The sequence below is a fragment of the Electrophorus electricus genome, unplaced genomic scaffold (genome assembly GCF_041902795.1).
Source record: "Electrophorus electricus isolate QZ-2024a unplaced genomic scaffold, ASM4190279v1 Scaffold31, whole genome shotgun sequence".
NCBI classification, from domain to species: Eukaryota; Metazoa; Chordata; class Actinopteri; order Gymnotiformes; family Gymnotidae; genus Electrophorus; species Electrophorus electricus.
Genome location: NW_027658594.1, coordinates 1,734,544 through 2,022,901, shown reverse-complemented (window position 1 = coordinate 2,022,901; position 288,358 = coordinate 1,734,544). Strand labels below are relative to the sequence as shown.

The 288,358-nt window shown below is 40.9% G+C and overlaps 3 protein-coding genes across 5 annotated transcripts; 2 read left to right on the top strand and 1 right to left on the bottom strand.

Moving 5' to 3' along the window:
* The first annotated feature begins 74,140 nt into the window (after positions 1–74,140).
* LOC145655659 (homeodomain-interacting protein kinase 2-like) lies at positions 74,141–95,517 on the top strand. The gene is made up of 9 exons (XM_081709154.1): positions 74,141–74,554; positions 75,121–75,488; positions 76,039–76,162; positions 76,480–76,584; positions 76,701–76,787; positions 77,089–77,270; positions 77,448–77,527; positions 80,109–80,185; positions 95,482–95,517. Exons 1-9 carry the CDS (start codon positions 74,141–74,143, stop codon positions 95,515–95,517), a joined length of 1,473 nt encoding a protein of 490 aa, XP_081565280.1.
* A 1,899-nt stretch (positions 95,518–97,416) lies between these two features.
* Positions 97,417–99,725, bottom strand: LOC145655665 (uncharacterized). 3 transcript variants are annotated; one of them, XM_081709158.1, is made up of 3 exons: positions 99,436–99,725; positions 99,057–99,126; positions 97,417–97,975 (listed from the first exon to the last, which is right to left on the bottom strand). In XM_081709158.1, the coding sequence occupies exons 1-3, from the start codon at positions 99,544–99,546 to the stop codon at positions 97,527–97,529; spliced, it is 630 nt and encodes a 209-aa protein (XP_081565284.1). In that variant the 5' UTR covers positions 99,547–99,725; the 3' UTR covers positions 97,417–97,526. The 3 variants fall into 3 exon arrangements, 2 of the variants coding, with proteins under 2 accessions (XP_081565284.1, XP_081565285.1); XM_081709159.1 differs by having other exon boundaries at positions 97,417–97,945; XR_014121667.1 differs by lacking the exons at positions 99,057–99,126; positions 99,436–99,725 and adding an exon at positions 98,842–99,041.
* A 20,253-nt stretch (positions 99,726–119,978) lies between these two features.
* On the top strand, positions 119,979–269,699 carry LOC145655658 (homeodomain-interacting protein kinase 2-like). The gene is made up of 9 exons (XM_081709153.1): positions 119,979–119,986; positions 262,957–263,308; positions 263,875–264,242; positions 264,796–264,919; positions 265,219–265,323; positions 265,440–265,526; positions 265,828–266,009; positions 266,223–266,302; positions 269,665–269,699. Exons 1-9 carry the CDS (start codon positions 119,979–119,981, stop codon positions 269,697–269,699), a joined length of 1,341 nt encoding a protein of 446 aa, XP_081565279.1.
* Positions 269,700–288,358: the final 18,659 nt, after the last annotated feature.

Sequence of the window (288,358 nt, the reverse complement as noted above, 5' to 3'; positions counted from 1 at the left end):
TTTATTCTGCAGGAGGATGTGGTCCAAATATTTAAAAAATCACAGGTTTGTTTAAGAGGACATAGTCAAACAGTTTGGGCTTACTGTTATTTTAATACTAGTGGTAACTATTAGTAAATACAACAATCTGACCATCCTCATACTGCATTGAGGGGTGATGGGGTGATGGTACCAGATGATGTTTAGGTATGTGGTTATGTTAATTTATTTTTGTTCCTTTATATTCACATATTTTGCAAGTGCGTATGTTATTGAGTTTAAAACCATCCATATATTAAGCAATTATAGAAAATACAGAAACTGCATGAGACTTCTCTTGACTTGCTAGAAGTTCAGACTGTAGCAAGCTTAGCATTAGTAAATGGAATAGGTGTCATTTTAAGGATTCATTTAAAGTATTCATGAGGTATTTCTCCTAACATCGATGTATCAACAGTACCAATAAAATAAATAGCATAACAAGAATTACAGGTGTATAATAGTGTAGTTACCCACAATGGTTGAAGTGTTTGAAAAGAGTTGTATAAAAGAATAGTTGGTTGGTTCGTGGCATAAAGTCATGAAACGGTGAAATGAGGTCATAAAAAGAGTGTTTACAGGGGAAAGTGCTTTAACATTGAATTAGACAAACTAATAACATAAAACAAGGGAGTTTAGAGATTCTGTGTCCTTTCGTAATGATTTGTGCATATGGCAGGCTGCTGCAAAGGATCCTGGGTAAGCTTCAGCAGACCTCAGTGTAAGATATATTAATAATATTAATCATAATAATACTATTCAGAGGTTACTTGAGTAGTAATCAGAATGTTGCTAGTTCAAGCCCTACCACTGCCAAGTTACCACTGCTGGGTCCCTGAACAGCAATGAATCCTCAATTGTATTATTAATACAATCCAATACACATGCCTAATGCTCAGCTGTCAACTGCAAAAACTGACATTCTGAGCATTCGAACAGTAAGAGGAACAAAAAGAAAGGAGTCACCGACTGTACACGTGTCAATCATTTAGCCTTTTTACATGTTGTTTTAGTTTACTGTAATCAAGGCCTGAAACTGGAGTCTATGGACCAGGCAAAAATATTTCAATATTTAATGCGTTTTTATTTTTTCAGCCAGCATAAGCGGAAGCTCCAAGTTGTCGATCTCCAGGAGCAAACCCGTCCCTGCAAGGATGGGGTGCATGTTCTGGATCACGGGAAACAGACCATAGATCACCCAACATCTGCTTCTGCTCCTGCGGAGGTTCCAGATCCAGCACGGAGGCAGTGAGAGGTTCCTGGCCCAGAGATTGGTCTGCAGCGGGCCTGATGGTACTCGGCATGTATTGGAAATGCTGTGGCTGAATGCTGTGCGTAGCCCAGCGGGTGCTGGGGTGGAGCTGTGCCAGTTGCCTGCTCGGGTAGCAGGTAGCCCAGTTCTGAGCCTGTGGAATGGCCATCATGAAGTAGCCGGAGGGCGGGGCGGGCTGGTAGGGGTTGAGCACTGGGTTGCGCACGGCACTCACGCTGGCCATGCGCTGCATGTACTGGTGGGTGAGGTGGGCCTGCCGCTCCTCCTTGCGCTGCGCCAGGGCCACGTACAGCGGCTTGGTGCCTACGATGCACCCGTTCATCTCCTTCATTGCCTCGGTGGCCTCCTCCGGCGAGGAGAAACACACAAAGCTGAACCCTTTGGAGCGGCCGCCCTCCGTCATCACCTTGGCACTCGTGAATGTCCCGAATAGAGAGAACTCTTTACGCAGACGCTCGTCGTCCAGACTGTCGTCTAGGTTTTTAACGTACAGGTTCACTCCCTGGTAGCGAGTCGTGCCGTCCTGCTTCATCTGCTCAAACTTGCGTTTGAGCTCTGTCTGCCTCTCGCCTTTCTTCTGGGCACGAGCCACATACAGCTGCTTCCCATTCAACTTCTTCCCGTTCATCTCATCCACAGCCCTTTTGGCATCCTCGTGCCTCTCGAAGCTCACAAAGCCAAAGCCCTTGGACTTGCCGCTCTCGTCTGTCATGACGCGACGGCTAAGCGTTGGGCCGAACTTGCTGAAGATCTCATTTAGCTTGTTGTCGTCCATGTCCTCCCAAGTATGAGATATTATTTCCATCAGGCTCAGGACCATCTCTTTAGGATAAGGTCAAGAGAAATCTCTTGGAATGTGGTGTTAACAGGTTCCAACTGGTGTGGGTGTTTTATATTACTTTGCATATATTGACAAATGTATGGTTTGGATGCAATGGACGTGAAGACAAACGCAAATATGTAAAGGAATGTGGGGTGAATACATAACCACTACTGAAAAATGTATGAAAATGTGGGTTCTCTGATTTTTAGACATTCTCCAGAGGGTGCCTCAATAATGCGTGTTAATGTTAACCTACAATAAAGTACGTGCACAGTTATGCTATTTAACCAATTCTGAAGTCTGCATTTTTATTTAATATTTGAATTGAACTTTAAAACTAGCCGACTGGGCACCTAGGAACCACATACTGTTGCTATGTGCAGAGATGTGGGCTTGCAGCCCATTGTTGGGCAGAGTCCATCGCACTGCTCCAATAGACCTGCTCTGACTGCTACTTTCCCACGTCGGCAGTCGAAGTCTTTTCTCCTTCACAATGCTTTTCACCTGGTTGGCCAGTTTCACCGTCTCAGTAGACAAGCTAAAAGAAACTGTTGGCAGCCTCTCGTTGCTCCTGTAATATGACCGTCGCCAGACCAGAGAGTGGAACTGGATGGCAGTGTGGCACTTGCAGCTACAGTTTGTTTGCTTCAAGATTTAATACGTGTAAGTGACCTTTGCTTCTCGTCCTGTCTTTACTGGTTTGTTAATAAGGTCATTTGAAATTGTGTTGTACATAAAGGAATATTACAGAATTATTCTCTATTTTAAGCTACACTGTGGGGTTTTGTTTTTTTGATCTTTACATTTATATTAATGCAACCCAATACACTTATCTAATGATCAGCTATGACCTGTAAGAACTGACAATCTGAACATTCAAACTTTAAGAGGAATAAAAACAAAAAAATGATCAGCTGTTCATGTCAAAATCTGTAATATGTAATAGAAATAACTGTAATATGTTCAATATAACTGTAATATGTTCAATTACCACCATGTAACATATAACTGTAAATATGTCAATTGCAAGATGGGACTGTACATTCTGTACATACATATATAAATATCCATATATACATTGTACATATAAACATTATATATATATATATATATATATATATATATATATATATATATATATATATATATTGTACATGCACTATTAATATATTTTTGTATATATATAGAATATATTTCTCTATGCACCTCTGTTTTTCTTTTTCCTCAGATTGGACAGAGCACTCAACCATTTCACTTTGAGTTATACTGTGTATGACTATGTATGCGACAAATAAACCAAACTTGAAATGATTTTACCTTTTTCTGTCGTTTTCATTTTAAGCTTAGAATAACCAAGGCCTGGACTTTGTAAGGTGGTTTTGAATCCAGGTCAGCTAGGTGAGGACACCAATAGCTTACTGGGTAAGCAGCCACACTCTAACAATGGTGGGCTCGTGTGCAGAACAGTTAGAGCTTGGATCAAGCAAAACAAGAGGAAAAAACGAAACACCTCGGTGAGCGTGGAAAAGGGGAGAACAAAGAACGCCACGGAAAGAAATGGCAACCCCGATGCACTGGGGAAAACTCGAACTAAAAGCTCCCAAACAAAACCAGAAAACGGGGAGAAACTTGAATGGCTAAGGGAAGCCTCAGGAGAGAGACAGACTCGAGAGGGGAAAACTGGAGAAGGGAGGGGACGTGTAAAAACACTGACACCCTCGCAGAACAGAAAAGAGGCATAGCACAAGGGCTCACAGACCTCAATACCCAGAGTTACCGGCTAGGAGCTTGGCTCAAAACTTTATCAAAAACCCAGCACTGAATGATTGGGTCACTGGGCTTATATAAGGTCTAGCCCAGCTGTTGGGTGTTGATCCTGATCAGTGGCGTGGTTGACTCGACGCCTCCCTCTGGTCGAGGGGGCCTCGGCCTGGTGCCAACCCTTACAGGCTTGATGTCTACAGACATGGCAAAAATATTTCAATGTTCAATGCATTTCAGTTTCAATGTTTATTTTTTTCAGTTAAAATGTTAATTTTTTTTACTGCTTATTCTTCCATTAGACAGCCAGAAGCGCAGCACTGGTTAAAGTTTTTGAGCGGCTTCCTGCGCGCACTGGTCCTGGAGCACAGCGACTGCCTCATCCACCTTAGGGTGCAGAGACTCAGGTCATAGAGAACACCACAGACAACTGTGTGGCACATCACTGTTAAACATGCTGATTGCAACCCTGGGCATCATGAACTGTACAATATTAACCTCAGACAACGTTCTCGGAGTGAAATCTATAAACATATTCATCTAACTATCATTACTTTCTCTAACAGCTCATTGGATGAGAGGCCATTAAGTGAAAGGGAGTTTTAATATCCTTTCTATTTTTAAGTTTAAAAAAACACAGACATAAAAATTTCAGAAAGTGAGACAGAGAAAGGAAACCAGACTTTAAAATGGTGCTTCGCTCTTGAGTTACAACAGTAGCGTAACGAGGGGTGGCCCGAGTGCCGCAGGGTGAGGGGCAGGACGCACAGACTCCAACGTCTGGGACGTACATTTATTAACATTTAACACAGAACACTAACGGCACTCACAAGAATCACACGCGATTAATACAAACAAGAAACGGTTAACTGCAAATGCACTGTATATGCAAAATGAAAGATGCAGGGAGTGGTTGGTCTCTTTTTCAATCAAATCTGAACAGAGTGAAATCTTCACATTTGATTAATTTGACAGACTTTAAAGGGATAATAGACAACATATAAAATGGAACAGAACACGATATAAAAAGGAACTAAATGAAAAACAAACGAAAAAATACTTTTTATCACACTTGCCCAGACAAGCACCAAATCAGACCAAAATAGATCAAGCAAAGGCATAACTGGGAAGAAGCATATTAGCCATTTATTACTCTATTGTTAACAACCTAACAACAGTAATCTGATTGTTAACTGATTGTTAACATACTTTTCAAGTCTTTAACCGTTTTGCTCCCAACATCCTATATGAATGGGTACGAATGCGGCTCATTACCCGCCTGCACAAACTGCTTCTGAAATACTGGGCAGCTAAAGGGTTCTTCACCTGTGTGGATTCTCATATGCTGCTTTCTGTGGCCTGTTTCGCCAAAGCCCTTCCTTACAGTACTATGACAAGCAGACACCCCTGTGTGAGGGTTTAGGTGCTCCTCAAGAGCCTGTGCATGTTAGAAACACATGTTGCAAATATCAGTGACGTTATTTCTCATTTTTGTGATTAGCCATGTTTTTCTGTAGCTACAAATACTTTGATTTTGAAAAAAAGTTTTTGGTAATTTAATAAAACAGACATCTTAAGTTTTACGACAAAATGTGCAAATAAGCTGGCCTGAGAGGTGCGTTCGGGAATATGACTCAGTGCGTCTCTGGTGCTGCTTTTGATGAGTGCAGTGTCATGAGAGTGCGGCCATCTAGCAGTACAAAGAGGGGTTACAGCTTCTCCCGGACGTTTCCAATAAATGTCTAGATTTGTGAGTTATAGAAAGACAGCTGGAAGAGAAGTCCTCCCAGCCCAGCACACAGGGCCAAGTGTCAAAGCGCTGGGAGGTGAACTGAACTTTCATCTTAGTCAGGTACTCCTGAACCCTCTTACAGTCATCAGACAGCAGCAGCCACGCATGTTTGGTCATGGGGTCCAATGTGACCTCATCCACAGCACTGCAGATCCAGTTCCACAATGAATTTGGAATGGATTTTGAAGTTCTCCAGGATCGCTGTTTACTGAGGACCCAAAGCTGTGAAACTACATCCTGGTTATGTTTGAGTAGAGACCATGCGATGAAGTCCAGGACAGGCAGCATGGGTTCCAGCTTCTTCTTAAGCTCCAGCTGCCTGAAATTCTGTGCCAACTCTGCCCTCATCATGCCGCTGTAAAGGCCTCTGCAGGCTTCTGCAAAGGATGGTGGATAGGCTCCAGCACACTTACAAGTATGAGATATTATTTCCATCAGGCTCAGGACCATCTCTTTAGGATAAGGTCAAGAGAAATCTCTTGGAATGTGGTGTTAACAGGTTCCAACTGGTGTGGGTGTTTTATATTACTTTGCATATATTGACAAATGTATGGTTTGGATGCAATGGACGTGAAGACAAACGCAAATATGTAAAGGAATGTGGGGTGAATACATAACCACTACTGAAAAATGTATGAAAATGTGGGTTCTCTGATTTTTAGACATTCTCCAGAGGGTGCCTCAATAATGCGTGTTAATGTTAACCTACAATAAAGTACGTGCACAGTTATGCTCTTTAACCAATTCTGAAGTCTGCATTTTTATTTAATATTTGAATTGAACTTTAAAACTAGCCGACTGGGCACCTAGGAACCACATACTGTTGCTATGTGCAGAGATGTGGGCTTGCAGCCCATTGTTGGGCAGAGTCCATCGCACTGCTCCAATAGACCTGCTCTGACTGCTACTTTCCCACGTCGGCAGTCGAAGTCGTTTCTCCTTCACAATGCTTTTCACCTGGTTGGCCAGTTTCACTGTCTCAGTAGACAAGCTAAAAGAAACTGTTGGCAGCCTCTCGTTGCTCCTGTAATATGACCGTCGCCAGACCAGAGAGTGGAACTGGATGGCAGTGTGGCACTTGCAGCTGCAGTTTGTTTGCTTCAAGATTTAATACGTGTAAGTGACCTTTGCTTCTCGTCCTGTCTTTACTGGTTTGTTAATAAGGTCATTTGAAATTGTGTTGTACATAAAGGAATATTACAGAATTATTCTCTATTTTAAGCTACACTGTGGGGTTTTGTTTTTTTGATCTTTACATTTATATTAATGCAACCCAATACACTTATCTAATGATCAGCTATGACCTGTAAGAACTGACAATCTGAACATTCAAACTTTAAGAGGAATAAAAACAAAAAAATGATCAGCTGTTCATGTCAAAATCTGTAATATGTAATAGAAATAACTGTAATATGTTCAATATAACTGTAATATGTTCAATTACCACCATGTAACATATAACTGTAAATATGTCAATTGCAAGATGGGACTGTACATTCTGTACATACATATATAAATATCCATATATACATTGTACATATAAACATTATATATATATATATATATATATATATATATATATATATATATATATATATATATATATATATATATATATATATATTGTACATGCACTATTAATATATTTTTGTATATATATAGAATATATTTCTCTATGCACCCCTGTTTTTCTTTTTCCTCAGATTGGACAGAGCACTCAACCATTTCACTGTGAGTTATACTGTGTATGACTATGTATGCGACAAATAAACCAAACTTGAAATGATTTTACCTTTTTCTGTCGTTTTCATTTTAAGCTTAGAATAACCAAGGCCGGGACTTTGTAAGGTGGTTTTGAATCCAGGTCAGCTAGGTGAGGACACCAATAGCTTACTGGGTAAGCAGCCACACTCTAACAATGGTGGGCTCGTGTGCAGAACAGTTAGAGCTTGGATCAAGCAAAACAAGAGGAAAAAACGAAACACCTCGGTGAGCGTGGAAAAGGGCAGAACAAAGAACGCCACGGAAAGAAATGGCAACCCCGATGCACTGGGGAAAACTCGAACTAAAAGCTCCCAAACAAAACCAGAAAACGGGGAGAAACTTGAATGGCTAAGGGAAGCCTCAGGAGAGAGACAGACTCGAGAGGGGAAAACTGGAGAAGGGAGGGGACGTGTAAAAACACTGACACCCTCGCAGAACAGAAAAGAGGCATAGCACAAGGGCTCACAGACCTCAATACCCCGAGTTACCGGCTAGGAGCTTGGCTCAAAACTTTAACAAAAACCCAGCACTGAATGACTGGGTCACTGGGCTTATATAAGGTCTAGCCCAGCTGTTGGGTGTTGATCCTGATCAGTGGCGTGGTTGACTCGACGCCTCCCTCTGGTCGAGGGGGCCTCGGCCTGGTGCCAACCCTTACAGGCTTGATGTCTACAGACATGGCAAAAATATTTCAATGTTCAATGCATTTCAGTTTCAATGTTTATTTTTTTCAGTTAAAATGTTAATTTTTTTTACTGCTTATTCTTCCATTAGACAGCCAGAAGCGCAGCACTGGTTAAAGTTTTTGAGCGGCTTCCTGCGCGCACTGGTCCTGGAGCACAGCGACTGCCTCATCCACCTTAGGGTGCAGAGACTCAGGAGACTCCAGCATATGCAGTAGCTCCGAGTTGTCCAGTTCCAGGAACAGACCCGTGATCTTCCCTGCAAGGGTGGGCTGCATGTTCTGGATCAGGGGAAACAGACGCTCACCCAGTATCTGCTTCTGCTCCTGTGGAGGTGCAGCAGCCAGCATGGAGGCACTGAGAGGTTCCTGACCCTGCACATGGACCGCAGCCAGCTGCACGGGCACCTGGAGCTCTGCCCCCAGGTGCTGCTGTGGGTTGAGAAACATAAATGTTTTATAATTGATTTGACTGATAAATGGTAAGTTCGACATTTATATCTAAGGGCTGTGTGCCCAGGTGTTGCTGTGGGCTGTGAACGCCTGAGGTGGTTTTGTACTGTGGTACTGCTCTCACCAGCGACGCCTTGTTGGCAGCTTCCGCGCTGGCCATCCCTGTCCCCGGAGCCTCAGACGCCATGGTCTGATAGGCCATCGTGCTTGGGACCTGGCAGGCGGTGGTTGGTCGGATGGCGCTGAAGGCCTGCGGGCAGGATGCGGCTGGACCGATGGCACTCGGCATATCCTGGACTTGCTGTGGGTGGACGCACTGCATGGCCCAGCAAGGGCTGGGGAGGAGTTGTGCCAGCTGGCTGCTTGCGCAGTAGGCAGGCCAGTTCTGAGCTTGTGGAATGGCTTCCATGTTGTAGCCGGAGGGCGGGGCAGGCTGGTAGGGGTTGAGCACGAGGTTGGGCAAGGCACTCACGCTGGCCGTGCGCTTCATGTACTTGTTGGAGAGGTGGGCCTGCCGCTCCTCCTTGCGCTGCGCCAGAGCCACGTACAGCGGCTTGGTGCCTACAACGCGCCCATTCATCTCCGTCATGGCCGTGGCGGCCTCCTCCGGCGAGGAGAAACACACGAAGCCGAACCCTTTGGAGCGGCCGCCCTCCATCATCACCTTGGCACTTGTGATGGTCCCGAACGGAGAGAACTCCTTACGTAGACGCGCGTCGTCCAGACCGTCGTCTAGGTTCTTGACGTACAGGTTGTCTCCCTGGTAGCGAGTCATACCGTCCTGCTTCATCTGCTCAAACTTTCGTTTCAGCCCTGTCTGCCTCTCGCCTTTCTTCTGGGCATAACCCACATACACCTTCTTCCCATTCAGCTCCTTCCCATTTATCTCATCCACAGCCCTCTGGGCATCCTCGTGCCTCTCGAAGTTCACAAAGCCAAAGCTCTTGGACTTGCCGCTCTCGTCGGTCATGACGCGAGTGCTCAGCGTTTGGCCAAACTTGCTGAAGATCTCCTTCAGCTTGTCGTCGTCCATGTCCTCTCCAAAGTTCTTGACGTACACATTGGTGAACTTTTTGGCCCTGGCCCCCATCTCAGCCTCTCGCTCCTTGCGAGACTTGAAGTGGCCAATGAACACTTTGCGGTCATTGAGCAACATGCCATTAAGTCTCTCAATTGCTCTCTCCGCAGCCTCACGGGTCACCTTGCTGGAAAGGATGTTCCCAAAGGCAGAGAATGTGTCGTAAAGAGCTTCGCTGTCAATAGACTTGTCAAGGTTCTTGATGAAGATGTTGCCAACTCCACTCTTCCTCAGAGAGGAGTCTCTCTGGGACCACATAATTCGCACAGGTCTGCCTTTGATGATGTTAAAGTTCATAGTGTCCAAAGCACGCTCAGCATCTGCCTGCTGCTGAAAGTTCACGTATGCGTATCCAAGTGAGCGGAGGGTCATCGCGTCCCTGCAAATCCGTACGGAGACTATTGCGCCAGCAGGACTGAATTTCTCGTATAGCATGGCCTCGGTAACGTCTGGATGAAGGTCACCCACGTACAACGAAGTCATCGGCGAACTTGGAGCACTTGGATTCATTTTCGTGAGGATCGTCGGTCAACCTTTCTGGAAATCGTAGTCGAAAGTAGTAAATGAATAAAATAAAATCGTAAATGATTTAACCAAATGATCTAACTGCACGAATTATAAAACAGTTTGAAACAGCAATTCAACAGAGCCAGGCAAGTGTCGACCGACCAAAGCGATCAAAGCAACACTTTAGCTTTGGATTCAAATACATGACAACTTGGTTGTTACGTAAGAGTGCTTTTACGTAAATGGTTATTTTTAAATATTATACAAACGCTATTTATTTATTTATGAATTATTCAATTATTTTAACTTATAACGTTAATAGCGTGAATGAGGGGCTTTAACAACGCCTTATATTTCAAAATATTACCTAGTCACAGCATTTTCCAAAAATCGTCCATATGCTGCTCACACTGAATCATTTACCGCATGGCTCAGAATAAATACTTTTAGTTTGATAAACGCAGCAACATTCATTTTCTTTAGCCTAATGCTCGGCAAAAAACATCGCATTAAAGTTAATTAATGGGATGAAATCAGTTTGCCTTGGAGCAGGCCTATGTTCTTTGAGGTTAAAAATCATCGCCTGGATTGTAAACCTTAGTAGAGTTCCACAACGAGGTGCGATTTGTAAAAGGACGTCTTTTTCTCTCCGAGTTAGAAATCTGGAGAAATAAATATATCAATTGATTTCCGCCCATCGGAGGACCTTTAGAACTTTATTATTTATTCATTATTTATTTCTAACTTCTCACTGTGTCCAACTATATCGGGTGTATAAAACGTATGAACAGACATAAATAACGTGGGGGAAACGGGAATAGGGGAGAGAGGAAAAATAAGACGAACAGAGACGAAACAGACAAACGGGAAATGCAGATAGAGTATTTTAAGTATTTGCCACCTGCACCATTACGGGAATGTGTGTGTGTGTGTGTGTGTGTGTGTGTGTGTGTGTGTGTGTGTGTGTGTGTGTGTGTGTGTGTGTGTGTGTGTGTTCGTGTGTGACTGCTTGTGTGCGTCTGCCTGTGTGTGTGTGTGAGAGAGAGAGAGAGAGGCTATGTGCGAGTGCACTGTATATGTACACGTACTAGATTGGGATATTTATCATTTATGGATTAGCTCTGTAAACTTTTTATCAAAGGAGTCCAGTCTAGGTTATTGGTTCTTATTGATTCATTCTGAGATTTTTTTCCATTGATATGTAGTCTATCAATAGATTTTTCCATTCGGTGACACTAATATTATTATGTGTTTTCCAATTCATGAGTATGTTTGTATTTGCAATTAATAATGTTATATATATATTATCCTGTTTTTTTTCTATTGTCACATTGGTTGATGACATGTCTCCTAGGAGACATAAAGATGGTGTTGGATGGATAGGGTTATTTAAATCATGGGACATGTGTGTGATTACTTATTGCCAAAATTGCTTGATAGGTGTGCTCTGCCACACGATGTGAATGTAATCGTCAGCTGTCTTTGGAGTAAAGTATGTACAGATTGCTGAGCTTGTGAAACCAATTTTAAACATCCAATGTGTAGTATAATGTAATCTATGTATTATTTTGTACTGAATGCATTGTAGGTTAGTGTTGCTGTCATGTGGTAATTATTATTACACATTTTAATCCAAACTGTGGCGTCGGGAGCTAGTAATAAATCTTCCTCCCATTGTCTCGATGGGAGAGTAATTATGCGATTTGATTTCATTATTAGTTTGTATATCTTATGTGATAGTTTTTTTGTATTAGGAATGTTTATAATACTGATATGGATGCAGGTGAGTTTAATGTCTCTGAACTGATAGTTGCTCTTACCTGCTTTCTATATCTTATGTTTGGGCTACTTGTGGAAGTGACATGAAAGCAGTGTTATGTTTATGTGAGTCTGGAGTTTGATATCTTGTGAAATTTCCACCAGGCTGTTAGTATCATGGCCACCCACAAATTGTTGATCATGAATGTTCTTTAATTGATTTGACTGATAAATGGTAAGTCTGACTTTTAGATCTTTGCATAATGTTTGCTATATGTCTATCCATATTCTGTCTGATATACTAAGTTTTATCCATTTTATACCATATTATAGTTGATTTGCAATAATCAACTACAGTTCTGTAATGTTGTGAGTTTGATTCTATGTGATTTATTTTTCCAGTAGAATCAAGTTATGATGTTGTCCAAAGATTTTAGACAGGTTGGTGGCGCTGGAATAATTGAAAACAAATAATTTCGTTTAGGTAATATTCTCATTTTAATTATTGCAGTTTGTCCAAAGAGCATAAGGGGCAAATTTGTCCATCAATGAAGTTCGTCGCTTATTGTTTTAATAATTGGATGACTATTTATTTTTGAATAACAGACAACTGGGAAGAGAATTTAATACCCAGATATGTAATATGATTGGTATTCAGGGGGATGGGGTTTTTAATTGCATCATAAAGTTATGCTGCTAATATATAGTATAATACACAAATATCCTACTGGAGATACAATTTGACCAGTTATGTGTGATGTTCTGTGATGATCATATAGAACACCACAGACAACTGTTTGGCACATCACTGTTAAACCTCCTGATTGCAACCCGGGGCATCGTGAACTGTACAACATGACCCTCAGACAATGATCTCTGAGTGAAAGCGATAAACATAATCATCTTCATATCATCACTTTCTCTACAAGTTCAGTGGAAGAGATGTCAGTTAAAGGGAGTTTTAATACCCTTTCCATCTTTAAATTTAATAAAAACACAGATGGAAAAATTCCAGAAAGTGAGACAGAGAAAGGAAACTAGACTTTAAAATGGTGCTGCCCTCTTGATTTACAACTGTAGATTATTGAAATTATTACAAATGTCCGATGCCAAAAGGGATTGTGTCAGTGTTTCACTACTCAGTATTGCATTTGGTAGACAGTATAAACAATTAGACTATGGTTAAAAAAATCACAGAAATAAAGCAAACACCAATATAATCTTGAACCACCTAGTCCCAGGAAACATTAGATTACTGGAACAAAATCAGACAACTAGCAGAACAACTTTTTAACCAATGATGCAGATGCACTTTTAGTGGATTTATTTATCTGTATTTCAATCCACTAAAGTTTTTCACTTGATCTAACATTACATTTAAGACCGAAATCCTGTTACGTCTCACAGAAGATTCCACTGATCAAGCTGCTACTTACCCATCCTGGTCCTGGAGTACCTTTGCTCTGTACACTTTAGTGATGTCTTTGCTACCAACAAGCCTATTTTAATCCATCAGATAGTAACCAAACGCTCCTTTGCTGCAGAGCACAGAAATCATTCAAATTTGCAGTCAACAGATACATCTGGGCCAGATTTTGGATCAATGGACTAGGCTGGAACTGCACATATACTGTATATGCAAAATTCAAAATACGGGGAGTGGTTGGTCTCTTTTGCAATCAAATCTGAATACTATGGAATTCGTTTCACATTTGTTTAATTTGACAGATTTTAAATGGATAATGGACATCACTAGACAAAAAGGAATAAACAACTATATGAAAAGGAACAAAACCAAAAACAAAGGAAGACTTTAACACACTTGCCCAAACAAGCACTAAATCTGACAAAAATAGATCAACCAATGACATAGCTGTGAAGGAACATATTAGCCATTGTTTTCTTGTCATCAACAGTAATTTTAACTGATTGTTAACATACTGTTCAAGTCTTCAACTGATTTGCTCCCAACATACGAATGGGTACAAATATGGTTCATTACCCACCTGCACAATTTGCTTCTGACATACTGGGCAGCTACAGGGTTCTTCTCCCATGTGGATTCTGACATACTGGGCAGCTACGGGCTTCTTCAGTTGTGTGGATTGTCTTCTGCTCCTCCATGTGGCCTGTTTCACCAAAGCCCTTCCTGCAGTATTTGCAGCACTATGGGAAGCGGACACCCTTGTGTGTGCGTTTAGGTGCTTCTCAAGAGTCTGGGCACGTTTGAAACACCTGCCCCAAACATCACTGACATTATTTCTTGTAGGTGATTAGCCACGTGTTTCTCTAGTCACAAGTACTTTTTGATTTATTTGTTTTTTTAAATAGGTAATTTTATATATAATGGCAACAAATGACATTTTAAGTTTTATGACAAAACGTGCAAACAAGCTGGCCTGAGAGGTGTGTAGCGGGATATGACTCAGTGCGTCTCTGGTGCTGCTTTTGATGAGTACAGTGTCATGAGTGTGTCTGTCCAGCGGTGCAAAGAGGGGATACAGCAAGGCATGGCATGGTGTTTATTCATTCGTTTGCATAGAAAATGACGCCTTTTCACATTGTGGAAGTACAAATATGGCGGTCTTTTTTGTGCGGCGTAGTAATGACATATGTTGTGGAATTTTGAACAAACAGCAAGTCAGACGTGATTAAGAGAGTAATTTAATAAGAAAAAGAATAAAATAAATGTTTGGCTCTCCTCAGGTAGGGAGCCCCTAGTATACAAAACCGTGGCTAGTTATACTACTCCTGTGCTGTCTTTAACCAATCATCTTTTCTTAAGCAGCTCTTCTTTCCTTTGTTGCTGTGGCTATAAGCCAATCAGCACTCAGCTTGGTTTTTTCCACAAACCAACCCAAACTGACTCCAAACAGTGTGGGTTGTGTGTCAAGTTGACCTTGATGTTAACAGTTCCTGATACATGTTCAACTTAATCAGCAACAGGCGGATATAAATGTGCAAACGGCATTATTAATTTAAGAACAAAAGGATCAGTGTGATTTTATATGAATCACATAATACATAGTTTCGTATCATTTTCCATCACACGTAAAAACAGAGTCTCACCGTATTGTCGGGCAGGAGGATCTGGACTCATTTATTACTTGATATCTTCCCCCATCTAGCGGTCATTAGAGGTTAGTCTTGAATTGATTTCTGTCGTGCAATATTTTAGATATAAATGTTTACATTTTCTATTACAGAACACGGCAAAGTATAGTCAACCAGTTCTAACCTTTTGAGAAAAACTTTAACTTCAAAGTAGGTGAATCTATTTACTTAGATTGAACCAATCGGATCACAGTTTATTTACATAGCATCAATGCTTTGAGTGCTTTAGATATAAGGACATCATGGCGATCTTTCTGCTCACACCTCAGTCAGTCTATAATTCTGTACTATGTGTTTCTATAGCTTCCAACTTTCACGAGTTTCTTGAATCTGTGGAGAAAAGTGCAGACTCAGGTACTTTCTTATTTGTGAACTTTTATACATTTTATGTAATTTATTTATCATCTATAATGTTTTATTACTTTTCATTTATAGATATAAGGACACAAAAACAGTTCATATACTCAATGAATTGTTACAAGATAATCTTTTCTAGAGAATGTTTACCATTTGTTAAAAGACTGATTTATTTCTAAAAGTTTATGCAGTGTGTTAATTTGTCACATGGAGGCAGAAGGGGTGAATCTGATATACCCCTCTTCCATCATCAACTATTCATGGAGTCCTTCAGTGGAGCTTGTACAACCAAAGAAACGCATACAGCGGTCACCGGCGGTTCTAAGTTACATCTAAAGAGGTCTAGGCCTATACACACTGTTCCACCTGAGGTAATAAAATGTTTTGGGGTAAAGGTATTTTCATGAGGCGATCTGTGATCTAATTATAATAGGCTTTGAAGCTCTCTGCAACAGGTGCAGAGTGGTGCAAGACTGTGTTTGAAAGCATAAAGAGGAATAATGTTTCTGGGGTATCTTAAGGCCTTTGTGGGTCTGTAAGTGCAGAGCAGAGGCTCTGATGCAGGTGGTTTCAAGGCCTCTGTGGAAGTCTACGGCAGATGACTCTGGACTGTTCCCGTGAGAAATAGCTTCCTAAGTATTGGTAAAGATCCCGGCTTTTAAAAGACGTGAAAGCCTCTTCGAGAGTTCTGTGGCTAAGCAAGGTTCATTATCTTACCATAAGAGCAGGGTGATACTGACCTGCAACATCATCTTGCAGGTGTTTGATGGTATGAGTTGAGATTATCTTTGTTAAAAACAAAAACAACAACAACAAAAAAAAAAAACCCAGGAAAATCTTCCAATAGGATATACTGGGGTCAAGCTTCAATTTGTACAATGATAGATCTCAATTTGCATATATTGAATAATGTATGGTTGAACACAGTGGTTGAGATTTCAAACACCAGTATGTAGAGAAGGTGTGGCAATCACATAATCAGTTGTGAAAACTGGATAAAAATGTGTGTTCCTTGTGTGATTATTAGACATATTCTGGACTATGCCTCGTTTGTATGTAACGCTGAGCTCAAAATAAATAATGGACCTACTACTCTCTTCAATTAATTCTGCATCTTTATTTTCTGTTTAAAGAGGACTTAATAAAATTACTGGAATGTGGGCAATATCTAGTAACACAGTGCCGAGTCTGCTAAACGTAGATCCCAGCCTTTTATATGGCCTCTTCCCTTTAATTCTACTGACTATAATTAATGTAAACCTTGTCGATTCTGGTGTTTGCTGTATAGAGGTAGCGAAAACTTTGCTAAAACAATGAAAAATATGCATCCTGTGAAAAGTTTATTGAACAATATAACATTGTTCCTTACCCAGAGCCATAACACGTCATTGATGGAAATCACACTGATGTGAGGGCGGTATGGGCCAACTCAACTGTATTTCCTGATTGTTTTATTCTGCAGGAGGATGTGGTCCAAATATTTAAAAAATCACAGGTTTGTTTAAGAGGACATAGTCGAACAGTTTGGGCTTACTGTTATTTTAATACTAGTGGTAACTATTAGTAAATACAACAATCTGACCATCCTCATACTGCATTGAGGGGTGATGGGGTGATGGTACCAGATGATGTTTAGGTATGTGGTTATGTTAATTTATTTTTGTTCCTTTATATTCACATATTTTGCAAGTGCGTATGTTATTGAGTTTAAAACCATCCATATATTATGCAATTATAGAAAATACAGAAACTGCATGAGACTTCTCTTGACTTGCTAGAAGTTCAGACTGTAGCAAGCTTAGCATTAGTAAATGGAATAGGTGTCATTTTAAGGATTCATTTAAAGTATTCATGAGGTATTTCTCCTAACATCGATGTATCGACAGTACCAATAAAATAAATAGCATAACAAGAATTACAGGTGTATAATAGTGTAATTACCCACAATGGTTGAAGTGTTTGAAAAGAGTTGTATAAAAGAATAGTTGGTTGGTTCGTGGCATAAAGTCATGAAACGGTGAAATGAGGTCATAAAAAGAGTGTTTACAGGGGAAAGTGCTTTAACATTGAATTAGACAAACTAATAACATAAAACAAGGGAGTTTAGAGATTCTGTGTCCTTTCGTAATGATTTGTGCATATGGCAGGCTGCTGCAAAGGATCCTGGGTAAGCTTCAGCAGACCTCAGTGTAAGATATATTAATAATATTAATCATAATAATACTATTCAGAGGTTACTTGACTAGTAATCAGAATGTTGCTAGTTCAAGCCCTACCACTGCCAAGTTACCACTGCTGGGTCCCTGAACAGCAATGAATCCTCAATTGTATTATTAATACAATCCAATACACATGCCTAATGCTCAGCTGTCAACTGCAAAAACTGACATTCTGAGCATTCGAACAGTAAGAGGAACAAAAAGAAAGGAGTCACCGACTGTACACGTGTCAATCATTTAGCCTTTTTACATGTTGTTTTAGTTTACTGTAATCAAGGCCTGAAACTGGAGTCTATGGACCAGGCAAAAATATTTCAATATTTAATGCGTTTTTATTTTTTCAGCCAGCATAAGCGGAAGCTCCAAGTTGTCGATCTCCAGGAGCAAACCCGTCCCTGCAAGGTTGGGGTGCATGTTCTGGATCACGGGAAACAGACCATCGATCACCCAACATCTGCTTCTGCTCCTGCGGAGGTTCCAGATCCAGCACGGAGGCAGTGAGAGGTTCCTGGCCCAGAGATTGGTCTGCAGCGGGCCTGATGGTACTCGGCATGTATTGGAAATGCTGTGGCTGAATGCTGTGCGTAGCCCAGCGGGTGCTGGGGTGGAGCTGTGCCAGTTGCCTGCTCGGGTAGCAGGTAGCCCAGTTCTGAGCCTGTGGAATGGCCATCATGAAGTAGCCGGAGGGCGGGGCGGGCTGGTAGGGGTTGAGCACTGGGTTGCGCACGGCACTCACGCTGGCCATGCGCTGCATGTACTGGTGGGTGAGGTGGGCCTGCCGCTCCTCCTTGCGCTGCGCCAGGGCCACGTACAGCGGCTTGGTGCCTACGATGCACCCGTTCATCTCCTTCATTGCCTCGGTGGCCTCCTCCGGCGAGGAGAAACACACAAAGCCGAACCCTTTGGAGCGGCCGCCCTCCGTCATCACCTTGGCACTCGTGATTGTCCCGAATAGAGAGAACTCTTTACGCAGACGCTCGTCGTCCAGACTGTCGTCTAGGTTTTTAACGTACAGGTTCACTCCCTGGTAGCGAGTCGTGCCGTCCTGCTTCATCTGCTCAAACTTGCGTTTGAGCTCTGTCTGCCTCTCGCCTTTCTTCTGGGCACGAGCCACATACAGCTGCTTCCCATTCAACTTCTTCCCGTTCATCTCATCCACAGCCCTTTTGGCATCCTCGTGCCTCTCGAAGCTCACAAAGCCAAAGCCCTTGGACTTGCCGCTCTCGTCTGTCATGACGCGACGGCTCAGCGTTGGGCCGAACTTGCTGAAGATCTCATTTAGCTTGTTGTCGTCCATGTCCTCCCAAGTATGAGATATTATTTCCATCAGGCTCAGGACCATCTCTTTAGGATAAGGTCAAGAGAAATCTCTTGGAATGTGGTGTTAACAGGTTCCAACTGGTGTGGGTGTTTTATATTACTTTGCATATATTGACAAATGTATGGTTTGGATGCAATGGACGTGAAGACAAACGCAAATATGTAAAGGAATGTGGGGTGAATACATAACCACTACTGAAAAATGTATGAAAATGTGGGTTCTCTGATTTTTAGACATTCTCCAGAGGGTGCCTAAATAATGCGTGTTAATGTTAACCTACAATAAAGTACGTGCACAGTTATGCTATTTAACCAATTCTGAAGTCTGCATTTTTATTTAATATTTGAATTGAACTTTAAAACTAGCCGACTGGGCACCTAGGAACCACATACTGTTGCTATGTGCAGAGATGTGGGCTTGCAGCCCATTGTTGGGCAGAGTCCATCGCACTGCTCCAATAGACCTGCTCTGACTGCTACTTTCCCACGTCGGCAGTCGAAGTCGTTTCTCCTTCACAATGCTTTTCACCTGGTTGGCCAGTTTCACCGTCTCAGTAGACAAGCTAAAAGAAACTGTTGGCAGCCTCTCGTTGCTCCTGTAATATGACCGTCGCCAGACCAGAGAGTGGAACTGGATGGCAGTGTGGCACTTGCAGCTGCAGTTTGTTTGCTTCAAGATTTAATACGTGTAAGTGACCTTTGCTTCTCGTCCTGTCTTTACTGGTTTGTTAATAAGGTCATTTGAAATTGTGTTGTACATAAAGGAATATTACAGAATTATTCTCTATTTTAAGCTACACTGTGGGGTTTTGTTTTTTTGATCTTTACATTTATATTAATGCAACCCAATACACTTATCTAATGATCAGCTATGACCTGTAAGAACTGACAATCTGAACATTCAAACTTTAAGAGGAATAAAAACAAAAAAATGATCAGCTGTTCATGTCAAAATCTGTAATATGTAATAGAAATAACTGTAATATGTTCAATATAACTGTAATATGTAACATATAACTGTAAATATGTCAATTGCAAGATGGGACTGTACATTCTGTACATACATATATAAATATCCATATATACATTGTACATATAAACATTATATATATATATATATATATATATATATATATATATATATATATATATATATATATATATATATATATATATATATTGTACATGCACTATTAATATATTTTTTTATATATATAGAATATATTTCTCTATGCACCCCTGTTTTTCTTCTTCCTCAGATTGGACAGAGCACTCAACCATTTCACTGTGAGTTATACTGTGTATGACTATGTATGCGACAAATAAACCAAACTTGAAATGATTTTACCTTTTTCTGTCGTTTTCATTTTAAGCTTAGAATAACCAAGGCCTGGACTTTGTAAGGTGGTTTTGAATCCAGGTCAGCTAGGTGAGGACACCAATAGCTTACTGGGTAAGCAGCCACACTCTAACAATGGTGGGCTCGTGTGCAGAACAGTTAGAGCTTGGATCAAGCAAAACAAGAGGAAAAAACGAAACACCTTGGTGAGCGTGGAAAAGGGGAGAACAAAGAACGCCACGGAAAGAAATGGCAACCCCGATGCACTGGGGAAAACTCGAACTAAAAGCTCCCAAACAAAACCAGAAAACGGGGAGAAACTTGAATGGCTAAGGGAAGCCTCAGGAGAGAGACAGACTCGAGAGGGGAAAACTGGAGAAGGGAGGGGACGTGTAAAAACACTGACACCCTCGCAGAACAGAAAAGAGGCATAGCACAAGGGCTCACAGACCTCAATACCCAGAGTTACCGGCTAGGAGCTTGGCTCAAAACTTTATCAAAAACCCAGCACTGAATGATTGGGTCACTGGGCTTATATAAGGTCTAGCCCAGCTGTTGGGTGTTGATCCTGATCAGTGGCGTGGTTGACTCGACGCCTCCCTCTGGTCGAGGGGGCCTCGGCCTGGTGCCAACCCTTACAGGCTTGATGTCTACAGACATGGCAAAAATATTTCAATGTTCAATGCATTTCAGTTTCAATGTTTATTTTTTTCAGTTAAAATGTTAATTTTTTTTACTGCTTATTCTTCCATTAGACAGCCAGAAGCGCAGCACTGGTTAAAGTTTTTGAGCGGCTTCCTGCGCGCACTGGTCCTGGAGCACAGCGACTGCCTCATCCACCTTAGGGTGCAGAGACTCAGGAGACTCCAGCATATGCAGTAGCTCCGAGTTGTCCAGTTCCAGGAACAGACCCGTGATCTTCCCTGCAAGGGTGGGCTGCATGTTCTGGATCAGGGGAAACAGACGCTCACCCAGTATCTGCTTCTGCTCCTGTGGAGGTGCAGCAGCCAGCATGGAGGCACTGAGAGGTTCCTGACCCTGCACATGGACCGCAGCCAGCTGCACGGGCACCTGGAGCTCTGCCCCCAGGTGCTGCTGTGGGTTGAGAAACATAAATGTTTTATAATTGATTTGACTGATAAATGGTAAGTTCGACATTTATATCTAAGGGCTGTGTGCCCAGGTGTTGCTGTGGGCTGTGAACGCCTGAGGTGGTTTTGTACTGTGGTACTGCTCTCACCAGCGACGCCTTGTTGGCAGCTTCCGCGCTGGCCATCCCTGTCCCCGGAGCCTCAGATGCCATGGTCTGATAGGCCATCGTGCGTGGGACCTGGCAGGCGGTGGTTGGTCGGATGGCGCTGAAGGCCTGCGGGCAGGATGCGGCTGGACCGATGGCACTCGGCATATCCTGGACTTGCTGTGGGTGGACGCACTGCATGGCCCAGCAAGGGCTGGGGAGGAGTTGTGCCAGCTGGCTGCTTGCGCAGTAGGCAGGCCAGTTCTGAGCTTGTGGAATGGCTTCCATGTTGTAGCCGGAGGGCGGGGCAGGCTGGTAGGGGTTGAGCACGAGGTTGGGCAAGGCACTCACGCTGGCCGTGCGCTTCATGTACTTGTTGGAGAGGTGGGCCTGCCGCTCCTCCTTGCGCTGCGCCAGAGCCACGTACAGCGGCTTGGTGCCTACAACGCGCCCATTCATCTCCGTCATGGCCGTGGCGGCCTCCTCCGGCGAGGAGAAACACACGAAGCCGAACCCTTTGGAGCGGCCGCCCTCCATCATCACCTTGGCACTTGTGATGGTCCCGAACGGAGAGAACTCCTTACGTAGACGCGCGTCGTCCAGACCGTCGTCTAGGTTCTTGACGTACAGGTTGTCTCCCTGGTAGCGAGTCATACCGTCCTGCTTCATCTGCTCAAACTTTCGTTTCAGCCCTGTCTGCCTCTCGCCTTTCTTCTGGGCATAACCCACATACACCTTCTTCCCATTCAGCTCCTTCCCATTTATCTCATCCACAGCCCTCTGGGCATCCTCGTGCCTCTCGAAGTTCACAAAGCCAAAGCCCTTGGACTTGCCGCTCTCGTCGGTCATGACGCGAGTGCTCAGCGTTTGGCCAAACTTGCTGAAGATCTCCTTCAGCTTGTCGTCGTCCATGTCCTCTCCAAAGTTCTTGACGTACACATTGGTGAACTTTTTGGCCCTGGCCCCCATCTCAGCCTCTCGCTCCTTGCGAGACTTGAAGTGGCCAATGAACACTTTGCGGTCATTGAGCAACATGCCATTAAGTCTCTCAATTGCTCTCTCCGCAGCCTCACGGGTCTCAAAGTGCACAAAGCCGTAGCCCTTAGAGCCATTCTCGTCACACACCACCTTGCTGGAAAGGATGTTCCCAAAGGCAGAGAATGTGTCGTAAAGAGCTTCGCTGTCAATAGACTTGTCAAGGTTCTTGATGAAGATGTTGCCAACTCCACTCTTCCTCAGAGAGGGGTCTCTCTGGGACCACATAATTCGCACAGGTCTGCCTTTGATGATGTTAAAGTTCATAGTGTCCAAAGCACGCTCAGCATCTGCCTGCTGCTGAAAGTTCACGTATGCGTATCCAAGTGAGCGGAGCGTCATCGCGTCCCTGCAAATCCGTACGGAGACTATTGCGCCAGCAGGACTGAATTTCTCGTATAGCATGGCCTCGGTAACGTCTGGATGGAGGTCACCCACGTACAACGAAGTCATCGGCGAACTTGGAGTACTTGGATTCATTTTCGTGAGGATCGTCGGTCAACCTTTCTGGAAATCGTAGTCGAAAGTAGTAAATGAATAAAATAAAATCGTAAATGATTTAACCAAATGATCTAACTGCACGAATTATAAAACAGTTTGAAACAGCAATTCAACAGAGCCAGGCAAGTGTCGACCGACCAAAGCGATCAAAGCAACACTTTAGCTTTAGATTCAAATACATGACAACTTGGTTGTTACGTAAGAGTGCTTTTACGTAAATGTTTATTTTTAAATATTATACAAACGCTATTTATTTATTTATGAATTATTCAATTATTTTAACTTATAACGTTAATAGCGTGAATGAGAGGCTTTAACAACGCCTTATATTTCAAAATATTACCTAGTCACAGCATTTTCCAAAAATCGTCCATATGCTGCTCACACTGAATCATTTACCGCATGGCTCAGAATAAATACTTTTAGTTTGATAAACGCAGCAACATTCATTTTCTTTAGCCTAATGCTCGGCAAAAAACATCGCATTAAAGTTAATTAATGGGATGAAATCAGTTTGCCTTGGAGCAGGCCTATGTTCTTTGAGGTTAAAAATCATCGCCTGGATTGTAAACCTTAGTAGAGTTCCACAACGAGGTGCGATTTGTAAAAGGACGTCTTTTTCTCTCCGAGTTAGAAATCTGGAGAAATAAATATATCAATTGATTTCCGCCCATCGGAGGACCTTTAGAACTTTATTATTTATTCATTATTTATTTCTAACTTCTCACTGTGTCCAACTATATCGGGTGTATAAAACGTATGAACAGACATAAATAACGTGGGGGAAACGGGAATAGGGGAGAGAGGAAAAATAAGACGAACAGAGACGAAACAGACAAACGGGAAATGCAGATAGAGTATTTTAAGTATTAGCCACCTGCACCATTACGGGAATGTGTGTGTGTGTGTGTGTGTGTGTGTGTGTGTGTGTGTGTGTGTGTGTGTGTGTTCGTGTGTGACTGCTTGTGTGCGTCTGCCTGTGTGTGTGTGTGTGAGAGAGAGAGAGAGGCTATGTGCGAGTGCACTGTATATGTACACGTACTAGATTGGGATATTTATCATTTATGGATTAGCTCTGTAAACTTTTTATCAAAGGAGTCCAGTCTAGGTTATTGGTTCTTATTGATTCATTCTGAGATTTTTTTTCCATTGATATGTAGTCTATCAATAGATTTTTCCATTCGGTGACACTAATATTATTTTTTGTTTTCCAATTCATGAGTATGTTTGTATTTGTAATTAATAATGTTATATATATATATTATCCTGTTTTTTTTCTATTGACACATTGGTTGATGACATGTCTCCTAGGAGACATAAAGATGGTGTTGGATGGATAGGGTTATTTAAATCATGGGACATGTGTGTGATGACCTATTTCCAAAATTACTTGATAGGTGTGCTCTGCCACACGATGTGAATGTAATCGTCAGCTGTGTTTGGAGTAAAGTATGTACAGATTGCTGAGCTTGTGAAACCAATTTTAAACATCCAATGTGTAGTATAATGTAATCTATGTATTATTTTGTACTGAATGCATTGTAGGTTAGTGTTGCTGTCATGTGGTAATTATTATTATACATTTTAATCCAGACTGTGGCGTCGGGGGTTAGTAATAAATCTTCCTCCCATTGTCTCGATTGGAGAGTAATTATGCGATTTGATTTCATTATTATTTTGTATATCTTATGTGATAGTTTTTTTGTATTAGGAATGTTTATAATACTGATATGGATGCACGTGAGTTTAATGTCTCTGAACTGATAGTTGCTCTTACCTGCTTTCTATATCTTATGTTTGGGCTACTTGTGGAAGTGACATGAAAGCAGTGTTATGTTTATGTTAGTGTGGAGTTTGATATCTTGTGGAATTTCCACCAAGCTGTTAGTATCATGGCCACCCACAAATTGTTGATCATGAATGTTCTTTAATTGATTTGACTGATAAATGGTAAGTCTGACTTTTAGATCTTTGCATAATGTTTGCTCTATGTCTATCCATATTCTGTCTGATATACTAGGTTTTATCCATTTTATTCCATATTGTAGTTGATTTGCAATAATCAACTACAGTTCTGTAATGTTGTGAGTTTGATTCTATGTGATTTATTTTTCCAGTAGAATCAAGTTATGATGTTGTCCAAAGATTTTAGACAGGTTGGTGGCACTGGAATAATTGAAAACAAACAATTTCGTTTAGGTAATATTCTCATTTTAATTATTGCAGTTTGTCCGAAGAGCATAAGGGGCAAATTTGTCCATCAATGAAGTTTGTCGCTTATTGTTTTAATAATTGGATGACTATTTATTTTGAATAACAGACAACTGGGAAGAGAATTTAGTACCCAGATATGTAATATGATTGGTATTCAGGGGGATGGGGAATGTTTTTAATTGCATCATAAAGATATGCTGCTAATATATAGTATAATACACAAATATACTACTCGAGATACAATTTGACCAGTTATGTGTGATGTTCTGTGATGATCATATAGAACACCACAGACAACTGTGGCACATCACTGTCAAACCTCCTGATTGCAACCCGGGGCATCGTGAACTGTACAACATGACCCTCAGACAATGATCTCTGAGTGAAAGCGATAAACATAATCATCTTCATATCATCACTTTCTCTACAAGTTCAGTGGAAGAGATGTCAGTGAAAGGGAGTTTTAATACCCTTTCCATTTTTAACTTTAATAAAAACACAGACGGAAAAATTCCAGAAAGTGATACAGAGAAAGGAAACTAGACTTTAAAATGGTGCTGCCCTCTTGATTTACAAGTGTAGATTATTGAAATTATTACAAATGTCTGACGCCAAAAGGGATTGTGTCAGTGTTTCACTACTCAATATTTGGTAGACAGTATAAACAAGCAGACTATGGTTAAAAAGATCACAGAAATAAAGCAAACACCAATATAATCTTGAACCACCTAGTCCACAGGAAACATTAGATTACTGGAACAAAATCAGAGAACTAGCAGAACAACTTTTTACCAATGATGCAGGTGCACTTTTGTTGGATTTATTTATCTGTATTTCAATCCACTAAAGTTTTTCACTTGATCTAACATTACATTTAAGACCGACGCCCTGTTACGTCTCACAGAAGAGTCCATTGATCAAGCTGCTACTTACCCATCCTGGTCCTGGAGTACCTTTGCTCTGTACACTTTAGTGATGTCTTTGCTACCAACAAACCTATTTTAATCCATCAGATAGTAACCAAACGCTTCAAGGACACTTGCATAACCATTTTTATTTTTTCATAATACTTGTCCAGGTTTCCACTATTATGTTCAAACCATACATTATTCAATATATGCTAATTGATATTTAATAGTTACACCAACAAGTTCTTGGTACTATTATGTTCAACCTGAACTACTTCTATTTTTTTAAAAGACGATCCTATTCTATATCACCGGATGCCCATATTGTTTCTTTTGGTGATCTCCATATTGTTTCTTCCAGTGCTTGGCCGGGATGTCCCATCCTTGAACCAAGGCTCTCCCTTCAACGGAATCCCCTAGAGGCTTTTTCAAAGAGGCCTCCTGAAGATTTATGCTGAAGCCTACACTGGTCTTTCCTGCATGAAACCAGTTTATTCGGGACCATCCATACTTTTCTGCTTACAATATCATTTTATTACCTCAGCATTTTCATTACTAATTTAAAAATCAATCACTTTATACTTCTAAAGCTTTCACAGACACATTTAGACTTTTCAGCACTCTCAATGTCCAAGGCTAAATGCTACAAACCACTCATACCCAAACAGAAGAAATAGCCCAAATATAGCCACACATATTCCTCCAACCTCTACATACTTCTAAGCTATATATAACGTTTAAAGCCATTAAAAGCAAAGTTATGAACATTTAAAATACACCTTGATAACACAGTTTATAGCTCTTCAAGAATGTTTAGTTGTCATGGCAACTATTCCTTTCTCGACTGTTTTGTTTTGGGGTTTTTTTTTGGCATACCTTTCTTTTTCAGTCATGAATTCCCTTTTTTGTTAAAATCTCCTCACCTTTTCTACAGCGCTTTCTCTCTCTCTAATTTCACAGGTAATTGTCTCTTTCCTCCAAGGGTCTGCATCTCACCTGGACCTTTTCCTCTTTGCTACTTCAGCTCCTGTCGTAGCTGAACATCAATAGTTTAATAGTTATTAGGAAATATTACTTAAAACAAAACAACAAGAAAACAGCAAAGAAGGTATATGCAAGTATATGTTCACTGTATTGTGCAACTGTCATGTCAGCAGGTGGACAATTTTAGCTAAAGTTAGCATTTCAAACATATATTTTGATATTCTAAAATAATGTTTATTAACTCAATATTTCATCACAATGGGGTGGACATTTTTAGCTTTAACTCATCTGAGTATGGGGACAAAGTGAGAAATTCAAATGAACTGACATACTATAGGAGCATGCAGTTTATGCCTTTAGGCGAATGAAGATAGACCTTTTTTAAAGTTGTGAGGTCACTGATGTCAAAGGTCGCATTTTTACCAAGATGGTTATCCAAAGATGAGAGAGTGGACAGCAATTCTTGGACATGTTTAAATAACTTGATTTTTAATTTTATTTATTTATTTATTTTTAATCAAAATTGCAAAATGAATAATCAAAATACCTAAAATATTAATGAACGTATTTACAACCTTACGGTAATATTTAAAAGTTTAAAAGGTTAAAACATGTTTAAAAGGTTAAAACATCCAAAATACCCATTTCCTCATCAAAGACAATGTAATAAGGTTAACATTCCTATATATTCGTAAAATGTGTTCATTCAGAGTAAAACTTTAATCAGTTAATTAAAAACATTAATTGTTTCACAATCTTTGTATCAGCACATTTAAACGAGTATGTTGTATTGACCCTTAGGTAACAGAACGAAGTGTGAAGTCCACTTATAAAATAAATTACGCATTCGTCATTAGATCAGAGTAGGTGAGGGACAGAGAGCCATGTGTGAAAACGAACAATCATCTCACAAAACACTACTTATGACTAACAAGTAAACACTTGCAAAATAAAAGTAGCCGTTTATGTTAAATATAAGATTTCACAAAACTATTAATTAAAAAAATATTAATTAAAAAATATTAATTACAAAAATATGAATTAAAAAACGTAAATCGATATTTTTGCGATTGATCTCCCTCCCAAGTTACACCGTTTACTTGTCTTAGAACTGAAACACGAGTATCACTGTTACGTTTTAATGAAACCGTTATTTTGAAAATTACAAAACTGCATGTCAATGTTAACCGTGTGGGGTCATACGTGAGTGTATGTTACAGCTGAATTATTAGGTTACCTAACTAAGCTACAGATATTTTTATATTTATTGGCTGCTTGTACAGATTTGTTAGCTCGCTGATAATATACTTTTGTATATAAAATTGTTCTGCGCAAACCACAGCACCATTGCTAAGTTAGCACTTAGCCTTAGCTAACGTTACTTTTAAAGTTAAATTGAGTTTCTTGTCTTGTTCATGGCTTTGTAGCCGAATCTCCCGTTTAGACATGATGTCTGCCCGCAGGCTTAGACTTCTAGTGTTTTCTGTTCAAAAGTGTTTATCTCGACTCGCCGACAAATGCAGAGGTTATTGCTCAGTGTCTCTATCTAGCACTCCTACTAATGAGACTGATGAGACGAGAGTGAGCACATTTAAGACCAAGCTGTCGTCATTAAGAGTTCTTCAGGCAAAAGTTCAACTGAGACGCAACAGGAACATGAGGAATCGTATCTTCCTGAAGAAAGTGGTCTGGCGCAGCTACGGAAAGGTATGTAACTGCATTTGTTGCCATGATAGTTGAGGCTTTAGGATTTTAATTCCCATGTGTCAGTATGCCGGTAGTCGTTGCCAATTTTATTTTGGTGTTTACATCTTGCAGTGTATTTCGAAACATACGGCTGTCAGATGAACGTCAACGACACTGAAATTGCGTGGTCCATTCTTCAGAAGGGTGGATATGTTCGGACCCACGAACTATCAGAGGTAAGTGTCAATGCCTTGACCTTTGACCCTTGATAAACACAGCGCTTCCTTTATTTGAAAGCTTTCATTCTCATCTTTCCTAATTTTTTTTTTTTTTATACAGGCAGATGTGGTGCTTCTTGTCACATGCTCCATAAGGTAGGAAAAGCCTATTTCTGTTTGTATTTTACACAGTGAATCTATACGTTGCCAATCTTGTGCAACTTGACAGCAGTCCTTGACTTCAGTGACATTTTTTGCTTGGATGTAATGCTATTTTCTGTTGGAAAAAATAAAAATCATTGTGACAGGGAAAAGGCAGAGCAGACCATCTGGAACAGACTCAAACATCCAGCAGTTCTGAAAAAGAAGTGTCTAAAGAGCAGCACTCCATTAAAGATAGGAGTCCTGGGTAACTTCTCACTTCACCATAGTTCTTCATTCACGTTCAAATGTATCTCTCAGTCTGAAATGTTCGTATGTGCGCATGTATGTTTGTGTGTGGGTTCACGTGCCCGTATACGCATATGTGTGCTTGCTCTCTTGTAGGTTGCTTGGCAGAGAGACTGAAGACTGAGTTGCTGGAGAAGGAGAGGGTGGTGGATGTTGTAGCAGGGCCAGATGCCTACAGAGATCTTCTCCGACTCCTTGCACTGGCCCATGGGGGTCAGAGGACCAGCAATGTCCTGCTCTCCCTGGAAGAGGCATATGCTGATGTCATGCCCATTCACCATTCAGGACACAGTGCCTTTGTGTGAGTGCCATAATAATATCTGGCTGATTTATAAGGGAGGAGTTCCTACTAAACACTAACTCTTAAATTAACTTTGCACTGTGTGATTTTGTAAAGATGGTAAAGAGTAAAATAACAGTCTCACATGTACAGTTCAATTTTTAAGTTAACATGTATAGACAGTTTTTGGTGTTTTCATATTCAACTCTAATACACTGAATTTAATCTGAACAGCAACTGTTAGATTAAAATACAGAAAAGTCAGCTATAATTTAAAGGCATTTGCTACCATATTGGATGAAACATGGGACTTGCATCCACAATAAAGCCAAAAACAGCAAATGCTCATAGTTCAGTTGTTTATTATTATCATTTTACTGAACACTTGTCAATCTGCATTTTTTGGTTAAATATTTATACATGACTGACCCTCCTACACTTATGAAGGGATATAAAACTTCAAACACCGTGGTGGCTCATCTTCAGCTCCTTCATGCTTTTAGATGTAGCACTTCAAACAATGGTTTGATATCAGGGGGTCGATACTTTTAAAGTCCTTTCACGCTGTTGACAGTACAGACCTTGTGTACTGCAAGCCTTGTTGGTGGCACCTTGTCTTACAGTGGGATTATCCAGTATATTTTGTCCCTCTTTGACTGCTGTAGGTCTATCACGCGGGGCTGTGACAACATGTGCAGCTACTGCATTGTGCCGTTTACCTGGGGGAAGGATAGGAGCAGACCTGTGTCCTCCATACTTGAAGTGCGCATGCTGTCTGACCAGGTTTCTTCCCATCAGCGACTATGTGTGCAGTCTGGCTTTACTAGTTTCTGTGTGTGAAACTTGGCCAGATGTGAACACTAAGTATATGAAATGATCATGGCCATAGGGGGTGAAGGAAGTGACCCTGCTGGGTCAAAACGTGAACAGCTACAGAGACGTGTCTGGGGACGGGGCCAGCAACTCGGAGCTTGGTTCGCACCTCAGCCGTGGTTTCAGCACCGTGTTCCCGTGATGAGCAAGGAGGCCTACGATTCTCTGACCTGCTACACCACGTCTCCCTCGTAAACCCTGACAAGGATTCGCTTCACCTGGCCACATCCTAAAGACTTTCCTGATGAGGTAGAAACCCCAGAGTCATGGATGTGAGCATGTGGTTTTTGGTTGGGATACCCATGACTAGTGTGGGGAAGGTACTTTTAAAATGTATTTCATTGCAGGTGACAAAATACAGAACACAGAATACATGCTGTTAAATGTAATTTAAATGTAATTAAAGTGAGTTATATTTGAAATAGTCTTGGACAATGTTGACGTATTCCAAAGTTTTTAAAGTATGTTCCTCGTTTGAGTAATGTAATGGAATATGTTACCAATTACATTTAGGGGCATGTACATGTACACTGCCTACAGTGCCAGATTAAACCCTGTGGAGGCCCCTAGGCAGTCATAATCTTGGGGCCTCCCTTGCAAATTATCTCCTAATATGTTTGTTTTTTTTAATTCCTTGTTGCATGGCCCCTAAAAGGTGTGGGGCCTACAGGTCACTGCCTACTCTGGTAATCTATTGGTAATCCGGCCCTGACTGTTTATGGCTTGTGTGGTGTAGTGGATGTTCAAAGAGTTTAAGTATTTAGTTGAACGGTTTCTTATAGTCTGAATTCATGTGCAGATATTGCTCATAGGCCATTTTAAGCAGCAGATTGGATAATAATTTAGGATTCGCAAATTTGGATGTGAGCAGTAGAAGAGATCATTAATAGATTATCAGATTGAAAAAGCCTTATGCTTATCAGATATGTGAAATAAGGTTTGACTGCCATAGTCAATTTGTGCTGTTTTCGTTTGACCTGTGCTGGGGTGGGTGAGTATGTTTCCTGAAGGTGTTATAGCTAATCCAAGAGCGGAGGAACATCTGTAAGCAGATCCACTTGCCAGCTCAGAGCGGCAGCAGCAGAGTCTTACAGACCATGAGGCGTGGGTGAGAAACGCTCCTAGAACGACAGCACTCACCACAAGCACAGTAGAGATTAGCCTGCTTATCTCAAATCTCTTGATGTCTCATGTGTTAAAACTTAGTTCTCACTTTAAGTCATCATGCTCTGGGATGTTTTCATAGGTATACTAGGGAAGCCTACCTTGAGCTTGTGGAAAACATTCGAAAGATAATACCAGGTGTCCTATCATTACCAAACATTCAGTATGTAATTATAAAATTATTGTAGCTATAATAGGTCTTGTGTGAATAAATATCTATGTATAATTTCTTTTTACAGGGGTCAGTCTGAGCAGTGACTTCATCACAGGCTTCTGTGGGGAAACAGAGGAGGACCACCAGCAGTCGGTCTCTTTGATCAGGGAAGTGGGCTATAATGTAGCCTTCCTGTTTGCCTACAGCATGAGGAAGGTGAGATCCTATTTTGTCATTGTGTTTAACACTATCAAAAAACAGACATTCTCCCTGGTTCATGTGATGGTTCTATCAAGAAATTCACCATTGTCTATTATCATTTGGAGAATTGAAAGGGTCTTGTGGCTGCCAGTTGGGCTTTACCTTCTGACATGAAGATGTGTGTACCACACCCACAGAAAACTCAGGCATACCACCGTCTCGGGGACGATATCCCAGCTGAGGTGAAGAAGCTGTCGCCTGGAGGAGCTTATCTTTACATTCCGAGAAGATGCGGCTAAGGTCAACACCAGTTTCATCGACAGCAAACAGCTTGTCCTAGTGGAGGGAGTGAGTACTGCAGTGGGTTGAAGCCATGCTGTGTTACAACTGTGTTTGGAGCACTTCTGCTGTTAATAATTTGGGATTGCTGCATCTGTGTGTCTTGGTCATCATGTTTTGCATATCGATTTAACTAGATTTCTGCAAGAAAATAAAGAGTTGCAGTAAATTCTCCTCCCTTATCTTATTTAGACCTGCTGGATCAACATCATGAGGTCTGTCTGACAACGATGATGAACAATGGCATTGTCTATCAGCTCAGCCCTAGCACCTTTTGGCATTTCATTTTGGTTTTGGCTTTGTTCTTTTCTGGAGGGCAAATAGAGTTTATGTGTTTATGTATTTAGGGCATTGTTTGGTCTATTTTAGTCTATTTGAGTTGTATGGTCACTTTCCCGTTTGTGGTGTTAGTTTGCGATTGCCGCATGGGTTTCTGTGGCCCTTTCATTTGAAACCCTTCCCTGGTTAGGCATAGCATTGTGTCTGTTTTGGATGCTTTGAGCTTTTTGTTATTTTTGAAGTGTTGAGAGCAGTTCACATCTTTGGTACCGGGAAATCCCAATGACTGGTTTCCCTGTGCTTGTGGTCTTTAGTGTATTACCTGCCATCAATAACTGTTTGAAGATTGGGGTCTTAGTTAATTTTGATTCTTGTTAGTGTCCTTCTTTTGAGGACATGCCTGGCGAATGCACAGAAAACTACCACAAGGTGTTTGCCACTTGTGTGTTAATATGCGCTACCAGTCATGCTGAGATTGGATCTACCGATATACACACTGATAACAGAATTTTATGACCATCTACATAACAGTGGGAATAACCACCCTTGGTTTGGATAACACTAGTGAGACGTTGTGGCATGGTATCTGGAGGCAATGTAAGAGCAGGAGAGAATTTCTGTCTGCTACAGTGCTTAGTCAAGCCTTTTATATTGTACAAATGTTATCTGCTGTTTTTGCTTGACTGAGTCTGTTTTCTGCAGGAAAGTAAGAAGTCATCTCAAGATCTTTGTGGTCGGAATGATGGGAATGTGAAGGTTATTTTTCCAAGAAAGGATTTGCTTTCTTATCCCACGGATACCAACCCTGTCACTGTTAAAGCTGGAGACTATGTACTGGTGAAGGTGAGCTCTTACTTCAGTTTGCTACTCCTACATGTATATCTGTCTGTGTTGAGACTAAAACAGGAGCATGTTTTTACACACACACACACACACACACACACACACACACACACACACACAGAGAGATATATATGAGCTGTATGTGTGGAATATTTATTCTGGTAAGCCTGGTCTGTGATATGTAATATACATGGCTGTGAAATATACCGTACAGTTATGGCTACATTTCCATGATTATTGGTGACTACTCTCTCCTTTAGAGATTACCTCAGCCAGCTCTCAGAGTCTGCAAGGCCACGCCTTCAGCCACGCCTCCCTGAGTGATGGACACCCCAGACGCCTATTGATGCACAGGCAGCTGCATATTAGCCTGTAGGTTCCACCTTCTTAGTATCAGCACTGGGTGGGAGTGTGTGTCACAGACCTATAGGTCTTCCCAGCTCCAGCTCTTGGAAGCCAGTATGCTCAGTGAGGAGTGTTCACTGCCTCAGTCACCCTGTCTCCTCATTATCAAGCTCCTTATGAGGTGATTCAGGCATGGTGAGGCAGAAAACCCCTGAAAATATGCAGGGAAGTTTCCTCAGAACTTGAGCTCAGTGTTCCTGAAGTGCAGTTTGAAATGAAATAAGGCTTTTCATTTTTTCATTCATTCATTTATTCAGAATCATGTCTGACTCATGTATGACTCAGTGTTAAAGGAAAGTTTTAACACAGATTTTGTCTGGGTACACACTTTGCAAACTTCAAACTGCATGATTAGCAGACAGTATTGTAGCTATTCAAGTTTATGATCAATAATGTAAGGTAAGTGTGTGTTAACTCTGGGTGGGTCAGGGTGTATTCTCCCCTAAACATACTTCTGACATAATGATTTGTTTAAACACTACAATTCTCTATATCCTAATAATTACTGCCACATTTTAATAACCTGCAATACACTGTAAATACAGCATTTGTAAGCTTTAAATTTACAAACATGAACAATCATACTATATCAAATACATGATACTCATACCTGTGACATAGTGTTTTGAACAGACATTTGCTGCCACACCTGCTATTTTAGCAGGCTAAATAATCTGCCTTCTGAAATGCTAATATGCTTAATTTCATGCAAGTGCTAGTGTTCCTATTTGCTTGCTGATGTGCATGGAAGCGCCATATTATTATTATTATTATTATTACTATTATTATTATTATTATTATTATTATTGAGTCACACTGCTATCAAGTTAGCTGGTTGCTCTTAGCTAGTAGTGTGAACAGGACAGGGGACTTGGGGAAGACCCAAAGGGTGAGGTTTGTGTGTGTACATTCACAAGTACTGGTGCACAGCCACTGACATACATAAACACTGCTATCTGGATCTGGAATTTTTAACATTAATGTACAGACTATTCTTTCTCCTTAAAAAATTCATTATGGTAATAATTATGGCAGTGTATGTTCCCCTGCAAACAAATGCTAGGCTGCAGGCTGCACGATGCTGCAATCAACCAGCTGATGGCAAATCCAGACAGTGTTGTTATTGTGGCAAGAGACTTATTGTAAATGCATTGCCATTAATTGAGAGTCATTTTAAAAGATATTTACTCTCCCACTGCGCATACTCCCGTTTTCATAAATTGGCAAATATACATGTTGCTGCTTGTCACACAAACTTTTGTTGTACACAAGTAATGAGAAAAGGACTCATCATATGTTTTATGATATAGCTAAAGCTATGCATTTATCGAGAGGATTTAACACATTACAGAACACATCTAATTAATCCTTTCCATGATTGACCCAAGGGCAGATAGCAATTATTTAAGTATTACTATGTTTTAATTTAATAATAAAAATGACCATATGAACCTTTTTGCTTTATATTTGTTTATATTCAGCTGCCTTTATAATGACAATTATTTATGACAATGACAATTTACAATACATTATCAGTGAGTGGTATAATTAAAGTAAAATCATTGTTAAATAAGTCTCATTCTTGTCTCAGATTCAAACACTACAAAATCTTGGTCTTTGCTTGAATGATTTTTTAATGGTCCTGACTACAACACTATCCTTTGATAAGCTTGGAAGTTGTACACTACTGTGAGAGGAAGTTACATTCAGCTAGGAAAGAACCAACAATCAAATAATATACACAGATTAAGATGGTCATTAAAGATCCCAAACTAAGATTAATGCACTAATTAATAAACTACAACTTGTTTGCAGGAGTTCATCAGTGTTTTATCATTGGCATAGGTAAAGGGGTTTTCAGGCACAAGTTAAAAAAGGCACAAGTTGTCAAAGCATAAGAATAATGACCATAATGATCATAAGAAAGCCTTTCTGAGCCAAAGATCTGAATTAACAGGGAATAACAGGAGCACTTGCAAAACTGTGCCTAAGTGTATCCAGAAAGCACTGTTGGGCTTTTGTAGGAAAAAAAGGTTACACAAAGGTTACACTGATAAAACAGTTTAATCTGAACGAAGAATCAAGACCCAGGAGCTGTAAAAGAATAAGTTAATCTCTGCATTGCTCTCTATATAGGGGGAGTTTTACAACATTGGAGTGCACAAGAAACCCGCTTTTGCCCCGACACCATTTTCACTGCCACCTGATGAAAGCAACATGCTGTATATGGGCATCTCTGCCTTCACTGCCAACTCAGCAGGCTTTGTGTAGAAAAATGCAGGAGCACTCACACTCAGAATCACAGATGACATGGTGAGTTTAAACCACTCCTTGCCATCACTGAGGGAAAGGTGTGCATGTGGTTACCTTACAAGACCAGGCTGTTTAGTTAGAAGACTGATAAAGAAGACTGATAACTTTATACTGTTCTCCCAGTGCACATTAATAATCCCTTAATAGTGTAATAAATGAATGGACAAATAAATGATCAACAGTCCCTGAAAATGAAACAAACGTTTATCCTTCCAGATTCCCAGAGCCTCTCCATATCGTCTGAACACCAAGACATTTGAAGCCTTAATTCCGCAGGTATAAGAGATCACTTTCTGTATTCATCACACAAGCATGCAGAAACTGCTGATTTTATATTCTCACATAGGTTTCCTAACACAGTAGACTTTGAATCTTAAAGGAATAATAAGGTTTAAAGAGTAACAAATAATATGATCTCATTAGCAACACAACCATATTTAGATGAAGAATTTCCGAAAAGAACAACATTTCACATGATGATGCTTGGATGAAATGTGTTGAAAACACAGTTCTTTTGCTTTTGGTGCTAAAGGCACTTGCAAGTACACCTTACACAGATTGATGGTGGTAGTATAGTTGGCATTCAGTTAAATCAATTAAACTTTGGACAGGGGTAGATTTGTCCTTCATACTGTTATTCAGCACAGGTAATAGCCATTTTGGGACTTTGTATCACTTTTGGGAGGCTGCCGTGTTCTCCTTAAAGTACCCAGGTTGAAGAGTGCTGGGCCCAGGAGTATTATCACCTGCTCCTGCATTTCTGCCGATGAAATAGTGAGACGGATCCACATCCTGCCTGCTTATTGGGGACGTACTGTTCTAGCAGCTCTTCCTCATCTGTCCATGCTCATACCATGGGTTGCTGTACTGTTTCCATGCTTATGTGGTACTCTTTCCGCAGGATGCTATGGAACTTTTGGTGCTCCCTGCTCCTCTCTGGCATTTGTAGCTTGACCTTCCTGGTGATTTTTTTGCAGTCCACGTCACTTTGCCAGGAGCTTCCTTTTGCTGATTAGCAGAAGCAGGAATACCTCCTGTCCTGCCAGGCTTTTGCAGTCATATTAGGCACATTGACTGCTCCGCTCTTACCTGCTTTCTATATCTTATGTTTGGGCTACTTGTGGAAGTGACATGAAAGCAGTGTTATGTTTATGTTAGTGTGGAGTTTGATATCTTGTGGAATTTCCACCACGCTGTTAGTATCATGGCCACCCACAAATTGTTGATCATGAATGTTCTTTAATTGATTTGACTGATAAATGGTAAGTCTGACTTTTAGATCATATAGAACACCACAGACAACTGTTTGGCACATCACTGTTAAACCTCCTGATTGCAACCCGGGGCATCGTGAACTGTACAACATGACCCTCAGACAATGATCTCTGAGTGAATGTGATAAACATAATCATCTTCATATCATCACTTTCTCTACAAGTTCAGTGGAAGAGACGTCAGTGAAAGGGAGTTTTAATACCCTATCCATTTTTAACTTTAATAAAAACACAGACGGAAAAATTCCAGAAAGTGAGACAGAGAAAGGAAACTAGACTTTAAAATGGTGCTGCCCTCTTGACTTACAACTGTAGATTATTGAAATTATTACAAATGTCTGACTTCCAAAAGGGATTGTGTCAGTGTTTCACTACTCAGTATTGCATTTGGTAGACAGTATAAACAAGCAGACTATGGTTAAAAAAAACAGAAATAAAGCAAACACCAATATAATCTTGAACCACCTAGTGCCAGGAAACATTAGATTACTGGAACAAAATCAGACAACTAGCAGAACAACTTTTTAACCAATGATGCAGATGCACTTGTCTCTTTTGCAATCAAATCTGAATACTATGGAATTCGTTTCACATTTGTTTAATTTGACAGATTTTAAATGGATAATGGACATCACTAGACAAAAAGGAATAAACAACTATATGAAAAGGAACAAAACCAAAAACAAAGGAAGACTTTAACACACTTGCCCAAACAAGCACTAAATCTGACAAAAATAGATCAACCAATGACATAGCTGTGAAGGAACATATTAGCCATTGTTTTCTTGTCATCAACAGTAATTTTAACTGATTGTTAACATACTGTTCAAGTCTTCAACTGATTTGCTCCCAACATACGAATGGGTACAAATATGGTTCATTACCCACCTGCACAAATTGCTTCTGACATACTGGGCAGCTACAGGGTTCTTCTCGCGTGTGGATTCTGACATACTGGGCAGCTATGGGCTTCTTCAGTTGTGTGGATTGTCTTCTGCTCCTCCATGTGGCCTGTTTCACCAAAGCCCTTCCTGCAGTATTTGCAGTACTATGGCAAGCGGACACCCTTGTGTGAGCGTTTAGGTGCTTCTCAAGAGTCTGGGCAAGTTTGAAACACCTGCCCCAAACATCACTGACATTATTTCTTGTAGGTGATTAGCCACGTGTCTCTCTAGCCACAAGTACTTTTTGATTTATTTGTTTTTTTTAAATAGGTAATTTTATATATAATGGCAACAAATGACATTTTGAGTTTTATGACAAAACGTGCAAACAAGCTGGCCTGAGAGGTGTGTAGCGGGATATGACTCAGTGCGTCTCTGGTGCTGCTTTTGATGAGTACAGTGTCATGAGTGTGTCTGTCCAGCGGTGCAAAGAGGGGATACAGCAAGGCATGGCATGGTGTTTATTCATTCGTTTGCATAGAAAATGACGCCTTTTCACATTGTGGAACTACAAATATGGCGGTCTTTTTTGTGCGGCGTAGTAATGACATATGTTGTGGAATTTTGAACAAACAGCAAGTCAGACGTGATTAAGAGAGTAATTTAATAAGAAAAAGAATAAAATAAATGTTTGGCTCTCCTCAGGTAGGGAGCCCCGAGTATACAAAACCGTGGCTAGTTATACTACTCCTGTGCTGTCTTTAACCAATCATCTTTTCTTAAGCAGCTCTTCTTTCCTTTGTTGCTGTGGCTATAAGCCAATCAGCTCTCAGCTTGGTTTTTTCCACAAACCAACCCAAACTGACTCCAAACAGTGTGGGTTGTGTGTCAAGTTGACCTTGATGTTAACAGTTCCTGATACATGTTCAACTTAATCAGCAACAGGCGGATATAAATGTGCAAACGGCATTATTAATTTAAGAACAAAAGGATCAGTGTGATTTTATATGAATCACATAATACATAGTTTCGTATCATTTTCCATCACACGTAAAAACAGAGTCTCACCGTATTGTCGGGCAGGAGGATCTGGACTCATTTATTACTTGATATCTTCCCCCATCTAGCGGTCATTAGAGGTTAGTCTTGAATTGATTTCTGTCGTGCAATATTTTAGATATAAATGTTTACATTTTCTATTACAGAACACGGCAAAGTATAGTCAACCAGTTCTAACCTTTTGAGAAAAACTTTAACTTCAAAGTAGGTGAATCTATTTACTTAGATTGAACCAATCGGATCACAGTTTATTTACATAACATCAATGCTTTGAGTGCTTTAGATATAAGGACATCATGGCGAACTTTCTGCTCACACCTCAGTCAGTCTATAATTCTGTACTATGTGTTTCTATAGCTTCCAACTTTCACGAGTTTCTTGAATCTGTGGAGAAAAGTGCAGACTCAGGTACTTTCTTATTTGTGAACTTTTATACATTTTATGTAATTTATTTATCATCTATAATGTTTTATTACTTTTCATTTATAGATATAAGGACACAAAAACAGTTCATATACTCAATGAATTGTTACAAGATAATCTTTTCTAGAGAATGTTTACCATTTGTTAAAAGACTGATTTATTTCTAAAAGTTTATGCAGTGTGTTAATTTGTCACATGGAGGCACAAGGGGTGAATCTGATATACCCCTCTTCCATCATCAACTATTCATCGAGTCCTCCAGTAGAGCTTGTACAACCAAAGAAACGCATACAGCGGTCACCGGCGGTTCTAAGTTACATCTAAAGAGGTCTAGGCCTATACACACTGTTCCACCTGAGGTAATAAAATGTTTTGGGGTAAAGGTATTTTCATGAGGCGATCTGTGATCTAATTATAATAGGCTTTGAAGCTCTCTGCAACAGGTGCAGAGTGGTGCAAGACTGTGTTTGAAAGCATAAAGAGGAATAATGTTTCTGGGGTATCTTAAGGCCTTTTTGGGTCTGTAAGTGCAGAGCAGAGGCTCTGATGCAGGTGGTTTCAAGGCCTCTGTGGAAGTCTACGGCAGATGACTCTGGACTGTTCCCGTGAGAAATAGCTTCCTAAGTATTGGGAAAGATCCTGGCTTTTAAAAGACGTGAAAGCCTCTTCGAGAGTTCTGTGGCTAAGCAAGGTTCATTATCTTACCATAAGAGCAGGGTGATACTGACCTGCAACATCATCTTGCAGGTGTTTGATGGTATGAGTTGAGATCATCTTTGTTAAAAACAAAAAAAACAACAACAAAAAAAAAAAACAGGAAAATCTTCCAATAGGATATACTGGGGTCAAGCTTCAATTTGTACAATGATAGATCTCAATTTGCATATATTGAATAATGTATGGTTGAACACAGTGGTGGAGATTTCAAACACCAGTATGTAGAGAAGGTGTGGCAATCACATAATCAGTTGTGAAAACTGGATAAAAATGTGTGTTCCTTGTGTGATTATTAGACATATTCTGGACTATGCCTCGTTTGTATGTAACGCTGAGCTCAAAATAAATAATGGACCTACTACTCTCTTCAATTAATTCTTGAGTCTGCATCTTTATTTTCTGTTTAAAGAGGACTTAATAAAATTACTGGAATGTGGGCAATATCTAGTAACACAGTGCCGAGTCTGCTAAACGTAGATCCCAGCCTTTTATATGGCCTCTTCCCTTTAATTCTACTGACTATAATTAATGTAAACCTTGTCGATTCTGGTGTTTGCTGTATAGAGGTAGCGAAAACTTTGCTAAAACAATGAAAAATATGCATCCTGTGAAAAGTTTATTGAACAATATAACATTGTTCCTTACCCAGAGCCATAACACGTCATTGATGGAAATCACACTGATGTGAGGGCGGTATGGGCCAACTCAACTGTATTTCCTGATTGTTTTATTCTGCAGGAGGATGTGGTCCAAATATTTTAAAAATCACAGGTTTGTTTAAGAGGACATAGTCAAACAGTTTGGGCTTACTGTTATTTTAATACTAGTGGTAACTATTAGTAAATACAACAATCTGACCATCCTCATACTGCATTGAGGGGTGATGGGGTGATGGTACCAGATGATGTTTAGGTATGTGGTTATGTTAATTTATTTTTGTTCCTTTATATTCACATATTTTGCAAGTGCGTATGTTATTGAGTTTAAAACCATCCATATATTAAGCAATTATAGAAAATACAGAAACTGCATGAGACTTCTCTTGACTTGCTAGAAGTTCAGACTGTAGCAAGCTTAGCATTAGTAAATGGAATAGGTGTCATTTTAAGGATTCATTTAAAGTATTCATGAGGTATTTCTCCTAACATCGATGTATCGACAGTACCAATAAAATAAATAGCATAACAAGAATTACAGGTGTATAATAGTGTAGTTACCCACAATGGTTGAAGTGTTTGAAAAGAGTTGTATAAAAGAATAGTTGGTTGGTTCGTGGCATAAAGTCATGAAACGGTGAAATGAGGTCATAAAAAGAGTGTTTACAGGGGAAAGTGCTTTAACATTGAATTAGACAAACTAATAACATAAAACAAGGGAGTTTAGAGATTCTGTGTCCTTTCGTAATGATTTGTGCATATGGCAGGCTGCTGCAAAGGATCCTGGGTAAGCTTCAGCAGACCTCAGTGTAAGATATATTAATAATATTAATCATAATAATACTATTCAGAGGTTACTTGACTAGTAATCAGAATGTTGCTAGTTCAAGCCCTACCACTGCCAAGTTACCACTGCTGGGTCCCTGAACAGCAATGAATCCTCAATTGTATTATTAATACAATCCAATACACATGCCTAATGCTCAGCTGTCAACTGCAAAAACTGACATTCTGAGCATTCGAACAGTAAGAGGAACAAAAAGAAAGGAGTCACCGACTGTACACGTGTCAATCATTTAGCCTTTTTACATGTTGTTTTAGTTTACTGTAATCAAGGCCTGAAACTGGAGTCTATGGACCAGGCAAAAATATTTCAATTTTTAATGCGTTTTTATTTTTTCAGTTTCAATGTTTCAATGAGACTCAGGAGACTCCAGCATAAGCAGAAGCTCCAAGTTGTCGATCTCCAGGAGCAAACCCGTCCCTGCAAGGTTGGGGTGCATGTTCTGGATCACGGGAAACAGACCATCGATCACCCAACATCTGCTTCTGCTCCTGCGGAGGTTCCAGATCCAGCACGGAGGCAGTGAGAGGTTCCTGGCCCAGAGATTGGTCTGCAGCGGGCCTGATGGTACTCGGCATGTATTGGAAATGCTGTGGCTGAATGCTGTGCGTAGCCCAGCGGGTGCTGGGGTGGAGCTGTGCCAGTTGCCTGCTCGGGTAGCAGGTAGCCCAGTTCTGAGCCTGTGGAATGGCCATCATGAAGTAGCCGGAGGGCGGGGCGGGCTGGTAGGGGTTGAGCACTGGGTTGCGCACGGCACTCACGCTGGCCATGCGCTGCATGTACTGGTGGGTGAGGTGGGCCTGCCGCTCCTCCTTGCGCTGCGCCAGGGCCACGTACAGCGGCTTGGTGCCTACGATGCACCCGTTCATCTCCTTCATTGCCTCGGTGGCCTCCTCCGGCGAGGAGAAACACACAAAGCCGAACCCTTTGGAGCGGCCGCCCTCCGTCATCACCTTGGCACTCGTGATTGTCCCGAATAGAGAGAACTCTTTACGCAGACGCTCGTCGTCCAGACTGTCGTCTAGGTTTTTAACGTACAGGTTCACTCCCTGGTAGCGAGTCGTGCCGTCCTGCTTCATCTGCTCAAACTTGCGTTTGAGCTCTGTCTGCCTCTCGCCTTTCTTCTGGGCACGAGCCACATACAGCTGCTTCCCATTCAACTTCTTCCCGTTCATCTCATCCACAGCCCTTTTGGCATCCTCGTGCCTCTCGAAGCTCACAAAGCCAAAGCCCTTGGACTTGCCGCTCTCGTCTGTCATGATGCGATGGCTCAGCGTTGGGCCGAACTTGCTGAAGATCTCATTTAGCTTGTTGTCGTCCATGTCCTCCCAAGTATGAGATATTATTTCCATCAGGCTCAGGACCATCTCTTTAGGATAAGGTCAAGAGAAATCTCTTGGAATGTGGTGTTAACAGGTTCCAACTGGTGTGGGTGTTTTATATTACTTTGCATATATTGACAAATGTATGGTTTGGATGCAATGGACGTGAAGACAAACGCAAATATGTAAAGGAATGTGGGGTGAATACATAACCACTACTGAAAAATGTATGAAAATGTGGGTTCTCTGATTTTTAGACATTCTCCAGAGGGTGCCTCAATAATGCGTGTTAATGTTAACCTACAATAAAGTACGTGCACAGTTATGCTATTTAACCAATTCTGAAGTCTGCATTTTTATTTAATATTTGAATTGAACTTTAAAACTAGCCGACTGGGCACCTAGGAACCACATACTGTTGCTATGTGCAGAGATGTGGGCTTGCAGCCCATTGTTGGGCAGAGTCCATCGCACTGCTCCAATAGACCTGCTCTGACTGCTACTTTCCCACGTCGGCAGTCGAAGTCGTTTCTCCTTCACAATGCTTTTCACCTGGTTGGCCAGTTTCACCGTCTCAGTAGACAAGCTAAAAGAAACTGTTGGCAGCCTCTCGTTGCTCCTGTAATATGACCGTCGCCAGACCAGAGAGTGGAACTGGATGGCAGTGTGGCACTTGCAGCTGCAGTTTGTTTGCTTCAAGATTTAATACGTGTAAGTGACCTTTGCTTCTCGTCCTGTCTTTACTGGTTTGTTAATAAGGTCATTTGAAATTGTGTTGTACATAAAGGAATATTACAGAATTATTCTCTATTTTAAGCTACACTGTGGGGTTTTGTTTTTTTGATCTTTACATTTATATTAATGCAACCCAATACACTTATCTAATGATCAGCTATGACCTGTAAGAACTGACAATCTGAACATTCAAACTTTAAGAGGAATAAAAACAAAAAAATGATCAGCTGTTCATGTCAAAATCTGTAATATGTAATAGAAATAACTGTAATATGTTCAATATAACTGTAATATGTAACATATAACTGTAAATATGTCAATTGCAAGATGGGACTGTACATTCTGTACATGCATATATAAATATCCATATATACATTGTACATATAAACATTATATATATATATATATATATATATATTGTACATGCACTATTAATATATTTTTGTATATATATAGAATATATTTCTCTATGCACCCCTGTTTTTCTTTTTCCTCAGATTGGACAGAGCACTCAACCATTTCACTGTGAGTTATACTGTGTATGACTATGTATGCGACAAATAAACCAAACTTGAAATGATTTTACCTTTTTCTGTCGTTTTCATTTTAAGCTTAGAATAACCAAGGCCTGGACTTTGTAAGGTGGTTTTGAATCCAGGTCAGCTAGGTGAGGACACCAATAGCTTACTGGGTAAGCAGCCACACTCTAACAATGGTGGGCTCGTGTGCAGAACAGTTAGAGCTTGGATCAAGCAAAACAAGAGGAAAAAACGAAACACCTCGGTGAGCGTGGAAAAGGGGAGAACAAAGAACGCCACGGAAAGAAATGGCAACCCCGATGCACTGGGGAAAACTCGAACTAAAAGCTCCCAAACAAAACCAGAAAACGGGGAGAAACTTGAATGGCTAAGGGAAGCCTCAGGAGAGAGACAGACTCGAGAGGGGAAAACTGGAGAAGGGAGGGGACGTGTAAAAACACTGACACCCTCGCAGAACAGAAAAGAGGCATAGCACAAGGGCTCACAGACCTCAATACCCAGAGTTACCGGCTAGGAGCTTGGCTCAAAACTTTATCAAAAACCCAGCACTGAATGATTGGGTCACTGGGCTTATATAAGGTCTAGCCCAGCTGTTGGGTGTTGATCCTGATCAGTGGCGTGGTTGACTCGACGCCTCCCTCTGGTCGAGGGGGCCTCGGCCTGGTGCCAACCCTTACAGGCTTGATGTCTACAGACATGGCAAAAATATTTCAATGTTCAATGCATTTCAGTTTCAATGTTTATTTTTTTCAGTTAAAATGTTATTTTTTTTTACTGCTTATTCTTCCATTAGACAGCCAGAAGCGCAGCACTGGTTAAAGTTTTTGAGCGGCTTCCTGCGCGCACTGGTCCTGGAGCACAGCGACTGCCTCATCCACCTTAGGGTGCAGAGACTCAGGAGACTCCAGCATATGCAGTAGCTCCTAGTTGTCCAGTTCCAGGAACAGACCCGTGATCTTCCCTGCAAGGGTGGGCTGCATGTTCTGGATCAGGGGAAACAGACGCTCACCCAGTATCTGCTTCTGCTCCTGTGGAGGTGCAGCAGCCAGCATGGAGGCACTGAGAGGTTCCTGACCCTGCACATGGACCGCAGCCAGCTGCACGGGCACCTGGAGCTCTGCCCCCAGGTGCTGCTGTGGGTTGAGAAACATAAATGTTTTATAATTGATTTGACTGATAAATGGTAAGTTCGACATTTATATCTAAGGGCTGTGTGCCCAGGTGTTGCTGTGGGCTGTGAACGCCTGAGGTGGTTTTGTACTGTGGTACTGCTCTCACCAGCGACGCCTTGTTGGCAGCTTCCGCGCTGGCCATCCCTGTCCCCGGAGCCTCAGATGCCATGGTCTGATAGGCCATCGTGCGTGGGACCTGGCAGGCGGTGGTTGGTCGGATGGCGCTGAAGGCCTGCGGGCAGGATGCGGCTGGACCGATGGCACTCGGCATATCCTGGACTTGCTGTGGGTGGACGCACTGCATGGCCCAGCAAGGGCTGGGGAGGAGTTGTGCCAGCTGGCTGCTTGCGCAGTAGGCAGGCCAGTTCTGAGCTTGTGGAATGGCTTCCATGTTGTAGCCGGAGGGCGGGGCAGGCTGGTAGGGGTTGAGCACGAGGTTGGGCAAGGCACTCACGCTGGCCGTGCGCTTCATGTACTTGTTGGAGAGGTGGGCCTGCCGCTCCTCCTTGCGCTGCGCCAGAGCCACGTACAGCGGCTTGGTGCCTACAACGCGCCCATTCATCTCCGTCATGGCCGTGGCGGCCTCCTCCGGCGAGGAGAAACACACGAAGCCGAACCCTTTGGAGCGGCCGCCCTCCATCATCACCTTGGCACTTGTGATGGTCCCGAACGGAGAGAACTCCTTACGTAGACGCGCGTCGTCCAGACCGTCGTCTAGGTTCTTGACGTACAGGTTGTCTCCCTGGTAGCGAGTCATACCGTCCTGCTTCATCTGCTCAAACTTTCGTTTCAGCCCTGTCTGCCTCTCGCCTTTCTTCTGGGCATAACCCACATACACCTTCTTCCCATTCAGCTCCTTCCCATTTATCTCATCCACAGCCCTCTGGGCATCCTCGTGCCTCTCGTAGTTCACAAAGCCAAAGCCCTTGGACTTGCCGCTCTCGTCGGTCATGACGCGAGTGCTCAGCGTTTGGCCAAACTTGCTGAAGATCTCCTTCAGCTTGTCGTCGTCCATGTCCTCTCCAAAGTTCTTGACGTACACATTGGTGAACTTTTTGGCCCTGGCCCCCATCTCAGCCTCTCGCTCCTTGCGAGACTTGAAGTGGCCAATGAACACTTTGCGGTCATTGAGCAACATGCCATTAAGTCTCTCAATTGCTCTCTCCGCAGCCTCACGGGTCTCAAAGTGCACAAAGCCGTAGCCCTTAGAGCCATTCTCGTCACACACCACCTTGCTGGAAAGGATGTTCCCAAAGGCAGAGAATGTGTCGTAAAGAGCTTCGCTGTCAATAGACTTGTCAAGGTTCTTGATGAAGATGTTGCCAACTCCACTCTTCCTCAGAGAGGGGTCTCTCTGGGACCACATAATTCGCACAGGTCTGCCTTTGATGATGTTAAAGTTCATAGTGTCCAAAGCACGCTCAGCATCTGCCTGCTGCTGAAAGTTCACGTATGCGTATCCAAGTGAGCGGAGGGTCATCGCGTCCCTGCAAATCCGTACGGAGACTATTGCGCCAGCAGGACTGAATTTCTCGTATAGCATGGCCTCGGTAACGTCTGGATGAAGGTCACCCACGTACAACGAAGTCATCGGCGAACTTGGAGCACTTGGATTCATTTTCGTGAGGATCGTCGGTCAACCTTTCTGGAAATCGTAGTCGAAAGTAGTAAATGAATAAAATAAAATCGTAAATGATTTAACCAAATGATCTAACTGCACGAATTATAAAACAGTTTGAAACAGCAATTCAACAGAGCCAGGCAAGTGTCGACCGACCAAAGCGATCAAAGCAACACTTTAGCTTTAGATTCAAATACATGACAACTTGGTTGTTACGTAAGAGTGCTTTTACGTAAATGTTTATTTTTAAATATTATACAAACGCTATTTATTTATTTATGAATTATTCAATTATTTTAACTTATAACGTTAATAGCGTGAATGAGAGGCTTTAACAACGCCTTATATTTCAAAATATTACCTAGTCACAGCATTTTCCAAAAATCGTCCATATGCTGCTCACACTGAATCATTTACCGCATGGCTCAGAATAAATACTTTTAGTTTGATAAACGCAGCAACATTCATTTTCTTTAGCCTAATGCTCGGCAAAAAACATCGCATTAAAGTTAATTAATGGGATGAAATCAGTTTGCCTTGGAGCAGGCCTATGTTCTTTGAGGTTAAAAATCATCGCCTGGATTGTAAACCTTAGTAGAGTTCCACAACGAGGTGCGATTTGTAAAAGGACGTCTTTTTCTCTCCGAGTTAGAAATCTGGAGAAATAAATATATCAATTGATTTCCGCCCATCGGAGGACCTTTAGAACTTTATTATTTATTCATTATTTATTTCTAACTTCTCACTGTGTCCAACTATATCGGGTGTATAAAACGTATGAACAGACATAAATAACGTGGGGGAAACGGGAATAGGGGAGAGAGGAAAAATAAGACGAACAGAGACGAAACAGACAAACGGGAAATGCAGATAGAGTATTTTAAGTATTTGCCACCTGCACCATTACGGGAATGTGTGTGTGTGTGTGTGTGTGTGTGTGTGTGTGTGTGTGTGTGTGTGTGTGTGTGTGTGTGTGTGTGTGTGTGTGTGTGTGTGTGTGTGTGTTCGTGTGTGACTGCTTGTGTGCGTCTGCCTGTGTGTGTGTGTGAGAGAGAGAGAGAGAGGCTATGTGCGAGTGCACTGTATATGTACACGTACTAGATTGGGATATTTATCATTTATGGATTAGCTCTGTAAACTTTTTATCAAAGGAGTCCAGTCTAGGTTATTGGTTCTTATTGATTCATTCTGAGATTTTTTTCCATTGATATGTAGTCTATCAATAGATTTTTCCATTCGGTGACACTAATATTATTTTTTGTTTTCCAATTCATGAGTATGTTTGTATTTGCAATTAATAATGTTATATATATATTATCCTGTTTTTTTTCTATTGTCACATTGGTTGATGACATGTCTCCTAGGAGACATAAAGATGGTGTTGGATGGATAGGGTTATTTAAATCATGGGACATGTGTGTGATTACTTATTGCCAAAATTGCTTGATAGGTGTGCTCTGCCACACGATGTGAATGTAATCGTCAGCTGTCTTTGGAGTAAAGTATGTACAGATTGCTGAGCTTGTGAAACCAATTTTAAACATCCAATGTGTAGTATAATGTAATCTATGTATTATTTTGTACTGAATGCATTGTAGGTTAGTGTTGCTGTCATGTGGTAATTATTATTACACATTTTAATCCAAACTGTGGCGTCGGGAGCTAGTAATAAATCTTCCTCCCATTGTCTCGATGGGAGAGTAATTATGCGATTTGATTTCATTATTAGTTTGTATATCTTATGTGATAGTTTTTTTGTATTAGGAATGTTTATAATACTGATATGGATGCAGGTGAGTTTAATGTCTCTGAACTGATAGTTGCTCTTACCTGCTTTCTATATCTTATGTTTGGGCTACTTGTGGAAGTGACATGAAAGCAGTGTTATGTTTATGTGAGTCTGGAGTTTGATATCTTGTGAAATTTCCACCAGGCTGTTAGTATCATGGCCACCCACAAATTGTTGATCATGAATGTTCTTTAATTGATTTGACTGATAAATGGTAAGTCTGACTTTTAGATCTTTGCATAATGTTTGCTATATGTCTATCCATATTCTGTCTGATATACTAAGTTTTATCCATTTTATACCATATTATAGTTGATTTGCAATAATCAACTACAGTTCTGTAATGTTGTGAGTTTGATTCTATGTGATTTATTTTTCCAGTAGAATCAAGTTATGATGTTGTCCAAAGATTTTAGACAGGTTGGTGGCGCTGGAATAATTGAAAACAAATAATTTCGTTTAGGTAATATTCTCATTTTAATTATTGCAGTTTGTCCAAAGAGCATAAGGGGCAAATTTGTCCATCAATGAAGTTCGTCGCTTATTGTTTTAATAATTGGATGAATATTTATTTTTGAATAACAGACAACTGGGAAGAGAATTTAATACCCAGATATGTAATATGATTGGTATTCAGGGGGATGGGGTTTTTAATTGCATCATAAAGTTATGCTGCTAATATATAGTATAATACATAAATATCCTACTGGAGATACAATTTGACCAGTTATGTGTGATGTTCTGTGATGATCATATAGAACACCACAGACAACTGTTTGGCACATCACTGTTAAACCTCCTGATTGCAACCCGGGGCATCGTGAACTGTACAACATGACCCTCAGACAATGATCTCTGAGTGAAAGCGATAAACATAATCATCTTCATATCATCACTTTCTCTACAAGTTCAGTGGAAGAGATGTCAGTTAAAGGGAGTTTTAATACCCTTTCCATCTTTAAATTTAATAAAAACACAGATGGAAAAATTCCAGAAAGTGAGAGAGAGAAAGGAAACTAGACTTTAAAATGGTGCTGCCCTCTTGATTTACAACTGTAGATTATTGAAATTATTACAAATGTCCGATGCCAAAAGGGATTGTGTCAGTGTTTCACTACTCAGTATTGCATTTGGTAGACAGTATAAACAATTAGACTATGGTTAAAAAAATCACAGAAATAAAGCAAACACCAATATAATCTTGAACCACCTAGTCCCAGGAAACATTAGATTACTGGAACAAAATCAGACAACTAGCAGAACAACTTTTTAACCAATGATGCAGATGCACTTTTAGTGGATTTATTTATCTGTATTTCAATCCACTAAAGTTTTTCACTTGATCTAACATTACATTTAAGACCGAAATCCTGTTACGTCTCACAGAAGATTCCACTGATCAAGCTGCTACTTACCCATCCTGGTCCTGGAGTACCTTTGCTCTGTACACTTTAGTGATGTCTTTGCTACCAACAAGCCTATTTTAATCCATCAGATAGTAACCAAACGCTCCTTTGCTGCAGAGCACAGAAATCATTCAAATTTGCAGTCAACAGATACATCTGGGCCAGATTTTGGATCAATGGACTAGGCTGGAACTGCACATATACTGTATATGCAAAATTCAAAATACGGGGAGTGGTTGGTCTCTTTTGCAATCAAATCTGAATACTATGGAATTCGTTTCACATTTGTTTAATTTGACAGATTTTAAATGGATAATGGACATCACTAGACAAAAAGGAATAAACAACTATATGAAAAGGAACAAAACCAAAAACAAAGGAAGACTTTAACACACTTGCCCAAACAAGCACTAAATCTGACAAAAATAGATCAACCAATGACATAGCTGTGAAGGAACATATTAGCCATTGTTTTCTTGTCATTAACAGTAATTTTAACTGATTGTTAACATACTGTTCAAGTCTTCAACTGATTTGCTCCCAACATACGAATGGGTACAAATATGGTTCATTACCCAGCTGCACAATTTGCTTCTGACATACTGGGCAGCTACAGGGTTCTTCTCCCATGTGGATTCTGACATACTGGGCAGCTACGGGCTTCTTCAGTTGTGTGGATTGTCTTCTGCTCCTCCATGTGGCCTGTTTCACCAAAGCCCTTCCTGCAGTATTTGCAGCACTATGGGAAGCGGACACCCTTGTGTGTGCGTTTAGGTGCTTCTCAAGAGTCTGGGCACGTTTGAAACACCTGCCCCAAACATCACTGACATTATTTCTTGTAGGTGATTAGCCACGTGTTTCTCTAGTCACAAGTACTTTTTGATTTATTTGTTTTTTTAAATAGGTAATTTTATATATAATGGCAACAAATGACATTTTAAGTTTTATGACAAAACGTGCAAACAAGCTGGCCTGAGAGGTGTGTAGCGGGATATGACTCAGTGCGTCTCTGGTGCTGCTTTTGATGAGTACAGTGTCATGAGTGTGTCTGTCCAGCGGTGCAAAGAGGGGATACAGCAAGGCATGGCATGGTGTTTATTCATTCGTTTGCATAGAAAATGACGCCTTTTCACATTGTGGAAGTACAAATATGGCGGTCTTTTTTGTGCGGCGTAGTAATGACATATGTTGTGGAATTTTGAACAAACAGCAAGTCAGACGTGATTAAGAGAGTAATTTAATAAGAAAAAGAATAAAATAAATGTTTGGCTCTCCTCAGGTAGGGAGCCCCGAGTATACAAAACCGTGGCTAGTTATACTACTCCTGTGCTGTCTTTAACCAATCATCTTTTCTTAAGCAGCTCTTCTTTCCTTTGTTGCTGTGGCTATAAGCCAATCAGCTCTCAGCTTGGTTTTTTCCACAAACCAACCCAAACTGTCTCCAAACAGTGTGGGTTGTGTGTCAAGTTGACCTTGATGTTAACAGTTCCTGATACATGTTCAACTTAATCAGCAACAGGCGGATACAAATGTGCAAACGGCATTATTAATTTAAGAACAAAAGGATCAGTGTGATTTTATATGAATCACATAATACATAGTTTCGTATCATTTTCCATCACACGTAAAAACAGAGTCTCACCGTATTGTCGGGCAGGAGGATCTGGACTCATTTATTACTTGATATCTTCCCCCATCTAGCGGTCATTAGAGGTTAGTCTTGAATTGATTTCTGTCGTGCAATATTTTAGATATAAATGTTTACATTTTCTATTACAGAACACGGCAAAGTATAGTCAACCAGTTCTAACCTTTTGAGAAAAACTTTAACTTCAAAGTAGGTGAATCTATTTACTTAGATTGAACCAATCGGATCACAGTTTATTTACATAGCATCAATGCTTTGAGTGCTTTAGATATAAGGACATCATGGCGATCTTTCTGCTCACACCTCAGTCAGTCTATAATTCTGTACTATGTGTTTCTATAGCTTCCAACTTTCACGAGTTTCTTGAATCTGTGGAGAAAAGTGCAGACTCAGGTACTTTCTTATTTGTGAACTTTTATACATTTTATGTAATTTATTTATCATCTATAATGTTTTATTACTTTTCATTTATAGATATAAGGACACAAAAACAGTTCATATACTCAATGAATTGTTACAAGATAATCTTTTCTAGAGAATGTTTACCATTTGTTAAAAGACTGATTTATTTCTAAAAGTTTATGCAGTGTGTTAATTTGTCACATGGAGGCAGAAGGGGTGAATCTGATATACCCCTCTTCCATCATCAACTATTCATGGAGTCCTTCAGTGGAGCTTGTACAACCAAAGAAACGCATACAGCGGTCACCGGCGGTTCTAAGTTACATCTAAAGAGGTCTAGGCCTATACACACTGTTCCACCTGAGGTAATAAAATGTTTTGGGGTAAAGGTATTTTCATGAGGCGATCTGTGATCTAATTATAATAGGCTTTGAAGCTCTCTGCAACAGGTGCAGAGTGGTGCAAGACTGTGTTTGAAAGCATAAAGAGGAATAATGTTTCTGGGGTATCTTAAGGCCTTTGTGGGTCTGTAAGTGCAGAGCAGAGGCTCTGATGCAGGTGGTTTCAAGGCCTCTGTGGAAGTCTACGGCAGATGACTCTGGACTGTTCCCGTGAGAAATAGCTTCCTAAGTATTGGTAAAGATCCCGGCTTTTAAAAGACGTGAAAGCCTCTTCGAGAGTTCTGTGGCTAAGCAAGGTTCATTATCTTACCATAAGAGCAGGGTGATACTGACCTGCAACATCATCTTGCAGGTGTTTGATGGTATGAGTTGAGATTATCTTTGTTAAAAACAAAAACAACAACAACAAAAAAAAAAAACCCAGGAAAATCTTCCAATAGGATATACTGGGGTCAAGCTTCAATTTGTACAATGATAGATCTCAATTTGCATATATTGAATAATGTATGGTTGAACACAGTGGTTGAGATTTCAAACACCAGTATGTAGAGAAGGTGTGGCAATCACATAATCAGTTGTGAAAACTGGATAAAAATGTGTGTTCCTTGTGTGATTATTAGACATATTCTGGACTATGCCTCGTTTGTATGTAACGCTGAGCTCAAAATAAATAATGGACCTACTACTCTCTTCAATTAATTCTGCATCTTTATTTTCTGTTTAAAGAGGACTTAATAAAATTACTGGAATGTGGGCAATATCTAGTAACACAGTGCCGAGTCTGCTAAACGTAGATCCCAGCCTTTTATATGGCCTCTTCCCTTTAATTCTACTGACTATAATTAATGTAAACCTTGTCGATTCTGGTGTTTGCTGTATAGAGGTAGCGAAAACTTTGCTAAAACAATGAAAAATATGCATCCTGTGAAAAGTTTATTGAACAATATAACATTGTTCCTTACCCAGAGCCATAACACGTCATTGATGGAAATCACACTGATGTGAGGGCGGTATGGGCCAACTCAACTGTATTTCCTGATTGTTTTATTCTGCAGGAGGATGTGGTCCAAATATTTTAAAAATCACAGGTTTGTTTAAGAGGACATAGTCGAACAGTTTGGGCTTACTGTTATTTTAATACTAGTGGTAACTATTAGTAAATACAACAATCTGACCATCCTCATACTGCATTGAGGGGTGATGGGGTGATGGTACCAGATGATGTTTAGGTATGTGGTTATGTTAATTTATTTTTGTTCCTTTATATTCACATATTTTGCAAGTGCGTATGTTATTGAGTTTAAAACCATCCATATATTATGCAATTATAGAAAATACAGAAACTGCATGAGACTTCTCTTGACTTGCTAGAAGTTCAGACTGTAGCAAGCTTAGCATTAGTAAATGGAATAGGTGTCATTTTAAGGATTCATTTAAAGTATTCATGAGGTATTTCTCCTAACATCGATGTATCGACAGTACCAATAAAATAAATAGCATAACAAGAATTACAGGTGTATAATAGTGTAATTACCCACAATGGTTGAAGTGTTTGAAAAGAGTTGTATAAAAGAATAGTTGGTTGGTTCGTGGCATAAAGTCATGAAACGGTGAAATGAGGTCATAAAAAGAGTGTTTACAGGGGAAAGTGCTTTAACATTGAATTAGACAAACTAATAACATAAAACAAGGGAGTTTAGAGATTCTGTGTCCTTTCGTAATGATTTGTGCATATGGCAGGCTGCTGCAAAGGATCCTGGGTAAGCTTCAGCAGACCTCAGTGTAAGATATATTAATAATATTAATCATAATAATACTATTCAGAGGTTACTTGACTAGTAATCAGAATGTTGCTAGTTCAAGCCCTACCACTGCCAAGTTACCACTGCTGGGTCCCTGAACAGCAATGAATCCTCAATTGTATTATTAATACAATCCAATACACATGCCTAATGCTCAGCTGTCAACTGCAAAAACTGACATTCTGAGCATTCGAACAGTAAGAGGAACAAAAAGAAAGGAGTCACCGACTGTACACGTGTCAATCATTTAGCCTTTTTACATGTTGTTTTAGTTTACTGTAATCAAGGCCTGAAACTGGAGTCTATGGACCAGGCAAAAATATTTCAATATTTAATGCGTTTTTATTTTTTCAGCCAGCATAAGCGGAAGCTCCAAGTTGTCGATCTCCAGGAGCAAACCCGTCCCTGCAAGGTTGGGGTGCATGTTCTGGATCATGGGAAACAGACCATAGATCACCCAACATCTGCTTCTGCTCCTGCGGAGGTTCCAGATCCAGCACGGAGGCAGTGAGAGGTTCCTGGCCCAGAGATTGGTCTGCAGCGGGCCTGATGGTACTCGGCATGTATTGGAAATGCTGTGGCTGAATGCTGTGCGTAGCCCAGCGGGTGCTGGGGTGGAGCTGTGCCAGTTGCCTGCTCGGGTAGCAGGTAGCCCAGTTCTGAGCCTGTGGAATGGCCATCATGAAGTAGCCGGAGGGCGGGGCGGGCTGGTAGGGGTTGAGCACTGGGTTGCGCACGGCACTCACGCTGGCCATGCGCTGCATGTACTGGTGGGTGAGGTGGGCCTGCCGCTCCTCCTTGCGCTGCGCCAGGGCCACGTACAGCGGCTTGGTGCCTACGATGCACCCGTTCATCTCCTTCATTGCCTCGGTGGCCTCCTCCGGCGAGGAGAAACACACAAAGCCGAACCCTTTGGAGCGGCCGCCCTCCGTCATCACCTTGGCACTCGTGAATGTCCCGAATAGAGAGAACTCTTTACGCAGACGCTCGTCGTCCAGACTGTCGTCTAGGTTTTTAACGTACAGGTTCACTCCCTGGTAGCGAGTCGTGCCATCCTGCTTCATCTGCTCAAACTTGCGTTTGAGCTCTGTCTGCCTCTCGCCTTTCTTCTGGGCACGAGCCACATACAGCTGCTTCCCATTCAACTTCTTCCCGTTCATCTCATCCACAGCCCTTTTGGCATCCTCGTGCCTCTCGAAGCTCACAAAGCCAAAGCCCTTGGACTTGCCGCTCTCGTCTGTCATGACGCGACGGCTCAGCGTTGGGCCGAACTTGCTGAAGATCTCATTTAGCTTGTTGTCGTCCATGTCCTCCCAAGTATGAGATATTATTTCCATCAGGCTCAGGACCATCTCTTTAGGATAAGGTCAAGAGAAATCTCTTGGAATGTGGTGTTAACAGGTTCCAACTGGTGTGGGTGTTTTATATTACTTTGCATATATTGACAAATGTATGGTTTGGATGCAATGGACGTGAAGACAAACGCAAATATGTAAAGGAATGTGGGGTGAATACATAACCACTACTGAAAAATGTATGAAAATGTGGGTTCTCTGATTTTTAGACATTCTCCAGAGGGTGCCTCAATAATGCGTGTTAATGTTAACCTACAATAAAGTACGTGCACAGTTATGCTATTTAACCAATTCTGAAGTCTGCATTTTTATTTAATATTTGAATTGAACTTTAAAACTAGCCGACTGGGCACCTAGGAACCACATACTGTTGCTATGTGCAGAGATGTGGGCTTGCAGCCCATTGTTGGGCAGAGTCCATCGCACTGCTCCAATAGACCTGCTCTGACTGCTACTTTCCCACGTCGGCAGTCGAAGTCGTTTCTCCTTCACAATGCTTTTCACCTGGTTGGCCAGTTTCACCGTCTCAGTAGACAAGCTAAAAGAAACTGTTGGCAGCCTCTCGTTGCTCCTGTAATATGACCGTCGCCAGACCAGAGAGTGGAACTGGATGGCAGTGTGGCACTTGCAGCTGCAGTTTGTTTGCTTCAAGATTTAATACGTGTAAGTGACCTTTGCTTCTCGTCCTGTCTTTACTGGTTTGTTAATAAGGTCATTTGAAATTGTGTTGTACATAAAGGAATATTACAGAATTATTCTCTATTTTAAGCTACACTGTGGGGTTTTGTTTTTTTGATCTTTACATTTATATTAATGCAACCCAATACACTTATCTAATGATCAGCTATGACCTGTAAGAACTGACAATCTGAACATTCAAACTTTAAGAGGAATAAAAACAAAAAAATGATCAGCTGTTCATGTCAAAATCTGTAATATGTAATAGAAATAACTGTAATATGTTCAATATAACTGTAATATGTTCAATTACCACCATGTAACATATAACTGTAAATATGTCAATTGCAAGATGGGACTGTACATTCTGTACATACATATATAAATATCCATATATACATTGTACATATAAACATTATATATATATATATATATATATATATATATATATATATATATATATATATATATTGTACATGCACTATTAATATATTTTTGTATATATATAGAATATATTTCTCTATGCACCCCTGTTTTTCTTTTTCCTCAGATTGGACAGAGCACTCAACCATTTCACTGTGAGTTATACTGTGTATGACTATGTATGCGACAAATAAACCAAACTTGAAATGATTTTACCTTTTTCTGTCGTTTTCATTTTAAGCTTAGAATAACCAAGGCCTGGACTTTGTAAGGTGGTTTTGAATCCAGGTCAGCTAGGTGAGGACACCAATAGCTTACTGGGTAAGCAGCCACACTCTAACAATGGTGGGCTCGTGTGCAGAACAGTTAGAGCTTGGATCAAGCAAAACAAGAGGAAAAAACGAAACACCTCGGTGAGCGTGGAAAAGGGGAGAACAAAGAACGCCACGGAAAGAAATGGCAACCCCGATGCACTGGGGAAAACTCGAACTAAAAGTTCCCAAACAAAACCAGAAAACGGGGAGAAACTTGAATGGCTAAGGGAAGCCTCAGGAGAGAGACAGACTCGAGAGGGGAAAACTGGAGAAGGGAGGGGACGTGTAAAAACACTGACACCCTCGCAGAACAGAAAAGAGGCATAGCACAAGGGCTCACAGACCTCAATACCCCGAGTTACCGGCTAGGAGCTTGGCTCAAAACTTTAACAAAAACCCAGCACTGAATGACTGGGTCACTGGGCTTATATAAGGTCTAGCCCAGCTGTTGGGTGTTGATCCTGATCAGTGGCGTGGTTGACTCGACGCCTCCCTCTGGTCGAGGGGGCCTCGGCCTGGTGCCAACCCTTACAGGCTTGATGTCTACAGACATGGCAAAAATATTTCAATGTTCAATGCATTTCAGTTTCAATGTTTATTTTTTTCAGTTAAAATGTTAATTTTTTTTACTGCTTATTCTTCCATTAGACAGCCAGAAGCGCAGCACTGGTTAAAGTTTTTGAGCGGCTTCCTGCGCGCACTGGTCCTGGAGCACAGCGACTGCCTCATCCACCTTAGGGTGCAGAGACTCAGGAGACTCCAGCATATGCAGTAGCTCCGAGTTGTCCAGTTCCAGGAACAGACCCGTGATCTTCCCTGCAAGGGTGGGCTGCATGTTCTGGATCAGGGGAAACAGACGCTCACCCAGTATCTGCTTCTGCTCCTGTGGAGGTGCAGCAGCCAGCATGGAGGCACTGAGAGGTTCCTGACCCTGCACATGGACCGCAGCCAGCTGCACGGGCACCTGGAGCTCTGCCCCCAGGTGCTGCTGTGGGTTGAGAAACATAAATGTTTTATAATTGATTTGACTGATAAATGGTAAGTTCGACATTTATATCTAAGGGCTGTGTGCCCAGGTGTTGCTGTGGGCTGTGAACGCCTGAGGTGGTTTTGTACTGTGGTACTGCTCTCACCAGCGACGCCTTGTTGGCAGCTTCCGCGCTGGCCATCCCTGTCCCCGGAGCCTCAGATGCCATGGTCTGATAGGCCATCGTGCGTGGGACCTGGCAGGCGGTGGTTGGTCGGATGGCGCTGAAGGCCTGCGGGCAGGATGCGGCTGGACCGATGGCACTCGGCATATCCTGGACTTGCTGTGGGTGGACGCACTGCATGGCCCAGCAAGGGCTGGGGAGGAGTTGTGCCAGCTGGCTGCTTGCGCAGTAGGCAGGCCAGTTCTGAGCTTGTGGAATGGCTTCCATGTTGTAGCCGGAGGGCGGGGCAGGCTGGTAGGGGTTGAGCACGAGGTTGGGCAAGGCACTCACGCTGGCCGTGCGCTTCATGTACTTGTTGGAGAGGTGGGCCTGCCGCTCCTCCTTGCGCTGCGCCAGAGCCACGTACAGCGGCTTGGTGCCTACAACGCGCCCATTCATCTCCGTCATGGCCGTGGCGGCCTCCTCCGGCGAGGAGAAACACACGAAGCCGAACCCTTTGGAGCGGCCGCCCTCCATCATCACCTTGGCACTTGTGATGGTCCCGAACGGAGAGAACTCCTTACGTAGACGCGCGTCGTCCAGACCGTCGTCTAGGTTCTTGACGTACAGGTTGTCTCCCTGGTAGCGAGTCATACCGTCCTGCTTCATCTGCTCAAACTTTCGTTTCAGCCCTGTCTGCCTCTCGCCTTTCTTCTGGGCATAACCCACATACACCTTCTTCCCATTCAGCTCCTTCCCATTTATCTCATCCACAGCCCTCTGGGCATCCTCGTGCCTCTCGTAGTTCACAAAGCCAAAGCCCTTGGACTTGCCGCTCTCGTCGGTCATGACGCGAGTGCTCAGCGTTTGGCCAAACTTGCTGAAGATCTCCTTCAGCTTGTCGTCGTCCATGTCCTCTCCAAAGTTCTTGACGTACACATTGGTGAACTTTTTGGCCCTGGCCCCCATCTCAGCCTCTCGCTCCTTGCGAGACTTGAAGTGGCCAATGAACACTTTGCGGTCATTGAGCAACATGCCATTAAGTCTCTCAATTGCTCTCTCCGCAGCCTCACGGGTCTCAAAGTGCACAAAGCCGTAGCCCTTAGAGCCATTCTCGTCACACACCACCTTGCTGGAAAGGATGTTCCCAAAGGCAGAGAATGTGTCGTAAAGAGCTTCGCTGTCAATAGACTTGTCAAGGTTCTTGATGAAGATGTTGCCAACTCCACTCTTCCTCAGAGAGGGGTCTCTCTGGGACCACATAATTCGCACAGGTCTGCCTTTGATGATGTTAAAGTTCATAGTGTCCAAAGCACGCTCAGCATCTGCCTGCTGCTGAAAGTTCACGTATGCGTATCCAAGTGAGCGGAGGGTCATCGCGTCCCTGCAAATCCGTACGGAGACTATTGCGCCAGCAGGACTGAATTTCTCGTATAGCATGGCCTCGGTAACGTCTGGATGAAGGTCACCCACGTACAACGAAGTCATCGGCGAACTTGGAGCACTTGGATTCATTTTCGTGAGGATCGTCGGTCAACCTTTCTGGAAATCGTAGTCGAAAGTAGTAAATGAATAAAATAAAATCGTAAATGATTTAACCAAATGATCTAACTGCACGAATTATAAAACAGTTTGAAACAGCAATTCAACAGAGCCAGGCAAGTGTCGACCGACCAAAGCGATCAAAGCAACACTTTAGCTTTAGATTCAAATACATGACAACTTGGTTGTTACGTAAGAGTGCTTTTACGTAAATGTTTATTTTTAAATATTATACAAACGCTATTTATTTATTTATGAATTATTCAATTATTTTAACTTATAACGTTAATAGCGTGAATGAGAGGCTTTAACAACGCCTTATATTTCAAAATATTACCTAGTCACAGCATTTTCCAAAAATCGTCCATATGCTGCTCACACTGAATCATTTACCGCATGGCTCAGAATAAATACTTTTAGTTTGATAAACGCAGCAACATTCATTTTCTTTAGCCTAATGCTCGGCAAAAAACATCGCATTAAAGTTAATTAATGGGATGAAATCAGTTTGCCTTGGAGCAGGCCTATGTTCTTTGAGGTTAAAAATCATCGCCTGGATTGTAAACCTTAGTAGAGTTCCACAACGAGGTGCGATTTGTAAAAGGACGTCTTTTTCTCTCCGAGATAGAAATCTGGAGAAATAAATATATCAATTGATTTCCGCCCATCGGAGGACCTTTAGAACTTTATTATTTATTCATTATTTATTTCTAACTTCTCACTGTGTCCAACTATATCGGGTGTATAAAACGTATGAACAGACATAAATAACGTGGGGGAAACGGGAATAGGGGAGAGAGGAAAAATAAGACGAACAGAGACGAAACAGACAAACGGGAAATGCAGATAGAGTATTTTAAGTATTAGCCACCTGCACCATTACGGGAATGTGTGTGTGTGTGTGTGTGTGTGTGTGTTGTGTGTGTGTGTGTGTGTGTGTGTGTGTGTGTGTGTGTGTGTGTGTGTGCGTGTGTGACTGCTTGTGTGCGTCTGCCTGTGTGTGTGTGTGAGAGAGAGAGAGAGAGGCTATGTGCGAGTGCACTGTATATGTACACGTACTAGATTGGGATATTTATCATTTATGGATTAGCTCTGTAAACTTTTTATCAAAGGAGTCCAGTCTAGGTTATTGGTTCTTATTGATTCATTCTGAGATTTTTTTCCATTGATATGTAGTCTATCAATAGATTTTTCCATTCGGTGACACTAATATTATTTTTTGTTTTCCAATTCATGAGTATGTTTGTATTTGCAATTAATAATGTTATATATATATATTATCCTGTTTTTTTTCTATTGACACATTGGTTGATGACATGTCTCCTAGGAGACATAAAGATGGTGTTGGATGGATAGGGTTATTTAAATCATGGGACATGTGTGTGATTACTTATTGCCAAAATTGCTTGATAGGTGTGCTCTGCCACACGATGTGAATGTAATCGTCAGCTGTCTTTGGAGTAAAGTATGTACAGATTGCTGAGCTTGTGAAACCAATTTTAAACATCCAATGTGTAGTATAATGTAATCTATGTATTATTTTGTACTGAATGCATTGTAGGTTAGTGTTGCTGTCATGTGGTAATTATTATTACACATTTTAATCCAAACTGTGGCGTCGGGAGCTAGTAATAAATCTTCCTCCCATTGTCTCGATGGGAGAGTAATTATGCGATTTGATTTCATTATTAGTTTGTATATCTTATGTGATAGTTTTTTTGTATTAGGAATGTTTATAATACTGATATGGATGCAGGTGAGTTTAATGTCTCTGAACTGATAGTTGCTCTTACCTGCTTTCTATATCTTATGTTTGGGCTACTTGTGGAAGTGACATGAAAGCAGTGTTATGTTTATGTGAGTCTGGAGTTTGATATCTTGTGAAATTTCCACCAGGCTGTTAGTATCATGGCCACCCACAAATTGTTGATCATGAATGTTCTTTAATTGATTTGACTGATAAATGGTAAGTCTGACTTTTAGATCTTTGCATAATGTTTGCTCTATGTCTATCCATATTCTGTCTGATATACTAGGTTTTATCCATTTTATTCCATATTGTAGTTGATTTGCAATAATCAACTACAGTTCTGTAATGTTGTGAGTTTGATTCTATGTGATTTATTTTTCCAGTAGAATCAAGTTATGATGTTGTCCAAAGATTTTAGACAGGTTGGTGGCACTGGAATAATTGAAAACAAACAATTTCGTTTAGGTAATATTCTCATTTTAATTATTGCAGTTTGTCCGAAGAGCATAAGGGGCAAATTTGTCCATCAATGAAGTTTGTCGCTTATTGTTTTAATAATTGGATGACTATTTATTTTGAATAACAGACAACTGGGAAGAGAATTTAGTACCCAGATATGTAATATGATTGGTATTCAGGGGGATGGGGAATGTTTTTAATTGCATCATAAAGATATGCTGCTAATATATAGTATAATACACAAATATACTACTCGAGATACAATTTGACCAGTTATGTGTGATGTTCTGTGATGATCATATAGAACACCACAGACAACTGTGGCACATCACTGTCAAACCTCCTGATTGCAACCCGGGGCATCGTGAACTGTACAACATGACCCTCAGACAATGATCTCTGAGTGAAAGCGATAAACATAATCATCTTCATGTCATCACTTTCTCTACAAGTTCAGTGGAAGAGATGTCAGTGAAAGGGAGTTTTAATACCCTTTCCATTTTTAACTTTAATAAAAACACAGACGGAAAAATTCCAGAAAGTGATACAGAGAAAGGAAACTAGACTTTAAAATGGTGCTGCCCTCTTGATTTACAAGTGTAGATTATTGAAATTATTACAAATGTCTGACGCCAAAAGGGATTGTGTCAGTGTTTCACTACTCAATATTTGGTAGACAGTATAAACAAGCAGACTATGGTTAAAAAGATCACAGAAATAAAGCAAACACCAATATAATCTTGAACCACCTAGTCCACAGGAAACATTAGATTACTGGAACAAAATCAGACAACTAGCAGAACAACTTTTTACCAATGATGCAGGTGCACTTTTGGTGGATTTATTTATCTGTATTTCAATCCACTAAAGTTTTTCACTTGATCTAACATTACATTTAAGACCGACGCCCTGTTACGTCTCACAGAAGAGTCCATTGATCAAGCTGCTACTTACCCATCCTGGTCCTGGAGTACCTTTGCTCTGTACACTTTAGTGATGTCTTTGCTACCAACAAACCTATTTTAATCCATCAGATAGTAACCAAACGCTTCAAGGACACTTGCATAACCATTTTTATTTTTTCATAATACTTGTCCAGGTTTCCACTATTATGTTCAAACCATACATTATTCAATATATGCTAATTGATATTTAATAGTTACACCAACAAGTTCTTGGTACTATTATGTTCAACCTGAACTACTTCTATTTTTTTAAAAGACGATCCTATTCTATATCCCCGGATGCCCATATTGTTTCTTTTGGTGATCTCCATATTGTTTCTTCCAGTGCTTGGCCGGGATGTCCCATCCTTGAACCAAGGCTCTCCCTTCAACGGAATCCCCTAGAGGCTTTTTCAAAGAGGCCTCCTGAAGATTTATGCTGAAGCCTACACTGGTCTTTCCTGCATGAAACCAGTTTATTCGGGACCATCCATACTTTTCTGCTTACAATATCATTTTATTACCTCAGCATTTTCATTACTAATTTAAAAATCAATCACTTTATACTTCTAAAGCTTTCACAGACACATTTAGACTTTTCAGCACTCTCAATGTCCAATGCTAAATGCTACAAACCACTCATACCCAAACAGAAGAAATAGCCCAAATATAGCCACACATATTCCTCCAACCTCTACATACTTCTAAGCTATATATAACGTTTAAAGCCATTAAAAGCAAAGTTATGAACATTTAAAATACACCTTGATAACACAGTTTATAGCTCTTCAAGAATGTTTAGTTGTCATGGCAACTATTCCTTTCTCGACTCTGTTTTGTTTTGGGTTTTTTTTGGCATACCTTTCTTTTTCAGTCATGAATTCCCTTTTTTGTTAAAATCTCCTCACCTTTTCTACAGCGCTTTCTCTCTCTCTAATTTCACAGGTAATTGTCTCTTTCCTCCAAGGGTCTGCATCTCACCTGGACCTTTTCCTGTTTGCTACTTCAGCTCCTGTCGTAGCTGAACATCAATAGTTTAATAGTTATTAGGAAATATTACTTAAAACAAAACAACAAGAAAACAGCAAAGAAGGTATATGCAAGTATATGTTCACTGTATTGTGCAACTGTCATGTCAGCAGGTGGACAATTTTAGCTAAAGTTAGCATTTCAAACATATATTTTGATATTCTAAAATAATGTTTATTAACTCAATATTTCATCACAATGGGGTGGACATTTTTAGCTTTAACTCATCTGAGTATGGAGACAAAGTGAGAAATTCAAATGAACTGACATACTATAGGAGCATGCAGTTTATGCCTTTAGTCGAATGAAGATAGACCTTTTTTAAAGTTGTGAGGTCACTGATGTCAAAGGTCGCATTTTTACCAAGATGGTTATCCAAAGATGAGAGAGTGGACAGCAATTCTTGGACATGTTTAAATAACTTGATTTTTTATTTTTTTTATTTATTTATTTTTAATCAAAATTGCAAAATGAATAATCAAAATACCTAAAATATTAATGAACGTATTTACAACCTTACAGTAATATTTAAAAGTTTAAAAGGTTAAAACATGTTTAAAAGGTTAAAACATCCAAAATACCCATTTCCTCATCAAAGACAATGTAATAAGGTTAACATTCCTATATATTCGTAAAATGTGTTCATTCAGAGTAAAACTTTAATCAGTTAATTAAAAACATTAATTGTTTCACAATCTTTGTATCAGCACATTTAAACGAGTATGTTGTATTGACCCTTAGGTAACAGAACGAAATGTGAAGTCCACTTATAAAATAAATTACGCATTCGTCATTAGATCAGAGTAGGTGAGGGACAGAGAGCCATGTGTGAAAACGAACAATCATCTCACAAAACACTACTTATGACTAACAAGTAAACACTTGCAAAATAAAAGTAGCCGTTTATGTTAAATATAAGATTTCACAAAACTATTAATTAAAAAAATATTAATTAAAAAATATTAATTACAAAAATATGAATTAAAAAACGTAAATCGATATTTTTGCGATTGATCTCCCTCCCAAGTTACACCGTTTACTTGTCTTAGAACTGAAACACGAGTATCACTGTTACGTTTTAATGAAACCGTTATTTTGAAAATTACAAAACTGCATGTCAATGTTAACCGTGTGGGGTCATACGTGAGTGTATGTTACAGCTGAATTATTAGGTTACCTAACTAAGCTACAGATATTTTTATATTTATTGGCTGCTTGTACAGATTTGTTAGCTCGCTGATAATATACTTTTGTATATAAAATTGTTCTGCGCAAACCACAGCACCATTGCTAAGTTAGCACTTAGCCTTAGCTAACGTTACTTTTAAAGTTAAATTGAGTTTCTTGTCTTGTTCATGGCTTTGTAGCCGAATCTCCCGTTTAGACATGATGTCTGCCCGCAGGCTTAGACGTCTAGTGTTTTCTGTTCAAAAGTGTTTATCTCGACTCGCCGACAAATGCAGAGGTTATTGCTCAGTGTCTCTATCTAGCACTCCTACTAATGAGACTGATGAGACGAGAGTGAGCACATTTAAGACCAAGCTGTCGTCATTAAGAGTTCTTCAGGCAAAAGTTCAACTGAGACGCAACAGGAACATGAGGAATCGTATCTTCCTGAAGAAAGTGGTCTGGCGCAGCTACGGAAAGGTATGTAACTGCATTTGTTGCCATGATAGTTAGGCTTTAGGATTTTAATTCCCATGTGTCAGTATGCCGGTAGTCGTTGCCAATTTTATTTTGGTGTTTACATCTTGCAGTGTATTTCGAAACATACGGCTGTCAGATGAACGTCAACGACACTGAAATTGCGTGGTCCATTCTTCAGAAGGGTGGATATGTTCGGACCCACGAACTATCAGAGGTAAGTGTCAATGCCTTGACCTTTGACCCTTGATAAACACAGCGCTTCCTTTATTTGAAAGCTTTCATTCTCATCTTTCCTAATTTTTTTTTTTTTATATACAGGCAGATGTGGTGCTTCTTGTCACATGCTCCATAAGGTAGGAAAAGCCTATTTCTGTTTGTATTTTACACAGTGAATCTATACGTTGCCAATCTTGTGCAACTTGACAGCAGTCCTTGACTTCAGTGACATTTTTTGCTTGGATGTAATGCTATTTTCTGTTGGAAAAAATAAAAATCATTGTGACAGGGAAAAGGCAGAGCAGACCTTCTGGAACAGACTCAAACATCCAGCAGTTCTGAAAAAGAAGCATCTAAAGAGCAGCACTCCATTAAAGATAGGAGTCCTGGGTAACTTCTCACTTCACCATAGTTCTTCATTCACGTTCAAATGTATCTCTCAGTCTGAAATGTTTGTGTGTGCGCATGTATGTTTGTGTGTGGGTTCACGCGCCCGTATACGCATATGTCTGCTTGCTCTCTTGTAGGTTGCATGGCAGAGAGACTGAAGACTGAGTTGCTGGAGAAGGAGAGGGTGGTGGATGTTGTAGCAGGGCCAGATGCCTACAGAGATCTTCTCTGACTCCTTGCACTGGCCCATGGGGGTCAGAGGACCAGCAATGTCCTGCTCTCCCTGGAAGAGGCATATGCTGATGTCATGCCCATTCACCATTCAGGACACAGTGCCTTTGTGTGAGTGCCATAATAATATCTGGCTGATTTATAAGGGAGGAGTTCCTACTAAACACTAACTCTTAAATTAACTTTGCACTGTGTGATTTTGTAAAGATGGTAAAGAGTAAAATAACAGTCTCACATGTACAGTTCAATTTTTAAGTTAACATGTATAGACAGTTTTTGGTGTTTTCATATTCAACTCTAATACACTGAATTTAATCTGAACAGCAACTGTTAGATTAAAATACAGAAATGTCAGCTATAATTTAAGGGCATTTGCTACCATATTGCATGAAACATGGGACTTGCATCCACAATAAAGCCAAAAACAGCAAATGCTCATAGTTCAGTTGTTTATTATTATCATTTTACTGAACACTTGTCAATCTGCATTTTTTGGTTAAATATTTATACATGACTGACCCTCCTACACTTATGAAGGGATATAAAACTTCAAACACCGTGGTGGCTCATCTTCAGCTCCTTCATGCTTTTAGATGTAGCACTTCAAACAATGGTTTGATATCAGGGGTGTCGATACTTTTAAAGTCCTTTCACGCTGTTGACAGTACAGACCTTGTGTACTGCAAGCCTTGTTGGTGGCACCTTGTCTTACAGTGGGATTATCCAGTATATTTTGTCCCTCTTTGACTGCTGTAGGTCTATCATGCGGGGCTGTGACAACATGTTCAGCTACTGCATTGTGCCGTTTACCTGGGGGAGGGAAAGGAGCAGACCTGTGTCCTCCATACTTGAAGAAGTGCGCATGCTGTCTGACCAGGTCTCTTCCCTTCAGCGACTATGTGTGCAGTCTGGCTTTACTAGTTTCTGTGTGTGAAACTTGGCCAGATGTGAACACTAAGTATATGAAATGATCATGGCCATAGGGGGTGAAGGAAGTGACCCTGCTGGGTCAAAACGTGAACAGCTACAGAGACGTGTCTGGGGACGGGGCCAGCAACTCGGAGCTTGGTTCGCACCTCAGCCGTGGTTTCAGCACCGTGTTCCCGTGATGAGCAAGGAGGCCTACGATTCGCTGACCTGCTACACCACGTCTCCCTCGTAAACCCTGACAAGGATTCGCTTCACCTGGCCACATCCTAAAGACTTTCCTGATGAGGTAGAAACCCCAGAGTCATGGATGTGAGCATGTGGTTTTTGGTTGGGATACCCATGACTAGTGTGGGGAAGGTACTTTTAAAATGTATTTCATTGCAGGTGACAAAATACAGAACACAGAATACATGCTGTTAAATGTAATTTAAATGTAATTAAAGTGAGTTATATTTGAAATAGTCTTGGACAATGTTGACGTATTCCAAAGTTTTTAAAGTATGTTCCTCGTTTGAGTAATGTAATGGAATATGTTACCAATTACATTTAGGGGCATGTACATGTACACTGCCTACAGTGCCAGATTAAACCCTGTGGAGGCCCCTAGGCAGTCATAATCTTGGGTCCTCCCTTGCAAATTATCTCCTAATATGTTTGTTTTTTTTAAATTCCTTGTTGCATGGCCCCTAAAAGGTGTGGGGCCTACAGGTCACTGCCTGCTCTGGTAATCTATTGGTAATCCGGCCCTGACTGTTTATGGCTTGTGTGGTGTAGTGGATGTTCAAAGAGTTTAAGTATTTAGTTGAACAGTTTCTTATAGTCTGAATTCATGTGCAGATATTGCTTATAGGCCATTTTAAGCTGCAGATTGGATAATAATTTAGGATTCGCAAATTTGGATGTGAGCAGTAGAAAAGATCATTAATAGATTATCAGATTGAAAAAGCCTTATGCTTATCAGATATGTGAAATAAGGTTTGACTGCCATAGTCAATTTGTGCTGTTTTCGTTTGACCTGTGCTGGGGTGGGTGAGTATGTTTCCTGAAGGTGTTATAGCTAATCCAAGAGCGGAGGAACATCTGTAAGCAGATCCACTTGCCAGCTCAGAGCGGCAGCAGCAGCAGAGTCTTACAGACCATGAGGCGTGGGTGAGAAACGCTCCTAGAACGACAGCACTCACCACAAGCACAGTAGAGATTAGCCTGCTTATCTCAAATCTCTTGATGTCTCATGTGTTAAAACTTAGTTCTCACTTTGTCATCATGCTCTGGGATGTTTTCATAGGTATACTAGGGAAGCCTACCTTGAGCTTGTGGAAAACATTTGAAAGATAATACCAGGTGTCCTATCATTACCAAACATTCAATATGTAATTATAAAATTATTGTAGCTATAATAGGTCTTGTGTGAATATATATCTATGTATAATTTCTTTTTACAGGGGTCAGTCTGAGCAGTGACTTCATCACAGGCTTCTGTGGGGAAACCGAGGAGGACCACCAGCAGTCGGTCTCTTTGATCAGGGAAGTGGGCTATAATGTAGCCTTCCTGTTTGCCTACAGCATGAGGAAGGTGAGATCCTATTTTGTCATTGTGTTTAACACTATCAAAAAACAGACATTCTCCCTGGTTCATGTGATGGTTCTATCAAGAAATTCACCATTGTCTATTATCATTTGGAGAATTGAAAGGGTCTTGTGGCTGCCAGTTGGGCTTGACCTTCTGACATGAACATGTGTGTACCACACCCACAGAAAACTCAGGCATATCACCGTCTCAGGGACGATATCCCAGCTGAGGTGAAGAAGCTGTCGCCTGGAGGAGCTTATCTTTACATTCCGAGAAGATGCGGCTAAGGTCAACACCAGTTTCATCGACAGCAAACAGCTTGTCCTAGTGGAGGGAGTGAGTACTGCAGTGGGTTGAAGCCATGCTGTGTTACAACTGTGTTTGGAGCACTTCTGCTGTTAATAATTTGGGATTGCTGCATCTGTGTGTCTTGGTCATCATGTTTTGCATATCGATTTAACTAGATTTCTGCAAGAAAATAAATAGTTGCAGTAAATTCTCCTCCCTTATCTTATTTAGACCTGCTGGATCAACATCATGAGGTCTGTCTGACAACGATGATGAACAATGGCATTGTCTATCAGCTCAGCCCTAGCACCTTTTGGCATTTCATTTTGGTTTTGGCCTTGTTCTTTTCTGGAGGGCAAATAGAGTTTATGTGTTTATGTATTTAGGGCATTGTTTGGTCTATTTTAGTCTATTTGAGTTGTATGGTCACTTTCCCGTTTGTGGTGTTAGTTTGCGATTGCCGCATGGGTTTCTGTGGCCCTTTCATTTGAAACCCTTCCCTGGTTAGCCATAGCATTGTGTCTGTTTTGGATGCTTTGAGCTTTTTGTTATTTTTGAAGTGTTGAGAGCAGTTCACATCTTTGGTACCGGGAAATCCCAATGACTGGTTTCCCTGTGCTTGTGGTCTTTAGTGTATTACCTGCCATCAATAACTGTTTGAAGATTGGGGTCTTACTTAATTTTGATTCTTGTTAGTGTCCTTCTTTTGAGGACATGCCTGGCGAATGCACAGAAAACTACCCCAAGGTGTCTGCCACTTGTGTGTTAATATGCGCTACCAGTCATGCTGAGATTGGATCTACCGATATACACACTGATAACAGAATTTTATGACCATCTACATAACAGTGGGAATAACCACCCTTGGTTTGGATAACACTAGTGAGACGTTGTGGCATGGTATCTGGAGGCAATGTAAGAGCAGGAGAGAATTTCTGTCTGCTACAGTGCTTAGTCAAGCCTTTTATATTGTACAAATGTTATCTGCTGTTTTTGCTTGACTGAGTCTGTTTTCTGCAGGAAAGTAAGAAGTCATCTCAAGATCTTTGTGGTCGGAATGATGGGAATGTGAAGGTTATTTTTCCAAGAAAGGATTTGCTTTCTTATCCCACGGATACCAACCCTGTCACTGTTAAAGCTGGAGACTATGTACTGGTGAAGGTGAGCTCTTACTTCAGTTTGCTACTCCTACATGTATATCTGTCTGTGTTGAGACTAAAACAGGAGCATGTTTTTACACACACACACACACACACACACACACACACACACACACACACACACACACACACAGATATATATGAGCTGTATGTGTGGAATATTTATTCTGGTAAGCCTGGTCTGTGATATGTAATATACATGGCTGTGAAATATACTGTACAGTTATGGCTACATTTCCATGATTATTGGTGACTACTCTCTCCTTTACAGATTATCTCAGCCAGCTCTCAGAGTCTGCAAGGCCACGCCTTCAGCCACGCCTCCCTGAGTGATGGACACCCCAGACGCCTATTGATGCACAGGCAGCTGCATATTAGCCTGTAGGTTCCACCTTCTTAGTATCAGGACTGGGTGGGAGTGTGTGTCACAGACCTATAGGTCTTCCCAGCTCCAGCTCTTGGAAGCCAGTATGCTCAGTGAGGAGTGTTCACTGCCTCAGTCACCCTGTCTCCTCATTATCAAGCTCCTTATGAGGTGATTCAGGCATGGTGAGGCAGAAAACCCCTGAAAATATGCAGGGAAGTTTCCTCAGAACTTGAGCTCAGTGTTCCTGAAGTGCAGTTTGAAATGAAATAAGGCTTTTCATTTTTTCATTCATTCATTTATTCAGAATCATGTCTGACTCATGTATGACTCAGTGTTAAAGGAAAGTTTTAACACAGATTTTGTCTGGGTACACACTTTGCAAACTTCAAACTGCATGATTAGCAGACAGTATTGTAGCTATTCAAGTTTATGATCAATAATGTAAGGTAAGTGTGTGTTAACTCTGGGTGGGTCAGGGTGTATTCTCCCCTAAACATACTTCTGACATAATGATTTGTTTAAACACTACAATTCTCTATATCCTAATAATTACTGCCACATTTTAATAACCTGCAATACACTGTAAATACAGCATTTGTAAGCTTTAAATTTACAAACATGAACAATCATACTATAGCAAATACATGATACTCATACCTGTGACATAGTGTTTTGAACAGACATTTGCTGCCACACCTGCTATTTTAGCAGGCTAAATAATCTGCCTTCTGAAATGCTAATATGCTTAATTTCATGCAAGTGCTAGTGTTCCTATTTGCTTGCTGATGTGCATGGAAGCGCCATATTATTATTATTACTATTATTGTTATTACTATTATTGTTATTACTATTATTATTATTATTATTATTATTATTATTACTATTATTATTATTTTTATTATTATTGAGTCACACTGCTATCAAGTTAGCTGGTTGCTCTTAACTAGTAGTGCGAACAGGACAGGGGACTTGGGGAAGACCCAAAGGGTGAGGTTTGTGTGTGTACATTCACAAGTACTGGTGCACAGCCACTGACATACATAAACACTGCTATCTGGATCTGGAATTTTTAACATTAATGTACAGACTATTCTTTCTCCTTAAAAAATTCATTATGGTAATAATTATGGCAGTGTATGTTCCCCTGCAAACAAATGCTAGGCTGCAGGCTGCACGATGCTGCAATCAACCAGCTGATGGCAAATCCAGACAGTGTTGTTATTGTGGCAAGAGACTTATTGTAAATGCATTTGCCATTAATTGAGAGTCATTTTAAAGGGATACTGTGGGCTAAATGGAGCTAAATCTACAACTACAGTAGTGAACTGTATTACTACAGAAAAATCGTTTTGGGATTCTGTGTGTTTAAAATAGGAAAAAAATATCTGAAACTTTAAAAGGGCTGGCAATTAATATGATTCATGTTTCAACAGAAATATAAAACACATTTTAGGACTTGCAGATGCTTTATTTTCGTTAAAACTATTTGTAGATTATGTTGTGAACTATGCCCTAATTTGTTGTTTGTTGTTTGGGACCAGTCTGTGATGATCTGTAACCAACACAGCAGCATAACCAAATTTGAAACTTCTGCTGTATTACAAAACAATATCAAATGTAAAAATATGATAATTATGGCCACATTACATAGTGACCTATGCTCTACCAGGACCTCAGTGAGTAATTCTCTTTCAGTAACTTGGAGCCTGTGTTTTTTGTTTTGCTATTTCTGACATGATTGGGCACCATTTCCCTTTTAATGTATATGTGGAATCCACAAAAACGATACCCACGTAAGCGTGCTTCAGCATAAACAAGAAGACACTGCAGTTTGGATTATTTCTGGAGAAACAGAACAATGTAGTATCTTAAAGGGCAGCTTAAATGTGTTTCCTTTGATCTTGTTTACTTGCTCGGTTCAAACACGTGCAGTTTGACGTTCCACATTGTGACGCTGCACCTGCCTGTTATTTTTTGTCTTGTTGCCATGTGACGAAGAATCCGTAGATCAGCTCAGTGATATTCTGTGCTAACGCTCTCACAGCTGTCGATATAGCGCGATAACCATTTAAACTTTTTAAATCAAGTGATGTGGAAGCAAAACACGATGGAGGATTATGATTTATATCCGTCTGATTTTCGTGAGCCTTCTTTCCGTAAGGTTCAAGGTGGGAAGATCGTCAACACTGAGAGTAAGTTATGAAGTTAACTAGCTAGCGACAGCTAAGTCACAGATATGCCATTGTGTTTTTGTATTTGCTGTTTTAGTTTTTTTTTTTTAATCTACTGCTGTTTTAGTTTTAATTTTGAATATAGCTGCTATCTAGATCTGCATGGCATGCAGCTATATTCAAAATTAAAACTAAAACAGCAGTAGATGTTTTTTAAAAAATCAAAGCTCTGTGATTTAGCTAATTTAGCTAATTGATGGTTATTATGGCACATCACATTCAGCCTCAAAGAACAAACAATCTCTCTCGTTCATTTGGTTAGTAGTCCTGTTTTCATCTTTCCATAATGGTATATTCTCTTGCCCTTCAGATTCCTTCAGTGGGATCTCCCACTCCAAGAAGGTTAAATTTGAGAATCCTGCGCGGGGCGGGAGCCCTGGCCCTCGGATTCGGGCGGGGACACCCTGGCCCTCGGATCCGGGGTTCAATTCAATCGATGGCTTACCTGCCATGGTCTTTTCCCCCTCTGGAGCCTTGGATGAGGCTTCGTCGTCGTCTTCCTCCTCTTCCAGCTGGCAGGGCGGAGACGAGGCATTGACCTCGCGGCGTGCTGACGGCTATCAGAAGCGGGGCAGCCTCAAGAGGAAGAGAGAGGAGGCACACAGCAGCAACAGTGTACAGATCCTGGAGGAGCTCTCCTCCCCTGGGTTGTCCAAGCGTGTGGCCAGGGGCAGCGATTGCGAGTACCAACTGGTGCAGAACGAGATCCTCCGCTCCGTCTCCAACAGCTACGAGGTTTTGGAGTCCCTGGGCCGTGGAACCTTTGGCCAGGTCGCCAAGTGCTGGAAGCGGGGCACCAGTGAAGTAGTCGCAATCAAGATCCTGAAAAGTCATCCGTCCTATGCTCGACAGGGCCAGAACGAGGTGGGAAAGTTGTGCCTGCTTTAAATAAGCTATTGATATGGCCTAGAATCAGCTGTAGCCCTGATTCTTTTATTGTTTGTTTCAGTTTTTACAACATATGATCTGTTGGTGTCAGATGTGCTAACGCACACTGTGGAATTTCTATACAGCCAGGGTAGCACAGAAATACTTGTTTGGCACACTAGTTCTAATTTTCACTAGTTCAGTAGGAACTAGTTCGGATAACACACGGACAGCTTGAAGCTTACTCTAAAAAGAAGATTTAGCTTCAGTTGTGTAAGCCATGCCTGTTTGGATGTGCATTAAAAATGTTATTGTTATGAAAGAGCATTAATCTGCATTGTTTGAGTACCAAAAGCAAGTTCATGGGTTCATTTCCAAGGGACCACTTCCATAATTGCATCTCCCAAATCCTGTAGAAGTGAATGGTTGAAGGGAAGTACACAAAGTGCTTGATGCTATTGAAAATAAGTAGGCTATTTGTCAGCAGTATCAAACTTTGAAGCTGTGACCACGTAGCTTCGGCTTAACGCGTATTCCGTCTTCCCTCCTTTGCTCCTCCTCAGGTGAGCATCCTGAGCCGGCTGAGCAGGGAGAACGCCGACGAGTTCAACTTCGTGCGCGCGTACGAGTGCTTCCAGCACAAGAAGCACATATGCCTGGTGTTCGAGATGCTGGGGCAGAGCCTCTACGACTTCCTCAAGCGCAGCAAGTTCAGCCCATTGCTGCTGAAATGCATCCGGCCCGTGCTGCAGCAGGTCGCCAAAGCGCTCATGAAACTGAAGAGCCTGGGCTTGATCCACACCGACCTCAAGCCCGACAACATCATGCTGGTGGACCCCGTCAGGCAGCCGTACCGCGTCAAGGTCATCGACTTCGGCTCAGCTAGCCACTTCTCCAAGGCCCCCAGCTACCTGCAGTCCAGATACTACCGGTGAGGGACACGTGCTGAGGCGTGTTAGAAATAAGTATGCACTCGTTGCACTCTAGTGTGCTTGAGAGTAGAGCTGCATGTTGTGGACAGTTGTAATAACCCTGCTACACATTAAAAGCCTATGATGAGCATTACAGTTAACTGGAGCACGATTGATTTATAAGTGGTTTATTTTTATTGGGTCATGTGAGTGCTGTTATTTAGCAAAACACCTAATGAACCGTCTTCGGTGTCTGAGATTAGTTAGGATGCGCTGAACTGCAGGCTTTGGTAATATCAGTATTTAGCAAGTCTGTACAAAACCGCTATTACATTGTAGCTACACTGTTAATTAACAGTGTAATATACTGAGTAACGGGTGTTTAACTGCATTGGTACTCTGTATTTACTTAATGCAAAACAACATTATTGTAGTGTTGGTGCATTGTAGTGTTGGTTCCATGTTACACTAGAATAGTGGGTGTGTAATGTCTAGGAACACAAACACCCCCCCACGGAATTATCAGCCGAGGCTGATTTCATGATGGCGATCTCTGTGTTTTTGGTCCAGATCGCCTGAGATCATCTTGGGTCTCCCATTCTGTGAGGCCATCGATATGTGGTCCCTGGGCTGTGTCATTGCTGAGCTGTTCCTGGGCTGGCCCCTGTATCCTGGAGCCTCCGAATATGATCAGGTAAGCACATGGTCCTTTGAGCTGTGCCTTAACGCCCGTACAGCATCAGTGGTGCAGACCTGTAGTGGTTTTGTGGCTGTAGTGATGTGTGTGTGTGTGTGTGTGTGTGTGTGTGTGTGTGTGTGTGTGTGTGTGTGTGTGTGTGTGTTTCTTTGTGTGTGTGTAGTTTGACCTTTTAGCTGCTTTGTCGGCCCGCTCATTTTTAGGATTAATATAAATGAGTTTCTATGGCCTGTTTTTTTAGACATGCACTTTGAAAATGAAAGGATTAACTCAAAATAAAGTCATAATCCTTTTGCCGTATGGTGTCTCTGCAGATCCGTTACATCTCCGAGACGCAGGGCCTACCAGTAGAGTGCATGTTGAGCGCAGGGACCAAGACGCACTACTATTTCTACTGCTACCCCCTGTGGAGACTCAAGGTTTGCCTGTCTTCAAATGCCAAATGCCATGTGTTTTTTATAAGGGACGTAACTTAATGACTTCATGTAACTTAATGGTGGAGCTGAATGGTTTGTTTTTTCTTTCCTTTCTCCAGACACCTTTGGAGTATGAGGCGGAGCGTGGCATCAAGTCCAAAGAGACTCGGAAGTACATTTTAAACTGCCTTGACGACATGATGCAGGTTATTTGGGCTTTTGTGCGCGTAACTATACGCATTTCTTTTAGTGTTGCGATGTGAAATTGAAGAACGTGACAAAGGGCTCCCGCAGCTCACATTATAGAGCAGGTAGAACAAGGTGCTAGCTGAAAGGTCGAGCGTTTCTGCTGTCATAATGAGTAGCGCATGTAAGTCGCTCTGGAGAACGGCATCTGCGAAGGGCAGAGCAGTGCGTAGAAATTTGCTGCAGAACTTCGTTCGTATTGGGTGCATTGCCGCCCTCTGCTGGTGAATAATATGACTCACCCATGGGTCTCTCTCGCAGGTCAATATGACCAGTCTGAAAGGCACCGACGTCTTGGCGGAGAAGGCCGACCGGCGGGAGTTCATCGACCTACTAAAGAAGATGCTCACGCTAGACGCTCACAAAAGGATCACGCCAGTGAAGACCCTGAACCACCCGTTTCTGACCATGACCCACCTCCTCCACTTCCCTCAGAGTGCACAGTGAGTTGCTCCAGGCCTTCCAATCTACATGTCAGTGTTTCAAAAACATTTTAAGGAACACCGTGTTAATTTAGAAATCCAAATAGCATCAGAGTTTCTCTGCTAGTACTGTAACTCACCCCCCCCCCCCCCCCCCCACCTGTGTGTGTGTGTGTCTCTCTCTCTCTCTTGCTGCAGTGTGAAATCTTGCTTGCAGAACATGGAGATCTGCAAGCGGCAGTGCACAGGCTTCGACAGCAGCAAGACCCTGTTTGATGGTAAATCTGATGCCCACTTCGGTGCTTCTTTTAAATGTTACATTAGGGTTGGCTTTTTGTTTGTTATTCTTTAAGTAGATTTAAAACATCACCAAATTGGCCTCCGATTCCACCTATAAAAGAAGACAAAAATGGTTTCAAATGCAAGTGTTCTACCAAATCATGTTACTGCTCAAATGTGATCCACAAATGGTGAATCAGGTTGTTGCCTAGTATTCGAGTAGCCGATAAAGATTCCACTCTACCGTAGTTCAAAACGAAATTCCGTTGAATCCAAACTTCATTGTGTAATTGTTGATCATTGTTGCTGAGGTTTTTTGTGTCTCTCATTCTATAAGATCAACACTATGCTTTCTTCTATGGTTCTTGTATGTGTATTTGTGGAAAATTCAATTCTACTTGTGCTTTTGCAGTACACAGTACTTAAGCAGACCGAGAACTCTTCTTGGTTTTTCAAGGGTTGCGACTTGTGCAATATTCAGCACATTTAAATAAATGTTTCTTTCTTTTCCTAGATGTTTTCCAAACACTTGATTCTTTATGACATTATGAAAATTTCTTTCTTTCCTCGAGTACAAACTCGAGTCCATCGTTCATTGGCTGATATGTTACTATCATGCATGTATACATGCAGACTCAAGCAAGGAGTTTGTAATGGTGGTACAACTGTGTTCAGGTCATTTGATACTTTTTATTGATAAAGATGTTCTTTTCCAGACTCAGTAGGGTTTTGTTGTTTTGTTTTGTTTTTTGTACCTCTATGAACATTATTGAATAATATGCCTTATAAGGGAATCTCTAATTAAGAGAATCATGTGTTTACATTTGGAATAAATTACATTCTGATAATACCCTAGCACCTGAGTCATACACGTTTTCTTTAATGAAAGGGGTTCAAACCTCTCCTGTACACCAAAGCATCCCAAGCCAAGTCTTGGAGGATTTGTCTGTCAGTCATTAAAATATCAGTTCACAGAAAGATGGATGAAACATGTTTTACTTTGATGAACTTTTTTACCTTGGAGTACTTTGTTTGGTGTGAGAAGCTGTAAATGTGTCCAGTCCTTAAAGCATTATTCTGATTTTTCTTGTCCCCTCCATCATTTTCATGCTCTCCTTGTAAGGGCTGTGAAGATGCTCAGCAGAAAATGAGCTGCTCAGCTGCAGAAGAGCACTTCAGCCTACATTTCAAGCCAATTCAAATTTGAACTCCTACACTGTCTTCTCATGTCCATTTCTTTTTGAATGTCAGTTAGGACATCAAGATGAATTAAGCACACTAAGCCCAATACTAAGAGACTGGTAGAGTGGATGAGCCACAGAGCAGGACACAGCACTATTTTTGCTTCAGCCAGTGCTAACTTGATGCAGTCTTGCTGCTTGGGGATTTTGCAGGCTTTGACTTCTTGGGTGTGTGATGAGGATTTTGCTTAAATTAAACGCCTCATAAACACGTATGACCAACCTGTGCCTATGCTCTACCAGGACCTCATCGCGTACTTCTCTTTCAGTAACTCGGAGCCTGTGTTTTTTTGTTTTGCTATTTCTGACATGATTGGGCAACATTTTCCTTTTAATGTAGATGTGGAATCCACAAAAAATTATACCCACTTAAGTGTGCTTCAGCATAAATAAGCAGACACTGCAGTTTGGATTATTTCTAGGGAAACAGGAAAATATAGTATCTTTAATTCGCTGCATAACAGTTTACATTAATTATTAATCATTCGTATGTGTTGACAGTTGCAATAAACAGATTAAGAAAACATGCCGTGAAAATGCTGCCGTGTCCGTATTATAACAGAAATAATGCAGCTTCACTGAGCAGATCATCCATAAAACTTGCTCTATATGGATTTTATGAATAGTATGTTAATTTTGTTTAAAAAGACGATGAGGCCTAATGGGAAAGGCTAAAGTGTCAAGTCGGACTTGAATTCAACGACTCAGGTAACATTGGGCTCTCTAGCTAGGTTAGCTAACAGACTAGCTGTCTATTTGAGATGGTTAACTTAGCTAGTTCACACATTACTTATGCACATCTCTTGCGGCAACAGATTCTAATTTTCATGGCGATGGAGCACGTTAGTTAACTTGCAGATTAACTGCCAACTATTTGCTGTAGCTGCAATTAACGTTATTATCTAGCATTGGCTCGCTAGCCGTCGGATTGCTCTAAAAGAGCTGTGACAGCTGCATGTCAGTCCTCGGTCGCTGAACTGTCTTCATGTCTAAGCACGGATACCTGTCGATAATGGGATCATTTGGGGGAGAATGAAGTGTGAACTAGCTAGGATAATTAGCTACTATGGCTAGGTACCTGTCCGCCAACGATGTGGCAAATTTAAAATACTGCAGTTCTTTCGTATAAAGGGAAGCTTAAAATTGTGTGACATGTGACCTTTTATCTTGGCTGCTGGCTAGCTATTGTAATTAAGTTGAATTTCAGCTTGGACACCTTTATAATAATTGATGGTTATTATGACACATCATATTCAGCCTCAAAGAACAATCTCTCTCATTCGTTTGGTTAGTGGTCAGTTTTCATCTTTTGCTAAAGTTATATTCTCTTCCCCTTCAGTTTCTTCCAGTGGGATCTCCCTCTCCAAGAAGGTCAAATTTGAGAATCACGCGTCTGGCGGGAGCCCTGGCCCTTGGGTTCGGGCGGGGTCGCCCTGGCCCTCGGATTCAGGGTTCAACTTGTTCTATGGTTCACCTGGCCTGGTCTTTTCCACCTCTGTAGGCTGTGACTTGGGTAATATTCAACACATTTTTAAAAATGTTTGACAGTTGCAATCAACAGATTAAGAACACATTTTGCAGGTTAATTACTATAGTGGTTGTGTTTTTTAAAATCTACTTCTATTTTAGCTTTAATTTTGAATAAAGCCCATAACTAGATCTGCATGGCTTGCGGCTATTGTAATCAAGCTGAAATTGAGCAGAGCTAAATTATTTAAATAAAGCGCTTTCAGGGTGATGTGGAGGCAAAACAACATGGAAGATTGTGATTTACATCCGCTTGATTTTCTTGAGCCTTCTTTCTGCAAGATTAAGGGTGGGAAAATCAACAGAGAGTAAGTGATGAATTTAACTAGCTGGCATTAGATAAATCACAGAATTGTGGTTGTGTTTTTTAAAATCTACTTCTGTTTTAGTTTTAATTTTGAATAAAGCCCATAACTAGATCTGCATGGCTTGGGGCTGTTGTAATCAAGTTGAATTTCAGCTTGGACACCAGTATAGTAATTGAAGGTTATTATGGCACATCCCATTCAGCCTCGAAAAACAAACAGTCTCATTTATTTGATTCGTGTTCCTTTTTTCATCTTTCCCGAAAGGTATGGCATCGCAGCTCCAGGCATCCTCTTCCGCTTCAGTTACCTCTAGTGGGCTCGTCTGCTTCAAGAGGGTCAAATTCGAGCGTCATGCGTCTGGCGGGAGCCCTGGCCCTCGGGTTCGGGCGGGGTCGCCCTGGCCCTCGGATTCAGGGTTCAACTTGTTCTATGGTTCACCTGGCCTGGTCTTTTCCACCTCTGTAGGCTGTGAGTGGGTAATATTCAACACATTTTTAAAAAATGTTTGACAGTTGCAATCAACAGATTAAGAACACATTTTGCAGGTTAATTACTATAGCTAGCTACCTATCCACTAACGATGTGGCAAATATAAAATATTGCAGATTTTCCATATAAAGGGCAGGTTAAAATTTGTGACCTTGTATTTGATCTTGTCTACTGGCTAGCTAATAACACGTGCACTTGGACTTTCCACTTTTAGATGCTACACCTGCCTGTTATTATTACCTTACTGCCAAGTCATGAAGAATCCATAGAGTAGTAAATTGATATTCTGTGGGAATCTTCTCATACCTGTCGATACAGCACAGCTAGATTATTTAAATAAAGCGCTTTCAGGGTGATGTGGAGGCAAAACAACATGGATGATTGTGATTTACATCCGCTTGATTTTCTTGAGCCTTCTTTCTGCAAGATTAAGGGTGGGAAAATCAACAGAGAATAAGTTATGAAGTTAACTAGCTGGCATTAGATAAATCACAGAATTGTGGTTGTGTTTTTTAAAATCTACTTCTGTTTTAGTTTTAATTTTGAATAAAGCCCATAACTAGATCTGCATGGCTTGCGGCTGTTGTAATCAAGTTGAATTTCAGCTTGGACACCAATATAGTAATTGAAGGTTATTATGGCACATCCCATTCAGCCTCGAAGAACAAACAGTCTCATTTATTTGATTCGTGTTCCTTTTTTCATCTTTCCCTAAAGGTATGGCATCGCAGCTCCAGGCATCCTCTTCCGCTTTCAATTAACTCTAGTTAATTGCTTCAAGAAGATCAAATTCGAGCGTCATGCGTCTGGCGGGAGCCCTGGCCCTCGGATTCGGGTGGGGACACCCTGGCCCTCGGATTCGGGGTCCAATTCAACCTATGGCTCACCTGGCCTGGTCTTTTCCACCTCTGGAGGCTCTGAGATGTGCAATATTCAATACATTTAAATAAATGTTTCATTCACATTATGGAAATTTCTTATTTCCTGTAGTATCTTCAACGGTTCGGTTTTGCCAGCATGCTCTATGTACCTCTTTGAACATAATTGAATAATATGCCTTGCAAGGGACTATTTTAATTAAAAGAATTAAGATAATCATGTGTCATACACGTTTTCTTTAATAAACGGTTGGTGGTGCTGTGCCAGTTTCACTAATTACTTAAATCACTCAGGCCATAGTTTAGTTAATGCTGTGTCCGTATTTGTTCTGTTAGTACAAGGTTGAAGCTGCTGTAAATGATTTTGAAGTTATCAACTTCTGCTGTACCACTGAAGGAGTCCACCCCCTCCCTTTAGAGCATCTGTTTTTTTAATGGATATAAATCTGGAAAATTACAGACTTGACAGATTAAAAAGCTAACAACAAAAAAAATAATCAGAGATGACTTTTATAAGCCGTCACCTTAAAAAGGCACATTTAAAGAGTGGATCCAGTGCTCCAGCTTGCATGGAGTAGGCTGGAACATGTTCCTAATTAGGAACCACAACATGGCTGCTCAGGAAATCTGAATGCCAGACAGACAAAAACAAGGGCTTCAAACCTTTCCTGTAACACCAAAGCAACGCAAGCCAAGTCTTAGAGGATTTGTCTGTCAGTCATCAGCTATGGCTGTGTCACCTGACTGAGAAACACCTGGGTTACCTCTGACCCATGGGGTGGTAAATGGTCTACCAAAAACGACCTCAAATAGTGACAATTTGGTGGTGGCACTGGGCATCATTCTGATCTCACACAACACTGCTGGCAGTAGATTGAGGTAATAAAAGCAATATGGGCATCCGGTGATATGGAAGAGGATCGCCTTTTAAATAAAATGCAAGTAGCTCAGGTTGAACATAATGGTACCAAGAACCGGTTGGTGTAAGTATTGAATATTAATATGCATACATTGAATAATGTATGGTTTGGAGAACAATAGTGGAACCTGAACAAGTATTATTAAAAAATTAAATTGTGTATTGAGTGTTTTAAAGTGTGTATTGAGTTAACAGTCTTGAACTTAGGAAGACCTAGGAAGGACAAGATCTATCCATTTATTTCCTGTTTTCCATCATGGCCTTTGTTTCAATGTATAATTCATTTTGTCAACAATGCCAGATGACTGAGGATGGTAAGGGATGTGAAACTTCCAGTCAATAGTTAGGTAGGTGCATAGTTTCTGAGTTACCATAGAAATGAAACAGGGTCCCTGATCTGAATCTATTACCCGAGGCGCACCGTACCTCGGTATTATCTCCTTGGCTAGGATTTTAACCACAGCGCGGGCATCTTCCTTAGAACAAGGAAACGCCTCAGTCCACTTGGAAAACCTGTCTAGAATCACTAGCAAATACTTCAACTGACCACAAGGTGGCAGGTGCGTTTTGTCTAGCTGTAGATACTGAGAGGGATCTGCTCTAGTAGAAAGTGCCATTATTGTTGGTGATTTCAATATTCACTTTGATAGTGCCCAACACCCTCTGAACTTGGCCTTTAGTTCTATATTAGAATCAATTGGTTTCAATGTACAAAGAGAACCCACACACTCTGGTGGACATACTTACCCTGCTCTCATATTGACTGACTAAATTAGTACTTATTGTAGGGTATTGTTTATTACAATGATGTTGATTAACAAACTCTATCACTTATTGTTTATTGCACTTATCATTGTTTAAGATAGACCTTATGTGTTTTGTACTTCTAGGTATCAGCATTGATCCCAGTATTCTACAGTATTCTAGTTCATTGGTATGTTGGACTCTAACCTACTGTACTGTACTAGGATATATTCTATGAGTAAATGACAAAGCACTTTTGTAAGTCGCTCTGGATAACAGCGCACTGCTAAATGCTGTAAATGTAAATGTAAACATACGCTTGACTTAGTACTGCCATACGGTGTAGACATGGAGAAGGTAGTTATACTACCCCAGTCAGGTGCCATCTCAGGCCATTCCCTAATTTCATTTAAACTATGCATGAGCCACACTATAGTAACCTCGCCTCGCTATCATACCAGACACACGATCACATCGTCCACTGCACCTGGATTTATTGGGAATCTCCCAGACTAATAATTTGCGCCTAGGATTCCCTCAAACCCAACGGAACTTGATCAAATTACTGAATGCTTAGAATCAGTATTCTGCTGTGCACCTAATGATGTTGCTCCATTTAAGAATAAAAAAATTAGCTACAAAAATGTAGTACCTTGGTATAATGATCTCATTCGCAATTTAAAACAAAACACTCAAAGAATAGAACATAAATGGCACCGCACTAAGCCCGTAGTCTTCCAGCTTGCCTGGAAGGAGAGCCTACTCACCTATAGAAAAACACTTATTACTGCTCGAACATCTTATCTCTTGAGCCCAATAGAAAATAACAAAAATAATCCTAGATTTCTTTTTAGTATCTGTACAGTCAGGTATTTTATTAACTACTTCCCATCTTGGGGGTCCATGGGTTTTGAGAGTTATGATAAACTGGGATGTTATGATGCTGTCACTTCACCTCTCTTCTGTCACTCGAGTGTGTTGACTGAGAGCGGCGGAGTGCTGATGTTCCAGGGTGCCCTCGTGCCTGTGTTTCCTTCTGGCTCTTTCCTTTTAGCTGTGCTGCCATAGCTAGATCTGCCGGAGCCCATCTTTGCACATTATAGTTCCCTAATTTACACACCCTTGTACCTGGACATGCCTAATAATCTAGTCTCTCTTTCTGCCGAGGTACACCTACTCCTGATGTCATGATGTTACTGAGCCTCAACCCGTCTCAGCTGCCATGGCTCTTCCCACCACCCCCTGATGTGCCCTGCTGTAGGCCACCACAGCTCCACCCTAGCCAACTGCTTCTCCCTTGCCCTTAATGGATGCTCTCTTGTGGGATGGGCTTTGGACACATGCACACCTTCGCGTCAAGACTAGGGCCTCTAGCAAATTGGACTGGACATTAACTGCTTATTTTTTCATTTTTTATTTATTTCTCTCTTAAAATTTATATTATTGTGGTGAGCGTTGCCAGGCAAAGGAGGATGGGCTTCCCCTTTGGGTCTTGGTTGCTCTCAAGGTTTCTTCCTCATGCTCTAGGGAGTTCTTCCTCGCCACTGTCGCCCTTGACTTGCTCACTGGGGGCTTGGACTTGGACATTTGTAAAACTGCTTTGTGACAACATCTGCAGTAAAAAGCGATATATAAATACATAAGGATAGTGATATTAAATGCAACCGCAGAAAAATGAACCAATAACATCATTCTTGCACAAAGAATTGTCCATCCCACTACCAATGTTACAATGTATTCACCAAATCTACTTTTACATATTGTTATTTGCATTCGGCACTATTATATACAAACCATACATTAATCAATATGTTCCAACACATTCCAAGAGAAGGCTTCTCTTGACCTTATCCTAAAGAAGATTGTTTTTCTATATGGTCTTGAGCCTGGTGGAGAGGTCATATATCTTACCCTGAGGTCCACCAAAGCCTACCTAGGATCCTTTGCTTAAGCCTGCAGATGCCTCTGCCCTGTACGCAAATCAATCTGAAAGGACACAGAATCTTTATACTCCCTTATGTTTTATGTTATTAATATGTCTAATGCATTGTTCGGTCTCTTTTGCCTGTAAACACTCCTTATTACCTCAAGGGCATGCCACTGTGTGAGTCCTCAGCCCGCCCGAACCAACACCACTGCTACGACCACCTCCGTCGTCGGGCCACGGCCGTCGATCTTCTTTTCTGATTCATCAAAAAGTCTTTTGTAGGGCTGAAAGAAGATCGATACGTATTACATGTTTTAAAATTCAAATTCTTATATGTTGTGTCTTGTTTTGTACATTGTTGTATGTCAGTAGATAATGTTGTTTTTAGTTTATAGATTTGTAAAAAAATAAAAATAAAAATCTCAATACTATCTTAATAGGTTTCCAACAGTCCCATGGTAGGCAGTAGTTCACCTGGGTGCTGGGAATATTGACATGCCTATCGATATCTTGTTGCCATTTTTTTTTTGCCTTGGCTCCTGCCACAGTTCCAGCAGTCTGTGATGTCATCCTACGATAGGTCAGGAAGCGGCTCCGTTCTTCACCACCGGCCCGCAGCCTACTCGCTCGGCCGGAGGAAAGTCAACTGGTACCCTTACCTGTGAGAGGAAGAGGAACAGCGACAGACAGGAGGGATTCCTGCATTGAACATCAGATGGATTATTGAAGTTGATTATTGTAGTTTTTGGGCAGAGAAACTCTATTAAATGTATCTGAAATACAATGTGTGAGTGTTGGGTTTAACAAGATGGCTGTCGTATTTTGAATTCAATGGGAGGTGTAACTGTATTTAAAAATGGTTCTTTGGCACTTACTGGCAGTATGTGTTCAGAACACATCTCACATCCAACATCAAGCTCTTATTTAACTCCTATAGGATTTTAACTTCTGACTTTGAATCTTTGTTTCATTTAAAGGGATACTGTGGGCTAAATGGAGCTAAATCTACAACTACAGTAGTGAACTGTATTACTACAGAGAAATCGTTTTGGGATTCTGTGTGTTTAAAATAGGAAAAAAAAAAAATGAAACTAAAAGGGCTGGCAATTAATATGATTCATGTTTCAACAGAAATATAAAACACATTTTAGGACTTGCAGATGCTTTATTTTCGTTAAAACTATTTGTAGATTATGTTGTGAACTATGCCCTAATTTGTTGTTTGTTGTTTGGGACCAGTCTGTGATGATCTGTAACCAACACAGCAGCATAACCAAATTTGAACTTCTGCTGTATTGCAAAACAATATCAAATGTAAAAATATGATAATTATGGCCACATTACATCTCTATCACTTATTGTTTATTGCACTTATCATTGTTTAAGATAGACCTTATGTGTTTTGTACTTCTAGGTATCAGCATTGATCCCTGTATTCTACAGTATTCTAGTTCACTGGTATGTTGGACTCTAACCTACTGTACTGTACTAGGATATATTCTATGAGTAAAGGACAAAGCACTTTTGTAAGACGCTCTGGATAAGAGCATCTGCTAAATGCTGTAAATGTAAATGTAAATGTAACCAAAAACCAGCCATTTTTGCACATTTTCAGCAAATTGATGTTTCAGGCTTTATTGATGATTTGAGCGTTGCCTTGTAAAGAACGATAACATCCTCGTGAAACGTGACGAGATGGGGGAAACATCTTCACTACCTATCATAAGACAAAAAAGTTATTGATTTTTAAAAAATGGATATAATTGTGATATTCTGTCTAACAACTAAATTGTCATATGTGTTTCTAGCAATATGTTCTTACCTGTAGTTGCAGCAGCAGCTACAGTGTCAGGGTGCTCCTTGCTTTTCTTTTTGAGTTTCTAACAAAAACAAAGCAATGATTTAGTAGAAAAATATCAGAGCATAAGTACATTTATAACTAAAAGTACAGATACAAACCAGTAATAATGCAACAGAATATAATTTAGAACAAATTATGTCATTTATGCAAAGTGATATATACACATTCAGTGTGAAATGAAATTCAAATATGCACTACTTTAAAAATGAATAATGTAACAAAATCTAAATAAGAAATAAGTCAAATGTTTTACCTTTAAGTCCTTTGAGACCTTACTGAAGGGGAATAGAAAATGCAATCTCCCCTTCTGGGCTTTCATGGTTTTGCTCTGATTGTCCAGAGCAGGCTCAGTACATGGTGACCTAGCAGACATCTCAGACTGTAGTGATGGAGAGCTATGTATATCGATGCTGAACAGGGAAGACCAGTCATTGTGTACACTGGGGGACTCTTGAGCCTTCTTCACAGAGGGTGGGACAACCAACTCCATAACTTGGCTTGCCATGACGTCGGAGGAGGTGTTCATACTATCTGTGCATAGCTCTGATGATGCCTGTGATGATTTCAAGTCATCCTGCTCTAGGTAGATTGGCATGACCATACCACAGAGCTCACAAGATGAGACCCCTTCAAGGTCAGGATTTATTAAATGACGGGACAAAAAATGTGTCCTTCCTTTTATGTGGGGATTGATGTCTTGCGACAGTTCAGCAAATTCCTCCATCTCATCATCAAAGCGCTGAAGCATATCCGAAACCGGAGAGCCAGCTATAGGAATGGTACTTATAGGTCTAGATGTACCATCGTCATGGACATCTGAGGATAACGATGTCAAACTCTCAGTATCTCCTATCAGAAGCTCACTCATTGCTTCTGAATTTGTATCTTCCATGGTCGAGTGGAATTTCATCACAATTTGGTCTCTCTCATGGTCATCCAGGCAACTGCGATGCGTATCAATAACTGCAGTCCTAACATCTCTGCTTAGAGAGTCTATATGAGCTGTCCCCTCCTTCACGTGGACTGAAGCTGAATGATTTATCTCACAAGATCTGGTACGGAAAGCATTCAGCAAATCTGCAGTTTCCTTCTTGGAATTTGAAAGCAACACTGATCTTAGATCAACATCTAACATTTCTTCCAGAGATGAAAGAAGACCCATCACAGTTACTTCACTGACAATGTCGGCAATGAATGAACCCATATGAGAGATCATGACCTTTGTCTCCTGTGAAAGAAAGGAGAGATAACATAGAAAGGCGAACATTGAAAATTGCTCCAAAATGGTTTTGGTTGTTTGGTTTAGAATTAATATGAATCCCATTTAAAATATGTTGATGTGTAAGCAATGTAGTATGACTTACTGGACTAGGGATTGCTTTCCGGATAGATGTCCACTGCCTAAAAGAATGTGAATAAAAGCATTCTTTAGAACTATAATTAATATTTATTCTAAAAATCTCATACATTCAAAAGTATACCAAAAATAAAAATTATAAATTGAAAAAGCAGAAGAAGAAAAAGAAGAAGAAGAAGAAGAAGAAGAAGAAGAAGAAGAAGAAAAGTTTTAAAAATGGCATACTCATTAGTCAGATCCATCACAAAATGGGTCAAGATTGGTGCAATATCCAGCTTCTCCAAGTCTGGGATGATTTTTTTGGCTCTATCAAGGAGCATTTTGCTGTCATTCCTCACAGGTTTATTCTCGTCTTGTCTTGTGCTTTTTGACTTGCTCTTGTTTTGAGAACCATAGAAGAGGTTGAATAAAAAGAAATTAAATATCAGGATAACATAACAACTGTGCTGACATCTCACTTATTAGCAACAATTCGATTTTCTGATGAATAACAAATTTGGCCATTTTAAACTCACCTTTTTAAATACTGAAGAAGCCCGTGCCACTTTTGGAGGTGAAGGAATTTTACTATGGAAACAACAAAAATATATAAGGAAATGTTGTTCGTTTGTCATTCTTCAAACATCAACAGCCTGAACTAAAATCCATGATCAAATTATTTTGAGAGAGCTTGTGTCTAAGTTTATAGATTGTTATTCTTATTCTCTATTTAATGGATGAATCACTCATAGAGCTCAGGTCCATGTTGTATTTTGTTAATTGCACAATACAATCAAAATGATTTTATTCTACTTTAGCACATTATAAGGAAAATAAGACTAATTCCTTTAACATTACTTCCTAATCTTTTAAAATAACAAGGCTGATGAAACATGTTTAATCTGTTTCATGTTTCATCGTTCCGATACTTTGGAATAGTCCAGAAAGTATTTATAGTATCTATTGGTGTTTAATACAGATTAAAGAGTGGCTTGTTTAGCTTAGTCTAATTGTTCAGCTTGTTTAGCCGGGTTAATTTAAATTCTGTTTAAATTAATTTCATTTTCTACATTTATATTTTGTGACTTTTAACTTTTATTTGATCAATGTTTTATTGCTGAATACTGTTCGTTCATTTCAGTGTAAAGCACCTTGAGATTTTGGGTTCTATAAGGAATATGCTGTATAAATAAGAATCATTTAAAATTCATATTGTTATTCTAAGATTTTTTAACATTGTAGTGCAAAGGCCTTACATCTTCCTGCCAAAAAGACGCTTCTGTTTCTCCATTTGTCCTGGTCCAAGTTTTCTTAGGACTCTCCTGGAATACTTTGTTCTGAAAAGGCGATATGAAGTCAAAAGCATAAATCATTTTTACAGTTTGGTGGACAGACAGCAATCTAACATGTAAGCAGGCAGGCTTGAGGATCAGAAGGCAGACAGTTATACATGTGAATGGCAGTCAGTTCAGAAAGACTGTCAGTATGCAGACCAACACTCATGAAGGACAGAAAACAGGCAAGAAAGCAATCAGAATGGCAGCACACCTTTACAGGTAAATTTCAACAGGCAAGCAGCTGGGTATGCATATCCCTAAACCATTAGTTCCAAAGGCTAAATCTTACTGCATTGAATACAAAAAGTTTATGAATGGTTTAAACTGATTTTATTAGTGGTTAATAATTAGGTCACAAACAACTTAAACATCATTAAATAAACAGTCATGACACATACACAAAAGGGGCAGCAGGAATGTGTTGACCTGTAGAATGTGTTGGTGGGTATATGGAAGTAACTTATTAGCTAACAAATATCTGACCCCACAAAATGGTGACTGTTGCAGAAGGCAAACTAAGATAAGTAACCAGTCAGGTTAGCAGTACGTATGAAGGTGAGATAACTAGCCCATATGGCAAGCAACACGTCAGCTGCTCTTTTTATGCATTTAAACTGTTCATTTATAGCCATTAACAAGGTACTTTAAAACTCTACTTTTCAAGAGGTAACCCATATTTCAAAAACTGATACTCCACCGTCAAATGTTTCTTTCTAAGAAAACAAGCTGTAAGGTAGCAAGCAAATTTCCAGAAAACACTGTCTGCTGAGAGCCCTGTTTTCTTTACTATTTAGGTTACTTTACTCATAACAAGAAGGCACAGAAAGCACACCCATATGTATGCACAGGTTATGTCTTGATTTTATATGTTGCAGCTGACCAAAAGGGTCGCTGCTACCTTTCATGGTGTTACAATAAATTATCATCAAAAAATGGAACTCTCTTTTGAGTTAAGGGCCAAAAAATTTGCTCATAACATAAAACCCATCTCCGCTTCACTGCTTCAAGCAATAAGTCCTTTTTTTTGGTAATTCTTTTACATATATTGGTTTCCACAACGGGACGAAAATGACAGGGACTGAAACGCACCCATTAACAGCTTACGTGTTACGTGTTACGTAGCTTACGTGTTATCCAAGTCATTTCCAAATATTCAACCTGCGGCTCGGCACCGCTAAAATGATTTTATAACCGTGACGGCATCTGACAAAATCAACACATAACCGACAACTGCTGTGAAAGTTAGAAAGCACAGAATACATTGTTTTCACTCACACAGCGCACAAAGTGTTAATGGTCAAAATTATCAAATTCAATTGTTCAAAATCAAAATCAAAAGCAGATTCTCTCTAGTGAGTGAACAGAGGTAGACGCAGAGAGAGGGGCGCTACTGTGGACCGACTCTTCTCTGCTAAGTAGAGCTGTTCGTCTCAAACTGCCCGCACTTAGGAACGTTATACGCACCTGCAGCGTGGACGTACCACATCGAAATACGTCACCAAGTGTGGGCAGACGAGAAAGGGCGGGTATGGTGATGAAATTTGGTTTAATCACTTATATTACTTGTCTTGTACCTTTAAAATAGCAAAATCTAAATAGCATGAAAAGCAGTCGCTTATGCTTGACATAAAGCCTTGTGTGAGAAAACAGGTGGAACGTCAATGCATTCCATAACTATATAAAACTACAGCAGACAGACCGTTCATCATAAAATTAGAAAAGCTCTAGCTATAGTAGCTAAGCGGACATTTAGACAGACAAACAACCCAAACTGCAATACAGACAGAGGTGGGTAGAGTAGCCAAAAAGTAAAACCACTAAATTATCTGTTAAGTGGACGTACCGAACCAGGAATGGGTTTGCTCTTCCTCGACTCGTTTTGGCCAAGGGTGAGCGAGGGACTGTGGGTTCCATCAGTGCACATTCCTTGACCAATGTATTCTTAATGATCCATTTTATTTCTCATTCACACTACATCAAAGACAGTTCACTTAATTTTCAAATCCAGTGTGCATGCCTTAAAAGTATGCAAACTGTTCAAAACATATGCCTTAAATTAGAAAATGATATGCTGCTGATCATTGAAATAATCAACTTTCTGGAGAAGGAGAATCAGTCTCGATTGCAGTGGCTCGCACTGCTCTGTGCAAACAGTGTGCACAGAAAACAGGGATCCTCACGATTCTTTCCCAGCTGTTCGTCTTGGTTTTATTTGATAATGATTCTCTCATCAGAAATGCAAAATCTAAGTACTGAACTCTGTTAAAATTCTTATAATAAATGCATTTATCTATTATATTTACACATATTTTCTGTGTTTGAACAGGCATGGTATGGACATATATACTTTGACATTTCCCAGATCTATAAACAAATCTCACATACAAGACAGAATTCTGATACCGCACCTTTTGCAAAATTGTACATTTGCCATTAGATCATGTTTGGCTTGTGTTTTAACCTGTGCTAGAAGCCTCCAGGGTAAAACACAAACCAAACATGATGCCTTGCCGGCTCCTGAATATCCCTTTCAGTATCTACAGATAGACTACGCACATGCCACCTTGTAGTCAGTTGAAGTACCTGCTGGTGATTGTAGACAGGTTTTCCAAGTGGACTGAGGCATTTCCTTGTTCTTAGGTTAAAATCCTAGCCAAGGAGATAATACGGAGGTACTGTGTGCCTTGGGTAATAGATTCAGGTTAGGGACCCTGTTTCATTTCCAAGGTAACTCAGAAACTATGCACCTACCTAACTATTGACTGGAAATTTCACATCCCTTATCATCCTCAGTCATCTGGCATTGTTGAGAGAATGAAACATACCTTGAAAGAAAGGTTAACAAAGGCTATGATGGAAACAGGAAAGAAGTGGATACATCTACTGCCAGCGGTGTTATGTGAGATCAGAATGACGCCCAGTGCCACCAATAAATTGTCACCGTTTGATGTAACTTTTGGTAGACCATTTACCATCCCATGGGTCAGATGTAACCCAGGTGTTTCTCATTCAGGTGACATGGACGTGATCTTGGTGGACTACACCCAAATGTTGACTGAGAAATTGAACAGTGTGCATGGTAATGTCGCTTGCTCTCTCCCTCTTCCCGCAGACAAGCCTACTCATGCATTTATTCCAGGTGACACTGTTTTGGTCAAATCACTGAACCCTTGGAAAGCTGGTAAAGCTGCGTATGGACCCCCAACAACCGTGATCGCAGTGACCCGAACCGCTGTGCTTACATCGGGATCAGCACAGTGGATACACACCAGCCGGCTGAAGAAATCACCAGTAGCTGACGCGTCCGACAAGCAAAATGCACCTAAACACATTCACATATAGTACAAAATTTGTTATATGATTTCATGCTGAGGGACTGGCCCTTGGCTGCACCACACACCAAGGAAGTACTCCTTGTCCCTGTATGTCAATACACTTTAGCATTGGTATTATAACTTGATAGATATCCTTTCTGCCTATTAACATCCTTTTGCTGACTCTTTGGTCCTTTCCTGAAAGGTTCTTGCAAAACCTTACTATAGGAATAATGGGCCCCATTCATTTGATAATATTGGCATTATTTTCAGTCTCAAAAAGTACAAAATGGGGGATAGTGGGCTTTCAGAGTCATCAACAACAGTGTAATGGTAAATTAGCTTGTGTGGTCTCCCTGGTAGCGGTAGGAGAGGTGGAGCCAGGAAAGGACTGTCTGGTTTGTCAAGCATTCCATACACCCTGGGTACCAGTCCTGGTAGATGATGTTATGGCAGCAGCACTTAATCATAATTCATCCGACTGTCAGATCAATATGGGAGTACGGTTTATACGAAATGTATCTAAGGCAGCAGCTGCCAGTGGTAATCTCCCCGCATGGGCCCTGTTTGATCGTTCATGGCCAAACCACAGGACAGACTGTGACATTGGCATTTGTAAATGGTATTACCCCCATTTCAGAAATATGACCCTAGCAGTATTACCTGTGAAAGGTAGCACCTGTCTATGTTCTGCAGGCTTGCCTGATTGTCCATTTTTTGGTCACACGCTGTGTATAAATGAGGTATGGACATTAGGCACGGGACTGGGCAGATGCACAATAAATAATATAACAGGCACACCGTCTCTTTGCCCTGCGATCCTGGGCACTGGCATATCTGCAGCTATCATGTGGGTATGCGGTAGGATGGAATACTCCAGCCTACCCACTTTGATTGTTAGTCATACCCATCATCAATTTCCCTGAAAAGGATGTTGTACCCCAGCATTAACTATCCCATCTCTGGTCATATATACATGTTCGCAGTTGACATCTGACAGAGCTAAAAGGTCTGTAATTAATGGCACCCCTAATAGGTATGGTGGGTATGTACTGGCCAACCCATGGACTAATCCTGGAATGAACGCGGGTGGGAGTTTGTTCCTGGGAGGAGGAACTACTGCAGCCCTTAATAAAATTAACGGTTTGGCATGGCAGGTACTTAATTTAGCCAATAGGAGTGAAAACGCCATGGCATTACTCAATGATAAGGTAAATAAGATCCGTACCGCTGTCATGCAGAACCGCCTAGCCCTAGATCTCCTCTTGGCAAAGGAGGGAGGCATCTGCAAGGTCATTAATGAAACGTGTTGCTTTGACATCCCTAGTTACTATAACAGCATTACTGACATCATTTTGCACATGAAGACCGCTATTGCTGAGCCTCCACCCGCCGATGATTCTTGGTTCAGTTGGTTAACTGAGCTTGTCGGCCCTTGGGGATCTTGGCTCATAAACATATGTTTTCCCATACTCCTGATTATTGTGTTGATTCTTGTTTGTGGACCCTGTTTATTGTCACTCCTGTCTTCTTTCATAACTCTCATTTCTACCTCCGTGATTAATCATGCTAATGTTGCCTTGGTGCCTGCGTATGAGAAAGGTCTATATACTGATATGTGATTCCTTTGGAATCAAAGAGGGGCGTGTTAGATACTGGAGCCTTTCTGTCTTCAGGCACTCAACGCAAGGTCTCTGCCTATCAGCCATGACATGGCGGTTTCACCGCGAGCTGGTCGCCCGAGGTCATCCGCTCCCTCTTCTTGTCTTCTTTACCGCTCCCTTTCTCTTTCTCTCTCTCCCTGTCTCTCTTTAAGGACAGCAGTGGCTCATGACGGGCACGGGAACAGCTAGTGGCTCGTTCATGCAGAGAACATCTAATCTTTACTAACCTTGTTTCTTTCCTTTCTACATAGACCCTTAGAACATGCCTCACTTTTCCCCGTCATCCTGTATATTTAGATAGTAGATTTAGGACACATATATACTCTGTGCTTTCCTCGATAAAGTGGAGCGCTCTTGATTCACTACCTTGGTGTCAGTGTCTCTTGACTTCCCCGGATCCGACTACAGAGGATGGATGGCAGTGGGTTACTTGGAGAAGATTGAACCTGAAGGACTGGTCACTTTGAACCGGTTTCTAACATTTGCTTTTGTGTCTAGAGCAAGTAGAATTAAGGGCGTAGGGCACAGAAGACCTGTCTTGTGTTTTTGTGTTCGCTTTAACAGAGACCTCTTGTGGTGACTTGTCACAACTACGGCAAGAGGCAGCAGCAGATGACACCAAAGATCACATTAGCTTGGACTTTCATGTTCTATTTGTGCTTCATTATGCGTACAGTAGTCGTGGCATGTTTTATTTTTCGCTTCATAGCATCTCATAACATAGTAAAGTGAACAGTGAGAAAGTGGAACCAAAGAAAGGACTTAACGTTGGGTCCCATGACAGTGTTGCAGTAAAGAAAGGAAAATAGGACATAGCTCACATTTCTTTTCAAGTAGCTCTCTCTCTCTCTCTCTCTCTCTCTATCTATCTATCTATCTATCTATCTATCTATCTATCTATCTATCTATCTATCTATCTATCTATCTATCTATCTATCTATCTATCTATCTATCTATCTATCTATCTATCTATCTATCTATCTATCTATCTATCTATCATTCTCCCTCTCTCTTGCTGTCCCAGACAAATTGGGACACACGTCTGTGCTACTGGTTTAGGGTTATGATTAGGGTTTGGTTAGGGTTAGTTTTTTTTTTTTTTTTTTTTAAACAATACCCATATTTTTATACATTATATATTTTATATATTTTAATGTTGATTGTTTTGGTTCTGTGTGAAGTTAAAATATTTTTTTATGCTGCACTTGGCCTCAATTAATGTATTTTAAACATATTGGATGTGAGTCCTTGACCAGCATGTCAATAAAGCTTCATCCAGTTGCTCTTGTCACAATGTGTTCAGTTCTTCTTAAAAGGGTAACATCGCAATTCTAAATTGTATTACAGTAAAGCAAAACATTAAAGGTTATTTGGTTGTACTATTCTATTGATCCTATAGTCAGTGGCTATCAATAAGAAATGATCAAGCACAGTTTTATTGGGTGTGTGTCTGGAAAGAGAACTACAGCACCCGGTGAGATTTTTGGTTCAAGATTAATCATCATGCAAATGATTGTGATTAACACTTTGTCTGTTTAATTAAACTGTTATACTATAAACCTAATATTTTAATAGGGCTGGCAACTTTCTAGATCCGATTACTACACGTGTGTGAAGTACAGGTGCTGTAGCTATACAAAATACAAATGTCCACAGTAGCCTAATTATAATATATGCATCCAAAATAAACACCAGAAGCCTGGACTAATGCTAATGTACATAAGTGCATTAAATCTAGGCAGAACTGTTCGATAGGTTGGATAACAAAACACTTGTCCCGCCATACAAAAGAAATGAGAGCGTGATAAGGACTCCAAGTCGCCACCAGATGGCGCCCGAAACCGCTTAAATGTATTCCAGTCGGAGATGCCTTTTACCTTAACATGCCAGGATACACACTCACTGGATGTTTAATCTTTCGAATGGGTCAGCTATATTTTTATAGTCAGGAAAGATTTTTTATTATTATTAATCAGTTAAGTAATTCAAGCTGTTGCATTTTGCTGAGTTGAGGGAATATTGCATAACCCTGTACTAGCCAAATAATTAGATTTGATGTGCTATTTTGTGGATTAATACCATACCTGGCATGGTTTTAATGGCACATGGTCAATACTTGCTGTCAAAATACAGAGGTTCATAAGAACCTCCTTCCTTCATAAGGAGACTCCTGTTTTTGAATCTGTTTCGCGCTAACACCACTGTTTCTGCATACTAGCTCTTACTGCTTTTTTGCAACATGTTTATTCTTCGCCGTTAGCGATAGCTTTATCTGTGAGAAGTGTAGATGAATTGCTGTTCTGTGACGTGGGAGACAAGGCAGGATGCAAAGACGAGCCGTGGTTCACATGAGACACATGTTTATTAACACACAAAACAAAATGAAACCAAACACGAAGAACATTAAGCACTAACATCGGAGGCTCGTCGCTTTCAGAGTCCTCTGACCCGGTCTATAAACCACAGGAAGGATCCTCATGGCGGGCCTCCTCCACCTCCACTGATGGATCCTCAGAGCAGTCGGATTCGGTGTCTGACCTGAGGCCGACGTCAACATACTCCTCACTCCTGCTGTAATCCTCATAGTCCTCCTGGTAGTCCGTGGGGGGATAGTAGGACCCTGCAGAGTCTGACCCTGGATATTGGTAGTCGTAATCGTACGGGTCCCGGTAATCCAGTGAAGGTAGGCAGGACTCTGCAGCATCTGATCCTGGACCACCACCAGGGCCCCCCCAAAATCCTCCAGAGATACTCTCCCCCGATGTGATGACAGGGAGTGTTCCCACAAGTATGGAGGATTCTCCTGCATGGGTTGGGTTTCCCCTTTTTCTTCTTTCCCTTGGCTCGAGGCAACCTTCAACGGTCGGTGTTCCTGTGACGTGAAGCCGGATGCAAAGATGAGCTGCGGTTCAGATGCCACAGACGTTTATTATCATACAGAACAAGACAAAACCAAACACGAAGAACATTAAGCATTAACACTACTTAGAACATAACAGGCAGTCTTAAAACACAACAAAGCAGCATACATGGGGTCAAACACTGACAAACAACAACAAAATAAGGGTTTAAATATGTGTGCTCACAATTAAAAGAACTATAGACAGATGCTGGTTCACTCCTAACATCTGCAAATTAAAATACAAGTTGGTTATTTCTCAAAAAGGACTGAAGCTCTTCCTCCGTCAGTGAAGCACCCTGGTAGTGTTCTCATATGTGGCGATGGAAGTGACGTCCATGTAAATAGGTGTTTAATCACTGCCATGTGCTACTTGGAAAAGAAATTAATCTTTTAGTATGAACAATGTTGGGGATAAAGAATGGGGACTTGTACATCTCCAATAGCGATTAGAAGACAATAACTGACACTAGGACACCTCATCTAAATATGTTGACTTGACAAGTACAGTATTATTCATGTTATACATCTATGGGTTAAAAATATGGAAAAAGTGTTTTAACAAGAACGCCAGAGGGGGCATTTACTATTTTGTGGAGAATAAAAAATGGCTCATTTTAATGTGTTAAAATTTTTTAAATTCTTTTGCAGAGAGGGAAGGGTGAAAGGACTGAGAAAGAAGGTTAGCACCTGCCCACCGGTGCTGGGAGTAGGCCTCACTCACCTGTCATGCACAAGAGACCTGCAGTCCCAGGGCACAGTAAAGGCTAATTTACTCCCTACATATAAAAGCTTGTAAAACTTGTTTCTGTTAGAGTGCTCCTAGACTGAGGTACCTACATTCCCAAGTCTGAAAGGTGAGATTCTACCTGTGCACGTAGAAAATCAGGTAGGCTGTTTTTGTCCTGCTCTTTAGGATGGCTGGCTCAGTGCTTCTTGATACTTTTAAGTCACTGAATGACAACCAGCTCTGTCCTTCTCCCTCAGCTGTGTCACTGATATAGTGGCCTGTCGGAGTAGTCGGTGGTCCTTAGTCATTTAATAGTTTCTACTGCACGTGTATAAATAATGTCAGATTACTCACCATGGTCCATGCTGTCACCTAAATGAGAAACCACCGCCTGGAGTCTGTAGGTGCCAGTGGGTGCACATTCCTGCAACAAACAAATACATCTTTTTTTTCATACGATTAACTGAAAACGCATCACGGATCGAACGCCATCTCTGTATTAACAGGCCTCTTTCATTCTCTCTCATTCTGTCTCTGTGTCTCTCTCAGCCTGTATCTCTCTTCTTTTTGGTCTCTCTCTCTCCTCACCGGTAGGCTTACTTGCTGTCCTCTAGCTCCCTGTCCTTCTCCTCTCTCATTTACTACTGATGGGTTAAAAGAACTTAGTCATTATGGCAGATACTTATACACAGCCGTATTATCACTCCACTGTAAGAAAATGGCACAACTCTACCTGGCTGGGGACTGGAGTTTTCCCCCAGTTTATCATTTTGCATTTCTTGCGGTTTGTCCTGGGTTCCCGCTGCTCCACTGAGGACAAACCACAAAGCCATTCAGTCGGCATTTTGTAGCTAAATGGGAATGGGTGGACAGAGAAGTATGTGGGCACGGGTTGATGGTACGAGCTCACCTCGACTGCTGCCTGAGAGAAGCCACCCCAGGAAGGGCAGAGAGATCCAGCTCGGACGGGACGTCCATCACGTCTGAGAGCTTTTGGCCCAGCATGTCAAACCGCTTAAGGTGGAGGACGAAAATACTGTTCCAAGAGGAAAAGTGACTTAAGGACTGGAAGTGTGTGTGAGTGGAGGAGGGTGTGTGTGTTGGACTGGTTTAAAACTCATTCTTTAAGGTCATCTACGTCAGACGAGACTCACCGTGGCAGTGTGAAAAACTCCACCTCTTCAGTTGCCTCGCAGCCTGCTTCACACTCACAAAAACGCTCCAGTAGTGTTGGCTGAAAAAAGAAAGAGACCCTTTCATTGAGAGTGATAAAATCAAAATGGTAGCATGTCATAACTGTATTCTCTCCTTTACAACACAGTAATGAAGCCTTATCCAAAGAGGGTGTGTGAGGTGACCAACCTTAAAGTAAGTGTGTAGGCTGTCGGTCGTAGCAGGGCTCAGATTTACAGAGAGGTGGTTGTAGACATCCACTCTGCAGCTCTGCTTTCCACAGCTTTCACAAAATGGAGAACAGAAATGTTACAACATTTGCACAGAAATAATCTCCTGCATCCCTTATACAGTGTGTGAGTTATCACATGCTAATTTGCTCAGTTTTACAAGTAGATAACATCTTATCTAATGTGAAGCATCAGAGCAGAAAACATTTAGAATGCTCAGTCCATGTCTGTTGTTTTCCCAAACTCACACACACTCTGAGATTTGAAAGCTATGTAATGAATACAAGCTGAACTTGTGAGCATTTTAAATGTTCATATTTAAGTTATGTATGTTATGAAACTTTCATGAATACTTTAAACAGAGATGTCCGGAGAAAGCGCCTACTCTCGGTGAGAAAATGTACTTTAAACAAACACGTTAAGACTGGTTAAGACCAGTCCATTAACACAAAGGAGATATGCAACAGTGATACCTAATTACCTGGTACATGTGAGCACAGACTTGATATGAAACTCAAAGTTTGCCACAGGGCAGATGTAAGAGAAGAAAGAGGCCCTGAGTCTCTCTCCCTCCTCTTTCAGCTGCAGTAAGCAGAGCATCAGGAACTCATGAGCATCCTGTGGAGGACAGCACAGGAGAACATCAGAGGAGGATTTGCTCCTGGACTTCAACAGCAGCACGGTGAGAAAACAAAGGTGGCCGTGTGCAGTTCCTGCAGGGTACTGCGTGAGGTTCTGATGTGTTCTGAATGGCTGAGGGGGCCATTTAGCTGGACCTGTTCATAGTCCTCTTCGAATGCAGGGCAGCGGGCTGAAACACACTCAAGCAGGGCTCCCAGGAGCTGCACCTTCTGCTTTGTGCTGCGAGTGGTGAGCTGGGCCTGCTGCAGATCTGAAAAACATCTACACACAGCAACAGGGAGACCAAGTGGTTTATATCTCTGAGCATCACAGCACCTCCTTAAGCACTCATGATTAAACAGTTCATTTAGACCCATGTGAAGCCTCTGGTTCTGAACGGGTACCTGAGCATCTGGCAACTAGAAGGATCCGTCAAGCAGGATGACTGAGCTCTGATGGGTCTCCAGAAGCAGGAGATACTCAGTAGGCACTGCAGAGTGGCGTTCATATAGCAGCTGTTCCCAATGTTGGGAAACCTAACAGGTCATCCATGTTAAAAATAGATTTAGTGCACAAGCTCTGAAACATCCAGGCCACTACATGTCAGTATAATGGCTGTTTCATAATGTGAAGAAGAACTGCTAAATGACTTACTGCTCATTTAATTACAATATGTTTGTATTTGTATAGGAGAAAAAGACTGAGCTTCACCTGTGTAAACTGTAAAATCATCTACTCTTAATAGGCTGTGTAGTAAAACGCGGTGTGTATTCTCGTCTTTACCCGAGCTGCCGAATGTTGAGGTGTTCGACAGCGGAATGGATGGGGGTGTGGCCTTGGCCCTCACCCTGACCAATCTGACGCATCCTTTTACTCCTGAGGACGTGCAGCAGCTGTCGCAATAAATTCCGCGGCTGAACACGAGTGTCTGCCTGCATCAGAACAGCCGGAAACCTGAGAGACAGAAAAGAAGGGAGAGATGAATACAGAGTGGCCAGTTATGCACAAAATGTTCACATAACAACCCTTAGACAGATAAAGGTGTGAAGAATGAAAAATACAATGATGTTTTTTCTCGTTTTATGCCCTAAGGAAGTTACAATGGCAGTGCCATTGGGTAACCACCATGCCACACTTTTCTCTGCCACGAAGATGAATTTTGATAATGTACCCACCTCTCAATGCGCACGGAGTCCACATCTTTATCTGCAGCCTCTGTATAGAGAACAGAAACTTGGAGTAAATGTCCTTAACCAAAAACAGACTATGCATTTGAACAACATGATCAAATCTGCTGAGCTCTAACCAGGAACAATCACTGCTGTAGTCCTGAGCGACTCATATGAGGAGGAGGAGGAGGAGGAGGAGGCTTGACCAGGAAGGCACGACTGGGTAGAAGAGGCATTGTGGGATATGTCCACAGGTGAAAAGGAAGAAGCAGTACTGAAGATCAGGGACCCCTCAGAGGAAGAGGGGCAAGAAGTGGAGGTGGTCACATTCGCGGCGTGACCGTCTAATGCCACGCAGGAGTCAGACACTTTGGAGGATGAGATTATGTGTCTCCACCAACTTCTATTCGTTTTCTCCTTCTTCTTTTTCTGTAGAAAAGCATTGTAGAAACGTATTGATTTGTATATGCAGTATTATCGCGACTTAGCGATATCTCGGTATTCTTACAAGAATCTCATTTTGATTTAAAAAAAACAAAACAAAACTTTTTAATCATCTGCATTTGCGCTATTTTTTTTTACAGGAAAATGCTAATTAGTTACGCACTGTAACGGCCCGAGTGCCGCTGGTCAAGGAACAGGACGTACAGACTCGCTCCACGGAGACGTTTATTAAGGATTATTAACATACGATACAGACACCGGCACTCACGTATAACACAAACTGTGACCGTGACAATGATCAACGACTGACAATAAGGCACACACTAACAAGGGTTTAAATACATACAAACATGACAAGAGTAAACCGATGCAGGTGTGTGCTGAACAACATAGGCAAGGTTACACACGAGACAGTCAACGCGGCGGGCCATACCACGTGACCAGTGGAAGCGTTCCGTGACATGCACAATAAATCTTAATCCTTTTCAGATTATCGTATTTAAAATCGTTCCCAAAGTGTAGGAAAAAACATACATACCTTCATACACGAGCAAACACAGCCCATCCTGTTCGAATCTGTGATCTACTCGATTAGAGAATTAAGTAAAATATCAAATATGGTTTTTACAGGTCCTTTAACTGATATTCGCGATACAGCGCACCTCATTGTTTTGTTTTAAAACGGAGTTTTGACTCTTAGATGTTATGAATATGTATTATTTCGTCATTACTGATGCAAGTTCTCAGTTCTCATACGTTGTCACCCTCTTGAAAATAAATATTATTTACGTGTGTGTGTGTGTGCGTTTCAAACGTAAGATTCTTTAACTTCCGCAGTATAGTTTGGTAAATTCAGGTAGCGTAATGTTTTTCCTAAAATCCTCACTGTCTCGCCCTGTGGTAAGGAGAAATGTTCCAAATATGACAGGTTACGTTTTATCATAGATAACTGGCTACAAAGTTACATTTGCGCCCTAATTTCTCTAGACATACATCTATAAGCATTGTTACTTTAAAACGCAATTAGTCTTGCGCTCTGGCAAACGTGTGCACCTGTAAATAATTACAATTATTTTAATGTACAACTTATTTTATTGTATAACCACACTGTAAATAGAATCCATAAGAATGTATTCAAAGCCAGAGTTGTAACGTTCAGTTATTTTTACAGGTAGCGGATTACTGTGCTTCTACTATCTCTTAGCAACAAGTGATTTTTTTTCCTTCAGTATGACATGTGGGATAGTTTAGGGAACCTGATTTTTTTGTTAGATAAATATGTGTGGGTTATGACCGTTAAAAAGACCTGAACAAAAAAAATGTTTGGATTTTTATTCGCTGTCACCTTTCATCACGGGCAACATAAAAAATCACACTACTTCAATATCGCTAACATGTTACTGGCATGCAAATAAGACACCTGAGCACAGAGAGAAACCCAGTGTTATGATTACAGTTGACATTGGAACTAGCTAGATAGCTCATATTAAGACACTTCTTTGGAGAACACGTGCTAAAGTGTTTTCCCCACAATCTATATGCATAATTTATTTGCCAACTGTGACCAGAGAGAGAACATAGCTTACTCACAGCCTAGGACTTGAATGGATTTTGATGAGGACTGCATATGTCTGGGATCAATTCAAACACGTCATGACGATGATATAAAACCTGATGAAACAAGCTTGACAAGCAGCAGTTCCGTTTTTCCGTGAAAGTATCAAGCACAGATGAAGACGTTTCTATGGTTATCTCGGTTTTATAAATATTAGCCTATAGAGTTGGGCTTAGTACGTGAATAAAAGATGGAATTAAACATGCATAAATTACGGTGTCCTGGAAAACCCATCGTGCTGCAAATACACAAAGCATATTCATCAAAGTGGTAACACACTTTAGAAATGCGGTGCAAATTTAGAAAACGCATACAACTTCAGGAACAAATCCTGTCACAACACAACGGAAGTGCTGTTTCCGGAGGACACGGAAAGGGGTGGACTTCTATGAGATTAGCGTGAAGTCTATTGGAAGTAGTGACAACTGAGTAAAAAGGGTTGTTTTTTTTTCCAGTTACCACGGTGTTATCAAGGGTAGGTATGTGATACAGAATGGAAGACCGACCTATTCATGCTCTGCATTCTTGCATATTTATTTATACATAAGGCAGCCTTAAAAACATGGGATGGAAATCCCATTTAACACAATATGCACTGTTTTACAGTCAGAGTGAAATAAGTAACATTCTCCTTTTAATATATATATTTTAAATGTTAAAATTCTTAACTATGTCAGTTAAGCTGCCAAAAATGCCCCTTTTGAAATTTGTATTTCTAATGTCACAAGAACACTTTATTTACCTATCTCTGCCTATTCAGCCTATAGAGGTTTAGCACACCCACTTAAATTGCCTTTCTCAGGCATTTCAGCTCTGAGTACCTTTTGAATGAAGCACAATACAGGGCAGCCAATCATAAAGGAGCTCATTTATCTTACATCCGTCTTAAAGGTGCAGTAGCAACAGGTGCCTGTTGAATTCCAAGCAATATCTATAGAGGTTGGAAATTGGTTGTGTAAAAAAAAAAAAAAAACAGGCTGAAAACGAGTCGTTTCCGCTCTGTGAATTGGGAGAAAGGGACAGTGTGTGGAAGCCCAACCCCAGTCATATAGGTTTGCTTCTAACAGTACCATTACCATCACCCACTCTGGTGCACTAGTTTGAGTGTATTAGAACTAGTAGCAATGCTGAAGCATTACATGTATCTATAACAAATATTCTGACCATGATGAAGTGATAGGTTTGTTAAGGCAAACTGTGTATGCAATACATGTTGCTTAGGTCACTTGCTCTAATTGTACACAACTCTAAAGCTACACAACTGTACATTAGTTAAAGTCTACACAGTGTCAGTCATGTGAAGTACAACTGAAAGTTCCCCTGTTGTATTCTTCCAACAATCAAGTTCTGCGTAAGTGGGGGCAAAATAATATGAGCTTCACATCAAAGAACATTTTAAACAAATGGACTGTATGTACATCTTTCTTCTAATGTTACAATTGGAGTCTAAAGTTATATCTCTTATCAGTGGAGGATGCACTTGCTCAAACCTTTCCTTTAGATTCCTTTTGTACACACTACAGACTGTGACCTCGAGATGCTTGAATGAATGTTGAACATTCACACTTGTGTATGAGTGCCGACTGTTAGCTAATGCATCATGATGAGCCTATCCTTTTTGAGTTACTTACTGAGATCATTCTCATAGCAAGTTCATTACACCTTGTGTACTCGATGTAGTGCGGTGAGCAGTTTCAATCTTAGTTACAATCTTAGTTATCAAAGACTCACTCCACCGACCAAAGCCTCTTCTCTTAGACAACATGACAAAACCATCGCAGCTTGAGAGCAAAAATCGAGCCTCGTAAGAGGTGTTATGTTCCATAGGCAGATTGACATCTTAATGCGATACACATGAACTCAATTTTCTTTGCATACATGTACATTACACTTGTAATGTTTCTGATATTGCTTCTATCCTGAATAGCTCAGTCAGTAGAGCATCAGACTTTTAATCTGAGGTCCCTGTTCAAGTGAAAATATTGTTCTTTGCCACTAAAGTGTGCTTGAGAAGTTTCTTGAAATACCTCTAGATCAACCTCAGTCAAGGGACAGGACCCTGTTTCCTTGAGCCTTGCCAATTAAACTGACATTTCACATCCGTTTCCCCCAGCTGTGATGCTGTGCATTGGCTGTCATCCCAGGTTAGGCTAGCTAGTTCTGCTGGCAAGCTTGAAATATCAAAATCCTTCCTACTTAAAAAAAAATCAACACTTCTGGGCCTATCATTTTTGAGTTAATTACTGAGATCATTCTCACAGCAAGTTCATTACACCTTGTTCACTTACTGTAGTTCGGTGAGCAATTTCTATATTGGATGAGAGAAGGAGCAGACTTGTTCAAGTCACAGAATCCATTTACACTTAAAAAACAGGAGCTTGTCAGTGGAGGGTGTACTTGCTCACACCTTTCTTTTCGATTCCTGTTGCATAAGGGAATAAGGGACAAGGTAAGCAATATTTAATTACATCTACTTGAAATGCATATTTAATTGCATTGTTAGTATTTATGGAAAACAAGTGTTAGGATTGCTCTGCTGCATTGCAGACTTTCTCACTCTAGCAACTGTGGATTCCATCTCCTCAATCAGTTGGCCCATATCATGTTCACAGGAACCATATTCCATCTTTATAAAAGAATTCAGTTTCACCTCCAACTATGAAGAGAAACAGTGTTAAGCAATATTTAATTACATCTACTTGAAATCCATAGTTCATAGCATTGTGAGAATTTATGGAAAACAAGCGTTAGGATTGCTCTGCTCCACTGCAGACTTTCTCACTTTAGCAAACATGGCTTCCAGGTCCTCAATACATTTATCCCTCTCATTGAAATTCATATCTTTAGGTTCCACCTGTAGATATGAGTAGAAATATTGTTGAACAGTATTTAAATACATTTAATTGAAATATGACTTTAATTACATTTTGATACATTTGTAATTTATAATTTGTATTGGACTGGAAAGGAAACAAATACAATTTTTATCGCATAGCCGTTATCACATAGCCTGCAGGCCTAATGATGTAAAAATGTGCCCCCAAACATCAAATGTTCAACAGAAATAACAGGACCTGACACACTAAGGTACCGTAGACCCATTCAAATTGTGCTATTGGAATAATAAATTCCAATGCGCTCAGTCATTTTAGCTAGTGTTGATTTTGATTCTCGCCACAATTATACTAATAATCAGTGTTACAACTCAGCATGCAAAGTCACCGAACAGTCGACTGTTAATTCTATAGTAAGGAGAATGTAAAACAAACAAACAAAAAACCCACCAACAGTATTTTTTTTTCCTGTAACTGACAAAGATTGCATATGCTAAATGTATGTGTCCTAAATATATTCTAAATACATTTACATTAGTGTTTTTAATTAATTTCTCGAACATTTGTTGAAATGCATTTGTAATTTATATTCAAAGACATTTCAGTGTACTTAAGTACAAGCATTCAATTAGCATCACTGTTCACCATAGCCGTTTTTCCATTTTTTGTGGCTTTTGTCCCCTGCCTCAGTTTGGCTTTAAATCATTTGTCTTGGTTCTACTTTACTTACTATGGCTGATTCAGTTCCCTCAGTAGTCAAGTAATTCTTCATTAAATACTTTCTTCTAGTATCTGTTTAAAAAGTAACAGAAAATGTCTTATTAGCGTTGTATAGATACTTAGAACACTTCTACGTAGATCTCTCTCTCTCAGACACACACACACACAGTTCATCCAAGTGGTGGCTGTGGTCAGAACTTACCCTTAAAGAAGTCATCCTCTGAGGTCGTGTTCCTTCTCTTAACACCCTTCCGACAGCAGCAAGTGAACAATAGCACAAGCTGCGTGAATATTCTGGCAGGGATCTTGTCTTTTCGTTTTTCTTTTTCCCATATTTACCAAATGTGCTTTTCCTTTTGGTCCAATCTTCCTAGGATATTTTCTCTCAAATTACATGGAGGGACTGACATGTTCTAAACTGCCTGTTATACCTTTACCCAGGGATGTTCTATAGGATTAAGATCTGGGGACTGTGAAGGCCAGGGAAACATTGAAAATTTGCTGTCTTGATACTGGAACAAATCCGTGATTATACAACCCTTGCGGCAGGGTTTCTTGTCTTGTTGAAAGTGTCCTTCTGCCATAGTTTAAGCAGCTGCATGAAGGGATGCACTTGGTCACAATACATAGGTAAGCCCTTCTGTTCAAACATCTACTGATTTCAGAGGACCCATGGTGTGCCTTCAGACATGTTAGTTGGAGCAACAGCATTGTATCTGGCTGCAATTTGCTTGACCGTGCGCCACTTGATCATCAGAATGATTCTTGATGTCATCCTCTTCTGATCACTTTCAAAATATTGGTCCTGGCTAGTCTGTTCCATGCCTCGTTCGCAGTTCGCTTCGCTCAGACCGCTTGACTTTCCCATTCTAATGTTTACATGGTGTTTTTTGCAATTAGTCAAAACTGACCTTTCATGACCTTCATTATAAACTTTTCTAAGCAGTCATGACCTCACCCTGTCATAATATGTACTATTAGATCTTCCCTGTGTCCAAAGTGATCTCATGGCAGGAATTTTCCAGCCAACCATTTCCAAGTCAAGCCAATTCAAGCAGAAATGCCAATGAGAGCGTTTCTGATTAACTCCTGTCATTGTACTAAGTCGGTAAGAAAGGGTTAGCTACATAAAAATAAAAGTGAATGACTTAAAAGTTTGATCATTTTAACTGAATCTATATTTTATGGAATGGTGTAATTAACCTTCATTATAAACTTTCCTTAGTCGTCATGGCCTGTCCCTGCCAGAATATTTACTATCAAATCTTCCCTGTGTCCAAAGTGGTATCATGGCAGGAATTTTCCCAAGTGTTTACATTAAAGGAATCTGACTATACTGATTACTCTTCGCCAGCTAACAGCAAATAAAAGATGCTGGATTTTGGATTATGTGAGTATATAACATGTGACTGTGTTTGTGTCAGAGAAGGGAGAGGAGAGGCTTTGTCTCCAGCCTCCCGCTGCTTGCCGCTGTTCAGCTTCTCACTCCTGAGATCCTTCTCGCTCTCCTTCTCCCCATTGCGTCCCACTCCGCCAATGCTGCTGCAACTTCAACCGCTGACAAAGTGCACCAGCTCAAAGCGTGGTCTAGAGCCAAATTTGAACACGGGCATCTTCCTCATTGGCTCATCTCCTCAGAGGGGCAACACATGCACAGTTTCAGCTCCTATCGATACCCACGTAGAACCTTATAAAATCAACTGACAATGACAAGGAAACCACATTTTCAACACCTCCAGCACAAGTAGTAGTTTTTAGCAATGCACTACTTTTAGTGGTTGTTGAGCATCTGGAAAGAATGCAAGTCACCAGGGTAACATCATCAAGAAGCCCTTTTAGACTTACTTCCATCAGATGAATTCGGCCTCTTTTTTGCTTCAGTATTTGGGACTAATTCGTAGGAGGGCATTTTGCCAACATGAATCCCCTCTGCCATGTCATGCACTCTCTGCATCAGTTGTGGGCCATACCTGCTAGACCAAACATTTACATTCTGAATACTTTGGCTGAAGTTGTTAAAATGTTAGTATAAAAATCAACACTTTTAGCTGTATCTTAATTTCAGGCTGATTTAACAAGTAGATAAGCTAACGTAGTGAGCGGTTGTCTTGGCTTGTCCTAATGGCAGTCAGGGGCCAAAACACTTACTGTAACACTTTATACTTATAACGCACTTTCCTTAACTATTACAGATGCCGTTTAACAATGAGTTCTATTTTTAAAATCTGGAAACAGCAACTCAGCACAGAAGGCGTTAGACCCTACCTGCATGCTAAGAACACATGGTTCACTCAGACCATCGATAGAGACAACAGCTGATCTAAGTCTCTTGCTTCGTAATTTTCAACATGCTTGTTTATGAATAACTTTCGAGCTAACCACTGCTTATCGCTTTCAAAGTTTTGTCAGAATTTATTGATATGAAAGACTCTTGTCATGCTGATAATTGTCTGCTAGGACCAACTGACAATGTTATTGCCCCGACATACGCCCGGTGAGAAAAGCATTGTGGGAATTTCAAATATGGCCTTTGCAATGCTCGGTTTGCCTGCTAGTGCCTGATCTTCGTGCAGAGAACCTCCAGCTTTGGTCACTTTCTATGCAGAATTCGACACGCTTCAAGATTGGTCTAATGGGCCAGTCATTGCTTATCCTCCGCCGCACATGTTCAGTCGACAGAGGGTGGATTTTCGTCCTGCTCTGTCTCTGTCTCATTGTCAAATGCGCTAACATTTGCTGAAATTGAATCTTTTAAATTCTATGGCAGGGGTAACTGCCTGCTACGAGCTGCCATAGCTGCAGGTGTTTGGTGACTAGACCAGTCAGCATGCAGGAGTCTGCCTATGTTCAGTTAGAACAGGCATCAGTAAGACAAGACTCGCTGTACTCACTCATTATCTTAATACTGTTCATTAAATTAAGTCAGCGGTTTATATTGAGTTTACGTCATTTGGTACGACGACTCTACAGTCTTGAATTGATTTCTGCAGTGTAATATGGATATGAATGTTAAAATGTTCTATTACAGAACACGACACCTGTTGCGTTTTATATTGGTAAATCTCTGATATGACCGCTGTAACATAAAGTTGCGGTTATAAGTACGTGAAACATTTTGATCGGCTGAAATGTAGATGTATGTACATGCAATATATTTGTGATTATGTAAATCAAACAGCTATTCTTATTCTTATGGCTAGCTAAATAGATTGCAATTTCGTCGTCTTCAAGGCATGGCATGGTGTTTATTCATTCTTTGGCATACAAAATGACGCCTTTTCACGTTGTGGAACTACAAATATGGCGGCCTTTTTTCTTTAACGTTTTAATGACGTAAAAGCAGAGTCTCACCGTAAAGTCGGGCAGGAGCATCTGGACTCAATTATTTCTTCGTATCTTCCCCCATCTAGCGGTCAATAACGGGTAGTCTTAAATTGATTTCTATCGCGTAATACTTTGGATATAAATGTTTAAATTTCCTGTTGCAGAACAGACAAAGTATAGTCAACCAGTTCTAACCTTTTGATAAAAACTTGAACTTCAAAGTAGGTGAATCTATTTCCTTAAACCAATCAGATCACAGTTCATTTACATAACATCAATGCTTTGAGTGCTTTAGATATGAGAACATCACAGTGATCTTTCTGCTCACACATCAGTCAGTCTATAATTCTGTATTATGTGTTTCTATAGCTTCCAACTTTCATGAGTTCCTTGAATCTGTGGAGAAAAGTGCAGACCAATGTAGTTTCTTATTTGTGAACATTTATACATTTATTGTAATTTATTTATCATTTAAATTTTTTATTACTTTTAATTTATAGACATAAGGACACAGAAAACAGTTCATATACTGAATGAATTGTTACAAGGTAATATTTTCTAAACTGTGTTTATCATATGTTTTTTATTTCTAAACGTTAATGCAGTGTGTTAATCTGTCACACCGAGGCAGAAGGGGTGAATCTGATATAGCCCTCTTCCATTGTCAACTATTCAGAGTCCTCCAGTGGAGCTCATACAACTAAAGAAACACATACAGAGGTCACTGGAGGTTCTAAGTTACATCTAAAGTGGTCTAGTTGTGACGTTGCAAGGATAAGCAGGATGCGGGGACGAGGCACGATGAAACACACTTTTATTTTTGCAAACATGCAAAACATACAACAAAGCTCAAACACTATGCACATCTCAAACACCAACACACGTACTATGACACACGAGACATATATACACCCAAGCCGATTACACATAACAGAGAACAGGTGAACGACACGAGAGGGTGTGGCAACACAGACGAACACACACACACCAATATGTTTGAGGAGGGGGCGGGGCCACAACATGACACTAAGCCTGTACACACTGTTCCAACACCACCCTGTAGGGCACCATCTCCATGGAAGTATATTTTTAAAAGCATGTTTGATAACCATATTTATACTGGAACGATTTAATCAAATGTATTGTGTTTTTTGTTCTTCTCTAAGACCTTTCGGACGCCGATATTCAGATTTGAGTCTGAGCAAGTTGCGAAAGCCACTGTGAGGGTATCTGGGTGCTCTGGAGGAACACCCCGAAGTTGTACACCTGCACCAAGCCTGAGACCCCTCTGCCCCTGACACAATTGCCCAGGAATGCGGGCATGTACCTAGACTATGAGGCTGGGCAGCTGTCTTTCTATTACATACTAACATATCTACATATTTATCGGAAACCTCTGGGAGAAGAAGCTGTATCCCCTCTTTGCACTGCTGGACAGACACACTTATGACACTGTACTCATCAAAAGCAGCACCAGAGATGCACTGAGTCATATCCCACTACAAACCTCTCAGGCCAGCTTGTTTGCACATTTTGTCATAAAACTTAAGATGTCAGTTGTTGCTGTTATATATAAAATTACCAAATTAAAAAATAAATAAATCAAAAAGTACTTGTGGCTAGACGAACACAGTCAATCACATAAACAAGATATAATGTCAGTAATGTTTGCGGCAGGTTTTTCAAATGTGCCCAGACTCATATTAAAAAATTTCCATGTTTCGACAGTTTGAAGGTGGCCATGAAACTAACAGTCTGGTGGAAATTCCACAAGATATCAAACTCCACGCTCACACAAACTAGTCATTCTCCCATTTGGAACAATCCAGACTTTACCATGAACAAAAATATTAAACTTTACATCTTGGATAGAAAAGGGCATTACACACCTTAAACATATTTATCATAAGACTTCTTTCATGTCACGCCCACAACTAGCCCCAAAATACGGAATAGAAAGCACCCAGTTCCTACAATACCATCAGCTAAAATCACCTATGTGTTCAAAAATCAATTCCGATACCTACATCCATATCAGAATTTATAAACAAACATTCTTAATACAAAAAACCTATTATCTAAGATATACAAAATAATAGTGAAATCAAATCTCACAGTTACCCTCCCATCGAGACAATGGGAAGAAGATTTATTACCAGCCCCCGACGCTGCAGTTTGGATTAAAATGTGTAATAATAATTACCACGTGACAGCAACACTAACCTACAATGCATTCAGTACAAAATAATACAGAGTACATTATACTACACATTGGATGTTTAAAATTGGTTTCACAAGCTCAGCAATCTGTACATACTTTACTCAAAACACAGCTGACGATTACATTCACGCACAATGGCAGAGCACACCAATCAAGCAATTTTGGCAAGTCGTCATCACCAACATATACCATGCTTTAAATAACCATATCCATCCAACACCATCTTTATGTCTCCTAGGAGACATATCATCAACCAATATGACAGGATACTATGTATAACATTATTATATTGATATAATAAAAATATTATTGCAAAAAAACAGCAAACAAAAAAAAACATACTCATGAACTGGAAAACAAAAAATAATGTTAGTGTCACCCAATAGAAAAATCTATTGATAGACTATATATCTATAGAATAATTCTCAGAATTAATCAATAACAGAACCAATAATCTAGACTGGACACCTTTGATAAAATCCATACAGAGCGAATCAATAAACGATAAATATCACACTCTAATCCAACATACATGTACTCGCACATAACCACATATATATATATATATATATATATATATATATATATATATATATATATATATATACATACATACATACATACATACACACACGCACATCATTCCTGTAATGGTGCAGATGGCGAATGCTTAAAAATATTCTATATACATTTTGCGTTTGTCTGTTCATCTGCCTGTCTTATTTTTAATAATAAAGCTCTAAAGGTCCTCTGATGGGGGGTAATACATTTATATATTTATTTCTCCAGATTTCTATCTCTGAGAGAAATAAAAAAGTCCTTTTACAAATTGCACCTCGTTGTGGACCTCGGCTAGGTTTACATTCCAAGTGATTATTTTAGAATTCAAGGGGAGGAGCTGCAGGAGTTGGAAGAATTAATTAGGAAAAAAGAAGTTATCAGAGCAATAGAGGAATTAAACATACGCAAGACTCCAGGAGCCGATGGTTTACCTGCTAAATTTCATAAGGTGTGCGTTAGTGAAATTGCTGATCTTCTAGCTGATGTTTTTAATGAAGCATTAGATGGGGGGCAATTGCATGATTCATTTTATCATAGTGTGATATCATTAATATATAAAAAAGGAGATCCTTGTAAGTTGGATAATTGGAGACAGGTTAACCCTATTGAACTTGGAGTACAAAATTTGTGCAAAAATAATTGTTAATAGGATGTCAGAAATATTGAATGCTATCATAGAGTTGGAACAGATATGTGCGATAAGAGGAAGATACATGTAGGATAGTTTAAGAGTAATAAGGAGTTTGGTTACTGAAGGGTCTGAGAGGGATTTTAATATAATAGTAAAGGATCAGAAAAAGGCCTTAGATTATATTTCTAGAGACTACTTATGGTGTACATTGGAACAGTATGGTTTTCCAGAGAGGTTTGTAAATATTATTAAATTATTGTATAGTAAATCAAAAGTACAAATTAATGTTAATGGTGTGTTAACTGAAGATTTTGAAATACATAGAGGGGTTAAACAAGGATGCCCATTGAGTGCTGCATTATATGTCATCGCTATTAGCCCACTATTATATAAAATTAAAAATGATCAGCAATTACAAGGTGTTCAAATGTTAGTTATGGAAAGATGGAAAATATCTGCGTACGCAGATGATGTGATGGCTTATGTCAAGAATCAAAATGAGTTTCATATAGTTAAGAGACACTTTGAAATGTATGAAGTTGTGGCTGGAGCGAAATTAAATGAAAGTAAAAGTGAAGGGGTATGGATAGGAGATGGGCAACCTGTACCAATAGATGTAGAAATAAAAACTGAAATTAAAATATTAGGTTTGATGGTAGTAAATGGTAGATGTAGCGAATGGAATTGGGAGAAAAAGGAGTGTGAAATTAAACTAGAATTGGGAAAATGGAGGGTGTCAAACTATAAGACTAGAATACAGGAGGTTAAGACCTTTGTTTTGTCGAAATTGTTGTTTTTGGCTACGGTTTTCCCTCCGGATGAGAAATGTATTAAAAGGTTGAATAAAATGTGTGTTTGTTTTATTTGGGGAAATAACAGAGAAGTGACAAAACGGGAAATTATGTACAAGTCGAAAGATAAAGGCGGATTAGGGGGAGTTGAGTTAACTCGGAAATTAGAAAATGCCTTTTGCAAAAATGTAACGAAAGCTATATTTTGGAAAGCAATTTGGGTAGGAGATGTAAATCAGTGGAAAGAAAAGAGGCAAGTCAAGGAAACATGCTCCTTATTTTAAATTACTATATGGAGATTTTTTGTTTAAATATAGGCAGCTTAATATTGATTGGAATAAGTCCCCAAATAAAATGATAGATAAAACAATACAAGACTGTGATTTTGGGGGAATGTCAATTATAAGGGTCTGACAGTGACAGAATGTGAAACCTGTGTTAAAAATGTGCAGTCTAAAAGTATCTCGGAAAATGTTCGAGATACTGCATGGCTTATATCTGTTGGAAGACTGCCTGTACGATGTATTGTCAAATGGAGTTGTTTTGTTACAACAAAGGAATGTCCGATGTATAATTGCATAGCCGATGAAACGATAGATCATTTATTACTGCAGTGCACAAGGACTATTGAAATTTGGAAGAAAATTAAACGTATTGGGATTAAATGGGATCGTAACAGGAAAAGTATTAGGTATGGAGTGTTTAATGAGCATTTGACTGAGAATGTGAAGGATCTTTGTTGGATGATTGTTTGTGTGACAAATTCGAAGATTTGGAAAACACGATGTAAGATGATTATTGAGCAATGTATAATACCTGCAGAAATAGTTTTTAAACAGATTGTGTGTGAGTTAAAAAGGTTGAAGACGTTTGATATGAGAGGAAAAATTCCCTGGACTCTTTTGGACATATAAATGGATGATGTATACCTAATTTACAGATGTAAATTGTGTTGTTAATTATTAATGTATAGAGTGAAGGTAGTCTGTTCCCTCTGGTAGATATTGTTTGTGAGATTTTTGTGATGGAGTGTTTGTATTGAATTGAATTGAATTTTCTTAATAAAGTCAATTTAAAAATGGAGAAAGGCGGTCCTAGAAACATTATTTATTTACGTGAGTTTCGAACGAGAGACTGGGATCCATAACTCCAAGATCTTTAACTGTTAGAGAAGATGTGATTGGGAGACCATTGAGGTTCATTGAGTAATTAGAGAGTGGAGACCTAGCTGACTCTGGGCTTAATAGAAACACCTCTGAATGTCTCTGAATGTTAGAAATTAATTAAAAATACTAATGTCAATGTATTTATAACGCATGCATTTAGGACGTAATTTTTTCATTCACAACAAAATATGTTGTTGTATTTTTTTGCATTATGCTTACTACAGAATTAACAGTCAACTGTTCAGTGACTTTGCATGTAGAGTTGTAACACTGCTTATTACTAGAACTGTGGCTAGAATCAAAATCAACGCTAGTGTCGTTCCTAAATCCCCAATCAGCTAGTCGTAAAGTTAACATTCAAATAGAAAATAAAGATGCAGACTTCAGAATTAGTTAAAGAGAATAGCTGAGAGAATAGAATAAATTATCCGTTACTACCCCTGTCTTTTATCATCCCTCCATCCCTCCATCCCATGCCATCTCCCGCTATTATTTGCTTTTCTATTTTGTTCTGGTATCTCCTTATCTCTTTTTAAAAAAACATTGGCCAAAAGCAGCTGCATCATTACCTGGTTTGGGAACTGCACCACCTTTGACCGCAAGACCCTCCAAAGAATAGTGAGAACAGCTGAGAAGATCATTGAGGTCTCTCTTCCCTCCATCACCAACATCTACCTAACACGCTGCATCCGGAAAGCCACCAACATTGTGAAAGACCCCACACACCCCTCACATGAACTGTTCACCCTTTTGCCATCTGGAAGAAGGTACCGCAGCATCCAGTCCCGCACCTCCAGACTGTGCAACAGCTTCTTCCCAGAAGCCATTAGACTCCTGAACTCTGAACAATTCCAATTCAGATTCCAAAATGGGCACTTTTATACATGCTTATAGACAGTCACTCACACTCACACACACACACACACACACACACACACACACACGTACATACATACATACATACATACATATCTATACACACACTCACACATTGTTTTGCATTGGACTAGTGCTGAAGTCAAACGTCACACAAATAAACTATGCACTCCTGTTGCAGTCTTGCACATTAACCTACTTGCTGCTAGAGTACTGTACTAAACCAGCACTGTACTCTGAACTGTTCTGGCTGCTACTGGTGACTGCTATGTTCAGGGTAGCATATCACTGAATGCTATGCACAACTCGCTTTACATATGCCCAGTACTGTGTACTGGACTAAATTGCACTGTCTACTCATTTTCTATTTTGTATTTGTCCTGTCCTGTATTTATTATTGTTTATTTAATGTTTATTTAATGACATTTTGCACTATATTGGACTGTTTGCACTTGTGTAGCATGTTGTCTGTTGCACTGTTGTTTTCAGGTTGCACCATGGTCCTGGAGGAACATTGTCTCGTTTTTGTTGTGTACTTGTATATAGCTGAAATGACAATAAAACCTCTTGAACTTGAACTTCAACTTAAAGTCCCTCCAGACAGGCCAAGCCCTACAGCCTTGTACTGGGCCGCAGGATCAAGCAGCGCCTGTGGGAAGCGCTCTTCTGTCTGACTCTGCGAGAGGAAGTGAAGCCTGATGGACAGTTCGACGTGACTGAGAGCTTCTCTACTCCAATTTTCAACAGCTTCGTGCCGCACTTTGAAGTGGACATGAGTGGAGAACCCATGCCTGAACAGCCTAAGAAGAAAAGCCGAAGACACTGACTTTATTATTACTATTGTGATTGTTATTGTCATCCTTGTTTGCATTATTACTATTATTCTTATTATTATTGTGATTGTTGTTATTAACTTTTTATATTCTATATGTAGAGTTTCTGTATTGTTTAAAATTGGTTTAAGCTTTTCTTAATTTTAAATTTAGTCAATCAGTCTGTCCCTTGTAAAATAATTGTGTAATAGTTCATGAGATGTCACTGTAATAACATTTTAAAATTATTTTGCATTATAATAAATTTACTGTAAATAACAATAACTTTAAATGTTTAAGGTGTGGCATCTTAAATAAATTGATAGAATTGTACTTTTTTCTAACGTTACAATTCGAGTAACGATGACTCCCACATAAGCCCTTAATGACAATTGACATAAACATACTTGAACATTTATAAATGCTTATGCCAACAAGCATCAGCTGACATTAAAAGCTGCTTTTGACATCTTTGATATCAAGTTAACATAACTAAATCAAGTGGCACATTTTTGGTAAGATTAGGAGATGTAATAACGCTAGGTGGGGAGAAATTACATCACACATTATAACAACTGACTTTGCAGTTATGTGTTTGTTTTTTTTAACTAAAATTAAATTAAATTTTAACAAAATGTTTAATTAATAAAATATTTTATTCTTTAATCCTTTAATGAACCATCATGTTCTTCAGGTCAGTGAAGACCTGCCAAAAATACTGCGGGTCATTGTTAATCTGCAGCATCTTGCCACTCATGCGGTTAGCAATGTCCAGGGATCGGGCCCAGAAGGCCCCTTTGTTTTCCTCCACCAGGAAAGCTTTGGCTGGGTAGCTGATCTCCTCACACATGTAGGAGCAAGACACATACAAGCATGTGAGCAGCACGGCCTGCAGCTCCTCCTTGGTGGCCACCTCAGCTGAAATGATGTCGCGGCACAGCATGTAGAGAAAGACCACGGTGCTTGGAATGAGGAAGCTTTTCTCCTGCCATTCTGTCAGTGTCACATAGCGGTCCACAATGCGCAGCCACTGCACAGGCTCGTCAGCAGTCAGGTCCTTCAGCAGGCAGCAACGCCGGCACAAGAACACACCCAGGCATGTGAGCAGCTCGTTGGTGGAGGACTGCATGAGCAGTCTAGGCATGCTTTCAGTGCTGGCCTGGCCCAGCCTTTCAGGCTTACTCGCAGTGGGGGACTGGGTTAAAGAAACATCACAAAAGACAGTTCACAACTGAAACCGGATTATGAGTGATAACAGTGGGCTCCATTTAAACTCAACCCAAATTATCCCAGTGATTCCAGACTAGATCTTTTTTTTTGGTACAATCAAAAAGAATTGTGGTACAGCATTAAACAGATTTAGGCCCAGTATTTAAAAATTGCTTCTTTGACACACTTACCATCGCTCGACCCAAGATAAATAGATGGTGTCCTGATAATGGAGGAAGACCCATGGATGGTGTCATCTGAACTGACTGACAGGTAACTTTTTCTCACCATTGTGAGCAGTCTACAGTGCTTCAATCTCCTATGAAAATGAAAACAAGGAGTTAACCAGGATCTCACAAGTGCACAAAGCCATTCTTTTAAAACATAACATGAAAGTGCTAGCTAGCTGCAATGATAGTGTGTGTGTGTGTGTGTGTGTGTGTGTGTGTGTGTGTGTGTGTGTTTGAGAGAGAGTGAGTAATATATCCACTTTACCCTAAGCTGATGCAGCTTTTTCATCAGTCCCTCCATTCTTTGAAAGATTCCATCTACATTTTTTATCATGCGCTGCCTTATCCTTGCTCGTGATTGGCAGGGCCTCGTTTCATGCCTCAGCATCTCCAGGTGTGAACGGCCTTTTGGTGACTGGCAAGGCATCTCTTGCCCTTCTTGCTGTGAGGACAATGATGTCACTTTCTGCTTCTGACTGGCAGCCTCTAAAGGATCCAAGGATCCAAGGATCAACAGTCTTAGTGTCCTGACTGGCAGAACACAAAGGGTGCAAAAAAGTTGGTAAATATCTGAGCCTGCTAAAATTCTATTTATAAAAACACCACCACCACCACCAGAAATATACTGTTTAACTATCATAGTGCAACAATGACTGTGTAACAGAGTGTAACAAGTTCTTACCATCTTGAAGAGCAGCATCAGCCACTTTAGCTTGTCCTCCCACATAACCCTGCCCACCAGTATGCATGTAGGCTTCTGATTGGTCAGTTGGGATAGTAGGTGTGAGAACGTTTTCATCATCACTCTGTGAATCTCTCTCTATAGAACCAGACTCTTCTGTTAGGGAGCCATCTAGGGACCAAAGGCATCAGCCATAAGTACCACAGAGAGCAAATCCTATGACATTGTATACAAACAAAAACAAACATGGGCTTACCTAGACGACCGACTTGATTACCATGCAACCGTAGAACCGCAGACCTAGAGGAGATGTCAGGAGTCCAATCATTGTAAGTGCATCTTTGAAATTCTGCCTTCTCTTAACAGCATTACAGCAGCATTAGAAAACTTTAAAAATCCTGAGTACTTACGGAGCTGTTGATCCTTGCTCGGTGGCTTCAATGCCTCCAGAGGCCGAGGAGATGGTCTTTTCTAACAGGTTCTTCCATCTGTGGAAACATCGCTAAAGCCATCAGGTCCCAATTTCTACAACAGCACAATGTTGTTAAAATCATCTGAACATAAATGGCCTGACACCATAAATGTTATCACAAAACAGACACAGCAGTGCTGACTGGTTGACCTTGATGAGAAGATGGTGGGTCAGAGAGAGACAAAAAACAAACTCACGTGTTTTTCTCAGAGGAAGTCCCAGCCACCAGCTCGTATATCTGTCTCTCTGATGTACTGATCACATACAAGGCCTTGTTATCTGATAGAGAAGAGCAGGTTGTCAAACAATGTATTCAAACTAACCCAAATGCAATTTCTAACTGGCTTCTTAATTTTTTAAAAATAAAATAAAGACATAGTTATTCCAGACCCATTCATCTATTCTGGCTATTCATAGCTGTAAGAATAACTACAAATATACCTGTAGCCACAGATCTGACAAGAGATGAATCCAAGCGAACAACAGGGCAAAAGGGGGTTTTGAGGTCCGTGTTCCTACCCCAAACCCCACCCAGTGAGCGCGCAGGACATCGCAAGATCAAACGGTCACCTGAACCCCTTTGGAGTAGCACCAACAGGTCTGAGAGAAGCAGAGCATGAATGTCTGAAACACACACACACACACACACACACACACACACACACACACACACACACACACACAGAGTGAGAATGGACCTGTCAAGTAATCATTTGCAAGAGGAAAAACAAAAATGTGATTTGTTCAGCTGTGATGATCTCTTACCTATAGCTTTATCTTTACTAACTTTCCAAGTCAACGGTCCTTCGTGGATCATTTTCTTAGTGGTCAGGTCCAGATTCTACATAGAAAAAGAATATAGTTAATAATTCATACTCTGGATCAGGTGCTCCAAGACCAGAGAAGCTGTTTGGAAGGCAGATGGTGGATACATAGTAAGGCCGTACCTTGAACTGAGCAGCGACAGGACTGGCCTGCCTCTCCAGAGGGGACAAGTCTAGCCTGCGCTGATAACGGCTGAGCAGTCGCCGGTGCTCCGTCTCCCTGACGACCTCATTGACAGCTCGTAGTATCCCACGGCAGCACGCCTGTGCCCTCACCAATGTCTGCAGGTCTGGAGAACCAGCTGTTGTGGGGGCACATACTAGTGTTAATCCAGGAGAAAGGGTGTGTGTGCTTGCCTCCTTGGTAAACTGGTATGTGTGTGTATACTGAAGTGTTTTCATGGTTCAATACATTGTGTGTGAGTGTTTCTATACATGCCTTCTGTGTGTCTGATGATGTTATCCAGCAGCAAGGGGTATTTGGTGAGTCTCTGCATCTCAGACACTAGAAGGTCCTTTAATTGTAGTCGGCGGCAGTGAGGGCTGGCTTCACATTCCTAACACACACACACACACACACACACGAATGAGCCAAGGACATCTAAGTCCAAATGTGGATTCTGTTGACTGCAACACCAATTTATACCTAAAACAGCATCACTAGAAGTTATGTGCTGCAATAAAAGTCAAATATAAAAGACTGGATAGTCTCCAATTCAAAGTATGGGTCAACCAATTCACAACCCAGCCCACTAACAAATATGGCAGAAGCTCTAGTGTTTGTAGGTTTGTCCAAAGGCTTTATACCTCTAAAAAGTGTTACCTGTATAAGGTGCGCGAAACGCGGGTCTTTGCATTTATTTTTAATTAGGTCCAGTGCCTGACTCTGCTGACTGCACAGGTGAGACACCTGCTCCTGGAACTCCTCTCCTGCAGCGTCTTCAAACTATCACGCACACACACAAACACATGAGCTACTGACATATCAAGTAAAGCAACAAGTATATCCCACACTACACAGAACAACCCCTTCATTTTAGACAGCACCAAAAGATGATGTGAACTAGAAAGGGAGTAACACTAGCCAGCTCTCACTCTAGACACCATGATGTCTCCGATGCCTTGAACTATAGAAGAGTCCCTCAGCCTCTTCATGGACTCACACAGATTCGCTGAAACACAAATGCAATACCACAAAACAGAATCTGTTTAAGCGAGCCAGTGTATATGTGGTTTGTTAGAAAGTTGTGTCAGTGGGCAACAGAACTCTACTTGTGTCATGAAGGCCACCGCAGAAACAACATGTATAGCCTCCAGTCCATACCTGCTCACAGTAATGGCATGGTGCCGATAGCTGATATTGTTCTGTCATTAAATTCTCAGTTTGGGTGGGTTTTACACTTCTTTAATCTTGATTATGATTTAGACACCAAGTAGGCTTCAGAAATTTAGGTTTGAAAACACACTAAGACAAATGGAGCGGATTTGCACGCACACACACACGCTCGCACACAGAGAGACTGACCATGAAGACTGTAGACCTGGGGCAGGTTGGGGAAGATACAGGAAAGTTCTTCGACGGTCAAAAGGTTCCTCATCTTCTGGAAGAACACCTGATCGAGAACCCTGAGAGTCCGCAAGTGAGATGCTTCCGTTGTGAACAGCTCTGAGGAAGAGGATATAGCAAAGTCACTACAATTTCTTACAAACGTTACACAATTCAGAATTCCACATTTTCATGAGTCAGGATAGAATTATCATATGTGCATAATAAATAGAATACTGTATGTTCAAAAGATTTAGTAGCTATTTAGTTTAAGTTAGATCAGTAAATAATTTTTTTTCATTTTACATCTTAACTGTGTACTGGGAGTTGTCTTTTATAGTCAGTTGCTGTGCACCACATTTGCTGTTTTACCATATATGACAGCCTGCCGTTCGATCTCCCGGGAGCCGAGAGAGGCGAGTGTGTGCGGCTCCACTGTCTCCTGCCAGTTCTGACAATGGACCGTGTCCTCTTCCAAAGGAGGTGCATCAGGCAACAACGCCAGTGGTGTATCCACACTCCTACAGGAAGGGAAGGAGGCATGGGGAAAGAGAGAAAGAGAGACAGAGCTTCAGCAGCAACTTACTAAGATAAATCAAGGTGATGGATATGGATGTTAAAGAACTGGACGGCAGGTGTGCATGTGTGCTCATTAGCATCAGACTAATGAGGTATATATAGTTATAATTACATCTCAGTCATGCTCATGGATCTCTGCGTCCTGGTGCAAGGCGGTGACATACCTGTCCAGAGTAGATGCTGGAGGCCGGACATTCATGGCTCAGGAACCTCAGCAGCTCTTCCACTAGTGTGTCTACTGAAATATCTTGAATGTTGGATGATCTCTTTAGTGTTCGTTTCAGTATCTGTTCATTCAGCTGAAGAACACCTTTTCTGAACGGGTTATCAGACGCAACAATGGTCCTTAAAAATTCCACATTACCTATTATGATGTAATAAACCGAGGTGTGAGAGCTGCAGTAGTGATCTAAGCCAGTTAGCTAGCTAGCTATGTTCTTGTCCAGACACTTTAATGCCTCATGGCTGGTGCAATGACACAATATTCAACATTTCCCTCTGATTCTACTTTTAATTCTGTGACATTAGCTAAGCAACTATAAAGCTACTCTTGTTCAAAAATGCCAGTGTCGTTAGACGTATCAAAACGTATCAAACATAGCTTTAGCTAGGCTAGCTAATCAGACCTTCTATGAAACAATCACAACTTAGTAAATTCATAGTTGTTAATCACAGTAAAGTGTTTTTTCTTTTTGTTGTTTAAAAAGAGTTACCTTGTTACCTTGCTAGCTAACAGTTAGCTAGTAACAATGCCTTCAAAAGTAGTTCTCCACTGATACAAGATACCTAAGAGAAGTTTGGCTCGGAATGTGACTGATTGAAAAACAAAAATACATCACAAATAGCGTTATGCAATAATACCTAAAGTGCATGCATCAAATACAAACAGTCCCCAATGCAAACCTCTTTTACAAGGCAGCTATTTAGCGTCTGCTACTTCTGCAAAACAAACCCAGTCTTGCATGTTAGTGTTAGCTATCCAGCTAGCTAGGCATTGCTCCAGGACAGGTTTTAGTATAGCCAAAATAATTTGATTGCCTGTTAATTTTTTTAAAAAGTTGATGTAGAGATGTGACGTTTTACTAAGCGTGCCCTGATAAAAAGCTAATAAAATAGCTAAGGGTCAGATTCTGTTATATCATTAGTTAGTGTCGTGTCCGTTGATGCAGGAAAGAAGAGACAGGAAACGGTGCGTTACCCTGTGGCCTTTTATTAATGCAGAGCTCTGGAGATGTCACTTCACAACACAGTGCGAGTGAGATCTAAAGCATAACTTTGCAACAGACAGACTTATATTTCTCTCGCCTTGTGCCACTTCTGCTTTTGTGTTTTTCCATCTCAGCCGTCACCTCTGTTTGACCGTCTCGTACACATGTCTTCTTGCATAATCACACATATGCACGTCTAGGGCATTTCCTGTTATGTCTGGACATACAGTAATTATTTTATTTATTCAAGCATTAGTCCTACTCCATTCTGCACATTATTCTCTACTAGTGTAAGCTTAGCATTCATTTAATTTCTGAAACTCCACAATTCCCCCTTTTGATCTCTACAAAGAGATCACCAATCACACTCCTTTATTCTGGCATCTCCTGTCTCTACGTCCCTTTCCCCCTGTATCAGTGGCATCATCGTGGTACCCTCATGCACATCTTTCCTTTCTATCATAGCTGAGATTAGTCTAACCATTAACGCCCTAATACATGGAATACAGCAGCACCCGCATGTCACAGCAATTCCTGTGAATGTGGCTAATGAAACCATCAATGACACAATTAAGTCTTTCCACTGACCGAACCGGCTCACCATTCAGGATTCCAACTGGTTGTTTATGCCTGAATTCTCATGCATTTCCTCTGATAGGGTCTTCAAACCATCCAATGCTCTACTAACTGACCCATCCGGAGCGGTATTGTTAGCAATGAATGTACAACACATATCCTCAAGCATAGCGCAGACACCCCCCTTTTCCGCCAACAACATGTCTAATGCCATACGATTTTGCACCGCCATCAGTGAGGTTGGTCCCAGCTGATCTCTAAGTCCTTCCACTGCATCCCTAGTCAGGTTGGCTAGCCTGAGGACATTATAATGTACATAGTTAATCCGATCCACATTTTTATTTGGAGTAATGGGGAATAATGCAGAAAGTATCGGAATATTCTCAAATCCCCCTGCTATCTGGTCTGCTAACTTATATCTGTCCGGAACTCAAGCGTGACCAAACTGTAAATGGAAACACACAACACAATACACCAACAAATAATCAAACAACACAATTGTCCAGAAGTCATCACTGGTGTTCTGTTCTTCTTACTTCGGGGTCTAAGGGTGGACTACCTTGACCCTTTTGCTCCCGGGGATTATTCTGCCCCTTCTGGGTCAGGTGAGTTAGGTGATGTTTCAGCAAGGTCCCTCGCTGTCTCTTGCAGACTCCTCTGCGGTGACTCTGCGGCGGCGCACTGGCTCAGATGAAACCACGTTTCCCCTTTACCCTTCAGGCGTACGGCGTGGCTGGTTCTTTCTGTCACCTGGAATGGACCTGTCCACCTCGGCTCACTCCATTTTCTCTTGATGACTCTCAGCAGCCCCCAGTCCGTAACGGGTATCGTCTGGGTTTGTCTGCTCCCCGTCCGGTCCCCCTCCTGCGTGGAGAAAGCTGAAACGATACTTTGCAATTCATTAAAGTATGATGTGTGTGTGAGATGTTTTTCTTTTCTCATTTATTGTTAAGGGTCCCTGGGGTCCTGGAAATCCTCAACCTGTCTGCAATTCAAAAGGGGTAAAACCACTGAACATCTAATTTGCATTAATGCCAAAGGTAAGGCATCAACCCAATTTAATTTTGTCTGTGCACAGATTTTGGCCACTTTGTTTTTCGCATTTAGATTCATCCTTTCCACCTTACCTTGAGACTGAGGATGATACACTGCCCCAAATGAATGTTTCAGACCCAGCATTTTCTCTAACTCCTGCAAATTGCGCGCTGTAAAATGAGTGCCATTATCTGATCTCACCTTTCTCTGAAACCCATGGTGAGGAATGTACTGGTTCACCAGGAACTTTACCACTGAAGCACTGTCTTCCCGTTTTGTTGGCCACGCTTCCGGCCACCCTGTGTAGTTGTCTACGCACATCAATTCGTACCTGTCACTGTTAAAGCTGGAGACTATGTACTGGTGAAGGTGAGCTCTTACTTCAGTTTGCTACTCCTACATGTATATCTGTCTGTGTTGAGACTAAAACAGGAGCATGTTTTTACACACACACACACACACACACACACACACACACACACACACACACACACACACACACACACACACACACACACACAGATATATATGAGCTGTATGTGTGGAATATTTATTCTGGTAAGCCTGTCTGTGATATGTAATATACATGGCTGTGAAATATACTGTACAGTTGTGGCTACATTTCCATGATTATTGGTGACTACTCTCTCCTTTAGAGATTACCTCAGCCAGCTCTCAGAGTCTGCAAGGCCACGCCTTCAGCCACGCCTCCCTGAGTGATGGACACCCCAGACGCCTATTGATGCACAAGCAGCTGCATATTAGCCTGTAGGTTCCACCTTCTTAGTATCAGGACTGGGTGGGAGTGTGTGTCACAGACCTATAGGTCTTCCCAGCTCCAGCTCTTGGAAGCCAGTATGCTCAGTGAGGAGTGTTCACTGCCTCAGTCACCCTGTCTCCTCATTATCAAGCTCATTATGAGGTGATTCAGGCATGGTGAGGCAGAAAACCCCTGAAAATATGCAGGGAAGTTTCCTCAGAACTTGAGCTCAGTGTTCCTGAAGTGCAGTTTGAAATGAAATAAGGCTTTTCATTTTTTCATTCATTCATTTATTCAGAATCATGTCTGACTCATGTATGACTCGGTGTTAAAGGAAAGTTTTAACACAGATTTTGTCTGGGTACACACTTTGCAAACTTCAAACTGCATGATTAGCAGACAGTATTGTAGCTATTCAAGTTTATGATCAATAATGTAAGGTAAGTGTGTGTCAACTCTGGGTGGGTCAGGGTGTGTTCTCCCCTAAACATACTTCTGACATAATCATTTGTTTAAACACTACAATTCTCTATATCCTAATAATTACTGCCACATTTTAATAACCTGTAATACACTGTAAATACAGCATTTGTAAGCTTTAAATTTACAAACATGAACAATCATACTATAGCAAATACATGATACTCATACCTGTGACATAGTGTTTTGAACAGACATTTGCTGCCACACCTGCTATTTTAGCAGGCTAAATAATCTGCCTTCTGAAATGCTAATATGCTTAATTTCATGCAAGTGCTAGTGTTCCTATTTGCTTGCTGATGTGCATGGAAGCACCATATTATTATTATTATTACTATTATTATTATTACTATTATTGTTATTACTATTATTATTATTATTATTATTATTACTATTATTTTTATTATTTTTATTATTATTGAGTCAAACTGCTATCAAGTTAGCTGGTTGCTCTTAACTAGTAGTGTGAACAGGACAGGGGACTTGGGGAAGACCCAAAGGGTGAGGTTTGTGTGTGTACATTCACAAGTACTGGTGCACAGCCACTGACATACATAAACACTGCTATCTGGATCTGGAATTTTTAACATTAATGTACAGACTATTCTTTCTCCTTAAAAAATTCATTATGGTAATAATTATGGCAGTGTATGTTCCCCTGCAAACAAATGCTAGGCTGCAGGCTGCACGATGCTGCAATCAACCAGCTGATGGCAAATCCAGACAGTGTTGTTATTGTGGCAAGAGACTTATTGTAAATGCATTGCCATTAATTGAGAGTCATTTTAAAAGATATTTACTCTCCCACTGCGCATACTCCCGTTTTCATAAATTGGCAAATATACATGTTGCTGCTTGTCACACAAACTTTTGTTGTACACAAGTAATAATGAGAAAAGGACTCATCATATGTTTTATGATATAGCTAAAGCTATGCATTTATCGAGAGGATTTAACACATTACAGAACACATCTAATTAATCCTTTCCATGATTGACCCAAGGGCAGATAGCAATTATTTAAGTATTACTATGTTTTAATTTAATAATAAAAATGACCATATGAACCTTTTTGCTTTATATTTGTTTATATTCAGCTGCCTTTATAATGACAATTATTTATGACAATGACAATTTACAATACATTATCAGTGAGTGGTATAATTAAAGTAAAATCATTGTTAAATAAGTCTCATTCTTGTCTCAGATTCAAACACTACAAAATCTTGGTCTTTGCTTGAATGATTTTTTAATGGTCCTGACTACAACACTATCCTTTGATAAGCTTGGAAGTTGTACACTACTGTGAGAGGAAGTTACATTCAGCTAGGAAAGAACCAACAATCAAATAATATACACAGATTAAGATGGTCATTAAAGATCCCAAACTAAGATTAATGCACTAATTAATAAACTACAACTTGTTTGCAGGAGTTCATCAGTGTTTTATCATTGGCATAGGTAAAGGGGTTTTCAGGCACAAGTTAAAAAAGGCACAAGTTGTCAAAGCATAAGAATAATGACCATAATGATCATAAGAAAGCCTTTCTGAGCCAAAGATCTGAATTAACAGGGAATAACAGGAGCACTTGCAAAACTGTGCCTAAGTGTATCCAGAAAGCACTGTTGGGCTTTTGTAGGAAAAAAAGGTTACACAAAGGTTACACTGATAAAACAGTTTAATCTGAACGAAGAATCAAGACCCAGGAGCTGTAAAAGAATAAGTTAATCTCTGCATTGCTGTCTATATAGGGGGAGTTTTACAACATTGGAGTGCACAAGAAACCCGCTTTTGCCCCGACACCATTTTCACTGCCACCTGATGAAAGCAACATGCTGTATATGGGCATCTCTGCCTTCACTGCCAACTCAGCAGGCTTTGTGTAGAAAAATGCAGGAGCACTCACACTCAGAATCACAGATGACATGGTGAGTTTAAACCACTCCTTGCCATCACTGAGGGAAAGGTGTGCATGTGGTTACCTTACAAGACCAGGCTGTTTAGTTAGAAGACTGATAAAGAAGACTGATAACTTTATACTGTTCTCCCAGTGCACATTAATAATCCCTTAATAGTGTAATAAATGAATGGACAAATAAATGATCAACAGTCCCTGAAAATGAAACAAACGTTTATCCTTCCAGATTCCCAGAGCCTCTCCATATCGTCTGAACACCAAGACATTTGAAGCCTTAATTCCGCAGGTATAAGAGATCACTTTCTGTATTCATCACACAAGCATGCAGAAACTGCTGATTTTATATTCTCACATAGGTTTCCTAACACAGTAGACTTTGAATCTTAAAGGAATAATAAGGTTTAAAGAGTAACAAATAATATGATCTCATTAGCAACACAACTTTAATAAAAACACAGACGGAAAAATTCCAGAAAGTGAGACAGAGAAAGGAAACTAGACTTTAAAATGGTGCTGCCCTCTTGACTTACAACTGTACATTATTGAAATTATTACAAATGTCTGACTTCCAAAAGGGATTGTGTCAGTGTTTCACTACTCAGTATTGCATTTGTTAGACAGTATAAACAAGCAGACTATGGTTAAAAAAAACACAGAAATAAAGCAAACACCAATATAATCTTGAACCACCTAGTGCCAGGAAACATTAGATTACTGGAACAAAATCAGACAACTAGCAGAACAACTTTTTAACCAATGATGCAGATGCACTTTTAGTGGATTTATTTATCTGTATTTCAATCCACTAAAGTTTTTCATTTGATCTAACATTACATTTAAGACCGACGTCCTGTTACGTCTCACAGAAGATTCCACTGATCAAGCTGCTACTTACCCATCCTGGTCCTGGAGTACCTTTGCTCTGTACACTTTAGTGATGTCTTTGCTACCAACAAGCCTATTTTAATCCATCAGATAGTAACCAAACGCTCCTTTGCTGCAGAGCACAGAAATCATTCAAATTTGCAGTCAACAGATACATCTGGGCCAGATTTTGGATCAGTGGACTAGGCTGGAACTGCACATATACTGTATATGCAAAATTCAAAATACGGGGAGTGGTTGGTCTCTTTTGCAATCAAATCTGAATACTATGGAATTCGTTTCACATTTGTTTAATTTGACAGATTTTAAATGGATAATGGACATCACTAGACAAAAAGGAATAAACAACTATATGAAAAGGAACAAAACCAAAAACAAAGGAAGACTTTAACACATTTTCCCAAACAAGCACTAAATCTGACAAAAATAGATCAACCAATGACATAGCTGTGAAGGAACATATTAGCCATTGTTTTCTTGTCATCAACAGTAATTTTAACTGATTGTTAACATACTGTTCAAGTCTTCAACTGATTTGCTCCCAACATACGAATGGGTACAAATATGGTTCATTACCCAGCTGCACAAATTGCTTCTGACATACTGGGCAGCTACAGGGTTCTTCTCCCGTGTGGATTCTGACATACTGGGCAGCTATGGGCTTCTTCAGTTGTGTGGATTGTCTTCTGCTCCTCCATGTGGCCTGTTTCACTAAAGCCCTTCCTGCAGTATTTGCAGCACTATGGCAAGCGGACACCCTTGTGTGAGCGTTTAGGTGCTTCTCAAGAGTCTGGGCAAGTTTGAAACACCTGCCCCAAACATCACTGACATTATTTCTTGTAGGTGATTAGCCACGTGTCTCTCTAGCCACAAGTACTTTTTGATTTATTTGTTTTTTTTAAATAGGTAATTTTATATATAATGGCAACAAATGACATTTTGAGTTTTATGACAAAACGTGCAAACAAGCTGGCCTGAGAGGTGTGTAGCGGGATATGACTCAGTGCGTCTCTGGTGCTGCTTTTGATGAGTACAGTGTCATGAGTGTGTCTGTCCAGCGGTGCAAAGAGGGGATACAGCAAGGCATGGCATGGTGTTTATTCATTCGTTTGCATAGAAAATGACGCCTTTTCACATTGTGGAACTACAAATATGGCGGTCTTTTTTGTGCGGCGTAGTAATGACATATGTTGTGGAATTTTGAACAAACAGCAAGTCAGACGTGATTAAGAGAGTAATTTAATAAGAAAAAGAATAAAATAAATGTTTGGCTCTCCTCAGGTAGGGAGCCCCGAGTATACAAAACCGTGGCTAGTTATACTACTCCTGTGCTGTCTTTAACCAATCATCTTTTCTTAAGCAGCTCTTCTTTCCTTTGTTGCTGTGGCTATAAGCCAATCAGCTCTCAGCTTGGTTTTTTCCACAAACCAACCCAAACTGTCTCCAAACAGTGTGGGTTGTGTGTCAAGTTGACCTTGATGTTAACAGTTCCTGATACATGTTCAACTTAATCAGCAACAGGCGGATACAAATGTGCAAACAGCATTATTAATTTAAGAACAAAAGGATCAGTGTGATTTTATATGAATCACATAATACATAGTTTCGTATCATTTTCCATCACACGTAAAAACAGAGTCTCACCGTATTGTCGGGCAGGAGGATCTGGACTCATTTATTACTTAATATCTTCCCCCATCTAGCGGTCATTAGAGGTTAGTCTTGAATTGATTTCTGTCGTGCAATATTTTAGATATAAATGTTTACATTTTCTATTACAGAACACGGCAAAGTATAGTCAACCAGTTCTAACCTTTTGAGAAAAACTTTAACTTCAAAGTAGGTGAATCTATTTACTTAGATTGAACCAATCGGATCACAGTTTATTTACATAACATCAATGCTTTGAGTGCTTTAGATATAAGGACATCATGGCGATCTTTCTGCTCACACCTCAGTCAGTCTATAATTCTGTACTATGTGTTTCTATAGCTTCCAACTTTCACGAGTTTCTTGAATCTGTGGAGAAAAGTGCAGACTCAGGTACTTTCTTATTTGTGAACTTTTATACATTTTATGTAATTTATTTATCATCTATAATGTTTTATTACTTTTCATTTATAGATATAAGGACACAAAAACAGTTCATATACTCAATGAATTGTTACAAGATAATCTTTTCTAGAGAATGTTTACCATTTGTTAAAAGACTGATTTATTTCTAAAAGTTTATGCAGTGTGTTAATTTGTCACATGGAGGCAGAAGGGGTGAATCTGATATACCCCTCTTCCATCATCAACTATTCATCGAGTCCTCCAGTAGAGCTTGTACAACCAAAGAAACGCATACAGCGGTCACCGGCGGTTCTAAGTTACATCTAAAGAGGTCTAGGCCTATACACACTGTTCCACCTGAGGTAATAAAATGTTTTGGGGTAAAGGTATTTTCATGAGGCGATCTGTGATCTAATTATAATAGGCTTTGAAGCTCTCTGCAACAGGTGCAGAGTGGTGCAAGACTGTGTTTGAAAGCATAAAGAGGAATAATGTTTCTGGGGTATCTTAAGGCCTTTTTGGGTCTGTAAGTGCAGAGCAGAGGCTCTGATGCAGGTGGTTTCAAGGCCTCTGTGGAAGTCTACGGCAGATGACTCTGGACTGTTCCCATAAGAAATAGCTTCCTAAGTATTGGGAAAGATCCCGGCTTTTAAAAGACGTGAAAGCCTCTTCGAGAGTTCTGTGGCTAAGCAAGGTTCATTATCTTACCATAAGAGCAGGGTGATACTGACCTGCAACATCATCTTGCAGGTGTTTGATGGTATGAGTTGAGATCATCTTTGTTAAAAACAAAAAAAACAACAACAAAAAAAAAAAACAGGAAAATCTTCCAATAGGATATACTGGGGTCAAGCTTCAATTTGTACAATGATAGATCTCAATTTGCATATATTGAATAATGTATGGTTGAACACAGTGGTTGAGATTTCAAACACCAGTATGTAGAGAAGGTGTGGCAATCACATAATCAGTTGTGAAAACTGGATAAAAATGTGTGTTCCTTGTGTGATTATTAGACATATTCTGGACTATGCCTCGTTTGTATGTAACGCTGAGCTCAAAATAAATAATGGACCTACTACTCTCTTCAATTAATTCTTGAGTCTGCATCTTTATTTTCTGTTTAAAGAGGACTTAATAAAATTACTGGAATGTGGGCAATATCTAGTAACACAGTGCCGAGTCTGCTAAACGTAGATCCCAGCCTTTTATATGGCCTCTTCCCTTTAATTCTACTGACTATAATTAATGTAAACCTTGTCGATTCTGGTGTTTGCTGTATAGAGGTAGCGAAAACTTTGCTAAAACAATGAAAAATATGCATCCTGTGAAAAGTTTATTGAACAATATAACATTGTTCCTTACCCAGAGCCATAACACGTCATTGATGGAAATCACACTGATGTGAGGGCGGTATGGGCCAACTCAACTGTATTTCCTGATTGTTTTATTCTGCAGGAGGATGTGGTCCAAATATTTAAAAAATCACAGGTTTGTTTAAGAGGACATAGTCGAACAGTTTGGGCTTACTGTTATTTTAATACTAGTGGTAACTATTAGTAAATACAACAATCTGACCATCCTCATACTGCATTGAGGGGTGATGGGGTGATGGTACCAGATGATGTTTAGGTATGTGGTTATGTTAATTTATTTTTGTTCCTTTATATTCACATATTTTGCAAGTGCGTATGTTATTGAGTTTAAAACCATCCATATATTAAGCAATTATAGAAAATACAGAAACTGCATGAGACTTCTCTTGACTTGCTAGAAGTTCAGACTGTAGCAAGCTTAGCATTAGTAAATGGAATAGGTGTCATTTTAAGGATTCATTTAAAGTATTCATGAGGTATTTCTCCTAACATCGATGTATCGACAGTACCAATAAAATAAATAGCATAACAAGAATTACAGGTGTATAATAGTGTAGTTACCCACAATGGTTGAAGTGTTTGAAAAGAGTTGTATAAAAGAATAGTTGGTTGGTTCGTGGCATAAAGTCATGAAACGGTGAAATGAGGTCATAAAAAGAGTGTTTACAGGGGAAAGTGCTTTAACATTGAATTAGACAAACTAATAACATAAAACAAGGGAGTTTAGAGATTCTGTGTCCTTTCGTAATGATTTGTGCATATGGCAGGCTGCTGCAAAGGATCCTGGGTAAGCTTCAGCAGACCTCAGTGTAAGATATATTAATAATATTAATCATAATAATACTATTCAGAGGTTACTTGACTAGTAATCAGAATGTTGCTAGTTCAAGCCCTACCACTGCCAAGTTACCACTGCTGGGTCCCTGAACAGCAATGAATCCTCAATTGTATTATTAATACAATCCAATACACATGCCTAATGCTCAGCTGTCAACTGCAAAAACTGACATTCTGAGCATTCGAACAGTAAGAGGAACAAAAGAAAGGAGTGACGGACTGTACACGTGTCAATCATTTAGCCTTTTTACATGTTGTTTTAGTTTACTGTAATCAAGGCCTGAAACTGGAGTCTATGGACCAGGCAAAAATATTTCAATTTTTAATGCGTTTTTATTTTTTCAGTTTCAATGTTTCAATGAGACTCAGGAGACTCCAGCATAAGCAGAAGCTCCAAGTTGTCGATCTCCAGGAGCAAACCCGTCCCTGCAAGGTTGGGGTGCATGTTCTGGATCACGGGAAACAGACCATCGATCACCCAACATCTGCTTCTGCTCCTGCGGAGGTTCCAGATCCAGCACGGAGGCAGTGAGAGGTTCCTGGCCCAGAGATTGGTCTGCAGCGGGCCTGATGGTACTCGGCATGTATTGGAAATGCTGTGGCTGAATGCTGTGCGTAGCCCAGCGGGTGCTGGGGTGGAGCTGTGCCAGTTGCCTGCTCGGGTAGCAGGTAGCCCAGTTCTGAGCCTGTGGAATGGCCATCATGAAGTAGCCGGAGGGCGGGGCGGGCTGGTAGGGGTTGAGCACTGGGTTGCGCACGGCACTCATGCTGGCCATGCGCTGCATGTACTGGTGGGTGAGGTGGGCCTGCCGCTCCTCCTTGCGCTGCGCCAGGGCCACGTACAGCGGCTTGGTGCCTACGATGCACCCGTTCATCTCCTTCATTGCCTCGGTGGCCTCCTCCGGCGAGGAGAAACACACAAAGCCGAACCCTTTGGAGCGGCCGCCCTCCGTCATCACCTTGGCACTCGTGATTGTCCCGAATAGAGAGAACTCTTTACGCAGACGCTCGTCGTCCAGACTGTCGTCTAGGTTTTTAACGTACAGGTTCACTCCCTGGTAGCGAGTCGTGCCGTCCTGCTTCATCTGCTCAAACTTGCGTTTGAGCTCTGTCTGCCTCTCGCCTTTCTTCTGGGCACGAGCCACATACAGCTGCTTCCCATTCAACTTCTTCCCGTTCATCTCATCCACAGCCCTTTTGGCATCCTCGTGCCTCTCGAAGCTCACAAAGCCAAAGCCCTTGGACTTGCCGCTCTCGTCTGTCATGACGCGACGGCTCAGCGTTGGGCCGAACTTGCTGAAGATCTCATTTAGCTTGTTGTCGTCCATGTCCTCCCAAGTATGAGATATTATTTCCATCAGGCTCAGGACCATCTCTTTAGGATAAGGTCAAGAGAAATCTCTTGGAATGTGGTGTTAACAGGTTCCAACTGGTGTGGGTGTTTTATATTACTTTGCATATATTGACAAATGTATGGTTTGGATGCAATGGACGTGAAGACAAACGCAAATATGTAAAGGAATGTGGGGTGAATACATAACCACTACTGAAAAATGTATGAAAATGTGGGTTCTCTGATTTTTAGACATTCTCCAGAGGGTGCCTCAATAATGCGTGTTAATGTTAACCTACAATAAAGTACGTGCACAGTTATGCTCTTTAACCAATTCTGAAGTCTGCATTTTTATTTAATATTTGAATTGAACTTTAAAACTAGCCGACTGGGCACCTAGGAACCACATACTGTTGCTATGTGCAGAGATGTGGGCTTGCAGCCCATTGTTGGGCAGAGTCCATCGCACTGCTCCAATAGACCTGCTCTGACTGCTACTTTCCCACGTCGGCAGTCGAAGTCGTTTCTCCTTCACAATGCTTTTCACCTGGTTGGCCAGTTTCACCGTCTCAGTAGACAAGCTAAAAGAAACTGTTGGCAGCCTCTCGTTGCTCCTGTAATATGACCGTCGCCAGACCAGAGAGTGGAACTGGATGGCAGTGTGGCACTTGCAGCTGCAGTTTGTTTGCTTCAAGATTTAATACGTGTAAGTGACCTTTGCTTCTCGTCCTGTCTTTACTGGTTTGTTAATAAGGTCATTTGAAATTGTGTTGTACATAAAGGAATATTACAGAATTATTCTCTATTTTAAGCTACACTGTGGGGTTTTGTTTTTTTGATCTTTACATTTATATTAATGCAACCCAATACACTTATCTAATGATCAGCTATGACCTGTAAGAACTGACAATCTGAACATTCAAACTTTAAGAGGAATAAAAACAAAAAAATGATCAGCTGTTCATGTCAAAATCTGTAATATGTAATAGAAATAACTGTAATATGTTCAATATAACTGTAATATGTAACATATAACTGTAAATATGTCAATTGCAAGATGGGACTGTACATTCTGTACATACATATATAAATATCCATATATACATTGTACATATAAACATTATATATATATATATATATTGTACATGCACTATTAATATATTTTTGTATATATATAGAATATATTTCTCTATGCACCCCTGTTTTTCTTTTTCCTCAGATTGGACAGAGCACTCAACCATTTCACTGTGAGTTATACTGTGTATGACTATGTATGCGACAAATAAACCAAACTTGAAATGATTTTACCTTTTTCTGTCGTTTTCATTTTAAGCTTAGAATAACCAAGGCCTGGACTTTGTAAGGTGGTTTTGAATCCAGGTCAGCTAGGTGAGGACACCAATAGCTTACTGGGTAAGCAGCCACACTCTAACAATGGTGGGCTCGTGTGCAGAACAGTTAGAGCTTGGATCAAGCAAAACAAGAGGAAAAAACGAAACACCTCGGTGAGCGTGGAAAAGGGGAGAACAAAGAACGCCACGGAAAGAAATGGCAACCCCGATGCACTGGGGAAAACTCGAACTAAAAGTTCCCAAACAAAACCAGAAAACGGGGAGAAACTTGAATGGCTAAGGGAAGCCTCAGGAGAGAGACAGACTCGAGAGGGGAAAACTGGAGAAGGGAGGGGACGTGTAAAAACACTGACACCCTCGCAGAACAGAAAAGAGGCATAGCACAAGGGCTCACAGACCTCAATACCCAGAGTTACCGGCTAGGAGCTTGGCTCAAAACTTTAACAAAAACCCAGCACTGAATGACTGGGTCACTGGGCTTATATAAGGTCTAGCCCAGCTGTTGGGTGTTGATCCTGATCAGTGGCGTGGTTGACTCGACGCCTCCCTCTGGTCGAGGGGGCCTCGGCCTGGTGCCAACCCTTACAGGCTTGATGTCTACAGACATGGCAAAAATATTTCAATGTTCAATGCATTTCAGTTTCAATGTTTATTTTTTTCAGTTAAAATGTTAATTTTTTTTACTGCTTATTCTTCCATTAGACAGCCAGAAGCGCAGCACTGGTTAAAGTTTTTGAGCGGCTTCCTGCGCGCACTGGTCCTGGAGCACAGCGACTGCCTCATCCACCTTAGGGTGCAGAGACTCAGGAGACTCCAGCATATGCAGTAGCTCCGAGTTGTCCAGTTCCAGGAACAGACCCGTGATCTTCCCTGCAAGGGTGGGCTGCATGTTCTGGATCAGGGGAAACAGACGCTCACCCAGTATCTGCTTCTGCTCCTGTGGAGGTGCAGCAGCCAGCATGGAGGCACTGAGAGGTTCCTGACCCTGCACATGGACCGCAGCCAGCTGCACGGGCACCTGGAGCTCTGCCCCCAGGTGCTGCTGTGGGTTGAGAAACATAAATGTTTTATAATTGATTTGACTGATAAATGGTAAGTTCGACATTTATATCTAAGGGCTGTGTGCCCAGGTGTTGCTGTGGGCTGTGAACGCCTGAGGTGGTTTTGTACTGTGGTACTGCTCTCACCAGCGACGCCTTGTTGGCAGCTTCCGCGCTGGCCATCCCTGTCCCCGGAGCCTCAGATGCCATGGTCTGATAGGCCATCGTGCGTGGGACCTGGCAGGCGGTGGTTGGTCGGATGGCGCTGAAGGCCTGCGGGCAGGATGCGGCTGGACCGATGGCACTCGGCATATCCTGGACTTGCTGTGGGTGGACGCACTGCATGGCCCAGCAAGGGCTGGGGAGGAGTTGTGCCAGCTGGCTGCTTGCGCAGTAGGCAGGCCAGTTCTGAGCTTGTGGAATGGCTTCCATGTTGTAGCCGGAGGGCGTGGCAGGCTGGTAGGGGTTGAGCACGAGGTTGGGCAAGGCACTCACGCTGGCCGTGCGCTTCATGTACTTGTTGGAGAGGTGGGCCTGCCGCTCCTCCTTGCGCTGCGCCAGAGCCACGTACAGCGGCTTGGTGCCTACAACGCGCCCATTCATCTCCGTCATGGCCGTGGCGGCCTCCTCCGGCGAGGAGAAACACACGAAGCCGAACCCTTTGGAGCGGCCGCCCTCCATCATCACCTTGGCACTTGTGATGGTCCCGAACGGAGAGAACTCCTTACGTAGACGCGCGTCGTCCAGACCGTCGTCTAGGTTCTTGACGTACAGGTTGTCTCCCTGGTAGCGAGTCATACCGTCCTGCTTCATCTGCTCAAACTTTCGTTTCAGCCCTGTCTGCCTCTCGCCTTTCTTCTGGGCATAACCCACATACACCTTCTTCCCATTCAGCTCTTTCCCATTTATCTCATCCACAGCCCTCTGGGCATCCTCGTGCCTCTCGAAGTTCACAAAGCCAAAGCCCTTGGACTTGCCGCTCTCGTCGGTCATGACGCGAGTGCTCAGCGTTTGGCCAAACTTGCTGAAGATCTCCTTCAGCTTGTCGTCGTCCATGTCCTCTCCAAAGTTCTTGACGTACACATTGGTGAACCTTTTGGCCCTGGCCCCCATCTCAGCCTCTCGCTCCTTGCGAGACTTGAAGTGGCCAATGAACACTTTGCGGTCATTGAGCAACATGCCATTAAGTCTCTCAATTGCTCTCTCCGCAGCCTCACGGGTCTCAAAGTGCACAAAGCCGTAGCCCTTAGAGCCATTCTCGTCACACACCACCTTGCTGGAAAGGATGTTCCCAAAGGCAGAGAATGTGTCGTAAAGAGCTTCGCTGTCAATAGACTTGTCAAGGTTCTTGATGAAGATGTTGCCAACTCCACTCTTCCTCAGAGAGGGGTCTCTCTGGGACCACATAATTCGCACAGGTCTGCCTTTGATGATGTTAAAGTTCATAGTGTCCAAAGCACGCTCAGCATCTGCCTGCTGCTGAAAGTTCACATATGCGTATCCAAGTGAGCGGAGGGTCATCGCGTCCCTGCAAATCCGTACGGAGACTATTGCGCCAGCAGGACTGAATTTCTCGTATAGCATGGCCTCGGTAACGTCTGGATGAAGGTCACCCACGTACAACGAAGTCATCGGCGAACTTGGAGCACTTGGATTCATTTTCGTGAGGATCGTCGGTCAACCTTTCTGGAAATCGTAGTCGAAAGTAGTAAATGAATAAAATAAAATCGTAAATGATTTAACCAAATGATCTAACTGCACGAATTATAAAACAGTTTGAAACAGCAATTCAACAGAGCCAGGCAAGTGTCGACCGACCAAAGCGATCAAAGCAACACTTTAGCTTTAGATTCAAATACATGACAACTTGGTTGTTACGTAAGAGTGCTTTTACGTAAATGTTTATTTTTAAATATTATACAAACGCTATTTATTTATTTATGAATTATTCAATTATTTTAACTTATAACGTTAATAGCGTGAATGAGGGGCTTTAACAACGCCTTATATTTCAAAATATTACCTAGTCACAGCATTTTCCAAAAATCGTCCATATGCTGCTCACACTGAATCATTTACCGCATGGCTCAGAATAAATACTTTTAGTTTGATAAACGCAGCAACATTCATTTTCTTTAGCCTAATGCTCGGCAAAAAACATCGCATTAAAGTTAATTAATGGGATGAAATCAGTTTGCCTTGGAGCAGGCCTATGTTCTTTGAGGTTAAAAATCATCGCCTGGATTGTAAACCTTAGTAGAGTTCCACAACGAGGTGCGATTTGTAAAAGGACGTCTTTTTCTCTCCGAGTTAGAAATCTGGAGAAATAAATATATCAATTGATTTACCTTTAGAACTTTATTATTTATTCATTATTTATTTCTAACTTCTCACTGTGTCCAACTATATCGGGTGTATAAAACGTATGAACAGACATAAATAACGTGGGGGAAACGGGAATAGGGGAGAGAGGAAAAATAAGACGAACAGAGACGAAACAGACAAACGGGAAATGCAGATAGAGTATTTTAAGTATTTGCCACCTGCACCATTACGGGAATGTGTGTGTGTGTGTGTGTGTGTGTGTGTGTGTGTGTGTGTGTGTGTGTGTGTGTGTGTGTGTTCGTGTGTGACTGCTTGTGTGCGTCTGCCTGTGTGTGTGTGTGAGAGAGAGAGAGAGAGGCTATGTGCGAGTGCACTGTATATGTACACGTACTAGATTGGGATATTTATCATTTATGGATTAGCTCTGTAAACTTTTTATCAAAGGAGTCCAGTCTAGGTTATTGGTTCTTATTGATTCATTCTGAGATTTTTTTCCATTGATATGTAGTCTATCAATAGAATTTTCCATTCGGTGACACTAATATTATTTTTTGTTTTCCAATTCATGAGTATGTTTGTATTTGCAATTAATAATGTTATATATATATTATCCTGTTTTTTTTCTATTGACACATTGGTTGATGACATGTCTCCTAGGAGACATAAAGATGGTGTTGGATGGATAGGGTTATTTAAATCATGGGACATGTGTGTGATGACCTATTGCCAAAATTACTTGATAGGTGTGCTCTGCCACACGATGTGAATGTAATCGTCAGTTGTGTTTGGAGTAAAGTATGCACAGATTGCTGAGCTTGTGAAACCAATTTTAAACATCCAATGTGTAGTATAATGTAATCTATGTATTATTTTGTACTGAATGCATTGTAGGTTAGTGTTGCTGTCATGTGGTAATTATTATTATACATTTTAATCCAGACTGTGGCGTCGGGGGTTAGTAATAAATCTTCCTCCCATTGTCTCGATGGGAGAGTAATTATGCGATTTGATTTCATTATTATTTTGTATATCTTATGTGATAGTTTTTTTGTATTAGGAATGTTTATAATACTGATATGGATGCAGGTGAGTTTAATGTCTCTGAACTGATAGTTGCTCTTACCTGCTTTCTATATCTTATGTTTGGGCTACTTGTGGAAGTGACATGAAAGCAGTGTTATGTTTATGTTAGTGTGGAGTTTGATATCTTGTGGAATTTCCACCAGGCTGTTAGTATCATGGCCACCCACAAATTGTTGATCATGAATGTTCTTTAATTGATTTGACTGATAAATGGTAAGTCTGACTTTTAGATCTTTGCATAATGTTTGCTCTATGTCTATCCATATTCTGTCTGATATACTAGGTTTTATCCATTTTATTCCATATTGTAGTTGATTTGCAATAATCAACTACAGTTCTGTAATGTTGTGAGTTTGATTCTATGTGATTTATTTTTCCAGTAGAATCAAGTTATGATGTTGTCCAAAGATTTTAGACAGGTTGGTGGCACTGGAATAATTGAAAACAAACAATTTCGTTTAGGTAATATTCTCATTTTAATTATTGCAGTTTGTCCGAAGAGCATAAGGGGCAAATTTGTCCATCAATGAAGTTTGTCGCTTATTGTTTTAATAATTGGATGACTATTTATTTTGAATAACAGACAACTGGGAAGAGAATTTAGTACCCAGATATGTAATATGATTGGTATTCAGGGGGATGGGGAATGTTTTTAATTGCATCATAAAGATATGCTGCTAATATATAGTATAATACACAAATATACTACTCGAGATACAATTTGACCAGTTATGTGTGATGTTCTGTGATGATCATATAGAACACCACAGACAACTGTGGCACATCACTGTCAAACCTCCTGATTGCAACCCGGGGCATCGTGAACTGTACAACATGACCCTCAGACAATGATCTCTGAGTGAAAGCGATAAACATAATCATCTTCATATCATCACTTTCTCTACAAGTTCAGTGGAAGAGATGTCAGTGAAAGGGAGTTTTAATACCCTTTCCATTTTTAACTTTAATAAAAACACAGACGGAAAAATTCCAGAAAGTGATACAGAGAAAGGCAACTAGACTTTAAAATGGTGCTGCCCTCTTGACTTACAAGTGTAGATTATTGAAATTATTACAAATGTCTGACGCCAAAAGGGATTGTGTCAGTGTTTCACTACTCAGTATTGCATTTGGTAGACAGTATAAACAAGCAGACTATGGTTAAAAAGATCACAGAAATAAAGCAAACACCAATATAATCTTGAACCACCTAGTGCCAGGAAACATTAGATTACTGGAACAAAATCAGACAACTAGCAGAACAACTTTTTAACCAATGATGCAGATGCACTTTTAGTGGATTTATTTATCTGTATTTCAATCCACTAAAGTTTTTCATTTGATCTAACATTACATTTAAGACCTACGTCCTGTTACGTCTCACAGAAGATTCCACTGATCAAGCTGCTACTTACCCATCCTGGTCCTGGAGTACCTTTGCTCTGTACACTTTAGTGATGTCTTTGCTACCAACAAGCCTATTTTAATCCATCAGATAGTAACCAAACGCTCCTTTGCTGCAGAGCACAGAAATCATTCAAATTTGCAGTCAACAGATACATCTGGGCCAGATTTTGGATCAGTGGACTAGGCTGGAACTGCACATATACTGTATATGCAAAATTCAAAATACGGGGAGTGGTTGGTCTCTTTTGCAATCAAATCTGAATACTATGGAATTCGTTTCACATTTGTTTAATTTGACAGATTTTAAATGGATAATGGACATCACTAGACAAAAAGGAATAAACAACTATATGAAAAGGAACAAAACCAAAAACAAAGGAAGACTTTAACACACTTGCCCAAACAAGCACTAAATCTGACAAAAATAGATCAACCAATGACATAGCTGTGAAGGAACATATTAGCCATTGTTTTCTTGTCATCAACAGTAATTTTAACTGATTGTTAACATACTGTTCAAGTCTTCAACTGATTTGCTCCCAACATACGAATGGGTACAAATATGGTTCATTACCCAGCTGCACAAATTGCTTCTGACATACTGGGCAGCTACAGGGTTCTTCTCCCGTGTGGATTCTGACATACTGGGCAGCTATGGGCTTCTTCAGTTGTGTGGATTGTCTTCTGCTCCTCCATGTGGCCTGTTTCACCAAAGCCCTTCCTGCAGTATTTGCAGCACTCTGGCAAGCGGACACCCTTGTGTGAGCGTTTAGGTGCTTCTCAAGAGTCTGGGCAAGTTTGAAACACCTGCCCCAAACATCACTGACATTATTTCTTGTAGGTGATTAGCCACGTGTTTCTCTAGCCACAAGTACTTTTTGATTTATTTGTTTTTTTAAATAGGTAATTTTATATATAATGGCAACAAATGACATTTTAAGTTTTATGACAAAACGTGCAAACAAGCTGGCCTGAGAGGTGTGTAGCGGGATATGACTCAGTGCGTCTCTGGTGCTGCTTTTGATGAGTACAGTGTCATGAGTGTGTCTGTCCAGCGGTGCAAAGAGGGGATACAGCAAGGCATGGCATGGTGTTTATTCATTCGTTTGCATAGAAAATGACGCCTTTTCACATTGTGGAACTACAAATATGGCGGTCTTTTTTGTGCGGCGTAGTAATGACATATGTTGTGGAATTTTGAACAAACAGCAAGTCAGACGTGATTAAGAGAGTAATTTAATAAGAAAAAGAATAAAATAAATGTTTGGCTCTCCTCAGGTAGGGAGCCCCGAGTATACAAAACCGTGGCTAGTTATACTACGCCTGTGCTGTCTTTAACCAATCATCTTTTCTTAAGCAGCTCTTCTTTCCTTTGTTGCTGTGGCTATAAGCCAATCAGCTCTCAGCTTGGTTTTTTCCACAAACCAACCCAAACTGACTCCAAACAGTGTGGGTTGTGTGTCAAGTTGACCTTGATGTTAACAGTTCCTGATACATGTTCAACTTAATCAGCAACAGGCGGATACAAATGTGCAAACAGCATTATTAATTTAAGAACAAAAGGATCAGTGTGATTTTATATGAATCACATAATACATAGTTTCGTATCATTTTCCATCACACGTAAAAACAGAGTCTCACCGTATTGTCGGGCAGGAGGATCTGGACTCATTTATTACTTAATATCTTCCCCCATCTAGCGGTCATTAGAGGTTAGTCTTGAATTGATTTCTGTCGTGCAATATTTTAGATATAAATGTTTACATTTTCTATTACAGAACACGGCAAAGTATAGTCAACCAGTTCTAACCTTTTGAGAAAAACTTTAACTTCAAAGTAGGTGAATCTATTTACTTAGATTGAACCAATCGGATCACAGTTTATTTACATAGCATCAATGCTTTGAGTGCTTTAGATATAAGGACATCATGGCGATCTTTCTGCTCACACCTCAGTCAGTCTATAATTCTGTACTATGTGTTTCTATAGCTTCCAACTTTCACGAGTTTCTTGAATCTGTGGAGAAAAGTGCAGACTCAGGTACTTTCTTATTTGTGAACTTTTATACATTTTATGTAATTTATTTATCATCTATAATGTTTTATTACTTTTCATTTATAGATATAAGGACACAAAAACAGTTCATATACTCAATGAATTGTTACAAGATAATCTTTTCTAGAGAATGTTTACCATTTGTTAAAAGACTGATTTATTTCTAAAAGTTTATGCAGTGTGTTAATTTGTCACATGGAGGCAGAAGGGGTGAATCTGATATACCCCTCTTCCATCATCAACTATTCATCGAGTCCTCCAGTGGAGCTTGTACAACCAAAGAAACGCATACAGCGGTCACCGGCGGTTCTAAGTTACATCTAAAGAGGTCTAGGCCTATACACACTGTTCCACCTGAGGTAATAAAATGTTTTGGGGTAAAGGTATTTTCATGAGGCGATCTGTGATCTAATTATAATAGGCTTTGAAGCTCTCTGCAACAGGTGCAGAGTGGTGCAAGACTGTGTTTGAAAGCATAAAGAGGAATAATGTTTCTGGGGTATCTTAAGGCCTTTTTGGGTCTGTAAATGCAGAGCAGAGGCTCTGATGCAGGTGGTTTCAAGGCCTCTGTGGAAGTCTACGGCAGATGACTCTGGACTGTTCCCGTGAGAAATAGCTTCCTAAGTATTGGGAAAGATCCCCGCTTTTAAAAGACGTGAAAGCCTCTTCGAGAGTTCTGTGGCTAAGCAAGGTTCATTATCTTACCATAAGAGCAGGGTGATACTGACCTGCAACATCATCTTGCAGGTGTTTGATGGTATGAGTTAAGATCATCTTTGTTAAACCCAAAAAAAACAACAAAAAAAACCAGGAAAATCTTCCAATAGGATATACTGGGGTCAAGCTTCAATTTGTACAATGATAGATCTCAATTTGCATATATTGAATAATGTATGGTTGAACACAGTGGTGGAGATTTCAAACACCAGTATGTAGAGAAGGTGTGGCAATCACATAATCAGTTGTGAAAACTGGATAAAAATGTGTGTTCCTTGTGTGATTATTAGACATATTCTGGACTATGCCTCGTTTGTATGTAACGCTGAGCTCAAAATAAATAATGGACCTACTACTCTCTTCAATTAATTCTGCATCTTTATTTTCTGTTTAAAGAGGACTTAATAAAATTACTGGAAGGTGGGGAATATCTAGTAACACAGTGCCGAGTCCGCTAAACGTAGATCCCAGCCTTTTATATGGCCTCTTCCCTTTAATTCTACTGACTATAATTAATGTAAACCTTGTCGATTCTGGTGTTTGCTGTATAGAGGTAGCGAAAACTTTGCTAAAACAATGAAAAATTTGCATCCTGTGAAGTTTATTGAACAATATAACATTGTTCCTTACCCAGAGCCATAACACATCATTGATGGATATCACACTGATGTGAGGGCGGTATGAGCCAACTCAACTGTATTTCCTGATTGTTTTATTCCGCAGGATGTGATCCAAATATTAAAAAAATCACAGGTTTGTTTAAGAGGACATAGTCGAACGATTTGGGCTTACTGTTATTTTAATACTAGTGGTAACTATTAGTAAATACAACAATCTGACCATCCTCATGCTGCATTGAGGGGTGATGGGGAGATGGTACCAGATGATGTTTAGGTATGTGGTTATGTTCATTTATTTTTGTTCCTTTATATTCACGTATTTTGCAAGTGCGTATGTTATTGAGTTTAAAACCATCCATATATTATGCAATTATAGAAAATACAGAAACTGCATGAGACTTCTCTTGACTTGCTAGAAGTTCAGACTGTAGCAAGCTTAGCATTAGTAAATGGAATAGGTGTCATTTTAAGGATTCATTTAAAGTATTCATGAGGTATTTCTCCTAACATCGATGTATCGACAGTGGCAATACAATAGATAGCATAACAAGAATTATAGGTGTATAATAGTGTAGTTACCCACAATGGTTAAAGTGTTTGAAAAGAGTTGTATAAAAAAATAGTTGGTTGGTTCGTGGCATAAAGTCATGAAACGGTGAAATGAGATCATAAAAAGAGTGTTTACAGGGGAAAGTGCTTTAACATTGAATTAGACAAACTAATAACATAAAACAAGGGAGTTTAGAGATTCTGTGTCCTTTCATAATGATTTCTGCATATGGCAGGCTGCTGCAAAGGATCCTGGGTAGGCTTCAGCAGACCTCAGTGTAAGATATATTAATAATATTAATCATAATAATACTAGTCAGAGGTTACTTGACTTGCTAGTTCAAGCCCTACCACTGCCAAGTTACCACTGCTGGGTCCCTGAACAGCAATGAATCCTCAATTGTATTATTAATACAATCCAATACACATGCCTAATGCTCAGCTGTCAACTGCAAAAACATTCTGACATTCTGAGCATTCGAACAGTAAGAGGAACAAAAAGAAAGGAGTGACGGACTGTACACGTCTCAATCATTTAGCCTTTTTACATGTTGTTTTAGTTTACTGCAATCAAGGCCTGAAACTGGAGTCTACAGACCAGGCAAAAATATTTAAAATATTTAATGCGTTTTTATTTTTTCAGTTTCAGTGTTTCAATGAGACTCAGGAGACTCCAGCATATGCAGAAGCTCCGAGTTGTCGATCTCCAGGCGCAAACCCGTCCCTGCAAGTTTGGGGTGCATGTTCTGGATCACGGGAAACAGACCATCCATCACCCAACATCTGCTTCTGCTGCTGCGGAGGTTCCAGATCCAGCACGGAGGCAGTGAGAGGTTCCTGGCCCAGAGATTGGTCTGCAGCCGGCCTGATGGTACTCGGCATGTATTGGAAATGCTGTGGTTGTATGCTGTGCGTAGCCCAGGGGGTGCTGGGGTGGAGCTGTGCCAGTTGCCTGCTCGGGTAGCAGGCAGGCCAGTTCTGAGCTTGTGGAATGGCTTCCATGTTGTAGCCGGAGGGCGGGGCAGGCTGGTAGGGGTTGAGCACGAGGTTGGGCAAGGCACTCACGCTGGCCGTGCGCTTCATGTACTTGTTGGAGAGATGGGCCTGCCGCTCCTCCTTGCGCTGCGCCAGAGCCACGTACAGCGGCTTGGTGCCTACAACGCGCCCATTCATCTCCGTCATGGCCGTGGCGGCCTCCTCCGGCGAGGAGAAACACACGAAGCCGAACCCTTTGGAGCGGCCGCCCTCCATCATCACCTTGGCACTTGTGATGGTCCCGAACGGAGAGAACTCCTTACGTAGACGCGCGTCGTCCAGACCGTCGTCTAGGTTCTTGACGTACAGGTTGTCTCCCTGGTAGTGAGTCATACCGTCCTGCTTCATCTGCTCAAACTTTCGTTTCAGCCCTGTCTGCCTCTCGCCTTTCTTCTGGGCATAACCCACATACACCTTCTTCCCATTCAGCTCCTTCCCATTTATCTCATCCACAGCCCTCTGGGCATCCTCGTGCCTCTCGAAGTTCACAAAGCCAAAGCCCTTGGACTTGCCGCTCTCGTCGGTCATGACGCGAGTGCTCAGCGTTTGGCCGAACTTGCTGAAATCATCATGTCTCCACCCCAAGGGAATGTTAGGTCTCTTCTAGAATATCCTTCATCATCTCTGGAAGGTCAGGCAAGACCTCACAGATGGCGGTGTGTAACCATGTTTGCCCCAAGTCAGTCATTTCTGGAATCATGGATGATTGCTTACTGTACAAATAAAAGGAAAAACTGTCATTACACTGATATCAAGTATGTGTATATATATAAAAAAAACCTTTTCATTTTGTGATACGTTTCTTACATAGTATGTGTGAATTTTTAGTATGGTTTCCATCACAGATCATGTTTACCTCGACAATACACTGTGTTTCAGTGGAAGGACTTGGTGCCCATTAACAATGTACAATGGTAAAAATCTACCAAGTTGTTAATGTTAAGACATTCCAGCCTTGAACTGTGTTTTGTCACAAAGTACAGATGGTATTCAAAATGAACGTCAGCGTTATGTATATCCATTACAAAATACACAGATGTATCATTTTGAATTAAAATAATGAGAAGTTCTCCAAACTCCATGTGCTCATCATTTTTTGACACAAGAAAATGTCCTTTTTTATATGATGCACCCTTACACTGCACCTCTGTGGAAACACTAGTACTGTGTTCTGAAAAGCCAAACTCTCTAACTGCATGTTTAATTGCATCACTGTAAAGGTTGGGGTAGAAGGTACAACTGTCTTTGACTTGCAGAAGCTGACAACGTCCAGGTCCAGCTGAAAGACATGCCTGAAACATCTTCTGTCTTTTGGATAAATTTAGGCAGATATTTTTTAAAGTTTTTCAAATGCCTGGCACACCTTTTGAAGTAGATGCGTTTACTTTCAAAACGCATTGTCCACAACCTAATCAAGGGGCCAAATTTAAAAATTAGTGCTGGATAGTGTCGCAAGAAATTATGTTTTGGTCTTAGTGGACTCTCACTGTCACGGAACGCTCGCCTCCCCCGAGTCACGTGGTTTGGCCCGCCACGTGCAGTGGGAGGGTGGTTTTGTTTGTAACCACACCTGCACACACCTGCACCTTGTTCGTCCTGCCTCTCGTCCTGCGGCACCCGGGCCACCGCACGCTACACTCAGGAAATAAACGCAGATTCCAGATATTCTTGGATTATAATGTCAAGATAGGCCACCTGTGACAAAGAAATCGTCTGTGTGCAAATCATATCAACAATATCTTTAAGCTGGAGAGTTAATTTACACACAGCATCATCTGGATTTTGCACTTTGTCACCAATTAATAAAGGCAGCAACATTAGGAAATTCCAATTCTGGATAGCTTGACCTGAAAGCTTGGACACCCCAGAGTTAACAGAACATAGCTTTGTAAAAGCATCAGATCCTTTGCACTTGAACTGCTTGATGTGCCAGTTCAATAATGAATATGTAAGGCATTTTTTTTTCTTAATGAAATGCTTCAAGTACAGTGCAACGTCATAGAACAACACACACTCAAATATGTCAAGGCCTAAACAAGGTGGGAGACCAGGCTGACAAACATGAAAAGATATCAGAGTATCGAAAACAGTTTACCTTTATGCCTTTGATATCTCGACTGTCCACAGCTTCAATGTCTAGATCACCAACAGCATAATTAGAACTTTCAGGGGTGCCCTGGGGACCACGTACATTTGGATCATCACTCTGAAACTCACTTCGTATGATTTCACAGTACCTGCAAAATTAAAGTAAGTTTTCAGTAAACCCGCCAATGCTGTGTAAACCCAAATTATAACCAGCAATACAACAAAGAGCCCCGTGGATCGTTTCACCACCTACAATAATTCCATTTACATCCAAATCTTTTAAATCCACTAACATCTCTGAGAAAACCTTAGCACTTCCAATTTTCCAATTAAGTCATTTAATTTTCCAATTAAGTCATTTTCTCCACAGTAAGACAAGGGACGTGATCGATATCGGACCGTACACGAACAGGTAAATTTGCCAAAAAAAGACAGACTGCGACAACGTTGTCTTTTTTCTTAGCAGAGCTGAAGGGATTTACAATTTCAAAAGCATTCTGGTACAGAATTAGCATCAGGCATCATGGATTTTCAATGAAGAACTGGTTGGACTTCACAAGACTGAAGACACAAGACACTGAATTCGTCCATAATTCTGATTCTAATAAACTACTTCATGTTTGTAACACAGGTATGTATTTGAACATCTTTTTGAATACTTGAGCTCTTGAATATGTTGTCCTTAGTGGTCCCGGATGACAGACAGAACAGATCTGAATCCTTAACACAATCACAGATTTTAGCAATAGCATTATCTGTTAGACACATGTCAAAACATGTTTTTTAAAAGTGAATGTAGTTTACCCAAAGTATATTCCTGTCTCTACTTATGCACATTTTACATCTCTTCAACAACAGTCTGTATTGTTGAAGCTGGAAGAAGGTGATGCCCTTCTAACTGTAGGTAGAATAGACATACATTCCCAAGAAAGGTCTCCTTCAAATTCGGTGGCAACTGAATGCTTTCATTTGTTGTTGCATCATTTGAGCTCTGGGAAGCATCCTCAAGTACAAATGAGAGAAATTGTTTTCTTGTACATGTCACATAGGTTATGCTAGCAGTCGAACATTCTTGATGTTTCCTAGACATATGAGCAGTAAATGATGATTTCACGGTGAACGTATTTTTACAACCAGTTACTGGACATGCCACAGGTCGTCCCTCCACTATATGTTCTTTTAAGTCACAAGTTCTTCGCTGTGTGAATTTGACGCTCACAGCGAAATTGCACATTTCAAATCTGTAACAACGGCTCTAGCAGTAACAGAGGGTGCAGGCACACTGTGAACACAATAGAAATGAGCTTTAAAAGCTGCATAAGTACAAAACGTCTGCTTGCAGTCAATGCTAACACATTTGAAAAAACAAGTGGCTTCGTTTCTATGAACTTTACAGTGCAGCACACAACCCTTCAAAGCATCAAGTTCTTTGCTACAAAAACGGCAGGTAATCATTGTTTGGCAAACAAACTAACAAAACAACCCGTTAGGGTTTTAGCCTCCTCGACTGATACTACAAAACTACCGCAGCACAACAGTATGAAAAAAAAACGAACTGAAAAGCTTTAACACGAAACCCACCTTTCGGCGTTATAACTATGACTGAAAAATATACCCTCGATCGAAAGGAGAAGCTAGTATATTTCTGACAACAAACGTTAGCATTATCGTATTTCCAGTCTGAAGAAATTAAATTGCTAGCGTACAAGTGCTGCATGCGGTGAGTCTACCGTATCTTCAAGCGCGAGCAGCTCGGCCGCGCACTCACCGACTTCGCCTAAACGGTCGCTCTCGCGACAATGAACCAGTCCAATAAAAGAACGGAAACAAACTCTACTGCTCCGTAATTTGACCATTCGGAGCTCATATGTTTAAACATTGAAAATACAGACCTTTATTTTTGCAGGAATGCAAATTTACGCTGAAAATCCATTACTGTTAAATTTGAAATGGCCTTAAGGCACTATAAATATGACCAAATGACATTATTTCGTAATGAAAACGCAGAAACTTTTTTTATCATTAGCAAATTATTAACAATTAATATGATGCAAAAATAAAGAACATGCTGTCATCTATCTAAATATTGACAACATATTCCTTGTTCACTGCAGTCACATGCACTTATTTTATTTTATACAGCGAACATAAATAGGAAAGTGTTAACATTTCAGCTTAACCCTCAAATGTTTTTTCAGAGGCTGTAAAAATAGTGCATATAATACATTTTTAGAAACCTATTACTACAGTATTACTACTATCCTACTGATATGCTGTTAAATATAGGTCCGGTTGCAGAGGTCTTTTTTTAGCAGCCGTACTAATACGTGTAGTAAGACAGGTAAGCGTGGTCGGGTCGGTCCGGGGTCGTACACGGGGTGGCGTTCAGGAGGTGACGGAGGGTCAGGCAGGAGACGAGGTCTAGAAAGCAGGCAGGAGTCAATAACCGGGAAACCACACAGGATGAGGAAACGCTCGTACGCCGTATAGGAAAGCAATACTTCGCGACTAGTATGCGATGAGGAGAAGCTTATTAAAGGGGTTGGTAATGAGGGGAATAGGACTCAGGTGTGGGCAATATTTGAGACAGGGATAGGTGCGGTGATCAGGATAGGTATGTGATCAGGACTACATAAAGAATTACTAAACAGTCCAGGGAAGTTATCATCAGGAGCTCCAGCCAGTCTTCCTTTAAGGAATTACTAAACAGTCCAGGGAAGTTATCATCAGGAGCTCCAGCCAGTCTTCCTATCTTCGGCTGGGTTGGACCGGCTGGGCGGGATCTTCCCTCGATGACTTGGGTGGAGGCGGCTGCTCACGATTTGTCGCCCGCAGGTCCGGAAGCGCACCAGCTGATTTGTCCGTTTCAGGGGTGGGCACTGGTGACGTTGCCTCCTTGTCTTTACGAGGCTTAGGCGTAGGCGCTTTAAGTTCTGGGGCTGCGAGACTTCACGGAGGGAGTGTCCTCATAGGACAACGACGCTTCTCTGAAAGCCCCCCCAAGGGAGAATCCCCATGGAGGACCAGCTCCACCTGCCTCTCAAAGGCATTCAGGTCCAGGACACTGCAGTCGCTTACTCACCTAACTGACACACACACATACAAGCAAGGAGACGTTTGGAAGCAGGGGCCGTATCGTGACAGTATGTAAGTAGGATTGCTGAGCTTGTGAAACAATTACATTTACATTTACGGCATTTAGCAGACGCTCTTATCCAGAGCGACTTACAAAAGTGCTTTGTCATTTACTCATAGAATATGTCCAAGTACAGTATAGTAGGTTAGAATTAAACATACCAATGAACAAGAATACTGTAGAATACAGGGATAAATGCTAATACTTAGAAGTGCAAAATACATAAGGTCTGTCTTAAACAATGATAAATGCTATAAACAATAAGTGCTAGAGTTTGTTAAAAAGCATAAATGCCCTACAATAAGTATTAAATTGGTCAGTCAATAAGGGAGCAGTGTCAGTTGTCCTTTAAATATTCTGCAAATAAATGGGTCTTCAGTCTGGGTTTGAAGACTGCAAAGGACTCTGCTGTCCGGACAGCAAGCGGGAGTTCATTCCACAATCTTGGAGCCAGGACAGAAAATAGTCTCGATGCTTGTCGTCCATGAGACCCGAAGCAAGGTATTTCAAGCCGAGCCGTACTTGAGGTTCGAAGTACTCGAGGTACAGATCGGGCTTTGACCATTGACCTCATGTATGAAGGGGCTGGTCCATGAAACCAATTTTAAACATCTTATGTGTAGTATAATGTACTCCATGCATTATTTTGTAGTGAATGCATTGTAGATTAGTGTTGCTGGTCATTTGGGTGCTTACTATATCATACTTTTGGGATACTTGTGGAAGTGACATGAAAGTAGTGTTATGAGGAATATGTTTGCCTTTTTCTATCCAAGGTGTAAAGTTTAATAATTTTTGTTGTTGTTGAAGGTAAAGTCTTGATTGTTCCAAATACGAGAATGAATAGTTCTTTGTTATCTTGTGGAATTTCCACCAGGCTGTTAGAGTTATGGCCTCTGTCAAACAGTTGAAACATGGATGTTTTTAATTGATTTGCTTGATGGTAAGTCTGACTTTTATATCTCTGCATAATGTTTGTTCTATGTCTATCCATATTCTGTCTGATATACTGGGTTTAATCCATTGTATTACATATTGTAGTTTATTTGCAATAATCAACTACAGTTCTGTATCATTGTGAGTTTGATTCTTTGTGATTTATTTTTCCAGTTATGATGGTGTCCAAAGGTTTAAACCAGGTTGCTGGAGCTGGATAGCAATAATTGAAAACAAATCGTTTATCTTAGGCATTATCACTTTAATTGTTGCAATTCTTCCAAAGAGTATAAGGGGCAAATTTGTCCATCAATGAAGTTTGTCACTTATTGTTTTAAAAACTGGAATGATATTAAATTTGAATAACTGACAACTGCAGAGAGAATCTAATACCCAGATATGTAATGTGATTGGCATTCAGAGGGATGGGGAATGTTTTTTAATTGCATCATAAAGTTATGCTGCTGCAATAGTATAATATACAAATATACTAATTGAGATACAATTTTACCAGTTATGTGTGATGCTCTGTGATGGTCATAGAGAACACCACAGACAACTGTGTGGCACATCACTGTTAAACATGCTGATTGCAACCCTGGGCATCATGAACTGTACAATATTAACCTCAGACAACGTTCTCGGAGTGAAATCCATAAACATATTCATCTAACTATCATTACTTTCTCTAACAGCTCATTGGATGAGAGGCCATTAAGTGAAAGGGAGTTTTAATATCCTTTCTATTTTTAAGTTTAAAAAAACACAGACATAAAAATTTCAGAAAGTGAGACAGAGAAAGGAAACCAGACTTTAAAATGGTGCTTCGCTCTTGAGTTACAACAGTAGCGTAACGAGGGGTGGCCCGAGTGCCGCAGGGTGAGGGGCAGGACGCACAGACTCCAACGTCTGGGACGTACATTTATTAACATTTAACACAGAACACTAACGGCACTCACAAGAATCACACGCGATTAATACAAACAAGAAACGGTTAACTGCAAATGCACTGTATATGCAAAATGAAAGATGCAGGGAGTGGTTGGTCTCTTTTTCAATCAAATCTGAACAGAGTGAAATCTTCACATTTGATTAATTTGACAGACTTTAAAGGGATAATAGACAACATATAAAATGGAACAGAACACGATATAAAAAGGAACTAAATGAAAAACAAACGAAAAAATACTTTTTATCACACTTGCCCAGACAAGCACCAAATCAGACCAAAATAGATCAAGCAAAGGCATAACTGGGAAGAAGCATATTAGCCATTTATTACTCTATTGTTAACAACCTAACAACAGTAATCTGATTGTTAACTGATTGTTAACATACTTTTCAAGTCTTTAACCGTTTTGCTCCCAACATCCTATATGAATGGGTACGAATGCGGCTCATTACCCGCCTGCACAAACTGCTTCTGAAATACTGGGCAGCTAAAGGGTTCTTCACCTGTGTGGATTCTCATATGCTGCTTTCTGTGGCCTGTTTCGCCAAAGCCCTTCCTTACAGTACTATGACAAGCAGACACCCCTGTGTGAGGGTTTAGGTGCTCCTCAAGAGCCTGTGCATGTTAGAAACACATGTTGCAAATATCAGTGACGTTATTTCTCATTTTTGTGATTAGCCATGTTTTTCTGTAGCTACAAATACTTTGATTTTGAAAAAAAGTTTTTGGTAATTTAATAAAACAGACATCTTAAGTTTTACGACAAAATGTGCAAATAAGCTGGCCTGAGAGGTGCGTTCGGGAATATGACTCAGTGCGTCTCTGGTGCTGCTTTTGATGAGTGCAGTGTCATGAGAGTGCGGCCATCTAGCCGTACAAAGAGGGGTTACAGCTTCTCCCGGACGTTTCCAATAAATGTCTAGATTTGTGAGTTATAGAAAGACAGCTGGAAGAGAAGTCCTCCCAGCCCAGCACACAGGGCCAAGTGTCAAAGCGCTGGGAGGTGAACTGAACTTTCATCTTAGTCAGGTACTCCTGAACCCTCTTACAGTCATCAGACAGCAGCAGCCACGCATGTTTGGTCATGGGGTCCAATGTGACCTCATCCACAGCACTGCAGATCCAGTTCCACAATGAATTTGGAATGGATTTTGAAGTTCTCCAGGATCGCTGTTTACTGAGGACCCAAAGCTGTGAAACTACATCCTGGTTATGTTTGAGTAGAGACCATGCGATGAAGTCCAGGACAGGCAGCATGGGTTCCAGCTTCTTCTTAAGCTCCAGCTGCCTGAAATTCTGTGCCAACTCTGCCCTCATCATGCCGCACCGCTCTGAGACTGTCTGGAGTTCTTTAGCCCATTCAGTGTTTCTCTGCTTGGTCTCCTTCACTGCCTAGGTCCTCTCTTCACTTCCTCTCTCCTGCTGCCCTTCACGTGGACTGAACAATGTATCAACAGCTTTGAGACGGCTGGCCCACTGAAAAATGTGCTGGCAACAGTGTGGGGGTGTACGGTTCCACCGCAGTCATTACTGCTACTGGATGCAGCTGCAGCGCCCTCGTCAGGCTTACAGACACGCTCCACCTCGTTTCCACTGAGCGATAAACTTCACGCACTCCTTGAGACCGTGCAAATTCCTCAGGTCTGGTGCTTGAGGTAATAAAAAGAGAACAGAGGTTTAACATTGAATTAGACATATTAATAACATAATCACAGAATGGTATGTGTCCTTTCAGAATGATTTGTGTACAGGGCAGAGGCCTCTGTAAAGGCCTCTGCAGGCTTCTGCAAAGGATGGTGGATAGGCTCCAGCACACTTACAAGTATGAGATATTATTTCCATCAGGCTCAGGACCATCTCTTTAGGATAAGGTCAAGAGAAATCTCTTGGAATGTGGTGTTAAGAGGTTCCAACTGGTGTGGGTGTTTTATATTACTTTGCATATATTGACAAATGTATGGTTTGGATGCAATGGACGTGAAGACAAACGCAAATATGTAAAGGAATGTGGGGTGAATACATAACCACTACTGAAAAATGTATGAAAATGTGGGTTCTCTGATTTTTAGACATTCTCCAGAGGGTGCCTCAATAATGCGTGTTAATGTTAACCTACAATAAAGTACGTGCACAGTTATGCTCTTTAACCAATTCTGAAGTCTGCATTTTTATTTAATATTTGAATTGAACTTTAAAACTAGCCGACTGGGCACCTAGGAACCACATACTGTTGCTATGTGCAGAGATGTGGGCTTGCAGCCCATTGTTGGGCAGAGTCCATCGCACTGCTCCAATAGACCTGCTCTGACTGCTACTTTCCCACGTCGGCAGTCGAAGTCGTTTCTCCTTCACAATGCTTTTCACCTGGTTGGCCAGTTTCACCGTCTCAGTAGACAAGCTAAAAGAAACTGTTGGCAGCCTCTCGTTGCTCCTGTAATATGACCGTCGCCAGACCAGAGAGTGGAACTGGATGGCAGTGTGGCACTTGCAGCTGCAGTTTGTTTGCTTCAAGATTTAATACGTGTAAGTGACCTTTGCTTCTCGTCCTGTCTTTACTGGTTTGTTAATAAGGTCATTTGAAATTGTGTTGTACATAAAGGAATATTACAGAATTATTCTCTATTTTAAGCTACACTGTGGGGTTTTGTTTTTTTGATCTTTACATTTATATTAATGCAACCCAATACACTTATCTAATGATCAGCTATGACCTGTAAGAACTGACAATCTGAACATTCAAACTTTAAGAGGAATAAAAACAAAAAAATGATCAGCTGTTCATGTCAAAATCTGTAATATGTAATAGAAATAACTGTAATATGTTCAATATAACTGTAATATGTTCAATTACCACCATGTAACATATAACTGTAAATATGCCAATTGCAAGATGGGACTGTACATTCTGTACATACATATATAAATATCCATATATACATTGTACATATAAACATAATATATATATATATATATATATATATATATATATATATATATATATATATATATATATATATATATATATATATTGTACATGCACTATTAATATATTTTTGTATATATATAGAATATATTTTTCTATGCACCCCTGTTTTTCTTTTTCCTCAGATTGGACAGAGCACTCAACCATTTCACTGTGAGTTATACTGTGTATGACTATGTATGCGACAAATAAACCAAACTTGAAATGATTTTACCTTTTTCTGTCGTTTTCATTTTAAGCTTAGAATAACCAAGGCCTGGACTTTGTAAGGTGGTTTTGAATCCAGGTCAGCTAGGTGAGGACACCAATAGCTTACTGGGTAAGCAGCCACACTCTAACAATGGTGGGCTCGTGTGCAGAACAGTTAGAGCTTGGATCAAGCAAAACAAGAGGAAAAAACGAAACACCTCGGTGAGCGTGGAAAAGGGGAGAACAAAGAACGCCACGGAAAGAAATGGCAACCCCGATGCACTGGGGAAAACTCGAACTAAAAGTTCCCAAACAAAACCAGAAAACGGGGAGAAACTTGAATGGCTAAGGGAAGCCTCAGGAGAGAGACAGACTCGAGAGGGGAAAACTGGAGAAGGGAGGGGACGTGTAAAAACACTGACACCCTCGCAGAACAGAAAAGAGGCATAGCACAAGGGCTCACAGACCTCAATACCCAGAGTTACCGGCTAGGAGCTTGGCTCAAAACTTTATCAAAAACCCAGCACTGAATGACTGGGTTACTGGGCTTATATAAGGTCTAGCCCAGCTGTTGGGTGTTGATCCTGATCAGTGGCGTGGTTGACTCGACGCCTCCCTCTGGTCGAGGGGGCCTCGGCCTGGTGCCAACCCTTACAGGCTTGATGTCTACAGACATGGCAAAAATATTTCAATGTTCAATGCATTTCAGTTTCAATGTTTATTTTTTTCAGTTAAAATGTTAATTTTTTTTACTGCTTATTCTTCCATTAGACAGCCAGAAGCGCAGCACTGGTTAAAGTTTTTGAGCGGCTTCCTGCGCGCACTGGTCCTGGAGCACAGCGACTGCCTCATCCACCTTAGGGTGCAGAGACTCAGGAGACTCCAGCATATGCAGTAGCTTCGAGTTGTCCAGTTCCAGGAACATACACGTGATCTTCCCTGCAAGGGTGGGCTGCATGTTCTGGATCAGGGGAAACAGACGCTCACCCAGTATCTGCTTCTGCTCCTGTGGAGGTGCAGCAGCCAGCATGGAGGCACTGAGAGGTTCCTGACCCTGCACATGGACCGCAGCCAGCTGCACGGGCACCTGGAGCTCTGCCCCCAGGTGCTGCTGTGGGTTGAGAAACATAAATGTTTTATAATTGATTTGACTGATAAATGGTAAGTTCGACATTTATATCTAAGGGCTGTGTGCCCAGGTGTTGCTGTGGGCTGTGAACGCCTGAGGTGGTTTTGTACTGTGGTACTGCTCTCACCAGCGACGCCTTGTTGGCAGCTTCCGCGCTGGCCATCCCTGTCCCCGGAGCCTCAGATGCCATGGTCTGATAGGCCATCGTGCTTGGGACCTGGCAGGCGGTGGTTGGTCGGATGGCGCTGAAGGCCTGCGGGCAGGATGCGGCTGGACCGACGGCACTCGGCATATCCTGGACTTGCTGTGGGTGGACGCACTGCATGGCCCAGCAAGGGCTGGGGAGGAGTTGTGCCAGCTGGCTGCTTGCGCAGTAGGCAGGCCAGTTCTGAGCTTGTGGAATGGCTTCCATGTTGTAGCCGGAGGGCGGGGCAGGCTGGTAGGGGTTGAGCACGAGGTTGGGCAAGGCACTCACGCTGGCCGTGCGCTTCATGTACTTGTTGGAGAGGTGGGCCTGCCGCTCCTCCTTGCGCTGCGCCAGAGCCACGTACAGCGGCTTGGTGCCTACAACGCGCCCATTCATCTCCGTCATGGCCGTGGCGGCCTCCTCCGGCGAGGAGAAACACACGAAGCCGAACCCTTTGGAGCGGCCGCCCTCCATCATCACCTTGGCACTTGTGATGGTCCCGAACGGAGAGAACTCCTTACGTAGACGCGCGTCGTCCAGACCGTCGTCTAGGTTCTTGACGTACAGGTTGTCTCCCTGGTAGTGAGTCATACCGTCCTGCTTCATCTGCTCAAACTTTCGTTTCAGCCCTGTCTGCCTCTCGCCTTTCTTCTGGGCATAACCCACATACACCTTCTTCCCATTCAGCTCCTTCCCATTTATCTCATCCACAGCCCTCTGGGCATCCTTGTGCCTCTCGAAGTTCACAAAGCCAAAGCCCTTGGACTTGCCGCTCTCGTCGGTCATGACGCGAGTGCTCAGCGTTTGGCCAAACTTGCTGAAGATCTCCTTCAGCTTGTCGTCGTCCATGTCCTCTCCAAAGTTCTTGACGTACACATTGGTGAACTTTTTGGCCCTGGCCCCCATCTCAGCCTCTCGCTCCTTGCGAGACTTGAAGTGGCCAATGAACACTTTGCGGTCATTGAGCAACATGCCATTAAGTCTCTCAATTGCTCTCTCCGCAGCCTCACGGGTCTCAAAGTGCACAAAGCCGTAGCCCTTAGAGCCATTCTCGTCACACACCACCTTGCTGGAAAGGATGTTCCCAAAGGCAGAGAATGTGTCGTAAAGAGCTTTGCTGTCAATAGACTTGTCAAGGTTCTTGATGAAGATGTTGCCAACTCCACTCTTCCTCAGAGAGGGGTCTCTCTGGGACCACATAATTCGCACAGGTCTGCCTTTGATGATGTTAAAGTTCATAGTGTCCAAAGCACGCTCAGCATCTGCCTGCTGCTGAAAGTTCACGTATGCGTATCCAAGTGAGCGGAGGGTCATCGCGTCCCTGCAAATCCGTACGGAGACTATTGGGCCAGCAGGACTGAATTTCTCGTATAGCATTTCCTCGGTAATATCTGAAGGTCTCCGACGTACAACGAGGCCATCGGATAACTTGGAGCACATGGATTCATCTTCGTGAGCCAAATGATCTAACTACACGAATTATAAAACAGTTTTTCAAAATGAACCAGCTTTCAACAGTGCCAAAATGTTTAATGGAAGAATTTAGCTTCATAATGGAGATCAACCACAATTTGCTTTTTATGTAACAGTGGACGTTCTTTTAAAAAACAATTAACCGAACGCGTTAATAGCGTGAATGCGAGGCTTGGGTCTGTTTTAGTCTATTAACTATACTAGGCTTTAACAACGCCTAACATTTCAATATATTAGCTAGTTAAAGCATTTTTCGAAAATCGTCCATATGCTGGTCACACTGGATCATTAAATAAATACTAATAGTTTGATAAACGCAGCAACCTTCATTTTCATTAGCCTAATGCTAGGCAACATAAATCGCATTAACGTTAGTTATTGAATGTATCAAAAGTAAACATTTAGAAGGCCTAAAAAATCTAATATGTAAATCATAACTAAATATTTTATTTAAAGTACGTGCGAAATATTGAAAATTTATAAATTTGTTTTTGCTTTACCCCCCCACCCCCGACCATCGGAGGACTTTTATATATATATAAACTTATCGGAGGAACTTTATATATATATATATATATATATATATATATATATATATATATATATATATATATATATATATATATATATATATCTTATAGCTAGATAATAAAAGGCCACCACATTAACTTTTCAAATGCAAGCCTTTTTTTACAGTAAAAAAAAAAGATTCAAATATTTTTCTAATTATGCATACTATCCCTTCTATTAGAACAAATTAGAGCTGCATCTAAAGATAATTTTCATTTTTTATTCTGTTGATTTTTAATGCAAATTAAATAATTACTGGCTATTTCACACAGCCCTAGTAGTATGTGTTAAGTGCTAAGATACCTCTTTACTCTGTGCACTTCACTGTTTCCTTCCCTTTATAGGCTTATAGACTACCACACCGCTGTGGAACTCACAATAACTAACTCGCCTTTTATCGGTGCGACTTCCTCTTTAAATTTTACACAATCAATATTCTTATGTGTTTCCCTACTTTGGCACAGGTGTCTGTTCTTGAATGGTGAGTATTGTGTGAGTAATGGTGAGTATTTTTAATTGTGTGTTTTTGCTCTGCATTTTGTTCATCAGGATGTGCAGTTCTTAAACATGCCGTTGAATATTTGCATATAAACATGTCTAGCATGCATATAACTGGCAGTTCATAACGGACTAGACAATGACATTGTATTGTTGTTTTAGCTTTATGCTCTTTAACATTAGAATATAGATGAAACGGTAAATACGAGATCAAGTCTAGAATGTCAGTCTTAATTGGAGTGTATATAGAACTCTCGCTATACTGGGTAAACCATACAGTCATCAGTCCATTTGTTTAAATTGTTCTTTGATGTGAAGCTCATATTATTTTTCTCCCACTTAGGCAGAACTTGACTGTGAAAATGTCTGTTGGAAGAATACAACAGGGGAACTCTCAGTTGTACTTCACATCACTGACACTCTGTAGACTTTAACTAATGTACAGTTGTGTAGATTTACAGTTGTGTACAATTAGAGCAAGTGACCTAAGCAACATGTATTGCATACTCAGTTTGCTTTAACCAACCTATCACTTCATTATGGTCAGAATATTTGCTATAGATACATGTAATGCTTCAGCAGTGCTACTAGTTCTAATACACTCAAACTAGTGCACCAGAGTGGGTGATGTTAATGGTACTGTTAGAAGCAAACCTATATGACTGGGGTTGGGCTTTTTTCAGAAGATAAAAAGCAGAAAAAGTAAAACCCGATGTAAAACTAGGGGACTACTATATACATGTAGACTTTGCAAACAAGGTCATTGGGTTGTGTCTATATTTTAAATAAGGTAATAAACAAAGTATATTTAATGAACTATGACTCGTTCCTAAATAAATAAGATCTGAAAAACAATTACATTAAAAATGAACTTTAATACAACTTCCAACACCAAAAAAAATAATTTACAAAACAGAGATTTACAATTTACAAAACAATTACAAAACAGGAAAAAATATATACAAAATTACAGTCCAGGGTCCACAGCACTTCAGACCGAGAAACCCATCTCTGCAGCCAGATCCAGAATGCCAGGAATCCCCTCCAGCAGGCCTAGAATTTGGTCGGAGAAGAACACTTCTCCTTCATTATTAACAACTGCATCACACACCAGTGGCTCCTCACCGAAAAGGTTCTCGCGTGGCCTTTTGCTTGGAGGTTGGCCCTCATCAGCATATGCCTCCGACTCTGAGCTGGAGTGAGAGAATGATCCCTCATCTCCAGAGAAGGCCTTCCTCTTTCTCTTCGGCAGCTGCGGTGGTGGAGTCGTCCTCTTTTGCTTGGCTATGTTCTGCATGTGGTTCTGGTGGCAGGCCATATGCCATTGCTGCAGGGTGGACAGGTGAGTGTAGTAGGTCTGCATGTACCACTCCCAGTAGACCTGCTGCCAGTAGAGCTCCTGGTTCGTATAATAAGCTCCAATGCTGCCAGGCAGCCGAGGGGACTCGCTGGTATGGAGACCGGCATTCCGCATACAGTAGGGAATCGGCGTAGAGTGCCAGTGGCTTGCACCTGCTGTGGACACATATGGCATGAAACTGAAGACTGCTTGCTTCCATTACTGTACACCAGGGATGATAATGATCTGTTTATGATTTCCCCAGCTACAAAGAGTACTAAAAATCTAGAGTATCTTACGTATGGATGGATTGGCAGTCAGCACATGTGGAGAAGGCTGATGGCTGTGTACCTCCACCAGGCCTTAAAAACATCAATTTAATTAGCTTTTTCTTTTTTCCCCTCTTTATCATACATAGCAAATTGGTAAGGAGGACACCTGTGGGATGCTGAAAGATCTTTATGGGCGGTGCCTCTACAGCACCACTAACATGGCCGACCACATGCGAGGGTGCCACAGCGATTCCGCAAGGGAAGGGTGCCGGCCCATAGGAGTCCACACACATCACTGTCTCGTGGGGGGCGCGGGAGATGACACAAAACAATTAATTCAAGTCAAATATGGTTGATTTAAACAGTAAACAAATGAAACAATGAAATGTTAAAAATGAATGAAAAGAGCAAATTTACATTATAAGGAAGACAAAATATTAAAGTTGAACTAAAATGACAGAAACGGATGTACATTGTTTCAAATACATTCTGCAATCTATGAAAATAGACAGTTATGGATGAAGAACCCACCCGCAGGCTGGAGGTAGACTGGATTCATCTGCCTTGGAAGCTGCCCATTAGCATGGGCTCGGGCAAAGTGCCTCTGCCTCTCCTGGCCATGGCCTGAATGAAAACCGCAAAACGGGTGCCCAGAGGAAGCATAAATGTGTCCTGTGTTCATAGTTAATATGAAAAATTGACAGCTTCTGAAAAGTAAATTGCAGAGCAAAATCAAGGTTTCACCAGATCTGGGCTTTTCAAGACTCAAACTGAGCTCCAAACATTCGAAACCAAACATTCCGCAGTTGCTTAGTACACACGTGATGTCACCATTTCTTCATTTTTGAACAAAAACACTACATTAAACAGGCTGCTTCAATAACCTCCATCAGCTTGCTCCATAGAGACTGGTTTGGTTGGAGTCATGCTTCTTTGTTTAGTTTGTCTAGATTGAAATAATACAAATGTCATTAACTCTGGATGTTTTTTGCAGTATTTTTGACTATACACTCAGGATTCTAGACACTATGTCTTCTCAATAAAAACACAAGACAGATAGTATGTGAATGCAGTGCAGAGCATGGAGGCCTTATTCTGAGCCATCCATCCTGCCATCACCAATAGCATGTGTGAATGTGAAAAGGGAAACACCCACTCTCTTATACATCTTTATGAAACTCTTCTTGTATACTCACGCCCCTTTTTAAGTCAGTTATTGCAGTTTCTGTGGACAAGTAAGACATCCTCCCTTTGCATCACAGTAAAGCCCACAGTAAATCCAACTCATCCTTTGGCCTGTTGTCACTTCATTCGGCTGCACCCAAAGGCTGGATACATCCGCATGTGTTACTGCTATGAAGGGCTTACTTAAAGACAATTTTAATAATACCTGTAAATGTTTTACTTCTGTTCAAGTCATGTAGCTTCTGTTTGTTAACTCTTGTTATATAACTCTTCTTGTTTGTTATATTTTGTTATTTCTTTCTCATTTTTCTTCCTCTCCCCCTTCTCTACAAGTGTCTTCTGGTAGTTACAAATAAGAATTAGTTCTTACTTTCCAATTTTAAGATATTTTCGAATCTATTTGTACATCTCCACCTTACCACCTGTGACGAATGCCCGAGTGCCGAAGGGCCTGGAGCAGGACGCACAGACTCCCGTGACAGTGAAATTCATTTATTAACACGCAACGTAACTGTGGCACTCACATATAACAGTAACGGATAACGTGACTTCTACAATTAACACGGACAACTCACACGTAACCGAAGACAATATACACAGACACAACAGCTAAACAAACATTAACAAGGGCTACATGAACGTGGACATTGACATTAAGCACAGGCGCTAACAAACAATGACCAACAGTGAGGGGAGCACCGACAGGGGTTTAAATAGCCCAACGAACACTGACGCTAAACCCTGTACAGGTGCGTGCCCTCACGGGGGTGTGGCCACAAACAAAAGTAAACACCCCTGCACGCGGCAGGCCGGACCACGTGACTTGTGGGGGGGAACGTCCCGTGATAACACTAGTTATCTAAAGTTTTACATATAGCACAAAGACCCTTCAGGATGTAAATTAATGTAGACACTTGGGAAAAGGCACTCATTTACATCCAGGCTTTTCTTTCCATCATTTAGGCTCCAATTGGTAACATGAAACATACGGGGAAAAAAGCTAACAAAAATGCCTTTTATTTTGGGGTTATCCAACGTGGATGTGGATGCTGGGGATGCAAAATCAATCAGTCATTCAATACATTTCCTGATTCACCAGGGTCTTGTAAAACAAAACGCAAATAATACATCCAAAATGTAAAAACGTACACAAAACCTTTCCAGCACTACACTGGACTTCAAAGTCTTATAGAGGAAACAGTTCATAAATGCTTTAAACACGTCCACAGCAGTGCGCCCGTTAGCCAGCACAATTGCAAACACTATGCATGCAATGTGCTGTTAGCACCTCCTACGATGTGGACGAGGGGTTGGATTTTAGGAGGGAAAAATAGAACACAGCAAACCTATAAAAAAACAACAACCTCAACGTATTTACAAATCTGTGCCAATATGTAATGTCCCTAAGCGCACTTCTGATCATGCATCTATGCAGAGTGGAACACTGCAAAATCTGCACATGAATATTGTTCTCATCTTGCAGTGCAAACATGTCCTCCTCCCATGTGAGGCTTTATGTCGCACGTCAGTGGTATGCACTGATGGCTTCATACCGCTCCTCAGCCACAGAAGGAGGAAACACGTGGCTACGCAAGTGATCCTTCCTCCACAGGTCCCCAATAGCCGAAGGCTTCGCCAGTCCAAGATAGATCTTTATGCTGAGATGAAGAAGCATTTCATCAGCATTTCATCGATCCATGGCCTCTTCATGTCATCCCCTTTTCTCCGAGCTGCAAATCGGTTGGTATTGTTGCATAGGGTTTGGATCACCTCTTGACTGAAGAACAGCTGGAAGATGTTAGAAGGGCTGTAGACTGTCTGAAAATCCATGTGAACTCCTGCGATAAAAATTCAATGGGGCAGGCTGCTCATTTTCCTCCCAGGTGTCGCGCCATCTGTCCTCCTGTGCAGTAGCTGGTGCTGACGCTGTGCTCTTTCCCCTGGAGCTGATCTTGTCTTCCTTGCTCTGGCATGAGGTTGTTGCCCAGCTAAGGTGTGGAAGGTGTTGCCGGGTGTCGGAGGTGACGGTATGGACACTCCTTTCTTTGCTTGAGGTGGGCTTGTGCTTCTGCTGCCTTTGTGACTAGCCAGTCTTCCAGCAGGCACCCTCATGGGTGTCCATAGATTGTGGGATGGTAGAAGTTGATTGTTCCCTGGGAGTGGGTCACAAAAGGTGTGAAACATTCCATATGGGGTAGGCTAGGATTGATCTGCTTCACTGCAAGACAAAGACAGCATAACATAGCCAAATGAGTACAATATGTACCATGAAAATAAACACAAACATCAAATTGTTATGAGAAATAAGGCTAAATTATTATATGTAGTAGCTACACTTACATTACTATTTATTGCATATTACTTACAACTATAGTACACTGGCTAAATCATATTGGCGTAACAGGCTACAATATTATGCTACGCACCATAACTACTTGCTAAACGATATTAGATTCAGTGCCAATAGGCTAAAAGATTATGTTGGGGTAAATATATAGTATGCATTCTCTCAAGCCAACCCAACAATCTCGCAAAAGTGAATGATATACTTACGGCATATCGAGCACGGCGTCGATTCCATGGACAAACGCGACTTCGCCCTCTGAGTCCATGCTTGCAGCCATGGAAGCGTCATCACTCTCACTTTCCTCATCACTAAATCTAAACGAAGTTCTCATCAACTTCAGCCAGTGTACGTCGTTTCCTTTCCATGGTTGTGATAAAGATATCCACTAAAACGTTTTATCAAAAGCAAAAACAAAATCACGAAGTAAACTGCCCAAAAACCGAGCAACTGAAGTGCACTCTGCAATAGCAACAGGTAAACGCGCAACAGGGCTCGTTAATGTGTTCCGCGTGGCCCGCCCCGTCTCTGTAGTGACCATTCATGGCAAATGAGCTGTCGAGATTTTCGTCTGCCTGAATGCTATTTGTTGAAAATGGTGTCAAACATTTTGGATTCGATGGCCCATTACTGTAAGCTTTTTTTTCTTCCTTTCCCCATTTTCTGCAAGGGTCTTCTGGTACTTACATTTATATTTATGCCATTTACTTGCAAATAAGAATTAGTTCTTAATGTAAAAATTATGCAAGGAGTACATTCAAAAATTGCATAGTACAGGACATGTGGTTCGGTTTTTTCTGAAGATAAAAAGCAGAAAGAGTAAAACCCGATGTAAAACTAGGGGACTGCAATATACGTGTAGACTTTGCAAACAAGGTCATTGGGTTGCGTGTATATTTTAAATAAGGTAATAAACAAAGTATATTTAATGAACTATGACTCGTTCCTAAATAAATAAGATCTGAAAAACAATTACATTAAAAATAAACTTTAATACAACTTCCAACACCAAAAAAAAAAATTTACAAAACAGAGATTTACAATTTACAAAACAATTACAAAACAGGAAAAAATATATACAAAATTACAGTCCAGGGTCCACAGCACTTCAGACCGAGAAGCCCATCTCTGCAGCCAGATCCAGAATGCCAGGAATCCCCTCCAGCAGGCCTAGGATTTGGTCGGAGAAGAACGCTTCTCCCTCTTTAGTTACCACTGCATCACACACCAGTGGCTCCTCACCGAAAAGGTTCTCGCGTGGCCTTTTGCTTGGAGGTTGGCCCTCATCAGCATGTGCCTCCGACTCTGAGCTGGAGTGAGAGAATGATCCCTCAGCTCCAGAGAAGGCCTTCCTCTTTCTCTTCCGCAGCTGCGGTGGTGGAGTCGGCGGCTTTTGCTTGGCCATGTTCTGCAGGTGGTTCTGGTGGCAGGCCATATGCCATTGCTCCATGCTGGACAGGTGAGAATAGTAGGTCTGCATGTACCACTCCCAGTAGACCTGCTGCCAGTAGAGCTCCTGGTTCGTATAATAAGCTCCAATGTTGCCAGGCAGCCGAGGGGACTCGCTGGTATGGAGACCGGCATTCCGCATACAGAAGGGCATCGGCGTAGAGTGCCAGTGGCTTGCACCTGCTCTGGACACATATGGCATGAAACTGAAGACTGCTTGCTTCAATTACTGTACACCAGGGATGATAATGACTTGTTTATGATTTTCCCAGCTACAAAGAGTACTAAAAATCTAGAGTATCTTACGTATGGATGGATTGGCAGTCAGCACATGTGGAGAAGGCTGATGGCTGTGTACCTCCACCAGGCCTTAAAAACATCCATTTAATTAGCTTTTTCTTTTTTCCCCTTTTTATCATACATAGCAAATTGGTAAGGAGCACACCTGTGGGATGCTGGAAGATCTTTATGGGCGGTGCCTCTACAGCACCACTAACATGGCCGACCACATGCGAGGGTGCCACAGCGATTCCGCAAGGGAAGGGTGCCGGCCCATAGGAGTCCACACACATCACTGTTTCGTGGGGGGCGCGGGAGACGACACAAAACAATTAAATCAAGTCAAATATGGTTGATTTAAACAGTAAACAAATGAAACAATGAAATGTTAAAAATGAATGAAAAGAGCAAATTTACATTATAAGGAAGACAAAATATTAAAGTTGAACTTAAATGCCAGAAACGGATGTACATTGTTTCAAATACATTCTGCAATCTATGAAAATAGACAGTTATGGATGAAGAACCCACCCGCAGGCTGGAGGTAGACTGGATTCATCTGCCTTGGAAGCTGCCCATTAGCATGGGCTCGGGCAAAGTGCCTCTGCCTCTCCTTTGCCATCAGAGCTACAGAGTTTTAAGAGGAGAAGAAGAGCATTCATAATATGCAAACTTTATATACTACATGCTTTAACACTACACTGCCAAAGGAGTTAGCTGACAGATGTTTCATCATTCCCCATTCGATAGTTCACTGAAAGAGTTCACTGTTAGAAAGCTCTTAACATGTCATGTCAGTTACGATGCCCTGGATTGGGGAGGATGAACAAACCAAACCATGTGGGCCTTTGTGTCGCTTGAGAAGACTGGCACACAGATACCATATCAAAGCTTGAGACTTATTTTTTGTGTCCTGAATCCTTCCTGAAGTAGCTAAGAAGCTTTGCTTCTATCCTGAATCGCTCAGTTAGTAGAGCATCAGACTTTTAATCTGAGGTCCCTGTTCAAGTGAAAATATTGTTACTTTGCCACTAACATGTGCTTGAGAAGTTTCTTGAAATACCTCTAGATCAACCTAAGTCAAGGGACAGGACCCTGTTGCCTTGAGCCTTGCCAATTAAACTGACATGTCACATCTGTTTCCCCCAGCTGTGATTCTGTGCATTGGCTGTTATCCCAGGTTAGGCTAGCTGGTTCTCCTGGCAAGGATGAAAACTCAAAATCCTTCCTACTTTAAAAAATCAACACTTCTGAGCCTATCCTTTTTGAGTTCATTACTGAGATCATTCTCATAGCAAGTTCATTACACCTTGTGCACTTATTGTAGTGCGGTGAGCAGTTTCTCTATTAGAGTAGACTTGTTCAAGTCACAGAATCCATTTACACTTGAATGAAAGTTGAACATTAACACTTGTGCACGTGTGCCGGCTATTAGCTAATGCATAAGGGAAGTCATTTCGGAACAAACCTGTGAGGCAATTGTCTTTCAGGCAAAGTGTCTGTATTCAGGCAAGGACATGTGCATGTTCAAGTCCTTGCCCTGTACTTCATTCTCTGCAGTTTACTGAGAAAGACCTGACAGCAGTTGAATACCTTTGGTTGTTGTCTGCTACCTCGTCTCTGTCTCTCTCTGTGTTCGTATGATAGGCACCACTGCATGCCATGCACCAGGCCGCCTTTCTTGTGGGGCTGTCTCTCACGACAGCTATGGAGTGCATAATTGAAGACAAGGTAAAAGGATTCCTTTAGGATTTGCATACATTTGGTTTTTGTCTGGTACATCGCCTCTGTCTCTCTTTGTGTTAAATGGAGCCTGCTCAGATGATGGTGTTGACAGCTTCTAGGTTTTTCACTAGATCCAAAGCAGTGTCAAACCTGTTTTTACATTTAAATGTTTTAACCTGGTTTTGTTCACAAAATAAGAACAATACACATTATAAATGTTAGGTAGCTACATATTTATACTTCTTGTACAAACTAAGAAAATAATAGAACACTAATTTAGTTGTTTGACATATTGACACCTGAGCAAGACATGAGTGAGGGATAAAAAGGCAGGATATTAGTCACACAAAGTACTGCCAAAAAGGTTTAAAAACACAGATGTGGGGAAGCCCATGAAGCCCACTATATAGCTTTGCTGTTACTGTAAAAAGGCCAGTTGAAATATAACCACAGACAGTTATGGACAGTAATTAATATGAAACTACATGATGATATTGGAGCTATATAACTTACTTCTTTAATATAGTATTCTCTAAAATAATGTAAATACATTGAATATATGAATAAAAGTGTAGTAAAATCATCCAGTGTTGTACTATATTATTTTCAAAGCAGAACCTTAGGTACTTATAGCCAAGGACCTGTGTCAAATCAATTTGCCCTATTACGATTGAACGTTTACTATTACTATTACAATTGTAACGTGAATAATGTGATACAAATAGAGCTAATGAAGTACAAACTCATATAACTCACAAGTAGCTGCTACTTTGTTAAAAGTTATAAATGTCAATTAATTATTCATATTGTTGTTTGTGGGGAATTCAGTAGGTTGACTAATTCAAGCAACTCTCAAAGTATCTGCATAACCTGAACCATACATTATGAACACATCCATTAAAATAAAGTTGAATTCATGGAATATTAGGCAAGGAATGAAAGGAAGAATTAAGTAGGTCCAGCAACTAAGGGAATCCTCTCACCTTGTCGTCAACTGCACACTTCTTAGGGGTCACAAGAGATGCTCTCACTGGAAAGCAATCCTGGTGCGTAGCATGTGGTGGTCCCTGCCATGCGAACACAGAGAGAGACAGAGACGAGGTACCAGAAAAAAACCCCAAATGTATTCAGCTGCCAACAGAATCCTCTCACTTGTCTACAATCGTGTACTCCGCAGCTGTCACGAGAGATGTCCTCACTGGAAAGGTGTCCTGTTGCGTAGGCTCTGCCGTATCCTGCCGTACAAACACAAAGAGAGACGGGGGGGACAAGGTACCAGAAAATAACCAAATGTATTCAGCTGCTAAGGGAATCCTCTCACCTAGTCTTATGCACTCTGTAGGTATCACAAAAGACATCCTCAATGGAAAGGCATCCTGGTGCACAGCATACAGTAGCCACTTCTCATTGACAAGATGTCACGGCCCCTGGACCCGCCCCACGACTGTCCGCTTGCTTGTGTTCTTAACCCAGCCAACCAGGCTGAGAACAAGTCGTTTCCGCTCGGTGAACTGGGAGAAAGGGACAGTGTGTGGAAGCCCAACCCCAGTCATGTAGGTTTGCTTCTAACAGTACCATTAACATCACCCACTCTGGTGCACTAGTTTGAGTGTATTAGAACTAGTAGCACTGCTGAAGCTTTACATGTATCTATAGCAAATATCTATAGCAAATATTCTGACCATGATGAAGTGATAGGTTGGTTAAGGCAAACTGAGTATGCAATACATGTTGCTTAGGTCACTTGCTCTAATTGTACACAACTGTAAATCTACACAACTGTACATTAGTTAAAGTCTACACAGTGTCAGTGATGTGAAGTACAACTGAGAGTTCCCCTGTTGTATTCTTCCAACAGACATTTTCACAGTCAAGTTCTGCGTAAGTGGGGGAAAAATAATATGAGCTTCACATCAAAGAACATTTTAAACAAATGGACTGATGACTGTATGGCTTACCCAGTATAGCGAGAGTTCTATATACACTCCAATTAAGACTGACATTCTAGACTTGATCTCGTATTTACCGTTTCATCTATATTCTAATGTTAAAGAGCATAAAGCTAAAACAACAATACAATGTCATTGTCTAGTCCGTTATGAACTGCCAGTTATATGCATGCTAGACATGTTTATATGCAAATATTCAACGGCATGTTTAAGAACTGCACATCCTGATGAACAAAATGCAGAGCAAAAACACACAATTCAAAATACTCACCATTACTCACACAATACTCACCAGTCAAGAACAGACACCTGTGCCAAAGTAGGGAAACACATAAGAATATTGATTGTGTAAAATTTAAAGAGGAAGTCGCACCGATAAAAGGCACGTTAGTTATTGTGAGTTCCACAGCGGTGTGGTAGTCTATAAGCCTATAAAGGGAAGGAAACAGTGAAGTGCACAGAGTAAAGAGGTATCTTAGCACTTAACACATACTACTAGGGCTGTGTGAAATAGCCAGTAATTATTTAATTTGCATTAAAAATCAACAGAATAAAAAATGAAAATTATCTTTAGATGCAGCTCTAATTTGTTCTGATAGAAGGGATAGTATGCATAATTAGAAAAATATTTGAATCTTTTTTTTTTTACTGTAAAAGAAGGCTTGCATTTGAAAAGTTAATGTGGTGGCCTTTTATTATCTAGCTATAAGATATATATATATATATATATATATATATATATATATATATATATATATATATATAAAAAGTTCCTCCGATAAGTTTATATATATATATAAAAGTCCTCCGATGGTCGGGGGCGGGGGGGTAAAGCAAAAACAAATTTATAAATTTTCAATATTTCGCACGTACTTTAAATAAAATATTTAGTTATGATTTACATACATTTAGGCCTTCTAAATGTTTACTTTTGATACATTCAATAACTAACGTTAATGCGATTTATGTTGCCTAGCATTAGGCTAATGAAAATGAAGGTTGCTGCGTTTATCAAACTATTAGTATTTATTTAATGATCCAGTGTGACCAGCATATGGACGATTTTCGAAAAATGCTTTAACTAGCTAATATATTGAAATGTTAGGCGTTGTTAAAGCCTAGCATAGTTAATAGACTAAAACAGACCCAAGCCTCGCATTCACGCTATTAACGCGTTCGGTTAATTGTTTTTTAAAAGAACGTCCACTGTTACATAAAAAGCAAGTTGTGGTTGATCTCCATTATGAAGCTAAATTCTTCCATTAAACATTTTGGCACTGGTGAATGCTGGTTCATTTTGAAAAACTGTTTTATAATTCGTGTAGTTAGATCATTTGGCTCACGAAGATGAATCCATGTGCTCCAAGTTATCCGATGGCCTCGTTGTACGTCGGAGACCTTCAGATATTACCGAGGAAATGCTATACGAGAAATTCAGTCCTGCTGGCCCAATAGTCTCCGTACGGATTTGCAGGGACGCGATGACCCTCCGCTCACTTGGATACGCATACGTGAACTTTCAGCAGCAGGCAGATGCTGAGCGTGCTTTGGACACTATGAACTTTAACATCATCAAAGGCAGGCCTGTGCGAATTATGTGGTCCCAGAGAGACCCCTCTCTGAGGAAGAGTGGAGTTGGCAACATCTTCATCAAGAACCTTGACAAGTCTATTGACAGCGAAGCTCTTTACGACACATTCTCTGCCTTTGGGAACATCCTTTCCAGCAAGGTGGTGTGTGACGAGAATGGCTCTAAGGGCTACGGCTTTGTGCACTTTGAGACCCGTGAGGCTGCGGAGAGAGCAATTGAGAGACTTAATGGCATGTTGCTCAATGACCGCAAAGTGTTCATTGGCCACTTCAAGTCTCGCAAGGAGCGAGAGGCTGAGATGGGGGCCAGGGCCAAAAGGTTCACCAATGTGTACGTCAAGAACTTTGGAGAGGACATGGACGACGACAAGCTGAAGGAGATCTTCAGCAAGTTTGGCCAAACGCTGAGCACTCGCGTCATGACCGACGAGAGCGGCAAGTCCAAGGGCTTTGGCTTTGTGAACTTCGAGAGGCACGAGGATGCCCAGAGGGCTGTGGATGAGATAAATGGGAAGGAGCTGAATGGGAAGAAGGTGTATGTGGGTTATGCCCAGAAGAAAGGCGAAAGGCAGACAGGGCTGAAACGAAAGTTTGAGCAGATGAAGCAGGACGGTATGACTCGCTACCAGGGAGACAACCTGTACGTCAAGAACCTAGACGACGGTCTGGACGACGCGCGTCTACGTAAGGAGTTCTCTCCGTTCGGGACCATCACAAGTGCCAAGGTGATGATGGAGGGCGGCCGCTCCAAAGGGTTCGGCTTCGTGTGTTTCTCCTCGCCGGAGGAGGCCGCCACGGCCATGACGGAGATGAATGGGCGCGTTGTAGGCACCAAGCCGCTGTACGTGGCTCTGGCGCAGCGCAAGGAGGAGCGGCAGGCCCACCTCTCCAACAAGTACATGAAGCGCACGGCCAGCGTGAGTGCCTTGCCCAACCTCGTGCTCAACCCCTACCAGCCTGCCCCGCCCTCCGGCTACAACATGGAAGCCATTCCACAAGCTCAGAACTGGCCTGCCTACTGCGCAAGCAGCCAGCTGGCACAACTCCTCCCCAGCCCTTGCTGGGCCATGCAGTGCGTCCACCCACAGCAAGTCCAGGATATGCCGAGTGCCATCGGTCCAGCCGCATCCTGCCCGCAGGCCTTCAGCGCCATCCGACCAACCACCGCCTGCCAGGTCCCACGCACGATGGCCTATCAGACCATGGCATCTGAGGCTCCGGGGACAGGGATGGCCAGCGCGGAAGCTGCCAACAAGGCGTCGCTGGTGAGAGCAGTACCACAGTACAAAACCACCTCAGGCGTTCACAGCCCACAGCAACACCTGGGCACACAGCCCTTAGATATAAATGTCGAACTTACCATTTATCAGTCAAATCAATTATAAAACATTTATGTTTCTCAACCCACAGCAGCACCTGGGGGCAGAGCTCCAGGTGCCCGTGCAGCTGGCTGCGGTCCATGTGCAGGGTCAGGAACCTCTCAGTGCCTCCATGCTGGCTGCTGCACCTCCACAGGAGCAGAAGCAGATACTGGGTGAGCGTCTGTTTCCCCTGATCCAGAACATGCAGCCCACCCTTGCAGGGAAGATCACGGGTCTGTTCCTGGAACTGGACAACTCGGAGCTACTGCATATGCTGGAGTCTCCTGAGTCTCTGCACCCTAAGGTGGATGAGGCAGTCGCTGTGCTCCAGGACCAGTGCGCGCAGGAAGCCGCTCAAAAACTTTAACCAGTGCTGCGCTTCTGGCTGTCTAATGGAAGAATAAGCAGTAAAAAAAATTAACATTTTAACTGAAAAAAATAAACATTGAAACTGAAATGCATTGAACATTGAAATATTTTTGCCATGTCTGTAGACATCAAGCCTGTAAGGGTTGGCACCAGGCCGAGGCCCCCTCGACCAGAGGGAGGCGTCGAGTCAACCACGCCACTGATCAGGATCAACACCCAACAGCTGGGCTAGACCTTATATAAGCCCAGTGACCCAATCATTCAGTGCTGGGTTTTTGATAAAGTTTTGAGCCAAGCTCCTAGCCGGTAACTCTGGGTATTGAGGTCTGTGAGCCCTTGTGCTATGCCTCTTTTCTGTTCTGCGAGGGTGTCAGTGTTTTTACACGTCCCCTCCCTTCTCCAGTTTTCCCCTCTCGAGTCTGTCTCTCTCCTGAGGCTTCCCTTAGCCATTCAAGTTTCTCCCCGTTTTCTGGTTTTGTTTGGGAGCTTTTAGTTCGAGTTTTCCCCAGTGCATCGGGGTTGCCATTTCTTTCCGTGGCGTTCTTTGTTCTCCCCTTTTCCACGCTCACCGAGGTGTTTCGTTTTTTCCTCTTGTTTTGCTTGATCCAAGCTCTAACTGTTCTGCACACGAGCCCACCATTGTTAGAGTGTGGCTGCTTACCCAGTAAGCTATTGGTGTCCTCACCTAGCTGACCTGGATTCAAAACCACCTTACAAAGTCCAGGCCTTGGTTATTCTAAGCTTAAAATGAAAACGACAGAAAAAGGTAAAATCATTTCAAGTTTGGTTTATTTGTCGCATACATAGTCATACACAGTATAACTCACAGTGAAATGGTTGAGTGCTCTGTCCAATCTGAGGAAAAAGAAAAACAGGGGTGCATAGAGAAATATATTCTATATATATACAAAAATATATTAATAGTGCATGTACAATATATATATATATATATATATATATATATATATATATATATATATATTATGTTTATATGTACAATGTATATATGGATATTTATATATGTATGTACAGAATGTACAGTCCCATCTTGCAATTGGCATATTTACAGTTATATGTTACATGGTGGTAATTGAACATATTACAGTTATATTGAACATATTATAGTTATTTCTATTACATATTACAGATTTTGACATGAACAGCTGATCATTTTTTTGTTTTTATTCCTCTTAAAGTTTGAATGTTCAGATTGTCAGTTCTTACAGGTCATAGCTGATCATTAGATAAGTGTATTGGGTTGCATTAATATAAATGTAAAGATCAAAAAACAAAACCCCACAGTGTAGCTTAAAATAGAGAATAATTCTGTAATATTCCTTTATGTACAACACAATTTCAAATGACCTTATTAACAAACCAGTAAAGACAGGACGAGAAGCAAAGGTCACTTACACGTATTAAATCTTGAAGCAAACAAACTGCAGCTGCAAGTGCCACACTGCCATCCAGTTCCACTCTCTGGTCTGGCGACGGTCATATTACAGGAGCAACGAGAGGCTGCCAACAGTTTCTTTTAGCTTGTCTACTGAGACGGTGAAACTGGCCAACCAGGTGAAAAGCATTGTGAAGGAGAAACGACTTCGACTGCCGACGTGGGAAAGTAGCAGTCAGAGCAGGTCTATTGGAGCAGTGCGATGGACTCTGCCCAACAATGGGCTGCAAGCCCACATCTCTGCACATAGCAACAGTATGTGGTTCCTAGGTGCCCAGTCGGCTAGTTTTAAAGTTCAATTCAAATATTAAATAAAAATGCAGACTTCAGAATTGGTTAAAGAGCATAACTGTGCACGTACTTTATTGTAGGTTAACATTAACACGCATTATTGAGGCACCCTCTGGAGAATGTCTAAAAATCAGAGAACCCACATTTTCATACATTTTTCAGTAGTGGTTATGTATTCACCCCACATTCCTTTACATATTTGCGTTTGTCTTCACGTCCATTGCATCCAAACCATACATTTGTCAATATATGCAAAGTAATATAAAACACCCACACCAGTTGGAACCTGTTAACACCACATTCCAAGAGATTTCTCTTGACCTTATCCTAAAGAGATGGTCCTGAGCCTGATGGAAATAATATCTCATACTTGTAAGTGTGCTGGAGCCTATCCACCATCCTTTGCAGAAGCCTGCAGAGGCCTTTACAGAGGCCTCTGCCCTGTACACAAATCATTCTGAAAGGACACATACCATTCTGTGATTATGTTATTAATATGTCTAATTCAATGTTAAACCTCTGTTCTCTTTTTATTACCTCAAGCACCAGACCTGAGGAATTTGCACGGTCTCAAGGAGTGCGTGAAGTTTATCGCTCAGTGGAAACGAGGTGGAGCGTGTCTGTAAGCCTGACGAGGGCGCTGCAGCTGCATCCAGTCGCAGTAATGACTGCGGTGGAACCGTACACCCCCACACTGTTGCCAGCACATTTTTCAGTGGGCCAGCCGTCTCAAAGCTGTTGATACATTGTTCAGTCCACGTGAAGGGCAGCAGGAGAGAGGAAGTGAAGAGAGGACCTAGGCAGTGAAGGAGACCAAGCAGAGAAACACTGAATGGGCTAAAGAACTCCAGACAGTCTCAGAGCGGTGCGGCATGATGAGGGCAGAGTTGGCACAGAATTTCAGGCAGCTGGAGCTTAAGAAGAAGCTGGAACCCATGCTGCCTGTCCTGGACTTCATCGCATGGTCTCTACTCAAACATAACCAGGATGTAGTTTCACAGCTTTGGGTCCTCAGTAAACAGCGATCCTGGAGAACTTCAAAATCCATTCCAAATTCATTGTGGAACTGGATCTGCAGTGCTGTGGATGAGGTCACATTGGACCCCATGACCAAACATGCGTGGCTGCTGCTGTCTGATGACTGTAAGAGGGTTCAGGAGTACCTGACTAAGATGAAAGTTCAGTTCACCTCCCAGCGCTTTGACACTTGGCCCTGTGTGCTGGGCTGGGAGGACTTCTCTTCCAGCTGTCTTTCTATAACTCACAAATCTAGACATTTATTGGAAACGTCCGGGAGAAGCTGTAACCCCTCTTTGTACGGCTAGATGGCCGCACTCTCATGACACTGCACTCATCAAAAGCAGCACCAGAGACGCACTGAGTCATATTCCCGAACGCACCTCTCAGGCCAGCTTATTTGCACATTTTGTCGTAAAACTTAAGATGTCTGTTTTATTAAATTACCAAAAACTTTTTTTCAAAATCAAAGTATTTGTAGCTAAAGAAAAACATGGCTAATCACAAAAATGAGAAATAACGTCACTGATATTTGCAACATGTGTTTCTAACATGCACAGGCTCTTGAGGAGCACCTAAACCCTCACACAGGGGTGTCTGCTTGTCATAGTACTGTAAGGAAGGGCTTTGGCGAAACAGGCCACAGAAAGCAGCATATGAGAATCCACACAGGTGAAGAACCCTTTAGCTGCCCAGTATTTCAGAAGCAGTTTGTGCAGGCGGGTAATGAGCCGCATTCGTACCCATTCATATAGGATGTTGGGAGCAAAACGGTTAAAGACTTGAAAAGTATGTTAACAATCAGTTAACAATCAGATTACTGTTGTTAGGTTGTTAACAATAGAGTAATAAATGGCTAATATGCTTCTTCCCAGTTATGCCTTTGCTTGATCTATTTTGGTCTGATTTGGTGCTTGTCTGGGCAAGTGTGATAAAAAGTATTTTTTCGTTTGTTTTTCATTTAGTTCCTTTTTATATCGTGTTCTGTTCCATTTTATATGTTGTCTATTATCCCTTTAAAGTCTGTCAAATTAATCAAATGTGAAGATTTCACTCTGTTCAGATTTGATTGAAAAAGAGACCAACCACTCCCTGCATCTTTCATTTTGCATATACAGTGCATTTGCAGTTAACCGTTTCTTGTTTGTATTAATCGCGTGTGATTCTTGTGAGTGCCGTTAGTGTTCTGTGTTAAATGTTAATAAATGTACGTCCCAGACGTTGGAGTCTGTGCGTCCTGCCCCTCACCCTGCGGCACTCGGGCCACCCCTCGTTACGCTACTGTTGTAACTCAAGAGCGAAGCACCATTTTAAAGTCTGGTTTCCTTTCTCTGTCTCACTTTCTGAAATTTTTATGTCTGTGTTTTTTTAAACTTAAAAATAGAAAGGATATTAAAACTCCCTTTCACTTAATGGCCTCTCATCCAATGAGCTGTTAGAGAAAGTAATGATAGTTAGATGAATATGTTTATGGATTTCACTCCGAGAACGTTGTCTGAGGTTAATATTGTACAGTTCATGATGCCCAGGGTTGCAATCAGCATGTTTAACAGTGATGTGCCACACAGTTGTCTGTGGTGTTCTCTATGACCATCACAGAGCATCACACATAACTGGTAAAATTGTATCTCAATTAGTATATTTGTATATTATACTATTGCAGCAGCATAACTTTATGATGCAATTAAAAAACATTCCCCATCCCTCTGAATGCCAATCACATTACATATCTGGGTATTAGATTCTCTCTGCAGTTGTCAGTTATTCAAATTTAATATCATTCCAGTTTTTAAAACAATAAGTGACAAACTTCATTGATGGACAAATTTGCCCCTTATACTCTTTGGAAGAATTGCAACAATTAAAGTGATAATGCCTAAGATAAACGATTTGTTTTCAATTATTGCTATCCAGCTCCAGCAACCTGGTTTAAACCTTTGGACACCATCATAACTGGAAAAATAAATCACAAAGAATCAAACTCACAATGATACAGAACTGTAGTTGATTATTGCAAATAAACTACAATATGTAATACAATGGATTAAACCCAGTATATCAGACAGAATATGGATAGACATAGAACAAACATTATGCAGAGATATAAAAGTCAGACTTACCATCAAGCAAATCAATTAAAAACATCCATGTTTCAACTGTTTGACAGAGGCCATAACTCTAACAGCCTGGTGGAAATTCCACAAGATAACAAAGAACTATTCATTCTCGTATTTGGAACAATCAAGACTTTACCTTCAACAACAACAAAAATTATTAAACTTTACACCTTGGATAGAAAAAGGCAAACATATTCCTCATAACACTACTTTCATGTCACTTCCACAAGTATCCCAAAAGTATGATATAGTAAGCACCCAAATGACCAGCAACACTAATCTACAATGCATTCACTACAAAATAATGCATGGAGTACATTATACTACACATAAGATGTTTAAAATTGGTTTCATGGACCAGCCCCTTCATACATGAGGTCAATGGTCAAAGCCCGATCTGTACCTCGAGTACTTCGAACCTCAAGTACGGCTCGGCTTGAAATACCTTGCTTCGGGTCTCATGGACGACAAGCATCGAGACTATTTTCTGTCCTGGCTCCAAGATTGTGGAATGAACTCCCGCTTGCTGTCCGGACAGCAGAGTCCTTTGCAGTCTTCAAACCCAGACTGAAGACCCATTTATTTGCAGAATATTTAAAGGACAACTGACACTGCTCCCTTATTGACTGACCAATTTAATACTTATTGTAGGGCATTTATGCTTTTTAACAAACTCTAGCACTTATTGTTTATAGCATTTATCATTGTTTAAGACAGACCTTATGTATTTTGCACTTCTAAGTATTAGCATTTATCCCTGTATTCTACAGTATTCTTGTTCATTGGTATGTTTAATTCTAACCTACTATACTGTACTTGGACATATTCTATGAGTAAATGACAAAGCACTTTTGTAAGTCGCTCTGGATAAGAGCGTCTGCTAAATGCCGTAAATGTAAATGTAATTGTTTCACAAGCTCAGCAATCCTACTTACATACTGTCACGATACGGCCCCTGCTTCCAAACGTCTCCTTGCTTGTATGTGTGTGTGTCAGTTAGGTGAGTAAGCGACTGCAGTGTCCTGGACCTGAATGCCTTTGAGAGGCAGGTGGAGCTGGTCCTCCATGGGGATTCTCCCTTGGGGGGGCTTTCAGAGAAGCGTCGTTGTCCTATGAGGACACTCCCTCCGTGAAGTCTCGCAGCCCCAGAACTTAAAGCGCCTACGCCTAAGCCTCGTAAAGACAAGGAGGCAACGTCACCAGTGCCCACCCCTGAAACGGACAAATCAGCTGGTGCGCTTCCGGACCTGCGGGCGACAAATCGTGAGCAGCCGCCTCCACCCAAGTCATCGAGGGAAGATCCCGCCCAGCCGGTCCAACCCAGCCGAAGATAGGAAGACTGGCTGGAGCTCCTGATGATAACTTCCCTGGACTGTTTAGTAATTCCTTAAAGGAAGACTGGCTGGAGCTCCTGATGATAACTTCCCTGGACTGTTTAGTAATTCTTTATGTAGTCCTGATCACATACCTATCCTGATCACCGCACCTATCCCTGTCTCAAATATTGCCCACACCTGAGTCCTATTCCCCTCATTACCAACCCCTTTAATAAGCTTCTCCTCATCGCATACTAGTCGCGAAGTATTGCTTTCCTATACGGCGTACGAGCGTTTCCTCATCCTGTGTGGTTTCCCGGTTATTGACTCCTGCCTGCTTTCTAGACCTCGTCTCCTGCCTGACCCTCCGTCACCTCCTGAACGCCACCCCGTGTACGACCCCGGACCGACCCGACCACGCTTACCTGTCTTACTACACGTATTAGTACGGCTGCTAAAAAAAGACCTCTGCAACCGGACCTATATTTAACAGCATATCAGTAGGATAGTAGTAATACTGTAGTAATAGGTTTCTAAAAATGTATTATATGCACTATTTTTACAGCCTCTGAAAAAACATTTGAGGGTTAAGCTGAAATGTTAACACTTTCCTATTTATGTTCGCTGTATAAAATAAAATAAGTGCATGTGACTGCAGTGAACAAGGAATATGTTGTCAATATTTAGATAGATGACAGCATGTTCTTTATTTTTGCATCATATTAATTGTTAATAATTTGCTAATGATAAAAAAAGTTTCTGCGTTTTCATTACGAAATAATGTCATTTGGTCATATTTATAGTGCCTTAAGGCCATTTCAAATTTAACAGTAATGGATTTTCAGCGTAAATTTGCATTCCTGCAAAAATAAAGGTCTGTATTTTCAATGTTTAAACATATGAGCTCCGAATGGTCAAATTACGGAGCAGTAGAGTTTGTTTCCGTTCTTTTATTGGACTGGTTCATTGTCGCGAGAGCGACCGTTTAGGCGAAGTCGGTGAGTGCGCGGCCGAGCTGCTCGCGCTTGAAGATACGGTAGACTCACCGCATGCAGCACTTGTACGCTAGCAATTTAATTTCTTCAGACTGGAAATACGATAATGCTAACGTTTGTTGTCAGAAATATACTAGCTTCTCCTTTCGATCGAGGGTATATTTTTCAGTCATAGTTATAACGCCGAAAGGTGGGTTTCGTGTTAAAGCTTTTCAGTTCGTTTTTTTTTCATACTGTTGTGCTGCGGTAGTTTTGTAGTATCAGTCGAGGAGGCTAAAACCCTAACGGGTTGTTTTGTTAGTTTGTTTGCCAAACAATGATTACCTGCCGTTTTTGTAGCAAAGAACTTGATGCTTTGAAGGGTTGTGTGCTGCACTGTAAAGTTCATAGAAACGAAGCCACTTGTTTTTTCAAATGTGTTAGCATTGACTGCAAGCAGACGTTTTGTACTTATGCAGCTTTTAAAGCTCATTTCTATTGTGTTCACAGTGTGCCTGCACCCTCTGTTACTGCTAGAGCCGTTGTTACAGATTTGAAATGTGCAATTTCGCTGTGAGCGTCAAATTCACACAGCGAAGAACTTGTGACTTAAAAGAACATATAGTGGAGGGACGACCTGTGGCATGTCCAGTAACTGGTTGTAAAAATACGTTCACCGTGAAATCATCATTTACTGCTCATATGTCTAGGAAACATCAAGAATGTTCGACTGCTAGCATAACCTATGTGACATGTACAAGAAAACAATTTCTCTCATTTGTACTTGAGGATGCTTCCCAGAGCTCAAATGATGCAACAACAAATGAAAGCATTCAGTTGGCACCGAATTTGAAGGAGACCTTTCTTGGGAATGTATGTCTATTCTACCTACAGTTAGAAGGGCATCACCTTCTTCCAGCTTCAACAATACAGACTGTTGTTGAAGAGATGTAAAATGTGCATAAGTAGAGACAGGAATATACTTTGGGTAAACTACATTCACTTTTAAAAAACATGTTTTGACATGTGTCTAACAGATAATGCTATTGCTAAAATCTGTGATTGTGTTAAGGATTCAGATCTGTTCTGTCTGTCATCCGGGACCACTAAGGACAACATATTCAAGAGCTCAAGTATTCAAAAAGATGTTCAAATACATACCTGTGTTACAAACATGAAGTAGTTTATTAGAATCAGAATTATGGACGAATTCAGTGTCTTGTGTCTTCAGTCTTGTGAAGTCCAACCAGTTCTTCATTGAAAATCCATGATGCCTGATGCTAATTCTGTACCAGAATGCTTTTGAAATTGTAAATCCCTTCAGCTCTGCTAAGAAAAAAGACAACGTTGTCGCAGTCTGTCTTTTTTTGGCAAATTTACCTGTTCGTGTACGGTCCGATATCGATCACGTCCCTTGTCTTACTGTGTGGCGAAAATGACTTAATTGGAAAATTAAATGACTTAATTGGAAAATTGGAAGTGCTAAGGTTTTCTCAGAGATGTTAGTGGATTTAAAAGATTTGGATGTAAATGGAATTATTGTAGGTGGTGAAACGATCCACGGGGCTCTTTGTTGTATTGCTGGTTATAATTTGGGTTTACACAGCATTGGCGGGTTTACTGAAAACTTACTTTAATTTTGCAGGTACTGTGAAATCATACGAAGTGAGTTTCAGAGTGATGATCCAAATGTACGTGGTCCCCAGGGCACCCCTGAAAGTTCTAATTATGCTGTTGGTGATCTAGACATTGAAGCTGTGGACAGTCGAGATATCAAAGGCATAAAGGTAAACTGTTTTCGATACTCTGATATCTTTTCATGTTTGTCAGCCTGGTCTCCCACCTTGTTTAGGCCTTGACATATTTGAGTGTGTGTTGTTCTATGACGTTGCACTGTACTTGAAGCATTTCATTAAGAAAAAAAAATGCCTTACATATTCATTATTGAACTGGCACATCAAGCAGTTCAAGTGCAAAGGATCTGATGCTTTTACAAAGCTATGTTCTGTTAACTCTGGGGTGTCCAAGCTTTCAGGTCAAGCTATCCAGAATTGGAATTTCCTAATGTTGCTGCCTTTATTAATTGGTGACAAAGTGCAAAATTCAGATGATGATGTGTGTAAATTAACTCTCCAGCTTAAAGATATTGTTGATATGATTTGCACACAGACGATTTCTTTGTCACAGGTGGCCTATCTTGACATTATAATCCAAGAATATCTGGAATCTGCGTTTATTTCCTGAGTGTAGCGTGCGGTGGCCCGGGTGCCGCAGGACGAGAGGCAGGACGAACAAGGTGCAGGTGTGTGCAGGTGTGGTTACAAACAAAACCACCCTCCCACTGCACGTGGCGGGCCAAACCACGTGACTCGGGGGAGGCGAGCGTTCCGTGACAGTGAGAGTCCACTAAGACCAAAACATAATTTCTTGCGACACTATCCAGCACTAATTTTTAAATTTGGCCCCTTGATTAGGTTGTGGACAATGCGTTTTGAAAGTAAACGCAGCTACTTCAAAAGGTGTGCCAGGCATTTGAAAAACTTTAAAAAATATCTGCCTAAATTTATCCAAAAGACAGAAGATGTTTCAGGCATGTCTTTCAGCTGGACCTGGACGTTGTCAGCTTCTGCAAGTCAAAGACAGTTGTACCTTCTACCCCAACCTTTACAGTGATGCAATTAAACATGCAGTTAGAGAGTTTGGCTTTTCAGAACACAGTACTAGTGTTTCCACAGAGGTGCAGTGTAAGGGTGCATCATATAAAAAAGGACATTTTCTTGTGTCAAAAAATGATGAGCACATGGAGTTTGGAGAACTTCTCATTATTTTAATTCAAAATGATACATCTGTGTATTTTTTAATGGATATACATAACGCTGACGTTCATTTTGAATACCATCTGTACTTTGTGACAAAACACAGTTCAAGGCTGGAATGTCTTAACATTAACAACTTGGTAGATTTTTACCATTGTACATTGTTAATGGGCACCAAGTCCTTCCACTGAAACACAGTGTATTGTCGAGGTAAACATGATCTGTGATGGAAACCATACTAAAAATTCACACATACTATGTAAGAAACGTATCACAAAATGAAAAGGTTTTTTTTATATATACACATACTTGATATCAGTGTAATGACAGTTTTTCCTTTTATTTGTACAGTAAGCACTCATCCATGATTCCAGAAATGACTGACTTGGGGCAAACATGGTTACACACCGCCATCTGTGAGGTCTTGCCTGACCTTCCAGAGATGATGAAGGATATTCTAGAAGAGACCTAACATTCCCTTGGGGTGGAGACATGATGATTTCAGCAAGTTCGGCCAAACGCTGAGCACTCGCGTCATGACCGACGAGAGCGGCAAGTCCAAGGGCTTTGGCTTTGTGAACTTCGAGAGGCACGAGGATGCCCAGAGGGCTGTGGATGAGATAAATGGGAAGGAGCTGAATGGGAAGAAGGTGTATGTGGGTTATGCCCAGAAGAAAGGCGAGAGGCAGACAGGGCTGAAACGAAAGTTTGAGCAGATGAAGCAGGACGGTATGACTCACTACCAGGGAGACAACCTGTACGTCAAGAACCTAGACGACGGTCTGGACGACGCGCGTCTACGTAAGGAGTTCTCTCCGTTCGGGACCATCACAAGTGCCAAGGTGATGATGGAGGGCGGCCGCTCCAAAGGGTTCGGCTTCGTGTGTTTCTCCTCGCCGGAGGAGGCCGCCACGGCCATGACGGAGATGAATGGGCGCGTTGTAGGCACCAAGCCGCTGTACGTGGCTCTGGCGCAGCGCAAGGAGGAGCGGCAGGCCCATCTCTCCAACAAGTACATGAAGCGCACGGCCAGCGTGAGTGCCTTGCCCAACCTCGTGCTCAACCCCTACCAGCCTGCCCCGCCCTCCGGCTACAACATGGAAGCCATTCCACAAGCTCAGAACTGGCCTGCCTGCTACCCGAGCAGGCAACTGGCACAGCACCACCCCAGCACCCCCTGGGCTACGCACAGCATACAACCACAGCATTTCCAATACATGCCGAGTACCATCAGGCCGGCTGCAGACCAATCTCTGGGCCAGGAACCTCTCACTGCCTCCGTGCTGGATCTGGAACCTCCGCAGCAGCAGAAGCAGATGTTGGGTGATGGATGGTCTGTTTCCCGTGATCCAGAACATGCACCCCAAACTTGCAGGGACGGGTTTGCGCCTGGAGATCGACAACTCGGAGCTTCTGCATATGCTGGAGTCTCCTGAGTCTCATTGAAACACTGAAACTGAAAAAATAAAAACGCATTAAATATTTTAAATATTTTTGCCTGGTCTGTAGACTCCAGTTTCAGGCCTTGATTGCAGTAAACTAAAACAACATGTAAAAAGGCTAAATGATTGAGACGTGTACAGTCCGTCACTCCTTTCTTTTTGTTCCTCTTACTGTTCGAATGCTCAGAATGTCAGAATGTTTTTGCAGTTGACAGCTGAGCATTAGGCATGTGTATTGGATTGTATTAATAATACAATTGAGGATTCATTGCTGTTCAGGGACCCAGCAGTGGTAACTTGGCAGTGGTAGGGCTTGAACTAGCAAGTCAAGTAACCTCTGACTAGTATTATTATGATTAATATTATTAATATATCTTACACTGAGGTCTGCTGAAGCCTACCCAGGATCCTTTGCAGCAGCCTGCCATATGCAGAAATCATTATGAAAGGACACAGAATCTCTAAACTCCCTTGTTTTATGTTATTAGTTTGTCTAATTCAATGTTAAAGCACTTTCCCCTGTAAACACTCTTTTTATGACCTCATTTCACCGTTTCATGACTTTATGCCACGAACCAACCAACTATTTTTTTATACAACTCTTTTCAAACACTTTAACCATTGTGGGTAACTACACTATTATACACCTATAATTCTTGTTATGCTATCTATTGTATTGCCACTGTCGATACATCGATGTTAGGAGAAATACCTCATGAATACTTTAAATGAATCCTTAAAATGACACCTATTCCATTTACTAATGCTAAGCTTGCTACAGTCTGAACTTCTAGCAAGTCAAGAGAAGTCTCATGCAGTTTCTGTATTTTCTATAATTGCATAATATATGGATGGTTTTAAACTCAATAACATACGCACTTGCAAAATACGTGAATATAAAGGAACAAAAATAAATGAACATAACCACATACCTAAACATCATCTGGTACCATCTCCCCATCACCCCTCAATGCAGCATGAGGATGGTCAGATTGTTGTATTTACTAATAGTTACCACTAGTATTAAAATAACAGTAAGCCCAAATCGTTCGACTATGTCCTCTTAAACAAACCTGTGATTTTTTTAATATTTGGATCACATCCTGCAGAATAAAACAATCAGGAAATACAGTTGAGTTGGCTCATACCGCCCTCACATCAGTGTGATATCCATCAATGATGTGTTATGGCTCTGGGTAAGGAACAATGTTATATTGTTCAATAAACTTCACAGGATGCAAATTTTTCATTGTTTTAGCAAAGTTTTCGCTACCTCTATACAGCAAACACCAGAATCGACAAGGTTTACATTAATTATAGTCAGTAGAATTAAAGGGAAGAGGCCATATAAAAGGCTGGGATCTACGTTTAGCGGACTCGGCACTGTGTTACTAGATATTCCCCACCTTCCAGTAATTTTATTAAGTCCTCTTTAAACAGAAAATAAAGATGCAGAATTAATTGAAGAGAGTAGTAGGTCCATTATTTATTTTGAGCTCAGCGTTACATACAAACGAGGCATAGTCCAGAATATGTCTAATAATCACACAAGGAACACACATTTTTATCCAGTTTTCACAACTGATTATGTGATTGCCACACCTTCTCTACATACTGGTGTTTGAAATCTCCACCACTGTGTTCAACCATACATTATTCAATATATGCAAATTGAGATCTATCATTGTACAAATTGAAGCTTGACCCCAGTATATCCTATTGGAAGATTTTCCTGTTTTTTTTTTTGTTGTTGTTGTTTTTTTTGGTTTTAACAAAGATGATCTTAACTCATACCATCAAACACCTGCAAGATGATGTTGCAGGTCAGTATCACCCTGCTCTTATGGTAAGATAATGAACCTTGCTTAGCCACAGAACTCTCGAAGAGGCTTTCACGTCTTTTAAAAGCCGGGATCTTTCCCAATACTTAGGAAGCTATTTCTCACGGGAACAGTCCAGAGTCATCTGCCGTAGACTTCCACAGAGGCCTTGAAACCACCTGCATCAGAGCCTCTGCTCTGCATTTACAGACCCAAAAAGGCCTTAAGATACCCCAGAAACATTATTCCTCTTTATGCTTTCAAACACAGTCTTGCACCACTCTGCACCTGTTGCAGAGAGCTTCAAAGCCTATTATAATTAGATCACAGATCGCCTCTTGAAAATACCTTTACCCCAAAACATTTTATTACCTCAGGTGGAACAGTGTGTATAGGCCTAGACCTCTTTAGATGTAACTTAGAACCGCCGGTGACCGCTGTATGCGTTTCTTTGGTTGTACAAGCTCCACTGGAGGACTCGATGAATAGTTGATGATGGAAGAGGGGTATATCAGATTCACCCCTTCTGCCTCCATGTGACAAATTAACACACTGCATAAACTTTTAGAAATAAATCAGTCTTTTAACAAATGGTAAACATTCTCTAGAAAAGATTATCTTGTAACAATTCATTGAGTATATGAACTGTTTTTGTGTCCTTATATCTATAAATGAAAAGTAATAAAACATTATAGATGATAAATAAATTACATAAAATGTATAAAAGTTCACAAATAAGAAAGTACCTGAGTCTGCACTTTTCTCCACAGATTCAAGAAACTCGTGAAAGTTGGAAGCTATAGAAACACATAGTACAGAATTATAGACTGACTGAGGTGTGAGCAGAAAGATCGCCATGATGTCCTTATATCTAAAGCACTCAAAGCATTGATGCTATGTAAATAAACTGTGATCCGATTGGTTCAATCTAAGTAAATAGATTCACCTACTTTGAAGTTAAAGTTTTTCTCAAAAGGTTAGAACTGGTTGACTATACTTTGCCGTGTTCTGTAATAGAAAATGTAAACATTTATATCTAAAATATTGCACGACAGAAATCAATTCAAGACTAACCTCTAATGACCGCTAGATGGGGGAAGATATTAAGTAATAAATGAGTCCAGATCCTCCTGCCCGACAATACGGTGAGACTCTGTTTTTACGTGTGATGGAAAATGATACGAAACTATGTATTATGTGATTCATATAAAATCACACTGATCCTTTTGTTCTTAAATTAATAATGCTGTTTGCACATTTGTATCCGCCTGTTGCTGATTAAGTTGAACATGTATCAGGAACTGTTAACATCAAGGTCAACTTGACACACAACCCACACTGTTTGGAGTCAGTTTGGGTTGGTTTGTGGAAAAAAACAAGCTGAGAGCTGATTGGCTTATAGCCACAGTAACAAAGGAAAGAAGAGCTGCTTAAGAAAAGATGATTGGTTAAAGACAGCACAGGAGTAGTATAACTAGCCACGGTTTTGTATACTCGGGGCTCCCTACCTGAGGAGAGCCAAACATTTATTTTATTCTTTTTCTTATTAAATTACTCTCTTAATCACGTCTGACTTGCTGTTTGTTCAAAATTCCACAACATATGTCATTACTACGCCGCACAAAAAAGACCGCCATATTTGTACTTCCACAATGTGAAAAGGCGTCATTTTCTATGCAAACGAATGAATAAACACCATGCCATGCCTTGCTGTATCCCCTCTTTGCACCGCTGGACAGACACACTCATGACACTGTACTCATCAAAAGCAGCACCAGAGACGCACTGAGTCATATCCCGCTACACACCTCTCAGGCCAGCTTGTTTGCACGTTTTGTCATAAAACTTAAAATGTCATTTGTTGCCATTATATATAAAATTACCTATTTAAAAAAACAAATAAATCAAAAAGTACTTGTGGCTAGAGAAACACGTGGCTAATCACCTACAAGAAATAATGTCAGTGATGTTTGGGGCAGGTGTTTCAAACTTGCCCAGACTCTTGAGAAGCACCTAAACGCTCACACAAGGGTGTCCGCTTGCCAGAGTGCTGCAAATACTGCAGGAAGGGCTTTGGTGAAACAGGCCACATGGAGGAGCAGAAGACAATCCACACAACTGAAGAAGCCCATAGCTGCCCAGTATGTCAGAATCCACACGGGAGAAGAACCCTGTAGCTGCCCAGTATGTCAGAAGCAATTTGTGCAGCTGGGTAATGAACCATATTTGTACCCATTCGTATGTTGGGAGCAAATCAGTTGAAGACTTGAACAGTATGTTAACAATCAGTTAAAATTACTGTTGATGACAAGAAAACAATGGCTAATATGTTCCTTCACAGCTATGTCATTGGTTGATCTATTTTTGTCAGATTTAGTGCTTGTTTGGGCAAGTGTGTTAAAGTCTTCCTTTGTTTTTGGTTTTGTTCCTTTTCATATAGTTGTTTATTCCTTTTTGTCTAGTGATGTCCATTATCCATTTAAAATCTGTCAAATTAAACAAATGTGAAACGAATTCCATAGTATTCAGATTTGATTGCAAAAGAGACCAACCACTCCCCGTATTTTGAATTTTGCATATACAGTATATGTGCAGTTCCAGCCTAGTCCACTGATCCAAAATCTGGCCCAGATGTATCTGTTGACTGCAAATTTGAATGATTTCTGTGCTCTGCAGCAAAGGGGCGTTTGGTTACTATCCGATGGATTAAAATAGGCTTGTTGGTAGCAAAGACATCACTAAAGTGTACAGAGCAAAGGTATTCCAGGACCAGGATGGGTAAGTAGCAGCTTGATCAGTGGAATCTTCTGTGAGACGTAACAGGACGTCGGTCTTAAATGTAATGTTAGATCAAATGAAAAACTTTAGTGGATTGAAATACAGATAAATAAATCCACTAAAAGTGCATCTGCATCATTGGTTAAAAAGTTGTTCTGCTAGTTGTCTGATTTTGTTCCAGTAATCTAATGTTTCCTGGCACTAGGTGGTTCAAGATTATATTGGTGTTTGCTTTATTTCTGTGATTTTTTTAACCATAGTCTGCTTGTTTATACTGTCTACCAAATGCAATACTGAGTAGTGAAACACTGACACAATCCCTTTTGGCGTCAGACATTTGTAATAATTTCAATAATCTACAGTTGTAAGTCAAGAGGGCAGCACCATTTTAAAGTCTAGTTTCCTTTCTCTGTCTCACTTTCTGGAATTTTTCCGTCTGTGTTTTTATTAAAGTTAAAAATGGATAGGGTATTAAAACTCCCTTTCACTGACATCTCTTCCACTGAACTTGTAGAGAAAGTGATGATATGAAGATGATTATGTTTATCACATTCACTCAGAGATCATTGTCTGAGGGTCATGTTGTACAGTTCACGATGCCCCGGGTTGCAATCAGGAGGTTTAACAGTGATGTGCCACAGTTGTCTGTGGTGTTCTATATGATCATCACAGAACATCACACATAACTGGTCAAATTGTATCTCGAGTAGTATATTTGTGTATTATACTATATATTAGCAGCATAACTTTATGATGCAATTAAAAACATTCCCCATCCCCCTGAATACCAATCATATTACATATCTGGGTACTAAATTCTCTTCCCAGTTGTCTGTTATTCAAAATAAATAGTCATCCAATTATTAAAACAATAAGCGACGAACTTCATTGATGGACAAATTTGCCCCTTATGCTCTTCGGACAAACTGCAATAATTAAAATGAGAATATTACCTAAACGAAATTGTTTGTTTTCAATTATTCCAGTGCCACCAACCTGTCTAAAATCTTTGGACAACATCATAACTTGATTCTACTGGAAAAATAAATCACATAGAATCAAACTCACAACATTACAGAACTGTAGTTGATTATTGCAAATCAACTACAATATGGAATAAAATGGATAAAACCTAGTATATCAGACAGAATATGGATAGACATAGAGCAAACATTATGCAAAGATCTAAAAGTCAGACTTACCATTTATCAGTCAAATCAATTAAAGAACATTCATGATCAACAATTTGTGGGTGGCCATGATACTAACAGCCTGGTGGAAATTCCACAAGATATCAAACTCCACACTAACATAAACATAACACTGCTTTCATGTCACTTCCACAAGTAGCCCAAACATAAGATATAGAAAGCAGGTAAGAGCAACTATCAGTTCAGAGACATTAAACTCACCTGCATCCATATCAGTATTATAAACATTCCTAATACAAAAAAACTATCACATAAGATATACAAAATAATAATGAAATCAAATCGCATAATTACTCTCCCATCGAGACAATGGGAGGAAGATTTATTACTAGCCCCCGACGCCACAGTCTGGATTAAAATGTATAATAATAATTACCACATGACAGCAACACTAACCTACAATGCATTCAGTACAAAATAATACATAGATTACATTATACTACACATTGGATGTTTAAAATTGGTTTCACAAGCTCAGCAATCTGTACATACTTTACTCCAAACACAGCTGACGATTACATTCACATCGTGTGACAGAGCACACCTATCAAGTAATTTTGGCAATAGGTCATCACACACATGTCCCATGATTTAAATAACCCTATCCATCCAACACCATCTTTATGTCTCCTAGGAGACATGTCATCAACCAATGTGTCAATAGAAAAAAAACAGGATAATATATATATAACATTATTAATTGCAAATACAAACATACTCATGAATTGGAAAACAAAAAATAATATTAGTGTCACCGAATGGAAAAATCTATTGATAGACTACATATCAAAGGAAAAAATCTCAGAATGAATCAATAAGAACCAATAACCTAGACTGGACGCCTTTGATAAAAAGTTTACAGAGCTAATCCATAAATGATAAATATACCAATCTAGTACGTGTACATATACAGTGCACTCGCACATAGCCTCTCTCTCTCACACACACACACACACACACACACACACACACACACACACACACACACACACACACACACACACACACACACACACACACACACACACATTCCCGTAATGGTACAGGTGGCTAATACTTAAAATACTCTATCTGCATTTCCCGTTTGTCTGTTTCGTCTCTGTTCGTCTTATTTTTCCTCTCTCCCCTATTCCCGTTTCCCCCACGTTATTTATGTCTGTTCATACGTTTTATACACCCGATATAGTTGGACACAGTGAGAAGTTAGAAATAAATAATGAATAAATAATAAAGTTCTAAAGGTCCTCCGATGGGCGGAAATCAATTGATATATTTATTTCTCCAGATTTCTAACTCGGAGAGAAAAAGACGTCCTTTTACAAATCGCACCTCGTTGTGGAACTCTACTAAGGTTTACAATCCAGGCGATGATTTTTAACCTCAAAGAACATAGGCCTGCTCCAAGGCAAACTGATTTCATCCCATTAATTAACTTTAATGCGATGTTTTTTGCCGAGCATTAGGCTAAAGAAAATGAATGTTGCTGCGTTTATCAAACTAAAAGTATTTATTCTGAGCCATGCGGTAAATGATTCAGTGTGAGCAGCATATGGACGATTTTTGGAAAATGCTGTGACTAGGTAATATTTTGAAATATAAGGCGTTGTTAAAGCCTCTCATTCACGCTATTAACGTTATAAGTTAAAATAATTGAATAATTCATAAATAAATAAATAGCGTTTGTATAATATTTAAAAATAAACATTTACGTAAAAGCACTCTTACGTAACAACCAAGTTGTCATGTATTTGAATCTAAAGCTAAAGTGTTGCTTTGATCGCTTTGGTCGGTCGACACTTGCCTGGCTCTGTTGAATTGCTGTTTCAAACTGTTTTATAATTCGTGCAGTTAGATCATTTGGTTAAATCATTTACGATTTTATTTTATTCATTTACTACTTTCGACTACGATTTCCAGAAAGGTTGACCGACGATCCTCACGAAAATGAATCCAAGTGCTCCAAGTTCGCCGATGACTTCGTTGTACGTGGGTGACCTTCATCCAGACGTTACCGAGGCCATGCTATACGAGAAATTCAGTTCTGCTGGCGCAATAGTCTCCGTACGGATTTGCAGGGACGCGATGACCCTCCGCTCACTTGGATACGCATACGTGAACTTTCAGCAGCAGGCAGATGCTGAGCGTGCTTTGGACACTATGAACTTTAACATCATCAAAGGCAGACCTGTGCGAATTATGTGGTCCCAGAGAGACCCCTCTCTCTTAGGAAGAGTGGAGTTGGCAACATCTTCATCAAGAACCTTGACAAGTCTATTGACAGCGAAGCTCTTTACGACACATTCTCTGCCTTTGGGAACATCCTTTCCAGCAAGGTGGTGTGTGACGAGAATGGCTCTAAGGGCTACGGCTTTGTGCACTTTGAGACCCGTGAGGCTGCGGAGAGAGCAATTGAGAGACTTAATGGCATGTTGCTCAATGACCGCAAAGTGTTCATTGGCCACTTCAAGTCTCGCAAGGAGCGAGAGGCTGAGATGGGGGCCAGGGCCAAAAAGTTCACCAATGTGTACGTCAAGAACTTTGGAGAGGACATGGACGACGACAAGCTGAAGGAGATCTTCAGCAAGTTTGGCCAAACGCTGAGCACTCGCGTCATGACCGACGAGAGCGGCAAGTCCAAGGGCTTTGGCTTTGTGAACTTCGAGAGGCACGAGGATGCCCAGAGGGCTGTGGATGAGATAAATGGGAAGGAGCTGAATGGGAAGAAGGTGTATGTGGGTTATGCCCAGAAGAAAGGCGAGAGGCAGACAGGGCTGAAACGAAAGTTTGAGCAGATGAAGCAGGACGGTATGACTCGCTACCAGGGAGACAACCTGTACGTCAAGAACCTAGACGACGGTCTGGACGACGCGCGTCTACGTAAGGAGTTCTCTCCGTTCGGGACCATCACAAGTGCCAAGGTGATGATGGAGGGCGGCCGCTCCAAAGGGTTCGGCTTCGTGTGTTTCTCCTCGCCGGAGGAGGCCGCCACGGCCATGACGGAGATGAATGGGCGCGTTGTAGGCACCAAGGCGCTGTACGTGGCTCTGGCGCAGCGCAAGGAGGAGCGGCAGGCCCACCTCTCCAACAAGTACATGAAGCGCACGGCCAGCGTGAGTGCCTTGCCCAACCTCGTGCTCAACCCCTACCAGCCTGCCCCGCCCTCCGGCTACAACATGGAAGCCATTCCACAAGCTCAGAACTGGCCTGCCTACTGCGCAAGCAGCCAGCTGGCACAACTCCTCCCCAGCCCTTGCTGGGCCATGCAGTGCGTCCACCCACAGCAAGTCCAGGATATGCCGAGTGCCATCGGTCCAGCCGCATCCTGCCCGCAGGCCTTCAGCGCCATCCGACCAACCACCGCCTGCCAGGTCCCACGCACGATGGCCTATCAGACCATGGCATCTGAGGCTCCGGGGACAGGGATGGCCAGCGCGGAAGCTGCCAACAAGGCGTCGCTGGTGAGAGCAGTACCACAGTACAAAACCACCTCAGGCGTTCACAGCCCACAGCAACACCTGGGCACACAGCCCTTAGATATAAATGTCAAACTTACCATTTATCAGTCAAATCAATTATAAAACATTTATGTTTCTCAACCCACAGCAGCACCTGGGGGCAGAGCTCCTGGTGCCCGTGCAGCTGGCTGCGGTCCATGTGCAGGGTCAGGAACCTCTCAGTGCCTCCATGCTGGCTGCTGCACCTCCACAGGAGCAGAAGCAGATACTGGGTGAGCGTCTGTTTCCCCTGATCCAGAACATGCAGCCCACCCTTGCAGGGAAGATCACGGGTCTGTTCCTGGAACTGGACAACTCGGAGCTACTGCATATGCTGGAGTCTCCTGAGTCTCTGCACCCTAAGGTGGATGAGGCAGTCGCTGTGCTCCAGGACCAGTGCGCGCAGGAAGCCGCTCAAAAACTTTAACCAGTGCTGCGCTTCTGGCTGTCTAATGGAAGAATAAACAGTAAAAAAATTTAACATTTTAACTGAAAAAAATAAACATTGAAACTGAAATGCATTGAACATTGAAATATTTTTGCCATGTCTGTAGACATCAAGCCTGTAAGGGTTGGCACCAGGCCGAGGCCCCCTCGACCAGAGGGAGGCGTCGAGTCAACCACGCCACTGATCAGGATCAACACCCAACAGCTGGGCTAGACCTTATATAAGCCCAGTGACCCAATCATTCAGTGCTGGGTTTTTGATAAAGTTTTGAGCCAAGCTCCTAGCCGGTAACTCTGGGTATTGAGGTCTGTGAGCCCTTGTGCTATGCCTCTTTTCTGTTCTGCGAGGGTGTCAGTGTTTTTACACGTCCCCTCCCTTCTCCAGTTTTCCCCTCTCGAGTCTGTCTCTCTCCTGAGGCTTCCCTTAGCCATTCAAGTTTCTCCCCGTTTTCTGGTTTTGTTTGGGAGCTTTTAGTTCGAGTTTTCCCCAGTGCATCGGGGTTGCCATTTCTTTCCGTGGCGTTCTTTGTTCTCCCCTTTTCCACGCTCACCGAGGTGTTTCGTTTTTTCCTCTTGTTTTGCTTGATCCAAGCTCTAACTGTTCTGCACACGAGCCCACCATTGTTAGAGTGTGGCTGCTTACCCAGTAAGCTATTGGTGTCCTCACCTAGCTGACCTGGATTCAAAACCACCTTACAAAGTCCAGGCCTTGGTTATTCTAAGCTTAAAATGAAAACGACAGAAAAAGGTAAAATCATTTCAAGTTTGGTTTATTTGTCGCATACATAGTCATACACAGTATAACTCACAGTGAAATGGTTGAGTGCTCTGTCCAATCTGAGGAAAAAGAAAAACAGGGGTGCATAGAGAAATATATTCTATATATATACAAAAATATATTAATAGTGCATGTACAATATATATATATATATATATATATATATATATATATATATATATATATATATATATATATATAATGTTTATATGTACAATGTATATATGGATATTTATATATGTATGTACAGAATGTACAGTCCCATCTTGCAATTGACATATTTACAGTTATATGTTACATGGTGGTAATTGAACATATTACAGTTATATTGAACATATTACAGTTATTTCTATTACATATTACAGATTTTGACATGAACAGCTGATCATTTTTTTGTTTTTATTCCTCTTAAAGTTTGAATGTTCAGATTGTCAGTTCTTACAGGTCATAGCTGATCATTAGATAAGTGTATTGGGTTGCATTAATATAAATGTAAAGATCAAAAAAACAAAACCCCACAGTGTAGCTTAAAATAGAGAATAATTCTGTAATATTCCTTTATGTACAACACAATTTCAAATGACCTTATTAACAAACCAGTAAAGACAGGACGAGAAGCAAAGGTCACTTACACGTATTAAATCTTGAAGCAAACAAACTGCAGCTGCAAGTGCCACACTGCCATCCAGTTCCACTCTCTGGTCTGGCGACGGTCATATTACAGGAGCAACGAGAGGCTGCCAACAGTTTCTTTTAGCTTGTCTACTGAGACGGTGAAACTGGCCAACCAGGTGAAAAGCATTGTGAAGGAGAAACGACTTCGACTGCCGACGTGGGAAAGTAGCAGTCAGAGCAGGTCTATTGGAGCAGTGCGATGGACTCTGCCCAACAATGGGCTGCAAGCCCACATCTCTGCACATAGCAACAGTATGTGGTTCCTAGGTGCCCAGTCGGCTAGTTTTAAAGTTCAATTCAAATATTAAATAAAAATGCAGACTTCAGAATTGGTTAAAGAGCATAACTGTGCACGTACTTTATTGTAGGTTAACATTAACACGCATTATTGAGGCACCCTCTGGAGAATGTCTAAAAATCAGAGAACCCACATTTTCATACATTTTTCAGTAGTGGTTATGTATTCACCCCACATTCCTTTACATATTTGCGTTTGTCTTCACGTCCATTGCATCCAAACCATACATTTGTCAATATATGCAAAGTAATATAAAACACCCACACCAGTTGGAACCTGTTAACACCACATTCCAAGAGATTTCTCTTGACCTTATCCTAAAGAGATGGTCCTGAGCCTGATGGAAATAATATCTCATACTTGGGAGGACATGGACGACAACAAGCTAAATGAGATCTTCAGCAAGTTCGGCCCAACGCTGAGCCGTCGCGTCATGACAGACGAGAGCGGCAAGTCCGAGGGCTTTGGCTTTGTGAGCTTCGAGAGGCACGAGGATGCCAAAAGGGCTGTGGATGAGATGAACGGGAAGAAGTTGAATGGGAAGCAGCTGTATGTGGCTCGTGCCCAGAAGAAAGGCGAGAGGCAGACAGAGCTCAAACGCAAGTTTGAGCAGATGAAGCAGGACGGCACGACTCGCTACCAGGGAGTGAACCTGTACGTTAAAAACCTAGACGACAGTCTGGACGACGAGCGTCTGCGTAAAGAGTTCTCTCTATTCGGGACAATCACGAGTGCCAAGGTGATGACGGAGGGCGGCCGCTCCAAAGGGTTCGGCTTTGTGTGTTTCTCCTCGCCGGAGGAGGCCACCGAGGCAATGAAGGAGATGAACGGGTGCATCGTAGGCACCAAGCCGCTGTACGTGGCCCTGGTGCAGCGCAAGGAGGAGCGGCAGGCCCACCTCACCCACCAGTACATGCAGCGCATGGCCAGCGTGAGTGCCGTGCGCAACCCAGTGCTCAACCCCTACCAGCCCGCCCCGCCCTCCGGCTACTTCATGATGGCCATTCCACAGGCTCAGAACTGGGCTACCTGCTACCCGAGCAGGCAACTGGCACAGCTCCACCCCAGCACCCGCTGGGCTACGCACAGCATTCAGCCACAGCATTTCCAATACATGCCGAGTACCATCAGGCCCGCTGCAGACCAATCTCTGGGCCAGGAACCTCTCACTGCCTCCGTGCTGGATCTGGAACCTCCGCAGGAGCAGAAGCAGATGATGGGTGATCGATGGTCTGTTTCCCGTGATCCAGAACATGCACCCCAACCTTGAAGGGACGGGTTTGCTCCTGGAGATCGACAACTTGGAGCTTCTGCTTATGCTGGAGTCTCCTGAGTCTCATTGAAACATTGAAACTGAAAAAATAAAAACGCATTAAATATTGAAATATTTTTGCCTGGTCCATAGACTCCAGTTTCAGGCCTTGATTACAGTAAACTAAAACAACATGTAAAAAGGCTAAATGATTGAGACGTGTACAGTCGGTGACTCCTTTCTTTTTGTTCCTCTTACTGTTCGAATGCTCAGAATGTCAGTTTTTGCAGTTGACAGCTGAGCATTAGGCATGTGTATTGGATTGTATTAATAATACAATTGAGGATTCATTGCTGTTCAGGGACCCAGCAGTGGTAACTTGGCAGTGGTAGGGCTTGAACTAGCAACATTCTGATTACTAGTGAAGTAACCTCTGAATAGTATTATTATGATTAATATTATTAATATATCTTACACTGAGGTCTGCTGAAGCTTACCCAGGATCCTTTGCAGCAGCCTGCCATATGCACAAATCATTACGAAAGGACACAGAATCTCTAAACTCCCTTGTTTTATGTTATTAGTTTGTCTAATTCAATGTTAAAGCACTTTCCCCTGTAAACACTCTTTTTATGACCTCATTTCACCGTTTCATGACTTTATGCCACGAACCAACCAACTATTCTTTTATACAACTCTTTTCAAACACTTCAACCATTGTGGGTAACTACACTATTATACACCTGTAATTCTTGTTATGCTATTTATTTTATTGGTACTGTCGATACATCGATGTTAGGAGAAATACCTCATGAATACTTTAAATGAATCCTTAAAATGACACCTATTCCATTTACTAATGCTAAGTTTGCTACAGTCTGAACTTCTAGCAAGTCAAGAGAAGTCTCATGCAGTTTCTGTATTTTCTATAATTGCTTAATATATGGATGGTTTTAAACTCAATAACATACGCACTTGCAAAATATGTGAATATAAAGGAACAAAAATAAATTAACATAACCACATACCTAAACATCATCTGGTACCATCTCCCCATCACCCCTCAATGCAGTATGAGGATGGTCAGATTGTTGTATTTACTAATAGTTACCACTAGTATTAAAATAACAGTAAGCCCAAACTGTTCGACTATGTCCTCTTAAACAAACCTGTGATTTTTTAAATATTTGGACCACATCCTCCTGCAGAATAAAACAATCAGGAAATACAGTTGAGTTGGCCCATACCGCCCTCACATCAGTGTGATTTCCATCAATGACGTGTTATGGCTCTGGGTAAGGAACAATGTTATATTGTTCAATAAACTTTTCACAGGATGCATATTTTTCATTGTTTTAGCAAAGTTTTCGCTACCTCTATACAGCAAACACCAGAATCGACAAGGTTTACATTAATTATAGTCAGTAGAATTAAAGGGAAGAGGCCATATAAAAGGCTGGGATCTACGTTTAGCAGACTCGGCACTGTGTTACTAGATATTGCCCACATTCCAGTAATTTTATTAAGTCCTCTTTAAACAGAAAATAAAGATGCAGACTCAAGAATTAATTGAAGAGAGTAGTAGGTCCATTATTTATTTTGAGCTCAGCGTTACATACAAACGAGGCATAGTCCAGAATATGTCTAATAATCACACAAGGAACACACATTTTTATCCAGTTTTCACAACTGATTATGTGATTGCCACACCTTCTCTACATACTGGTGTTTGAAATCTCCACCACTGTGTTCAACCATACATTATTCAATATATGCAAATTGAGATCTATCATTGTACAAATTGAAGCTTGACCCCAGTATATCCTATTGGAAGATTTTCCTGTGTTTTTTTTTTGTTGTTGTTTTTTTTGTTTTTAACAAAGATGATCTCAACTCATACCATCAAACACCTGCAAGATGATGTTGCAGGTCAGTATCACCCTGCTCTTATGGTAAGATAATGAACCTTGCTTAGCCACAGAACTCTCGAAGAGGCTTTCACGTCTTTTAAAAGCCGGGATCTTTCCCAATACTTAGGAAGCTATTTCTCACGGGAACAGTCCAGAGTCATCTGCCGTAGACTTCCACAGAGGCCTTGAAACCACCTGCATCAGAGCCTCTGCTCTGCACTTACAGACCCAAAAAGGCCTTAAGATACCCCAGAAACATTATTCCTCTTTATGCTTTCAAACACAGTCTTGCACCACTCTGCACCTGTTGCAGAGAGCTTCAAAGCCTATTATAATTAGATCACAGATCGCCTCATGAAAATACCTTTACCCCAAAACATTTTATTACCTCAGGTGGAACAGTGTGTATAGGCCTAGACCTCTTTAGATGTAACTTAGAACCGCCGGTGACCGCTGTATGCGTTTCTTTGGTTGTACAAGCTCCACTGGAGGACTCGATGAATAGTTGATGATGGAAGAGGGGTATATCAGATTCACCCCTTCTGCCTCCATGTGACAAATTAACACACTGCATAAACTTTTAGAAATAAATCAGTCTTTTAACAAATGGTAAACATTCTCTAGAAAAGATTATCTTGTAACAATTCATTGAGTATATGAACTGTTTTTGTGTCCTTATATCTATAAATGAAAAGTAATAAAACATTATAGATGATAAATAAATTACATAAAATGTATAAAAGTTCACAAATAAGAAAGTACCTGAGTCTGCACTTTTTTCCACAGATTCAAGAAACTCGTGAAAGTTGGAAGCTATAGAAACACATAGTACAGAATTATAGACTGACTGAGGTGTGAGCAGAAAGATCGCCATGATGTCCTTATATCTAAAGCACTCAAAGCATTGATGTTATGTAAATAAACTGTGATCCGATTGGTTCAATCTAAGTAAATAGATTCACCTACTTTGAAGTTAAAGTTTTTCTCAAAAGGTTAGAACTGGTTGACTATACTTTGCCGTGTTCTGTAATAGAAAATGTAAACATTTATATCTAAAATATTGCACGACAGAAATCAATTCAAGACTAACCTCTAATGACCGCTAGATGGGGGAAGATATTAAGTAATAAATGAGTCCAGATCCTCCTGCCCGACAATACGGTGAGACTCTGTTTTTACGTGTGATGGAAAATGATACGAAACTATGTATTATGTGATTCATATAAAATCACACTGATCCTTTTGTTCTTAAATTAATAATGCTGTTTGCACATTTGTATCCGCCTGTTGCTGATTAAGTTGAACATGTATCAGGAACTGTTAACATCAAGGTCAACTTGACACACAACCCACACTGTTTGGAGACAGTTTGGGTTGGTTTGTGGAAAAAACCAAGCTGAGAGCTGATTGGCTTATAGCCACAGCAACAAAGGAAAGAAGAGCTGCTTAAGAAAAGATGATTGGTTAAAGACAGCACAGGAGTAGTATAACTAGCCACGGTTTTGTATACTCGGGGCTCCCTACCTGAGGAGAGCCAAACATTTATTTTATTCTTTTTCTTATTAAATTACTCTCTTAATCACGTCTGACTTGCTGTTTGTTCAAAATTCCACAACATATGTCATTACTACGCCGCACAAAAAAGACCGCCATATTTGTAGTTCCACAATGTGAAAAGGCGTCATTTTCTATGCAAACGAATGAATAAACACCATGCCATGCCTTGCTGTATCCCCTCTTTGCACCGCTGGACAGACACACTCATGACACTGTACTCATCAAAAGCAGCACCAGAGACGCACTGAGTCATATCCCGCTACACACCTCTCAGGCCAGCTTGTTTGCACGTTTTGTCATAAAACTCAAAATGTCATTTGTTGCCATTATATATAAAATTACCTATTTAAAAAAAACAAATAAATCAAAAAGTACTTGTGGCTAGAGAGACACGTGGCTAATCACCTACAAGAAATAATGTCAGTGATGTTTGGGGCAGGTGTTTCAAACTTGCCCAGACTCTTGAGAAGCACCTAAACGCTCACACAAGGGTGTCCGCTTGCCATAGTGCTGCAAATACTGCAGGAAGGGCTTTGGTGAAACAGGCCACATGGAGGAGCAGAAGACAATCCACACAACTGAAGAAGCCCATAGCTGCCCAGTATGTCAGAATCCACACGGGAGAAGAACCCTGTAGCTGCCCAGTATGTCAGAAGCAATTTGTGCAGCTGGGTAATGAACCATATTTGTACCCATTCGTATGTTGGGAGCAAATCAGTTGAAGACTTGAACAGTATGTTAACAATCAGTTAAAATTACTGTTGATGACAAGAAAACAATGGCTAATATGTTCCTTCACAGCTATGTCATTGGTTGATCTATTTTTGTCAGATTTAGTGCTTGTTTGGGCAAGTGTGTTAAAGTCTTCCTTTGTTTTTGGTTTTGTTCCTTTTCATATAGTTGTTTATTCCTTTTTGTCTAGTGATGTCCATTATCCATTTAAAATCTGTCAAATTAAACAAATGTGAAACGAATTCCATAGTATTCAGATTTGATTGCAAAAGAGACCAACCACTCCCCGTATTTTGAATTTTGCATATACAGTATATGTGCAGTTCCAGCCTAGTCCACTGATCCAAAATCTGGCCCAGATGTATCTGTTGACTGCAAATTTGAATGATTTCTGTGCTCTGCAGCAAAGGAGCGTTTGGTTACTATCTGATGGATTAAAATAGGCTTGTTGGTAGCAAAGACATCACTAAAGTGTACAGAGCAAAGGTACTCCAGGACCAGGATGGGTAAGTAGCAGCTTGATCAGTGGAATCTTCTGTGAGACGTAACAGGACGTCGGTCTTAAATGTAATGTTAGATCAAATGAAAAACTTTAGTGGATTGAAATACAGATAAATAAATCCACTAAAAGTGCATCTGCATCATTGGTTAAAAAGTTGTTCTGCTAGTTGTCTGATTTTGTTCCAGTAATCTAATGTTTCCTGGCACTAGGTGGTTCAAGATTATATTGGTGTTTGCTTTATTTCTGTGATTTTTTTAACCATAGTCTGCTTGTTTATACTGTCTACCAAATGCAATACTGAGTAGTGAAACACTGACACAATCCCTTTTGGCGTCAGACATTTGTAATAATTTCAATAATCTACAGTTGTAAGTCAAGAGGGCAGCACCATTTTAAAGTCTAGTTTCCTTTCTCTGTCTCACTTTCTGGAATTTTTCCGTCTGTGTTTTTATTAAAGTTAAAAATGGATAGGGTATTAAAACTCCCTTTCACTGACGTCTCTTCCACTGAACTTGTAGAGAAAGTGATGATATGAAGATGATTATGTTTATCACATTCACTCAGAGATCATTGTCTGAGGGTCATGTTGTACAGTTCACGATGCCCCGGGTTGCAATCAGGAGGTTTAACAGTGATGTGCCAAACAGTTGTCTGTGGTGTTCTATATGATCTAAAAGTCAGACTTACCATTTATCAGTCAAATCAATTAAAGAACATTCATGATCAACAATTTGTGGGTGGCCATGATACTAACAGCGTGGTGGAAATTCCACAAGATATCAAACTCCACACTAACATAAACATAACACTGCTTTCATGTCACTTCCACAAGTAGCCCAAACATAAGATATAGAAAGCAGGTAAGAGCGGAGCAGTCAATGTGCCTAATATGACTGCAAAAGCCTGGCAGGACAGGAGGTATTCCTGCTTCTGCTAATCAGCAAAAGGAAGCTCCTGGCAAAGTGACGTGGACTGCAAAAAAATCACCAGGAAGGTCAAGCTACAAATGCCAGAGAGGAGCAGGGAGCACCAAAAGTTCCATAGCATCCTGCGGAAAGAGTACCACATAAGCATGGAAACAGTACAGCAACCCATGGTATGAGCATGGACAGATGAGGAAGAGCTGCTAGAACAGTACGTCCCCAATAAGCAGGCAGGATGTGGATCCGTCTCACTATTTCGTCGGCAGAAATGCAGGAGCAGGTGATAATACTCCTGGGCCCAGCACTCTTCAACCTGGGTACTTTAAGGAGAACACGGCAGCCTCCCAAAAGTGATACAAAGTCCCAAAATGGCTATTACCTGTGCTGAATAACAGTATGAAGGACAAATCTACCCCTGTCCAAAGTTTAATTGATTTAACTGAATGCCAACTATACTACCACCATCAATCTGTGTAAGGTGTACTTGCAAGTGCCTTTAGCACCAAAAGCAAAAGAACTCAGTGTTTTCAACACATTTCATCCAAGCATCATCATGTGAAATGTTGTTCTTTTCGGAAATTCTTCATCTAAATATGGTTGTGTTGCTAATGAGATCATATTATTTGTTACTCTTTAAACCTTATTATTCCTTTAAGATTCAAAGTCTACTGTGTTAGGAAACCTATGTGAGAATATAAAATCAGCAGTTTCTGCATGCTTGTGTGATGAATACAGAAAGTGATCTCTTATACCTGCGGAATTAAGGCTTCAAATGTCTTGGTGTTCAGACGATATGGAGAGGCTCTGGGAATCTGGAAGGATAAACGTTTGTTTCATTTTCAGGGACTGTTGATCATTTATTTGTCCATTCATTTATTACACTATTAAGGGATTATTAATGTGCACTGGGAGAACAGTATAAAGTTATCAGTCTTCTTTATCAGTCTTCTAACTAAACAGCCTGGTCTTGTAAGGTAACCACATGCACACCTTTCCCTCAGTGATGGCAAGGAGTGGTTTAAACTCACCATGTCATCTGTGATTCTGAGTGTGAGTGCTCCTGCATTTTTCTACACAAAGCCTGCTGAGTTGGCAGTGAAGGCAGAGATGCCCATATACAGCATGTTGCTTTCATCAGGTGGCAGTGAAAATGGTGTCCGGGCAAAAGCGGGTTTCTTGTGCACTCCAATGTTGTAAAACTCCCCCTATATAGAGAGCAATGCAGAGATTAACTTATTCTTTTACAGCTCCTGGGTCTTGATTCTTCGTTCAGATTAAACTGTTTTATCAGTGTAACCTTTGTGTAACCTTTTTTTCCTACAAAAGCCCAACAGTGCTTTCTGGATACACTTAGGCACAGTTTTGCAAGTGCTCCTGTTATTCCCTGTTAATTCAGATCTTTGGCTCAGAAAGGCTTTCTTATGATCATTATGGTCATTATTCTTATGCTTTGACAACTTGTGCCTTTTTTAACTTGTGCCTGAAAACCCCTTTACCTATGCCAATGATAAAACACTGATGAACTCCTGCAAACAAGTTGTAGTTTATTAATTAGTGCATTAATCTTAGTTTGGGATCTTTAATGACCATCTTAATCTGTGTATATTATTTGATTGTTGGTTCTTTCCTAGCTGAATGTAACTTCCTCTCACAGTAGTGTACAACTTCCAAGCTTATCAAAGGATAGTGTTGTAGTCAGGACCATTAAAAAATCATTCAAGCAAAGACCAAGATTTTGTAGTGTTTGAATCTGAGACAAGAATGAGACTTATTTAACAATGATTTTACTTTAATTATACCACTCACTGATAATGTATTGTAAATTGTCATTGTCATAAATAATTGTCATTATAAAGGCAGCTGAATATAAACAAATATAAAGCAAAAAGGTTCATATGGTCATTTTTATTATTAAATTAAAACATAGTAATACTTAAATAATTGCTATCTGCCCTTGGGTCAATCATGGAAAGGATTAATTAGATGTGTTCTGTAATGTGTTAAATCCTCTCGATAAATGCATAGCTTTAGCTATATCATAAAACATATGATGAGTCCTTTTCTCATTATTACTTGTGTACAACAAAAGTTTGTGTGACAAGCAGCAACATGTATATTTGCCAATTTATGAAAACGGGAGTATGCGCAGTGGGAGAGTAAATATCTTTTAAAATGACTCTCAATTAATGGCAATGCATTTACAATAAGTCTCTTGCCACAATAACAACACTGTCTGGATTTGCCATCAGCTGGTTGATTGCAGCATCGTGCAGCCTGCAGCCTAGCATTTGTTTGCAGGGGAACATACACTGCCATAATTATTACCATAATGAATTTTTTAAGGAGAAAGAATAGTCTGTACATTAATGTTAAAAATTCCAGATCCAGATAGCAGTGTTTATGTATGTCAGTGGCTGTGCACCAGTACTTGTGAATGTACACACACAAACCTCACCCTTTGGGTCTTCCCCAAGTCCCCTGTCCTGTTCACACTACTAGCTAAGAGCAACCAGCTAACTTGATAGCAGTGTGACTCAATAATAATAATAATAATAATAATAGTAATAATAATAATAATAATAATAATAATAATATGGCGCTTCCATGCACATCAGCAAGCAAATAGGAACACTAGCACTTGCATGAAATTAAGCATATTAGCATTTCAGAAGGCAGATTATTTAGCCTGCTAAAATAGCAGGTGTGGCAGCAAATGTCTGTTCAAAACACTATGTCACAGGTATGAGTATCATGTATTTGATATAGTATGATTGTTCATGTTTGTAAATTTAAAGCTTACAAATGCTGTATTTACAGTGTATTGCAGGTTATTAAAATGTGGCAGTAATTATTAGGATATAGAGAATTGTAGTGTTTAAACAAATCATTATGTCAGAAGTATGTTTAGGGGAGAATACACCCTGACCCACCCAGAGTTAACACACACTTACCTTACATTATTGATCATAAACTTGAATAGCTACAATACTGTCTGCTAATCATGCAGTTTGAAGTTTGCAAAGTGTGTACCCAGACAAAATCTGTGTTAAAACTTTCCTTTAACACTGAGTCATACATGAGTCAGACATGATTCTGAATAAATGAATGAATGAAAAAATGAAAAGCCTTATTTCATTTCAAACTGCACTTCAGGAACACTGAGCTCAAGTTCTGAGGAAACTTCCCTGCATATTTTCAGGGGTTTTCTGCCTCACCATGCCTGAATCACCTCATAAGGAGCTTGATAATGAGGAGACAGGGTGACTGAGGCAGTGAACACTCCTCACTGAGCATACTGGCTTCCAAGAGCTGGAGCTGGGAAGACCTATAGGTCTGTGACACACACTCCCACCCAGTCCTGATACTAAGAAGGTGGAACCTACAGGCTAATATGCAGCTGCCTGTGCATCAATAGGCGTCTGGGGTGTCCATCACTCAGGGAGGCGTGGCTGAAGGCGTGGCCTTGCAGACTCTGAGAGCTGGCTGAGGTAATCTCTAAAGGAGAGAGTAGTCACCAATAATCATGGAAATGTAGCCATAACTGTACAGTATATTTCACAGCCATGTATATTACATATCACAGACCAGGCTTACCAGAATAAATATTCCACACATACAGCTCATATATATCTCTCTGTGTGTGTGTGTGTGTGTGTGTGTGTGTGTGTGTGTGTGTGTGTGTGTAAAAACATGCTCCTGTTTTAGTCTCAACACAGACAGATATACATGTAGGAGTAGCAAACTGAAGTAAGAGCTCACCTTCACCAGTACATAGTCTCCAGCTTTAACAGTGACAGGGTTGGTATCCGTGGGATAAGAAAGCAAATCCTTTCTTGGAAAAATAACCTTCACATTCCCATCATTCCGACCACAAAGATCTTGAGATGACTTCTTACTTTCCTGCAGAAAACAGACTCAGTCAAGCAAAAACAGCAGATAACATTTGTACAATATAAAAGGCTTGACTAAGCACTGTAGCAGACAGAAATTCTCTCCTGCTCTTACATTGCCTCCAGATACCATGCCACAACGTCTCACTAGTGTTATCCAAACCAAGGGTGGTTATTCCCACTGTTATGTAGATGGTCATAAAATTCTGTTATCAGTGTGTATATCGGTAGATCCAATCTCAGCATATTAACACACAAGTGGCAAACACCTTGGGGTAGTTTTCTGTGCATTCACCAGGCATGTCCTCAAAAGAAGGACACTAACAAGAATCAAAATTAACTAAGACCCCAATCTTCAAACAGTTATTGATGGCAGGTAATACACTAAAGACCACAAGCACAGGGAAACCAGTCATTGGGATTTCCCGGTACCAAAGATGTGAACTGCTCTCAACACTTCAAAAATAACAAAAAGCTCAAAGCATCCAAAACAGACACAATGCTATGCCTAACCAGGGAAGGGTTTCAAATGAAAGGGCCACAGAAACCCATGCGGCAATCGCAAACTAACACCACAAACGGGAAAGTGACCATACAACTCAAATAGACTAAAATAGACCAAACAATGCCCTAAATACATAAACACATAAACTCTATTTGCCCTCCAGAAAAGAACAAAGCCAAAACCAAAATGAAATGCCAAAAGGTGCTAGGGCTGAGCTGATAGACAATGCCATTGTTCATCATCGTTGTCAGACAGACCTCATGATGTTGATCCAGCAGGTCTAAATAAGATAAGGGAGGAGAATTTACTGCAACTATTTATTTTCTTGCAGAAATCTAGTTAAATCGATATGCAAAACATGATGACCAAGACACACAGATGCAGCAATCCCAAATTATTAACAGCAGAAGTGCTCCAAACACAGTTGTAACACAGCATGGCTTCAACCCACTGCAGTACTCACTCCCTCCACTAGGACAAGCTGTTTGCTGTCGATGAAACTGGTGTTGACCTTAGCCGCATCTTCTCGGAATGTAAAGATAAGCTCCTCCAGGCGACAGCTTCTTCACCTCAGCTGGGATATCGTCCCCGAGACGGTGGTATGCCTGAGTTTTCTGTGGGTGTGGTACACACATCTTCATGTCAGAAGGTAAAGCCCAACTGGCAGCCACAAGACCCTTTCAATTCTCCAAATGATAATAGACAATGGTGAATTTCTTGATAGAACCATCACATGAACCAGGGAGAATGTCTGTTTTTTGATAGTGTTAAACACAATGACAAAATAGGATCTCACCTTCCTCATGCTGTAGGCAAACAGGAAGGCTACATTATAGCCCACTTCCCTGATCAAAGAGACCGACTGCTGGTGGTCCTCCTCTGTTTCCCCACAGAAGCCTGTGATGAAGTCACTGCTCAGACTGACCCCTGTAAAAAGAAATTATACATAGATATTTATTCACACAAGACCTATTATAGCTACAATAATTTTATAATTACATACTGAATGTTTGGTAATGATAGGACACCTGGTATTATCTTTCGAATGTTTTCCACAAGCTCAAGGTAGGCTTCCCTAGTATACCTATGAAAACATCCCAGAGCATGATGACTTAAAGTGAGAACTAAGTTTTAACACATGAGACATCAAGAGATTTGAGATAAGCAGGCTAATCTCTACTGTGCTTGTGGTGAGTGCTGTCGTTCTAGGAGCGTTTCTCACCCACGCCTCATGGTCTGTAAGACTCTGCTGCTGCCGCTCTGAGCTGGCAAGTGGATCTGCTTACAGATGTTCCTCCGCTCTTGGATTAGCTATAACACCTTCAGGAAACATACTCACCCACCCCAGCACAGGTCAAACGAAAACAGCACAAATTGACTATGGCAGTCAAACCTTATTTCACATATCTGATAAGCATAAGGCTTTTTCAATCTGATAATCTATTAATGATCTCTTCTACTGCTCACATCCAAATTTGCGAATCCTAAATTATTATCCAATCTGCTGCTTAAAATGGCCTATGAGCAATATCTGCACATGAATTCAGACTATAAGAAACCGTTCAACTAAATACTTAAACTCTTTGAACATCCACTACACCACACAAGCCATAAACAGTCAGGGCCGGATTACCAATAGATTACCAGAGCAGGCAGTGACCTGTAGGCCCCACACCTTTTAGGGGCCATGCAACAAGGAATTAAAAAAAACAAACATATTAGGAGATAATTTGCAAGGGAGGCCCCAAGATTATGACTGCCTAGGGGCCTCCACAGGGTTTAATCTGCCACTGTAGGCAGTGTACATGTACATGCCCCTAAATGTAATTGGTAACATATTCCATTACATTACTCAAACGAGGAACATACTTTAAAAACTTTGGAATACGTCAACATTGTCCAAGACTATTTCAAATATAACTCACTTTAATTACATTTAAATTACATTTAACAGCATGTATTCTGTGTTCTGTATTTTGTCACCTGCAATGAAATACATTTTAAAAGTACCTTCCCCACACTAGTCATGGGTATCCCAACCAAAAACCACATGCTCACATCCATGACTCTGGGGTTTCTACCTCATCAGGAAAGTCTTTAGGATGTGGCCAGGTGAAGCGAATCCTTGTCAGGGTTTACGAGGGAGACGTGGTGTAGCAGGTCAGAGAATCGTAGGCCTCCTTGCTCATCACGGGAACACGGTGCTGAAACCACGGCTGAGGTGCGAACCAAGCTCCGAGTTGCTGGCCCCGTCCCCAGACACGTCTCTGTAGCTGTTCACGTTTTGACCCAGCAGGGTCACTTCCTTCACCCCCTATGGCCATGATCATTTCATATACTTAGTGTTCACATCTGGCCAAGTTTCACACACAGAAACTAGTAAAGCCAGACTGCACACATAGTCGCTGAAGGGAAGAAACCTGGTCAGACAGCATGCGCACTTCTTCAAGTATGGAGGACACAGGTCTGCTCCTATCCTTCCCCCAGGTAAACGGCACAATGCAGTAGCTGCACATGTTGTCACAGCCCCGCGTGATAGACCTACAGCAGTCAAAGAGGGACAAAATATACTGGATAATCCCACTGTAAGACAAGGTGCCACCAACAAGGCTTGCAGTACACAAGGTCTGTACTGTCAACAGCGTGAAAGGACTTTAAAAGTATCGACCCCCTGATATCAAACCATTGTTTGAAGTGCTACATCTAAAAGCATGAAGGAGCTGAAGATGAGCCACCACGGTGTTTGAAGTTTTATATCCCTTCATAAGTGTAGGAGGGTCAGTCATGTATAAATATTTAACCAAAAAATGCAGATTGACAAGTGTTCAGTAAAATGATAATAATAAACAACTGAACTATGAGCATTTGCTGTTTTTGGCTTTATTGTGGATGCAAGTCCCATGTTTCATCCAATATGGTAGCAAATGCCTTTAAATTATAGCTGACTTTTCTGTATTTTAATCTAACAGTTGCTGTTCAGATTAAATTCAGTGTATTAGAGTTGAATATGAAAACACCAAAAACTGTCTATACATGTTAACTTAAAAATTGAACTGTACATGTGAGACTGTTATTTTACTCTTTACCATCTTTACAAAATCACACAGTGCAAAGTTAATTTAAGAGTTAGTGTTTAGTAGGAACTCCTCCCTTATAAATCAGCCAGATATTATTATGGCACTCACACAAAGGCACTGTGTCCTGAATGGTGAATGGGCATGACATCAGCATATGCCTCTTCCAGGGAGAGCAGGACATTGCTGGTCCTCTGACCCCCATGGGCCAGTGCAAGGAGTCGGAGAAGATCTCTGTAGGCATCTGGCCCTGCTACAACATCCACCACCCTCTCCTCCTCCAGCAACTCAGTCTTCAGTCTCTCTGCCAAGCAACCTACAAGAGAGCAAGCACACATATGCGTATACGGGCACGTGAACCCACACACAAACATACATGCGCACATACGAACATTTCAGACTGAGAGATACATTTGAACGTGAATGAAGAACTATGGTGAAGTGAGAAGTTACCCAGGACTCCTATCTTTAATGGAGTGCTGCTCTTTAGACACTTCTTTTTCAGAACTGCTGGATGTTTGAGTCTGTTCCAGATGGTCTGCTCTGTCTTTTCCCTGTCACAATGATTTTTATTTTTTCCAACAGAAAATAGCATTACATCCAAGCAAAAAATGTCACTGAAGTCAAGGACTGCTGTCAAGTTGCACAAGATTGGCAACGTATAGATTCACTGTGTAAAATACAAACAGAAATAGGCTTTTCCTACCTTATGGAGCATGTGACAAGAAGCACCATATCTGCCTGTATAAAAAAAAAAAATTAGGAAAGATGAGAATGAAAGCTTTCAAATAAAGGAAGCGCTGTGTTTATCAAGGGTCAAAGGTCAAGGCATTGACACTTACCTCTGATAGTTCGTGGGTCCGAACATATCCACCCTTCTGAAGAATGGACCACGCAATTTCAGTGTCGTTGACGTTCATCTGACAGCCGTATGTTTCGAAATACACTGCAAGATGTAAACACCAAAATAAAATTGGCAACGACTACCGGCATACTGACACATGGGAATTAAAATCCTAAAGCCTGAACTATCATGGCAACAAATGCAGTTACATACCTTTCCGTAGCTGCGCCAGACCACTTTCTTCAGGAAGATACGATTCCTCATGTTCCTGTTGCGTCTCAGTTGAACTTTTGCCTGAAGAACTCTTAATGACGACAGCTTGGTCTTAAATGTGCTCACTCTCGTCTCATCAGTCTCATTAGTAGGAGTGCTAGATAGAGACACTGAGCAATAACCTCTGCATTTGTCGGCCAGTCGAGATAAACACTTTTGAACAGAAAACACTAGAAGTCTAAGCCTGCGGGCAGACATCATGTCTAAACGGGAGATTCGGCTACAAAGCCATGAACAAGACAAGAAACTCAATTTAACTTTAAAAGTAACGTTAGCTAAGGCTAAGTGCTAACTTAGCAATGGTGCTGTGGTTTGCGCAGAACAATTTTATATACAAAAGTATATTATCAGCGAGCTAACAAATCTGTACAAGCAGCCAATAAATATAAAAATATCTGTAGCTTAGTTAGGTAACCTAATAATTCAGCTGTAACATACACTCACGTATGACCCCACACGGTTAACATTGACATGCAGTTTTGTAATTTTCAAAATAACGGTTTCATTAAAACGTAACAGTGATACTCGTGTTTCAGTTCTAAGACAAGTAAACGGTGTAACTTGGGAGGGAGATCAATCGCAAAAATATCGATTTACGTTTTTTAATTCATATTTTTGTAATTAATATTTTTTAATTAATATTTTTTTAATTAATAGTTTTGTGAAATCTTATATTTAACATAAACGGCTACTTTTATTTTGCAAGTGTTTACTTGTTAGTCATAAGTAGTGTTTTGTGAGATGATTGTTCGTTTTCACACATGGCTCTCTGTCCCTCACCTACTCTGATCTAATGACGAATGCGTAATTTATTTTATAAGTGGACTTCACACTTCGTTCTGTTACCTAAGGGTCAGTACAACATACTCGTTTAAATGTGCTGATACAAAGATTGTGAAACAATTAATGTTTTTAATTAACTGATTAAAGTTTTACTCTGAATGAACACATTTTACGAATATATAGGAATGTTAAACTTATTACATTGTCTTTGATGAGGAAATGGGTATTTTGGATGTTTTAACCTTTTAAACATGTTTTAACCTTTTAAACTTTTAAATATTACCGTAAGGTTGTAAATACGTTCATTAATATTTTAGGTATTTTGATTATTCATTTTGCAATTTTGATTAAAAATAAATAAATAAATAAAATTAAAAATCAAGTTATTTAAACATGTCCAAGAATTGCTGTCTACTCTCTCATCTTTGGATAACCATCTTGGTAAAAATGCGACCTTTGACATCAGTGACCTCACAACTTTAAAAAAGGTCTATCTTCATTCGCCTAAAGGCATAAACTGCATGCTCCTATAGTATGTCAGTTCATTTGAATTTCTCACTTTGTCCCCATACTCAGATGAGTTAAAGCTAAAAATGTCCACCCCATTGTGATGAAATATTGAGTTAATAAACATTATTTTAGAATATCAAAATATATGTTTGAAATGCTAACTTTAGCTAAAATTGTCCACCTGCTGACATGACAGTTGCACAATACAGTGAACATATACTTGCATATACCTTCTTTGCTGTTTTCTTGTTGTTTTGTTTTAAGTAATATTTCCTAATAACTATTAAACTATTGATGTTCAGCTACGACAGGAGCTGAAGTAGCAAAGAGGAAAAGGTCCAGGTGAGATGCAGACCCTTGGAGGAAAGAGACAATTACCTGTGAAATTAGAGAGAGAGAAAGCGCTGTAGAAAAGGTGAGGAGATTTTAACAAAAAAGGGAATTCATGACTGAAAAAGAAAGGTATGCCAAAAAAAAACCCAAAACAAAACAGAGTCGAGAAAGGAATAGTTGCCATGACAACTAAACATTCTTGAAGAGCTATAAACTGTGTTATCAAGGTGTATTTTGAATGTTCATAACTTTGCTTTTAATGGCTTTAAACGTTATATATAGCTTAGAAGTATGTAGAGGTTGGAGGAATATGTGTGGCTATATTTGGGCTATTTCTTCTGTTTGGGTATGAGTGGTTTGTAGCATTTAGCATTGGACATTGAGAGTGCTGAAAAGTCTAAATGTGTCTGTGAAAGCTTTAGAAGTATAAAGTGATTGATTTTTAAATTAGTAATGAAAATGCTGAGGTAATAAAATGATATTGTAAGCAGAAAAGTATGGATGGTCCCGAATAAACTGGTTTCATGCAGGAAAGACCAGTGTAGGCTTCAGCATAAATCTTCAGGAGGCCTCTTTGAAAAAGCCTCTAGGGGATTCCGTTGAAGGGAGAGCCTTGGTTCAAGGATGGGACATCCCGGCCAAGCACTGGAAGAAACAATATGGAGATCACCAAAAGAAACAATATGGGCATCCGGTGATATAGAATAGGATCGTCTTTTAAAAAAATAGAAGTAGTTCAGGTTGAACATAATAGTACCAAGAACTTGTTGGTGTAACTATTAAATATCAATTAGCATATATTGAATAATGTATGGTTTGAACATAATAGTGGAAACCTGGACAAGTATTATGAAAAAATAAAAATGGTTATGCAAGTGTCCTTGAAGCGTTTGGTTACTATCTGATGGATTAAAATAGGTTTGTTGGTAGCAAAGACATCACTAAAGTGTACAGAGCAAAGGTACTCCAGGACCAGGATGGGTAAGTAGCAGCTTGATCAATGGACTCTTCTGTGAGACGTAACAGGGCGTCGGTCTTAAATGTAATGTTAGATCAAGTGAAAAACTTTAGTGGATTGAAATACAGATAAATAAATCCACCAAAAGTGCACCTGCATCATTGGTAAAAAGTTGTTCTGCTAGTTGTCTGATTTTGTTCCAGTAATCTAATGTTTCCTGTGGACTAGGTGGTTCAAGATTATATTGGTGTTTGCTTTATTTCTGTGATCTTTTTAACCATAGTCTGCTTGTTTATACTGTCTACCAAATATTGAGTAGTGAAACACTGACACAATCCCTTTTGGCGTCAGACATTTGTAATAATTTCAATAATCTACACTTGTAAATCAAGAGGGCAGCACCATTTTAAAGTCTAGTTTCCTTTCTCTGTATCACTTTCTGGAATTTTTCCGTCTGTGTTTTTATTAAAGTTAAAAATGGAAAGGGTATTAAAACTCCCTTTCACTGACATCTCTTCCACTGAACTTGTAGAGAAAGTGATGATATGAAGATGATTATGTTTATCGCTTTCACTCAGAGATCATTGTCTGAGGGTCATGTTGTACAGTTCACGATGCCCCGGGTTGCAATCAGGAGGTTTGACAGTGATGTGCCACAGTTGTCTGTGGTGTTCTATATGATCATCACAGAACATCACACATAACTGGTCAAATTGTATCTCGAGTAGTATATTTGTGTATTATACTATATATTAGCAGCATATCTTTATGATGCAATTAAAAACATTCCCCATCCCCCTGAATACCAATCATATTACATATCTGGGTACTAAATTCTCTTCCCAGTTGTCTGTTATTCAAAATAGTCATCCAATTATTAAAACAATAAGCGACAAACTTCATTGATGGACAAATTTGCCCCTTATGCTCTTCGGACAAACTGCAATAATTAAAATGAGAATATTACCTAAACGAAATTGATTGTTTTCAATTATTCCAGTGCCACCAACCTGTCTAAAATCTTTGGACAACATCATAACTTGATTCTACTGGAAAAATAAATCACATAGAATCAAACTCACAACATTACAGAACTGTAGTTGATTATTGCAAATCAACTACAATATGGAATAAAATGGATAAAACCTAGTATATCAGACAGAATATGGATAGACATCGAGCAAACATTATGCAAAGATCTAAAAGTCAGACTTACCATTTATCAGTCAAATCAATTAAAGAACATTCATGATCAACAATTTGTGGGTGGCCATGATACTAACAGCCTGGTGGAAATTCCACAAGATATCAAACTCCACACTAACATAAACATAACACTGCTTTCATGTCACTTCCACAAGTAGCCCAAACATAAGATATAGAAAGCAGGTAAGAGCAACTATCAGTTCAGAGACACTAAACTCACGTGCATCCATATCAGTATTATAAACATTCCTAATACAAAAAAACTATCACATAAGATATACAAAATAATAATGAAATCAAATCGCATAATTACTGTCCCATCGAGACAATGGGAGGAAGATTTATTACTAACCCCCGACGCCACAGTCTGGATTAAAATGTATAATAATAATTACCACATGACAGCAACACTAACCTACAATGCATTCAGTACAAAATAATACATAGATTACATTATACTACACATTGGATGTTTAAAATTGGTTTCACAAGCTCAGCAATCTGTACATACTTTACTCCAAATACAGCTGACGATTACATTCACATCGTGTGGCAGAGCACACCTATCAAGTAATTTTGGCAATAGGTCATCACACACATGTCCCATGATTTAAATAACCCTATCCATCCAACACCATCTTTATGTCTCCTAGGAGACATGTCATCAACCAATGTGTCAATAGAAAAAAAACAGGATAATATATATATAACATTATTAATTGCAAATACAAACATACTCATGAATTGGAAAACAAAAAATAATATTAGTGTCACCGAATGGAAAAATCTATTGATAGACTACATATCAATGGAAAAAAATCTCAGAATGAATCAATAAGAACCAATAACCTAGACTGGACTCCTTTGATAAAAAGTTTACAGAGCTAATCCATAAATGATAAATATCCCAATCTAGTACGTGTACATATACAGTGCACTCGCACATAGCCTCTCTCTCTCTCTCACACACACACACACAGGCAGACGCACACAAGCAGTCACACACGAACACACACACACACACACACACACACACACACACACACATTCCCGTAATGGTGCAGGTGGCTAATACTTAAAATACTCTATCTGCATTTCCCGTTTGTCTGTTTCGTCTCTGTTCGTCTTATTTTTCCTCTCTCCCCTATTCCCGTTTCCCCCACGTTATTTATGTCTGTTCATACGTTTTATACACCCGATATAGTTGGACACAGTGAGAAGTTAGAAATAAATAATGAATAAATAATAAAGTTCTAAAGGTCCTCCGATGGGCGGAAATCAATTGATATATTTATTTCTCCAGATTTCTAACTCGGAGAGAAAAAGACGTCCTTTTACAAATCGCACCTCGTTGTGGAACTCTACTAAGGTTTACAATCCAGGCGATGATTTTTAACCTCAAAGAACATAGGCCTGCTCCAAGGCAAACTGATTTCATCCCATTAATTAACTTTAATGCGATGTTTTTTGCCGAGCATTAGGCTAAAGAAAATGAATGTTGCTGCGTTTATCAAACTAAAAGTATTTATTCTGAGCCATGCGGTAAATGATTCAGTGTGAGCAGCATATGGACGATTTTTGGAAAATGCTGTGACTAGGTAATATTTTGAAATATAAGGCGTTGTTAAAGCCTCTCATTCACGCTATTAACGTTATAAGTTAAAATAATTGAATAATTCATAAATAAATAAATAGCGTTTGTATAATATTTAAAAATAAACATTTACGTAAAAGCACTCTTACGTAACAACCAAGTTGTCATGTATTTGAATCTAAAGCTAAAGTGTTGCTTTGATCGCTTTGGTCGGTCGACACTTGCCTGGCTCTGTTGAATTGCTGTTTCAAACTGTTTTATAATTCGTGCAGTTAGATCATTTGGTTAAATCATTTACGATTTTATTTTATTCATTTACTACTTTCGACTACGATTTCCAGAAAGGTTGACCGACGATCCTCACGAAAATGAATCCAAGTGCTCCAAGTTCGCCGATGACTTCGTTGTACGTGGGTGACCTTCATCCAGACGTTACCGAGGCCATGCTATACGAGAAATTCAGTCCTGCTGGCGCAATAGTCTCCGTACGGATTTGCAGGGACGCGATGACCCTCCGCTCACTTGGATACGCATACGTGAACTTTCAGCAGCAGGCAGATGCTGAGCGTGCTTTGGACACTATGAACTTTAACATCATCAAAGGCAGACCTGTGCGAATTATGTGGTCCCAGAGAGACCCCTCTCTGAGGAAGAGTGGAGTTGGCAACATCTTCATCAAGAACCTTGACAAGTCTATTGACAGCGAAGCTCTTTACGACACATTCTCTGCCTTTGGGAACATCCTTTCCAGCAAGGTGGTGTGTGACGAGAATGGCTCTAAGGGCTACGGCTTTGTGCACTTTGAGACCCGTGAGGCTGCGGAGAGAGCAATTGAGAGACTTAATGGCATGTTGCTCAATGACCGCAAAGTGTTCATTGGCCACTTCAAGTCTCGCAAGGAGCGAGAGGCTGAGATGGGGGCCAGGGCCAAAAAGTTCACCAATGTGTACGTCAAGAACTTTGGAGAGGACATGGACGACGACAAGCTGAAGGAGATCTTCAGCAAGTTTGGACAAACGCTGAGCACTCGCGTCATGACCGACGAGAGCGGCAAGTCCAAGGGCTTTGGCTTTGTGAACTTCGAGAGGCACGAGGATGCCCAGAGGGCTGTGGATGAGATAAATGGGAAGGAGCTGAATGGGAAGAAGGTGTATGTGGGTTATGCCCAGAAGAAAGGCGAGAGGCAGACAGGGCTGAAACGAAAGTTTGAGCAGATGAAGCAGGACGGTATGACTCGCTACCAGGGAGACAACCTGTACGTCAAGAACCTAGACGACGGTCTGGACGACGCGCGTCTACGTAAGGAGTTCTCTCCGTTCGGGACCATCACAAGTGCCAAGGTGATGATGGAGGGCGGCCGCTCCAAAGGGTTCGGCTTCGTGTGTTTCTCCTCGCCGGAGGAGGCCGCCACGGCCATGACGGAGATGAATGGGCGCGTTGTAGGCACCAAGCCGCTGTACGTGGCTCTGGCGCAGCGCAAGGAGGAGCGGCAGGCCCACCTCTCCAACAAGTACATGAAGCGCACGGCCAGCGTGAGTGCCTTGCCCAACCTCGTGCTCAACCCCTACCAGCCTGCCCCGCCCTCCGGCTACAACATGGAAGCCATTCCACAAGCTCAGAACTGGCCTGCCTACTGCGCAAGCAGCCAGCTGGCACAACTCCTCCCCAGCCCTTGCTGGGCCATGCAGTGCGTCCACCCACAGCAAGTCCAGGATATGCCGAGTGCCATCGGTCCAGCCGCATCCTGCCCGCAGGCCTTCAGCGCCATCCGACCAACCACCGCCTGCCAGGTCCCACGCACGATGGCCTATCAGACCATGGCATCTGAGGCTCCGGGGACAGGGATGGCCAGCGCGGAAGCTGCCAACAAGGCGTCGCTGGTGAGAGCAGTACCACAGTACAAAACCACCTCAGGCGTTCACAGCCCACAGCAACACCTGGGCACACAGCCCTTAGATATAAATGTCAAACTTACCATTTATCAGTCAAATCAATTATAAAACATTTATGTTTCTCAACCCACAGCAGCACCTGGGGGCAGAGCTCCTGGTGCCCGTGCAGCTGGCTGCGGTCCATGTGCAGGGTCAGGAACCTCTCAGTGCCTCCATGCTGGCTGCTGCACCTCCACAGGAGCAGAAGCAGATACTGGGTGAGCGTCTGTTTCCCCTGATCCAGAACATGCAGCCCACCCTTGCAGGGAAGATCACGGGTCTGTTCCTGGAACTGGACAACTCGGAGCTACTGCATATGCTGGAGTCTCCTGAGTCTCTGCACCCTAAGGTGGATGAGGCAGTCGCTGTGCTCCAGGACCAGTGCGCGCAGGAAGCCGCTCAAAAACTTTAACCAGTGCTGCGCTTCTGGCTGTCTAATGGAAGAATAAACAGTAAAAAAATTTAACATTTTAACTGAAAAAAATAAACATTGAAACTGAAATGCATTGAACATTGAAATATTTTTGCCATGTCTGTAGACATCAAGCCTGTAAGGGTTGGCACCAGGCCGAGGCCCCCTCGACCAGAGGGAGGCGTCGAGTCAACCACGCCACTGATCAGGATCAACACCCAACAGCTGGGCTAGACCTTATATAAGCCCAGTGACCCAATCATTCAGTGCTGGGTTTTTGATAAAGTTTTGAGCCAAGCTCCTAGCCGGTAACTCTGGGTATTGAGGTCTGTGAGCCCTTGTGCTATGCCTCTTTTCTGTTCTGCGAGGGTGTCAGTGTTTTTACACGTCCCCTCCCTTCTCCAGTTTTCCCCTCTCGAGTCTGTCTCTCTCCTGAGGCTTCCCTTAGCCATTCAAGTTTCTCCCCGTTTTCTGGTTTTGTTTGGGAGCTTTTAGTTCGAGTTTTCCCCAGTGCATCGGGGTTGCCATTTCTTTCCGTGGCGTTCTTTGTTCTCCCCTTTTCCACGCTCACCGAGGTGTTTCGTTTTTTCCTCTTGTTTTGCTTGATCCAAGCTCTAACTGTTCTGCACACGAGCCCACCATTGTTAGAGTGTGGCTGCTTACCCAGTAAGCTATTGGTGTCCTCACCTAGCTGACCTGGATTCAAAACCACCTTACAAAGTCCAGGCCTTGGTTATTCTAAGCTTAAAATGAAAACGACAGAAAAAGGTAAAATCATTTCAAGTTTGGTTTATTTGTCGCATACATAGTCATACACAGTATAACTCACAGTGAAATGGTTGAGTGCTCTGTCCAATCTGAGGAAAAAGAAAAACAGGGGTGCATAGAGAAATATATTCTATATATATACAAAAATATATTAATAGTGCATGTACAATATATATATATATATATAATGTTTATATGTACAATGTATATATGGATATTTATATATGTATGTACAGAATGTACAGTCCCATCTTGCAATTGACATATTTACAGTTATATGTTACATATTACAGTTATATTGAACATATTACAGTTATTTCTATTACATATTACAGATTTTGACATGAACAGCTGATCATTTTTTTGTTTTTATTCCTCTTAAAGTTTGAATGTTCAGATTGTCAGTTCTTACAGGTCATAGCTGATCATTAGATAAGTGTATTGGGTTGCATTAATATAAATGTAAAGATCAAAAAAACAAAACCCCACAGTGTAGCTTAAAATAGAGAATAATTCTGTAATATTCCTTTATGTACAACACAATTTCAAATGACCTTATTAACAAACCAGTAAAGACAGGACGAGAAGCAAAGGTCACTTACACGTATTAAATCTTGAAGCAAACAAACTGCAGCTGCAAGTGCCACACTGCCATCCAGCTCTCTGGTCTGGCGACGGTCATATTACAGGAGCAACGAGAGGCTGCCAACAGTTTCTTTTAGCTTGTCTACTGAGACGGTGAAACTGGCCAACCAGGTGAAAAGCATTGTGAAGGAGAAACGACTTCGACTGCCGACGTGGGAAAGTAGCAGTCAGAGCAGGTCTATTGGAGCAGTGCGATGGACTCTGCCCAACAATGGGCTGCAAGCCCACATCTCTGCACATAGCAACAGTATGTGGTTCCTAGGTGCCCAGTCGGCTAGTTTTAAAGTTCAATTCAAATATTAAATAAAAATGCAGACTTCAGAATTGGTTAAAGAGCATAACTGTGCACGTACTTTATTGTAGGTTAACATTAACACGCATTATTGAGGCACCCTCTGGAGAATGTCTAAAAATCAGAGAACCCACATTTTCATACATTTTTCAGTAGTGGTTATGTATTCACCCCACATTCCTTTACATATTTGCGTTTGTCTTCACGTCCATTGCATCCAAACCATACATTTGTCAATATATGCAAAGTAATATAAAACACCCACACCAGTTGGAACCTGTTAACACCACATTCCAAGAGATTTCTCTTGACCTTATCCTAAAGAGATGGTCCTGAGCCTGATGGAAATAATATCTCATACTTGTAAGTGTGCTGGAGCCTATCCACCATCCTTTGCAGAAGCCTGCAGAGGCCTTTACAGAGGCCTCTGCCCTGTACACAAATCATTCTGAAAGGACACATACCATTCTGTGATTATGTTATTAATATGTCTAATTCAATGTTAAACCTCTGTTCTATTTTTATTACCTCAAGCACCAGACCTGAGGAATTTGCACGGTCTCAAGGAGTGCGTGAAGTTTATCGCTCAGTGGAAACAAGAGGTGGAGCGTGTCTGTAAGCCTGACGAGGGCGCTGCAGCTGCATCCAGTAGCAGTAATGACTGCGGTGGAACCGTACACCCCCACACTGTTGCCAGCACATTTTTCAGTGGGCCAGCCGTCTCAAAGCTGTTGATACATTGTTCAGTCCACGTGAAGGGCAGCAGGAGAGAGGAAGTGAAGAGAGGACCTAGGCAGTGAAGGAGACCAAGCAGAGAAACACTGAATGGGCTAAAGAACTCCAGACAGTCTCAGAGCGGTGCGGCATGATGAGGGCAGAGTTGGCACAGAATTTCAGGCAGCTGGAGCTTAAGAAGAAGCTGGAACCCATGCTGCCTGTCCTGGACTTCATCGCATGGTCTCTACTCAAACATAACCAGGATGTAGTTTCACAGCTTTGGGTCCTCAGTAAACAGCGATCCTGGAGAACTTCAAAATCCATTCCAAATTCATTGTGGAACTGGATCTGCAGTGCTGTGGATGAGGTCACATTGGACCCCATGACCAAACATGCGTGGCTGCTGCTGTCTGATGACTGTAAGAGGGTTCAGGAGTACCTGACTAAGATGAAAGTTCAGTTCACCTCCCAGCGCTTTGACACTTGGCCCTGTGTGCTGGGCTGGGAGGACTTCTCTTCCAGCTGTCTTTCTATAACTCACAAATCTAGACATTTATTGGAAACGTCCGGGAGAAGCTGTAACCCCTCTTTGTACGGCTAGATGGCCGCACTCTCATGACACTGCACTCATCAAAAGCAGCACCAGAGACGCACTGAGTCATATTCCCGAACGCACCTCTCAGGCCAGCTTATTTGCACATTTTGTCGTAAAACTTAAGATGTCTGTTTTATTAAATTACCAAAAACTTTTTTTCAAAATCAAAGTATTTGTAGCTACAGAAAAACATGGCTAATCACAAAAATGAGAAATAACGTCACTGATATTTGCAACATGTGTTTCTAACATGCACAGGCTCTTGAGGAGCACCTAAACCCTCACACAGGGGTGTCTGCTTGTCATAGTACTGTAAGGAAGGGCTTTGGCGAAACAGGCCACAGAAAGCAGCATATGAGAATCCACACAGGTGAAGAACCCTTTAGCTGCCCAGTATTTCAGAAGCAGTTTGTGCAGGCGGGTAATGAGCCGCATTCGTACCCATTCATATAGGATGTTGGGAGCAAAACGGTTAAAGACTTGAAAAGTATGTTAACAATCAGTTAACAATCAGATTACTGTTGTTAGGTTGTTAACAATAGAGTAATAAATGGCTAATATGCTTCTTCCCAGTTATGCCTTTGCTTGATCTATTTTGGTCTGATTTGGTGCTTGTCTAGGCAAGTGTGATAAAAAGTATTTTTTCGTTTGTTTTTCATTTAGTTCCTTTTTATATCGTGTTCTGTTCCATTTTATATGTTGTCTATTATCCCTTTAAAGTCTGTCAAATTAATCAAATGTGAAGATTTCACTCTGTTCAGATTTGATTGAAAAAGAGACCAACCACTCCCTGCATCTTTCATTTTGCATATACAGTGCATTTGCAGTTAACCGTTTCTTGTTTGTATTAATCGCGTGTGATTCTTGTGAGTGCCGTTAGTGTTCTGTGTTAAATGTTAATAAATGTACGTCCCAGACGTTGGAGTCTGTGCGTCCTGCCCCTCACCCTGCGGCACTCGGGCCACCCCTCGTTACGCTACTGTTGTAACTCAAGAGCGAAGCACCATTTTAAAGTCTGGTTTCCTTTCTCTGTCTCACTTTCTGAAATTTTTATGTCTGTGTTTTTTTAAACTTAAAAATAGAAAGGATATTAAAACTCCCTTTCACTTAATGGCCTCTCATCCAATGAGCTGTTAGAGAAAGTAATGATAGTTAGATGAATATGTTTATAGATTTCACTCCGAGAACGTTGTCTGAGGTTAATATTGTACAGTTCATGGTGCCCAGGGTTGCAATCAGCATGTTTAACAGTGATGTGCCACACAGTTGTCTGTGGTGTTCTCTATGACCATCACAGAGCATCACACATAACTGGTAAAATTGTATCTCAATTAGTATATTTGTATATTATACTATTGCAGCAGCATAACTTTATGATGCAATTAAAAAACATTCCCCATCCCTCTGAATGCCAATCACATTACATATCTGGGTATTAGATTCTCTCTGCAGTTGTCAGTTATTCAAATGTAATATCATTCCAGTTTTTAAAACAATAAGTGACAAACTTCATTGATGGACAAATTTGCCCCTTATACTCTTTGGAAGAATTGCAACAATTAAAGTGATAATGCCTAAGATAAACGATTTGTTTTCAATTATTGCTATCCAGCTCCAGCAACCTGGTTTAAACCTTTGGACACCATCATAACTGGAAAAATAAATCACAAAGAATCAAACTCACAATGATACAGAACTGTAGTTGATTATTGCAAATAAACTACAATATGTAATACAATGGATTAAACCCAGTATATCAGACAGAATATGGATAGACATAGAACAAACATTATGCAGAGATATAAAAGTCAGACTTACCATCAAGCAAATCAATTAAAAACATCCATGTTTCAACTGTTTGACAGAGGCCATAACTCTAACAGCCTGGTGGAAATTCCACAAGATAACAAAGAACTATTCATTCTCGTATTTGGAACAATCAAGACTTTACCTTCAACAACAACAAAAATTATTAAACTTTACACCTTGGATAGAAAAAGGCAAACATATTCCTCATAACACTACTTTCATGTCACTTCCACAAGTATCCCAAAAGTATGATATAGTAAGCACCCAAATGACCAGCAACACTAATCTACAATGCATTCACTACAAAATAATGCATGGAGTACATTATACTACACATAAGATGTTTAAAATTGGTTTCATGGACCAGCCCCTTCATACATGAGGTCAATGGTCAAAGCCCGATCTGTACCTCGAGTACTTCGAACCTCAAGTACGGCTCGGCTTGAAATACCTTGCTTCGGGTCTCATGGACGACAAGCATCGAGACTATTTTCTGTCCTGGCTCCAAGATTGTGGAATGAACTCCCGCTTGCTGTCCGGACAGCAGAGTCCTTTGCAGTCTTCAAACCCAGACTGAAGACCCATTTATTTGCAGAATATTTAAAGGACAACTGACACTGCTCCCTTATTGACTGACCAATTTAATACTTATTGTAGGGCATTTATGCTTTTTAACAAACTCTAGCACTTATTGTTTATAGCATTTATCATTGTTTAAGACAGACCTTATGTATTTTGCACTTCTAAGTATTAGCATTTATCCCTGTATTCTACAGTATTCTTGTTCATTGGTATGTTTAATTCTAACCTACTATACTGTACTTGGACATATTCTATGAGTAAATGACAAAGCACTTTTGTAAGTCGCTCTGGATAAGAGCGTCTGCTAAATGCCGTAAATGTAAATGTAATTGTTTCACAAGCTCAGCAATCCTACTTACATACTGTCACGATACGGCCCCTGCTTCCAAACGTCTCCTTGCTTGTATGTGTGTGTGTCAGTTAGGTGAGTAAGCGACTGCAGTGTCCTGGACCTGAATGCCTTTGAGAGGCAGGTGGAGCTGGTCCTCCATGGGGATTCTCCCTTGGGGGGGCTTTCAGAGAAGCGTCGTTGTCCTATGAGGACACTCCCTCCGTGAAGTCTCGCAGCCCCAGAACTTAAAGCGCCTACGCCTAAGCCTCGTAAAGACAAGGAGGCAACGTCACCAGTGCCCACCCCTGAAACGGACAAATCAGCTGGTGCGCTTCCGGACCTGCGGGCGACAAATCGTGAGCAGCCGCCTCCACCCAAGTCATCGAGGGAAGATCCCGCCCAGCCGGTCCAACCCAGCCGAAGATAGGAAGACTGGCTGGAGCTCCTGATGATAACTTCCCTGGACTGTTTAGTAATTCCTTAAAGGAAGACTGGCTGGAGCTCCTGATGATAACTTCCCTGGACTGTTTAGTAATTCTTTATGTAGTCCTGATCACATACCTATCCTGATCACCGCACCTATCCCTGTCTCAAATATTGCCCACACCTGAGTCCTATTCCCCTCATTACCAACCCCTTTAATAAGCTTCTCCTCATCGCATACTAGTCGCGAAGTATTGCTTTCCTATACGGCGTACGAGCGTTTCCTCATCCTGTGTGGTTTCCCGGTTATTGACTCCTGCCTGCTTTCTAGACCTCGTCTCCTGCCTGACCCTCCGTCACCTCCTGAACGCCACCCCGTGTACGACCCCGGACCGACCCGACCACGCTTACCTGTCTTACTACACGTATTAGTACGGCTGCTAAAAAAAGACCTCTGCAACCGGACCTATATTTAACAGCATATCAGTAGGATAGTAGTAATACTGTAGTAATAGGTTTCTAAAAATGTATTATATGCACTATTTTTACAGCCTCTGAAAAAACATTTGAGGGTTAAGCTGAAATGTTAACACTTTCCTATTTATGTTCGCTGTATAAAATAAAATAAGTGCATGTGACTGCAGTGAACAAGGAATATGTTGTCAATATTTAGATAGATGACAGCATGTTCTTTATTTTTGCATCATATTAATTGTTAATAATTTGCTAATGATAAAAAAAGTTTCTGCGTTTTCATTACGAAATAATGTCATTTGGTCATATTTATAGTGCCTTAAGGCCATTTCAAATTTAACAGTAATGGATTTTCAGCGTAAATTTGCATTCCTGCAAAAATAAAGGTCTGTATTTTCAATGTTTAAACATATGAGCTCCGAATGGTCAAATTACGGAGCAGTAGAGTTTGTTTCCGTTCTTTTATTGGACTGGTTCATTGTCGCGAGAGCGACCGTTTAGGCGAAGTCGGTGAGTGCGCGGCCGAGCTGCTCGCGCTTGAAGATACGGTAGACTCACCGCATGCAGCACTTGTACGCTAGCAATTTAATTTCTTCAGACTGGAAATACGATAATGCTAACGTTTGTTGTCAGAAATATACTAGCTTCTCCTTTCGATCGAGGGTATATTTTTCAGTCATAGTTATAACGCCGAAAGGTGGGTTTCGTGTTAAAGCTTTTCAGTTCGTTTTTTTTTCATACTGTTGTGCTGCGGTAGTTTTGTAGTATCAGTCGAGGAGGCTAAAACCCTAACGGGTTGTTTTGTTAGTTTGTTTGCCAAACAATGATTACCTGCCGTTTTTGTAGCAAAGAACTTGATGCTTTGAAGGGTTGTGTGCTGCACTGTAAAGTTCATAGAAACGAAGCCACTTGTTTTTTCAAATGTGTTAGCATTGACTGCAAGCAGACGTTTTGTACTTATGCAGCTTTTAAAGCTCATTTCTATTGTGTTCACAGTGTGCCTGCACCCTCTGTTACTGCTAGAGCCGTTGTTACAGATTTGAAATGTGCAATTTCGCTGTGAGCGTCAAATTCACACAGCGAAGAACTTGTGACTTAAAAGAACATATAGTGGAGGGACGACCTGTGGCATGTCCAGTAACTGGTTGTAAAAATACGTTCACCGTGAAATCATCATTTACTGCTCATATGTCTAGGAAACATCAAGAATGTTCGACTGCTAGCATAACCTATGTGACATGTACAAGAAAACAATTTCTCTCATTTGTACTTGAGGATGCTTCCCAGAGCTCAAATGATGCAACAACAAATGAAAGCATTCAGTTGCCACCGAATTTGAAGGAGACCTTTCTTGGGAATGTATGTCTATTCTACCTACAGTTAGAAGGGCATCACCTTCTTCCAGCTTCAACAATACAGACTGTTGTTGAAGAGATGTAAAATGTGCATAAGTAGAGACAGGAATATACTTTGGGTAAACTACATTCACTTTTAAAAAACATGTTTTGACATGTGTCTAACAGATAATGCTATTGCTAAAATCTGTGATTGTGTTAAGGATTCAGATCTGTTCTGTCTGTCATCCGGGACCACTAAGGACAACATATTCAAGAGCTCAAGTATTCAAAAAGATGTTCAAATACATACCTGTGTTACAAACATGAAGTAGTTTATTAGAATCAGAATTATGGACGAATTCAGTGTCTTGTGTCTTCAGTCTTGTGAAGTCCAACCAGTTCTTCATTGAAAATCCATGATGCCTGATGCTAATTCTGTACCAGAATGCTTTTGAAATTGTAAATCCCTTCAGCTCTGCTAAGAAAAAAGACAACGTTGTCGCAGTCTGTCTTTTTTTGGCAAATTTACCTGTTCGTGTACGGTCCGATATCGATCACGTCCCTTGTCTTACTGTGGAGAAAATGACTTAATTGGAAAATTAAATGACTTAATTGGAAAATTGGAAGTGCTAAGGTTTTCTCAGAGATGTTAGTGGATTTAAAAGATTTGGATGTAAATGGAATTATTGTAGGTGGTGAAACGATCCACGGGGCTCTTTGTTGTATTGCTGGTTATAATTTGGGTTTACACAGCATTGGCGGGTTTACTGAAAACTTACTTTAATTTTGCAGGTACTGTGAAATCATACGAAGTGAGTTTCAGAGTGATGATCCAAATGTACGTGGTCCCCAGGGCACCCCTGAAAGTTCTAATTATGCTGTTGGTGATCTAGACATTGAAGCTGTGGACAGTCGAGATATCAAAGGCATAAAGGTAAACTGTTTTCGATACTCTGATATCTTTTCATGTTTGTCAGCCTGGTCTCCCACCTTGTTTAGGCCTTGACATATTTGAGTGTGTGTTGTTCTATGACGTTGCACTGTACTTGAAGCATTTCATTAAGAAAAAAAAATGCCTTACATATTCATTATTGAACTGGCACATCAAGCAGTTCAAGTGCAAAGGATCTGATGCTTTTACAAAGCTATGTTCTGTTAACTCTGGGGTGTCCAAGCTTTCAGGTCAAGCTATCCAGAATTGGAATTTCCTAATGTTGCTGCCTTTATTAATTGGTGACAAAGTGCAAAATCCAGATGATGATGTGTGTAAATTAACTCTCCAGCTTAAAGATATTGTTGATATGATTTGCACACAGACGATTTCTTTGTCACAGGTGGCCTATCTTGACATTATAATCCAAGAATATCTGGAATCTGCGTTTATTTCCTGAGTGTAGCGTGCGGTGGCCCGGGTGCCGCAGGACGAGAGGCAGGACGAACAAGGTGCAGGTGTGTGCAGGTGTGGTTACAAACAAAACCACCCTCCCACTGCACGTGGCGGGCCAAACCACGTGACTCGGGGGAGGCGAGCGTTCCGTGACAGTGAGAGTCCACTAAGACCAAAACATAATTTCTTGCGACACTATCCAGCACTAATTTTTAAATTTGGCCCCTTGATTAGGTTGTGGACAATGCGTTTTGAAAGTAAACACAGCTACTTCAAAAGGTGTGCCAGGCATTTGAAAAACTTTAAAAAATATCTGCCTAAATTTATCCAAAAGACAGAAGATGTTTCAGTCATGTCTTTCAGCTGGACCTGGACGTTGTCAGCTTCTGCAAGTCAAAGACAGTTGTACCTTCTACTCCAACCTTTACAGTGATGCAATTAAACATGCAGTTAGAGAGTTTGGCTTTTCAGAACACAGTACTAGTGTTTCCACAGAGGTGCAGTGTAAGGGTGCATCATATAAAAAAGGACATTTTCTTGTGTCAAAAAATGATGAGCACATGGAGTTTGGAGAACTTCTCATTATTTTAATTCAAAATGATACATCTGTGTATTTTGTAATGGATATACATAACGCTGACGTTCATTTTGAATACCATCTGTACTTTGTGACAAAACACAGTTCAAGGCTGGAATGTCTTAACATTAACAACTTGGTAGATTTTTACCATTGTACATTGTTAATGGGCACCAAGTCCTTCCACTGAAACACAGTGTATTGTCGAGGTAAACATGATCTGTGATGGAAACCATACTAAAAATTCACACATACTATGTAAGAAACGTATCACAAAATGAAAAGGTTTTTTTTATATATATACACATACTTGATATCAGTGTAATGACAGTTTTTCCTTTTATTTGTACAGTAAGCAATCATCCATGATTCCAGAAATGACTGACTTGGGGCAAACATGGTTACACACCGCCATCTGTGAGGTCTTGCCTGACCTTCCAGAGATGATGAAGGATATTCTAGAAGAGACCTAACATTCCCTTGGGGTGGAGACATGATGATTTCAGCAAGTTCGGCCAAACGCTGAGCACTCGCGTCATGACCGACGAGAGCGGCAAGTCCAAGGGCTTTGGCTTTGTGAACTTCGAGAGGCACGAGGATGCCCAGAGGGCTGTGGATGAGATAAATGGGAAGGAGCTGAATGGGAAGAAGGTGTATGTGGGTTATGCCCAGAAGAAAGGCGAGAGGCAGACAGGGCTGAAACGAAAGTTTGAGCAGATGAAGCAGGACGGTATGACTCACTACCAGGGAGACAACCTGTACGTCAAGAACCTAGACGACGGTCTGGACGACGCGCGTCTACGTAAGGAGTTCTCTCCGTTCGGGACCATCACAAGTGCCAAGGTGATGATGGAGGGCGGCCGCTCCAAAGGGTTCGGCTTCGTGTGTTTCTCCTCGCCGGAGGAGGCCGCCACGGCCATGACGGAGATGAATGGGCGCGTTGTAGGCACCAAGCCGCTGTACGTGGCTCTGGCGCAGCGCAAGGAGGAGCGGCAGGCCCATCTCTCCAACAAGTACATGAAGCGCACGGCCAGCGTGAGTGCCTTGCCCAACCTCGTGCTCAACCCCTACCAGCCTGCCCCGCCCTCCGGCTACAACATGGAAGCCATTCCACAAGCTCAGAACTGGCCTGCCTGCTACCCGAGCAGGCAACTGGCACAGCTCCACCCCAGCACCCCCTGGGCTACGCACAGGATACAACCACAGCATTTCCAATACATGCCGAGTACCATCAGGCCGGCTGCAGACCAATCTCTGGGCCAGGAACCTCTCACTGCCTCCGTGCTGGATCTGGAACCTCCGCAGCAGCAGAAGCAGATGTTGGGTGATGGATGGTCTGTTTCCCGTGATCCAGAACATGCACCCCAAACTTGCAGGGACGGGTTTGCGCCTGGAGATCGACAACTCGGAGCTTCTACATATGCTGGAGTCTCCTGAGTCTCATTGAAACACTGAAACTGAAAAAATAAAAACGCATTAAATATTTTAAATATTTTTGCCTGGTCTGTAGACTCCAGTTTCAGGCCTTGATTGCAGTAAACTAAAACAACATGTAAAAAGGCTAAATGATTGAGACGTGTACAGTCCGTCACTCCTTTCTTTTTGTTCCTCTTACTGTTCGAATGCTGAGAATGTCAGAATGTTTTTGCAGTTGACAGCTGAGCATTAGGCATGTGTATTGGATTGTATTAATAATACAATTGAGGATTCATTGCTGTTCAGGGACCCAGCAGTGGTAACTTGGCAGTGGTAGGGCTTGAACTAGCAACATTCTGATTACAAGTCAAGTAACCTCTGACTAGTATTATTATGATTAATATTATTAATATATCTTACACTGAGGTCTGCTGAAGCCTACCCAGGATCCTTTGCAGCAGCCTGCCATATGCAGAAATCATTATGAAAGGACACAGAATCTCTAAACTCCCTTGTTTTATGTTATTAGTTTGTCTAATTCAATGTTAAAGCACTTTCCCCTGTAAACACTCTTTTTATGACCTCATTTCACCGTTTCATGACTTTATGCCACGAACCAACCAACTATTTTTTTATACAACTCTTTTCAAACACTTTAACCATTGTGGGTAACTACACTATTATACACCTATAATTCTTGTTATGCTATCTATTGTATTGCCACTGTCGATACATCGATGTTAGGAGAAATACCTCATGAATACTTTAAATGAATCCTTAAAATGACACCTATTCCATTTACTAATGCTAAGCTTGCTACAGTCTGAACTTCTAGCAAGTCAAGAGAAGTCTCATGCAGTTTCTGTATTTTCTATAATTGCATAATATATGGATGGTTTTAAACTCAATAACATACGCACTTGCAAAATACGTGAATATAAAGGAACAAAAATAAATGAACATAACCACATACCTAAACATCATCTGGTACCATCTCCCCATCACCCCTCAATGCAGCATGAGGATGGTCAGATTGTTGTATTTACTAATAGTTACCACTAGTATTAAAATAACAGTAAGCCCAAATCGTTTGACTATGTCCTCTTAAACAAACCTGTGATTTTTTTAATATTTGGATCACATCCTGCAGAATAAAACAATCAGGAAATACAGTTGAGTTGGCTCATACCGCCCTCACATCAGTGTGATATCCATCAATGATGTGTTATGGCTCTGGGTAAGGAACAATGTTATATTGTTCAATAAACTTCACAGGATGCAAATTTTTCATTGTTTTAGCAAAGTTTTCGCTACCTCTATACAGCAAACACCAGAATCGACAAGGTTTACATTAATTATAGTCAGTAGAATTAAAGGGAAGAGGCCATATAAAAGGCTGGGATCTACGTTTAGCGGACTCGGCACTGTGTTACTAGATATTCCCCACCTTCCAGTGATTTTATTAAGTCCTCTTTAAACAGAAAATAAAGATGCAGAATTAATTGAAGAGAGTAGTAGGTCCATTATTTATTTTGAGCTCAGCGTTACATACAAACGAGGCATAGTCCAGAATATGTCTAATAATCACACAAGGAACACACATTTTTATCAAGTTTTCACAACTGATTATGTGATTGCCACACCTTCTCTACATACTGGTGTTTGAAATCTCCACCACTGTGTTCAACCATACATTATTCAATATATGCAAATTGAGATCTATCATTGTACAAATTGAAGCTTGACCCCAGTATATCCTATTGGAAGATTTTCCTGTTTTTTTTTGTTGTTGTTGTTTTTTTTTGGGTTTAACAAAGATGATCTTAACTTATACCATCAAACACCTGCAAGATGATGTTGCAGGTCAGTATCACCCTGCTCTTATGGTAAGATAATGAACCTTGCTTAGCCACAGAACTCTCGAAGAGGCTTTCACGTCTTTTAAAAGCCGGGATCTTTCCCAATACTTAGGAAGCTATTTCTCACGGGAACAGTCCAGAGTCGTCTGCCGTAGACTTCCACAGAGGCCTTGAAACCACCTGCATCAGAGCCTCTGCTCTGCATTTACAGACCCAAAAAGGCCTTAAGATACCCCAGAAACATTATTCCTCTTTATGCTTTCAAACACAGTCTTGCACCACTCTGCACCTGTTGCAGAGAGCTTCAAAGCCTATTATAATTAGATCACAGATCGCCTCATGAAAATACCTTTACCCCAAAACATTTTATTACCTCAGGTGGAACAGTGTGTATAGGCCTAGACCTCTTTAGATGTAACTTAGAACCGCCGGTGACCGCTGTATGCGTTTCTTTGGTTGTACAAGCTCCTATAAATATCTATAAATGAAAAGTAATAAAACATTATAGATGATAAATAAATTACATAAAATGTATAAAAGTTCACAAATAAGAAAGTACCTGAGTCTGCACTTTTCTCCACAGATTCAAGAAACTCGTGAAAGTTGGAAGCTATAGAAACACATAGTACAGAATTATAGACTGACTGAGGTGTGAGCAGAAAGATCGCCATGATGTCCTTATATCTAAAGCACTCAAAGCATTGATGCTATGTAAATAAACTGTGATCCGATTGGTTCAATCTAAGTAAATAGATTCACCTACTTTGAAGTTAAAGTTTTTCTCAAAAGGTTAGAACTGGTTGACTATACTTTGCCGTGTTCTGTAATAGAAAATGTAAACATTTATATCTAAAATATTGCACGACAGAAATCAATTCAAGACTAACCTCTAATGACCGCTAGATGGGGGAAGATATTAAGTAATAAATGAGTCCAGATCCTCCTGCCTGACAATACGGTGAGACTCTGTTTTTACGTGTGATGGAAAATGATACGAAACTATGTATTATGTGATTCATATAAAATCACACTGATCCTTTTGTTCTTAAATTAATAATGCTGTTTGCACATTTGTATCCGCCTGTTGCTGATTAAGTTGAACATGTATCAGGAACTGTTAACATCAAGGTCAACTTGACACACAACCCACACTGTTTGGAGTCAGTTTGGGTTGGTTTGTGGAAAAAAACAAGCTGAGAGCTGATTGGCTTATAGCCACAGCAACAAAGGAAAGAAGAGCTGCTTAAGAAAAGATGATTGGTTAAAGACAGCACAGGAGTAGTATAACTAGCCACGGTTTTGTATACTCGGGGCTCCCTACCTGAGGAGAGCCAAACATTTATTTTATTCTTTTTCTTATTAAATTACTCTCTTAATCACGTCTGACTTGCTGTTTGTTCAAAATTCCACAACATATGTCATTACTACGCCGCACAAAAAAGACCGCCATATTTGTAGTTCCACAATGTGAAAAGGCGTCATTTTCTATGCAAACGAATGAATAAACACCATGCCATGCCTTGCTGTATCCCCTCTTTGCACCGCTGGACAGACACACTCATGACACTGTACTCATCAAAAGCAGCACCAGAGACGCACTGAGTCATATCCCGCTACACACCTCTCAGGCCAGCTTGTTTGCACGTTTTGTCATAAAACTTAAAATGTCATTTGTTGCCATTATATATAAAATTACCTATTTAAAAAAACAAATAAATCAAAAAGTACTTGTGGCTAGAGAAACACGTGGCTAATCACCTACAAGAAATAATGTCAGTGATGTTTAGGGCAGGTGTTTCAAACTTGCCCAGACTCTTGAGAAGCACCTAAACGCTCACACAAGGGTGTCCGCTTGCCATAGTGCTGCAAATACTGCAGGAAGGGCTTTGGTGAAACAGGCCACATGGAGGAGCAGAAGACAATCCACACAACTGAAGAAGCCCATAGCTGCCCAGTATGTCAGAATCCACACGGGAGAAGAACCCTGTAGCTGCCCAGTATGTCAGAAGCAATTTGTGCAGCTGGGTAATGAACCATATTTGTACCCATTCGTATGTTGGGAGCAAATCAGTTGAAGACTTGAACAGTATATTAACAATCAGTTAAAATTACTGTTGATGACAAGAAAACAATGGCTAATATGTTCCCTCACAGCTATGTCATTGGTTGATCTATTTTTGTCAGATTTAGTGCTTGTTTGGGCAAGTGTGTTAAAGTCTTCCTTTGTTTTTGGTTTTGTTCCTTTTCATATAGTTGTTTATTCCTTTTTGTCTAGTGATGTCCATTATCCATTTAAAATCTGTCAAATTAAACAAATGTGAAACGAATTCCATAGTATTCAGATTTGATTGCAAAAGAGACCAACCACTCCCCGTATTTTGAATTTTGCATATACAGTATATGTGCAGTTCCAGCCTAGTCCACTGATCCAAAATCTGGCCCAGATGTATCTGTTGACTGCAAATTTGAATGATTTCTGTGCTCTGCAGCAAAGGAGCGTTTGGTTACTATCTGATGGATTAAAATAGGCTTGTTGGTAGCAAAGACATCACTAAAGTGTACAGAGCAAAGGTACTCCAGGACCAGGATGGGTAAGTAGCAGCTTGATCAGTGGAATCTTCTGTGAGACGTAACAGGACGTCGGTCTTAAATGTAATGTTAGATCAAATGAAAAACTTTAGTGGATTGAAATACAGATAAATAAATCCACTAAAAGTGCATCTGCATCATTGGTTAAAAAGTTGTTCTGCTAGTTGTCTGATTTTGTTCCAGTAATCTAATGTTTCCTGGCACTAGGTGGTTCAAGATTATATTGGTGTTTGCTTTATTTCTGTGATTTTTTTAACCATAGTCTGCTTGTTTATACTGTCTACCAAATGCAATACTGAGTAGTGAAACACTGACACAATCCCTTTTGGCGTCAGACATTTGTAATAATTTCAATAATCTACAGTTGTAAGTCAAGAGGGCAGCACCATTTTAAAGTCTAGTTTCCTTTCTCTGTCTCACTTTCTGGAATTTTTCCGTCTGTGTTTTTATTAAAGTTAAAAATGGATAGGGTATTAAAACTCCCTTTCACTGACGTCTCTTCCACTGAACTTGTAGAGAAAGTGATGATATGAAGATGATTATGTTTATCACATTCACTCAGAGATCATTGTCTGAGGGTCATGTTGTACAGTTCACGATGCCCCGGGTTGCAATCAGGAGGTTTAACAGTGATGTGCCACACAGTTGTCTGTAGTGTTCTATATGATCTAAAAGTCAGACTTACCATTTATCAGTCAAATCAATTAAAGAACATTCATGATCAACAATTTGTGGGTGGCCATGATACTAACAGCGTGGTGGAAATTCCACAAGATATCAAACTCCACACTAACATAAACATAACACTGCTTTCATGTCACTTCCACAAGTAGCCCAAACATAAGATATAGAAAGCAGGTAAGAGCGGAGCAGTCAATGTGCCTAATATGACTGCAAAAGCCTGGCAGGACAGGAGGTATTCCTGCTTCTGCTAATCAGCAAAAGGAAGCTCCTGGCAAAGTGACGTGGACTGCAAAAAAATCACCAGGAAGGTCAAGCTACAAATGCCAGAGAGGAGCAGGGAGCACCAAACGTTTCAAGTTTCAAGTTTAGTTTATTTGTCACATACATAGTCATACACAGTACAACACGCAGTGAAATGGTGGAGAGTGCTCTGTCCAAACTGAGGAAGAGAACCAGGGGTGCATAGAGAAAATATATATATACAGATAAATATATATTCTATGTATGTACAAAAATATATTAACAATGTATGTACAATATATGTATATTATGATTATATACACAATGTACAGCGTATATGGTTGAGTATATATGTACACAATCTACAGAATGTACAGATCCATTGTATAGTACCATATCTACAGTTGTTGTAACAGGTTAATTGAGTATAAATCTAAATCTATATATACAGATGTACAGATATACAGTCATGTTACGTGGTGGTGGTGGTGGTCCCCACAGTTTATCAGTTTCCCTGATTCAGGGCCCGAATGGCCTGTGGGAAGAAGCTCCTCTTCAGCCTCTCTGTCTTGGCCTTCAGGGAGCGGAAGCGCCTCCCTGACCTCAACAGAGAGAAGAGTCTATTGTTGGGATGGGTGGGGTCCTTCACAATTTTCCTGGCCTTGGTTTGGCACCGCTTGTAGTAGGTGGTCTGCAGGTCAGGAAGTTCCGAGTGAGTGATGCGCTCTGCTGAACGCACTACCCTTTGGAGTGCTTGTCTGTCCTGCTTGGTGCTATTTCCAAACCAGACTGTGATGTTCCCCGTGAGGATGCTCTCGATAGTGCAGGTGTAGAAGTTCCGCAGTACCTTGGAGGGCAGTCTGAAGTCCCTTAGGCGTCTGAGGTGGTAAAGACGCTGACGAGCCTTCTTTGCCAGGGAGCTGGTATGGCGGGACCAGGACAGGTCCTGCGAGATGTGAACACCAAGGTACCTGAAACTATCTACTCTCTCCACCGTGGTTCCACTGATCCTCACAGGTTGGTAGTGCCGCTCCTGCTTCTTGCTGCAATCCACGATCAGCTCCTTTGTCTTACTGACGTTTAGGAGGAGATTATTTTCCTGGCACCAGTTTTCCAGGTAGGAAAACTGGTATCTCCTCCAGGTAGGCCCAGGTAGGCCCTCTCGTTGTTGTCCGAGATCAGACCCACGACAACGGTGTCATCAGCAAACTTGACAATGGTGTTAGAGCTGGAAGTGGCTGTGCAGTCGTAGGTGTACAGTGAGTAGAGCAGGGGGCTTAGGACACAACCCTGAGGAGCTCCAGTGCTGAGGGTGAGGGTGGATGAGGCGCAGTTGCCCACCCGTACTGATTGTGGTCTGTTCCATAGCATCCTGCGGAAAGAGTACCACATAAGCATGGAAACAGTACAGCAACCCATGGTATGAGCATGGACAGATGAGGAAGAGCTGCTAGAACAGTACGTCCCCAATAAGCAGGCAGGATGTGGATCCGTCTCACTATTTCATCGGCAGAAATGCAGGAGCAGGTGATAATACTCCTGGGCCCAGCACTCTTCAACCTGGGTACTTTAAGGAGAACACGGCAGCCTCCCAAAAGTGATACAAAGTCCCAAAATGGCTATTACCTGTGCTGAATAACAGTATGAAGGACAAATCTACCCCTGTCCAAAGTTTAATTGATTTAACTGAATGCCAACTATACTACCACCATCAATCTGTGTAAGGTGTACTTGCAAGTGCCTTTAGCACCAAAAGCAAAAGAACTCAGTGTTTTCAACACATTTCATCCAAGCATCATCATGTGAAATGTTGTTCTTTTCGGAAATTCTTCATCTAAATATGGTTGTGTTGCTAATGAGATCATATTATTTGTTACTCTTTAAACCTTATTATTCCTTTAAGATTCAAAGTCTACTGTGTTAGGAAACCTATGTGAGAATATAAAATCAGCAGTTTCTGCATGCTTGTGTGATGAATACAGAAACTGATCTCTTATACCTGCGGAATTAAGGCTTCAAATGTCTTGGTGTTCAGACGATATGGAGAGGCTCTGGGAATCTGGAAGGATAAACGTTTGTTTCATTTTCAGGGACTGTTGATCATTTATTTGTCCATTCATTTATTACACTATTAAGGGATTATTAATGTGCACTGGGAGAACAGTATAAAGTTATCAGTCTTCTTCATCAGTCTTCTAACTAAATAGCCTGGTCTTGTAAGGTAACCACATCCACACCTTTCCCTCAGTGATGGCAAGGAGTGGTTTAAACTCACCATGTCGTCTGTGATTCTGAGTGTGAGTGCTCCTGCATTTTTCTACACAAAGCCTGCTGAGTTGGCAGTGAAGGCAGAGATGCCCATATACAGCATGTTGCTTTCATCAGGTGGCAGTGAAAATGGTGTCGGGGCAAAAGCGGGTTTCTTGTGCACTCCAATGTTGTAAAACTCCCCCTATATAGAGAGCAATGCAGAGATTAACTTATTCTTTTACAGCTCCTGGGTCTTGATTCTTCGTTCAGATTAAACTGTTTTATCAGTGTAACCTTTGTGTAACCTTTTTTTCCTACAAAAGCCCAACAGTGCTTTCTGGATACACTTAGGCACAGTTTTGCAAGTGCCCCTGTTATTCCCTGTTAATTCAGATCTTTGGCTCAGAAAGGCTTTCTTATGATCATTATGGTCATTATTCTTATGCTTTGACAACTTGTGCCTTTTTTAACTTGTGCCTGAAAACCCCTTTACCTATGCCAATGATAAAACACTGATGAACTCCTGCAAACAAGTTGTAGTTTATTAATTAGTGCATTAATCTTAGTTTGGGATCTTTAATGGCCATCTTAATCTGTGTATATTATTTGATTGTTGGTTCTTTCCTAGCTGAATGTAACTTCCTCTCACAGTAGTGTACAACTTCCAAGCTTATCAAAGGATAGTGTTGTAGTCAGGACCATTAAAAAATCATTCAAGCAAAGACCAAGATTTTGTAGTGTTTGAATCTGAGACAAGAATGAGACTTATTTAACAATGATTTTACTTTAATTATACCACTCACTGATAATGTATTGTAAATTGTCATTGTCATAAATTGTCATAAATAATTGTCATTATAAAGGCAGCTGAATATAAACAAATATAAAGCAAAAAGGTTCATATGGTCATTTTTATTATTAAATTAAAACATAGTAACACTTAAATAATTACTATCTGCCCTTGGGTCAATCATGGAAAGGATTTACTAGATGTGTTCTGTAATGTGTTAAATCCTCTTGATAAATGCATAGCTTTAGCTATATCATAAAACATATGATGAGTCCTTTTCTCATTATTACTTGTGTACAACAAAAGTTTGTGTGACAAGCAGCAACATGTATATTTACCAATTTATGAAAACGGGAGTATGCGCAGTGGGAGAGTAAATATCTTTTAAAATGACTCTCAATTAATGGCAATGCATTTACAATAAGTCTCTTGCCACAATAACAACACTGTCTGGATTTGCCATCAGCTGGTTGATTGCAGCATCGTGCAGCCTGCAGCCTAGCATTTGTTTGCAGGGGAACATACACTGCCATAATTATTACCATAATGAATTTTTTAAGGAGAAAGAATAGTCTGTACATTAATGTTAAAAATTCCAGATCCAGATAGCAGTGTTTATGTATGTCAGTGGCTGTGCACCAGGACTTGTGAATGTACACACACAAACCTCACCCTTTGGGTCTTCCCCAAGTCCCCTGTCCTGTTCGCACTACTAGTTAAGAGCAACCAGCTAACTTGATAGCAGTTTGACTCAATAATAATAAAAATAATAAAAATAATAGTAATAATAATAATAATAATAATAATAATAATAATAATAACAATAATAGTAATAATAATAATAGTAATAATAATAATAATATGGTGCTTCCATGCACATCAGCAAGCAAATAGGAACACTAGCACTTGCATGAAATTAAGCATATTAGCATTTCAGAAGGCAGATTATTTAGCCTGCTAAAATAGCAGGTGTGGCAGCAAATGTCTGTTCAAAACACTATGTCACAGGTATGAGTATCATGTATTTGCTATAGTATGATTGTTCATGTTTGTAAATTTAAAGCTTACAAATGCTGTATTTACAGTGTATTACAGGTTATTAAAATGTGGCAGTAATTATTAGGATATAGAGAATTGTAGTGTTTAAACAAATGATTATGTCAGAAGTATGTTTAGGGGAGAACACACCCTGACCCACCCAGAGTTGACACACACTTACCTTACATTATTGATCATAAACTTGAATAGCTACAATACTGTCTGCTAATCATGCAGTTTGAAGTTTGCAAAGTGTGTACCCAGACAAAATCTGTGTTAAAACTTTCCTTTAACACCGAGTCATACATGAGTCAGACATGATTCTGAATAAATGAATGAATGAAAAAATGAAAAGCCTTATTTCATTTCAAACTGCACTTCAGGAACACTGAGCTCAAGTTCTGAGGAAACTTCCCTGCATATTTTCAGGGGTTTTCTGCCTCACCATGCCTGAATCACCTCATAATGAGCTTGATAATGAGGAGACAGGGTGACTGAGGCAGTGAACACTCCTCACTGAGCATACTGGCTTCCAAGAGCTGGAGCTGGGAAGACCTATAGGTCTGTGACACACACTCCCACCCAGTCCTGATACTAAGAAGGTGGAACCTACAGGCTAATATGCAGCTGCTTGTGCATCAATAGGCGTCTGGGGTGTCCATCACTCAGGGAGGCGTGGCTGAAGGCGTGGCCTTGCAGACTCTGAGAGCTGGCTGAGGTAATCTCTAAAGGAGAGAGTAGTCACCAATAATCATGGAAATGTAGCCACAACTGTACAGTATATTTCACAGCCATGTATATTACATATCACAGACCAGGCTTACCAGAATAAATATTCCACACATACAGCTCATATATATCTGTGTGTGTGTGTGTGTGTGTGTGTGCAAAAACATGCTCCTGTTTTAGTCTCAACACAGACAGATATACATGTAGGAGTAGCAAACTGAAGTAAGAGCTCACCTTCACCAGTACATAGTCTCCAGCTTTAACAGTGACAGGTACGAATTGATGTGCGTAGACAACTACACAGGGTGGCCGGAAGCGTGGCCAACAAAACGGGAAGACAGTGCTTCAGTGGTAAAGTTCCTGGTGAACCAGTACATTCCGCACCATGGGTTTCAGAGAAAGGTGAGATCAGATAATGGCACTCATTTTACAGCGCGCAATTTGCAGGAGTTAGAGAAAATGCTGGGTCTGAAACATTCATTTGGGGCAGTGTATCATCCTCAGTCTCAAGGTAAGGTGGAAAGGATGAATCTAAATGCGAAAAACAAAGTGGCCAAAATCTGTGCACAGACAAAATTAAATTGGGTTGATGCCTTACCTTTGGCATTAATGCAAATTAGATGTTCAGTAAATGCAACAACTGCTTTTACCCCTTTTGAATTGCAGACAGGTTGAGGATTTCCAGGACCCCAGGGACCCTTAACAATAAATGAGAAAAGAAAAACATCTCACACACACATCATACTTTAATGAATTGCAAAGTATCGTTTCAGCTTTCTCCACGCAGGAGGGGGACCGGACGGGGAGCAGACAAACCCAGACGATACCCGTTACGGACTGGGGGCTGCTGAGAGTCATCAAGAGAAAATGGAGTGAGCCGAGGTGGACAGGTCCATTCCAGGTGACAGAAAGAACCAGCCACGCCGTACGCCTGAAGGGTAAAGGGGAAACGTGGTTTCATCTGAGCCAGTGCGCCGCCGCAGAGTCACCGCAGAGGAGTCTGCAAGAGACAGCGAGGGACCTTGCTGAAACATCACCTAACTCACCTGACCCGGAAGGGGCAGAATAATCCCCGGGAGCAAAAGGGTCAAGGTAGTCCACCCTTAGACCCCGAAGTAAGAAGAACAGAACACCAGTGATGACTTCTGGACAATTGTGTTGTTTGATTATTTGTTGGTGTATTGTGTTGTGTGTTTCCATTTACAGTTTGGTCACGCTTGGGTTAAATAATAGCATGGCAGTAGGAAAGGATTAAAACATTAACAACAAGACGGTGAAGAAGAATGGGGGTAGAGATTGGTGGATGTGTAGCATGTGCAGCCGCAAGACCCAGACTTATAACCACCCCGGCACCCCTATTCCCACAAAAAGACCCCAAGGGTTATGCGTGCATGATTGGCCTGACTAAGGAAAGAAACCCTAAGAATTGTGACACTTTGAGCGTTATTTTCCCCCCCATCAGTAACAGAACCAGGACAGGACTATTTTCACCCGAAAAGGGGGAGGGGAACTACACGTGCTTCGTTAGAAGTTCAAGCACACCTCAAGTACGCTTGGCGCACATCCCGGCGGAATGGTGTAACCGCACGGTCACTGGGAACGAGTCTGTGGGTTCATGGGCACGAGCAGGATTGTATGATTATTGTGGAAGGATGACTTTGGTTGTTAACATGCCAGAGAATTCGGAGGCGACATGCGCCATGGTCAGGTTAGCAGCTCCTTTATTACTGATAGGCAAAAAACTACACAGGGACCCGGTAACTGATGCAGCAAGACAGTAGCGAGAGGCATACCATTTTGATTTAACAAGGAATACCCCCACATACATAGATGCAATAGGAATACCTCGCGGAGTTCCGGACAGACATAAGTTAGCAGACCAGATAGCAGGGGGATTTGAGAATATTCCGATACTTTCTGCATTATTCCCCATTACTCCAAATAAAAATGTGGATCGGATTAACTATGTACATTATAATGTCCTCAGGCTAGCCAACCTGACTAGGGATGCAGTGGAAGGACTTAGAGATCAGCTGGGACCAACCTCACTGATGGCGGTGCAAAATCGTATGGCATTAGACATGTTGTTGGCGGAAAAGGGGGGTGTCTGCGCTATGCTTGAGGATATGTGTTGTACATTCATTCCTAATAATACCGCTCCGGATGGGTCGGTTAGTAGAGCATTGGATGGTTTGAAGACCCTATCAGAAGAAATGCATGAGAATTCAGGCATAAACAACCAGTTGGAATCCTGGATGGTGAGCCGGTTCGGTCAGTGGAAAGACTTAATTGTGTCATTGATGGTTTCATTAGCCACATTCACGGGAATTGCTGTGACATGCGGGTGCTGCTGTATTCCATGTATTAGGGCGTTAATGGTTAGACTAATCTCAGCTATGATAGAAAGGAAAGATGTGCATGAGGGTACGACGATGATGCCACTGATACAGGGGGAAAGGGACGTAGAGACAGGAGATGCCAGAATAAAGGAGTGTGATTGGTGATCTCTTTGTAGAGATCAAAAGGGGGAATTGTGGAGTTTCAGAAATTAAATGAATGCTAAGCTTACACTAGTAGAGAATAATGTGCAGAATGGAATAGGACTAATGCTTGAATAAATAAAATAATTACTGTATGTCCAGACATAACAGGAAATGCCCTAGATGTGCATATGTGTGATTATGCAAGAAGACATGTGTACGAGACGGTCAAACAGAGGTGACGGCTGAGATGGAAAAACACAAAAGCAGAAGTGGCACAAGGCGAGAGAAATATGTCTGTCTGTTGCAAAGTTATGCTTTAGATCTCACTCGCACTGTGTTGTGAAGTGACATCTCAAGAGCTCTGCATTAATAAAAGGCCACAGGGTAACGCACTGTTTCCTGTCTCTTCTTTACTGCATCAACGGACATGACACTAACTAATGATATAACAGAATCTGGCCCTTAGCTATTTTATTAGCTTTTTATCAGGGCACGCTTAGTAAAATGTCACATCTCTACATCAACTTTTTAAAAAAATTAACAGGCAATCAAATTATTTTGGCTATACTAAAACCTGTCCTGGAGCAATGCCTAGCTAGCTGGATAGCTAACACTAACATGCAAGACTGGGTTTGTTTTGCAGAAGTAGCAGATGCTAAATAGCTGCCTTGTAAAAGAGGTTTGCATTGGGGACTGTTTGTATTTGATGCATGCACTTTAGGTATTATTGCATAACGCTATTTGTGATGTATTTTTGTTTTTCAATCAGTCACATTCCGAGCCAAACTTCTCTTAGGTATCTTGTATCAGTGGAGAACTACTTTTGAAGGCATTGTTACTAGCTAACTGTTAGCTAGCAAGGTAACAAGAGTAGCTTTATAGTTGCTTAGCTAATGTCACAGAATTAAAAGTAGAATCAGAGGGAAATGTTGAATATTGTGTCATTGCACCAGCCATGAGGCATTAAAGTGTCTGGACAAGAACATAGCTAGCTAGCTAACTGGCTTAGATCACTACTGCAGCTCTCACACCTCGGTTTATTACATCATAATAGGTAATGTGGAATTTTTAAGGACCATTGTTGCGTCTGATAACCCGTTCAGAAAAGGTGTTCTTCAGCTGAATGAACAGATACTGAAACGAACACTAAAGAGATCATCCAACATTCAAGATATTTCAGTAGACACACTAGTGGAAGAGCTGCTGAGGTTCCTGAGCCATGAATGTCCGGCCTCCAGCATCTACTCTGGACAGGTATGTCACCGCCTTGCACCAGGACGCAGAGATCCGTAAGCATGACTGAGATGTAATTATAACTATATACACCTCATTAGTCTGATGCTAATGAGCACACATGCACACCTGCCGTCCAGTTCTTTAACATCCATATCCATCACCTTAATTTATCTTAGTAAGTTGCTGCTGAAGCTCTGTCTCTCTTTCTCTCTTTCCCCATGCCTCCTTCCCTTCCTGTAGGAGTGTGGATACACCACTGGCGTTGTTGCCTGATGCACCTCCTTTGGAAGAGGACACGGTCCACTGTCAGAACTGGCAGGAGACAGTGGAGCCGCACACACTCGCCTCTCTCGGCTCCCGGGAGATCGAACGGCAGGCTGTCATATATGGTAAAACAGCAAATGTGGTGCACAGCAACTGACTATAAAAGACAACTCCCAGTACACAGTTAACATGTAAAATGAAAAAAATTATTTACTGATCTAACTTAAACTAAATAGCTACTAAATCTTTTGAACATACAGTATTCTATTTATTATGCACATATGATAATTCTATCCTGACTCATGAAAATGTGGAATTCTGAATTGTGTAACGTTTGTAAGAAATTGTAGTGACTTTGCTATATCCTCTTCCTCAGAGCTGTTCACAACGGAAGCATCTCACTTGCGGACTCTCAGGGTTCTCGATCAGGTGTTCTTCCGGAAGATGAGGAACCTTTTGACCGTCGAAGAACTTTCCTGTATCTTCCCCAACCTGCCCCAGGTCTACAGTCTTCATGGTCAGTCTCTCTGTGTGCGAGCGTGTGTGTGTGCGTGTAAATCTGCTCCATTTGTCTTAGTGTGTTTTCAAACCTAAATTTCTGAAGCCTACTTGGTGTCTAAATCATAATCAAGATTAAAGAAGTGTAAAACCCACCCAAACTGAGAATTTAATGACAGAACAATATCAGCTATCGGCACCATGCCATTACTGTGAGCAGGTATGGACTGGAGGCTGTACATGTTGTTTCTGCGGTGGCCTTCATGACACAAGTAGAGTTCTGTTGCCCACTGACACAACTTTCTAACAAACCACATATACACTGGCTCGCTTAAACAGATTCTGTTTTGTGGTGTTGCATTTGTGTTTCAGCGAATCTGTGTGAGTCCATGAAGAGGCTGAGGGACTCTTCTATAGTTCAAGGCATCGGAGACATCATGGTGTCTAGAGTGAGAGCTGGCTAGTGTTACTCCCTTTCTAGTTCACATCATCTTTTGGTGCTGTCTAAAATGAAGGGGTTGTTCTGTGCAGTGTGGGATATACTTGTTGCTTTACTTGATATGTCAGTAGCTCATGTGTTTGTGTGTGTGCGTGATAGTTTGAAGACGCTGCAGGAGAGGAGTTCCAGGAGCAGGTGTCTCGCCTGTGCAGTCAGCAGAGTCAGGCACTGGAGCTCATTAAAAATAAATGCAAAGACCCGCGTTTCGCGCACCTTATACAGGTAACACTTTTTAGAGGTATAAAGCCTTTGGACAAACCTACAAACACTAGAGCTTCTGCCATATTTGTTAGTGGGCTGGGTTGTGAATTGGTTGACCCATACTTTGAATTGGAGACTATCCAGTCTTTTATATTTGACTTTTATTGCAGCACATAACTTCTAGTGATGCTGTTTTAGGTATAAATTGGTGTTGCAGTCAACAGAATCCACATTTGGACTTAGATGTCCTTGGCTCATTCGTGTGTGTGTGTGTGTGTGTGTTAGGAATGTGAAGCCAGCCCTCACTGCCGCCGACTACAATTAAAGGACCTTCTAGTGTCTGAGATGCAGAGACTCACCAAATACCCCTTGCTGCTGGATAACATCATCAGACACACAGAAGGCATGTATAGAAACACTCACACACAATGTATTGAACCATGAAAACACTTCAGTATACACACACATACCAGTTTACCAAGGAGGCAAGCACACACACCCTTTCTCCTGGATTAACACAAGTATGTGCCCCCACAACAGCTGGTTCTCCAGACCTGCAGACATTGGTGAGGGCACAGGCGTGCTGCCGTGGGATACTACGAGCTGTCAATGAGGTCGTCAGGGAGACGGAGCACCGGCGACTGCTCAGCCGTTATCAGCGCAGGCTAGACTTGTCCCCTCTGGAGAGGCAGGCCAGTCCTGTCGCTGCTCAGTTCAAGGTACGGCCTTACTATGTATCCACCATCTGCCTTCCAAACAGCTTCTCTGGTCTTGGAGCACCTGATCCAGAGTATGAATTATTAACTATATTCTTTTTCTATGTAGAATCTGGACCTGACCACTAAGAAAATGATCCACGAAGGACCGTTGACTTGGAAAGTTAGTAAAGATAAAGCTATAGGTAAGAGATCATCACAGCTGAACAAATCACATTTTTGTTTTTCCTCTTGCAAATGATTACTTGACAGGTCCATTCTCACTCTGTGTGTGTGTGTGTGTGTGTGTTTGTGTGTGTTTCAGACATTCATGGTCTGCTTCTCTCAGACCTGTTGGTGCTACTCCAAAGGGGTTCAGGTGACCGTTTGATCTTGCGATGTCCTGCGCGCTCACTGGGTGGGGTTTGGGGTAGGAACACGGACCTCAAAATCCCCTTTTGCCCCGTTGTTCGCTTGGATTCATCTCTTGTCAGATCTGTGGCTACAGGTATATTTGTAGTTATTCTTACAGCTATGAATAGCCAGAATAGATGAATGGGTCTGGAATAACTATGTCTTTATTTTATTTTTAAAAAATTAAGAAGCCAGTTACAAATTGCATTTGGGTTAGTTTGAATACATTGTTTGACAACCTGCTCTTCTCTATCAGATAACAAGGCCTTGTATGTGATCAGTACATCAGAGAGACAGATATACGAGCTGGTGGCTGGGACTTCCTCTGAGAAAAACACGTGAGTTTGTTTTTTTGTCTCTCTCTGACCCACCATCTTCTCATCAAGGTCAACCAGTCAGCACTGCTGTGTCTGTATTGTGATAACATTTATGGTGTCGGGCCATTTATGGTTTAAATGACAAACCAGGCACCCAGAAGTATAGAAACCAAGCCTTAAGTGAAGTAGATATTGTGCATGAATGGATAACCATTTGAATTTTCCGCAAAATCAGCTCAGAAATATGACAAGTATTTCTTTGAATACTATGCCCATATGTTCAGATGATTTTAACAACATTGTGCTGTTGTAGAAATTGGGACCTGATGGCTTTAGCGATGTTTCCACAGATGGAAGAACCTGTTAGAAAAGACCATCTCCTCGGCCTCTGGAGGCATTGAAGCCACCGAGCAAGGATCAACAGCTCCGTAAGTACTCAGGATTTTTGAAAGTTTTCTAATGCTGCTGTAATGCTGTTAAGAGAAGGCAGAATTTCAAAGATGCACTTACAATGATTGGACTCCTGACATCTCCTCTAGGTCTGCGGTTCTACGGTTGCACGGTAATCATGTCGGTCGTCTAGGTAAGCCCATGTTTGTTTTTGTTTGTATACAATGTCATAGGATTTGCTCTCTGTGGTACTTATGGCTGATGCCTTTGGTCCCTAGATGGCTCCCTATCAGAAGAGTCTGGTTCGATAGAGAGAGATTCACAGAGTGATGATGAAAATGTTCTCACACCTACTATCCCAACTGACCAATCAGAAGCCTACATGCATACTGGTGGGCAGGGTTATGTGGGAGGACAAGCTAAAGTGGCTGATGCTGCTCTTCAAGATGGTAAGAATTTGTTACACTCCGTTACACAGTCATTGTTGCACTATGATAGTTAAACAGTATGTTTCTGGTGGTGGTGGTGGTGGTGTTTTTATAAATAGAATTTTAGCAGGCTCAGATATTTACCAACTTTTTTGCACCCTTTGTGTTCTGCCAGTCAGGACACTAAGACTGTTGATCCTTGGATCCTTGGATCCTTTAGAGGCTGCCAGTCAGAAGCAGAAAGTGACATCATTGTCCTCACAGCAAGAAGGGCAGGAGATACCTTGCCAGTCACCAAAAGGCCGTTCACACCTGGAGATGCTGAGGCATGAAACGAGGCCCTGCCAATCACGAGCAAGCATACGGCAGCGCATGATAAAAAATGTGGATGGAATCTTTCAAAGAATGGAGGGACTGATGAAAAACCTGCATCAGCTTAGGGTAAAGTGGATATATTACTCACTCTCTCTCACACACACACACACACACACACACACACACACACACACACACACACACACACACACACACACACTATCATTGCAGCTAGCTAGCACTTTCATGTTATGTTTTAAAAGAATGGCTTTGTGCACTTGTGAGATCCTGGTTAACTCCTTGTTTTCATTTTCATAGGAGATTGAAGCACTGTAGACTGCTTACAATGGTGAGAAAAAAGTTACCTGTGAGTCAGTTCAGATGACACCATCCATGGGTCTTCCTCCATTATCAGGACACCATCTATTTATCTTGGGTCGAGCGATGGTAAGTGTGTCAAAGAAGCAATTTATAAATACTGGGGCTAAACCTGTTTAATGCTGTAGCACAATTCTTTTTGATTGTACCAAACAAAAAGAACTAATCTGGAATCACTGGGATAATTTGGGGTTGAGTTTAAATGGAGCACACAGTTGAATATTAAAACATCACCGCAGATCTTGGGTCTTGCTATTGCCAGACTGAAAACTGGCCTTCAAACCTGTAGCAATTCCTAATTTCAACTTTAAGAATTTTATGTATGTATTTGAATAATGTTTAGTATTGATTTTGGAGTTGATGTAATTATGTTGCTTATGGTGTACTACCCCTGCAGACTGTGGCAATTGTATGGTCATCTTTCCAACCTGTTTAGGTAACGAAGAAGGGCCAACAGAACCAGCTCAGCCCGAGATCCATTCTACAGGATTCTGATTTATTACACGAGACATTGTAAAGAGTTTTACTTACACAATTGAAACATGAACACACACAATAAGGGTGTGGCATTCCTGCCATTTCATACATCCGGTGTAGCTCTTTACTAGAATCCCAGCATGCCTTTCTCCTGGGAGAAACCTGCAAATATTGTATTGTCTGCAACTGAGAAGAGAGAGACAGGACAGACGAACCTTCAGCACATGCACCGAGTTGGAATAAAAAGCATTCAAATGAAAGTCCAGATATGTGAGGTGTTTTTTTTTATCAGGTAAAGCTAAAGTTGGAACAAGGGAACTGAGGTGACAGTTTTAAAAAAAATTAGTCAGTGAAGATGAAGAAATGGAACTAAAATGAGACTGAAAATGTATGGCTGAGGAAATGAATCTGCCCACTAAAGGGACCCCCCCCCCAAGCACTTTGCCCAATACATGTATGTTAATACTCACTCACGCCATCAGTGACAAACTGGCAATCCAACAGGTACCATTTTGCTCGAGAACCTATAATGTGCCCATGTCAACTTGAGGCAAGATGGTGGTCTTCATCTCTCTTCGCCTTATGGAATGTGTGGATGGGTGACTTAAACAAATTCAGGTTCTTTTGCACTGGGACCCCTGCAAGACACATGGGCTCCAAGAGGGTATTTTGCATTAATATCATCATATGTCTATGTTGTATCCTTTATTTTATAAATTAACACTATGCGAGAGCAAAGAATAAAGAGTGTGGAAGGAGTTTATTTTATTTCTTTAAGCGTTCTACAGAATAGAAAATAAAGGTTTGGCCTCTCTTTACGCACAATGGATAAGGCAGGGCTTACTGGGATTGCCATTGTGTTGTGGCAAGACATCATCTTCACTGCTCATTACTGTATACTTATTTGTGCAGCCCTGTTCTGGACTGACTCCTGTCAACATTGCAGGGGACAAAAAGGAACATATTTGTTGTCTGATATCATGTCATTACCGATGAAGAGGCACATTCTGTGTAGTGTAAATACTGTGAAGCTCGTCCCTCACCTCTTGAAATGGCTCAGTGATGCCAGGGTTGGTTTTTGACACATATGAAAGGATTTATACTTTGATCTGTTAAGATGTTGGTAGAAGTGGCTCCTTTACACTGACTCCAGTTTGGCCTTTGTTGTATAATGGCTAATGTTATGGTTCAAAAAAGAATGAAATAGTCTAAGATCAGTGTTAAGGACTAAGGATTATGGTACTAATGTTTTAATTTAGGATTAGTTAAGAAATCAGTATTTGGTGGAATATCTCAGATTTTGATTGCAGCTTGTTCATGCATCTTGAGGTGTTCTCCACCAGTCTTTCACACTGCTTGTTAAATAAGCTTTGATTACCTAATCAGAATCTCATTAAATACAAAGAGCTGTACATGTGGTGGAATTCAACAGACTGTGGAATTGAAATCATTGCCAAACGCAGAGATACTAATTTGGACTGATCTCTTAATTTTCTTCGAGAGTTATGTTTTTATATATGAGTTTTTATTTTAAACTTTATCATAAAATGTATGGGGTTATGGTCCCATTCTATTCTGTTCAAATGTAGGCCTACTGTTTTTACAATTCCTGTGAGAAGCGTGTGTGTGTGTGTGTGTGTGTGTGTGTGTGAGAGAATCCAAGAGCCCCTATTTGAGATTGATGAGTGGCATGTGTTGGGAGTCTGCCCTCGACAAATAGTATCCTTGACTGTATTATCAGTTTTGTAAACAATCCCTGACAAGTGGGTGAGTGAGAAGTGCATGCACATAGACACAGCAGAAAGAGGAGGTCTGTGTTTTTGGCTTCCTAATCAAGTTTGCGTTCCCTTCATATACAGCCAATCAGAGAGAAGGGGACAGACATTTAGAAATAGAAAGTGAGGAAAGTTGTGGTTCTTCATTAAAGGAATTGGATTAAGAGTCACTATTCTTAAGAATGTGTTTAGTACCTACTCAGGCACACACAACAGCTTCTTCAATGACAGTTGCTGCTGTTATTTTAGAGCTGACCACACACACAAAGACCCAGGTAAACATACAAACAGCTCACTGACATATTTTTGCTCTCCCCAGAAATAGGGTTGTGTGGTTAAAGGTCATGTAACCATAGAAACGTAGCCCCCACACTGTTCACTGCTCCTGTACCCCCTTATTCATTCCCTTGGTAAGAGCCAAGCTTGGTAACCCTGGAGATGATGGGAGATGGCTGGGGAATGCGTGTGTGTGTGTGTGTGTGTGTGTGTGTGTGTGTGTGTGTGTGTGTGTGTGTGTGTGTGTGTGTGTGATGAGACCTTGTGGTGAGTGTGAGAATTGTGAAAGCACTGATTCACAAAGTTGTTGAATGATGGGCCTGTTTTTGTAAATTGCTTCCTTAGGGTGAAACACATTTAATACCTTGAAGGTGAAGTAGTGTGTAATGCTATTTTCTGGTTTGTTCATTATTCTTGCACAGTTCAATTAATAGATGAAGACTACAACCTTTGTTTGAATTTTCAGTGTGTATTCAAGATGTTCATTTTCAAAATGTGACTTAATTTTATACTATCACTGTTCCGGGACATTAATGGATTCATTGAAATATATAAAAAGAGATCTTTATAGATCTCTACATATTATGGTGTTGCTCTGATTTTATATGCACTTGTTCATTCTGAATGAGAACAGATTGTAATGAAATTGTGGGCACTTGTAGCTCACCTTTAAGAGCAGATAGAGCTTTGTGCTGACACCACCAGTCTTTGGTTTGATTAACAGGGAGCGTGTTCACTCTGAGATGTGTTGCTCTGGATTATGGTATTTGCTTTAAAGGTATACTTATTTCTCTTCCTCCCTCAGGTTAGTCCTCCTCCTCTTCAGCCTTCAAAATAGATTCTCTCAGGAGTAAGGTTGAACTGCTGCAGCTGCCGCTGGCGCTATCCTCTAAATCTATCTCAGAGCGCAAAACTCAACTGCGCAGAGCAACAGAACGTTCCAGGGGCGGAGCTGAGGTCCACAAACCCCAGGCACTGGCCCCAGACATGGACAACGAGTCACAGTACTCAGGCTACTCCTACAAGTCCTCCCATTCCCGTAGCTCTCGCAAGCACAGGTGCGTATGCCATTTCCCGACATTCTTCCCTTTTGCCTAAATGTGGGCGGGCATTGATGTTTTGTCTAGAACATACAAATGTGAATGTACACTACTGCAAACACTGAGGGTACCACCGTATCGTTATTTAACGATTATCCATTTTATGTTGCTTTATGTACCAACTTGGAGTATACTGTGTATATAAATGTTTATATACATCTGTGTGCGCGTGCGTGTGTGGTGGTGTTTCAGGGATCGGAGAGACAGGCACCGCTCTAAGAGCAGGGACAGCAGAGGGGACAAATTGGTCACTATCCAGGCTCCTGGAGAGGCCCTGCTGGACACAGAGTCCACACGTGGAGATGATCGAGTCCGTGTTTTCACTTCATACCTCGTCCAGCCTGGAAAACCATTCCACTATAGCTTCAGACCATAAAAAGTCTATAGTGCTTCAAAATATGAATGATTGACTTTTTTTTTTTTTTTTTTTTTACTGAAATGTTGGACTGAGCATCTCATGTCTCCTCATGCAGTGTCAGAAATTTTGCTCTAAAATCTTGCAGTACACATATACGCAACACGCGTATAAAAACAACCAATAGGAAACAGCCTGCCATAGCTCACATGCCAACTACAAATAACAGCGGTATAGCGAAATGAGCATGAAGTATGTGGGACACAAAAATATTTTGTGCAGTTGTGGCAGCAGATAGAATGCCTTTTTGATTTCACATTTGTTGTGACAAAAGCACAATATCTTAATGATCTAGCATGATAGTTTCCAGAAAATCTGTAGTCCAATATTGAGAACAACTATCGATGGAGCACTGTGCCATGGAGTTTGGTCAAGGTTTCAGATGCATCGTCTTGTACAGTTTGAAATGCAAAACAATGTTTAAGACTGCTGGAATTGCACAGTGCAAAGGCAGGTTGGGGTGAGTACCAATGTTAGCTGGCATGCTTTTGTTGTAGACTTGATGGCCAATTCATTGTCTTTTTTCCAAGTCAAGCTTCCACACATTCACGCTTGACACTGTAACCTCATCAGCATGGTATGTTACTCTACAAGTCAAGTTTTCAGAACCAGGTGAATGACATCTCAAAACTATTCTTGAACGTCCTTTTTCAGATTTGAATTCCTTACTGAGAAGTTTGAAAGAACTTAGGAGTCATTGTTGAGTTACGAAAAAATGTGTCTGGAGTGTGAATGGCCATCATAACTTGCGTTATTCATCGGAGCCTTGCTCACTAAAGCTGTTATTTTAACTAAGCCTACTCGCTAATTGAAATACCTAGAGAGGCAAGCTTGTTAAGGTTTAATTCCCGAAGTTTGGGCCCTGCTGTCAGCTTGTATGTCAACACGTAGCCCCCAGGAGAGAGAGTTTCGCCTGGTTTGGGTTCCTACGTGACAGCAAGGATTGTATTTTGCACTCGAAAACTGGAATCAGATTGTGAGCTAAGAAAGGGGGAGAGAGACAAGTACTCATGCATGTGAGCACACAGCTAGACAACATGGAAAAAAGACACCCACCATGCAGCAGGAGTGGCTAAAGCCATACAGAAAACAAGAGTACATGAGAAAGTGTTTTTCATGAATATAGTGGAGTGTTCTGATAACAATTTGGTTTGTTTATTTCATAGAGCTTCAAATATTGCATTGATGGAACCAAATAGACATTTAGGAGGAATTAGCCATACTTGCCATACGTCCTTCGCCATATGCATTCTTGCATTTTTCTCTTTGCTGTTTTCTGTTATAGTCATAAATTCTACATATATTTATTGAGAAAATCCTTTAAAGAGGCGCATGTCCATCATCACGTTTTATTTGTTTGGCTTTTTTTTTTGGTTTTACTATTGGAAACAAAATTACTTTTTTTGCATTTGATGTTGATATCATTATGGCAGGCTTTAGTGGAGGTACTGGTGTCTATATTAGATGATTAAATACACAGCACCAGCAGTTCTGAATCTTTGTGTTAAATAATCTATGCTGATTGTCACGATCAGTCCCTTCCATGTTCCGTGTTTTCCATGTCTTGTGTTTTGTTCCGTTCCACGGTTTCATTTTGTCCTCACACTGATTGCGTACACCTGTCCCTCGTTTCTAGTTCATGTATTTAAACCCTGCTGTGTGCCTTGGTCGTGGCTGCCTGTACACGGGCATCTCGTCGTTCCCGGAAGAAGCAGGCTCACGTTTATTTTGATAACGACGAGATCCCAGGTAAGCGTCTACCCGTCTTGACCAACGCTGCAGGGGGGAGCGGCCTGCAGCGCAAGACGTGAAACCACGGAAAGAGGGAGTCCAGGAGGGTGGCCAATCTTGACATTATTACACTCAGGAATTAAAAAAAATATATTGTAGCATCCCATGAAATGTGATCTTTCACACATAATGAGAGAGGTTGGCAAAGAACTAAAACTCAATTAAATATATCAACTTCCCCTTAAGCCTCTCATATACTCCACATTTAGGAGCAAGCCTACTCCTACACAATAAGCAGTGCGGTATATGAAAAGAGTAGGCGTATCAAATAAACAGAGCAACATGGTTAAGGTCCAGCCAGATATGTAAATGTTTGCCAGAACATCCAGTGTGTGTCTGCCGTTCGGTCAAAACTGGATCAGTCCAGAGGCCGCCCCGTCAGATCTCTTTTGAACAAAACAGTGGTCGAAATGCTGTTGAGAACAGTTTTACAGTTACAACAACAGAAAAAAGACTCAAATATATGCTGGATGGTTTATTCATTAAGGGAGAAAGCTGTCTCTCTTGTGGAGGATTTGCCACAGAGACCTGGGCATGTGGTATGGTCTCTGCACGGTGCCGTCATTACGCTCCAGACCCTCCACTAGAGGAGACAGAAACATCACAGTGGAAATAAAAACAATATAGTCCTGATGATTGGCATATGTGTAGTAGCTTGAGAGTGAAATGTGTGTGTGAGTGTGTGTGAAGGATTACTCCATATATCCCTTTATGTGCTCGACTGTTTCATAAACGGAAGCGAATCCAGGGAGAGAGAAGTCTGGAGGAACGTCCTGCCAGTCAAAGCTAGGCAGACATCTCCCTAGTTCTGGGTGGAGGGAGAGACAGAAAATAATATGACTAACAATTAAACCTGCTGACTTATCACTGCAGGTATAAGTACTTTCCTGGTGGTTTGGTTATGTTTTGGTACATAGCATAGTCAAACTGTTACAAAACAGAATGGACAAATTAACAGGTAGTTGTGTAATCCTGCTGTCTTTACCTGGTTTACTTGGCGTGTAGAAATATGGACAAAGCTCTTGATTGAGGATGTCTTGGACACTCTGTAGTGGAAATGCATGTGAAAATCTCATTAACATGCAGAATGCTATGTATGCACAAATGCTATGTATGCGTGAGTGGCTAAGCCAATGCATGAATTACATGTACAAAGAGTTGCATATTGCAAAGACTTTTGATACGACAAATTCTGTTCTGTCAAGAGTGAGGTGAGGGTTTATTTCTCAGAGATGAAGCTGGTTACATTGCTTATTTGCAGTGTGAGGTTTTACCAATGTGGTTTGGGCGAGGTCAAGTCTAGGGTCACAATACTGCTGCTGAAAGAAGTCTTTAGGCAGGGCATTTGGGGCATACGCCTCTGGGGGCAACTTCCAGAACTCTGAAGGGCATTTTTTAACACAGACCTGCAAACCAACGCACAAACACACAGAGTGAAGGAGATCTTATTTGAGTAGCTAAACACAGTGTTGCTTTTTATATTTCTATCTACACTATTTACACATTGTTCATTGCATGATAGAGCAAAAGGCTCCCAAACCAAGCAGCAAAAGGAGACCCAAGCCCCCAGACTTACAAACTGGCATTCACATACTACATGCTAAACTGTTTTGTAATAAATGAGTCTCATGTGCATATTTCTAAAAGGCTACTGACATACGTGTTTGGTTTCTGTACAATGTCAACAGGACATTTGTGTGGAAATCTCACTTGAGTGGTTGGACACTGGAGACCCTCTAGAATGGCGTCCATTTCTGTCGTTGCTCTGGCACACTTCAGAAGGTCAAAGTAGAGGACGTTTGGTTTGTCACTGAAACACGAGAGGATGCAGGAAACAAATGCAGCTTGACACATGAATATTAGCCAATTAAATAAACAATTTTTATTCAATTTTTTGAGTATGTGTATCAGGATTCAGTGCTGGAGAGTCACACCACTACCCAGCTAAGTGTTCTTTCTTCGAGGGTGAATTGGACTGGGGTAACCAATAAACTCTGCAGTGTTGTGACACTCCTAGACCTGAGTTTGGACCCCTTGGTTTAGAGACAATCATTAAACACAAGTGATTTGATTGGTTCCACTTGTTGCTGTGCAGTGCCAATCATGAAAATCTTAAAGCTAAAGTCTAACCCATCTTGTCTTGTTGATGTTTCATGTTTCCACATGATTTGCACCTGCACAGCTCCATTGTAACCCTAGTCCGACTCACTAAAGTCCATTCGAAAGAATACTGACGGTGTTCCTTACATACTGGGTGTGCTGTTTTGGTATTCCTGTGAAGATATAAATACTTATCTAGTATGTGAGGGACTTACACATTGACTCCAGCTCCACAAAACATCCCAGTGGAGTTCTGGGGCAACACGACATGACGAGAGTCTCCAAGCAGCCACGCTGTGTTAGAACCTCCGTTAGAAGGATATCTCACAAGCCATACATGGGTAAAAGACCTTCCGCTTGAGCCCACAATAATAATGATTTTTTTTCCCCCATGAAAGTGTAGTTGGAAATGTTTCTTACCCAGGGAGCGAATAAGAATATAGGTGACAATGGCAGCCACAAAAATAATACAGCAGATAATGTCTGCACATCTCCTGAACAAAAACAAGAAATATTATTACACATTGCATGATTTAAATTATGTATTAAAGTTATTTAGCTAAGTGAAATAACTTTATAGTCTTAGTCTAGATCTATGGCCTTAGTATAGTTCTTGTATAGCGTTAATAACAGACATTCTGTGATCCATGATGTGTAGAGCTTTAAATGGTTTTTTAAAGTCGGCTGATGTGGAGGAGTAAATCGGAGGTATGGTCTCTGCACGGTGCCGTCGTTACGCTCCAGATCCTCCACTAGAGGAGACAGAAACATCATAGTGGAAATAAAACCAATATAGTCCTCATGATTGGCATATGTGTAGTAGCTTGAGAGTGAAATGTGAGCTAATAATGTTTTTTATAATTCTATTCTCCCTGAAATAAAGGGACGAGACCATACAAGCTTTCGACTGTGTGTGCCCAATGTCATTATGAACTGCTGGAATGAAGAGAGAGAGAGTGTGTGTGTGTGTGTGTGTGTGTGTGTGTGTGTGTGTGTGTGTGTGTGTGTGTGTGTGTGTGTGTGTGTGTGTGTGTGTGCAGCAGCTTCTTACAGAAGCATAGGAAAAGGGTGTCCACACACATGCTGTACACACTAAAGAAGCCCTGCGCGATGAAATAAGCTCCCACAATCACCGTCTAAAAAAACAGCCGTAGTAGATATACATGCTGGGCCTTCAGTATTATGAGAGGAACTGCTGTCCAGAATAAATGTGTAAATCATGGTTATTTACAAACAAAGTGACTTTACAATCACTGTCAATAAGCATTTTGGAATCTAAAAAAGAAAGAACCATTTCTTCAGTGTACTGAATATGCTGATGTTTTGTTCTCACACAGACGCAAGTGTCAGCACTTGAGCTTTTCTGAGGTTACAATACGTACAATAACGGGCAACCAGTAATAATGCAGCAGCTGAAGCTGGAAATTGTCATATGGCAGCCTGATTCTCCGAGAGAAGAAGAAGAAAGCCAGCAGACCTTACAGGGAATGTAGAAAAACCCTCAGAGTTACCTATTAAAGTGTGTTGCCATGTGCCATCATGGTCAGAATGTGATGAAGTGTAGTATGGGTAATATACACATGACTTCACTCTATATTTCTCACCTACAAATCCGACCACTAGCACCTTGCAGGAAAACAGCAGCGTGTCTGTAACACAGTCCAACACCACCACCCTGTGGACAGAGGGACATGGTCAAGGACAACGTGCTAAATATGAGCTAGAACAACCAGACACAAAAATGACTGATCAAAATAGCTAATGTCAACAAATATGTATACAAATTAAAGTCATATTCATATGAATATGTAATGATAAATTCCAACATTTAATATTTTTGCCTTAAAAAATGGAAATGGAAGTAATTTGTTCCACAACAGTAACATTACATCATTTATATACACACAAACCCAGATTGTGTTTTAGACTAAAATGTAATTCATGATAAGTAGAATCTTTACATTGCAACTCTCTTCTTTACCTTTTAAACACATTGAAACAGCATTGTAATCGCCCAACAACACTGTTTCAGGGTAAGAGATTTTGTTTTAGACTAAAATGTAATGCATTATAAATGGTATCTTTACATTGCTACTCTGTTCTTTACCTTTTAAACACATTGAAACAGCATTGTAATCGCCCTAAACACTGTTTCAAGGCAAGAGTTTGTGTTTTAGACTAAAATGTAATGCATTATAAATGGAATCTTTACATTGCTACTCTGTTCTTTACCTTTTAAACATATTGAAACAGCATTGTAATCGCCCTAAACACTGTTTCAGGGCAAGAGATTGTGTTAAAGACTAAAATGTAATGCATTATAAATGGTATCTTTACATTGCTACTCTGTTCTTTACCTTTTAAATACATTGAAACATTTTTCATCAGCTTACACTAATGGTCTTTGTAATGATGAGCATTAATGATTAGAGGGGGTATCTCCCTCAATTATAGAGTGGATGAACTCTTGTTATGCAATTGATTAATTGACAGAGGTGCTGCAAGTTCAGGAGCCTCTCAGTTGGAAAGGTGTAGGAAATACTGCAGTCAGCAAGGTATCAGCAAGCACTTAGAGTGCCAGAGAGTCTAAGAATAGAAGCTGTTTTTTTCTTGGCCTTCTGTTTTTCAGTGTGGCAGCATCGCTGAAAGGTCAAGATGTTGTTTTAGCACACAGAACCACCTTTGAGTAACGCAAGACAAAGAACTTGTCTTTTCTGAGAAGCGTGTAAAGAGAAAGCAATCACTTGCTAAAGCCTGCCCAAAAAACAATGGCATCGATCAGGGCTCTGCTCTGCTTCAGACAGAAATATTCAAAATTAAAACTAAAACAGCAGTAGATGTTTTAAAAAAAATCAAAGCTCTGTGATTTAGCTAATTTAGCTAATTGATGGTTATTATGGCACATCACATTCAGCCTCAAAGAACAAACAATCTCTCTCGTTCATTTGGTTAGTAGTCCTGTTTTCATCTTTCCATAATGGTATATTCTCTTGCCCTTCAGATTCCTTCAGTGGGATCTCCCACTCCAAGAAGGTTAAATTTGAGAATCCTGCGCGGGGCGGGAGCCCTGGCCCTCGGATCCGGGGTTCAATTCAATCGATGGCTTACCTGCCATGGTCTTTTCCCCCTCTGGAGCCTCGGACGAGGCTTCGTCGTCGTCTTCCTCCTCTTCCAGCTGGCAGGGCGGAGACGAGGCATTGACCTCGCGGCGTGCTGACGGCTATCAGAAGCGGGGCAGCCTCAAGAGGAAGAGAGAGGAGGCACACAGCAGCAACAGTGTACAGATCCTGGAGGAGCTCTCCTCCCCTGAGTTGTCCAAGCGTGTGGCCAGGGGCAGCGATTGCGAGTACCAACTGGTGCAGAACGAGATCCTCCGCTCCGTCTCCAACAGCTACGAGGTTTTGGAGTCCCTGGGCCGTGGAACCTTTGGCCAGGTCGCCAAGTGCTGGAAGCGGGGCACCAGTGAAGTAGTCGCAATCAAGATCCTGAAAAGTCATCCGTCCTATGCTCGACAGGGCCAGAACGAGGTGGGAAAGTTGTGCCTGCTTTAAATGAGCTATTGATATGGCCTAGAATCAGCTGTAGCCCTGATTCTGTTATTGTTTGTTTCAGTTTTTACAACATATGTTCTGTTGGTGTCAGATGTGCTAACGCACACTGTGGAATTTGTATACAGCCAGGGTAGCACAGAAATACTTGTTTGGCACACTAGTTCTAATTTTCACTAGTTCAGTAGGAACTAGTTCGGATAACACACGGACAGCTTGAAGCTTACTCTAAAAAGAAGATTTAGCTTCAGTTGTGTAAGCCATACCTGTTTGGATGTGCATTAAAAATGTTATTGTTATGAAAGAGCATTAATCTGCATTGTTTGAGTACCAAAAGCAAGTTCATGGGTTCATTTCCAAGGGACCACTTCCATAATTGCATCTCCCAAATCCTGTAGAAGTGAATGGTTGAAGGGAAGTACACAAAGTGCTTGATGCTATTGAAAATAAGTAGGCTATTTGTCAGCAGTATCAAACTTTGAAGCTGTGACCACGTAGCTTCGGCTTAACGCGTATTCCGTCTTCCCTCCTTTGCTCCTCCTCAGGTGAGCATCCTGAGCCGGCTGAGCAGGGAGAACGCCGACGAGTTCAACTTCGTGCGCGCGTACGACTGCTTCCAGCACAAGAAGCACATATGCCTGGTGTTCGAGATGCTGGGGCAGAGCCTCTACGACTTCCTCAAGCGCAGCAAGTTCAGCCCACTGCTGCTGAAATGCATCCGGCCCGTGCTGCAACAGGTCGCCAAAGCGCTCATGAAACTGAAGAGCCTGGGCTTGATCCACACCGACCTCAAGCCCGACAACATCATGCTGGTGGACCCCGTCAGGCAGCCGTACCGCGTCAAGGTCATCGACTTCGGCTCAGCTAGCCACTTCTCCAAGGCCCCCAGCTACCTGCAGTCCAGATACTACCGGTGAGGGACACGTGCTGAGGCGTGTTAGAAATAAGTGTGCACTTGTTGCACTCGAGTGTGCTTTAGAGTAGAGCTGCATGTTGTGGACAGTTGTAATAACCCTGCTACACATTAAAAGCCTATGATGAGCATTACAGTTAACTGGAGCACGATTGATTTATAAGTGGTTTATTTTTATTGGGTCATGTGAGTGCTGTTATTTAGCAAAAACACCTAATGAACCGTCTTCGGTGTCTGAGATTAGTTAGGATGCGCTGAACTGCAGGCTTTGGTAATATCAGTATTTAGCGAGTCTGTACAAAACCGCTATTACATTGTAGCTACACTGTTAATTAACAGTGTAATATACTGAGTAACGGGTGTTTAACTGCATTGGTACTCTGTATTTACTTAATGCAAAACAGAACATTATTGTAGTGTTGGTGCATTGTAGTGTTGGTTCCATGTTACACTAGAATAGTGGGTGTGTAATGTCTAGGAACACAAACACCCCCCCACGGAATTATCAGCCGAGGCTGATTTCATGATGGCGATCTCTGTGTTTTTGGTCCAGATCGCCTGAGATCATCCTGGGTCTCCCATTCTGTGAGGCCATCGATATGTGGTCCCTGGGCTGTGTCATTGCTGAGCTGTTCCTGGGCTGGCCCCTGTATCCCGGAGCCTCCGAATATGATCAGGTAAGCACATGGTCCTTTGAGCTGTGCCTTAACGCCCGTACAGCATCAGTGGTGCAGACCTGTAGTGGTTTTGTGGCTGTAGTGATATGTGTGTGTGTGTGTGTGTGTGTGTGTGTGTGTGTGTGTGTGTGTGTTTGTGTGTGTATAGTTTGACCTTTTAGCTGCTTTGTCGGCCCGCTCATTTTTAGGATTAATATAAATGAGTTTCTATGGCCTGTTTTTTTAGACATGCACTTTGAAAATGAAAGGATTAACTCAAAATAAAGTCATAATCCTTTTGCCGTATGGTGTCTCTGCAGATCCGTTACATCTCCGAGACGCAGGGCCTACCAGCAGAGTGCATGTTGAGCGCAGCGACCAAGACGCACTACTATTTCTACTGCTACCCCCTGTGGAGACTCAAGGTTTGCCTGTCTTCAAATGCCAAATGCCATGTGTTTTTTATAAGGGACGTAACTTAATGACTTCATGTAACTTAATGGTGGAGCTGAATGGTTTGTTTTTTCTTTCCTTTCTCCAGACACCTTCGGAGCATGAGGCGGAGCGTGGCATCAAGTCCAAAGAGACTCGGAAGTACATTTTAAACTGCCTTGACGACATGATGCAGGTTATTTGGGCTTTTGTGCGCGTAACTATACGCATTTCTTTTAGTGTTGCGATGTGAAATTGAAGAACGTGACAAAGGGCTCCCGCAGCTCACATTATAGAGCAGGTAGAACAAGGTGCTAGCTGAAAGGTCGAGCGTTTCTGCTGTCATAATGAGTAGCGCATGTAAGTCGCTCTGGAGAACGGCATCTGCGAAGGGCAGAGCAGTGCGTAGAAATTTGCTGCAGAACTTCGTTCGTATTGGGTGCATTGCCGCCCTCTGCTGGTGAATAATATGACTCACCCATGGGTCTCTCTCGCAGGTCAATATGACCAGTCTGAAAGGCACCGACGTCTTGGCGGAGAAGGCCGACCGGCGGGAGTTCATCGACCTACTAAAGAAGATGCTCAGGCTAGACGCTCACAAAAGGATCACGCCAGTGAAGACCCTGAACCACCCGTTTCTGACCATGACCCACCTCCTCCACTTCCCTCAGAGTGCACAGTGAGTTGCTCCAGGCCTTCCAATCTACATGTCAGTGTTTCAAAAACATTTTAAGGAACACCGTGTTAATTTAGAAATCCAAATAGCATCAGAGTTTCTCTGCTAGTACTGTAACCCCCCCCCACCTGTGTGTGTGTGTGTGTGTGTGTGTGTGTGTGTGTGTGTGTGTGTGTGTGTGTGTGTGTGTGTGTGTGTGTGTGTCTCTCGCTGCAGTGTGAAATCTTGCTTGCAGAACATGGAGATCTGCAAGCGGCAGTGCACAGGCTTCGACAGCAGCAAGACCCTGTTTGATGGTAAATCTGATGCCCACTTTGGTGCTTCTTTTAAATGTTACATTAGGGTTGGCTTTTTGTTTGTTTGTTATTCTTCAAGTAGATTTAAAACATCACCAAACTGGCCTCCGATTCCACCTATAAAAGAAGACAAAAATGGTTTCAAATGCAAGTGTTCTACCAAATCATGTTACTGCTCAAATGTGATCCACAAATGGTGAATCAGGTTGTTGCCTAGTATTCGAGTAGCCGATAAAGAGGCCCCTCTACCGTAGTTCAAAACGAAATTCCGTTGAATCCAAACTTCATTGTGTAATTGTTGATCATTGTAGCTGAGGTTTTTGTGTCTCTCGTTCTATAAGACCAACACTATGCTTTCTTCTATGGTTCTTGTATGTGTATTTGTGGAAAATTCAATTCTACTTGTGTTTTTGCAGTACACAGTACTTAAGCAGACCGAGAACTCTTCTTGGTTTTTCAAGGGTTGCGACTTGTGCAATATTCAGCACATTTAAATAAATGTTTCTTTCTTTTCCTAGACGTTTTCCAAACACTTGATTCTTTATGACATTATGAAAATTTCTTTCTTTCCTCGAGTACAAACTCGAGTCCATCATTCATTGGCTGATATGTTACTATCATACATGTATACATGCAGACTCAAGCAAGGAGTTTGTAATGGTGGTACAACTGTGTTCAGGTCATTTGATACTTTTTATTGATAAAGATGTTCTTTTCCAGACTCAGTAGGGTTTTGTTGTTTTGTTTTGTTTTGTTTTTTGTACCTCTATGAACATTATTGAATAATATGCCTTATAAGGGAATCTCTAATTAAGAGAATCATGTGTTTACATTTGGAATAAATTACATTCTGATAATACCCTAGCACCTGAGTCATACACGTTTTCTTTAATGAAAGGGGTTCAAACCTCTCCTGTACACCAAAGCATCCCAAGCCAAGTCTTGGAGGATTTGTCTGTCAGTCATTAAAATATCAGTTCACAGAAAGATGGATGAAACATGTTTTACTTTGATGAACTTTTTTACCTTGGAGTACTTTGTTTGGTGTGAGAAGCTGTAAATGTGTCCAGTCCTTAAAGCATTATTCTGATTTTTCTTGTCCCCTCCATCATTTTCATGCTCTCCTTGTAAGGGCTGTGAAGATGCTCAGCAGAAAATGAGCTGCTCAGCTGCAGAAGAGCACTTCAGCCTACATTTCAAGCCAATTCAAATTTGAACTCCTACACTGTCTTCTCATGTCCATTTCTTTTTGAATGTCAGTTAGGACATCAAGATGAATTAAGCACACTAAGCCCAATACTAAGAGACTGGTAGAGTGGATGAGCCACAGAGCAGGACACAGCACTATTTTTGCTTCAGCCAGTGCTAACTTGATGCAGTCTTGCTGCTTGGGGATTTTGCAGGCTTTGACTTCTTGGGTGTGTGATGAGGATTTTGCTTAAATTAAACGCCTCATAAACACGTATGACCAACCTGTGCCTATGCTCTACCAGGACCTCATCGCGTACTTCTCTTTCAGTAACTCGGAGCCTGTGTTTTTTTGTTTTGCTATTTCTGACATGATTGGGCAACATTTTCCTTTTAATGTATATGTGGAATCCACAAAAAATATACCCACTTAAGTGTGCTTCAGCATAAATAAGCAGACACTGCAGTTTGGATTATTTCTAGGGAAACAGGAAAATATAGTATCTTTAATTCGCTGCATAACAGTTTACATTAATTATTAATCATTCGTATGTGTTGACAGTTGCAATAAACAGATTAAGAAAACATGCCGTGAAAATGCTGCCGTGTCCGTATTATAACAGAAATAATGCAGCTTCACTGAGCAGATCATCCATAAAACTTGCTCTATATGGATTTTATGAATAGTATGTTAATTTTGTTTAAAAAGACGATGAGGCCTAATGGGAAAGGCTAAAGTGTCAAGTCGGACTTGAATTCAACGACTCAGGTAACATTGGGCTCTCTAGCTAGGTTAGCTAGCAGACAAGCTGTCTATTTGAGATGGTTAACTTAGCTAGTTCACACATTACTTATGCACATCTCTTGCGGTAACAGACTCTAATTTTCATGGCGATGGAGCACGTTAGTTAACTAGCAGATTAACTGCCAACTATTTACTGTAGCTGCGATTAACGTTATTATCTAGCATTGGCTCGCTAACCGTCGGATTGCTCTAAAAGAGCTGTGACAGCTGCATGTCAGTCCTCGGTCGCTGAACTGTCTTCATGTCTAAGCACGGATACCTGTCGATAATGGGATCATTTGGGGGAGAATGAAGTGTGAACTAGCTAGGATAATTAGCTACTATGGCTAGGTACCTGTCCGCCAACGATGTGGCAAATTTAAAATACTGCAGTTCTTTCGTATAAAGGGAAGCTTAAAATTGTGTGACATGTGACCTTTTATCTTGGCTGCTGGCTAGCTATTGTAATTAAGTTGAATTTCAGCTTGGACACCTTTATAGTAATTGATGGTTATTATGACACATCATATTCAGCCTTAAAGAACAATCTCTCTCATTCGTTTGGTTAGTGGTCAGTTTTCATCTTTCGCTAAAGTTATATTCTCTTCCCCTTCAGTTTCTTCCAGTGGGATCTCCCTCTCCAAGAAGGTCAAATTTGAGAATCACGCGTCTGGCGGGAGCCCTGGCCCTCGGGTTCGGGCGGGGTCGCCCTGGCCCTCGGATTCAGGGTTCAACTTGTTCTATGGTTCACCTGGCCTGGTCTTTTCCACCTCTGTAGGCTGTGACTTGGGTAATATTCAACACATTTTTAAAAATGTTTGACAGTTGCAATCAACAGATTAAGAACACATTTTGCAGGTTAATTACTATAGTGGTTGTGTTTTTTAAAATCTACTTCTATTTTAGCTTTAATTTTGAATAAAGCCCATAACTAGATCTGCATGGCTTGCGGCTATTGTAATCAAGCTGAAATTGAGCAGAGCTAAATTATTTAAATAAAGCGCTTTCAGGGTGATGTGGAGGCAAAACAACATGGAAGATTGTGATTTACATCCGCTTGATTTTCTTGAGCCTTCTTTCTGCAAGATTAAGGGTGGGAAAATCAACAGAGAGTAAGTGATGAATTTAACTAGCTGGCATTAGATAAATCACAGAATTGTGGCTGTGTTTTTTAAAATCTACTTCTGTTTTAGTTTTAATTTTGAATAAAGCCCATAACTAGATCTGCATGGCTTGGGGCTGTTGTAATCAAGTTGAATTTCAGCTTGGACACCAGTATAGTAATTGAAGGTTATTATGGCACATCCCATTCAGCCTCGAAAAACAAACAGTCTCATTTATTTGATTCGTGTTCGTTTTTTCATCTTTCCCGAAAGGTATGGCATCGCAGCTCCAGGCATCCTCTTCCGCTTCAGTTACCTCTAGTGGGCTCGTCTGCTTCAAGAGGGTCAAATTCTAGCGTCATGCGTCTGGCGGGAGCCCTGGCCCTCGGGTTCGGGCGGGGTCGCCCTGGCCCTCGGATTCAGGGTTCAACTTGTTCTATGGTTCACCTGGCCTGGTCTTTTCCACCTCTGTAGGCTGTGAGTGGGTAATATTCAACACATTTTTAAAAAATGTTTGACAGTTGCAATCAACAGATTAAGAACACATTTTGCAGGTTAATTACTATAGCTAGCTACCTATCCACTAACGATGTGGCAAATATAAAATATTGCAGATTTTCCATATAAAGGGCAGGTTAAAATTTGTGACCTTGTATTTGATCTTGTCTACTGGCTAGCTAATAACACGTGCACTTGGACTTTCCACTTTTAGATGCTACACCTGCCTGTTATTATTACCTTACTGCCAAGTCATGAAGAATCCATAGAGTAGTAAATTGATATTCTGTGGGAATCTTCTCATACCTGTCGATACAGCACAGCTAGATTATTTAAATAAAGCGCTTTCAGGGTGATGTGGAGGCAAAACAACATGGAAGATTGTGATTTACATCCGCTTGATTTTCTTGAGCCTTCTTTCTGCAAGATTAAGGGTGGGAAAATCAAGAGAGTAAGTTATGAAGTTAACTAGCTGGCATTAGATAAATCACAGAATTGTGGTTGTGTTTTTTAAAATCTACTTCTGTTTTAGTTTTAATTTTGAATAAAGCCCATAACTAGATCTGCATGGCTTGCGGCTGTTGTAATCAAGTTGAATTTCAGCTTGGACACCAATATAGTAATTGAAGGTTATTATGGCACATCCCATTCAGCCTCGAAGAACAAACAGTCTCATTTATTTGATTCGTGTTCCTTTTTTCATCTTTCCCTAAAGGTATGGCATCGCAGCTCCAGGCATCCTCTTCCGCTTTCAATTAACTCTAGTTAATTGCTTCAAGAAGATCAAATTCGAGCGTCATGCGTCTGGCGGGAGCCCTGGCCCTCGGATTCGGGTGGGGACACCCTGGCCCTCGGATTCGGGGTCCAATTCAACCTATGGCTCACCTGGCCTGGTCTTTTCCACCTCTGGAGGCTCTGAGATGTGCAATATTCAATACATTTAAATAAATGTTTCATTCACATTATGGAAATTTCTTATTTCCTGTAGTATCTTCAACGGTTCGGTTTTGCCAGCATGCTCTATGTACCTCTTTGAACATAATTGAATAATATGCCTTGCAAGGGACTATTTTAATTAAAAGAATTAAGATAATCATGTGTCATACACGTTTTCTTTAATAAACGGTTGGTGGTGCTGTGCCAGTTTCACTAATTACTTAAATCACTCAGGCAAGGTTGAAGCTGCTGTAAATGATTTTGAAGTTATCAACTTCTGCTGTACCACTGAAGGAGTCCACCCCCTCCCTTTAGAGCATCTGTTTTTTTAATGGATATAAATCTGGAAAATTACAGACTTGACAGATTAAAAAGCTAACAACAAAAAAAATAATCAGAGATGACTTTTATAAGCCGTCACCTTAAAAAGGCACATTTAAAGAGTGGATCCAGTGCTCCAGCTTGCATGGAGTAGGCTGGAACATGTTCCTAATTAGGAACCACAACATGGCTGCTCAGGAAATCTGAATGCCAGACAGACAAAAACAAGGGCTTCAAACCTTTCCTGTAACACCAAAGCAACGCAAGCCAAGTCTTAGAGGATTTGTCTGTCAGTCATCAGCTATGGCTGTGTCACCTGACTGAGAAACACCTGGGTTACCTCTGACCCATGGGGTGGTAAATGGTCTACCAAAAACGACCTCAAATAGTGACAATTTGGTGGTGGCACTGGGCATCATTCTGATCTCACACAACACTGCTGGCAGTAGATTGAGGTAATAAAAGCAGTATGGGCATCCGGTGATATGGAAGAGGATCGCCTTTTAAATAAAATGCAAGTAGCTCAGGTTGAACATAATGGTACCAAGAACCGGTTGGTGTAAGTATTGAATATTAATATACATACATTGAATAATGTATGGTTTGGAGAACAATAGTGGAACCTGAACAAGTATTATTAAAAATTTAAATTGTGTATTGAGTGTTTTAAAGTGTGTATTGAGTTAACAGTCTTGAACTTAGGAAGACCTAGGAAGGACAAGATCTATCCATTTCTTTCCTGTTTTCCATCATGGCCTTTGTTTCAATGTATAATTCATTTTGTCAACAATGCCAGATGACTGAGGATGGTAAGGGATGTGAAACTTCCAGTCAATAGTTAGGTAGGTGCATAGTTTCTGAGTTACCATAGAAATGAAACAGGGTCCCTGATCTGAATCTATTACCCGAGGCGCACCGTACCTCGGTATTATCTCCTTGGCTAGGATTTTAACCACAGCGCGGGCATCTTCCTTAGAACAAGGAAACGCCTCAGTCCACTTGGAAAACCTGTCTAGAATCACTAGCAAATACTTCAACTGACCACAAGGTGGCAGGTGCGTTTTGTCTAGCTGTAGATACTGAGAGGGATCTGCTCTAGTAGAAAGTGCCATTATTGTTGGTGATTTCAATATTCACTTTGATAGTGCCCAACACCCTCTGAACTTGGCCTTTAGTTCTATATTAGAATCAATTGGTTTCAATGTACAAAGAGAACCCACACACTCTGGTGGACATACTTACCCTGCTCTCATATTGACTGACTAAATTAGTACTTATTGTAGGGTATTGTTTATTACAATGATGTTGATTAACAAACTCTATCACTTATTGTTTATTGCACTTATCATTGTTTAAGATAGACCTTATGTGTTTTGTACTTCTAGGTATCAGCATTGATCCCAGTATTCTACAGTATTCTAGTTCACTGGTATGTTGGACTCTAACCTACTGTACTGTACTAGGATATATTCTATGAGTAAATGACAAAGCACTTTTGTAAGTCGCTATGGATAACAGCGTACTGCTAAATGCTGTAAATGTAAATGTAAACATACGCTTGACTTAGTACTGCCATACGGTGTAGACATGGAGAAGGTAGTTATACTACCCCAGTCAGGTGCCATCGCAGGCCATTCCCTAATTTCATTTAAACTATGCATGAGCCACACTATCGTAACCTCGCCTCGCTATCATACCAGACACACGATCACATCGTCCACTGCACCTGGATTTATTGGGAATCTCCCAGACTAAAAATTTGCGCCTAGGATTCCCTCAAACCCAAAGGAACTTGATCAAATTACTGAATGCTTAGAATCAGTATTCTGCTGTGCACCTAATGATGTTGCTCCATTTAAGAATAAAAAAATTAGCTACAAAAATGTAGTACCTTGGTATAATGATCTCATTCGCAATTTAAAACAAAACACTCAAAGAATAGAACATAAATGGCACCGCACTAAGCTCGTAGTCTTCCAGCTTGCATGGAAGGAGAGCCTACTCACCTATAGAAAAACACTTATTACTGCTCGAACAGCTTATCTCTTGGGCCCAATAGAAAATAACAAAAATAATCCTAGATTTCTTTTTAGTATCTGTACAGTCAGGTATTTTATTAACTACTTCCCATCTTGGGGGTCCATGGGTTTTGAGAGTTATGATAAACTGGGATGTTATGATTCTGTCACTTCACCTCTCTTCTGTCACTCGAGTGTGTTGACTGAGAGCGGCGGAGTGCTGATGTTCCAGGGTGCCCTCGTGCCTGTGTTTCCTTCTGGCTCTTTCCTTTTAGCTGTGCTGCCATAGCTAGATCTGCCGGAGCCCATCTTTGCACATTATAGTTCCCTAATTTACACACCCTTGTACCTGGACATGCCTAATAATCTAGTCTCTCTTTCTGCCGAGGTACACCTACTCCTGATGTCATGATGTTACTGAGCCTCAACCCGTCTCAGCTGCCATGGCTCTTCCCACCACCCCCTGATGTGCCCTGCTGTAGGCCACCACAGCTCCACCCTAGCCAACTGCTTCTCCCTTGCCCTTAATGGATGCTCTCTTGTGGGATGGGCTTTGGACACATGCAAACCATCGCATCAAGACTAGGGCCTCTAGCAAATTGGACTGGACATTAACTGCTTATTTTTTCATTTTTTATTTATTTCTCTCTTAAAATTGATATTATTGTGGTGAGCGTTGCCAGGCAAAGGAGGATGGGCTTCCCCTTTGGGTCTTGGTTGCTCTCAAGGTTTCTTCCTCATGCTCTAGGGAGTTCTTCCTCGCCACTGTCGCCCTTGACTTGCTCACTGGGTGCTTGGACGTGGACATTTGTAAAACTGCTTTGTGACAACATCTGCAGTAAAAAGCGATATATAAATACATAAGGATAGTGATATTAAATGCAACCGCAGAAAAATGAACCAATAACATCATTCTTGCACAAAGAATTGTCCATCCCACTACCAATGTTACAATGTATTCACCAAATCTACTTTTACATATTGTTATTTGCATTCGGCACTATTATATACAAACCATACATTAATCAATATGTTCCAACACATTCCAAGAGAAGGCTTCTCTTGACCTTATCCTAAAGAAGATTGTTTCTCTATATGGTCTTGAGCCTGGTGGAGAGGTCATATATCTTACGCTGAGGTCCACCAAAGCCTACCTAGGATCCTTTGCTTAAGCCTGCAGATGCCTCTGCCCTGTACGCAAATCAATCTGAAAGGACACAGAATCTTTATACTCCCTTATGTTTTATGTTATTAATATGTCTAATGCATTGTTCGGTCTCTTTTGCCTGTAAACACTCCTTATTACCTCAAGGGCATGCCACTGTGTGAGTCCTCAGCCCGCCCGAACCAACACCACTGCTACGACCACCTCCGTCGTCGGGCCACGGCCGTCGATCTTCTTTTCTGATTCATCAAGAAGTCTTTTGTAGGGCTGAAAGAAGATCGATATGTATTACATGTTTTAAAATTCAAATTCTTATATGTTGTGTCTTGTTTTGTACATTGTTGTATGTCAGTAGATAATGTTGTTTTTAGTTTATAGATTTGTAAAAAAATAAAAATAAAAATCTCAATACTATCTTAATAGGTTTCCAACAGTCCCATGGTAGGCAGTAGTTCACCTGGGTGCTGGGAATATTGACATGCCTATCGATATCTTGTTGCCATTTTTTTTTTGCCTTGGCTCCTGCCACAGTTCCAGCAGTCTGTGATGTCATCCTACGATAGGTCAGGAAGCGGCTCCGTTCTTCACCACCGGCCTGCAGCCTACTCGCTCGGCCGGAGGAAAGTCAACTGGTACCCTTAACTGTGAGAGGAAGAGGAACAGGGACAGACAGGAGGGATTCCTGCATTGAACATCAGATGGATTATTGAAGTTGATTATTGTAGTTTCTGCGCAGAGAAACTCTATTAAATGTATCTGAAATACAATGTGTGAGTGTTGGGTTTAACAAGATGGCTGTCGTATTTTGAATTCAATGGGAGGTGTAACTGTATTTAAAAATGGTTCTTTGGCACTTACTGGCAGTATGTGTTCAGAACACATCTCACATCCAACATCAAGCTCTTATTTAACTCCTATAGGATTTTAACTTCTGACTTTGAATCTTTGTTTCATTTAAAGGGATACTGTGGGCTAAATGGAGCTAAATCTACAACTACAGTAGTGAACTGTATTACTACAGAGAAATTGTTTTGGGATTCTGTGTGTTTAAAATAGGAAAAAAAATATCTGAAACTTTAAAAGGGCTGGCAATTAATATGATTCATGTTTCAACAGAAATATAAAACACATTTTAGGACTTGCAGATGCTTTATTTTCGTTAAAATTATTTGTAGATTATGTTGTGAACTATGCCCTAATTTGTTGTTTGTTGTTTGGGACCAGTCTGTGATGATCTGTAACCAACACAGCAGCATAACCAAATTTGAACTTCTGCTGTATTGCAAAACAATATCAAATGTAAAAATATGATAATTATGGCCACATTACATCTCTATCACTTATTGTTTATTGCACTTATCATTGTTTAAGATAGACCTTATGTGTTTTGTACTTCTAGGTATCAGCATTGATCCCTGTATTCTACAGTATTCTAGTTCACTGGTATGTTGGACTCTAACCTACTGTACTGTACTAGGATATATTCTATGAGTAAAGGACAAAGCACTTTTGTAAGACGCTCTGGATAAGAGCATCTGCTAAATGCTGTAAATGTAAATGTAAATGTAATCAAAAACCAGCCATTTTTGCACATTTTCAGCAAATTGATGTTTCAGGCTTTATTGATGATTTGAGCGTTGCCTTGTAAAGAACGATAACATCCTCGTGAAACGTGACGAGATGGGGGAAACATCTTCACTACCTATCATAAGACAAAAAAGTTATTGATTTTTAAAAAATGGATATAACTGTGATATTCTGTCTAACAACTAAATTGTCATATGTGTTTCTAGCAATATGTTCTTACCTGTAGTTGCAGCAGCAGCTACAGTGTTAGGGTGCTCCTTGCTTTTCTTTTTGAGTTTCTAACAAAAACAAAACAATGATTTAGTAGAAAAATATCAGAGCATAAGTAAATTTATAACTAAAAGTACAGATACAAACCAGTAATAATGCAACAGAATATAATTTAGAACAAATTGTCATTTATGCAAAGTGATATATACACATTCAGTGTGAAATGAAATTCAAATATGCACTACTTTAAAAATTAATAATGTAACAAAATCTAAATAAGAAATAAGTCAAATGTTTTACCTTTAAGTCCTTTGAGACCTTACTGAAGGGGAATAGGAAATGCAATCTCCCCTTCTGGGCTTTCATGGTTTTGCTCTGATTGTCCAGAGCAGGCTCAGTACATGGTGACCTAGCAGACATCTCAGACTGTAGTGATGGAGAGCTATGTATATCGATGCTGAACAGGGAAGACCAGTCATTGTGTACACTGGGGGACTCTTGAGCCTTCTTCACAGAGGGTGGGACAACCAACTCCATAACTTGGCTTGCCATGACGTCGGAGGAGGTGTTCATACTATCTGTGCATAGCTCTGATGATGCCTGTGATGATTTCAAGTCATCCTGCTCTAGGTAGATTGGCATGACCATACCACAGAGCTCACAAGATGAGACCCCTTCAAGGTCAGGATTTATTAAATGACGGGACAAAAAATGTGTCCTTCCTTTTATGTGGGGATTGATGTCTTGCGACAGTTCAGCAAATTCCTCCATCTCATCATCAAAGCGCTGAAGCATATCCGAAACCGGAGAGCCAGCTATAGGAATGGTACTTATAGGTCTAGATGTACCATCGTCATGGACATCTGAGGATAACGATGTCAAACTCTCAGTATCTCCTATCAGAAGCTCACTCATTGCTTCTGAATTTGTATCTTCCATGGTCGAGTGGAATTTCATCACAATTTGGTCTCTCTCATGGTCATCCAAGCAACTGCGATGCGTATCAATAACTGCAGTCCTAACATCTCTGCTTAGAGAGTCTATATGAGCTGTCCCCTCCTTCACGTGGACTGAAGCTGAATGATTTATCTCACAAGATCTGGTACGGAAAGCATTCAGCAAATCTGCAGTTTCCTTCTTGGAATTTGAAAGCAACACTGATCTTAGATCAACATCTAACATTTCTTCCAGAGATGAAAGAAGACCCATCACAGTTACTTCACTGACAATGTCGGCAATGAATGAACCCATATGAGAGATCATGACCTTTGTCTCCTGTGAAAGAAAGGAGAGATAACATAGAAAGGCGAACATTGAAAATTGCTCCAAAATGGTTTTGGTTGTTTGGTTTAGAATTAATATGAATCCCATTTAAAATATGTTGATGTGTAAGCAATGTAGTATGACTTACTGGACTAGGGATTGCTTTCCGGATAGATGTCCACTGCCTAAAAGAATGTGAATAAAAGCATTCTTTAGAACTATAATTAATATTTATTCTAAAAATCTCATACATTCAAAAGTATACCAAAAATAAAAATGATAAATTGAAAAAGCAGAAGAAGAAGAAGAAGAAGAAGAAGAAGAAGAAGAAAAGTTTTAAAAATGGCATACTCATTAGTCAGATCCATCACAAAATGGGTCAAGATTGGTGCAATATCGAGCTTCTCCAAGTCTGGGATGATTTTTTTGGCTCTATCAAGGAGCATTTTGCTGTCATTCCTCACAGGTTTATTCTCGCCTTGTCTTGTGCTTTTTGACTTGCTCTTGTTTTGAGAACCATAGAAGAGGTTGAATAAAAAGAAATTAAATATCAGGATAACATAACAACTGTGCTGACATCTCACTTATTAGCAACAATTCGATTTTCTGATGGAAAACAAATTTGGCCATTTTAAACTCACCTTTTTAAATACTGAAGAAGCCCGTGCCACTTTTGGAGGTGAAGGAATTTTACTATGGAAACAACAAAAATATATAAGGAAATGTTGTTCGTTTGTTATTCTTCAAACATCAACAGCCTGAACTAAAATCCATGATCAAATTATTTTGAGAGAGCTTGTGTCTAAGTTTATAGATTGTTATTCTTATTCTCTATTTAATGGATGAATCACTCATAGAGCTCAGGTCCATGTTGTATTTTGTTAATTGCACAATACAATCAAAATTATTTTATTCTACTTTAGCACATTATAAGGAAAATAAGACTAATTCCTTTAACATTACTTCCTAATCTTTTAAAATAACAAGGCTGATGAAACATGTTTCATCTGTTTCATGTTTCATCGTTCCGATACTTTGGAATAGTCCAGAAAGTATTTAGAGTGCAAGCTCTATTGGTGTTTAATACAGATTAAAGAGTGGCTTGTTTAGCTTGATCTAATTGTTCAGCTTGTTTAGCCGGTTTAATTTAAATTCTGTTTCAATTAATTTCATTTTCTACATTTATATTTTGTGACTTTTAACTGTTTTATTTGATCAATGTTTTATTACTGAATACTGTTCGTTCATTGCAGTGTAAAGCACCGTGAGATTTTGGGTTCTATAAGGAATATGCTGTATAAATAAGAATCATTTTAAATTAATATTGTTATTCTAAGATTTTTTAACATTGTAGTGCAAAGGCCTTACATCTTCCTGCCAAAAAGACGCTTCTGTTTCTCCATTTGTCCTGGTCCAAGTTTTCTTAGGACTCTCTTGGAATACTTTGTTCTGAAAAGGCGATATGAAGTCAAAAGCATAAATCATTTTTACAGTTTGGTGGACAGACAGCAATCTAACATGTAAGCAGGCAGGCTTGAGGATCAGAAGGCAGACAGTTATACATGTGAATGGCAGTCAGTTCAGAAAGACTGTCAGTATGCAGACCAACACTCATGGAGGACAGAAAACAGGCAAGAAAGCAATCAGAATGGCAGCACACCTTTACAGGCAAATTTCAACAGGCAAGCAGCTGGGTATGCATATCCCTAAACCATTAGTTCCAAAGGCTAAATCTTACTGCATTGAATACAAAAAGTTTATGAATGGTTTAAACTGATTTTATTAGTGGTTAATAATTAGGTCACAAACAACTTAAACATCATTAAGTAAACAGTCATGACACATACACAAAAGGGGCAGCAGGAATGTGTTGACCTGTAGAATGTGTTGGTGGGTATATGGAAGTAACTTATTAGCTAACAAATATCTGACCCCACGTAATGGTGACTGTTGGAGAAGGCAAACTAAGATAAGTAACCAGTCAGGTTAGCGGTACATATGAAGGTGAGCTAACTAGCCCATATGGCAAGCAACAGGTCAGCTGCTCTTTTTACGCATTTAAACTGTTCATTTATAGCCATTAACAAGGTACTGTTAAACTCTAGACTTTGGAACTCTCAAATGGAACTCTCTTTTGAGTTAAGGGCCAAAAAATTTGCTCATAACATAAAACCCGTTTTCGCTTCACTGCTTCAAGTAATAAGTCCTTTTTTTTTTTGATAATTCTATTACATATATTTTTTTCCGTTTCAGACAACGGGACGAGTATGACAGCGACTGAAACGCACCCATTAACACTAGCTTACGTGTTAACCAACAGTCACTTCCAAATATTCAACCTGTGGCTCGGCACCGCTAAAATGATTTTATAACCGTGAGGGCATCTGACAGAATCAACACATAACCGACAACTGCTGTGAAAGTTAGAAAGCACAGAATACATACATTGTTTTTGCTCACACAGCGCACAAAGTGTTAATGGTCAAAATTATCAAATTAAATTGTTTATATTAAGCAGATTCTCTCTAGTGAGTGAACAGAGGTAGACGCAGAGAGAGGGGCGCTACTGTGGACCGACTCTTCTCTGCTAAGTAGAGCTGTTCGTATCAAACTGCCCGCACTTAGGAACGTTATACGCACCTGCAGTGTGGACGTATCACAACGAAATTCGTCACCAATTGTGGGCAGACGAGAAAGGGCAGGTATGGTGATGAAATTTGGTTTAATCACTTATATTACTTGTCTTGTACCTTTAAAACAGCAAAATCTAAATAGCATAAAAAGCAGTCGCTTATGCTTGACATAAAGCCTTGTGTGAGAAAACAGGTGGAACGTCAATGCATTCCATAACTATATAAAACTACAGCAGACAGACCGTTCATCATAAAATTAGAAAAGCTCTAGCTATAGTAGCTAAGCGGACATTTAGACAGACAGACAGATACATACACATACAATTAGATGGAAAATAGCCTTCTGTAATTACAAAATTGACTTATTCAACCGTACCTTGTTCTGGAAAGTTGACCTACGATTAGGTTTAATTCACTCTATTGTCTTCCAACTTTATAACTGCTGAAATCTGTCAAGTGAAATGACATATAAATGCTTGCGCTCACCTTTATATACTTGTAGTGACGTCAAAGCTGTTGTGATGTCATATGCATTGTGACATTTCTAGAATGCTGCACTGACATTTTGGTTATTGGGAAAATAAGTCAATAGTTCAAAAAATATTTGAAATCCCTATTTTTAGCAGCAGCCGAGTAAGTAGCTGATAGATGGGTACTGGTAGATGGGTACATCTTTCTTCAAAAGAACCCTTATATGACTTTCAACTTTTTTTTCGTATAGAGACCCTTTTGTGTGTAACAAAAAATAATGTGATTTGTCAAACATCCAGTTTCAAACAATATTTGCCCCAAAAAAGGCCAAACCAAAGACATAAAGAATAATCATTGTGACATTGTGACAATTGTGACATTTCTAGAATGCTGCACTGACATTTTGGTTATTGGGAAAATAAGTCAATAGTTCAAAAAATATTTGAAATCCCTATTTTTAGCAGCAACCGAGTAAGTAGCTGATAGATGGGTACTGGTAGATGGGTACATCTTTCTTCAAAAGAAGCCTTATATGACTTTCAACTTTTTTTTCGTATAGAGACCCTTTTGTGTGTAACAAAAAATAATGTGATTTGTCAAACATCCAGTTTCGAACAATATTTGCCCCCAAAAAGTCCAAACCAAAGACATAAAGAATAATCATAATAAATTAATTCTCTGCAAAGTTTACAAAGATTTGTACTGCAAAGAATGACATTTACTTTTTGTGAACAAGTCAGTAACAATATTATCCAGTAAAGTGGTGGTATATTTCAGAGAAAAGTTACATATTAAACTTATTTTCCTCAAAATCTTCATTTTGATTAACATTTGAGGTATGAAACCTAATATTTAAGCAGTTCCTGAAACATTGGTTGTACATGCACTTGCATAAAGTGATCAATCGGTCTGGCTACAAACCGGCACATTCTACAGAAACGGCCCTCATAGCATGTGACGGAAAAACTTGCTGCTAAAGCTGCCAAACTGTCATGTGTTTTGATTCTTCTAGTCCTTTCAGCAGCCTTTGACATTCTTCTCTAATCTAACACGGTCTTGCAGATTTCTCCTTTGTAACATACGAAGGATTCGGCCCGTTCTCTCACAGGAAGCTACCCAGGTGCTTGTGCAGTCTCTTGTAATCTCAAGGCTAGACTAATGCAACTCGCTACTTGCTGGTCTTCCTCCGAGACATCAGACCTCTACAATTTGTCCAAAACACATCAGCAAGACTGGTCTCGACTGGTCTCCCTTTATTGGCTTCCAATAGCTGCACACATCAGATTAAAACCTGAATGTTTGCCTACAAAGCCAAAAATGTCCCTCAATATTTGATGTCAATGGTAAAAGCCCGATCTGTACCTTGAGTACGTCGAACCTCAAGTATGGCTTGGCTTGAAACACCATGCTTCAAGTCTCATGGAAGACAAGTATCGAGAGTATTCTCTATCTTGGATCCTAGATGGTGGAACAAATGTCTGCTTACTGTCTGGACAGCAGAGTCCCTTATGGTCTTCAAACGCAGACTGAAGACCCATCTATTTGTGGAATATTTAAATGAGCACTGATCCTACACCTATGTTGAGTAACTGAACCTTTGGTACTTATTCTAGAGTATTGTTTTCCGAACTTATCGATATCTGTTATAGAGTATTTTGCACTTCTAGGCATCAGCACTGATCCCTGTATTTCAACAGTATTCTAGTTCAATGGTATCTTGGACTCTAACTTACTGCACTGGCTAGGATGTATTCATTCCTTGAGTAAATGATAAAGCACTTTTGTAAGTCACTCTGGATAAAAACATCTGCTAAATATCGTGAATAGAAATGTAAATAAGCCTAGAAAAGAATGGAATTAATAACAACATCACATACAGAAAAATAAACTTGGTAAAAAAAAAAGCAAGAAAACAGACAAAATCTTTCATAGGTACTGAAAACAAAAAGAAATTTTACACATCAATATGAAATTAACAATAAGTCTCTAACATAAGTTACTTATACTGAAACTTGCTGATGTGGTTGGAAATATTTCCAAGAGGAACCTGTGGATACCCAATGTCCTCCTCATGATACATACCATAATTGAAGCATTCCGAGGGATTCGCCTTTGGAATCAGACTCTGTTTGGACTGCTGACACCTCTAAACCGATCACACAAGTTAAAGACGGGATGCAGGGCTTTTGGGAAGCTGGACATCAACTTTTTCTCACAATTTTTCTTCATCTGAAGTTGAACTGAGTAAATTGAGTGAAGTAACCTGATGTACCTCAGAAACTATTCAGCCTCCTCTCAACGGCTGCCAACGCTTTTCTCATCTTCATAGTTTCTACATCCTCCAGAGCATCTTTGAAATGGAATTTCATTGCTCCTGCAAACCTGGTGTACATGTAAATGGAGTACTGTATCTGCTTTTACCTCCTGTAATTATACTGTTTATAAACAGAGAAAGAAATTATGCTCATGAAAGAGAAAATGTAGACGTATGGCTTGATCCTCATGGCTGGTGGATTGTTTCTATGGTACCAGCACGGCAACCAGCACTCCAGCCAGGACAGCAACAACAACGGCAACCAGCACGGCAACAGGAATGGCAACCAGCACATCGACCAGCACAGCAACCAGCACAGCAACAAGAACAGCAAGAAGAATAGCAACCAGCATGGCAACCAGCACGGCAACCAGGACAGCAACAAGAACATTAGCATTATATGACTAATAGAATATCCTAAATTTCAGCAAAAGCTCAGTAAATATGTTTTGCTGAAAAACCCAATTAAAACTCAAAGGTTAATGCAGAAATGATTATATAATTTGGGAGCACTGGACTTACTGTGTGAAAGGAGGGACTTGCTCCCAAAGTCCTAAAGAGGAACATTGCTGGGATCATGCAGGCAGTCTGTGCTTTCGCAAGGCAATCAGCATGTGGAGTCTCGTGTTTTCTGCTGAGGTTAGATGTGGTGAGCTGCTCCTTGAGCACTGATCCACACTGCAGACGTCATGGACAAATACAGAGCGCTCTGGACGGGCCTGCTAAAGCTATGTGCACCATCGTCACTAGAGTGCACTTTACACACTTTCATCATTGCTAGAGTGAGCCTTACACACTTTCATTGCCGCAAGAGTGCGCTTTACTCACACACTTTCAGACTCTTATATGGATTTGGTCCAACCACATTCTTCCCTCCGGTTGGATTTCTGTGCCATATATTTGAACATCCTGCTCTTCCAGGCATGTCTACACACACCAGCAGACATGTCCGTTCAGAACCAGAGGCTTCACATGGGTCTAAATGAACAGTTTAATCATGAGTGCTTAAGGAGGTGCTGTGAAGCTCAGAGATATAAACCACTTGGTCTCCCTGTTGCTGGCTGTAGATGTTTTGCAGATCTGCAGCAGGCCCGCCTCACCAGTCGGAGCACAAAGCAGAAGGTTCAGCTCCTGGGAGCCCTGCTTGAGTGTGTTTCAGCCCGCTGCCCTGCATTTGAAGAAGACTATGATCAGGTCCAGTTAAACGGCCCCCTCAGCCATTCAGAACACCTCAGAACCCCACGCAGTACCCTGCAGGAACTGAGCACAGGCACCTTTGTTTTTTCACTGCTGTTGAAGTCCAGGAGCAACGCCCCCTCTGATGTTCTCCTGTGCTGTCCTCCAAAGGATGCCCATGAGTTCCTGAGTTACTGCAGCTGAAAGAGGAGGAAGAGAGGCTTGGGGCCTCTTTCTTCTCTAACATCTGCCCTGTGGAAAACTTTTGAGTTTCATATCAAGTCTGTGCTCATATGCACCAGGTAATTATGTATCACTGTTCCATATCTAATTTGTGTTAATGAACTGGTCTTAACCAGTCTTAACGTGTTTGTTTAAAGTTTACATTTTCTCACCGAGAGCAGGCGCTTTCTCCGGACATCTGTTTAAAGTGTTCATGAAAGTTTCATAACATACATAACTTAAATGTGAACATTTAAAATGCTCACCAGTTCAGCTTCTATTCATCACATAACTTTCAAATCCCAGAGTGTGTGAGTTTGGGAAAACATAACTGACATGGACTGAGCATTCTACGTGCTCTGCTGGCTTTGCATTAGTGTACATGTTTACTGTTTTGATGCTCCACATTAGATAAGCTGTTATCTACTAGTAAAACATACACAAGCATATTAGCATGTGATAACTCACACACTGTATAAGGGATGCAGCAAGTTATTTCTGTGCAAATGTTTTAATATTTCTGTTCTCCATTTTGTGAAAGCTGTGGACAGCAGAGCTGCAGAGTGGATGTCTACAACTACCTCTCTGTTAATCTGAGCCCTACTATGACCGACAGTCTACACACTTACTTTAAGGTCTGTCACGTCACACACCCTCTTTGGATAACGCTTCATTACCGTGTTGTAAAGGAGAGAATACAGTTATGACATGCTGCCATTTTGATTTTATCACTCTCAATGAAAGGGTCTCTTTCTTTTTTCAGCCAACACTACTGGAGCGTTTTTGTGAGTGTGAAGTAGGCTGCAAGGCAACTGAAGAGGTGAAGTTTTTCACACTGCCACGGTGAGTCTCGTCTGACGTAGATGACCTTAAAGAATGAGTTTTAAACCAGTCCAACACACACACCCTCCTCCACTCACACACAATTCCAGTCCTTAAGTCACTTTTCCTCTTGGAACAGTATTCACATCCTCCACATTAAGCGGTTTGACATGCTGGGCCAAAAGCTCTCAGACGTGATGGACGTCCCGTCCGAGCTGGATCTCTCTGCCCTTCCTGGGGTGGCTTCTCTCAGGCAGCAGTCGAGGTGAGCTCGTGCCATCAACCCGTGCCCACATACTTCTCTGTCCACCCATTCCCCTTTAGCTACAAAATGCTGACTGAATGAAAAGAAAAGCAAAACGATAAACTGGGGGAAAACTCCAGTCCCCAGCCAGGTAGAGTTGTGACATTTTCTTTCAGTGGAGTGATAATACAGCTGTGTATAAGTATCTGCCATAATGACTAAGTTCTTTTAACCCATCAGTAGTAAATGAGAGAGGAGAAGGACAGGGAGCTAGAGGACAGCACGTAAGCCCACCGGTGAGGAGAGAGAGACCAAAAAGAAGAGAGATACAGGCTGAGAGAGACACAGAGACAGAATGAGAGACAATGAAAGAGGCCTGTTAATACAGAGATGGGGTTTCAACGATCCATGATGCATTTTCAGTTAATCGTATGAAAAAAACAGATGTAGTTGTTGGTTGCAGGAATGTGCACCCACCGGCACCCACAGACTCCTGGCTGTGGTTTCTCATTTAGGTGACAGCCTTGACCATGGAGAGTAATCTGATATTATTCATACATGTGCAGTAGAAACCATTAAGTGACTATGGAAAACCAGAAAGCTGGTTATGATTTTCGAGTCCTTTGAAATTATTTTTACTAGCATAATGTAGTCCACCCAGCCTCTTCCACTAATTGCCAATCTACAGGCAACGAGGACACTACTCAGTACAATTACGACTGTGAACTAAAGTAGTGAAATACCGTAAAACACAGCTTTAAGGAAGAAGTGTAGTTGGAAAAAAGAAAAGCTGTAAATTACAATCCACCCCTCCCCAACACCACTCTCAGATGTGGAATGCACTGAAAAGTGTTAAGGGCCCAAAGTGTGCTATTGACCATCCTAGTCAGCGTCAGCACACATGCCTGTACGTTCCGGATGAATCCTATTTCAGCCTCAACGCACCTAAGCTGATACAATAAACTGTTCAAGCCATGGCTCATACATACTCTAGCCAGAGCTTTGAAGCTGTGCGGTATTCAGATACCTCCATCCTCTAGCAAGATTCAGGCAATCGCTGAGGTAGTGGTAACCGACCTGCAGGAAGAACAGAATATCAAATCCACTCTCAAAGAGTTCATAGTAAAAAACAATAGCGTGTGCGGGGAGCAGGTACAAGACGCCGTTGTGGACTATTAGAAGCTGCACGAAAACCTGAATGAAAAAAACGATAGCATGTGCATGGAGCAGGTACATGACGACGTCATGGACTACTGGAAGCTGCATGAAAACCTGAACAATGAAAACGATAGCGTGCGGGGAGCAGGTACACGGCGATGTCGAGTACTACTGGAAGCTGCACAAAAGCCTGAACCCTGGTGCTTGAGCCAAATGGGAATCTGCATGGACACCAGCGCTGGTCCTTTAACCGAGAAAAAAAAAAGAGTGCTGAGGACGAAGTTGATCACGCTGTTCTGTGAAACCCTTGAAAATAGAGTCAGAACCGTAAACCGATAATATCAAATCCGCATATAATTTGGAAAAGCTGATGTGTGTAGTATGTGAGTCTAGTCAGTGGAGTTCTCTGGTATCGGAAGCCAATAATACATGTTATCCTTTACACATATGTATATGTATATATATATATGTCATGTTATTTCACATATGTTTGAAAACCCGATGAATGTAAAAACGGGCATATATTATATATATATTCACATATGTAATAGATGTATGTGTTTTGAAACTAAGTAACGATGAAAAGGTTGATGTATATAAAACCTTTGATTGCATGCTTTCATTTTTAATTGAATGTAACGTAAACATAACCTCTTTTGCCGAAAAGATGCTAATAAAACCATAATCCAATCTAGCACTCTTTTCATGGTGTTTCAATCATTTCGCCATGACTGAAAAATCTGCTGAAAAATATTTACTACACTCCTTCAAACCCAGGATCCTATGGAGGGGTCAAGAGTATGCAAAGGTCCGTGGTGGATGAAATCGGTAAACGGATTGATGATAAGGAAATCAAAAACTGGTTAGCAGCTCAGGATGCATACATGCTACATAAACCAATCTCTGTGAAATTTAAAAGAAACAGAGTCATTGTAAAAAAACACAGATGAACAATGGCAGGCCGATTTGGTGGACATGACCAACATAACGGGAACATGAAATTTATGCTAACGTGTATAGATATACTTTCCAAGTATGCTTGGGTATGCATGATGAAAAACAAGACAGGTTACCAAAGCCTTTGTTTCAATTCTAAAAGAAGGCAGAGTTCCTAAAAAACTTCAGGCTGATGAAGGGAAAGAATTTTTTAATAAAGGATTCAAAACATTAATGAAAAAAACAACGTCAATCAATTTGCTACTGGGACGGGACAAAAAGCATCAGTGTGTGAACGGTTCAACAGGATGTTGAAAACCAGAATGTGGAGATACTTCACAGCCATCAATACGAGAAAATACATCGATGTGGTACAAGACTTGGTTCATGCTTATAACAACAGCTTTCACAGAAGCATTCAAATGAAACCCGTTGAAGTGAACGAAGGAAATTCCTTCACAGTGTTTAAAACCTTGTATGGGTTGTTTCAACCGAAAAAGGTGGAAAAACTAAGATTGAAGTTTAGAGTCGGTGATACCATCAGAATGTCACGATTAAAAAGACATTTTGAGAAAGGGTACGAGCAGGATGAATCACTTTATGGATGAATATTTTACCGTTTCTGAATGTCTAAGGAGAGACCCTCCTGTATACAAATTACGGGATTTTGATGGGGAAAATATAGATGGGATCTTTTATGAAGAGGAGCTGCAAAAGACTTTAGTGGCCTTTAAAACTGAAAAAAATTGTAACTCGGGTTTATTTTGTTCATCAGCTCATCATACAGAGGTTGCCAACATGTATAACACCATACAATGTTATCAGGAACAAGGAACTCGTGATCGTGTGAACCTACGGAGATACATAAAATAGAATTATAAACCGTGAGCATAAAAAGATCATCATGATGGTATCTTCTTTACCAGAACAAATGGATGTTACATCATTTAATGATTCATTTAAGTAAATAGAATTACCTACTTCGAAGTTAAAGTTTTTCTGTATAG

Excerpts from the sequence above, each read along its gene's own strand:
- LOC145655659 (XM_081709154.1), top strand. The coding sequence starts at position 74,141 with ATGGTCTTTTCCCCCTCTGGAGCCTTGGATGAGGCTTCGTCGTCGTCT. Across the intron at positions 74,555-75,120 it reads CTCGACAGGGCCAGAACGAG|GTGAGCATCCTGAGCCGGCT; the intron begins GTGGGAAAGTTG and ends GCTCCTCCTCAG. Across the intron at positions 76,788-77,088 it reads GCCTTGACGACATGATGCAG|GTCAATATGACCAGTCTGAA; the intron begins GTTATTTGGGCT and ends TCTCTCTCGCAG.
- LOC145655665 (XM_081709158.1), bottom strand. The coding sequence starts at position 99,546 with ATGCCGACTGAATGGCTTTGTGGTTTGTCCTCAGTGGAGCAGCGGGAA. Across the intron at positions 99,127-99,435 it reads AAACTCCAGTCCCCAGCCAG|GAATGTGCACCCACTGGCAC; the intron begins GTAGAGTTGTGC and ends TGTTTGTTGCAG. Across the intron at positions 97,976-99,056 it reads AGGTGACAGCATGGACCATG|CTCATCTTTGCATCCGGCTT; the intron begins GTGAGTAATCTG and ends TCTGAACCGCAG.
- LOC145655658 (XM_081709153.1), top strand. Across the intron at positions 264,243-264,795 it reads CTGCAGTCCAGATACTACCG|ATCGCCTGAGATCATCCTGG; the intron begins GTGAGGGACACG and ends TTTTTGGTCCAG. Across the intron at positions 265,324-265,439 it reads ACCCCCTGTGGAGACTCAAG|ACACCTTCGGAGCATGAGGC; the intron begins GTTTGCCTGTCT and ends TCCTTTCTCCAG.